At 42.4% G+C, this 255,000-nt stretch overlaps 3 protein-coding genes and 1 pseudogene across 8 annotated transcripts in view; 1 reads left to right on the top strand and 3 right to left on the bottom strand.

Annotated features, from left to right (window-relative positions):
* Nr2c1 (nuclear receptor subfamily 2 group C member 1) overlaps positions 1 to 34,058 on the bottom strand; it is a 54,786-nt gene extending 20,728 nt beyond the window's left edge. The window contains exons 1-10 of one of the 3 annotated variants that reach the window (XM_076920025.1): positions 33,704 to 33,926; positions 23,519 to 23,591; positions 16,409 to 16,603; positions 15,043 to 15,121; positions 13,425 to 13,604; positions 9,398 to 9,545; positions 9,222 to 9,312; positions 6,359 to 6,543; positions 5,478 to 5,637; positions 270 to 449 (exon numbers count right to left, since the gene is read on the bottom strand). In XM_076920025.1, coding sequence (XP_076776140.1) covers positions 270 to 449; positions 5,478 to 5,637; positions 6,359 to 6,543; positions 9,222 to 9,312; positions 9,398 to 9,545; positions 13,425 to 13,604; positions 15,043 to 15,121; positions 16,409 to 16,603; positions 23,519 to 23,572 — 1,272 coding nt within the window. In that variant the 5' untranslated portion in view covers positions 23,573 to 23,591; positions 33,704 to 33,926. Of the gene's footprint in view, positions 1 to 269; positions 450 to 5,477; positions 5,638 to 6,358; positions 6,544 to 9,221; positions 9,313 to 9,397; positions 9,546 to 13,424; positions 13,605 to 15,042; positions 15,122 to 16,408; positions 16,604 to 23,518; positions 23,592 to 32,665; positions 33,456 to 33,703 lie in introns of those variants that run through there. The other 2 variants (XM_076920026.1, XM_076920027.1) reach the window with 2 other exon arrangements.
* A 6,499-nt stretch (positions 34,059 to 40,557) lies between these two features.
* On the bottom strand, positions 40,558 to 153,315 carry Fgd6 (FYVE, RhoGEF and PH domain containing 6). Its single transcript, XM_076920024.1, has 21 exons — positions 153,121 to 153,315; positions 143,965 to 146,329; positions 112,090 to 112,237; positions 94,756 to 94,823; positions 94,638 to 94,668; positions 83,099 to 83,250; positions 80,518 to 80,674; positions 77,702 to 77,789; positions 63,382 to 63,432; positions 60,770 to 60,828; positions 60,618 to 60,689; positions 59,272 to 59,340; positions 58,616 to 58,699; positions 56,853 to 56,932; positions 49,651 to 49,753; positions 48,868 to 49,011; positions 47,555 to 47,657; positions 45,006 to 45,133; positions 44,190 to 44,318; positions 42,902 to 43,050; positions 40,558 to 40,799 (listed from the first exon to the last, which is right to left on the bottom strand). Exons 1-21 carry the CDS (start codon positions 153,134 to 153,136, stop codon positions 40,763 to 40,765), a joined length of 4,233 nt encoding a protein of 1,410 aa, XP_076776139.1. The 5' UTR covers positions 153,137 to 153,315; the 3' UTR covers positions 40,558 to 40,762.
* Positions 153,316 to 153,620: 305 nt separating this feature from the next.
* Positions 153,621 to 214,088, top strand: Vezt (vezatin, adherens junctions transmembrane protein). 4 transcript variants are annotated; one of them, XM_076920021.1, is made up of 12 exons: positions 153,621 to 153,762; positions 179,679 to 179,807; positions 182,822 to 182,911; positions 186,260 to 186,432; positions 189,791 to 190,066; positions 193,421 to 193,558; positions 196,022 to 196,169; positions 201,045 to 201,376; positions 204,852 to 205,045; positions 209,341 to 209,441; positions 209,861 to 210,068; positions 213,110 to 214,088. In XM_076920021.1, the coding sequence occupies exons 1-12, from the start codon at positions 153,727 to 153,729 to the stop codon at positions 213,613 to 213,615; spliced, it is 2,331 nt and encodes a 776-aa protein (XP_076776136.1). In that variant the 5' UTR covers positions 153,621 to 153,726; the 3' UTR covers positions 213,616 to 214,088. The 4 variants fall into 4 exon arrangements, with proteins under 4 accessions (XP_076776136.1, XP_076776135.1, XP_076776138.1 ...); XM_076920020.1 differs by having other exon boundaries at positions 193,409 to 193,558; XM_076920023.1 differs by lacking the exon at positions 213,110 to 214,088 and adding an exon at positions 212,150 to 213,007.
* A 20,378-nt stretch (positions 214,089 to 234,466) lies between these two features.
* On the bottom strand, positions 234,467 to 234,847 carry LOC143435692 (small ribosomal subunit protein eS25 pseudogene; annotated as a pseudogene).
* Between the last annotated feature and the right edge of the window lie 20,153 nt (positions 234,848 to 255,000).

Here is a 255,000-nt window from a genome sequence, read left to right as displayed (position 1 = left end):
AGGAAGACAGACAGATATCACACACACACACACACACACACACACACACACACACACACACACCCCAGGTCCCTCCCAGTAGAGTTGAATGTCATGGGAAGAGGACAAGGTTGTAGGAGTCAGAGGGCCTAAGAACCAGAACACGGCTCACTGAACCAACTAAGCAGGACCTATGTGGGTTCACAGAGACTGGAGTGGCAAGCATGGGGCATGCATGGGGCATGCATGGGTCTGCACCAGGTCCTCTGTGTGTATGTTATATCTGTTACCTGGGTGTTTTGTGGGACTTCTAACAGTGGGAGCAGGTATGTCTCTGACTCTTTTGCCTGTTCTTGGGACTCTCTTCCTCCTACTGGGTTGCCTTGTCCAGCCTTGATAAGAAGGCTTTTGCCTTGTCTTATTGTATCTTGTTTTGTCATGGTTGTTGTCCCTTGGAGGCCTGCTCCATTCTGAAGGAAAAATGGAGAGAAAGGGAGTGAAGCTGGGGGACAGTGTGGGGAGCCGAGGGAGGGAAAACTGTTGTCTGGATGTACTGTACAAGAGAACAATTTATTTTCACTTAAAAAATTAAGTAAAGAACACTTTTTCTTTGTTCAAAATTAGGCGCAAAGATTTATCTAATTTTTTTTTTTTTTTTTGGTTTTCCGAGACAGGGTTTCTCTGTGTAGCCCTGGCTGTCCTGGAACTCACTCTGTAGACCAGGCTGGCCTCGAACTCAGAAATCCGCCTGTCTCTGCCTCCCAAGTGCTGGGATTAAAGGTTATCTAATCTTATAGGAATAGAATGTGGGGTCTCCTTTTGCTTGTATATTATAGTTTCCAATTTTGTGTTTTTATGGTGTGTGTGTTTCTTGTACATTTCTTTTTATTTCTGGTTTGTTTGGTTTTTGTTTGTTCTAGAGAAAGAGAGAGATTGAGAGTGAGAGAGAGACAGAGAGAGAGAGAGACAGAGGAGTTGGATGGTGGAAGGTAGGGAGGCTCTGGAGGAGATGGGGAGGAGAAACTGTGATCAGAATAGGTTGTATAAAAATATGATTTTCAATAGGAAAAAAAAATTGTAGAACTCAAGCATGATAGCATATAGGTTTATCTGTAGTGCCAGGAATCTAAGAGCATTCCATATGTAAGCTGGACAGATGTTCTATTGATTGAGCTACACCCCCAGTGGGATTTACTTAATTATTAATATTGATAGCACCAAATAATGAGACAGGGAAATAGATGGTTTAAACCCCATACAAGAAAAGGGAAGGACTGGAGAGATGGCTCAGCGGTTAAGAGCAGTGGCTGCTGTTGCAGAGGACCTGGGTTCAATTCCCGGCACCCACATGCTGTTCACAATTGTCTATAACTCCAGCTCCAGGGGATCTGGGACTCTCACATGAACATATATATATAGGCAAAACACCAATGTGCATAAAATAGAAATAAATCATTTAAAAAAGAAAAGGGGAAAATATAGATTGAGGACTGAACCCAGGGCCTTGGGCACGCTAAGAATGCATTTCACCATCAAACAATACCTGTAGCCTCATGATGGAAAAACTGTAAATGTGTACTGGAGTAGTAGAAAAAAATGTGATTCAGAAAACATTTCTCTCTCTCTCTCTCTCTCTCTCTCTCTCTCTCTCTCTGTGTGTGTGTGTGTGTGTGTGTGTGTGTGTGTGTGTGTGAGAGAGAGAGAGAGACAGAGAGACAGAGAGAGACAGAGATGCATATATATGTTCACATATGTGCTGATGTATGCACAGAGGTAAAGGGTTCATGTTGAGTGTCTTCTACTGCTCCCCATTTTTTTCTTTTATTTCCTGTGCACGTGATACATGCATGTGGGTATGGATGTGTGCCCTGGTGTACATGTGGAAGTCAGAGGACAAGTCTCAGAAGTCAGTTCTCCCACTGTGCATCTCAGGGATCAAACTGCACTGAGTCATCTCACAGCGTCTCTCAATGAATCTGAAAGTCAGTGGTCCAGTAAAACTAGCTGTCCTGAGCTCCAGGGGCCTCCTGCATCCCTCCTCGGAGCTAGGATTCCCAGCACCCTCACCGTACTGGATGTTTCATTTTGATGCTCTTGATCTGAACTTGGGTCCTCATTCTGTGTGGTAAGTACTTACTGACTGAGCCATGGTCCCCAGCCCCACAAAACAATCCTTAAGAGAAGCAAGCAAATAGTCAATGCTTTGAAAACAAGGATGTAACTGTTCTTACACAAGAATGAGTGCAAGAATTTTGGGACCTATACCATATCAAAGCCGCCTGAGGCAAGTGTGGGGAGCAAAAAACTAGGGGGATTGGCCAAGACAACCAGTTTTATAAACAAGGAATGCTATGAACCAACAACGTAGAATACTTGTATGTCAGCGAATACGAGGACTGCTCTTCACAACCAGAATATGCTACAAGGCAAGATGCTGTCTCAAAACCCAATGAACAGATATCCACAAAAGAAAACAACACCCTTAAAAAACAAAAAACAGCCAACCAAACACCCTCCAAACCTTCCTCCAAGTCATTTTAAACAAATAAAACCCAGCAGTGCGTTTCCCTGCTGCCCTTGGAGATTACCTTTCTAATTCAGCTTCTAGGTCAAATTCTAACTGTCAGAATAAAACTTTCAAAAAACTCATTTGACTTGTTAAGAGAGGTGGGTTCTCCTTGAAGGTTTCGTGACTGTGGATTAGCCATTCAGCAGGCTGATGGACCGCTGTGAACACGAGGAGATGCTGTCTCAGGACTCAAGTCTCAACAGTAGAACCGCGGGCAGGGTTAGCAATGGCCTGTGTAAGAAGTGATGGAGACTTGGCTGGGAATGGGAAAGGCCTTGAAAGGTCACGTGACAGGGCCTGAACTGAATCCCAAGTGAGCAACAGAAGCTACGGAATACACTGATTGATTGATTTTCATGACAGGGTCTTGTTACAGTTTAGATTGTCAAGTGACATAGTAGATTGATTGCTAACAAAGATAACGCTGGTTTCAGAATCCAGGACACGATGGAGAAGAGATAAGGAATATAAAATATTACCGTGATGAGTCAAACTAGAACTTTAAAAGGGCTTTAAAATACGGCCATGGAAGAAAACAAGAAGGGGAACATTCAAGTAACGGATGGTCAGTCACAGGGTGAAGGAGGGCACAACTAGGGAGTAAAAATGAGGTCACAAGGTCAGCGTCCTCAACAGCTTTAGAAACCACCTCACTTTTGTCCCATCTATTTACTTTAAAGGATGGAAATACCTTAATTATTCTTATAAGAATGACGTGAAAGAGATTTTTGAAATTATAACTCAAAGTCATTAAATAAAAGTCTTAATTATTATTACCATCCTAGATTCTTTATCTCCACTTACTGGATCAGATACTTTCTCCTTACTATATTTAGGCTGCTTTGAATAAGACTAAAATATACAAATCTTAGTTCAACTACAAACTGAGAATAAAAACTTCAACTCAGGCTGGAGAGATGGCTCAGAGGTTAAGAGCACTGGCTACTCTTCCAGAGGCCCTGAGTTTAATTCCCAGCAATCACATAGTGGCTCACAGCCATCTGTAATGGGAGCCAATGCCCTCTCCTGGTGTGTCTGATGAGAGCAACAGTGCACTCACATACATAAAATAAATAAATATTAAAAAAAAACAAAACCAAAAAACCAAAAACTTTCAGCTCATAGCTGAAAGAACAGATCTGAGAACATGCAAATTATACCAGACAGCCAGGCAGCTGAGGAACACAGGCCTGCTCTTCTCAGAGATTAGGAGAGAAGTTCATGATCTGAATGAGAATGTCTGCCCCTGAGATTCAGGCCGAGAATGCCAGTGGAAGAACAGACCATGAAATGACTGTGGTCTTGGAACCACTAGAAGGAAACTTCTTCCTAAGACTGGCAGCAAGAGTTGAGAGTGAGAACCCACTGACTCCAGAAAGGAAAGCCAAAGTCTGAATTCGTTTAACTCTCTGTCTGAAGCATATATTTCATAAAGTTAAGAGTATGGGAACCTCTCTAAGCAGGCTGAGAGCTGCCGTCTAAGCAGCCGCTTGTTCTGGCTTGCACTGGGCCTGTCTACAGCTCTCTTGTCCTTCCTCCAATCTAAGTCCAGAGCAGGAAATGAAACTGAGAACACAAAAGAATGTACATTTATATTTAGAATATAAATGATCAATGGGGAAAAGCTTTTTGCCTTGACCCACCCTTGTCTGTGGCTCCAACAATAACTTTTAAGAATGGCATTAATTATTCTCACTATCTTTTCTTATATTGCCCATGAAAACTTTCCTTGTGAGGTGCAGATAAAATGCTTGAATGATTTCTAAGTTATCTTTAGTAACGTTTTATATGAGAATTGGTGTCCCTGATGTATTTAATTGGTGTATCATATTGCAGCAATTAAGCCACAGTGAATCTGTGGTTATTTCAACCAAGCTGAATTTTGAAGTACCACTCTTATGTGATGTTTTAGTCTACGATACGTTTATTTTCTGTCTTATTATTTTTAGTGGTGAAATAGATAGTTATTGGCAGTACAGACACTTATCATTTGATAGCTATAAATGTTTTTCCTAAGAAATGTAGGAAAGTTTATAATCTATCATAAATCATTCTCAAGCTCTGTATGTATAACTGCTACATATAATCTATGACTGCCTGCTCACCCCTTCCTAATGGTATTCACAACTGGCGGAGCACAGAGCCAAGCAGGGGGTCCATTATGGTGTTAATGAGGTCTCGGTGGGGAGCACATCAGAGCTCAGTTGGGGCATATTAATTTGAATAACAAATCAAACGTTGGAAAGCGATTTCTAGGCTTCAAGTGTCTCCTTTCCATAAGTCTACCTGCATTGCTACCACCATGGGGTGCACAGAGGCTGAGCTGGGCAGTGGTATAAGTTGCCTAGCACACATGGGACCATGGACATAGGGTGTATGTCGGTTTCATCCCCAGCACCATTACAAAGTGTATTTAGGAGACCAAAAGGAACTTCAAATGCTCCTTTTCCAAATGGGTCTAAAAAGTACTAACGGATACAAACCTGAGACTAAAATGCATCAAATGATGTACACTCTCACATGAGAACCTGAAGGGTGGCTAAGGTAAGGGAATGCACAAATTCATCATTTCTAACCTAAGAGCGAAATATGTGGGTCTTAGGCACCAATTAACGCAAAAAAAAAAAAAGTAAAAGGCAGACATTGAACAAAGTGGTGCATTCATTCAGTTCTTAAAGACTGTCCATGCTTAAAGAAAGAAAAAGCTACTGCATCTAAAATCTAACCAACTAATTGTGCTCTCACAGTTGATGGACAGCAAGCTGATCCACTGCCTTCTATGGTAGGGGGTGTATGTTCCAGTTTCAGTTCTGAAATTCCACCAGGAATTTGCAAACTTCCTGACTTTAAAAGTGTAACAGGCCAATTCTGATTGCTGAAAGGAAGATCAAAATCAAACAGTCACATGACAAAAAGAAATTAAAGATACCCTGAAAGCTACATGCGAATCGCTGAGCAGTGGCCCCTCTTTCTCCATGCAGCACGGCTCTCCAGCAATTAGATGCATGCTTCCTTCTATGGCCTCTCCTGAGCTCTGGCAGGCCACGCTTTCTCCAGGAGTCAGTGCTTTAGCAAGAGTATCAAATGCCCTATAAGGAGACATCAAAAGCTGTAAGCTTGGCCAATCTCCAACAAGAAAATGAAATTCTTACACAAAAGTTTGGAGTTAAGATTTAAATCAAGAGACTGTGAGAATAGCACAGTAAGCTGTCTAGCAAGCATTAGGCCCTGAGTTTACCAAGAACGATGGGAAGGGAGGTTTAAGCCTAAAAATTCTTTTGCAAATAGGGAAAGGTTATGGCTCAGTGGTAGAATATTTGTATAGTGTTCAGGAGGCCCTGGAACACATCTCCAGTGCCGCTGTCTGAGAGAGGTGTGCACACACAAAACAAGAAAACAACAACTAAGCATGCTTCAGGAAACAGCTCTCTTGTATGACAGACAGACTGCTGGATTGCAGTGACCAACAAGTTAAACTTAGTAAGCGTACTTTGGAGTTTTACAAACTACCATACTACCAAGAAATTACAGCCTCTTCAAGTCCGAGCGAAATCCTCACACTTATCCCTTCATATACAAATGATTTAGGCCAGATTTCAGCACTAATTTTACAAGATACATTACTCCTCATGAAACTCAGAATGGAGTGTGTTCGGCATCTTGTACTAATGGCAGATTTTCAGTTAAACCTTACAGTGTCTTATTTTTTTAAGCCTTTTAGAAATACTGTTTTCAGAAACTTTTATAGATAGACTAGACTTTAATGCAAAGGCATTTTGGTCAATTAAAATGACACTTAAAAGACCCTACCTTGAAACATCACCATTGGTCTGAATATCCTGATGAAATGCACCGAAGGATGTATCACCGTTGCGTAGGCTCTGCACCACAGGCATGTCGCCACTACAGTGAGAGCGGTCTTTAGCTTTGCCCAGATTCGCTAATGACGTGACCACACTGGCCAATGTGCTTAAGTCTCCCTGACACGAGTCAGCCTTTAAGAAAAGAAGAAAGCACTAAAATTTTTGCAAGGTGGTACTGATATATTTTAAAACCTTAAATATCAACTTCTAGGTAGATCATGAACTACTAAAAGAAAAGCATATTAGTAAATTAAATTGATGACTTCTGCAGCTCGTTTCTGTTAATCCCCACAGCTCACGAGGCTGAGGCAGAAAGACTACCACAAATTCAAGGTCAGTGTGGGTTGTATAATGAGTTCCAGACTTTCCATAGATAAATAGATAGATAGATAGATAGATAGATAGATAGATAGATAGATAGACAGACAGACAAACCGACTCTTGAGGAAAATATAGGCTTTAAAATAGGTACAAGTTCTTTAAAAAAAATTTATAAAACTTTACAACAAAATTATACTATTCTACTTACTAGTTAATCTATCCAAGTCATAGTTACTTTCTCTATAAAAAGATACTAAATTACGTAAAATTTCTAATTCTTTTTAGCACTGACTTATTAGAATTTCCAAATTTCCCTTAAGATCAAAAAAAAATAATTTTATGTATATGGGTGTTCTGCCTGCATGCATATCTGTTCACCACATGAAGGCTAGTGCTCTCAGAGGTCAACAGAGGACACTGGATCCCCTGAACTGGGGTTACGGAGGGGTGTGAGCTGTCATGTGGGGGCTGGGAATTGAACTCAGGTCTCCACAAGATCAGTGGAGGCTCTTAACCTCTAAGCCATCTCATCTCTCTAGCCCCAAAGAGTTAGTTTTATTTTTTAAATAGTGTGTGTTTATATGTGTCATTTATGAGTGGCTATATTCACATGAGTGCAGGTGGTTATGGGGCCAGCGAAGAGCACTGGATGCCATGGAGGTAGACTTACAGATGGCTGTGAGCTGTCTGATCCAAAGGCTAGGAAATGAATTCTGATCCCCTGTGACAGCAATCTGTGCTCTTCACCACTGGGCCCCTCAAAACTTCTTACCGAACAAGCAGGTAAGACATCCAAATGCATCAGCCGCCCCTTTTGTCAGAAGCATTCTGTCTACCACGCTTGAGCTGAAGTCACCGCACAGGAAGAGCAGGGTGCTCTTCATTTTCCTTCCTCTCAGCTCTCCATCTTAAACGCAATGAGCTGACACCCTCAAAGCTGACACTTCTCAAAATGATACATGACTTGTGGAGAATATTTCCAATTCAAAGGTTTTTATATACTCACTGCTTCGGTTTACTGAATTCTTTTGGGGCCAGGTACATGTATCAGTGGTTTAGGGGCTTGGCATTACACCATTTGGTGCTGGAATTGAACCAAGAACCTCATGTATGTAGCATGCATTCTTCCACTGAATGATGCCTTAGTACTTAGAGCCAGAGTACTAGCACTTAGTACTGTGGGACTGAGTGCTGCAGAGCCAGAGTACTAGCACTTAGTACTGTGGGACTGAGTGCTGCAGAGCCAGAGTACTAGTACTTAGTACTGTGGGACTGAGTGCTGCAGAGCCAGACTACTTAGTACTTAGTACTTAGGGACTGAGTGCTGCAGAGCCAGGGCCCAGTGCAGGGAGAAGAAAGTCTTCCCACCAGCACCCTCATATCTTCTCAGGGCCAGCAAGACTGCTCAGAGTAAAAGCACTAACAATGGTGACTTGAGTTACCTACACGATGGAAAGGGAGCACTGACTCCAGAAAGCTGTCCTTTGAACTTCATGTATCTTGTGGTGAACACACACACACACACACACACACACACACACACACACAGAGTAAATAAAAATACATTAAGAAAAATCTTTTTAGAAAATGTTTTCTTCTCACTTCTCATACAGTTTCTGAAAACTACAGAAAATGTAAATAAAGAACACTTTTTGATCTGGGGAGACGGCTTAGTGAGCAACAAGCCTGCTGTGTAACACAAGGTCTGAGTTCAGCTCCCCAGCACACACACACACACACACACACACACACACACACACACACACACACACACACAGAGTCATGTGTGTTCCCGTAATTGCGACAATTGGGGGAGACAAAGATGAAGGATTGCTGGAACTCACTGGCTACTAAACTAACCCAATGGGACACCTGACTCTGGGTTCAGCAAGACCCTGTCTCAAGGGAACAAGGCAGACAGCAGGACATCCCTTCTGGCCTCTGTGAACATAAGGATCCCCACAAGCATGCACGTGTGTGTGTGTGTGTGTGTGTGTGTGTGTGTCTTTCCTTTAGACCCTGCAACAAATAAAGATCTGCTCCAGTCTCAAGGGACTCTAGATGACTTGGTTGTGTAATCTGAAAGCACCCCAGACCCCACAGCATGCTCCGGAAGCATGACAGCTGCATATAATCCTGACACTCACATGAGTGTTTTGACTAGGACCCCAAGTTCCTTCTTTTTTTTTTTTTTTTAAGATTTATTTATGTATGTATGTATGTCTACAGCATTCTGCCCACATATATGCCTGCATGCCAGAAGAGGCTATCAGATCTCATTATATATAGATGGTTGTGAGCCACCATGTGGGTTCTGGGAATTGAACTTAAGACTTCTGGAAGAGCATACATAAATAAAATCTTTTGAAAAAGGAAACAGGAAGTATTGCTCTGCAGTAGACAGAGCATGGGATAAGGGTTAGACTCCAGCAGGACAGAGATGGGGGAGGGGGAGAGGTGGAGGAGGGTCTTTAAATTATGTTACATACCTTATCTGGTGTCATTAACATAGCTGGTTCTGTTTTTATACCAGATGGATGAATATTCACAAACATTCCTGAATCCAACAGTCCAGTTGACCTGCAACAAATGAGGCATACGTGTTAGTCTTAGTAGATCTGTGAAGAGAAGCAAATGGTGCGTTACTCAGTCAGCTGTAGGGCACCTGGCAGTCTCGCTGTCGGTTACAAAGGTTGGCGTTGCAGCCAGAGGGCTTCGGAGGTCTTTGCGGATGTAGATTTTTTCTGTTGAAGCTGCACAGTTGGAGGATTTTTCTCGGGATACTTCGATGGGTTTTCTTTCACACTGAACGGCTACAAAAACATGTTAGACAATTACACTACAATACAGACTCCATGGAAACTTGTAAATCTGAGCTTGTTACCAACATGGCTAATGAGAGAAACACTGCTTCCAGCTGGATTTCAAAGGCAGCCATCAATCCTTACAAAATCTATGCACATTCAACAACATTGCTCCCTGTGTTACTTGGCATTCTGACTGCTGTAAGCAGACACCATGACCAAGCCATCTCTTATAAAAGACAGCATTTCATTGGGGCTGGCTTACAGGCTAAGAGGTTCAATCCATTATCATCAAGGCAAGAACATGGCAGCATCCAGGTAGGAGCTGAGAGTTCCACCTCTTGTTCTGAAGGCAGCTAGAAGACTGACTTCTAGAAAGCTGCCATAAAGGTCTTAAAGCCCTGGCCCACAGAGACACACCTACTCCAAGAAGGCCACACCCACTCCATCAAGGCCACACCTCCTAATAGTGCCACTCCCTGGGCCAAGCATATACAAACCATCACATTCCACTCCCTGGAGCCCATAGGCTTGTTCAAACATATGAGTCTATGGGGGCCATACCTAAACATAGCATAATAAAAAATACATTTAGTCCAACTTCAGAAGTCCCCACAGTCTATAGCAGTCTCAACAATGTTAAAAGTCCAAAGTTCAAAATCTCTTCTGAGATTCATCCAATCAGTTAACTGTAATCCCCAAAACAAGACAGGAAACCAGCTGGGCAAACTCCAAACTCTGCATCTCCTTGTCTGATGTCAAAGTGGTCTTCAGATCTCCAACTTCTTTTTCATCTTTATTGACAGCAACACTTCTTTCTCCTGGGCTGGTTTCACTCCATTAGCAGCTCTCCTCAGCAGATAGCCCACGGCTCTGGCGTCTCAAACATCTTGGGGTCTCCAAGGCAACTTCAACATCAGTTTATTGTTCCAGTGTCTGGGATCCACACATGATCTTCTGGGCTTCTCCAAAGGGCTGGTATCACTTCTCCGTCTGCCCTCTGCAGCACTCCAGGCTTTGGTTGAGTCCACTCTGCTGCTGCCACTGTTCTTGGTGGTCATCCCATGATACAGGCATCTCCAATATACTGTGGTCTTCCACTGCAACCAGGCTTCATCAATAGCTTCTCATAGGCTCTCTTCATGGTGCCAAGCCTCAACTCCTTTGCATGACCCCTTCAATCCTGGGCGGTCAACAGCAACTGAGACCACACCTTCACCAATAGCCTTCCATGGCCTCTCACAGTGCCGAGCCTCAGCTGCTTTCCTTCATGCCTTCAAAACCAGCTAACCTAACATCAGTTGTCCCATTAGTCCCTTCTATTCTTGACTCTATAAAGTCAGAGCCACATGGCTGAAGCTGCCCAGTTCTGCTTGCTGGGGCTGGAACATGGGCCCCTTGTTCTATTACATCATCACCAGCTTTCTGTTCTCCAACTCCCTCACTGCCTAAGCTTGGCTGTCCTGGAACTTGCTCTGTAGATTGACCTTGAACTGCATGGCTCTGTCTCCTGGATGCTGAGATTAAAGGTGTGTACCACCATACCTGGACTTAAGCTTTTCCTCACCTGAAACCTGCTCTGTCCCAGGATGGTCTTGAACTCTGAGATCTGCTTGCTTTGTCTCCTGGGATTAAAAGTATATACCATCATGCCTGGGCCTAAGCTTTTCATGGCCATTGTTCCTCAAGGTCCAGATCAAAATGCTGTGTCTTCCAGCCTCATGATCATAATCATGTGCCCTCCATTTCTGGATTGTAGTTCACTCCAGATTAAAAATCCAAACTATTCCTTGTTCAACTGCAAACACTAACAGTAAGCTTAGCTGGGTGGGATCTTGCCCTGAAACCACTTCTTTAATTCCTTTATCTCTTTGAACACAGGAATGCGCTCTGTTTCATTTCCTGGTGTCCCTTTATTATTTGAACCATACATTTTATATTTTTACTTTCTAAGCTTGCTATGCTTGTTCAAAACGCTCTTCATGAGACTTTATCCAAGAACAAAGTTTCTGTTGGGCTTCTTTGAGACTTCCTTTGACAATACAATTAATATAAATTTCTTTACATTAGCCTCAGGCAGACTCTTCAGACGAGGGCAAAAAGCAACCACATTCTTCATCAAAATATCACAGGAACAGTCTCTGGGCCACATACTAAAATTCTTCTCATCTGAAACCTCTAGAACCAAGCTTCCACAGTTCAAATCGCCCTCAGCAAGTCTTCCATATTCCTACTACGATAGTCCATTAAGTCCCCCCCACCCCCCACTCCCTTAAAGCATTCCACTGCTTTTCAAATCCAAAGTCCCCAAATCCACATTCTTCCAAACAAAAGCATGGTCAGGCTTATCACAGCAAACCCCTAGTCCCTGGCACCAGCTTCTGTCTTAGTATTTTAGTGCTGTGAATAGACACTATAATCAAGCCATCTCTTATAAAAGACAACATTTAATAGGGGCTGGCTTTAAGGTTCAGAGGTTCAGTCCATTATCATCAAGGTGGGAGCATGTTGGCAGCTAGGTAGGAGCTGAGAGTTCCACCTCTTGTTCTGAAAGCTGCTAGAAGACTGGCTTCTAGAAAGCTAGGACAAGGATCTTAAAGCCCACAGCCACAGTGACACACCTATTCCAAGAAGTCCTCACCTACTCCAAGAAGGCCACACCTCCTAATAATGCCACTTCCTGGGCCAAGCGTATTCAAACCACCACAGTCCCTATTAGTAAAACTGATTAATTTACCTGCTATTCTCACCTCTCTCTATTTCAGCACTCCAATGAAAGAAAAATAGAACTCTTAAAAAATCCTCACTATCAAGAAGGAAGAACTGAAAAGACATGTCCCTTGTGTATATATAGAGAGAGAGCTAAAGAAAAGGTTAGTCAATTGAAGATAATGCTAATAGAAAAGGCCTAAGTGGTACCTTTCTAGTTAAAAAATAAATCCCTATTACACACAATATATACATCTATACAATATGTGATATCTATAAGAATCTTGTAATACCTAGAGAGGAGGCAAGACATTTGCTAAATGTATACTTTCTTTTGGGGCAGAGGGGAAAACAAACTGTCAGAACTCAATGCCAGGCACCTCTTGGTTTTCCCCGTGCTTTGCTGGGTTTCTAGCCTTCTCTGTTAAGGTGGCAACAGTGTAACCAGCAGCAGAGACCTGTGTTGAGATTGTGCGGACACATTCTACTGTTTTAGCCCTCGGACAGATCAGTATTGGCTGCTGTTACCAACACCACATTCTGGGCCTCAATTACAAAGCACACTGCTGTCTAGCTGCTTTAATGATACACAATTTTAAGTTTTCTAATACAACGCTAACAATGCTACTGACAATTTAGGAAAGGCAACAAAATCACTAAAAGTTCTATTATGCTCGTTGCAGTTTTTCAATTCTGAGACAACTTACAAAAATCATTTGAATGCTAAGTGTCAATTGATGTGTTTGTCACAGGAGTAATCAAAACTATTTGTTTATTAAATAATAAATGCATATGTATATATAATCTATTGTTAGTTGAACAGCTATGAATTAAAAGGCACATGCCCTGGTTTGAACAAGAAGAGCCTTGCTGAAGAAAGTATGGCCTCGTGAGTGAATCCTGAGGGTTTAAACACTCACTCTACTTTCCCTTTGGGGCTAAAACGGGATCAGCTTGCTTCACGGTCCTGCTAGCTCACTACACCTTCCTGCCCTCTGGAACCATAAACCCAGATAAGCTTATTCTTCCTTGAGTTCTTTTTCTCATGACATTTAATCACAGCAACAGAAAAGTAACTTCTACCCCATGTATACTGAGCTGTGTAAATGTGCTAACTGGTATGCACTTTCCATTCACTGACGTGTTAAAAACCATTCCTCCTTTAAAGCAAGTACATACAGTCTTGTTTCATCCCAAAGGCAATGCACCGCTGTAACCTGCAGTATTGGCAGCGGTTTCGGTGGTGCTTGTTAATAATACAGTCTTTGGATCCTCGACACGAATACACTAAGTTTTTTCGGATGCTTCTTTTAAAAAATCCTTTGCAACCTTCACAAGTTATTGCTCCGTAATGACGTCCTAGAGATGAAACATTTAAAGACATGCTATAGATTAGAAGTGAAATAAATTCATTTTTATATTAAAACAACAATATATAAAATTGTGATTTTGAGATTCTGACAATTATTTTAGGATTTATTTAAGTAGAAAAATCAAACAACCATATCCTGTGGTAAGTTTAATAATGATACAGAGTTTTAAATTCTATAATGTAACATTAAAAATGGTAGAAAACTTAGAAAAGACAACAAAATCGTCATCAAAAATTCTAATTATGCACGTTAAAATTTTTAGCTCTGAGAAAACTTACAAATTATAGTTTTGTCATATATTGTGTAACAGTGTGTGGTTTGGTTTTTTTGTTTGTTTTGTTGTTGTTGTTGATTTCTCTTTTCCTCCTGCTGAGGCCCAAATATATAGCACCTTATACTTGTTAGGCAGGCATTTTGCCACCAACCTGCATCCTTGGTTATAACAGATATTTTAATATTAAAGCTGTGTAGTCTACAAAAGTGCAAAATGCTGCCTAGTCATGGAAATATAACCATCTTTCTTTGCAAGTTCCACTTTCAAAACTTTTGAGTAAAGCTATTAAAGTCTGGGGCTAGAGAGATGGGTCAGCAGTTAAGAGCACTTGCTCCTCTTACAGACCGTCCAGGATCGAGTCCCCGCACCCACCACCCGTTGGTAATCTCTTCTAACTTGCACAGGTATTGGGCATACACACCCACTCATACACACGAGCATTCGAACATACACACGTGCACACACAATATTAACAAACTGATGGAGGTTTTGTAATGAAATTTCAAAAAAAAATTAACAAAACCAAGCTGGACCAGAGGTTGAATGTGAATCTTTGACAAGAAGTAAGCAATGTCAGAACTTAAATGACTTATCTCTGAGCACTTATAACTGACTCTGAGAACGGCCCACCCAGGTCCTAGAGCTGTACGTCCCTGGCAGATACTATGTGATTGCAGAAGCAAATCGGGGTTGGGCCTGGTTCATTCTTGGATAGGAAAATAAATCTGTTATGCAGAACTGCAAATAAAGGCAAACCAGAGAATCTTCTGCATCTGCAACTCAATGTCCTCTGAATTCCTAAAGCAGGGTTTGGAGAATTATATTAACAATATATTAACACCATAGTATATTATTAAAGACCACAATTCATTTTTCAATGATTCCTTTGGAAAATTTAATTTTTACATTTAAAACTTTTCTGTGTTTACTTCTCAACGGTGAGACCAAAACAAATATTTTATACCTTTCTAAATCAAATTAATTGGCACTGAAGAAAAAAACAAAACCCAGAGGAGAAAAGTGACGTTTTATAGGTCACATAGAATGAAAACAACATATTCTTCTGTTTATTGTTAAATTTTAGAGGAAACGCAGTTGCAGATCAGTTACTTTAACAGTCTAATGTACACAGGATTGTTTGTAAGCCTACCTGATGCTTTGTCTCCACACACAACACAAAGATCAAAAACTTTATTTGGTCCCTGGTCAGGAGAATTTTCTGTTAAGAGCTTTTAAAAGAAGAAAAATGTTATTAGTTGCTACAGCTTCATGCTGTCCAAATGGAAAGAATACAGAATCAGAGTTACTTACTGTGATGTAAATTACTCTAAAAACTAAGAATCCTATTATTATGGGTATGCCAGCGAAGCTAGCCTTCTTTCACACATAGACAAAAAACATGGCTAACACTTGCTCTACCACAATCACAATTCCATTGAAACCCATGAGTGGCCTGGATGACACACATCTTTGACCCTAGTACTGTGAGGCAGGGTGGGGAAGCCAGGTGAATCTTTGTGAATTCAACAAGGCCAGCCTGGTCTGCTTAGTTAATTCCAGTCCAGCCAGGACTACATAGTGAGACTCTTTCTCAAAACCAAACCAAACCACCAAAACCCAACTGGTGGTGACCCCGTGGTTAAGGCCACTTGCTGCTCTTGCAGAGCGGGTTCAGTTCCCAGCACCCACATCAGGAATTCACAACTGATGGGGAAGTTCCAGTTCAGGGATCAATGACTTCTTCTGGCTTCCACAAGCACCTGCGTACATGCTGTGCATACACATATCCTCAGGTATATATACATATGAAATAAATAAATCTTTTTTAAAAAGCTCAACATACAAATACGTGAGTGTTTTGAAATGTAAACTACTCACACACACTGATGTTATTCATATAAAATATGTGTGATTGTTCTAAAAGGTCTAAGAACTTGCATGACATTTGTCTTTGACAGTTCAGAACCCTTCCAGACTAGCATGGAATGACATGGCAAAAAACATATAATAAAGCCAGATGCAGTGATTCACACCTGTCATGCCAGCATGTGGAAGGCTAGGGGGCAAGGGTCGGGAGTTCAAAACAGCCTGGGCTAAGACCCTGTGTCAGACGGATGAGCCCGGCTGCCTCCAAACCCCAAAGTGATAGCATAAAAACATACTTGTGGATTTAAAAAAAAAAAAAAAAAAAGATAGTTGTGGATTTTAAAAGAAAAGATAGTTGTGGATTCTTTCTTTAAAAAGAAAGGGAGTTATACATCAATGCTATCAATGGGAGTGATTATAATTATGCAGTTATGACCGCTACATCAAGACACCACATAATTGGCCATTAGTGAGACTAGGTGAGGTGCTCTTGGGTAAATTACTAAGCCAATTAAGTTATATCAGGAGCGCACCACTAGGTATAGTTATTTGGATGCTGGCAGAGTTCTAGTTTCTTTTTTCAGATTTACTTTTCTATCCATCTTTGTCTCCTCGTGTAAGAGAAGAGACATCTTTTTACCATCATTTACCTGGAGGTGGGGTGCAGACAGATCAGGACTGGTGAAAAACAACTGGTTGATGCCTGCAGCGTCCGGAGTTGCGAGGAAGACTTTCCCTGGGGTGGACCCCTCATGGTTTGCTAGAATGAACTGCTTGCCCTGTGTGCTGTGGTCAAGTGCTGTCACGATCTGGATTTTCTGTCCAGTCTGCTGCTCTGTAACAATCTAACACAAGCATGGCACATTAATAACTGGTTCAACTCTATCAGGTTTGTTTGCTTTGAGACTGGTCTGGCTATGTGGCCAGACCAGCCTTGAACCCATGACCTGCTGCCTCAGCCTCCTGAGTACTTGAGAACAGGAATGTACTACCATGCCTGACTTTTGTTTTCTTTAATGAATCAATTTTAACCTCAAAACAAAGCTAGAAAAGCCAGTTATATACCCTTTAAGTGGCAATCCTACTTCTAATGAAATTCTGCCAGAAGTGAGCATGTGTGAAATGTGCTATGCAACGGCAAGGTTAGTTGATGTCAAAGCGCATTACTGACCACTGGTTCTCAACCTGTGGGTCGCGACCCCTTTGGTGCCCGCAAGGGGAAATGCAAGCGACCCTTCCACAGGGCTCGCCTAAGACCACCGAAAACACAGAATCACCTCACGATTCACGAAAACAAAATTATAGTTACAAAGTAACAGTGAGAATAATTTTATGGTGGGGGGGTCACCACAACAGAGGTACGGTACTAAAGGGTCAAGATGTTAGGAAGGTTGAGAACCACTGGCTTAGACCAACACCAGTTTGTTGTCTGAGGGTCCTTGGATACATCTGTGAAAAAGGGAATGTCTTTGCCCTCAGGGAACTTCCACTTTCAATATTGTAAGTAATCAATATTGTAGGTATCCCAAGTGCTGTGGAACAAAGACAGCTGAAAGATGAGGAGGGAGACTCTTTAAGGAGTGACATATTTTTCTTTTCTGCAGAGACCTAAACGAGCAAAAGGCAGCCAGCAACAGAACCACAGAGCATCCCAGACACAGGAAATAGAGCACGCAAGGATGCTCTGAGGAATCAGGGGATGTTTTATGTATCTGAGGCACAAATCACAGCAAGGGAGCCTTGTGAATGACAGGCAGCAGAGAACAGACTATAGTGGACAACGGGAACCTGAGTGATAGTGGGGCGGATAACCTGGGGCTTCTTAGGACTGGCAAAGCCTCGATTTCCCACCATGCAAAACAGAGGTATACCTTAGGGCAGTGATTCTCAACCTTCCTAATGCCGCGACCCTGTAATACAGTTCCTCATGTTGTGGTGACCCTGACTATAAAATTATTTTCATTGCTATTTCATAACTGTAATTTGCTACTGTTATGAACTGTAATGTAACTATTTGATATGAAGGATATCTGATATGGCGCCCCCAGAGGGGTTGCAGCCCGCACGTTGAGAACCGCTGCCCTAGGGTTTGGAGCAGAGGAGCAGCAGACCTCACTTTGGAAAAAAAGGGTCTTTTACATTTAGTATGAAGACTTGCAATGTTCAAGAGTAAAATTAAGGGACACACAGGAAACATCGTTGAAACTGTCTAAATGTGCTTGCACATACAGACAGCAAGACTTGGCAGAGAACAGGGCACCGCTGTGTTGAGGGTGAAAGGGATGAGACTGGATTAGGTAAATACCTCTCGTGATGTTGTAGTGAGAATTCTGGTTTCTTAAAAGTTCCAGCTGTGGGATATGGGGCTCCTTCACTTTGTCCATAGCTGTTAACTATGACTGTCTCGTGCTCTAGGAGGGGCATGATTTTTGCCAGCTGCAGATAGTTTAATTCTGGGGACTCTGAGGAGGGAATAAATGCCAGAGCCCAGAGAAGGGCTGGAGGCGCTCTGAAGAGTAAAGAGGAAGAAGAGGAAGAGGAGGAAGAAGAGGAAGAAGGGGAAGAGGAGGAAGAGGAGGAGGAGCAGGAGGAGGAGGAGGAGGAGGAAGAGGAGGAGGAGGAGGAGGAAGAAGAGGAAGAGGAGGAAGAGGAGGAAGAGGAGGAAGAGGAGGAAGAGAAGGAGGAGGAGGAGCAGGAGGAGGAGGAGGAGGAGCAGGAGGAGGAGGAGGAGGGAGGGAGGAGGCCGCGGCAGGCAGGAAGGCTGACTGCCCCTCCCCTCTGCTGCCCCTCCCCTCTGCTGCTCCTGGTTGCTGTTGCAACAGTTAGACAAGAAGTTGGAGCTACCCTGAAGACAAAGATTGGACTGGTCCTAAGAAATATGACACCCCTGTAGAGCCTACATCGGGCTATGCCCCCTTCCCCCTCTAACCTTTCTCTCCTCCCTAGTGTTGTGGGGCTAGAAGAGATTAGAGAGGAATAAGGGCTGGAAGAGAGGTAGAGATATAAGAACTCAGTAAGTAGCGTACAAAAGGACACCACCAGGATGTGCTGGTGGTTGGGAGGTTAGTCAAGGGTGGTCACAGAACACTGGGCTGAGCAGTAAGGACAAGAGTGGCCTCTGCTATGATAGGACAGTCGATGCCAGAGTAAACTCATGAAGGAGAACACCCTGTCAACAATGACACTTGATCTTAGCCAAAAGGCCGAGAAGCGGTCAACAATGACAACTTGTATTACAAATCAAGTATTTCCTAAAATAAACCTTATTAAGCTGACTTAATATTTGACCCAACCTTTTTGTTTGTTTGTTTGTTTGTTTGTTGTTTTGTTTTGGTTTTTTGAGACAGGGTTTCTCTGTGTAGTCCTGGCTGTCCTGGAACTCACTTTGTATACCAAGCTGGCCTCGAACTCAGAAATCCCCCTGCCTCTGCCTCCCAAATGCTGGGATTAAAGGCGTGCGCCACCACCGCCCGGCTTGACCCAACTTTTAAATATATTTGTTTCACTATTTTTTTCTACTTTTCTGAAATTATTTTGTGTGCAAAATTTGAAAGTTGGTTCTGAATGGCTAATGAAGTTTTGGGTATTGATTATAGCTGATATCATTTGAACTTTGTTGAACATTACATTGGATTAGGTAAATATTTCTCTTTCTTGCTACTGTTGGATTAGGTAAATACTTCTTCTACCATGTCTGGGTAGTTTTGTTTTTTCATGTTCTCAATTATATTTTTCATAGGTATCTCTACCAATTCCAGGCTCTAACTTCAATAACTTTCAGCATCCTACAGGACTTGGCTTTGAACCACCAGTTCCTTTGTAACAAATGTTATTGTGGGTCTTACTTAGTTAGGGTTTCAATTGTTGTGACAAAACATCGCTACCAAAGCAACTTAGAGAGGAGAGGGTTTGTACAAGTTTATATTTCCACATCACTGTCCATCACGACAGAAGTCAGGGCAGAAAGCGTGCGCAGGGCAGGAACCTGGAGGCAGGAACTGAGGCAGAGGATGCATGCTTACTGGCTTGCTCCTCATGGCTTGCTCAGCCTATCTGCCATCTTACGGCACCCGGACCCTCAGCCTGGGGGGTACCTTCTGCCCACAGTGGGCTGGGCCCTCCCATATCAACCGTCAATCAAGAAACCACAGACTAAGCCGGGCGGTGGTGGCGTACGCCTTTAATCCTAGCACTTAGGAGGCAGAGGCAGACAGATTTCTGAGTTCGAGGCCAGCCTGGTCTACAGAGTGAGTTCCAGGACAGCCAGGGCTACACAGAGAAACCCTGTCTCGAAAAAACCAAAAAAAAAAAAAAAAAAAAAAAAAAAAAAAAAAAAAAAAAAAAAAAAAAAAAACCAAAAAAAAAGGAAGAAAGAAAGAAAGAAAGGAAGGAAGGAAGGAAGGAAGGAAGGAAGGAAGAAACCATAGACTTACCCACAGGCCAAGGCCAGTTTTCTCAACTAAGGCTCCCTCTTCCAAAATGACCCTATCTTAAGTCAAGTTGACATAAAACTAGCCAGCACGCCATGTTTAAGCTGGTGTCTGCTCTATTTCCGATTGTTTCTTTCAACAATACCCATTGTAATTAAAAGTCCAATACTCAGTCAGTTTTTAGAAAAGAGAATTAGGTATATGCATGATCTAGCTGCCACTGGGTTGAAACATTAGATCCATAAAAGGCTATTTATTTACTACAATGTACCAGAATAATCAAAAAGAAATAAACTTGGTCTTCAGTAGAGAATAATTAAGTAAACAATTCTCTACACTCAGTATGTCAGGAGGCAGCTCTCAAATTTGACATTGCTGGGTAAAAGTGCCAAGGAAAAGAACATCCTGACCCTGATTTGACCCCAAGCCAGAGATCAGGGCCAAGGGGTAGGGAGGGGAGCCAAGGTGGGGGGGTGCGGGGAGGAGAAACAAAAAACCATCTCCAAAGCCTGAAATTCCACCAATCCCTGAGCTTCAAGATCAAGCCACAGAATCCCACCAATCAGGCTTTCCCTGAGATCAGACCACCCTGGAAAGCTCCGCTCCCCAAGAAACCGTGTATATAAGCCTGACTCCGTTCAGTTATCAGAAACCGTGTATATAAGCCTGACTCCGTTCAGTTATCTGCTGCCAGAGATGTTCCCTCCCAGTAGGTCTCTTGTGTGAGGTTTGTTGTGGGGTGTGACGTTGTGGTAATCCTTGGCTCCCAGCCGCCAAGGTACTTTTCCCTGCAGAGCTGTAACAACACAGCACCGGGGAAACCTTCCCCTCACCGGATACACAGCAAGATCACATACACAAGGTCTGTGGTAGAGGTGGTCCAGTTCAAAGGAGAGATTGAGCCGAGAAATGCCATTCTCAAGTGGAACTTTACCAAGTTTCTCCTGGGCTAGAACGACTACAGGGTGAAGCTGTACAGTGCTATGGAAGAGCCCCTGGGGATGGAGGACTCGTTTTGCTTTATCTAGACTCAGGAATATGTGCTCTGGCAAAGTGCCCCCTACCCCTGCCCAGGCCTAAGCCTGGGAGCCTTTCATTTGCATTCATGACCGCCTATCTGTAAACCAGTGGGCTGCTAGGACAGATCTCAGGATCTCCTGTACAACTGCTGAAGAAAGTTCCTGGGGCCTGGGGGCCATATTCTGGCTCTACCCTGGCTGTCCTGTGGAAATAAAATGAAGAAACTAGGGTTGACGGGAGGTATAATGACATTCACAAGATAGTTTAAAAAAAAAAACAAACCCTTTATTCATTTAAAAACAATTCATAGACTGATAGGAAATAACATGAATACTAAGTTTATTTCTCCACTAAATATGTAGTCATAAGAGTGGTGGTGGTTTATATTTCTGTCTCTTCGTTTGACCTAGTAGGATATGTTGGTTTTGGTTCAGATTTAAGAAGAGAACCCAGTCTCACATAGATAGTATGGAAAAGAATGGAACAGTTTTAATAGCATTTCGAGCTGTGGAAATTGCCCACTGGCACCACACTAAAACATGACGCGTGGCTTTGTGGAAGTTAGCTGCAGCGTGGAATCCGGAGTTTTGTTATAACGAGTGGAGAACAGAGCGGAGCAGCAGAGCTCTGAAGAAACAGGTAGTTTCTCTCATGAGTCATAAACATTTCTATTGTTTTCCTAAAATGAATTATTCTGTCCACCATTATTTATACCTGGTCTGGGCTGGAACTTGAGATCCTCTTGCCTCTGCTTCCTGAGTTCTGAGATTATAGCCACGTGCCAGGAGCCTGGCAAGTCCGTAAGGTTTTTTTTTTTTTTTTTTAATTTACTAATACCCTAGGGAAGCTTTCATTTATTTTTAATTTCACTACCAGCATTACTATTAACATAAGATTCACTTATGTGAGGTAGCTGAAACTATCTTCATCATTATTATTAGTGTTTCTGTGGTGTGTTGGTTTGTGTATGTGTGCGTGCGTGCGTGCCTGTGTGTGACACTACATGTGTGTACAAGTCACAGGACAATTCTCTAGAGCTGTTTCTTCCTCTTCACCTTTCTGTGGGTTCCAAGGTTCAACCTCATGTCGCAGGTTTGCTTAGCAAGTAAAGTGCCTCTACTTGCTGAGGTAGACCATATCAAAGGTCTGAGCCCAGTCAGTATCAAGGACAGCTGTTGCCGTACAGCCATGCTGTGCTTATTATCAGACTGGAAGCCAATCAGCCTGCGTCAGGCTGCAGATCTGTATTGTGCCTGATTTTTTTTTTTTTATATTTTTAAGTTTCTTACATTTACTCGTGTGTGTGTGTGTGTGTGTGTGTGTGTGTGTGTGTGTGTGTGTGCCTGAGTGCACATATACATACATACACTCCATAGCATGTTTGTGGAGTGGGAGGACACCTTTGAGAGTTGTTTTTTGTTTGTTTTTTTTTCTTTTCACCATATAGGTTCTGGGGACCAAACTCAGTCTGAGTGGCAAGCACCTCTATCTGGATGAGACATCTCCCTGATCCCTGAAACGGGTTTTTCTTAGGCACTATTTTATAGCAGGGCTTATCTCTCTTTCCTACAGTGAATGGAGGCCAGAGAAGGTCACTGAGAAGAGATAGTGTTGTGCTGATAGCTCTCAGGCCTGATGTACCCAATGTTTTGAATCACTTAAAAAAAAAAAAATAAGCATGCCAGCCAGGCGGTGGTGGTGCACATCTTTTATCCCAGCACTCGAGGGCAAAAGCAGGCGGATCTCTGTGAGTTCGATGCTCTACAGATTGAGTTCCAGGACAGCCAGGGCTACACAGCTGTCTTGAAAATCCTGTCCTGAAAATTCAAAAACAAAAACATGACAGACTTGGTCAAAATAGTTCAGATGGAAGAGTCTAAATTAACACTGTCTACATGAGTCATGATGTCAAAAACTTTAGATAAAACCCTAGAAGCAGGCCATGCTGTGGTTACTTTTTGCTAAAAATAGGATCTAAAAATCTGACTGATCTCAGATTTCCTAACCGCCAAATACCATTCTCTGATCAGAGCCCCTCCTACTCCTAACTCTTTATCAGCTTTTCCTTTATCTATTGTTCTAAACTGTTTTTGTAGATGTGTGTTCCACAGTACCAGGTACACTAAAGTCACAGTACTTACCGGATTCTATTGCAATTATTTAACTACTTCCAACCATACAGAAAAGCTATCTGAAAGGTGAGCTATCTTTCACTCTGGTACTTCTGGAACCTAATGAGGAAATTTAACATAAAAAAAAAAAAAAATGAACGTTTGGTAGGTCAGCAGATGAACTGTAAACTACACATACCTCACCCATCTGTTGGTCAATAATTTGATGTGCAATTTCTTCTATGGTCGCCATGATCTAATTGTCAAAATATCTGCCAAAGATGAAAAGAAAAAAAACTTTTTACAATTATATACATAAAATATTTACTGAAGAAACTGTGAGATTATATGCTGCCTAAGATTTTCTTTAACATAATCCAGTACAGGTAGTAGTGTCTGAAAGGGAACTGCCCAGTGGTTTGAAGCCTTCCTCATGCTCTGACCCCTTAATACAGTTCCTATGTCATGATGACCCCCCAACCAGAAAATTATCTTTGTTACTACTTCATAACTGTAATTTTGCTGTTATGAAATGTAATATAAATATCTGATATGCAGGCTATCTGAAACGTGACCCATGTGAAAGGGTCGTTTGCCTCCCAAAAGAGTCACAACCCACAGGTTGAGATCCACTGGACTAGACCAAATAAGATTTGCCATGTACTAGCAATATTGATGGGACATTCTGGGGGATTCAGGTAACTATTCTGCTTTTGTATATTCTGACACATCTGTTTTAAAAAGCAATCCTACCTCTGTAGGATAAAGCTGTTCCTATAAGCCAATGCTGTTATTTGGAAATCCCCTTGCTGCTTCCTGTGACCTATTATTGTTCAGGGAGGTCTGAGGCCCAGAGACAACACAGTCAATTGCCCCTGCTGTTGGGTGCCCATGAGAACCCCTGAGTTGTTATTGCTGAAGACACCGTGCTCTCTGGTCACAGGACATAAAAGAGATCAGGCTGGAAATGACCGGCTTTCAGTGCTAGAAGGTATTTCTCAGGCTGAGGGGGCTGGGGTGGGAGATTGTTACCTATAGTCTTACTTAGCTGTAGACTTTGTGATGGGATATAACTGCCCCAATAAGCAAAATGTCCCCACTGGTACAATAGCAGCAAGTCTTTTATGGGATAACCAACTGCTCTCGGCTAGAATTTAAGGCCTGCTTCACAGGAGGCTACAAATTCATGTTTAGTACTTACTGTAACCATCAACCATCGTAAGAAGCCATGGCTGGACAGGCCACACTATAACAAGATATATAGAGGATCACCAAGATGCTACCCCTAGCCAGGCGGTGGTGGCACACGCCTTTAATCCCAGCACTTGGGAGGCAGAGGCAGGCGGATTTCTGAGTTCGAGGCCAGCCTGTTCTACCAAGTGAGTTCCAGGACAAACCAAGGCTGTACAGAGAAACCCTGTCTCGAAAAACAAAAACAAACAAACAAACAAACAAACAAAAGATGCTACCCCTGAGCAAAGCTGTTTACTGTGTCACCTTCATGTCACTGTGCAGTCTGTCTTTCTTTTTTGTTGTTGTTTTTGTTTTGTTTTGTTTTCGAGACAGGGTTTCTCTGTGTAGCCTTGGCTGTCCTGGAACTCACTCTGTAGACCAGGCTGGCCTCGAACTCAGAAATCCACCTGCCTCTGCCTCCCTCCCAAGAGCTGGGATTAAAGGCGTGCGCCACCACCGCCCAGCGCAGTCTGTCTTGCTAAGTCATCATTCCTCTTCCCTCGTGTCAACACTACTGGAGAGAGTTCCCTAGTAGAATGCTTGCTTACCACACCAGAAGAGGCCCGAGCTCAATTCCCATTGACATAAAAGCAGTGAGCGTCCAAGACAAGAACTCTCCTTCTGAAGTCCAGTCTCTAATGACTTTATTATTCTCACTTGGTGGCATCTGTGCGAGTACTGCAGCCCACCAAGGTTCACACAAGGGTTGCCCCTTTCTTGGCTTTGAGGATGGCCAAATCCTATCTAGTCTTCACGTATCTTGATGTCAAAGCCCAATATGGTTAATCTAATCGCAACTTCACTATTTTTTAAAATTTGTAATTTATTTGTGTATGTCCGTGTGTGGAGGCCAGAAGGGGACATTAGTGTCTGCCACTATCGCTGCCTAGTCCTTTGAAGCAGGCTCTCTCTGGGTTCATGTTTCCTTGGCTAGGCTGGAAGACAGCAAGTCTCAGTCATGCCTGTCTCTGCCTGAAAGCCATCAAAGACTATTTTGCAAAAGATCAAGCATACAGATCTACTATTACCCATCTTCTCGATATTCATCACAGCCTGGCTTTATCTATAGGATCTGGGCTATCACCTGCTAACCATTACATGCTAGCTGGACACACTCCTAATCCCTGCAGTTGCCATGCCTCCCATCCTTGGCAATGGCTTTTCTCTTCACCCTCAGCGTCACACCATCGCTGATCAATGTGTGTGCCCAAGACGGCAGAGAAAATGAGACGAAACGGGCGTTTTTCTTTTTAAAAGTCTTTTTTAAATTATGTATATGTACATAGGTTTGTGCACAGGAATGAAGGTGCCAGAGAAGGTCAGAGGAGGGTGTTGGAGACTTTGGAGATGAAGTTACTGGCAGCATTGAGCTGCCCAGTGTGGGTGCTAGGAAAGTAACTTAGGTCCCATGGGAAAGCAGCCAGTGCTCTAACTGCTGAGCCATTTCTCCAGAGTCCTGTTTTATTTTATTTTGTTAATGTAGGGACCCAAGTGGTCTGGCTTTGAACTTACTAAGGACGGCCATGAGCTCTCACCCTCCTGCCTCTTCCTAAGCACTGGGATTACAGGCAAGTGCCAACATAGTCTACAGACTGTTGATGGCTTAAACTGTCTACCTTCCCAGAAGAGTAATTTGCCACCATACATCAAAAATCTTAAATTGCTTACCCTCTCAGCCCTTGAGGCTGAGTCAGAGTTTCAAGTTCATGGCCGGCCTGTTACAGACTGCTAGAATTCAGAGTTGTAATCCCAACTGTAATAGCTACTAAATGCATAGTTTATTTTATAATACCCTTCAGGCATTTAACCTGAGGCTGCTTCTTCAGAAATAAGACCGCCAACACCATCTCTTTGAGAGGTTAAAGAGTGGATAAGTGAAAATACATGTGTAGCTAATGGTCCCTAACAGGCAGTAAGCATTCCATGTAAGTTAGTGGAATAAACACTATGCTCACCAAGGGAGCAAGAGGACGCGGCAGAACAAGACTATCGACTACTTAGGAAAAGGTCATGCAAGAGACAGCTAAGTTACTCATCGAAGGTCAAGTATTTTTACTAGGTGGAGGCAGAAAACAAAAAGCTTGAGGATTGGGGCTGGAGAGAAAGCTCAGAGGTTAAGAGCTATGGCTGCTTTCCCAGACGACCCGGGCTTGATTCCCAGCATCCACACGGTGGCTCACAATTGGCTGTAACTCCAGTTCCAGGGGATCCAACGCCCTCTTCCAGTCTCTGTAGGCATGAAGCACACACATGGTACACAGGCATACGTGTAGACAATTATATAGCCACATAGATTAAATAAAATTAAAATTCAAGAGCATCAGGGTGCTCCCCTTACCGCTTCAGAGTTATGAATCTTGATCACAAGCGGATGTATAAACACACCCGCTTGGCCCCAGCTCTCCATCCTTTCCACACAAATGGTATAATTAACAACAACAACAACAACAAAAAAAAACCCTCAGTTTATTAAACTATGGATCTCTACCCCATACAAGATCATGCAGTGGTCAACACAGGAGTTGGCACATATCTGGCAACCATAGAAAGGTTTTTAAATGTGTAGTGACCAAAAGTTAATTCAGAATCAAATATCCAGTAAATCCGAGGTGTTACTGACAGCACGGATCCATCCATGTTGTGTGGAACCATGTCACTGAGATTTTCGTGTGATTTTATTTAATGTATGAGTGTTCTGCTGCATATACATCTGCAGGCCAGAAGAGGGCATCAGATCACCTTATCCATGGTTGTGAACCACCATGTGGTTTGCTGAGAACTGAACTCTGGACCTTTGGAAGAGCAGCCAGTGTTCCTAACCACTGAGCCATCTCTCCAGCACCCACTGAGATCTTTTTCTAGAACGCAGAACATGTGCATTTTGTACTGTGCATGCTGTCATACCACAGGACCCCATGGACTCTGCCTGAAACATGTCAGCTCAGACTGCTGGGTGCTAGGAAGTTTCTTTCCCCCATATAAACTTTTCCGGTTTTTACAGAAACATAATGGTTTAATGTACATAGAACCATACTGTAATTATTTGTAATTATAAAGAAAAAATTTCAAATATTTTCCTACCGCCTTTCTTGAGCATCTAATTATCAAATTAGTGCTGAGGTGGATTGAAGGAAAATGGCCCCTATAGGCTTCTATGTTTGAATACTTGGTCCCCAGTTGGTGGAACTGTTTGGAAAGATTAGCAGATGTGATCTTGGAGGAGGAGGTGTGTCTCTGGGGAAGGTTTCAAGTTTTCAAAAGCCCATGCAATTTCCAGGTAGCTCTCACGTGTGTACTCTCTCTGCCTTCTGAGTGACTTCTTAACATGTATACTGCCAGGCACTACCCCAGTAGCACACCTGCCATACTCCCCACCAGGATGGCCATGGACTTTAAAATTGTGAACCCCCAAAATGACATGCTTTCTGTTATAAGCTGCCTTGGTCATGGTTGTCACTGAAATAGAAAAATAGGATGAATACATTACTGGATTGTATAAATTACTGCATGATTTTAAAAACTGCTACTGGGGGGTATGGAGAGATGGCTCAGCAGTTACCAACATGTGCTGTTCTTACAGAAGACCAGGGTTCAGCTCCCAGCACCCACATCAGATAGCTCACCATCTTCTGTAACTCCAGCTCCAGAGATCTGATATCTGGTCTGCATGGGCACCTGCACTTATGTGTACACAACCCCCCAACATATTCATATATGATTAGTATTTTTATTGAAATGAAGTATGTATGTGTATTAGTCTGGGTTCTCTAGCATCACAGAACTTATGGGTGGTCTCTATATAGTAAGGGAATGTGTTGATGACTTACAGTCTGCAGTCCAACTCCCCAACAATGGTCAGCAGCAGCTGTGAATGGAAGTCCAAGGACCTAGCAGTTGCTCAGCCCCACAAGGCAAGCAGGCGAAGAAGAGGAAGTCTTCCTTCTTCCAATGTCCTTATATAGGCCTCCAGCAGAAGGTGTGGCCCAGGTTAAAGGTGTGTACACCTGGATCTGGGACTTTGTTTGTCCCAGATGACCTTGAACTCAGAGATCTCCTTGCCTTAGTCTCCTGGGATTCATAGCCACTATGCCTCAAGATCTCCATGCCAGGATCCAAGTCAGAAACTTGTATCTCCCAGCCTCAAGATCAGGATCACAGGTGAGCCTTCCAATTCTGGACTATAGTTCATTCCAGACAGTCAAGTTGACAACCAGGAATAGCCACTGAAGTATGTATGTATGAATGAATGAATGTGTATAGGTTTTTCAAGACATGGTTTCTCTGTGTAGCCCTGGCTCTTCTGGAATTCCCTTTGTAGATCAGGCTGGCTTTGTAGATCACCTACCTCTGGCCCCACTCCCTGTGGTGGGATTAAAGGCACATGACCATACTGGGCTCATACAAAATATTTTGTTCATACAAAAAATATATGTTTTTCTCCTCTCCCCATGCCTCCTCATCTCCCTACCCATCTGATTTTATATTCTTTCTTCTCTCTCTTTAAAACAAGAAACATATACATAAAAGATGCCCCCCCCCAAAAAAAACCCACAAAAATGGAAATCAAAATAAGAAGCAAAAGGGCAGTAAGACAGAAAGAGAGAGCCCAGGCAACAGGAAAATGCCTGTGTTGGGCGTGGCACCTGCCCCAAGGTGAGACTCTACTGGAGAAGCCCTTTGCTAGTAGGAACTGACTGCAGATAGCATCTTGTGCAAGGGTAGGAATCTGCCCACTCCCTGCTCAGTGCTGGGACCAGTCTGTCTTGAAGCTGTGCAGGCCTTGTGCTTGGTGAGCAGTCTCTAAGAACTATTGTTCTGTCCTTTTCCAGAAGCCGAATGCACAATTACAGCAAGACATTGAACAACATCCCTCAACCATCAAGGCTCCCTGTGCGCTTTATTTTTTTAATTAATTTATTTTGATTTTTAGAGTCACTTTCTCTGTGTAACCCTGACCATCCTGGAACTTGCTTTGTAGACAAGGCTGGCCTCAAACTCAGAGATCTGCCTGCCTTCTGGCTCCCAAATGCTGGGATTAAAGACATATGCCACCACTGCCCAGCTATAAATAGCATTTTAAAAATGTAACCACAAATGTAACTTCATAAAATAAAGCTAGCACTGATGCTAAAGATTATAAGCAATATTCACTTGTATTTTTAGGACAACACTGTTTTTCGGTTATGGATTTTTTTTTTTAAAACAAAATCTCAATCATTTGATTTTTATCAATGAAGGCTCAGGAGCCAGATGCTGGGGTGAAAGCCTGCTAGCTCAGAGAGGCAGAGAAAGCACCCAGCTGACCTCCCTCCTCAGCCGACGTCCCAGAAACAATGACCCTCTCTCAAGCTGTCTCTAAAACCCTTTCAACTGAATGTCCCTCCCTTCTACTTCCTGTGTGCCTCTCTATCTGTCCTCCTGACTCCTTCTAATGCTGGTTTTTTTTTCTTAATAATCCTATGGTCACTTCCTGTCACTTGATTGCTTGCTCCACCTCTTGACCTGTGGTTGAATTTATTTAACCCTGTTCATAACATTCAGGCAGAAAGCTCTTGAACTATAAAGGTATGCATGGGAAGGCTGAGCCACACCTCCACTAAAAACAGGTTTTTCCAGTAACTAACATGAACTCAGGGTTCACAGTGTGATCAAATATCTTCCAGTGGATAACTGTCTAACACTTTCCAGCCAGGTTCTAGAACACCCAAGGTGATAAGAAAAAAATTAAGTCAAATCATCTTTGTAATATAGATTTATTTCTAAAATCATGATGATGGGAAAATAAATTTAAATAAATAAATTAATTAATAAAAACCCCTTGGCTTGATTTTTTTAATGAGACCTTGGCTACAGAGAACATGAAAGTAGCTGAATTGACACTGTAATATAAGTTTGCAACACACTGCAATACACCAAAAGAATATTTCTTAAAAATTCTTAAAACTCTTAAAACTGTCCAACATAAGGTTCTCCCCTTATGTTACCTATTATTATGTTGCCCTTATGAAGTCTAGACAGTCGTTACCATCAGTGAAAAGCATCTACTTGTATCCTACAAAGACTCCCATTTAACTGCAAAACCTGTGCTTGTGGACACATACAGTGGGTATGTGTGTTACCATTAAAATATTAGCAGTGGCTCATGGGGGAGGGGAGTCAATAATCAGGGCCTGCTGAAAGAACCAGGCTAGTGATGGAACTCTTAAGGTTTCTTTATTAAAGGGTGCTCCCTCCAACAGAATTTCCAGAATTAATGCCACCAGGTCCATTGCTTTCTTAGCAGGTTTACGGGAAGTTATTCATCGAGATGCCACAACTAGTATTTCTATTACAGTATAGTCTGTTGCTTTAAGATATGTGTAGGAAGGAAGGAAGCATATTTAAAAAACTGCTTTATTGCCCATAAGCTGGGAAGATATTTATCTTAACATCAGTGGATTTTTTTTTTTTAAACAAATGAAGGTTCACAACTAAAAGGTCTCCTTAAAGAATCTGCATAGATGTTGATGGAGAAATTGTAGGAGACTATATTGGCCTGTGACAAAATTTAAAGTTTGCAGAAACAAATGTCCTTTCACTCAATGAATGATCCATCTGGAGGCACCTGTGGCCAGAAAGTCTCAAGTGAGTTGTGCTTGGCAGGACTGTTCATTAGAAAGCTCTTCTCTTCATTCTGTTTTCCTAGCCTGGCAAACAGACTCCGAGTGCAGAGGTGGCTCTCAAGACACTCAAATTTGAAAGCTACTGAAATTGAAAGACGAAGTTTCTTGGTTGGATACAAATTTGATTTGGTTACGGTTTGTTTGCTTGCTTGCTTCTATAATGATTTGTGGCTCTCAAGACTGTTATTTGTCAGTGTTTGAAATATCCGATGATTTAAACACGTTGCTTCAAGGATGTAACTGAAATATATTTATGTTAAAAGATAAAATTGCAAGTCTTACTAGAAAATAGCTCACATGGAAAACCAGGGTGAAAACTGGTTCTTTGGAGATGTTTACAGTTGAGATGACTTTATAATTGAAAATAACCTCCTTAGGCAGGAAAGATGGCTCAAGGGGTAAGGCCTAAATTTCATTCCTCCACCCATATGGTGGCTCTCTACCCCTGTACCTCCAGTTCCAGAAGATCTGAAACCCTCTTCTGGCCCCCAGGGGCACAGTACCCTTGTGATACACAGATATACATGCAGGCAAAACACACATATACATAAATCATTTTTTTTTTCTGAAAACCTGATGGAGCTTACCCTCCCCCCCCCCAGAAGTCACAAACTCATATTCCCTAACACCCCAATGCTATACCCTAAATGTCAAGGTTTACAAAGCATGCCGTCAGTCCAAGGAATTCCCTTGGTAAACTTTGAGCAGTTTATCACACTGAACACAAACCATGCTTCTGCAGCATACACCATCTCCTACCAGACTTGTTCTACCTGACTTCTGAGACCCAGCTCGAATTCCATCCTACCCACTATTTCTGAACGACCCACTGTATACTGTGTACAGGAAGAGTTAGCTGGGATTTAAGGACAAACTTCTATTATTTCTATTAATTCTTAAAACCTACAAACAGAGGCCCATTTTTCTAGGCTTGGTTTTTAAAAAGTTGGTGTGTGTGTGTGTGTGTTGTGTGTATGAGTGCACGCGCACACACAACACACACACACACAGAGGATGTTATAGTACTACTTATTGTATGATGTTTGTCTTTGCTATCACTGGGATAGGAATGACACACTTCACCACACCCACAGTAGAGAGTTAGGCTTTGTTGCCTTGTATCTGTCCCTGTCAAAACCTTTCAACAGAAAGCGTTACACAGAATGATGAAATCGGATACATTTATCTTCGACATATGTTTGTTTGTAATGGATACAAGTATCAAGTATCTTCTTTAATGACAGTGGAAACAACATTAAAACAGCTTTTGAAACTAGAGTTAGGAGGCTGCAAGGGCAGAAACTCTAACCCGGAAACAGGAATTTTGGTTACTGCCACTTGATGACTATAGGCCTCTGGAACGACTGTAACTGGAAAAATTACATTGTATCCAAAGGTTCAAGATGCACACCGAAAGGTTACTGGACATATTGATACAAAGGACACAGTACCTTTCCTTTATCCTCTATATGACTTCTGGGGTTTGGATACATGGTTTCCAAGCCAATCTCGCCAAGAACTCCAGGTGACCTTTGCTGCTTTAGCCTCCTGAGTACTGGGATTATAGGCATGCGTCACCAGCCTGGCTCCTTCCTATAGGTCATCCTGCCTCAGTTCTTTCTCAGTATTAAATGGTCCACAATAAACTCCCACTGTTTTCACCTTCCTCGAATCTTCTCTAATGTACTTGAATTTCTGTCCCCCAAACTCCAACTCCCAAGACATGCTCCCCAAACGACTTTCTTTTTCATCTTTGTTGTTTGATTAGAACAGATCAATAACCTCTTTCCAAATTTACCAAAGTGGACACATAAAGTTTAAAAACAATTACCCAACCGGGTAAACAAGCAGACACTGTTTTTAAAAACAAAGAAAAAACCCTTCCCTCGAAGTCTAAGACATACTAACAACTTCCAAGTGGTGGAAAAAGCCCTAAAACGATTTAACTTCAAGTCTATTTTGTTTGTCCTTTCCAGCTTAGGCTGACCTGCTTAGCTCAGGGGTAGGGGACAACCTGGCAACATCTGGACCATCTGGAGACGTTATCTGCAGAAACTGGAGGCAGGGCTCCTAACAAAAGAGCTACTGGAAGCTTTGATTGTGTCCAGTGCACGAGATAGCCCTAGGCCACCTTCCCTCAAAGATACAGCCGCAGCGGGTGGATGCAGGTCCTCTCCCTGCAAGCTTAATCTTGAGCGGGCGAAGGTGTCATCCCGTAGCCCCGGGGTCCACGGCCCCTCCGGTCCCGCGCCCCGCAGCTCCCAGCCCTGCACCCACCACGCGCAGAGCCCCGGGGCGGGGGAAGCGGCGCCAAGACGGAAGCGTTCCCTGTGGGTGAAAGGTCACCGTCCCCGTCCCCGCCCGGCCTCCCACGGCTTTGGGCAGTCCGCTACCGCCCGGCACTCGGGTAACCGGGAGCTGGGACACTCGGGGACACGAGCGCTCGGGCCGCGATTCTCGGCCGTTGGGCCGCCAGGCACCCGACTTACCCCTCCCGCCGCGGCGGCCGCTGGGCTGGAGAGAGCAGAGGCGAGGGGACCCGAGGCCAAGGGGACAAGGGGCGCTTTCTGAGTTTGTGTATTTGGGGGTGGGGGTCAGAGTTCGTGACCCCACCCTCGGCTTGGCGGTGCGCGGTGCTCTTGGCGCCTGCGCGTTAGCGCAGTGGAGAAGCGGCCGGCCGTGGTGACGTTCCCTGGGCGAAGCCGAGGGCCCCGGAGTCCAGCGGCGGTTCTGGAAGTCGATTGCCCCCTGCAGGTGTGGAGGGAGACCGCCACCACCGCCGCTGCGTGTCCACCCGATGCCCTGTGAGGATAGCGTCAAGTTCTTCCAATAACTGCAACTCTGGTGCCAGGCTTCCGCGGGCACGTGCACCCAAGTGCACATAACCCAAACACGCGTAATTAGAAATCAAGGACAACCGAGGGCTGGAGAGATGGCTCAATGGTTAAGAGTACTTGTGGCTCCTCCAGAGAACTCCTCGGTTTGATTCCCAGCACCTACATGGGCTGTGGTCATCTTCTGAAACTTCAGTTCTGTTGGATTTGGTGCCCTCTTCTGGTCCACAAACATGTGCAGGCCGAACACCCTATACTAAAAGTAAAACTCGGAAGGGAGGAAGGGAAGGAGGGAGGGAGGGAGGGAGGGAGGGAGGGAGGGAGGGAGGGAGGAAGGAAGGAAGGAAGGAAGGAAGGAAGGAAGGAAGGAAGGAAGGAAGGACGGACGAGTCTTTTGAAATTGGACCTATTGGAACCCAGCCTGGTCTTTTAACTCGTGACCCTCCTGCCTCCCTCTCTAGTGCTACAGGATTTATTTATTTTTAAAATTCATTTGCATGGGTGTTTTACCTGCATCTATGCCTGGTGCACCACAGGTGTGGCTGGTCCAGACGGAGGCCATCAGATCCTCTGGATTTGAAGTTACAGATGGTTTGGGCCACGTGGGAGCTCGGAATTGAACCTGGGTCCTCTACAAGGGCAGCCAATGCTCTTTAACAGCTGAGCCATCTCTCTTGCCCCTTAAAGGAGGTTTTGACTTGAGAAATAATAAACAATCTAATTGGTCTGGGATAGATGTCTTTAATGTCTAGAAAACTGGACTGTTGTGGGCACTCTGTTACATTAGTTCACCAGTGCTAAGGAGTCTGTGTAGGGTAACAGGGCCCAGGAAAGAACACACTGACCCTGACCCTGACTTGACCCAAGCCCAAGACCTTGTCCCAGAGTCTGATCACAGAATCCCACCAGTCCTCCACGTGTGACACATAATCCTCTAATCACAGGCTACCCTGGCAAACTCCACACACACACCCCCCCCAAGAAACCCTATATAAAGCCCATTTTCTGCTCAGTTCCCTGAAGCTTCTTGAAGAGGCAGCCATCCTCCTGGGGTTTTCCCTCCCAATAAATCTCCCGTGGATGTGACTTTGTGTATTCCTTGGCTCTCTCATGGTTGCTAGGCTACCTTTTCCAGAAGAGCTGTCACATGATTTGGGGAACCTTCCCCTTGCCTGAGCAGAGCTATAACACAGTCTGCCTAGAACTCAATCACATAGAACTTCCCAGCAATATGAGAACAGGCTGAGGCAAAATCGTGTCAAATTTTATCTGGGTATCTTTAGCGACAAGAACACAACCACTACTGTGTACCTTATGTTCCAAAGGGCTGCAGTTTGTCCATTTTGCTAGACAATCTGTCCCCAGAGAGTTAACAGTACCTGCTGGTCAATAAGGATCTGCAAAACCAAAGGTCACTAGTGGAACATCACATTCTGACAGTGGTCACCTGTTGTAGGAAACTCTGGTCTGCACTTTAAGGCACTCTGTGATTCAGACTTCGAGATGATCTGGAAATCTCCTTTGCATCAAGATAAACACTGTAGAAAAGCAGCCAGATTCAGGGCAGAAACCTAAGTTGTGGGGCAGGGAAACCCAAACTTTCTTTTGCTATAATTGTCCCTTATGGTCCCACTGTCTCATGCCTATAATTTAGCACTTGGGAAGAAAGGCTGGAAAGACAGGAGCTTGGTCAGTTCGAAGCTAGCCTGGGCTGCACCTCTAAGAAAATATTGTCATTTCTCTTTGGAATTAAGTATTTAGACATAGAAAAAGGACTTGCAACAAACTGCCCTAGCAATTGGACCGCTTCATGCTTAGTCCTCGGAAAGTCTACCTCTAACCTTTTAGCACTGCTTGGTTTGCCCCACGATGCAGCCTTTTCCAATAACCTCAAGCTGGTCCCAAAGGTGAACACGATGAAAGCACACCAGATTCTAGGGAAAAGGGTCCTCGAAATGTTTTCCTTCTTCTCGGTTCTTGATACACATGCCCAAAGGGATGCTGTGGTTACCATGGTTACCACTCAACTCCAGTTCATGAACTTAAGTCACAAGAAGTTGACTTATTAAGAACTTGGACACAGTAGCTCATACTTGAAATGCTAGTACTTGACAGGCCAAGGCAGGAAGATTGTTATGAATATTTGGCAATACCCTGTCTCAAAAGTAACTGTATGAATAAATGATTCTTGGAGTCACTCTTGGTCACACTCTAGAATAAGGGGCCAGTGATGTGCATCTTAAAGGTATGGCTTAGAAGACTGTGTCAAAGTGCGGATTGGAGGCACACACCTATGATCCCAGTTACTATGGAGGCTGGTGTGGAGTCTGCACACAAAGGCCACCTTGGACTACACGGTATCAAAGAATGAGTACGAACCAAAACCTCTAATAAAGGACTTCACACCAGCAGAAGATATTTTATTTTGCATTATTGTGCATTTATTTTGTATGAATTATAATACATATTAACATTATTTACAATGCTATTTTTATTTATAAACGATCTTATGAACAGTAAGATACAAACCATTATCACTTTCTGTAAAAAAAAATGTATTTTGAGAAAAACATTAAAAGTGATTAATTTCTTTTCTGAAATTGGTTCTTACATGCAGCAAATAACTCCATGAAAAAAACTAGTTTTTCCATAGAATAAACTAGTATTTTGATATTTAGTCTTTTAAAAGCTCCTACCATCTTTAACTTCTTTTCCTAGCAGGCAAATTCTTGCCAGAACCATTGCTGTCTTAGCTGTGTGGTAAAGAAACCTGTTTCCTTTCTTAAAATCCTTCCCCAGTGGTAACTAACTTTTCCTAGAAGGGAAAACACTACAGATTTTCATTTAGAAAATAACATCAAAAATGGCATATGCTCCAGGCTATGTGTACCGAAGAGGCTTTTTAGGGACCCACAGAAGAGATTTAACTCAGCAAGTAAACATTTATTTACTGCATGTAAGACATTCTTGTTGGATGTGGGCCACCTCCACTGAACAAGAAAAAGTGTTTTCAAGAAGAGAATGCAGTAACAGTGATCAGAGTGTTTATGAGCTGACGATTACAGGAACCCAGGAAAGAGAGCACAAGAAGTCTAAAGGACAGGAGACATCACTGGGAAGTGTCATATAAGAAGGGGCAGAGCTGGGCTGACTGACTGAGGACAAAGGAAATGGTATGAACAGAGAAAGGCCGAAGCAGGCCAAACCACTGGGAATGCCACTGAAGTTCAGAGAAATAGGAATTAAATCAGAATTCTGCAGTACACAGATGAGGGGTTGAAATCAGGAGTAAAAACAAAACAAAACAAAACAACAACAAAAACGGTTGTTTTCCTAGATAAGGGCTTGAACCCAGGGCATCCTACATAGCAGGCAAGTGTGTACCACTGTGGCTCAGAGGGAAAGCTATAGCATCCACAAGAGGACGTAACAGCAAAAGAATGACAAGAGAGACTCAGAATCAGATTCCAGAGGTCCAGATGGTGTCCTGAAGCAAACAGATGCATATGGGGAGAAAGCTGGGTGCTAGCCTTGCCATGAATGTGGGCTTGCAGAGTGGAGAGGATCGGAGGAGCTTTGGAGACTATGTCAACAGTAGCTGTGTCTTGTACTGAGTTAGGCAGGGTGACACCCTGAGGATGAGGCAGCAGGAGCCGCCTTGGGAAAAACAGTGAGATTCTTATTCAAGGCAAAACACCTCAGAAAGCTAGTCTTCAATGTATTCAACTAAGGCAGTGAAGATGCAGCAGAAATGCATAGAACAAATATGGTATCCTTCAGGATCGTGGAGTGCAGTGAGGTAGGATTTACTTCTGGAAATTCCAGCGTTTTGACTACAATGCACACACTGGAAGTGCATTTAAGGCATACCCCCGAGTGGTAATAATTACATTAGGTTCTCAGATGGGAGGCTCCTCCATTCCTACAAAACTTACTATGTATCTGGCTAACGAAAACATACTTTCAAGTTGTTTTTCTCAGTGCCGTTCCATTGTGTTATAAATCAAAGTGGGATGTCTGACTTCATTTTTTAAAAATGTCAGTAAATACTCAAAGAATCAAGCTTCTTACTGGAGAAAACAAGGTCTGTCAGGGAAACTGGAATGATACTGGTTACATCAAAAAGTGAAAAGACATTCAGAAACGTAGGGTGTGACAAATGTCCCTTTTCATTATCTTAGGACTTTGGGGTGAGGGTTGTCTTCTGTTTTAGCTGCTGCAGACAGAGGAAGAACACTGTTGGGGACACTGGGAATGTACCCTCTCCCAGCTCAGTGGCAGCACATGCTTCTGTAATGAGTAGAATTCCAGGGATACAGAATTGAGACGGTCTCCACTTCTAGACTTCCCAGGCATCGTTCATCCATCCATGTTAGCAATGGAACGAGCTCAGGGAGAGAGTGTCTGCACAGAGACTCTGGGTTCAGAAGTATTTTTAAAAGTAGTTTTATAGCAAATTACAAATACATGCTTATCAAATGCCATTGCATGAGCCAGGTTAAATAGATGGTTGACAGTCTTTAGTAGGTTATGAAGGGATCAGGGGACAGGAAGTGCAATCTTACATTTAGAATGTCTTAGGGGAGGGGTCACAATCTGATAGCTTCTAGGCCGTTTCTAAAGCTTTTCAGAGGCCTAAGCAAATATAATCACACTCGGATTTCAGCACCTAGGAGTTACTCTGTGTGCTAACTTCTCTTTATATATATTCAGAGTTTGAATAGTTTATTGATTCTGTCACGTTAGTCGATAGAGTGACCTAGCTAATACTTTTTAGAATTTTTGCGGCTTACAAGAGACATTTAAAGAGGCTGACGATTCAAAGAGAACAAAAGGTAGAAATATAAAGTAACAGGAGCCCCAGTCTCCCAAGAGTGCACTATAAACGTTACACAGATGCTCACATACAAACACTTAGGTGATCCAATCAAAATATGTTTTGAGGAACTGATTTGCTTCCTGTGGCAAGGAAGGTAGCATGTAGCCTAATGTGAAATTGCACAGGGCTTCAAATTATGCCATAGCCAGAGACATCCAAGAAAAGCTGGACCTGCTACCTCTAGGTCTACTTTATTTGCAGCAAATGGCATCCAAAGGCCTCATGAAGGTGTTCAGGATGAAAAAATAGCATTCAGAGTATAATTCTCTACTATTGACATCACACTAAAAACCATATGTGAAGAACAGAAAATTCTTGCAGCCCTTAATAGGATATTTTATGGATAACCTGGCCTTTTAGCTGATAGCTTAAACTCAGTCAGCAAAATATTTACACACTGATGCAATTTCAAGCGTAACTTCATTCTCCTGCTGCTAATCAACAATTTTACATGCAAGCAGGTTTGCATGTTAAACAGCAAGTACACCAGAATTAAGAATACGAGACTTTTCTATCGAGGGACACTGACTGATAAAGTCTGTGTGGCAGCACACATCTCAATTCCTAGGATGTAGGAGCTGAGGAAGGGTGGTGAGCATCAGGCCAGCCTGGGCTGCTTGGAAGGGCCATGTCTCAAAAGGGGCAGAGAGGGGTGGAGGAGGAGAAGAGAGAGAGAGGGAAGAAGAAAAAGAGGAGGAGGAAGAGGAGGAGGAGAAGGAAGAAGAGAAAGAGGATGATAATGATGACATTTTAAATGTCAAGGGAAACAAAGTAGTGTAAAATTTCCTTAAAAAAATAGTGGTTTTGGATCACTTGTAAAATACATGTTACAGAAAATGTGACATCCTTTTAGATATAAATACCATCGCAGACTTGGCCTCAGAACTCTTAAAAATAATAGAGGGTATTAGGTAACATGTTACCTGCCATATAGCGTTTTTTCAAACATTAATCACTGAGCTTGGTGGCACACACATGTAATCCTAGCAGTTGAGAAGCTGGGAGTCACAGGCTGGCATGGATTGCACAAGCTCCAGGTCAGCCTGGGTTCCAAAGTGAGCTTCTGTCTCAGAAAACAGAGAGGAAAAAACAATCACATCTACACTGAATGGGCAGTTTTAAGTAAAGACGGCGTGCTGGTGCAGGCCTGTGACCCCAGCTGCTAGAGGCTGGAAGGCCGCAGCTCAGGCTTTGCCTAAGCTACAGTTAGTTGGAGGCCAGCCTGGCAATTGGCAAGATCCTATGGGGTGTAGGAGTTTGGAGGGCTGGAGACAATGCTATCAGTACTGACTCTGCTGGGATTTCATTTCACAGTTTCTGAGGTAGAAGCTGGCCATGTGTATCTCTACTGCAATATAAGAAATTCCACCTAAGTTTAGTGACTCCAAAATACTCATTTTAACACTGTAATTCCTGAACGAAACATCATGTGGAAATTTTGCTATTTAATATGTGAGCTCTACCTGCACAGATTTAGCAACAGTGAAAGTGTCATGATGTAAGGCAGAGACCACAGGGTGGACGGCGCATCATCAATAGTATACGGAATACAGTATTATGGTAAGTTCCCAGTCTCTACACAGTACTTTAGGATTCAGTGTGAGTCTCAGAAACAATTCTGACCAGCAAGTAAACATTAACATTTTAATAAATAACACACATGAAAAACAAGTTTAGGAACTGTATCTACCTAACAAAACACTCTATCTCATAACGACTGGGGGGTGGATTTGTCCTGGTGGTGTTCGTTTTTGACGAGGCTTTTGAGTGGCTTTGACTCCATCCTGCTGAACCTCCACCTTGTTGGAACCTTGGAGGAAAAGCAGCCAGTGCTGCTACAAGACTGTGCCCTCCTGAAAGGCGTCTATCCACCTGGTGATAAGAGACATCCGTTAGGCCCGAGAATTGAGCTGTGTGGCACCTGTGAGTGTGGCACTAAGATCTCCCCTACAGCACACTGGGGTTCTCACAGACAGGGCTATCCTTTATATGGCAATGTGATCCAACATTTCGCCTGGAGGGTGTGTTCTTTGTGGCATTACTATCTCATGTGTGCATGTTTTAACATATCCTAGAATGAGTGAGAAGGCACAGTAGGTAAAAATGCTTGCCACCAAGCATGACGACCTAAGTTTAGTCTCTGGGATCTACTTGGTGGAAGGTAGACACTTGCCCCTGCAGACTATCCTCTCACCCCTACACTAACACCATATGAGCGTGCACACACTATAAGGAAGTGTTAAGCATTTGTATGTGTATATGTGTGTGTGTATGTAAATGTGTACATATGTGTGTGAGTGTGTGTGTATGTGTGTATATATGTCTGTGAGTGTATGTGAGTGTGTGCATGAGTATGTATATGTGAGTGTGTGAGTATGTATTTGTGTGTGTGTATGTATACGTGTGTGCACAAGTATGTGTATGTGAGTGTATATGTGTAAGTATGTGTGTGTGTGTATGTGTGTATGTATATATGTGTGAGTGTGTGTGTCTACTTGGCTATGGGAGACATATGTCATCAAAAGCCCTTATAACAACGCCCTTCCTCTCTCTCAGGTACTCTGACTCAGTGAGTTTTGGAAACTAGCTATGGTCTTGGTTTTCCCCTTAACCCTACCAACCAAAATTCCCTTGTATGTCCCTTAGACCAAACTTGTTCCATATTTCTCAATGGAAGGGAACTGATCTGGCATTTAGTCTATTCTAAGATCAAAAATTTACATACAACATAAAAGCTTTCCAAAATCTCACAGAAGTCATCAGAAATCCTTCCATCTAACAGCTGCATCTGGGAGCACACAGCTGCAGTCACTGAGAGGACCCTTGGGCTGTGCCCGTTTGTTCCCTGGACTCCCTGGACCCCACTCCACCCCCCACGCTTACTAATAAATGACTTTTTACAGTAACAGATTACAGAAGAATGACTGGAGTGAGCTATGAACATCTGAAATCACTAAACCAAAGAGTAGCTCATAACACATTCAGCTCAAATTTCAAGGGCAGGATTTCCAAAATGACACCTTTTAGGTGAAAATAGCTTATGTTATACTGCAATCGAATGCTTTTAAGAAATCCCACAGGGGCTGGAGAGATACGGCAGCGCTTGTGAGCACTGACTGCTCTGAAGGAGGCAGATTCAGTTCCCAGCACCCAGGTGGTGGCTCATAGCCAGAGGACCTGAGCACCTCTTCTGACCTCCACCAGGCACATGTGTGGTGCACGGACATACGTACACATGCCCTAAAATAGCTGGAGGCAGGGGGATCACTCAGAGTGTAGCCCCATGCCTAGTGGGTACTCAGGAACATATGCAAGTCTAACACATTAGCCTACAAGACTGCCCTCTGAGCTTATACTTGTGTCCCCAAAAACTTAACCCTAAAGCTGAGAAGACACGAACAACCCCTAGCTGAAAGCAGCAGTATGCTTTGTGAGGCTGACTAAATCAGATGAGAGGTATGCTGAGCTTTTGAGCAGAGAGGAGCCTTCACATCACAGAGACACAGCTACAGGGAGTCTCCTGAGACCTCAAATCAAGATTGTTGCAGGCATTTTGAAGAGACTTCCTGCCTTGATCATTGAAAATACTGTTTCCTTTCACTGGAAACAGCCTGTGAGTCTCCTAGTGTGTCTGGCTTTCCCTGCAGAGTAGTAAGCTAGCCAGCAGTTGTTTTAAGCCCTGCTGGTCCACAGAACAACTGGGGGGTGGATTCTGCCCTCTCTGAAGGAGAGGGCTTGTGCCTGCATGTCTGCCTCCCTCAGCAGAGCCGCAAGTGCTTTCTCTGGGTCACATGCCGTCCAGCAGCATAGGCAGAACCACCCAACTTCTGTTTTAAAATTGTCTGAGTAACAGGTTAAGTCCTTCCAATTTGGATCTCTGATTCAAATTCCGAACTGTTCTCTGTGCTTTTAAAATGCCACTTCAAAGAACAGCTTGAAAGCTCCTATAGAAAAGGGAAGTCTGCATTACTTACCTCTGAGTGGAGTGGGCATCATCTGCCTTAAAGACATAAAACAGCATGCCTTTGTGCAGTAGCTGAAACACTTTAGACTCTGAATTCTCGTCTTTGACTTGAGTGACAGTAAATCCTAATAAAGGCTGACTTTCCAGAGCTGCCACATCCTAATTTAAATACAGACACAAGGAAGACAGGCATTTAGGTTGAGCTACAAGGCAGGCTTGAAAGGTCTTGATTTGCAGAGCTCGATTTCACACAACACAGTACTTCTATCAGCTCATTTTTACTTCATGAGCAGTGAGCCACCTACTCGCCACCTGCCAGTTCTCAACCTGCTCATAGCGAAGCCACTGGATTATGGTTTCCAATGTAGCCAAGAAAAGTAGCTGGTCATCATCATTCATTTTATAGAGGGAGATACACAACACTTAGAGCAGTAAGTGACTCTCACCAAGATCCCACCCAGGAACTCTGGGACTCTTGCTGGTTGAGACAGGGTCTCCCTCTATAGCCCAAGCAGACTTGGAACTCACAGTAATTCTCCTGCCTGGATTCTCCAGGCATGTGCCACCATGTCTGCTCTTTCCTTCCTCCTTTTCAGAGTCTCTTGTAACTCAAGGTAGCCTCAAACTCCTCATGTAATTGAGGCTGACCTTAAACTCCTGCTTCTCCCTTCCAGACTGCAGGCCTACCCAGCTGCCCTAGAGGTTTACACAGGCTGCTGAGACACAGATCACGTGGGGCAAAAAGGCAGGACCCTAGGACAGCTATGGACAGTTCATGACAAAGCGCATCTTATTTGTGCTGTTGCCTGATCAGTACAAGCTGGGGACACCCAGGAAAGGCTGGAAGCAGGGCAGTCTCTGTCCTGTGTGAAATAGCATCCCCCATCCCCATGGCAATAAAAGCACCTGCATTTTAGGACTCTGGGAAACTCCTAACATTCGAGTAAGAACTCATGGGAAAAAAGAATGATATTGTTCACATTAAAAGTACTAGTAACAGGCCAAGCATGGTGGCTAACACTTGTAATCCCAGCACTAGAGAAGTTGAGGCAGGAGGATGACTATGAATTTGAAGACAACCTAGGCTAAATGGTAGGTTAGAAACCAACCTGGGCTCTAAGATAAGTCAGTATCTCAAAAAAGCCAGAGAGCAGTAACACAGCAACTCCATCTCCTGGGGCCTACAACAGTGCTTGCTGGGCATGCCCAGGGCCCCACATGCATCCTTGGTTCTACATAAAACAAACCTCACAACACTAAACCAAGAGCCCAAAGTCACTCTTAAGAGTCCACCTTACCTCGCTTGCAGCATATGTGTACAGTACTTTGTTTTTGATGACAAACCATAAGTGTTTCCATGGCTTTTTACTGCCCTTGGATCTGTAGAGGTAGCCGCTCATAGTGGAGTCTTCTGTGTTTGCTGACACCTGGAAATGCAAGTCCTACATGTAGTTCAGTGGTTCACAGAACAACTAACACCACAGTAAAAAGCACAGTTACTCGCAACCACAAGCTATTGAAAGCCACACCATGGCAACGCGTCAGGATAACACTGGGTTTTCTCTATATTTGAGGGAGTGCAGTAAAGAAATCTGCCAACATGACTGCTGAATGATATGGTTAAGGTTTTTATTGTAGATATGAGAACGAAGCCCGAGGCAACCGGAAAAGTCCAGAGCACAGGCAGAAAGAAGGAGACTGAACTTGGCCAGCAGACTAGACAGGGCCAGGGCTATCTGCTAGCAAGGGGGGAAGATCATGGGCTAGAGAGGGCTGAGAACAGCCAGAGCAGGGCAGAGTGAGAACAGCTGGGTGTCAGATGCCTGTGAGCTGGAGGAGCTCAGGGTGTGTGTGTGGGGGTGTGGGGGTGTGTGGAGGGGGGAAGAAAGGTTGGGATGCTGAGGGAGCCTGGAGGTCAGCATGCACTCTGATCTGCTGTCAAGCACCCAAAACTAAACAGCCATCTTGTCAATGACTCAGGTCATAAAATGAAGAAAAAACTGCAAGGCATCTGCCATATCCACCAGACGATTAAAATTTATGTCCTAATGGGGATGGAAATGATACCATTCTTTATGGAAGTCAGCCCCGTCAGATTTAACGGAAATACTTACTTCTTTGAGAGCAGCGGGGATTTTCTTCTGCTTCCTCCCTGATGGGATGCTATGTAAGACTGAAGACAAGGCACTTGAAGGAGACTTGTGATTTCCAGAAGACCCAATCCTAGGGGACAGCTGGTGATCTGCAACAGAGCACGCATGCTCATATGACAAGCAAGGGTAAGCACTCAGAATCGCTACAAAAATCAGTAAACAGTGACACACAAGATGCCGGTGAAAGGGCCCTCAAGAGACAAAGACAGAAGGCGGGGGGGGGGGGGTGAGTGGGAGCTCAGTTGATTGTGCTTACACTTCTTGAACTGCAAACCACATTTTCTGTGTCCGTAGAATTCTGAGACAGTAAGGGACACAGCTCTAGTGACAGAGTGCCTACTTGGTGTGCACAATGCCCTACGTTTAGTCCTCAGTACCAAAAGGTGAAGTAAGAACTCCTTAGGAGGGACATGGGCGTGGCCCATGCCTGTCACCCCAGCCCCTGGGAGGTGAAGGCAGGAGGATCAGAAGGTCAAGGTCCATCCTCGCTTACCCTAGCAAGTTCACCCTCAACCTGAGTTACACGAGAGTCCATCTCAATAAACCGTAAACCAATCAATCAATTAGTTCTGAAATATACAAGGGCACCGTCAATCTTACAAACTTCCTACTGATGTAGAGGCCGATACAGACAATGGCAGACATGTATGGATGAATACATGTCTTGTTGAATAATGAAGCTAGGAACAATATCGGGGTAGGGGTGGCTCTGAGAGATTTGGAACGCTGCTCAGGCCAGGGAAAGATGGGAACAGGCTGGCCTTATGACGGCAATCTACCTGCTTTGGCCTCCAGAGTGCTGGACTACATGTGTAAGCCACATTCCCTGCCACTAAATCAGTCATTTTTGTCTCACAGTTTTGCTTTACGTGGTGCTCAGGATAAAACCTAGAGCCTTGTATAGGCTAGGCGGGTGCTTTCCACTGAGCCACATTCCTCCCGGACTCAGTTTAGAAAAGCAGGTGGTAGGCAGGAAGAGGAATTTGCCACATGGTATTATTACAGTGTCACCCGTAGTACGGCTGACACAAAGAGAACAAGACAAGTGGGGCTTTTTTTTTTTTTTTTTTTTTTTTTTTTTTTTTTTTTGGTTTTTTCGAGACAGGGTTTCTCTGTATAGCCTTGGCTGTCCTGGAGCTCACTCGGTAGACCAGGCTGGCCTCGAACTCAGAAATCTGCCTGCCTCTGCCTCCCAAGTGCTGGGATTAAAGGCGTGCGCCACCACCGCCCGGCAAGTGGGGCTTTTTTTGAGATGGAATTGACAAGAGCTAGTGACCAAGCAGAGCTGGGTGGTGAGAGAGGAATGTTTGCACTTCACATTGGTTTACCCAGACAACAAAGAATGGGACAGCCAACAAAGAATACACAGGTGTGTCTTCACAAACATATATAAACCATAACTATTGATCGGTAAAACCTTGGATTCTAAAACAGCGTGGCATCTAGTACGATTCACATAGATAGTCCTCTTTCCTAATAAGCTATGTTTCATGGATACGCAGGATAATGCTTTTAGAATTTAGGACCTATAGGTTTCAGAAATTTAAAACATAGACTTGCGCAGGCTTCTTAGCTGAGTTTACTCTGCCTTGTGGGCAAACGATGCTGGCAGATAGTGAATGGGCAGATACAAAAACACCTTGTAGCTGTTCAAAGAATCGCACCTGCCAAGACTGGTGGCAATACTCCGAAGGCTGAGAATTCCAGGCTAATATGGGTTACACAAAGAAATCATTTCAATAAATAAATCAATAAAAAAAGAGCCAATTATGCATTGAACTAGAACTCACTAACCAAGTGCCAGCTAGTAAGTTTACTTTGCAGATATAAACATCTGGGGACTGGGACTGTAGCCCAGTACTGCAGTGCTTGCTTCAGACCTGCAAAGCTTTGGGTTTGGTCCTTATACTTCCAGTGGGTTGGGGGGAAGAAAGGAAAAGCCATCTCAAAAATGAAAAACGAGGGCTAGAGAGATGGTCCACTGGTTAAGATCACCTGCTGCTCTTGCATAGGACCCGGGTTCGACTCCCAGCACCCAAATGTTGGCTCACAACCATTCTTAACTCCAGTTCCAGGGGATCCATCAGCCTCTTCTGACCTCTGAAGGTGCCACGCGTGCATGTGGTCACTACATATGGTATACTAAGATGCTCATTCAGGCAAAAACACTCATGCACATGAAAAGAAATGAATCTTACAGAATATAAATGAAACATTATTTAGTAAATTGAAACTTCAACATAGCTCACAAGTTAAGTTACCTTTTGTGTTAAGCATTTCATTCTGTAATAATAATTCAACAATTAGTTTTCTTAGTAGAACCATTCCACATTGCTCAAAAAAAAGGCTCAGTCCCATTTCTCTCAGAATTATGACAAAACTCAAGTCAGGGCATAACTGGCATTAAGACAAGCCCACACACACGCTGGCATGCCAAACACGGTTCTTTTGGAAGGCTGAAAGCATCTGAGCAATCGGACCATTTGGTTAAATGTTTACTTTTCTGTTACCTAATTTCTGTAGCTCTTGGAAGCAGTGTTCGCACACTCTCGCCAGCTGCCCTTTCAGGTAATCTAAACCACACTTGTTTGATGAGCAAGCTTGACACACGACCTGAAAACACATTGAAATTATTTCATTCAGAAAAACTTCTGATTACAAGCTATGAGAAAGAAAAGGGCTGCAGTTTATAGCACTGTCCTTTTCCAAAATAGTTTGACAATGACTACATCTCATTATCTCGCAGTGTTCCGGCCTGTAGTGAGTGAGCCTCCACAGCCACACGTGAGAGGCTACACGTAACGCCCTTACGTGTAGGGCTTGCTTCATAAATAATGTGCTAACGCATGCCTTCTGAACACCGCAGGAACTCTGTCAGTCTCACTGACCAACCCTGACCCTAAGCATCACCCCTTAGCATCCCTAAGCATCATTGCCATAGCAACAACTACTTCCCTGCAACAATACCAATCAAAGGATCTCCATTACTATGTGCAGTCTGCTGAAGACATCTTGAAAGGTTATACTTTGGTATGGATCGTACATCTCTTTTAAGGACCCATGTGTTGTTGAAGTTCCCACTTGGGAGGTGGCAGAAGCTTTAAAAGGTCATCAGAGCAGTGGAACTTCAAAGGGGATGCTGGGGTCATTTCTTCCACTTTTTCATTCACAACTATTGGGTTAGTGGCTTTGCCCATTACATACTCTGACCATGACATCCTGCCTTAACTAAGCCCAATACTACAGGCCAATTGTCTTGAGCTTAAAGTCTCAATGTGTAGGCCAAAGTAAATCATTTCTCTTTATAAGTTCATTTGCTGGGCAGGTGTGGGCTAAGAGGCAAGTGGAGCTCTGTGAGTTCAAGGCCAGCCTAGTTTATATAGTGAGTTCCAGGTCAGCCAAAGCTACATAGACACCTTCCTACTGATCTTGTCTACACGAAGATAGCTAAACTGTAGTACAGATATGAGTCTGTAGAACTGGGGTTTTGTTTGTGTTTTAAGACAAAGGTTGGCCTTGAACTTGCTGAGATCCTCCTACTCCAGCTTTCTGAGGGTTGTGATTAGAGGCAGGTGCCATCATGCCTGGCTGAGTTTCCACTTTTGAACATAGGTTCTCTATGACTGCAGCAGTACTGTAACCGTGGGTGGAGAGCAGAGGAAGGGGAGTCCCTAACAACATTCCCTACTCCAACCCCAAACATAGATCAGACGACATCTCTGCTCTCACTAGCACTGCCCTTCCTGGTTTGTATACTGCAGTGACTTCCTCCCTAAGCATAGCCCACAGACATCACAACAGGGACAGATGCCGTCCTTCTGACCTTTCCACAGGCCCTGCAGTGGTGTCTTCTCCAGGTCAGGGTGAATTCGCTTGTGCAAATCATACACATGGTGGCTCTGGTGTCAGGGACCCAGATGGGAGCCTTTGCCCCGAGAGGGCTGACTTCCTCTTTCCTTTCTGAGTCCTGTGGAAGCAAATCAACTCTGATTACCCTGTGTACACTGCCTGGGGGAGAACCATATCTGTTTGTAGGCTTCTTTGGCGCTGGCGGCATCAGTAAGGGGGCGGGAGGAAAAGTGGGCGAGTGTATTTCTCGAGACTTCGGTACATTAACATTAGATACACTTGGAAATCCTCTGCTGCGAAGTCATCTGTGAAAGACGCTTGTGGTACTGGGATGCCTGGCTTCTTCCTTAACTATCCATGCTCTGTTCCCTGCAGGGAAAGCTGGGGATAGAGCTGGTGGCAGAACTCATGCTAAGTGTGAGTTCCTGAGGGTGATCCCTACAACACAGACAGACACACACTCCCTTCCCATACACATTCCCACAGGTACAGACACACAGGTACAGACGCACAGAGACACAGAGATACAGAGACACAGGACAGCCCCTAAAACATTCCCATTCCCCCCCCACACACACACACACCAATAAGTAAAATTTCCTGCACTTCAGTTTTATAACTAGGAGAAACTATGAGGACTCCTCCAATCCATCTCTGAAAAACAGGTTCCTTTTCTAAACCTCTTGTGTGGTTAAATGAAAAGCAAAACAACAACACCACCTGAAAGCAAGGCCAGAAAGAGGGAAGACAACAATACCTCATCAAGACTCCTGCTGGGGCAGAAGGTGATTCTTTTCTTGGCATAGTCTTCTATTGAGCTAGATATGGCTTCCAGCCAGTCGTCTCTTTCTGTGGCAGAACTGGTAGAGGCAAAAGTTCCATCAAGCGGATATCAGCACTGAGTCCTTTGTCTTTTGTTCTTCTCTCCTGACAACTATTATCACCCCCCTATCAGGTCCAAAGTGTACTCCATCTCCCCACCCCCCACCCCGAAAAGGGCAGCCCACTGATCTGTCCAAAATGAGTCTAGGCCCAGCTCAACCTGGATCATAGGAGTCTGGGACTTAGATAAAAGCCAGCATTCCTCAGGAACTTGCAGAACTGGTTCCCATCTGCCAACAGGCATCATTTTCTTTACCTCTGGCAGAAGGAACATGGCTACCTGTGGTTCCCTGTCAAAGCTCATACTGGCCTCCAGATCCCTTCTGTGTCACAGCACCTGTTACACATTTCCAAGTCCATGCTAGCATCCTGGCCATTTTACTTCCTCTGGCTTCCTCCCTCCCAAACAGCCATTTGTTCTCGGTATAATGGCAAACTTCCAAACCCCCATTCTCATTCTGCCTTTTCTCTCCCACCTAAGCTCTCTCATTTTCCACCTCTCTCTCTCTCTCTCTCTCTCTCTCTCTCTCTCTCTCTCTCTCTCTCTCTTCTCTCTGTTTCTCACCCCCCCCCCACTTCCTTAGCCCTGGCCATGGTCAGTTACTGGCCATATTCAGTTTGCTTCTTTCTCTGCTCTCGACTGATGCCTCTGGCTACTCCTTGTACCCCCCCCCCAAGACCCCTCTCCCTGTCATCTACAATAGAAATCTTCCTAAATCACGGAGATTGATGATCATGTAGGCAGTTTCTTTACTGTGTCCTCTCACACGTATCTGGTGCCGAAACCCTCACATACATCTCCTAAGGTATGGGCCATGTTTCTGCTGGCTTCTGCCTCCTACCATACTCAACTGCAAATTTTAAGAGTATATTTCTTCAGCTGCTTCTCCTCCACCTGCTCTAACTGCTTGTCTCTCCCTGCCTACTCACTAAGTGCCCTCTGCCCCCTGGAGGAAGTCTCTCTGTTCCTGGAGCCTCCTATGCCCTCTTGGGTGCCCAGCACATAGAAAGGCTATGCATCACATTGCTCACTGGGGTCTGCTGTATGCTCCTCCACTGTGACTCAGGGTATGCGCGCACACACACACACACACACACACACACACACACACACACACCATCTCCCAAATCTCCTATCTTTACTTTTTCTCTGCTCTCCACTCTTAAAAATGTCTTATTTCTAAGGCTTCCTTGCTTTCTGCTCCCCCGGACTCCAAAAAAATATCTTAAGATTGTGTAAACATGCTATATATCAAGATTTGTTAAGCTTACAGAGTGTGGTTCAAAAAATCTGTAAAGTCTGTAACAAAGTTAGTTTAAAACTTGTAACAAAAAAGTCTGTAACTTATATTTTAACTATCAACCCTTTTGTTGAAGATTATCTTTGTGTGTATGTGTGTGTATACATATATATATATACATATATATATGTGTGTGTGTGTGTGTGTGTGTGTGTGTAATCTTAATTTGCTACAACATAACTGTATGTAATTTGGGTTCAACTCTTGTTTTAAAAATAGATCCGCTACAGCATATTGTGTATGTAACTTGTTTATGGCAACTAATGTTTGGTGACTGAAGTTGACACCTACGGTCTATTCATGTTAGCAGAAACTAACTCAGGAACAGATGTCTAACCGCTTTGTCTTTGCTTACTTTGTTAAGTTTTAGCTATCTGACGTAAGCTGAGTCATGCTAAGGACTGTGATATTAAGTAAAGGCACACTGTGAAAGAATCAGAAAGACAAGAGAGTGCGGTGACAGGAACCTGGTTTTAGCACCATAAACCATAAGCTGAAAAAGTAAACAAAGGAAACTAACTGAGTTGTAAGGGCTCCTGACTACCTATCACCCAAGTTTCTCCTATTCCTGTCCCCAAATGCTGTCCTCAACCCACTTCAGATGTGAGAAGGCCGAGAAGAGGCCCGCCTAGGACAGGCCATTCTGGCTTTGTATCTTTTAACCACGCCTCTCCACAAGACTCTGGCTAACTCCCATTCATTACTGGTATGAAGACAGTTATGAAGCTACTTAAAATTTGTTTTGCATATTCCAAAAGTCCTGGCACACTTTAGGTAATATAAATATGTAAATCTATACATATAGTGGAAAAGAAAGGGGAAGAGACTTTAACGGTCAATAAACCCACCACAACAGGAGTATAACTATGTAAAGAAATCTCTGTATTTCTTGAATCATAATTAAAGGATATAAAATGACTTGACAACTACAGCTGGATGTAAAATACTTTAGAAAACTGTAAAACAAGAAAGTTAATGGTGGTCTTGGGTTTTGTAGCTCATAGTATTATTCTGCTATTCAGTCTGATTTTCAGTATAAACAGTTCTATCAGAAGAACAAGATAAAACAAACAAAATCCCATCACGAATGGGAGACATATGGGCAGAGTACTGTTTGGGGGATTTTTGCTTCCTCTCCCTTTGCAGGGCAGATCAGTCCTCGGACCTCAGGAATCCTAGACCAAGTACTCACCACTGATCACAGCCCTAGCTCCCTCCTTACTGTAGAAGATACTAGAAGCTCTTGCCTTTCCCATAATAAATATTTTCAGTAATGTACTTCCCTGACAAATGCCACTTATAATACTTATTCATATGATTGAAAAATTTATAAATGGTATTTTAAAATTAATATATTTCCCAAATTTTCATGATATATAAGGAACAAAACAAGAAATAACACTTTTCTTTCTAAAGCAAATTAAATCGCCTGTGACTTCTACTGTTCTAACATTATTGACAAAGATGGCCGCCAAACTTAGCCAACAGCACTTAACGCTTCACAAATGTCATTGTTTCTCATGGTTAGAGCCCCTGGGGTACTCATAGACATATTCTTACTTCTAGCTGTTAGATTACGAGATACTGTCACCCATCGTGTACAGATAAGGAACTGGGAGACAGTAGCGTTAGACACTGGCTTTGTAGACGGCAGGTTACTGAGTCATGAGCTGATATGAGACCCCAGTATAGTGAAGGGCTGAACCTTCTCCACCAGGTTGGCAACATCTGCTGCGTGCTCTCTGAGGAGCTACGACATAGGAACAGACTCTTGGACTTGCAGGCAAACATTCATGAATCATTACCGGCTCTCCTTCCACCGCCAGCTCTTTGCTCAAAGTCACTGAGAACAGAGAGGCAGATGGCTAATTTGAGAATTGCTGTTGGATTTGTTTGGAGCCCCGGGAGCATGCGGAATGTGATTTGACTGTGCAAATCATGTCACATATGCTGTTCTTTTGTTTACTTCTTCTTGGCGCTCTCTTGTGCAGGCTTCTGCCAAGACGATGTTTACCGGTTCTTGATAACACATTTCTTACAGACCACACACAGTTGCCTGAAGCACCCACTGCTGACATCCTAAGGCCTTTTGTAGCATAATGAGTAAAAGATTCCACATCTTCCTTACACTGACAAACAGGCCGAGTACTTTGTTTTTGTAGTATATTTTATATGATAGACTTTGTTTTATATAGTGTCTACGGAAGGCATATTTTTGCCAAGCAAAATTATTTTCTTCTCATTGCAATGAGTTTCAAAGAGAGAGAAAAAGAGAGAGAGGAGAGAGAGAGAGGAGAGAGAGAGAGTGAGAGAGAGAGAGAGACAGACAGACAGACAGACAGACAGACACGGTAGGGTACAAAGCTGATGTTGAAAGGCAATATTACTGTGGCTCTTCTGAATTACATTTACTAGGTGACTTTTACAGGCTAGGGACTAAGATGTGAACCGTACACACAAATCTGTTTCAGCTAAGGGCTCACACCTTGTGGTGGTGAAAAAGTAGTCAGCCCATAATGCACACAGAAGGGGGCACTGCTCTGTTCAGGTGGCAGGGCAAGCCTGCAGAAAGGCTGACAGGACTTGAAGAATTCCAAGTGTCTCACAGGGACCTGCAGTCTCTCTGTGCACCCTCATTCAGTCTCATACGTTTTGGTCACCTTCCAAGATGATAGCATTCACCCATACACACCCAGTCCAGGCTCCCTTCTCACACTGAGATCCTTGGGTGCCGCATGTTCAATGTTCACACCTAGCCCTAATTTTTCCCTAAACTCATCCCAACGAATGGCATCACCACCTAGAGTCCATACAGCCTGTCAACTTGTGAAAAATAATTCTTTCCTTCACCTTCTTCCCAAGTGTGGCCCACTAATGAGTAGGCTTCTCTGAACACATTATTCTTGGTTATAAATCATTAAGTGGCTTTCCTATGGCTCTTACACTGAAGACCCAAACCTACAAGGTGGTTCTGCACACTACTTCACCTGGCTCTCGAAGGTTCTCTTGGGTGCCTCTCTCCCTGTCACTTCCTAGCTCATCCTAAATGCTCCTTTCTATCATAGGACCTTTGTGGTCATCATTCCTAAGTACCAGGAGGCTCCTCCCTTCGCTTTGCCTAGTTCCCCAACACCTACCCTTCACAAGTCAGCGGACCCAACAAGCCTTTGAGGACTAGCTCCATGTCCTTTTCGCCCTAATACTAGCTCACTTCACAGCCTCATAACATATCTTCTTGTAATCTACTTAATTACAATATTACTTCCCGTCTGCCCTAGTGGAACACAAGCTTGGTGAAGAAGGCCCTTTAGCTTGCTCATCCACTATACCGCCATGCCTAGCACAATGCTTAGCCAAAGGCAGAGGCTCCATTTTACTGACTGAAGTAACGAAGCTCAGACAGGGAGGAGCTCCCTGTAAAAGGCATCGAGACGAGGCATAGGAGTCACGCATGGAGTCACAAGCTGGGAAGTGGGTACCAACTCCTCTCTAGCTATCAAGCTCTGGATGGCCATTTCTACAGGAGATGGGCTGGCGGCACAACCACCTTCTGCAGTCACAGCAGATGCATCTTCCGTGTAAGTTACTGCAGCTCCTGTGTCAGCACCATCTGCTCACATGTGCTGAGACACGGTCCCCCGATTTTCACAGAACTACACAGGATCTTACTTGAGACCAGGCTTCAGTTTAAGGGAATGTTACTCCTGGTTTCATTTTCTATCCATGTTACTCAAATGTCCCCCATAAAACAGTAAGGCTCCTTTTATCCATGTGTTCGGTGGAGCAGTACATTTAATTGCCTTCAAGAACTTTTCCTTTCCATTTATGACGTGGCCAAGTGACCCCCAAAGCCTAGTTTTCTGTTTATCAGGGCTTTTGACACACCTTCCGTATCCTTGATCAGTTGTGGCTTTTGATTTAAAGTGAAGGACATAGTTATAAAGTTGTAACTCTTCCTGTGGGTTGGACACTTATAGGCCATTGGAAGGTAATTTTGTCTTAGAAAATAGGGAAGACATGGGAGAGGGAAACAGTCAGTTCATAGCCAGAAAAACACACATTTCTCAGTTAAGTTCAATATCACAAAGGCATGATCATGGTGCCCCAAACCAATTAAATGTAGACATCAGTCATCATGGATTACAGATCTGTATCTGAAAACAGACACAAGAGACCAGATACACAGAAAAAAATACTGTGTGAGTTACAGAAACATGGCAGAGACATCAAGTGAGCACATGATGTCAGGAAACAGGACACTGGGGGGGCCTGAGAAGATGGCTCAGTGTGGTTACATGACTGCTGAGCAACCATGAGGACCCACTTATCGAGCGCAGAATTCCAGACTTGTACTTTAGTTCCAATGGAATCGGTGCCCTCTTCTGTCCTCCTTGTGTGACCAGCTGCACGTTTGCATATACTCATACAGGTGCACATAAACATGCATATGTGTACACGCGTGCGAGAACACACACACACACACACATGCATGCACATGTGTGCACACGTCCACACCCAAATCCTCATTTTTAAAATGCAAAAGGGCTTTTAAAGGCTGAATGTCGAGTTGCCACAAACCTTCAGTTCATGGATTATACAATATTGAAGTGGGTGTGGTGGCATGTGGCTATAATGCCAACACAAGGGTGTGGGAGGACTGCTAATAATTTGGGGACGGCTAGGTCACATAAGGAGATCTGACCTCAAAACAAACAAATTAAAGCACACAATCTGCAGAGTAGCGTGACACACAATACAGTGGGTTATGCTTGTAGGAGCCACACAACTTTGTGTGTCCTTAGAGCCTGATTTACATTATAGCTTCTCTGTTGTTTTGAGACAGGGAATCATAGTTAAGGTTGGCCTCAAAGTCCCTATGTAGAGGACAATAATCTTGCAGGGCTGTAAGTGTGTGCCATGAAGCCCAGCCCTTATGACATGTTTTCATTATACGTAAGTCACTGTAGGTTTCAGTTTGAGGTAATCTGATCTACACCACAGTGACAACAGACACGAAAGCAGAAACTTTGACTTCTATTCTGGATTTGTTAGCTGTATTAAGGGAGCAAGTCAACATTTTGCAAGCGGGTGTCCTCATTTTTAGTGAGGTAACTATCACTGGGCTATGAACCTTAAGTGATACATGAAATCTTTCTAGTAAAGTATAAAGTGGTAAGTGTTCATAAACACAAGTTAAACTGTAGAACTATTTGAAATACATTTAAAAAGTGAATAGCATAACACATTCCAGCATTATTATCCTATCTAGAGGAACATATCTATTTTTGTGTTTCTAGCACATTCTTGTATCAGCTCTCGGTTGTGTGCTTGACACTATAGAGTACACTTGTGAATAAGAAGTTCTAGGAAAGGAAGAGAGAAAATGTCTAGAAGTTGACCTAAATGTTAAAAATAAACTTAACAAAACCATCTGAGCAAGCTATACTGGCAAAATGTCACTTCTTTTTATTCAGTTGGTTTTGTTTTTTCCAGACGTGGTTTCTCTGTGTAGCCCTGGATGCCCTGGAAATCACTATGTAGACCAGGGCAACTGTTGGGATTAAAGCCATGTACCACCACTGCCCAACCAAGATGTCATTCCAACAGATGTGTGTGTGTACATGTATGTGAATATGTGATGACCATACATGCAATCACACACTTACAGACACTCACACAAGCACATGCACACATGCTCACACACTCACACACACACACACACACACACACACACACTCACACACACGCACATGTACACTCACACGCTCACACTTACCTTGCTGAGAGGATGAAAGAACGCTCCACGCTTTCAATCTTCAACTCGTTCTGATATGCTTCCTGGGTAGGTTTTCTGACCTGGAAGAAGGTACAAATATTTGACAAACTTAACGGGCCACAAATCCGACATGTGCACAGTAGCTGGAGCTGCCCAGGCCCCTGGATACTGACGCACACAGCCATTCTCCTCATTTAGCTTTATTTACTACTAACTCTACATTCCAGACAAACTGAAACGCCCACGAGCAGCTGCTCCCCCATCTCAAAGCCTTAGGTCAGGACATCCACACGAGTCAGTCTGTAATTCGCACCTTACAGCTCACTGACTCTCAAGTGCTGGGTTTTGCTTTCTGTTTTCTTTTGGAAAGGGTCTCCCTGTGGAGCACTTGCCGTTCCTCAGGTGTCTATCAAAAGCAGTGCACCAATTCCTTCACCACACCTAAACATGCACGCTCTTCTCGGCTATGGTGGCTCACACCAGTGATCTCAGCATTCAAGAAGATAAGACAAAAGATCGTCTTGATTACTAGGTTGACCTGTGCTGCGGAATAACTCTATCTCATAAAACCATAAAAGGCTTGGTATGGATGCTCACACCTATGATTCCAGCACCTGGAAGGTCACGGCAGGAGGGTAAGGAGTTCAATGCCAGCCCTGGCTACACAGGCCAGGCAGGGAAAGAAAATAAAAGCACAATCCTAAACCAAGGCTTTTCAAAACCCTCCTGTGGTGGATTGAATGAAAATGGCTTTCACAGACTCACAAGGAGTGGCATTATTGGAGGTGTGGCTTTGTTGGAGTGGGTGTGGAGGAAGTGTGTCACTGGGGGGTGGGCTTTGAGATTTCTGAAGCTCAAGCTAGACCCAGTGTCACTCTCTTCTTCCTGCTGCCTACCACTCCAGATGTAGAACTCTCTTTTACTCTCCAGCACCATGTCTGCCTGCATGCTGCCGTGTTTCCTGCCATGGTGACAACAGACTACACCCCTGAACTGTCAGACAGCCCCATTAAATGTTTTCTTTTGTAAGAGTTACAGTGGTCATGCTGTCTCTTCACAGCAATCAAAAGCCTAACTGTGACAATCCTGTCCCTACAGAAACATATACATTTATATTTGAGATGACAGTCCTACTGTGCTGCCTCAGGTACTCTTGAGCTCCTGAGCTCAAATTATTTTCCTATCTCAGCCTTCTGTGTACTGGGGATTAAAGGCATATACCACCAACCTGTCTTGGGCTACCTCCCTCCCTCCCTCCCTCCCTACCTACCTTTCTATTTATTTGTTACATTTAGGCAGAGTCTCAAGTAGTTGAAGCTAGCCTAGAACTCGCTTTGTCGTTGACAAAGCCCCCCCCCAGCCTCTTGCCTCGTCCCCCTAGTGGGTGAGATTGAACATGCATGCTGCCACAGTAGTCTTGAACTCCTAGAAACGCTCACTGTGCCTTTATAGTGACCGTTATGACTGTGCATTTATTATGTCTCCATTACTGCAAAGTCTTGGGACACAGGGAGGTTTGGGACGAAGCAGAGACAAAATGAATCACTCTTTAATTCATCCTCATATTTTTAAAATCAAATTGGGTATTATTTTTGCTTATAGTAGTTCTCGACAACTCTTCCTTGAGATGAGTTAACACAAGAGTAAACCTCTCGCAGGGTGAGCAGAGGGAAACAGAAGGGTGAGGGTTGAGAAAGGCGACTATCCCAGGGATTCAGTTTCTACATATGCTGGGTAAAGGGAAACGTAAGATGCACACAGACCTTCATTCCAGCCAATGAGAGCATGTTGTTCAGTTTGTACATCCCAGACTGCATGGGTGTGGTGTACAGCAGAGCATCGTTAAACTGAAAGGAGGAACACAGCACAAGACCATGTACAGAACCAACTTCAGCAGCGAAGATACTAGTGACACACACAATCAAGGTTACCCGTCAGAAACTTTCTCTTGTTTTTCCTGTTTCCCCTGGTTAGACCCTGAATCTTAATGTCTAGTCATTCTGGTTATTCGCAGGCAACCGAGGTCCCCCTCAGAGTTTAGTCACTGTGTCGTAGGTATTTTCTCAACTGGATCTGCTTATGTTGGAATCCGCTTTGTTGGGAATGATCCAATGACCTTCCCATTGCTCTGTTTCATTTCCAAGTTCTATTAGAGTTTTAATGTCTTATAGATTCTAAATCACAGTTGCCTGAATAAACAACTGACTAAAACAATCCTTCCACATTTAAGATGAAATAAACTAAATTCTAAGAGGAAAAAAAAATTTCTGATCTCATCAATTCCTATGCTTGAAATGAGCAAGATGGCTGCCCTAAAATCCCACTAAGCTGCTCTGTGAGTGCACTGAGCTCGTGTGTTATACACATGCCTCCCACTATGCGACGGCCTGGACCTGTCAGACCATACAGAGCCTCTTACCAGGAAAAACATCCGGGGCTGCATGACTTTCCGAGACAGTTTCATCAGGGTGCCTTCTTTAAGAAAAACCTAATTCAACCAAGCAAACACCCGGTTAGTCCTACCATCACCACACAAAGACAATAAACACAGAATCTCTGTTCAACATTCTTCTCCTTCAACCGTGTTTTGTGGAGGCATGGAGACACATGGTGACTTCGATGGTCATGGTCTCTTTTTAAGCCCTAATACTAATTTAGAAATGGGACTCAGGGGGGCCAGAGAGATGGCTCAGTGGATAAGATTATGAGTTGCTATTGGCAGAGGCTAGCTCCCAACTGCCTGTAACTCTAGTTCCAGGAGATATGACACTCTCTTCTGGCCTCTGAGGGTACTGCAGGCATGTGGTATACACTGTACACATGTAGGCAAAACACTCATATGCATAAACTATAAATCAACAAATACTTTTAAGAGAAAGAGAGGGTGATGATTTGCTCAGTTGGCAAGATATGCACACCTAGCATGAATGAAGTTCTAGGTTTGATTTTTTAGCATCTCAATAAAACAGGCAAGGGGTAGAGTATCCTCCTGTAACCCCAGCACTTGAGAGGTGAAACCTAAATTCAAGGCTAGCCTGAATTATATGAAACTGTCTCAAAAGATAAAAGGGAGGGCCAATGAGAGGGCTCAGCGGGTAAAGGTAATTGCTGCAAAGCCTGACCACCTGAGTTCAATTCCTGAGCCCTACATGGTAGGAGAGAACCCTCCCAACAACTTCTCACTCTAACACACACATACACACACACACACACACACACACACAGACACACACACACACACCACCTTTGTTTTTTTTGTTAAAAATAACTCAGGTATAACCATCATTCTCATAAGTCCTGTATTGGCCCCAGGGGTTACCCTATGGACTGACACATAATTGTCTGTGTGTACTTGACCTGGGGCACACCCAGTGACCTGACAATTACAGTTTGCAACTTCCTGAGCTCATTTTTAGACCACGTCTGTGCTCTATGAGGTGCACCAAACAGCAATCTCTTTCCCTCCTAGGCCTAAAGACTTTCAATGCCATTGCCTTCATAGCTGTGTGAGCTCAGCTGGTATTACACAATCAAACGATCCCATTAAATTACTCTATTGGAACTCCACGGGGTCCTCTGCCTCTCTCCTAATTGAATTGGACTGCTTGTCACTGTGACTTACATCATTCTGTTTTGAATGGATAAAGCGATGCATATTAGGTCACTGAAGAGTAACATAACTCATTTTCAGAAGTAAAATAAAAATAGCTCCAGACAGTGCCCAAACAGTGTATTAAACTGTAGGAGGCATCCTAAGACACTTACCCGCCCAGGTTGCACAATTTCATGGTGTCCACTTAGGCTGTACTGAATTTGCATCAGCTTCTGAAAGTTGTCCTACAGGAGATAAGGTGAGCATGAGAATTCTAGGCTTCCTGCTTCCACAGTGTCCCAGCCCTTGATGTCCAGATACTTACCCCTTGCTTCATGGTGTCATTGGCATGGTTAGCTACCTCTATGACAACAGCTAGGGCATCTAAAATATGCAAGAACAGAAAGGGCATTTGGTTACCAAGGAAGCAGATTCCAACATTAAGCAGGTCCAGTTGACAAAACACTTACTATGCAGTAACTAAACTCTAAGGGGAACCTGGTGGCCTGTGAGTAGCCAGAACTACAGACATTAAGATTCAGTAAGGGTATAACCAGGGGAGAAACAGGCAAAACCAAAACAAAACAGATAAAATTCGCAACCTTATCACAGTTATTAAAGGAAACAAGGGTGTCTTTATGCAGCAATCCCTACCATACGCCAGAACTACGCACCTGACACTATCCCCACGGCCCATCCTCATGGTTACTCTGGATATGCCCATTTCTCTGGCTTGCTGTGATTTGTAGTGAGTAGGGTTGACCTTTACACTGGCTGTCTCTCTTTCACCCCAGTACAGTGCAGCCCACAGCTGCCTCCATGCCATCGGCTCCCTGCTTCTGAGCACATGGTGCATCTCACTGTTGGCAGGTTACTTCAGTTGAAGGTAGGTGGTTGCCATGGATCATGATCCTCGGTCTCAAACTCTGTACTTACTTCATTTAAAGCATCACTGACAACTTCCTTAAAGACAGGAATCTTCAGACATGAGGCAGAGTCTTGGGGCTCTGTTTATCAAGATCACTGTAATGAGGACATGAGGGGGGTGTCCTGGGGAACAAGCCAAGCCTTGCGCGTGCTGGGTGAACGCTGTACTGGTGACTTTATAACCTCAGGTCTTATTTTTTTTTCTTCTGTCTACTCAAGTTCATCTACAGTCCTGCTTTTTTCGAAGTCAAAATTCTTCACCTCTTCAACTTTCATATTTCCTCTTTCTACGTGACTCAGTACAGCTCAGGGCATCCTTACTCTAAAGCTATCGCCTTTATTATTTATTGTGGTGGCAATTTTAAATTTCTTCATCAACTGGACTATCACTAAAGACACAAAAGATCATTTAAGGCAACCTCCATCTTTTTTTCTTTTAAATAAAATGCTAGCGTACCTCTGGGCTGTGGGTGTTGTTCAGTGGTGGAGCATTGGCTTAGCCTGTGTCCTGGATTGAATTTACAGTACCACAAACAACAATTACATCAGAGAAACTAAGCTGGGAATAGAGGCACAGGCCTCGGCACTCAGAAGAGGCTGAGGATCATGAGTTCAAGGGCACTGTGCCTCAAAACCAAATAGCAAGACCTGGTGGCAAATAAACGTAACCAGAGAACTCAGGTCGGGGGATCAGGAGTTCAAGGCACCCCTGACCTCACAGTTTTGAGCCAACCTATACTATAATTAAACCTTGTTTTAAAAGACCAAGCCGAGCCAACTAAAGATAAAACAACAAAACACAAATGGAGGAGCTTGGAGACATAAAGTAACTATGAGACAGAGATTCTGAATCTCTAAAAGTGGCTTTGAAGCAAGCACAATTTTTATTAAAATTTTACTTTAAGTGTATGAGTGTTCCGCCTGCATGTATGTGCACTGTGTGCATGCGCCTGGTGCCTGCAGAGGCCGGAAAGGACATCTCGGATCCCCTGGACCTGGAGTTTTGGATGGCTACTAGTCGGCATGTGAGTGCTGGGAACTGAACCTGGGTCCTCTGCAGGAGCAAGTGCTCTTAACTGCTGAGCCGTACCTCCAGCCCCCTTGGTCACTCAGGTTCTAAATCTGAAGATACACAGAATACATAAGAATATGCTCAAAATTCAAACATTAACGAGTGGGCATGGATTTGTTTAATGACTTTCTGAAGACACAAAGATAAGCCCATGACACCTGGAAGAGCGTATAAGGAGAAACAGAAACCCCAACCAGAGTTAGTCTGAGATGGAGAGGCAGGGAGAAGGGACAGAGAATATACTTCCTTGTGCCGTGTAGTAGTAACTATTTTCCTTACTAAAAAGTCCAAACTTACTAAAAAGTTTGGTGGATTACATGTGGCTGTAATCCTCAAACCTGGGAGGGTCTACAGCTTGTAGTACACTGTAAAATCTTGTCTCCAAAAAGTGTACGTGTGTACGGAGGTTACGGTGTAAGAGGGGAGGAAGGTATTAAGCCACCAGCAATAAATGTTCTCCAAACAACAGGCTATTTTAGATTTTTATCCTTTTATGGGTTGCTTTGTCTATAGTCAGGGGTCAATCTGTACCCCAGGCTAGCCTTGGATTCTTGGCAATCCTCCTGCCTTAGTTTTCCAAGTGCTGGGATTACACCCTTGACCTGTAGTTTAGTCACTTCGTGGGAGCGATATTCAAGTCAGAGAAATGGACATCTACAAATTGAACCCACCAACGCAGAGTGACAGAGCACGCAAGGAAGAGGCTTCCCCAGATCAGCCCAGGCCCGCCCATTGGCCCGGAGGCCAGCCTGTGGGTCTCCTGTGATTGCTATCACCTGCCTGAGGCAGCACTTTACTGCTCTCCCGGGTAATGGTTTCAGCTGCCTGAAGGAATGTTTTAAAAGGAGTTTCCTATAAGGGTTTTGTTCTCTGTGTATCTTCCCTTTCCAGGTCCAAGTAACTGTGATACTAACGCTAAGGCTGCAGAGGGAAGTTACCTTGGGTGTCTCTGTGATCTACAGAGTCTTCTAGGAGGTTCTTTAAATAATCTAGAAAAGAAACAAACCAAGTATTTAGAACAATGCAATGTGGTCAACCCTTAATGCATCTTTTTAATTCAATTCATCAGTTTTACTTTTAGCCCAACTCTGGAAGATATGGAACTGGATCTGCAGAGACTACAGGAGAGAGTGGTTCTCAACCTTCCTCAAGCTGTGACCCTTCCATACAGTTCCTCATGCTGGGGTGGCCCCAAACCATAAATCACTTTCATTGCTATTTCATAACTAATTTTGCTGCTGATTTGAATCATGATGCAAGCATCTGTGTTTTCCAATGGTCTTAGGTGACCCGTGTGAAAAGATCATTTAACCCCAAAGAGGACGAGACCCACAGGTTGAGAAGCGTCAGGCTAAGAACTCAGGAGGGCTTGGAACACACACCTATTACCTCACCTCGACCAGAAGCAGAAGGGAGGAGGGTCTAATGCTCGAGGCCAGCACACCCTGAGCTACACAGTGAAAATCTGCCAAACAAAACAAACAAGCACACAAAGGAGGACAGAAGGTGTAACGCAGCAGGACTAACCCCTCTCACCAAAGGCACTCTTTTTGTCCCTGGTCCAAAAATGCAATCCAGGTTTCCTAACATTTACTTAGTATGTTTAGTCCATCACATATGAACCACCTTAATCTCAACACCTAGTATGAAACTTCAAGGCATTAATACACCAAAGGAAGGCCCTAAAGACAGAGTTTTCAATCTAATAACCTACAGATAATGAAGATACCAAAATAACTCCCCCTGTGTTCTAAACCAGTACTTTCCAACTGCAGCTCCATCTATCCTCTGGGGACAGTGTCAGGAGACATTTCCCACTGCCACAGCTAAGGGGAAAGGGTGTTTGTTACTGGCAATCTGGTGGTTGGAAGTTAGGGATCTAGTTAAGCAACATTGAAACAGCCTCACAGCAGATAACCCAAATGTCAGCATGCATGGCTGTGGTTGAGAAACCCTAGGCTAGATGAACACAGCACGCACACAACATAAACGACACTGCGTACTGTGCCTTATAATACAGGGTGGGGTTCTAGTTAATGAGTCTTTAACACCAAAAATTGTCATTGGAGGTTGATAACACTTCCTTTGTAATCTATCCAGTTTCTTTCTTTCTAATTCACCATCTCTCAGTGCATGGTCTGTTGCTTTCTTTTCTGGCGATCTCTCTCTCTCTCTCTCTCTCTCTCTCTCTCTCTCTCTCTCTCTGTGTGTGTGTGTGTGTGTGTGTGTGTGTGTGTACATGGTCTGTCGTGCATGTGTGTGTGTGTGTGTGTGTACATGGTCTGTCACTGAACTACATCCCGTTCCTCAACTGATAGTTTCCCAGGCTCTCCTCAGATCCCCCCATCTCCTCCAAAATGTTCTATTTGAAAGTTCTGTTTTTTCCTTTGAACAGGATATGACATGGCAGTTACTCACTTTATGCTGCTCCCATTTGCAAGATTGACATCACATCCCCCACTGCCACCCAGCAAGTTCTCTAAATAAAGCCTGACATCAATGAACTCTAATGCCAGAAGAGGTGCAGAAAATGGGAAGAGGAAAAGCATGTTAGAAAATGGTGTGTATAAGAACAAGTCTCTGTTTAGCAGTATCATGGACAGATATAATTTCTGCCAGTAGATTCATAGGTCATGCTCATAGGCAAATATGAAAACTCTCCAAATGTAATCATAACAGATACACTCAAACTGCTGGAACTCCCTGTCCCTGCAATAATGACCTAAGAGCCCTCGGAGTCTGGATATGTATATTATAAATATCCACCATGGTAGAAAAACCTTTCTTGGTGTTATATACGACCACAGGAAACTTCCTTGAGGCTTGGTGAAGCGTCCATCTTGCCAGAGAAAATCACTAGAAATTTAGACCTGAAGGCATCCCAAACACACAGGGAGGAAGGCATGCCTCAGACAAAATATGACATAAATCACAAAAATTATTGAAATATTCTACTTACACACTATGCTTGGCTTCCTCTCAGATTAAAAAAAGAATGCTAGTTAAGCCGGGTGCAGTGGCTCATGCCTGTAACTCTAGATCTTAGGAACGTGAAGCAAAAGGACTGTCTGGAGTCTAAGGCTAGCCTAGATTACATGGTTGAGTTTCAAGCTACCTAAGCAACAGAGGGAGGCTCTGTCTCAATAAAACAAAACAAGCTATTCTCACATTGGCTCTACTCTGAATGCATTCCATACATAAGCCATGTTCGATGAATCAGTACTTAGCAATCCTATGACTAAAAGCGCTAGTATCAAGACCCTACACAGTGCTCCATGCCTGTAATTCCAGCACACGGGAGGGTGATGAATTCAAGGGCTAACCTCCAGTACAGTGAGGCACCGTCTCAAAAGCAAACTAAACAAATGTTAACAGTTGTCACAAACTCATCCTTTAAAAAAAATTTAGTTAGTTAGTTAGTTAGTTGTATTTGTGTGAGGCACACACATGGCATGATATTGAGATAGGTCAGAAGACAAATTATATGGGCCAATTCTCTCTTTCTAGTGTGAGGTTTCAGGATTGAACTCAGTCATAAGGCATGGCGGTAAGTACCTTTCCCTCTGAGGCATCTTGCCAGCCCCAATTTCCTTCTTAATAGATACTCCTAAAATCCAAGTGATCGTCCTTAACCCTGAGTTAGCTGAAGGGTCTTGATAGCTAATCTGCTTTACTTAAATGTCAGACTTATGGCAAGTTCCTCTTCAGTTCTTGTTCATCCACACAGAAGTATATGCCTAAAAACGGAATTAATCCTTTATCCTAAGAAAGCCTCCTGGAAGATATGCATATTAGGAAATCCTGACCTCAGAATCATTTTTTCCAGAGCCTGATAAGCATTTAAGTTGTATTTGTTTGTTTGTTTGTTTGTTTGTGGTTAGTATTCAAACTGGGCTGCTTGCCCGCCAACATGACGTTTTACAAACAGTCGAGTACAGTTGCTACACGGGAAATATACCAAAGATGCTGATACTACAAGCTATTTTTTCAATTATTTATTTTTATTTTATGTGCCTTGGTGTTTTGCAGGCATGTATGTGTCTGTGAGGGCATGGGATCCCCTAGAGACAGAACAGACAGTTGTGAGCTGCCATGTGAGTGTTGGGGATTGAACACAGGTCCTCTGAAAGAGCAGCCAGTGCTCTTGACTGCTGAGCCATCTCTCCAGCCCAGCTACAACAAGCTATTCATCAAGGAAGGAATGTAGTTAAGTTGGCCTTCTGCCAATTTAAAAAAAAAATGTGATATTCGTCTCTACAATGTAACATTGCAACTAATCCATCCATCCATCTGTCTGCGATCCCCTTCAACAGTTAGGAATCAGGCTGGACCTTGGCAGCAGCAAGGAGAGGATGACTGATGAGAGTGAGTCAGGCAGCACTGAAACTGCCAGCTGCCCAGTGACTGGCTACAGACAGGGTGAAACCAGGAAAGGAGACCAGCCAGACAACCTGCATCTTTATGGGCATTAGTTACCACCTCCCAGTTAGGGCCTGGCCCTGTGGAAACCTTCACAGCAATCATGGGGGCAGGAGATGTTCCAGCTGCCAGGTTAGACTTGTACCACTGTGAGTTTCCTGCCCCTGCCTAAACTAATTTAGTTTAAAGAGGTTTGTTTGGTTTTTTTTTTTTTTTTTTAAGTAAACTGTCTCAAAACCCAAGGAGACTATTGCTGTTCTTTTAAATCAAAACTAGGAAAGAAGAACACCAGGAGTGGTGGTGCCTGCCTGTGACCTCAGCACTTGAGGGGTGGAGGCAGGAAGAGCAGAAGTTGGAGACCTCATATTTGAAGCAGAGATAGGGGTCAGAGAGGGGTGTTTGGGGAGAGAGAAATGAGGGTTACAGACATCGCAAAATGCACTCTTGGGCCACCAGGTGGCGCCATTGATTAATTAACTCCTGAGCGCCCTGTCCCTTATCATTAGTGTAAAACTAACTGAAACACACCACAAGCAGCCTAGGGATAGAGAGAGTTACCTTTCTACTCACACAAGGCCCAAGATGAAAGGATGGGGGCGGGAGTCCTAAAACACCAGAGCTTCTAGTAAGCCTCACCCACTCTTAATCATAATCGAGCAACTAAAAATAGAAACTACTCAGAGGTTAACCTAAGTGTCAGTCATTGGCGGGAGTCTAGAACTTTCTGCCTTCAAAGGGCCAGAGGCCCGGACTGTGCTGAAGGTGGCTGGTGGCGGAGCACAGGAAATGAACTCTGGAGGAGTAGTGTTCCAGAGTAAAATGTTTCAAAGTGGAGGACAAGGCTTGCTGTGTTTTCAGATTTCTTCTTTCTTCTATAACCTGAGATGAGTTTTGCAACACGTGCAGACTTACCGGGATCCGGAGAGAGATCATCTATTCGTGCAATGAGCCTGCTTTACAAAGTCTCGAAGTTTGAAATGAACAACTTAAAACTGCCCTGGCCCTCCAAAGATCGTGGCCATTTGAAATATGAAACAGAGGGATACATGTCAGCACCCTGGGAGGCACTCCTGGAGGTCTTTCTGAGGAATCAGAGGCTGAGATTCTTACTGGCTTTGGAAAACCAAATACGGTTGTTCTGCTGAAGGAACATAGCAATCAAATGACACCTAATAGCATCCTGCTATATGGAAAGACTCATGGTTTGCTCAGCCATCATCGAGAAGCTTCCTCCTCCTCCTCCTGCAGGAGATGAGAACAGAGCTACAAGTGGGAATGGGAGACCTCTAGACACAACACAAACACAGGGAGGGCCTGCACAGGGCTGGCTCGGATGGGGTCCCAGAGATGAGAGGGGAACTGGACACAAGCTCCTATCCCTAACCGAGAAGATGTCTCCAACTGATAATGGCTCACAAAGGAAAACTTACAAACTACACTTAAGGGACTGGCCCTTGCCCAGTAGTCGATGCCAAAACAAAATAAACTCGATGGTATTTTTTGGAGACATTTTTGTCTCATACTGCTTTCTCTGGGCATTTTTGTTTTTTAACATTACAGATCTTTTGCTTACATATTACCGTTTCTGATTTTGAGTTTTGTGATGTGTGTGTTTGATGCTTTTTCTTTTCATTCCCCCCCCCCCCCGTTTGTTTTGTTTTACTCTAGTTTGTTTTCTGAAGAGAGAAAGAAGGCATGGAGTTGGGTGGATGAGGAGGTGGAGAAGATCCGGGCGGAGACTAAGAAGGGGAAACAGTGATCAGAATATATTGTATAAAATTTTTTTTAAAAAAAAGAAATTCTTACTTCCCTGATCTAGTAATGTCTAACCAAGGAACAACCTTGTAACTTTTTTTTTTCAGTTCACTTTTATTTACCTTTTTTTATCCACTCATTTTTTATGGTGTTGGAGATCAGCCTCAGGCCTCACACACAGGTTAAGCAAGCATTCTGCTACTGTGGGCCCGAAGTCCCTATATCACTTCTGGATAAGAACAAGAATTGGGGTGGCTAGTGTTGTAATATACGCCGGTAATCCAGCTACTCAAGAGACTGAGACAGGAGGATTACAGAATTGAGGGAAAATAGCAAGACCCCATCTGGGGCGGGGACCAAATTAGACCAACCAACCAACCAACAAACAAACAATACACTATAAAATAGTGTGAAACCTACTTTAATAAAATGCATTGTAAGAAATTTGGTGAGTTGAATAATAATGAAGAAAACTTAAGCCATGAACATCTCTCTAAAATAACGTATACAGTATTTTTTTTGAAACAGGTTGTCATGCAGCCCAAGTTGACCTTGAACTCCTGATCAATAATGCTTCCATGAATATAGGCATGTGCCATCCAGCTTCAGTTCCTTTCTTTGAAAACGATAGTGTCTTGCTCTGTAGCACAGGCTGGTCTTGCGCTTTTAATCCTCCTGCCTCGGCTTCCTGAGTGCTGGGAATGCAGCTACCACTACTCGCATGAGCACAATTTTGAATTGTTTCCTTCTGGCTTTGTAAATGTTTGGTGTATCTTGGTAATATGCAGGATTTCCCGTTTACTTCATTGCCTGACAGTAGTCTTAAATCTGCTGTCCAGGCATAGCAGAGGCTATGAACACCATCTTACCTCACTCCTTAAAGTTAACAGATTTGGATAGATGGTGTGATCATTTTAATTGTAACATGGATCACTGCTTGATAAGCTGTCTTTTTCCATATTTCAAATTGCTTTGGGGGGATCACTATAAAAATGTTTCTTACTGAGATACAGGCTGGACCTGGACCTCAATTGAATAATATCTTAATGTAGGGCAGAGTCAAGGAAAAAAAAAAAAAACTTCCCTATCTAGCCAAGAGTTTGATGACTTTGGTCCTGAGAAGGCAGCTTCAAAGGACTCATGACCCAAACTGACTTCATATTCATGCTGTGGGGAGATCTAAGGGCACATCTTAGGATAGGTGGGCCCAGCCCCACAGACTTCTTTCATGGGTGAGGCATGCCCAGAATAACCTTGAGAGGAGTCAAATGCCAAGGGAGCCTTCAAGAGATTATTCTGAGTTGTCAAAGACTTGGTCTTAATGGGTGAACTATCAAGGCTGCCAGTTGACCAAGTGAGAATCTCAAGTACACAGAAAGGGCCTTTGGCACATTTAAGCCACTCTGTAGTGTAAAGAAACTCTTGTCCATATTTGTCCCTACCAACAGAGCAAATGTTACACGTGGGGAGACAAGTGTACTTCAATATTCGACAGCCAAGCAAAGAATAAAGCAAATCCAAGCAATCAGAGTGAGTTCAAGTGTAGCTGAATTTCCATGGTTTCTCCAGCTGGAGCAGTTCCTGTGAGCCCCTACTTCCGACAAAGACTGTGAGAGAGACTCTAGCGACACATTCCTGCTCACTAAATCTCTGCCAAAACAAGTCCCAGAAACAGAGGCATTCGGCTACTTCCAGGGAATCTGGGTCAAACTCGTGTTAAGGATTGAAGAAGAACTTTGTATCGATCTCCACTGGTAGAACTTGGGTTTTCTGCAACCTTGAATGGACAGAACTGAGCACATAAACTGGCAAGACTTGATTTTCACTAACCTTTATGGTTTTGTTTCTGTAAAACAGGGTCTCACTGTGTAGCCCTGGCTGTCCTGGAACTAGCAATGCAGACCAGGTTGGCCGCAAACTCACAAAGATCCACCTGCTTCTACCTCCCAGGTGCTAGGATTAAAGGCAGGAGCTATCTCACCCAGATCCATTTTCATTAACCTTTAAATGAAATAGGAGTTTCTATCTACCAGGAATATTGTTGGCAAATCCCAGAAGTATTAACAACCTTTGTGACTTCATCACCATGGAAATCCCAGATATTTTATGACAAATTATGGTTGAGGCAGAAAACAGAAAACACTGTATACTCTCATTGGCACCATCTCTAATTTATTCCATCTCCTATCAGATCCTATTTAATTCAGTGCTGAAGGAGCACATTTCGCTAGGCGAGGTAGCGCAACCTGCAATCCCAGCATTTGGGATCAAGGTCATCCTTGTCTGCATAGTGAATCTGAGGTCGCCTGGGCTTTGACACCATGCCTCAAAACAACAACGAAACCAGACTAGGTCTGAGTATGCAGTTCAGGCGCTAAGCAAGCACAAAGCCTTGAGTCCGATGCCCACTACTCCACGAACCAGGCAAGGTTGTATGCTGTAACACTACCTCTACAATGGGAATGCAGGAGGCTCCTTGGCTCCAGAGGAAGCTCAAGGCAGGTGCAGGCAGGCTACATGAGACTGTCTCAAAGACCAAAGACAGACAAACACATAAAAGGCACAGGGAGAGAGAATGTGCTTGGTTCTTAGGTTGTCAGACCTTCTCAAAGCATTTAAATATTTCTACAGATATAATTTATTTAATAGGATCTCTTAAAATGGCTTCCTAAAAACTACAATTAAGAATGATTTACAACAGCCCAGGAGCTGGGCTAATGAACACAAATGCTGAATGGCATTATCCCCCTATCTCATGTGGATAGAAATGCCTCCGTCAAAGGCCTGGATTTGTGAGAGAGTAAATTCTTTGGTGGCTAAGGTATAGCCATCACTCTTTTAAAATCAAATTGTAACCTACACAATGTATTGAAATGACCTGTTTAATTTCTCTGTGTGTGTGTGTGTGTGTTCTGAGACAGGGTCTTACTAGGCAATCCTGTCTGGCCTGGGAACTGTTAGCCGGCTGTGCCCCCCACCCACCCAAGAATTGTGATTAAAAGTATGGACCACGAAGCCCGACTCAAAACAACTTTGAACTGCTTTGGTTTTAAAATAGAATATTTGCCACAGGGGTTTCCAATAAGCTTTTTTTTTTTTTAAGTGTAATCTCTTGGTTTACTTCTTGAATCTGCAGATGAACCAGCCTGTCACTCACACTCACAGCCTCAGAACACTATAACAGATGTTTTTAATATCCCATTTTCTACCAACATGGAAAGTCTCCGGTCTCTAAAAGCTAGAGGGGATTAATGTCATTCCAGACAGAGGCAAAGACTACAGGAAAGAGTACTAAAACATATCACTAAAACAACTTTAATATAACATCAATATTTTCAACAAGATCAAAGAAATTACAATGAATCAAAGTTCAAAGGACAGTTGTTTCCCCATCACTGTGGAAGTGGAAAGGATTTTCAGAAACATTTTAAATTATATTTTTAAATATACTCTATCCTCAGTGATCCTGTCTGATTCTACTTCCTTCAATATCAATGTAATAATGTTCCACAAATAAAAAAATGATTTTATTGAGAAAAATTCTAATATAATATATAATATAGGTAGAGATAAAAAAAAATCTGAAAAAGTCTATGAGTCATTTCCAAACAATAGACTATGAATAGGGGGTTGGCTTTTTATATTACTTACATATTTTTATGTGCATAAAAGAGCCCTTCAAAGGAAAAAGGTGACCCTTCCAAAAATAACAAGTGGCAAGATCCAGACAAATTTTAGGGAGAGAAGAACTTGGTGGTAACCTGAGTAGTTGGACACAGCCTCAAAGAGGGCTGTACAGCCTGTGGGGCAAGGGCTATTGTATTGTATTGTATTGTGCTATCTGCCTGTCCCTAGTGTCCAGGACAGGGCTGGCCAGTAGGAGCACCTGCTGAGGGAGTGATTAATGTATGAGGGAACACAGTCTGGGAGGACAGGCTTCAGCAAAGTAAGATTTGCATAAGCTAGAGCTATAAACCAAGGTCTCTAGACTGTAGATGGGTGTGCTCTTGACTGTTCTAGCATGCACAAGGAGGGCTGGGGATACAGCTGACTGACTGAACACCGGCTGAGCAGGCCTGAGGTCCTAGGATCAATTCCTACTACAAAAGTGAATAAGCAAATAAATCAGATAACAAATAAATCAGTCAACACAATCTAATAAGCAGAATCAAAGTACATGCACCTTCGGCAGGGAACTGAAGCAACGATTTGCCGAGTTGCACAGGGTCTGATAATAGGTGGCGTGGCCAGTATGAAGGTGTTTCTGTAGCATGGAGGAGGTGGAGACAACTCTGACCCAGATCGCAACAGAAGCAGCAGCCAGAGGGAGAGGAGAACCTGGAGATCCTCCCAGGGAGTAAGACTAGGAAGAAGTTTAGTCCTTCTGGAAGGGCCGGAGTTGTGGAAGCCTGCTTTCAATGTCAAGCGCTATGAAGTGATCTATCCACCCGGCACACACTCATGGTGCTCTTGCAGGAGGATTCGGACTTCATGAAAAGGAGCACCTACTCATTTCCTGAGCCTTTCAGTTGGTCAAGGCTTGGATATGGGGCAAGATCCATGAGTTCCAGACAGCTTGTTTCCTGAAGAGATGAGGAAGAAGCAACGCATCCTGCTTCTGTGGCACTGTCTGCTTTCCTCCTGCCTGCCGCCTCCTAATTTCCACCCTTGCCAACTCAAGAGAACCTGGTGTCCCACACACTCAGGACAGGGCCTGACTGTGGTGCATTAGCCTTGACCAGTCAACACAAAATAAAATGTAAAGGCATTCGGGATTCATTAGGACACTCACTCACTGTGTTTCCTTGAGCACTTTATACCATGCATTCTCTTTAGATTGTACTCTGAGTAGATCTTAAGAAACTACTACCAAGAATTACTGAATTTATGAAGGCATTTATTTTACCGGTGCTGGAGGATGCAAGTCATAGCCATATGCTTTACAACTGGGGGCTCAACAAGGACTTCCACTAAGAATCTAGCTGGAATTTTTTACTACAATGGAGAGAGAACTGAAGTTCTCCCATGGGGGAATAACACTGGAAAAAAACAAAACAAAACAAAACAAAAAAAAAAAAAACCCAACAACAAACCAACCAACCCAGGATAGCTAAACAGCAGCACAGACTACTACTGCCTCTGGGGCAGTAGTAGTGCCTACGCACTTTTCTCTAAAAGATACATCACGTCTTATCAGTCCTTCCTCTCTATGTGTTTCTCAGACTCCCTCTGCCAAGAAATCAAGGCAAGTTCAAGTCTACTTACACTGAGTCAGGCAGGAATCTTCCCCTACTCTGCCAAATACCTAGATAATAATCACCATCAGCAGCTGCTTCAAATAAAGGCTTATTCTTCCTTTCATCTACTGTAAGGTTCCTACATTTGAAATTACAAGGTCTTGGGAGGATTAAGCTATTTGAACTTGTTTTTCCAAACATGGGACCCCAGTTAATCATTTAAACAAATGCAGACTTAAGACTTAACATCCAGATTGGAGAAATGGCTCAGCAGTTAAGAGTCTGTGCACTGTTTCTGAGGACCCAGGTTCAATTTCCAGCTCTCTATGGTGGGCTACAACCACCTCTAACTCCAGTTCCAGAGCATCTGATACCCTGATACCCTTTTCTGACTTTGATGAGTACCAAGCATGCATGTGGTATACATACAAACATACACACACACACACACACACACACACACACACACACACACACACGAAGATTTCTACAAGTTCCAGGTAGCTTAGGTTATATAATGCATTCTGGGCCAGCCTAGGCGCTTATGTAGATTATATCTATAACTTTTTAAAAAGTATATACCAAAATTAAAATGACCCCAAAAGACTAGTGTTTTGGAATACAGCTGTAATTCTAGCACTCATTAGTCTGCACTAGGAGGATTATAGTGAGTGTGAAGCTAGCCTGGGCTACATAGCAAGTACCAAAGCAGCCAGGACTGCATGACAACACCCTGCCTCAAACAACATTAGAATCAAAATTTAAGAACCCACCAACCACTTGAATGAAGAAAAACGTTAAGAGTCCAACCTCACATGATGTTGGTATTATAAAACAACAACAAAAAGTCCGTTTGCTCTGCTTACAGGCACGTGCCATGATGCCCAATGTATCCAAGGCTTCAGGCCTACTCAGTAAGCACTTTACCACCTCAGCTGCACCCATAGCCCCAAATCTGTTTTCTTAAAAACAGATTTTAATGAACAGAAAAAGAGGTCATGAATTTGGAAGAGAGCAAGGAGGGGTATATGAAAGGGTTTGTGTTGGGGGCTGTCTTTGAGCAAAAAGCGGCTATCAGCTTTGCAGCCATCTTGAGCCATATACCCTGACATGAGACTTGGATTACAATAGCCTACAACAGCTGAGCACACTCCGATAATCTTGGTTTAGATACCTTGAGATTAAAGGTGCGTGAGATTAAAGGTGTGTGAGATTAAAGGTGTGTGAGATTAAAGATGTGTGACTTAAGAGTGTGACCTCGAGATCAGATTTAGAGACAAGACCTAAGGGCATGATTATAGGTGTGACTTAGAGGCATGGCTTAGAAGTGAGACATATAAAAGGCAGAGACAGAACAGAACTGAGAATCAGACACAGCAGAGAGAAGACAGAGGAGACAGAGAAGCAGGCACTTGGGAGAGAACTTGGAAGAAGTAACTTGGAACTTGGAGGCACTAGGGACTAGGAACTAGGAACTCAAGACTTGGGACTTGGACTAAGAAGAGAGACTGAAGAATAAACGGGACTGAAACGCACTCTGTCTGATCTCCATTCTTCGAGTCTGTCCTCACTTTTTCTCTTGCTGAACCCCGACCCGAGGACTGGAGCGGCAGCTCGGGCCACGATATTTTAGGCTGCCCAAAGTGGGGCAGCCTAGGCCCCAACATTTTTTGCTGCCTGAACAGGGACTCGAGCTTGGGCCTCAACATTTTTTGGCGCCCAACGTGGGGCTAGTGTGGTTCTCAACAGGTTTGGAGGGAGGACAGAGAAAGGGGAAATGATGTCATTATAATCTCAAAAATAAAAAGATTTTTAAAAAACGTTTTAAAAAGCCAGGTGTGATCTGGTGAGACATCAGAGTTGACACAAACACTGGCTGCCCAGCCTGAGGAGCTGACTTCAACCTACATGACCCATGTGGTAAGGAGAAAATGGACTCTTGCAAGTTATCCTCTGACATTCACATGTATGTGATGGCACACATGTGCACGCATACCTCACACAACACATGGGCAAGTAAGTAAATGTAATAAAAACACATGTCAGGTAGGTGACACAGGCCTATTATCCCAGCATTCAAGAGGCTGAGGCAGAAGTACAAGTAGTTTGAGACAAACTTTGTTGCCTCTACAATGAAACTTGTCTTAAAAAGATGACACACATAGTTTTAAAAACTCGTTTTACTCATTTCTCCACCAAAAACAACTTTGCATACAATCTAACTTAAACACAGGCAGCTTTTTAACTATGTAGACCAGCCACGGTACAGGGGAAAAGGGTATCTTTTACACTTTCATTTTCAGTAGCTGGAGCCTTCCTTCTCACACCTGAAGCCATGGTTGTCTTTGCCACTAAAAGCAGCCCTCCTTCTACTGCTGTGACAATGGCCAATGCTATTGGGTAGCTGGTTACAACAGAATGTTGATTTATCTATCAAAAACACTGGGTGTCAGCACTTCCCCTTGTCCTGTAAATTAATAATCTCAGCCAGAAGCAGAGGAAAGCAGATGGACAGGATTTCCTCAAACTATTTGTGTAGCTTTGTGTCATTCTAGAAAGAAATCCAGTGCCTAATTTGCAGTTAGGAATTCAAATTGAGTTCTTGGTACACCTTGGCTGGCAGGTCCCAGGTCTGAAAGAAAAGGACCTGCCATCCACTCTTATCACTACAAATCCAGGAAAGCCTGTCACATCTGCCTCAAGGGACCTGAGCAAATGCTGCTTTTCCAGGTTCACATATACCTCCATTAATCTTGGTGTAAAAGCACCTGACTAAGGAGACAGAATGCACATCATTCTTTCAAGGACAATAGTCACAGCCAAGTACCTCACATTCTATTTACACCAAAGCACATGTGTCTGCTGAGCTACAGTGACATTTCAATGATCTTAAACACTTTGATACAAAGTATAATGCATATATATGTATTATATATGTATACATATAAATATATATAGAAAGAGGAGGGATATATATATATATATATATATATATATATATATATACATATATGGATATATACATATATATGTATTTGTATTGAGGGGGATATATACATATATAATACATTGTATTATATATAATACATATATATATATAATACAATATATATATACATATCCTCCTCAATATCCTTCAGCAAACATCAGTAGACAAAACAGTATGTATCAGATAGTATGTTTGGCACTGTATTAGTTTCTGTTATGACATCAAACCACCTAATCTTTATAAGCCTGGTATCTTGTCCAAGTCACTATGGTAAGTTTTAAGCCAGGGAACAAAAGGACCCAAGTACATGTGCATTCATCCAAATCATACTTCATATTCCCTTGTAAACTAGCCAAAAGTCTAAAACCTTGCAAATGATAGTCAATATACCCAAATAACAGTAGTGAGGTTACTGTTACAATTGCTAAGAATAGCTACTATTATTAGAATTTAAAATGCACAAAGACTTACTCTAAGGATCATGCATATAGTTCAGTTCATTAATCAATCCTCATAAAAACAGAGGAAAGTATTAGGTTCACAGGACAGTGCTATACAAGCATATGGGCAGTGAGAAAAGACCTCCTTGGGATTAATAACATCACTGGGATGAAACAACACAGGATGAGGGTTGTGTGGTGAACGACACTCAGAACAGTGGGCGCACACAACCCACAAGGGTGCCCTGAGGTGAGTGTGGACACTGGATGGTCAAAGAGTGAAAGTGGTTCAGTTCCATTGATGTAATCATCTACCAGGTAGCGGTTGGAGAAGACAGGGAGCTTAGGTGGGCTTAGGAAGGGCAGTGCTCAGTAAGGCACGCGGCCTCACTTGGCTGGCAAGGTTGGGAGACCCCACCTGTCAGTAGCAGCCTGTACTGAGGGATCCTCTGAACTGGCTTTAGCAGGTAGTGTTTCAGGGCCAGGTTGGCACATCGCGGGCTCATCTGAAGGGGAAAAAAAGGCATTCAAAGTAAGCCCATTGCTTTTTCAGAAGCAGAGAGTCCAGGCTGAAGCACATAGGAGGAGAATTCAGAGATGCTTCCTTTTGTAAGACACAGTGGCTATGCAGCAAGGGAAACTGACTGGAGCCATAAAACCCACCTCTCCAGTCGGCTTCTGAAGCTGCTGCTCCTAAGGGCACTGGTTCACAACCCTCTCACAGAGTGTGGTGTCCACAGTTGCAGTCTCTACTGGGGATATCCCAGCTTCCACTCAAGGGACATCTGTCAGTTCAACCCTAACCAAGAAGGGAATGCATAACCTCTAAAATAAGGAAGCAGATCTAAAACCCTATTGGGGGTTAGATTCAAATGACAGTCAGAGCCCTGTGGTCAATATACTTACATATCATAACAACAGGGTACAGGGAGAGCAGCAGAAATTAAAGCTCAGAGCAGCCTAGCTAAGTGCCCCTTCTCTTAGAAGAATGAAGAATGTAAAAATCTTGTTGGATGAATGGTCTTATAAAAGACAGCTAAGCCCAGATGAAAACGCCTGACTATAACATTGTCCTTGGTGTGTGTATGTGTGCTGGGGATAGAACCCAGGGCATGGCAAATGACAAGCATGTGAGCTGCTCCTGGGGCACGTCATGAGCCTTGGGACATTCTGACTTGGCCAAAAAGCCACGTGATTCTCCTTAAAACTCTTTTCCTTAATATGTAGAATAGTTACCTCAGTCTATTCCTGAGCTTCACTCAGTGTGAGAGTTTACTGTGTGGTAGGATCAAAATGAGCAGGTGCATGTGCGCTTGCACTGCTTTATGAGACAGACTCCTCTATGCAGCTCAGGCTGTCCCTGAGTGCTATGTTCTTGTCTCCACTTTCTGGGTGTTAGGATTATAGGATGTGCCATGACACCCAGTGATGCCTCCTCTGGATGGTATAGATGGAGAGGTGAGAAACAGCAGGGAAGACTGTAAATTATTTTCAAAGGATAATTAGTTGCTTCTTGCACAAAGCAGATAAAGTAAAAATCAGCAATACTATAATATTTTGAAACTTTTCATTTCTTATTTTGTGTGGCTAGAATATACTGACCATTCTAGCTAAAGAAATAAATACTAAAATATAGTAACCCAAATTGACAGGAGTAGAATGAAACTAATTGTTTTTAAAAAAGAAAAGTATGTGATACCGGTGCTCAGGAGTAGAGGCAGGTAGGCCAGGGCCCAAGGACAGCCCTGACTGCAAAACCGCCTTGAAACAAGTCTGGGGTACAGCGTACAATGTCATTTTATCCTAACAAGTTTACACCTTCAAACTTTCAGTCAAAACAGAGCTTTAGTTGGCACAGAAAATAAAACAAAGGCAAAGTTTATAACTTTGACGCCAAAACTGAATTTATCTACTTATCTAACAAAAATTGTGTTCCTTTCCATAACTGTATGTGAAGCTGTCAGACACACAGAAGAAAATGTGAGGTTGAAAATAGGAAAGGATCCCTCCGTATTCAAATCGATTGAGGCAGAAGGCACAATCGGGGTGGCCAGCCAGAGTGGAGGAGAAGGACAAGTTAATGTTTAATGGCCATGGGATCGCAATCCTGCAAGACTATGCGTGTTTCAGATAGATGGCTGCATGATACTGTCCACATATCTCATACCATAGAATTATAAACGGAATGGCTAAGATTGTAAATTGGTGGTATATGCATTTTACCACAGGCCTAAAAAAAAAATAAGATTATTTGTTTATTCCTTAGTTGTGTGTGTGTATGTGTGTGTGTGTGTCTGTGTGTCTGTGTGTGTTGGGTGCACATGTGCCCCTGCATGCATGCTGAGGTCAGAGGACAGCTTTCAGAAGTCAGCTCTCTTCTTCCACACGTGAGATCCCAGACGTGGCAACACGTGCCTTTATGCTCTGAGCTAGCTTGTTAGTGTTCCCTCCCTCCCTCCCTCCCTCCCTCCCTCCCTCCCTCCCTCCCTCCCTCCCTCTCTCTCCCTCTCTCCCTCTCCTTCTCCCTCTTCCCCTCCCCCCCCACCCCCCACCCCCGTCTGTCCCTCCCTCCAGGGATTCATGTTGTCCATGCTGACAGGAATTCAGTATGTACCTAAGGATGACCTTAAATTCTGTCTCTTTCCGCCTCAGCCTTCCAAGTCCTGGGAACACAAGCCCGTGCCCCTACACCCGGCTGACAAGAGCTGAAAGCCAGGACGTTGAGGCCAGCATGGCTATCCAGTGAAACCTTGTTTTAAACAAATTAACTGCCCCTAGACAAAATATTGTTTATCCAATTTAAACAGTACAATATGCAATAACAGATCTTCAGAACTGAATATTGGACAACATTGAATTTTTACCGATTTGATCAATTAATCCCTTCTAAGATTTAAGACAGATTATTTTTATCATTCATTTACTTATTTATTTATTGGGTTTGTTTGTTTGTTTATTTATTTATTTATTTATTTATTTATTTATTTATTTATTTATTTTGAGACACAGTTCCTCTGTCCTAGAACTCACTCTGTAGACCAGGCTGGCCTCTAACTCAGAGATCTGCCTGCCTCTGCCTCCCAAGTGCTGGGAGTAAGAGCGTGTGCCACCACTACCTGATGAGGGAGATTATATTTTAATATTTTTATTCAAATGTTTTGTTTCCAATGACCATAAAAGACTAAGGCATAAAAAAATAAGAAGAAAAAAAAAACACTGTGTGATAGCAAATACCTCGAATTCTTTGACAACCGCAGCAAAGGCCGGATTCTTCTTGCACTGCTCATCCAGCAAAGCTATGTTCTTGTCAAATTCTTTGATGTATGTGGAATACATTTTTAAGTATGGCCCCTTCTTTACAAAGATATCAGCAATTCTTTGTTGTTCGGTCCTATGGATAGAGGACACACGAAAACATAAAAGCAGTCACTAATGTGTCTGAGGCACAGCTAAGTCACTAGCTCGTCTTTCTAATTTTTTCTCTCTTCCTGCCATGAACACATTTTGTCCAGACTCTGCCAGATCTGACTGGCCTCACTTTTTCCATTCTTCTCTATTCTGTTTTTAGAGCCTAAAAAATATACATCCTATTGTGTAACTTCCAATGATGCCTTTTTTTCAGTGTATGTGTATGTGTATTGAGATGGTCTCAGCAAGCTACCCAGACTAGCCTTGAACTCACGATCCACCTGTTTCTGCTTCTCTCCTGCTATGATTACAGCTCAGTGCTATGACACCCAGCTCCAAGGACCTTCTATTGCTCTGAGAACAGAAATATATTCCATGCACACAAGGGCTACTATGCTTTCCTGTCTGGCTGGCCCAGGCCATGATTTTCTTCCCCGTTTCCTATTCTGCAGAACTTCTTTGTGTTCTTTAAACATACCAGAATCCATTCCCATTTTGTGCCCTTTGACTAAGCCCCACTAGAATGTCTGCTCCATGAAAGTAAGACCTTTGTATATTATGTATACTATATGATACACTTGTCATATGTAGATAACCAACCAGCACAGTAGAAAGTCAAACCTTGGAAAATGAAATGGCTATTAGGCATGGTGGCTCACTCCTGTAATTCTGGTACTCAGAAGGGTGAGACAGGAGGATCATCCTGAGTTCAAGATTAGCCTACACTTCATAGTAGATCCAAAGCCAGGGCAGCTACAAATTGAGACTCTTAAAAAAAAAATCAATATAATAACTTATTTTTAAAAATCAGATAAACAAGGGGGCAGGCATGCTGCTCCTATTACAGGAGGTGGTGGTAGTTCAAAGGACGTGGATTCCTTGACCACAGCTATAAGTACCTTGTTTCTCATGGCTCTACCCCAATAAAACTGAATTGCCAGCAAGCAGCAGATAGATCAAGAGGCAGAGGGGCCTTGGACCATGCCCTTCCTTACGGAGCAGAACATGATCTATGGCCTGGAGACCAAGGGGAAGAGTCAGTGCTGGCTAAGGATGTCCTACAAGACAGCAGAGCAGAGGTGTCACCGTGGTAAGGCACAGGGCCACGACGTTCCAGGTCAACAAGGTGGGCTCTGCTTGCAAGTTTCCCTGGCAGAGAGATACTGCACGCCAGCCCAACCATCGCAGAGTCACCAAGCCATGGTCCCTACACAGAGTTTCAAACTTCTATTTTATAGACAAAGACTGGCCCCTCCCTGCCTGGTCCAGAATTGAAAATACTATCATTTCTCTAACTGTGGGAGCCCTTAAATCAGTTTTACTAAGACAAACACGCACATTTCAATCTACTTATAGTATTTGGTGCTCTAAATACTATAATACAAATATATATTTTTGAGCTCAGGGCTTCTGGCATGATAGGCAAACCATTAAGTTAAATCCCCAGCTCTTTTTAATTTTAAAAAATATTTGTGGGTTGACTTACTTATTTATTTTGTGTGGGGCATGAATGTGAGGTCAGGGGACAAGTTTTGGGGATCAGTTCTGTCCTTTTACCATGCTGGTTCTGAGGGTCAGTGGCAAGCACCTTTACCCACTGAGCCATCGTCCAGCCTGTCTTTCACGTTTTCTGTTGAGACAGAGACTCGATGAGTTGCCCATACAACTCAATGGACTTGTGGTCCTCTTGCCTCGGCTTCCCAACTATTTGGGCTTTGCAAGCCTGCTCCATAAGCTTCCGTGAAAAATTTTGAGAGACAATGCCTTATTCAAAGACTTGAACTACTTTGCTAACAATAAGTGAAACTTTTTCCATAATTGAAGAGTTATCTCTTTTGTTAATTTAGTCTGGTTCTTAGGAATGCTTAATATTTCTAATACAGATGATCTATAGACCTAAAATGTGAGGAAGGCTTTAGTATAAGCAAAAAATATTTAAACCTCTTTGTACTACATATATGTACCTAAAGTTAGGTTTTAAAGCCAATTCAGGGTAATATTAATATAAAATCATATAAAGAATAAAAGATAAACTATGTACAGGAATTATTTTGGTAATTATACTTCATTTTCACTAATGATAATTTAAATAATTTTAAAAATTACAGCCTGGAATGTATCAGGAAGTGAAACTCTGTCTCAATAAATAAACCGAAAAACAAAACAAAATAAATAAAAAAAAAGGAACTAGCTAAATTGGCTTGGCTTGGTTCTGAGCAAGCATTATTGAAGAACTTTTTAAATGGTATGGCCACCTGAAATATTCAATCTACAGGTAACTGACAAAAATTTCGACATACTGAAACAATGCTATATAAGGGACACCACTCTCCCTCTCCCCAGCGGGACCTCTGTGATTTCATTTAAAACTTCAAGCTCTGGGGAAGCCTAAGTGGCCATATTTTACCAGCTCAGCATTCGTTCCTCCAGTTCCTTCAGAAGATCACGGTTGAGCTCATACAGCTGAGGCAGGTAGTACAGGATCTGGTTAAGGATCCGGTCCTCAATCACTGGCTTCCCGAGCTGCCTGGACACATGGGCTACAGCACCCCGGAAATCCTATTACAGTCAGGAGGGCAAAGGTTAGTGTTCATACACGTGACTTGATCAAAAGCTCCTTGCCCACTCATCCTCTACCCTACCAAGGTTGGCAATCACAAAGCTATTTTATCTTTCAATTACACAAAGAAATATCTAAAAACTGGTTTTCAGCTCTAGGAATTAAAGTCACTCTAGTGCAATCATGTAAATATGATGACTCTTATTTTGTCACATGGGGCAATGGCGCTCCCTCACAAGGCATGAACTAACAAAACCCCAGCGCGAGGCACGAGAAGTTGTTCGCCAGCGGAGTCTAAGAGAATCCCAAAGTAAGACAAGCTGTTGACACTTCTTGCAGTTGCCTCCCAGAACTTGAAGTTAAGACCCTACTGCTGAAGACACCACACACTTTGGACACTGCACTTGGAGGAACCAAGCTGGAATTGACCCGGAGGCGTCCTCCCCAGAGACTAGCTCACATACTATCTGAAAGCATTATGCAAACTGCCAAGGGAGAAAACCAGTCAATCGTCTTACCAGATGGAAAGCTTACGAACTGCAACAATGACCAGCGAGGTAAGACGGTGCTAAGGGGCAACAGTGGCATCCTTATCTTGGGGGTAACCAACGACTGTCTAATTGGACTTGAGGCCTGCTCAGTATGAGGAAATGCACACCTGGTGGTGTGTAAACCTAGCCTGTGGCTGGAGAGGACCTTAGAGAGGAACCTACTACGGCCATTTGTCTAAACCACGATGGCTATTTTTAGTTGTCAACTTGACTACTAAATATGGAATTAACTAATATCAAAAAATGGAGGGCACAACATTTAGAGACTTTTGTTTAATTTGAAGTTACAGATCCATCTCTAATCTGGATCTTGAGGTGGGAAGATCCACCTTTAATCTGGGCCTCACCTTCTGATGGAATCTTATACCAGGACAAAGAAGAGGGAAGCTTTTGCTCGTTGCCTGCCTGCTCTCGCTTTGTTATCGAGTCCATTCCGTCACTGGTATTAGAAGCCCACTTGTACTGAGACTAGCTGAGACATCCAGCCTCGGGGACTGAGCAACTTCTGGATTCTTAGACTTTCCATTCATAGCCAGCTATTGATGGATTAGCTAGACTACACTTTGTAAGTCATTCTAACAAATTCCCTTTCTCTGTATATGCATACTAGATCGCGATCCATTCTATAAATTGTTACTCTAGAGTCCTCTGACTGATATATAAACCTGTATATTTTTTAACTTTATCCTAAATATTGACCTTTATCCCCACAGATATGTGTAGCTTTTACACCTCATCAAAGAAGCCCCCCTTTGCAATACATCGAGACTATTACAGAGATCCACAACTAGTCAAAATGTAGAAGATAAATGATTGTGGGGTGTCTGGCCCCAATTGGTTCACCTACAACACAACCCCTACACTCAAGGCTCAGGAAACACTGGGGAAGCAAGAGGAGAAAAGATTCTAAGTGCCAGAAAACCAGGATAGCTGATCTGAGACAGCATCTTCTAGATGTGACGGGGAATCTCTATTCACGAAATCATAACTTATTGCCTAAACAAGCACTGTTTAATGACACCAGCTTCGGTGCCAACATGAATGGAGGAACTCTCACAAGGCCCCACAACTAGATGAAGAGCTACAGGCAACCGAAGGCTGCCAAAAGGGAAAGAATCATTCCCTGCCCACCCCCAGGGAATAACCCTGATAGGTTACTCAATCCCAAGTGGTCGGCCCAAGCATATCTACATATGAGCAATACTAAGTAGACTCAGGACACTTTGTGTGTTTGTGCATGTGATTAAAGAGTGAAGTGGAAGTGTGGGCAAAGCAGGAGTTGAAGGGGGGAAGGAAAGGCAGAGAGGGAAGGGCAGAATTAAGTAAACGCAGTACTTATGCATGATAGTCTCAAAAATATTCAATTAAAATTCTAACAAGCTCTAAGGAGGTCTTAGCTAGCTCCATTCTGGATTTAAGAGCCCCTTATCTCTGTCAGTAGTCATTTCCCAACCTGGAGCCTCTAGCTGAGTCTCGCAGAGGGAGGCACTGGGCAATCAGGAGTCTAGATCTAAGCCACTGCCCTTGACTGACTGTGCTTCCTTGACCTGGCCTTGGTTTCTTCATTTGTGAAGTAGGTGCGACTGTTACACAACTGGTATAGTACTAGCAAGAATGTTTAACTGGCTGTTGCACAAACATTCTGCAATACATTTGGTACAGAGTCAACACAACACTCTGACTTTAGGTCTTAATGCTCCTCTCCTGTGAGCCAAGCTCCCAATGAGGTCACCATCTGTACTTTAAAAACCAGCCACCTGGTCCTATACCCACCCCAACAGCACCTAATGGGCAATGACAAGGCTGGCCGCATAAGCTCATGGGCAACAAACCCACCTGGGGTCTTCCTGGGGTGTCACCCATCATGAACTATCGAGAGAGGTAATCCTGTCCAGCCCTACATACCAGCATTCCTGAGTTCGACTTATCCAGAATCATCCCCTTTGAGAAACCAAGTAGCATCCTCCAATACTACCCAACAACCAACCCAAGGCACAGGCCCCCAATCTGTATCATATGAACCCTGCAGAACATGGTGGAGCAGATGCCCTCTGGGTTCCCCAATTTCCCAGGCCAACATGGGGTCCAGTGAGGGCTCAGCATGGCCACGTGCCACCCTAGTCCTTGCTGGACAGGGCAGATATGCCCCCACAGCAGGGCATGGCGCCCCACGGCCTGCACTAGAGTCATGTCCCCACCACAAGGCTTATGACTCAGCAGAATTTTATGCTGATGAAGCAACGGGGTGTATAAAGTCGAGGTCTACACCCAGCCTCCCCACACTCTCCCTTATAGGCACCCCACTTTCTGCGGCAGTGCAGTGTTTCTGGACCGTCAGGTGGGCTGACTCCCAAACCTCATGGCCAGTCAGTCCTTCTAGCAGTCACCTCAGGGGTCTGGAGCTGGGGATACTGAGAATATGTTAACTTTCAAAAGTTTATTTTTCCTAGAAGAAAAAACCACACATATTTTCATCTTCTGTTCTTTCTAAGACTACTAGTACCATGTTTTAATATAGGTCACCAGCACCACACCCATCACTGCAGAGGAGGAGGAGGAGGAAAGGGTGGGGGAGGAGATAAGTGTTTGCAGAGGCTCCAATTGTCCTCGGAGGGTGGGCCTCAGGACCTAAGTTAAACAACACTGGAATCTCCCCTCTGTCCAAGACTCCAAAACAACACTTCTAACAGTCCGATTACAAATCCTCACGCAGAGCCTGAGGAAACTCGATAGGCTTTCTCTTGGAAAGGGCTAGCATTTCCTCTATTGACCCCTTCAACATTTTCCCCTAAGAGACAAATTAATTAAGAGCATCTCTTACTTCTCCGGGACAAATTAAAAAATAAAAACAAAGATAAGGAAATAAATAAAACAAACCCCAAATTTAAAAAAATCCTCACATGTACTCTAAAAGAACGGAAGGTTTCCTACCCAAAAGTCCACTCAAGTGTTTTTACAGAGTGGGGCACTCCGCCTTCTGAATGGAGACAAGCTTTCCCCGCCGAGCCATACCCCCATCTCCCCTCAATGTTTTCTTTATGTTTTGAGACAGTCTTGCTGAGACCAGGATGGCCTGAGGAAATCAAAATCCCGAAGCTTCAACCTCTAGATGACTGGAATTACAGATGTGCCAGTATGGCCTCAAAATTGTTAAGTAGCCAAGGATAGCCTTGAACTTCTGATCTCACCCCCTACATCCCAAGTGCTGGAATAACAGGTCTGTAGCACTATACCCAGTTTATTACGTGCTAAGGATTAAGCCCAGGGCTTCCTGAATGCTAGGCAAGAAAGTCTACAACAGAGCTATGTTCCGGGCCTCCTCACATTCTTAAATACTAAAAAAACTTTTTCTGGAAGCAGAACCTGGGCTCATTATTATTGCCCTGTCAGTCACAGTAATCTAAAGGAATACCTTATCTACATAGCGACTACAGAACTACCTTGTATAACTAATTAGTAAAATATCAAACAAGAATTTAGTTTGCAAATGCTCCAGTTTAGAAAACCACACAAGCATCTCCAGAGATCCAGCTGACAGCAGCCACACCCCATCTCTTGCAGCTTGCCTCAATCAGCCCTGGCATTTGCTAGGAGAAAACGTAGCTAATTAACTCTTCTGGAAGTCCTTAGATTGTCTACAGCCAAGCAACACTAAGGAACGCATTTATGAATCATGCCCCAGATGGTAAATATGTTCAAAGCCCAGCAAGGTAAGCAGTGATACATTTAGCTGCCAGTGTAGTGATTAGCACAGTTCAGATGCAGGAGTTCCTGCTCAGCAAAGCAACAAGATTGCTCCTGTCTTCCTGCAGAATTAAGTGATGACTATGCTGGTCGCTTGGCAGCAGAATAACTTTTGTTTTCCAACTGGAAGGCATTTCCTCGTCATGACAGTGATAGTGGATTTTAGCTGCTAAGTAGCTGAAGAACCAGTCTCACACTGCTTCAGCCAGACTCTGCATTCCATGTCTTCCACCAGTTCCAGAACAGACACTTGTTTATTTGAGACACATTTAACAAAGACTAGTCAAGTCCAGAGTGGGCTGACCAATGACATGGTCCCCATTCAGGAAGCTCTTATCACAACCTGGTGAGGCTTGATTTGTTTTCAAAGAGTACTGAATGTTTGGGGCAGCTCTAGATGAACTGAAGACCAATGCTACAGTCTTGAAAATTATGGTAGTAGCTCAAAAGAAAATAGAAAGTTTATTTTATACTTAACAGAGAGCCAAAGAATGACAGGGGTGGTGGCATATGCTTCTGGGTAAACCCAGCACTTGGGGGTGGGGAGTGGCCCAGGCAGGAGGATTGCTGTGTGTTTGAGGATGTGCTGACCTATACAGGAAGACCCTGTCTCAAAAAGGACAACATTTAATAAAGACTATAGGAACTTGAAGAGTTTGGACCTTACAAGCCACAGTTGTATGCCTAAGCAGACACTTGACAGTGAGTCTCTGCTTTACCAAAGTGCTCAGCAGAAGCACTTTCTTATCCAACCTGGCTTTACTAAAATCTCACCACCTGCTTCAGGGTCTGGCCCTGTGCCTCTCCTGCCACCATCTCTCAAGCAGTAGCAGATCACCCTGTCCCCCACTTTTCCTACCCACTGAAGCTCACTTTCTCCTTGGCTATGAATTCTGTGTTTGGAGTAAAGTCCAATTCCTTTACCACTGCAAAATCAGCACTGGTACTGAACAAAGTCTGTCTTACTGTATGTTTTTAAAAAGGCCAGACATGGTGGTGAATACTGCTGATCCCAGCACTTGGGAGGCAGAGACAGGTGGATCTCAGAGTGTGAGACCAACCTGGGCTATATATGTGTGTGTGTGTATCCATGATAGCCAGACCTAGTTATAGAAAGACCCTGTCTCAAAACACACACACACACACACACACACACACACACACACACACCGAAACAAAAATTTAAATGTCACTTAATAATTATTTCCACCTGGGGCTATCACTGGTTTTCCTGGTGGCAGAGTGCTCAGCCCACAAACTCTTACGTTAAATCCTCAACACCCCAGCTCAAAACAGAGCATCCCTGCCTTCAGGCTAAACCCAGTAACTTAACAGCCTCCATAACTGCACTCAGCATGGCAACCTCGTTGGTACCCTTTCTCTTCTTTGGCTCCATCTCCCCAAGACAATGCACTCTGACCCTGGGGCCAGATGCAACTAATTCCACAGGAACTCCACAGGTAAACTTCCCAGCTACTCATGAACTTCAGGGGTGGCCAACGTGGTAGCACTGGAAGGAGGCCCAGCTTTTTGTTTTTTATTATAATAATAATAATAAAAAGATGACTATGACATGTAATTTTTAAAAAATCCTAACAGCCAGGATAATTTGGGAAAGTGTGACAATCTTTAAGAGGCACATTTTAAGAGCAACTAAACTATTTTGGGCAGAAGCATCTAAATTCACCAAAACTCCCTTCACTACACCAGTGCAGATGCAGGTGAGAAAAGAGACCCAGAGCTTACTTCTGCACTCCAGGGAAGCTGGTGACGCGCCTGGCAGTGTGGCCTAGTGGAAGAGCACCAGCCTAGACTGGGTGAGGCCCTTCTGTTTGAAAACCAGCACTGGAAAGGAGAGTGGAGTAGAGAGACAAAGAGACTGCACAATTAAAACAAAGGAGGAGGAGAGTGGAAAATATTACGCACATTGCAGATATTACTGACATCAACTAGACAGAACACTAATTCTAACAAAAACCAACCAAAGTTTCTGTATGCAAAGTCAAGCAACCTATGATTACATTCTCTAAATGTTCAAGCTGGAATTTTTAAAGACTGAAAGGGACCTCTACATAACAAAGCGCATTACAACATTAGTCTTAACAATTCCTCCCAATAGCCCATAAATAAGATCCAGATCAACCTCAACTCTTTACAATATCAACATTCTCACTCTGCCTACTCTAATCAGTTGGGGAAGACCCTAGCAAAACCATCAGTGCAAATGGGATCGAGTCTGAACATCTGAGGCATTGAAGCAGAGAACAGATGGCCTCGCCTATAGAGTGGGGCTGGCTATCTCCAGAACCAGAGACTGTGTGACTTAATTACCAGCTGTCCCAAGAGGAGGGCTTGACCTTCAGCCATTGTTTAATCACTCTTAGGAGCCCATGAATTGCAAAGCCCACATGGACTCAGGGAGAGGCAGGAGCTCCCAGTGAGTAAAAATCACTTACAGAAAACCAAAGCAAAGGAAGGCAGGCAGTGCTCAGAGATGTGTTATAAATATGCAAAAATAAAATAACGACTGGGAAGTAAACGGGAAAGTCCCCATCCCAATAACTTAACTTTGGTTTGGTCTTGTTTGTTCAGGCAGAGTCTTGTTCTATAACCCAGGATGGCCTTAAACCTGTGATCTTTGTGCCTCATCCCCCTCAAGCAGGGCTGGCAGGGGTCTACCAGTGTGCTTTGCTGACTTTGTTTTTAGAATGAAAGTATTTTTCCAGGTGAAATGATCCTTCCTGTTCTGTATTCACAGATCAGGTTGTGCATAAGTGTCAGTGCATTTGATGCAAAACAGCAGAGAAACCAAGCGTTTACACCACGTTCTCAACCCTCTTTAGTAACATTAATACATCATGTTCAAAAGAAATCTAAGAAAAACAATCCAGCTTCATTTTCATCTTTAGAAGATGAAAAACAAGAGTTTCTCTGGTTTCCTAGGCAGCTGAAAAGACTTCTGTAAGCAACAAATATGCCAGGGACACACTACATCCTACAGATACACTATAAATAGCAACGGTTAGGAGTGCAAGCAAACATTTTACATTTGTGCACCACAAACTCACACAGACCAGACTTCAAAGTCCAGCTTTGACATTTAGTAGCATTTTTAAACAGGTTACTTTCTTTGTTTATTTTAAACAAAGAAAAAAAACATTTTTACAGATGTTGTGAGGCTAAAAATAAATGATTTATATGATATAATTATATATATTAAAAGGTATATAAAGAATGCTCATTAGAAGGCCATTTATTAAAAAATATTTGGCACCCACAAGTCTCTGGAAACTAAGTAGCAAAGATCTGAAACAGAGCCACTGAGAGAAGACGCCAAACCAAGGCAAGGGAAGACAGAAGCAAGACAAATGTGCCATAATAATGAATTTCATCCGGAAGTCTTAATATAAATGGAATTGCTCAAAAAAGAAGGTGGTATCCAAGTTAATAGGAGCTAAAGGGAAGACAAAGCACATGATCATTTGTAAGTCCAGATACCTCACAAGACAAGGGTGTACTTGGAACAGAATGACAAATTCTAAGGTGTGAAAAACATGAGAAGTGCAGAGATGTGTTCATTTTATATTGCACTTAGAAAAATAAACAACATTCTAGTTGGTATTAAGATATCTTTCATTATTGATAGAAATTTTGACTAGGAGACGTGTCTGCTCCTGATAGTACCTTCTTCATGGTTCAAGAAAAATACTGAGCATCAAAACCTCCATATGGAGTTGCTCCAATAGTGGCAAGGTAGCCATCGGGCAAGAATTTCCCTAATTCATCTTCAGACAAAAAATACTGTCCAAGAAAGAACACAAGATGGAGGGAAAGTCAACAGTTTAGCTCTGCCAAGACAGAGTAAGCTAGTCCTTTGTAGTTCCTGCTTTACTTAAGGTCTGCCAGATGGTTATGGCCCAGAAGGCTGAAGACAGATGCTCCAATGTTTTGAGGAATAGGAGACTGTCCAGGTAGTCAGCTGTCTCTGCAAATTGGCTAAGTTTTTGAAGCTATGCTTTGATGCTTCCTATGTATCCAGGTAACATTTAATTCGTTCTTGGAGCTCTAATAGGTTTGAAGACTAGTTATAATCTCATAATCAAACTTAAGTTGTTTAGCATTAAGGAAGATGATCTAGATTTGAATGGACAGTTTTCAGATGGTAATGCAAGTTAAAAATCAAAACAATTCAGATATAGGATTGTAGACTCTTTAAGTTAGGGCAGAGTTAGAGTAACGTATCTAAATTGACAAAATTAATGAACTGGATGTTATTAGAATATATCATACCTTATAGCTTACATAACTGTGATAACTATGCTCATTGTGTATCTGAGAGATAAGGCCTTTTTAATGAAAAGGGTGAAAGGTTATGGGTTGGTTATAATACTACTTGTGTTAATTTAGCTCCCCAAATTACATGGAAACACCCACATCTGAGTGCAAGACACTGAGGGTCCTTGTCCCCAGTTAGCTATGATTGGTAGGCCAATGGCTGGACAGAGAGACAGAGGCAGGACTTTTAGATCTCCTAGGCAAGGGAACCCAGGGAAGAAGAAAGAGAATTGCCATTGCCAGAGAAGGAATAAGATGCAAGTTTGAGAGCAGCAGAAGACAGAATACCAGTCATGTAAGAGCAGGGAACAGCAGCCCCAGCCCCAAACTGGGTCCAGGGTAGCAAAGACAGAATACAGATTTCAGTAAGTAATAACTCAGGAGTATCAGATGGGGGGTGTGGGACTGTGAAAAGGATAGCTTGGTTTCTTGTAGAGCACTGGCTAGAGATGGCTGGAGACCCTGCAAGGGACAGAATACATTTTGCCATGCTCCCAGACGCTAGGATCCTGACACGTGGTCTAAGACCTCCATTGATCAACACCTTTCAGTTACATAGGGCCACGCCCCTACCAGCCCCTCCAGAGGTAGAGGGCGTGACTACAGGCCTCAGCCAGAGGGTATAACCAATTAAGTATTCCTTCCCAGACCCTCCTCCCTCCCTATTTAACTCAGGTCTGCCCTGAGTTTGGGAGGTGCAGCCACATTCATCTCCTTTCTGCTATAACAATAAATCTTGTAAAACCATGGACTTCCCTGTGTCTTTGGGGCCCCGCAGTAGAGAACCATGGAGAAGGCCTCTAACTAATGAGCCACTGCCGCCTCCTCCTAATCTCCACCAGAAGACCTCTCTGCGTTCCTGCAGCAGAGCCCTGCCAACTCAAACAAGCCAGCCTTGAACCAGCCAAGTGAGTGCCGTAACAAAGAGTCTCTTTCCCACGCAGTGCTTGCGGCTTCCTTCTCTCCCCTGGTTCCTCTCCCATCTCTGTTCTTCTGCATCCCGAAGCGAAGCAGTGTCTGGTAGACCAAGAACTGGTCTCCGGGTCCAATCAGGAGCCCTGCCCCCACAGGAACTTCAGGCTGAGATTGCTCCACGCCTGGGCAGAGCCCCAAGTGGCTCCTTAGCCCAGCATCCGCCTGACGCCACGTGGGAATCACAATTCCGCCCAACAGGACCCACGCCCAACCACGCAAGTGAGCTATCAGCCCCGCAAAAGGGTGTTAATGTTTGGGAGTGGCTCAGACATTGCACTGTTTAAGGCATATTAAAATAGAAGGCTGCATGTGTGTGCACCTTTCATTCAAGAATCCAGAGCATTGGGCGGCTAGCAAGAAAGCCCTACAGCCGCTGCTGAGGAAGTAGAGCAGATTAATCAACTACAGCAACATCTTTATGTCCAGGTAGCCTTGGTTTTAGCTTTCTAGTTTAGTGCTGGTCAGTTTTTGTTTTCAACTTGGTAGAATTTAGAATCACCTGTGAAGGAGAAACCTTAATTATGGAACTGCCAGACCAATTGGCTTATGACAATGTCCATGAGAGACTATCTTGACTAATGATTGACTGGGGACAGTACAGCCCACAGTGGGCAGCACCATCCCTAGGCAGGTGGGTGTGCGCTTATAAGAAAGCTAGCTGAGAATGAGCTAAACAATGAGCAAGTAAACTATGTTCCTCCATGGGTCCCGCCTGCAGTTCTTGCTCTGACTTCCCTCCACAGAGATTTTAAACTGGAAGTGTGGGGTAAAGAAACCCTTTCCTACCCACACTGCTTTTGGTCCCAATGTTTTATCACAACAGAATGAGACTAGAATATTTTTTATCAGATTGCTGTCTAGTGTGGTGGCTCAAAACTGTAACTGGGACTCTGGAGGCTGAGGCAGAGGATCACTACACCTCTGAGTCAAAGATGGGATGAAATGAGACTGTTTCAAAAGAGAAAGAGGGATAGAGACAGAGATGGTAAAAAAAAGAGTAAGAGAATGAGAGAAGAAGAGAACTAGAGGGCTACAGGGAGAAGAGAGACAGACAGACAGACAGACAATCTAATTTTCAAGGGAAGTTTTCAAGTGGACTGGAGCACATATAGTAGCACACGTGTGGAATGTTTGGTGTATTTGGGATATCTTGCCAAAATATCATCAAATCAAAATAACACTAAAAGACTTTGACTGCCAGTGCACATGGAATCTTGTAAAAACTTGCAAGGACAAAAATATGCAAGAGGAAAAATGAGTATGTGGTCAAATATATACAGTTGTTTCCTAATATATATAAAGTTAGCTATAAAAATGCCTGTCTCAAGTGTCTCTGTTTCTGGGTGCTACTAGGATTAGAGAAGAAATGCCCTAAAAGATACGTACATCATCATCATTGTGAGTGTTGAGGATGTAGTTTAGTGGGGGGAGGGGAAGGAAGAGCGGGAGGAGGAGCAGAAGCAATAGCAACAGCCATCACAGCTCATCATTATGAAGAAATGCAAGGTGCTGAAGATAAGGAATCATTTAGATATATCTGGGTATGAATGGGATACAGACATTTTGGAAAATGTCTATTTTATAAATACATATACATAATTTAGGCATACATATTTAATTTATAAGTATGTATTTTTTATTTTTTTGCAAATTTAAAATATGACCAAGCACTAGAGAACATGTATCATTCAATTATTAGCTGTGCTAAGAACCACTGGGGTAAGAAAAGAGCAGGACCAGGAATAATCTAAGATTTGAGAAAAATATTAGCAGATACTTACAATATGCAAAAGCTTTAACACATCCACAAACCTGTAAAGCAAACAAACAGAAAAGCATTGTTTTTTAGTAGGCCAGCTGGGGTAGAACAGTCTTCTGAACGGATAATTTGATACCTACACTTTCTCGGAGCTCATGATCTCCTTGGCAATATGATGAACTTTGCTTTTCGTCCCAGCATCTTCATCCTGGAGTTAAAGAGAGCATTGAGAAAGCATAAATTCATAAAATATGGGGTCAGCTATGAGCTCGTTAGACATGCACTTTACCCCCATTCTTACTAGCACATAATTCACACTACACAATACTGTCATTCTGTGTTTCTGCCTCCCCACTGGGGTGTTGGAGAACTACTGATGTGACACTCAGAGGAGGTGAAATGCAGGGTGTTAGGCTGCATTTCTTCCTTGCTGCTGGCTGGAGTGCTGGGCTGCCAACAGGCTGCTCAGGGGAGGGCGAAACTCAGGGGTCCTAGCTTGTGTTTCTCTGGGTGAAAACAACAGGAGATGGGAGGAGGCTGTGGCTCTCAAACTCCTAAGCACCCAGACACTGCTGGGATTGAGAACTGGAGTCTGCGGGCCTGGGATGGGGAGGAATTTGCCTTGGCACAAGTGAGTGAGTGCCAAATGTATGGAGGGGCTTTCTACTGGAGACTCAGTCGTGGCTCAGTATGACAAAGGCCTCACCCAGTGGCAGCAGTCCTAGATGAAAGAGATAGTTCTTGCTTGTCCAAATTGTTTTATTCATGATGGAGGAGGATGCATACATCTTACTCAGGATGAATCAGGGATTAAATACCTTTTGCAAGAAGGGATGCCCAGGAAGAGACACTCATTGGCAGAATACTCAGGGTCTATCTGGATACCTCATTAGCACGGAGAACTAGGTTTTCATGCTACATGACTGGCTGTCATGACCCTCTCAGTAGGGAGTCATGGTGATGTGCTCCAGGACAGGAACCTGGTCTGGAATTCATATAAATTCCTGCCATTTTCAATTATGAGATTTACTGGGGTTCTGAACTTGCTACAGCCTTACCAGTTCTTCTGTCCAGTGGTCTACCACACCACACAGTTCTTCAATGGCAAACATGGGGAAATAGTAAGATGATGATACAGAGTAGCTGAGAGAAATCAGGAATAGGATTGGGGGACACACACCTTTAATCTTAGCACTTATAGACATGGCTGAATCTCTATGAGATTGAGGCCAGCCTGGTCTACACAGTGAGTTCCAGAACAGCCAGGACTACATAATGAGACCCATGTCAACCAACCAACCAACCAACCAACCAAATGAACAGCAAAGGTCCAAAATGAAAATGTTAAAATACTACAAAGAAAATACTTCTGAGTATCACAAAAAGCCCAGTCAAGTTGTGTATATACAAGTAATTCCAATACTCAGGAGACAAGGCAGGAAGATGGTGGGTTCTAGGCCCAATTCTGACAACACTGCAAGTCCAACTAAAATAATAAACAAACAAATAAATAAATGCCCTTTAGGTCATGCATGAAGACATGCTGTGAAGAACTATTAATGGGTTGTGTAAGTCAAATCTCTCTAATTCTAAAAGCATGGTGCAATCAGGACTATCAGGACTCTTCATGACATTATTTATCTGACTTCATCTCAAGGACATCTTTTAACTATTTCTTAGTGTGAACATTAAACATCCCAGCAAGGACAAAAAACTGAACATGTCTGGGAGAAAAAAAAATAAAGATGATTTAGAAAGTGCTTCTGACATTTAGGTGAACTTGCTGCTGTTTACAGGGAACAAACAGATGGACTTTTCCCTTCCTAGTCTCTGAAAGATCTGAAAATGCAATCTCTTAGTGAAGAGGGGAAAAACCAGTAAATAAAGAATAAGCAATTAAGATATTTACATAAGGTGAAAACTATAACTAGAACCAGACTGGGAAATGTAACTTCTCAGTACAAGTTTGCTCAGCATACAGGCCCTTAAGCCCACAGCAGAGCACATGTGTGCACGCACGCGCACGCGCACACACACACACACACACACACACACACACACACACACACACATTAAAGGAGAGTTCTGAAGCTGCTGTAGAAAAACATCAGACTTCCATTTTGTAAAGTTTTTTTTTCATTCTTGTTTGCATTCTTTCCAGCACTGGCAGCACCGGACAGTTAGTCTGCACTGTTTCAAGAACTATTGAGCAAGGAAATGCATAAAAGTCGCCATGGCAATCCCCTAGCCATTCATTAACAGAATGCCAGGAGGTGGGGCGGGTGACGTGTTAAAGCAATGGCTCTCAGAAGCAGCCTTCTCTACCAGGAAATGGTGGACCGTCCCAGCAGATCCACTCAGCACATGACAGTTCAAAGTACTATCATAGTTCTTCATTTTATTTTTTTAAGTTTTTGGTTGTGCTGGGGGGTGGGGCGTGGGGGGGGAAGGCCCTTCAGCATGCTAGCTGAGTGCTCTACCACAGATCAAAGCCCAAGCCCTCTTTCTTAGCTCTTGAATTGGTTTTCACGTGGTTCCAGAATTTCCATGTCAAAACAAAGACATAAAATAAATGAGGTTTTAAAATGAGTCAACTCTCCGGGAGAAAACATGTTAGTGATATTTAAAACCTGTGACTGCTTGTGTTCTGTGCATTCTTTAAAGTCCTTAGCCTCACATTAGCTAAGCATAGCTGATGTCCAAGTGTGTAAACTGGGTAATAATCTTTAAAGGTTTCATTTCAATGTGTTTTGTTGTATTTTTGAGGTACGGTCTTCCTGTACCCTGAACTGGCCTCAACTCAGAGTCTTTCTACTGCAGCCTCCTGAGTTTGGGAATTACAGTCACAGTATCACCTCACCCCAATAGGTTCCTCAATATGTTTAGATTCTGTTCATTTGTTGCAGAGCTGAGAACTGGTCTAAGAGATACTTCATATGCTAGGTAAGAGCTCTACTGGGGAGTCTCATACTCAGCACCCCCGGAATCTAAACATGTATTTATTTACTTACTTGTTCTAATGTGTATGTGTGAGCATGTCTGCACAGAGCATATATAGGAGCCATTGGAGGCCAGAGAATTGCATTGGATCCCCTGGAAGCGGAGTCAGAGACAGTTGTGAGCTGCCAGGTGGGTGCTTGGAATTGAACCAGTGTCCTTTGCGGGGGCAGTAAGCACTCTTAACCACTGAGCTACTTCTCTAGATCCTGGAATTTTTTTGTTTTTTGCTTTGTTTTAATTGTAGTCATGTCTGTGTTCATGTAAGTTAGAAATACAAGGGAGAGCTTTCTTTTTAGATTCATTTAAAATTAAATACAAAATATTTAAAATTTAAATAAATAATAAATAATTAATTCATTTAAAATTTAAAATAGTAGCTATAGTTGCAAGGATGAATAAGTTCACAGTAGACACACACACTAAAAGCAGAAGACTCCCTGACAGAGAGATTTAAAGCTGATTATCTGCAGAGTTGGGGCAGAGGCTGTGCCGAACACTCCAGTGCTCACCTAGCACGCCTGAGGTCACACCTAAAAAGGGAGGGAACTGAAAAGAAAAGCCAGAATTCCAGTTATTAGCCTAAAAAGTGTTGAATTACTCTATCACAGGGCTGGGAGCTGCTCAATTAATCAAGTGCTTTTTATAGAGCTGTTTTTGATACCCCAATTTAAGCTCAGAACAGACCATGCTACCAACTTCGACCAGATTCCCTTAGATCCATGGATAAAAAAAAAAAAAAAAAAAAAAAAAAAAACACACACACACACCAGTTAAAGTGCCTTTGCTAACTCAATGACTGGGCACTCCTAAACCTGCCCTGCCACCCTAGACATAATGGAAGAGAGTGGCTGTTGGCCACTCCAACCAAAAACTCACATGGCCGGTAGGCTTTATCTCCTGTCAGTACTCCTCCTTCTCTTCCCCAGTTCTCCCTGTGTCCTCCCAAGCAACTCTAAGTGTCCCGGCCCGTCTTCAGTCATTGGTCATTGCTATCTTTATTGATCAATCAAGAACCAACTGGGGAACAGGACCTTAGCATCAGAACCACCCCCTACAGTGTTTGCTATGGATATATGCAGGCTTGAGGATAATTTGGGGGGAAAAAAGGCCAAATGTGGCACTATGCACCCGTGACCCAAGCACACATGGAGACAAGTGTATCTCCAAGTTTGCTGGCAAACCTGTCTAGCTTTAATACTGAGCACCAAGCAGGTTAAGTTAAAGACCATTCCCCCAAAATCAGATGAAGAACAACTGAGAAAGACACCTGACATCATGGGTCTTCATAAATAAATACACATGTGTATATACACATACACACATAAATGGATGAAATTAAAAATTACTGTATTAAATACTGCACCATTTTTCAACTTCTGGTAGTAACCTTGACCTATCTTCCCAACATTCACTTCTAAACACATAGCCAATATAATTACTTATTCTCCTACCAAGATTTGATGAATCAAAATATTCTGTAACACTAAAATTCTCTTCCTCGATCCCTAGAACCACCATTTTCTTTTTAATTACAGGCTCATGCAGCTCAGGCTGGACTCACTTCATTGTACAGCAGAGACTGGCCTTGGACTCCTGATCCTCCTGCCTTCACTTCCTCGGTGCAGGGATTACAGGTGTGAGTGACAGCAACCACGAATCTCCTTGTTTTTGTTCCCTTGTGTTTGTTCCTTCTGTGTTTTACTACAAAGAGTTTGCATGCGATACCAAGAAACCCTAACCCTTTTACTGATAGAGACTGCTCTTTCAAGAATATCCAGGAAGGCTACAACCAGACTTCATGAAAAGATCTTTGAATGGCAAATGTGATGGCTAATTTTGGCTGTCAAAACACTTGAGAAGAGGGAACCACAATTGAGAAATTGCCTCCAAGCCTGTGATAATTAATGTCTGTGGAGCCTTTCCTTGATTGCTAACACATGTAGGAGAGCTCGGCCCACTGTGGGCGGGGCTGTCCTTGGACAAGCAACCCTGGGCTGTTTAAGAGTGACAGGTGAATGTGAACTTGGAAGCAAGCCAGTAAGTAGCCTTGACTTGTGGCCTCTGCTTCAGTTCCTGTCTCCCGGTGGGCTCCTACCTGGAATATCAGAGCTTTGGCTTCTCAGTGATGGACTGTATCCTGTGAGCCAACTAAACCCATTCCTTTCCCATGCTGCTTTGGCATATGCTATTTACCACAGCAACAGAAACCAAACTAAGAGATGATTTATCCATGGTACATACTAATGCAGTCTAATTAGCCTAGTGTGGTTTGCCTTCTTTTCCTCAGCTCTCAAGTGCTATTGCTAAAGGGACAATTGTATTAATCTGACTTCTGTCCCCATTAATATCCACTTTTCTAAAGTAGGTTCTTGAATGATTAAGACTAATGGGTTGGCCGGGCGGTGGTGGCACACGCCTTTAATCCCAGCATTTGGGAGGCAGAGGCAGGTGGATTTTTGAGTTCAAGGCCAACCTGGTCTACAGAGTGAGTTCCAGGACAGCCAGGACTACACAGAGAAACCCTGTCTTGAAAAACCAAAACCAAAACCAAAACCAAAAAAAAAAAAAAACAAAAAAAAAAAACCCACTAAATACTGTATCCCAGTACCTGGTTGCCCAAGAGAAGTGAATTCTCCCTTACACCAGCTTCTGTGGTGCAAACCTTGCTGGCAGTGTTAGTTGGTCAACAAAAGGCTAAAGCCTGTGATTGGGTGGTAGATAAGAGGTAGGCAGATTTTCAGTTACCTAGCTGGGGTGGGAGGTGGCAGGAAGAGAGGAAAGGGGAAAAGAGCAGAGAGGAGGAGAGGAGATGGGCCATGAGCACGTGGCCAAGGAACGTCAGGTAACAAGGGACAAATGGCTGGGGTGCAAGTTAGAACAGCTCCAACATCTGCACGGGCTTGGCTTACAGCTTGTAAATAAAATCCTGGACTGTGTGTCTTCTATAGGGGCTACCTAGAATTTAAAATTCCATGTACGGGATGCACACATTTTGTTCTCCTCAACTCCAACCACTCAGCTTCCACTACACTTTGTTGAAAGGGATGTGATCGTGCAGAAGAGATATCAGGGACTGGACCTGCATACGTGCTTACACACACACACCCTTGGATAACTGATATTCTAATAACACTATGCATCTCTCTGTACTATCTGTAATTATAAGGTTAATGCTGCTAAAGTCAGTATATATTTTTAAGATTAGAAACTCATTAAAGGGCTAGGAGTGGAGTTCGGTGATGCCCAGAACGTTTGAGACCTTGAGCCCTACCACTGCTCCCAGGCCCTCAACCCCCAACCCACATACACAACCCCAAAAATGAAGAAGGTGTGGGCAGGAGAGATGGCTCAGCAGGGAAATGCACCTGCTGCGCAAGTATAGTGGCAAACATCTTTAATCCCAACAGGTCCTTAGGAAGCAGAGACAGACAGATCTCTGTGAGTCTGAGGTTAGCCGGTCTTCATAGAGTTCCAGGCCAACATGGTTATGTAGAAAGACCCAGTCTGAAGAAGAAAGGGCAAACAAAAAGACACACTTGCTGTTCTGCAGAGAATCAGGGCACCCACATGGCAGCCCACTGCCACCTGTAACACCAGCACCAGGAGATCCAGTGTCCTTGCTGCCTTCACAGACAAAGCACACATAGAAAATACATCTTTCTCTTAAGGTATAATTACTTTGGCATTTGCTTTCTATCTCCTTTCTTCCTTTTGGTACTGTCATGGCACTGGGGGCCCTACTCTCTGCACAGGGCCTTGTTCTACCAGAGCCTGAATCACACAGACTTGTGTAGAGTGGGAACCTCCATAATTATCATACACTGTCCCTAGGCAGACAGCATGCTTCTGCAATAGCGAAGGACAAAATACAGACTAGAAAACTTAACTATACATTATAATTCTAAAAAAGGACTGGTATCCAGAATATGCATGCACACGCGCACGCGCACGCGCACGCGCACACACACACCTCTGATAACTATAGGGCTCATGGGCACTTGTTGCTCTTGCAGAAGACCCAAGTTGTTTCCTGTACCTACACAGTGGTTCACAGCCATCTATAACTCCACTGTCAAGAGATATGATGACCTCTTATGAGCTCTTCAGGTATCAGACATACATGAGGTACACAGAAATACATATACATATATGTATAGAAATACTCATACATATAAAATAAAAATAAATATTAAAAAAATCCAACTCTGATAACTCAAACACCTCGGTTAAAAATGAGAACTGATATGAGCAGACATTTCACCAGCGCAAAGCAGATGTAAGAATGGCCAACAAGTATACGAGATGTTTCAGCATGGTTATGTTAAAACTCCAGTGAGATACAATCACACCCACACAATAGCTACAATTAAAAACATCAATCAAGTCAGGCATAGAGACACAAATCTGTAAGGTAGGAGGATCAGGATATGGAGGCCAGCCAGGCTACACAATGAGATCCTGTCTCCAAACAAAGGAACAAAATACAAAGAATCAAGTCCTATCAGAACCCAGGAAGCTAAGGCAGGAGGATTTTGAACAGTAAGCCATCCTGGACTACCTAGTGAGAGACTCACTGTCTTAAAATACAAGCTTAAGTGGAGATACTGGGATTGGTATACACTGCAGGTGGGCATGGCAGTGCTTAAATGTTTTGATTGGGGTTTCTATAGTCTCCTAATATCAGACAATATATATAAATGTTCTAAGTTAAATTTATTTACTTACTCTCTCTCTCTCTCTCTCTCTCTCTCTCTCTCTCTCTCTTCTCTCTCCCCTCCCCTCTCTCTACCTGTGGGTCCCATGGATTTAACTGCAGGTCAGGAAGTTGGAAACAAGCATCCACCCACTAAGCTATCTCCCAGCCCACATCTCTTGCCCCTATTATCCTGAGCTTGGTTCCATGAGGAAGGAGTCAATAGTATCTTTATGTCATCCTTCTAAGATACGAAGCTACTATTTGACCTGACTTTTGACAGCAAAATTAACATGAGAAATAGCTCTGCTGCAGCCAGGCCACTGCTCTGAAGCTGGGTTTGAACTTACTGATCATGAGAAGCACAAGCGAGTTTTATTGTTCGAAATTCCCAGGGAACTACTTCAAAACTTTAAAATCCTAGATTTGGGTTGGAGTGTGCGTATTTAAAGAAGGGACTAAAAAAAAAAAAAACTATCCAGGAAAGGGAGGGAAAATCAAGCAAAGTACAACGAGACGTGTGTGTGTGTGTGTGTGTGTGTGTCTTTTGTGTAACTATAAAAAGATGAAAAAGAAATAGCCCCAATCTTCACAAAGCAAACAAAGGAACTAAAAGCACATAATATCACAGCTTGAACCTGCTGAGCATCTAGGGCGACCACACTAAAGCAGACTGTGGGATCAGGAAGGCTTCACCAAGGCAGTGCATTTGATGACCTTCAGTCACCGTAAGCATTCATTCCATACTTGCTCCCCAGTGCAGGGCTCAAACTACAAAGTAAGATGCTCCAATGGGCTGACCACAGGAGCACAGAACCAAGCACAGCCACCTGAGACTTTTTAAGGCTAACTGTCCCTGGCTCCCAGCATAGAGAAGACTGTCTATGAGATCAGCATCTCACTGAAGAAAGGTCACCCGAAATAAGTGCAATTGTCTTATATTTCCTCCCTAAAACTTCCCCTAGCCAGCAAAGGCGCACTCAGAAAATATGACAAGATCTCCACCTACTGAGCTAAATCTAACCTTTTCCTTTTTTCTGCCATCCAAGAGAGACTTGATCTCCACAGCGACAGCAGAGTTCACAGTGCCTCTTGCCCACCTTCAGTCCCCTATGAACTGGACGGCCCTTCTTTGTGTTCTCAAGCTTTGTGTGGTGCCCATACACAAGCTAATAAATGGGCCGGCCTATTCCCTGCTGGGTGTGCCTGGTCAGTTGATTTTGGCTGACTCAGACATCAGACCTGTAAAGGAAGTGGGAACTTCCTTAGACTTACTGCATCTACCCATGCAGTGATGCCAGAAACCTGAATTCCTCTTTCTCGTCCTCGGTGCCATCTTCTGAGTCAAAAAGTCTGTTCATTTATCCTGAATAGTTCCTCAGTGCTTAATTGCCCCTTTCCTTGTGTGTGACTTCTGTCACTTGATGACATGCCCAAGATAAACTTGGAAGAAGTCTCCTTGGGCTCATGGTTTCAGGAATTTGTAATTCCAGGTGAGTTCTGCCCTCTCTGTCTCCTTCTATACACCTTCTCTGTGTTCTGGGACTCCCTGCTGCTCAAAACCATCTTTCCTTCCACAGATCTCTGCCTGAGGTGCTCCAGCTCATTCTTTAAGATGACAAGTCGCGGGTTTTCTCTTTATGAAGCCTGCCACCCTCAAAGGACAAGATTACTCTCTTGTTCACGTACTATTTATAAGACACTCAGCAGATTGTTATTATCTGTGGAAATCTCCTAATTCTCTCTAGTCTACTTTTGTATCCTTCTAAATATGAGCATAGTGCCAAACCCACCGTTCATGAACAAACAAACATGTACAGGTGGCTGCTACTTTCTCAGATCCTAAGCCTAGAACACATTGTTTGAGGTGTTAGATGTAACATAAAAATACTAACTCAAAATCTGTAGCACATATATAATACAGTATAGAGGGCTGAATTAAATAAGGGAATCTAATCGAGGAGTCCGAATAGTTATCTACTCTGTCTTCTTCTATGATTTATTTTATTTTTATTTTTTTAGATTTATTTTTTTGTGTGTGTGAATATTTTGCCTACGTACATGTGTATGTACCATTTGTGTGTCTGCTACCTTTAGAGGTCAGAGAGGAAAGTGAGGTTACATATGGTTGTGAGCCACCAAGTAAGAGCCAGGAGCTGAATCTGGGTCCTCCGAAAGAACAGAAGTTGCCCTTCACCACCAAGCCATCCCTGTAGCCCCTTATTTTGATTTTTTAAGCCATGTAGCCACCGTTGGCCTGGAACTGACTATATAGGTCAAAATGACTTCTAGTTCACAGATTACTGCTTGCTTGAAGGCCATTAACATTCATGTATAACACACGGGCACAGATGCTCAGAGGCCAACACTTCAGTTGTGAGCAGCCTGATACAAGTTCTGGGTACCTGTTAAGAACCAAATTCTTCTCCAGAAGCAAGCAGCACTGGCCCCTAACTACTGAGCCATTTCTCCGAAGACAACAAATATTCTATACTCTCTCCATCTTGTAAGAGCACTCAATGATTCCAACCCAGCAAAAGAATGATGGAAACAGACCGTGTAAGAACTCAAGTGGCCTGTTTGGTACCTCAAACTTCTCAGTTAATGAAACTGTATCCCATTTCAAAGCAGACTGCCTATTAAATAATAACATCTTCTCAAAGCCTGCCCTGTGAAATGCTAGCCACAGACAAATGAAAACACACTCTCAAGGTCAAGAAGTAAGTCACAGATTCCAAAACAGAACCTTTGACCAGAAATCCAGTGACACGCTCCGTTTGATCTTCTGATAACAGCACAGCTTTGCATGTTCTTAACTGTTCTCTTCATTTCATATTTGCTCAGAACCAGCAATGTCCAGTGACATTGTCCCAGTGTGTTGAATACTATTGTTGAGGCCTCCTGTAACACACACAAGAGTTCTACTTAAAGGAGACAAATGTTACCAGCAAGACCTGCCCAAGGTGCAGCTCCTTATTGCTTTTACGTCAGAGATGAGGCGATGTCATGGTGTCACCTAAAGGACAATATCCTTTTCAGTCTCCACCCTTCTCATCACAAGGGAATAAGCATGAGCTATTTTCAAAAGATTCGAAAAGGAACAGAGAAACAAGTATCTATCTAGAGACGTTGCAGAATGTTTAATCACAAAGAAACAAAATGAATACACTTCCTCTTTTATTAATTAATTAATTAATTAATTTCCTCTTAGACTAAGTCTCACTAAGTCCTTGGCTGGCTTGGAGTTTACTATGTAGAATAAGATGGCCTCAAATTTGCAGGAATGTCTCTGCCTCCAAATGCTAAGACCATGGGTATGGCCACGCCTAACATATTTCTTTAAAACAAATATTTATTAAAAACTGAAAGAACAAGAAACTAAAGAATTTCCAGGGAGCTATAGGGATGACTCAGATGGTAAAGAGCTTGCCCCACAGGCGTGAGGACCTGAGTTCAGATCCCCACTACAGTATAAAAGACAGGCAAGACAACAAACACTGACCTTGCTGAAGTGCTAAGTTCCAGATTCAGGAAGAGCTCCTACTGGAGAAAACGACCCAGAGAGCAACAGAGGAAGCCATCTGACTCATGGCCTCTGTATGAGCATCCATATACAGACACCTGCTCAATCACACTCCCACACATGTGCGCGCACGCACACACACACACACACACACACACACACAGAAGAATTTCCAAAGAGGATTAGCAAAGATTCCCATAGCTTATTATTGTTCTCCAAACACACTCTATGTTCTTTTGGCTTCTGTGAACAATGTACCAATTTGCTAGCAGAAAAATAAAAAACCAGATTGTAATTAAAAATTCCAAATTGGGGGTTTTCAAGCAGGTTGCATGGCCTTTCTGAAATCCCTGTACTTCATAGGAATCAAAGATCATACATATGGTAGATCCCATGGGAAGGTTTTGAACTGTCTGAGACTGTTGGGTACTGAGTTGCTTTTAAGGCAGGTTCTCACTTTAAGGCCCTGGCTGGCCTAGAACTCACTAGGTAAACCATACTGGTCTCTAACTCATAGCGCTCTACCTGCCCCCGCCCCCATCTCGAGTGCTAGGGTTAAAGGTATACACCACCACCACAGTTTACTCTTTAAATAATTCAGTGGTTCTTAGTAAACTCAGGACTGTCCAGCCATCACCACAATTGAAATTCACAATACTTCCCTATCTTTCAAAACACTCTGCCCTCCTCACTAGTCACTCTCCATTCCTTTCTGTGGGCAAACGCAATTCCACTGCATGGACAGATCACATTTCGTCTCTTCAGTTTCCAGGTGATGATCATTTAGTCTGTTGTTCTGGTCATTATTAGAATAGTGCAGTGTGAGAATGTAGCTGTTGCTCAGGCCACAGTATCTGCAGCAGCCAGTCCCCTTTCAGATACTGACAGACACCCTCCTGAGGCACTGTGACTCTAGCTAGCAGACTTTCAGGTGCCATGGCATCTCACCTGGGGTGGGGGGAGTTTGTATCAAAGGGTATGGGTGACCACACATCTTGTTCCCCATCCCCTCTCAGCCTCCTGACTACAGGCTTGTGCGGTGAAGCCCCTACTCTCAGAAAGGTCACTTTTGCAGGCACACCCTACTTTCCTCTATTCAGACTCCCCAGCAAACCACTGGTCTCTGATGCTAGGGGTGTAAGTGCTCCTCAGAGGCCTCACCATACTGTTCTCTTGTTTGTCTAGCCATGGCATCAAGAATGCTTCTACTCCACCTTTTAACCCCAACAATCTACCTCAGTGTCCCCTCAAACCTTCATCTAAGACTTTCAATTATGAACAGCTATAATATGAACATTTTTGTGTAGACATATATTTTCACTTCTCTTGGATAAGTAGGTAGTAAATGTAGAATTTCTGTGCCAAATGACTATAGCCTTTGAAGAACTACAACTATTTCCCAAACCACTGCTTCTCCTTTTAATGTCCCCAGAGTCTCCCAATACTTGTTCTTATCCATTCCTCTGTTGTTTTTAAGTTGGTTGTCTTGGCTGGCCTAGAACTCACTACATAGACCAGGCTGGCTTCAAACACATGGCAATCCTCCTGCCTTTGCCTCCCAAGTGCTGGGATTATAAGCATGTGCTGAACTTGACTGAAGCTGACCATTTCTTCAAGGTCATCCAGCATAGCAGTGCTAAGTCTGAAGCACAACAGGGCCCTGAATACAAGCAAACTGCTTCCTTACTCAGCAAAGACAAGGCATACTTAATGTATTCACTAGCAAAGTCCTAGAGTGCTTGGTGTGAAATGTTTAAGATTTCCCTTACTGTGTATGGCCAGTTATAACTTAAAAAAAAAAAATCTCTGTGTCCTCTGTGTCAGACATTGTTCTCAGAAATGTCAGCATTTGTTCATTTGTTCAAAACAATCCTTGAAATAAGGGCAACATCACACCTACACTCTACTTCTTTTTGTTTTCCAGTGAGGGAAACTAGGGCTTAAAGGAAGTGAGTTGGTCGAGATCACAGAGCTGGTGAAGGGTGGGGTCGCAAACAATCTCACCCCACAGACTGTGTTCCCTTACGCACTATGAAAGCAAATTACTTAAAACCTTTGTCTAGGCTTTGTAGGCAGGTTAGCAGCTCTCTAGGGAGGAGGCATTCATAGATTCTACTGCCGATGCTGCTCCAGATGAAGAGAACTATGTAAGTTCCTCAGAGTAGCTGAGACTTCCAAGGGAGAGACATTATAGATGCTACTAGTACAAGGTTAAAAAGAAAGAAAGGAAGGAAGGAAGGAAGAAAGAGGGAGGGAGAGAGAGAATGTTACATGTCTGCAATTAACTGAAAAACAGTCCCACTTTAAAAAAAACAAAAATACGGTGAGTGCAATGCCTCTGTGGGTAAAGGTACTTAGCATATACCCCTAAAGATCTGATTTCAATCCCTGAAATCCACACAGGAGAGAAATGACCTACACAAATTGTCCCTGACTTGTATGAATCTGTGATGGTGCATGTGCTCACACACACACACAGACACACACACACACACACACACACACACACACACACACACACGTTTAAAAAGATAAAGACTTAGCAGGGATATGTCATTGTGCCACAAAAGGACATGTGACTATGAAACAGAAGCAGGATTGGAAGGAAAGGCATGCACAGAGACAGAAGGGACCTTAGGAGTCTCCACTGACCACAAAATGAAGGAAGGTGTCAGCCCCGCAGTGACAGAACATGATGTTGGGAAGAACGGTGGAACCAGTCAGAGCTTGTCTTTCTCCCAGTATGGCCCCCAGTGCCATGTGGAGATATCTATGTGGAAGATACCACTTCCAGAGGAACTGGAAGAGGTTCAAGTGAAAAAGAACAGGACAAAACAACACTTTGAATCAGGAAGAGCGAGCAAGGGTCACTCATCAAAGGAAGTAAAGCCTGGTTTTAATTACGGCTCTCACACAATACCGGTTGAATGTTCTTTCTCAAATTCCCCACAGGCTTTGGCTCTTTGCAGTCATTTAAATTCTAGTCAAATATCACTTTCTCAGAGGCTTTCATCCAAAGGAGCTACTGCGGTTTGGTCGCTGCAAACACTGCGGTTCTTCCTGTTGATGGACTTTGATCCCGCTTCCTCACTAGGATGTGAGCACCCCAAAATCGTGGGCCGTGATCACTGCTGATCTCTCACAAACCTGGATGCTAGCTAGGATGTGAAGGGTACCCTCTACATACCTATAGAAGCAACATGTCCAGGAAGCAACACAGAAAGTGAACTTGCAAACTAGAGTGTGAGGCAGGTGAGTAAGGTTCCACGACAGTCCAATAAACCCCCAGACAGCTGTGTGTCTGTGACAGCCTGTGATAGTCACCCAGCTGTCGGGAGCTTTACAGATCCACCTGCCTAAATAAGTTTTATTGATTAGTTCCAACAACTTGGTCTGATAGTTGATCCTGGTGTGTGTGTGTGTGTGTGTGTGTGTGTGTGTGTGTGTTATCATGTCTGGGGTGTCTGATTTTAAGACAGTGTCTTACTCAATAGCCCATGCTAATCTGGATAGCCTTGAACTCATGCTAATCCTCCTGCCTCAGCCTCCCAACTAGAATCACAAATGTGTGCTCATGCTAATCCTCCTGCCTCAGCCTCCCAACTAGAATCACAAATGTGTGCTCATGCTAATCCTCCTGCCTCAGCCTCTCAACTAGAATCACAAATGTATGCTGTCACATCCAGTTTAGAAATTCTCATCAGCAAAAACCAAATCATCATTGGGCTTAAACCCCATACTGGAAAATATTCTAAATTTTTCGCATATCAAATCATTTATAAGTAATATTTTGTTTTAATTTGGCATTCTTTAAGTCAAAAGATTAAGTAATTTGCTTCATGTAACCCAAATCATAGCTGGTAACCAATTTTTTTATATTTATTTATTAATTATTTTATGTGTTTTGCCTGCATGTATATATGTATACCACATGTGAAGGTCAGAAGAGGGTGTCAGATTCCTTGGAACTGGAGTTACAGACAGTTGAGAACCACTATGAGGGTTCTGACTCTCTAAGAGCCACAAGCGCTCCTAACCCCTGAGCCAGCTCTCCAGCCCTGGACTCAATTTTAGATAACCGCAGTGTGCCACTCATTTAAAGGTGGAAGCAAATTTAAACCCTTAACAAAATGTTAAGATAGAACCATAATGGATTATGACAAGGAATCAGGTGACCAGCATTTTCTCCTTGGCTTGCTACACTGTAAGGATCCTTTAAAATTCTGTTCGGTAACACTCCAATATATCCTGGATATATTGTGGATATATCCTGTGGATACTGTGGCTATGCCCAATTTCTCCCTTCCATAGTATCTTTACTCAAAAGATATGATTTCAAATGCAACATACAGATGTTTATAATAAACTAAAAATGGCACAATGAACTTCCCTATCACACATTCTAAACCTTTATAAACATATGAACAATTGTCTGTCTCCCAAACACACACACACCCCACAACACGAATGCATACACACATAACACACACACATGAATGTATACACACATAACACACACACACACATACACACTGGATTACTTTAAGAAAATGATCATTATATTAGTAACAGTGAGACAGTTAATATATTCATTGTCAACTTGACAGGATTTAGAGTAACACAGGGGACAAACTTCAGGGAACACCCATGAAGGATTATCCCTGTGCTGGCTAAGTCAACTTGATACACGACAGAGTCATCTGAGAGGTGGAAACCTCACTTGAGAAAATGTCTTCACAAGACTGGGCTACAGGCCATTTTCTTAATTAGTGACTAACCTTTGCAGGTAGTAGTCTGGGCTGGTAGTCCTGGGTGCTATAAGAAAGTAGACTGAGCAAACCATGAGGAGCAAGCCATGGCCTCTCCATCAGCAGCCCCTGCATCCATGTCTGAGTTCCTGCCTTGGCCTCCATCAGTGAGCTGTGATTCAGGATGTGTAACCCAAATAACCCCTTTCCTCTCCAAGTTGCTTTTGGTCATGGCACTTAATAACAGCAGTAACAACCCTATGACAATCCCCATTAGTTTACATGAGAAAACCCACCTTCACTGTAGGTGGGTGGCACCATTCTGTGGGCTGCAGTCCTGGCCTGAATACAAAGGAAAGCGAGCTGGAAGCTAGGACTAGGCATGCCGGGCCCTAAGCTCCCACTGGCATGACTGGTAGGCCCTGAACTGTGAGCCGAAACACACCCTTCTTCCCTTACATCTGTTTCTTGTCAGGTATTTTGCCACAGTGATGTGGGGATTAACCAGCACTAGCAGCAATCTTTATTCTGTCCTGACAAAGACATGATCAAGTGCCAGCAAGAGAGCTCAGTGGGCAAAGACACGCACTGCCAAGTCTGACAACCTGAGTTTGAACCTGGAAGCCACACGGCAGTAGAGACCTGACTCCTGCAATGTGTATCCTGACACTTGGACCGTGGCACAAAAGCATGCTGACTGCAGCATGCTTCCCCCATCCACCCACACACAGTAGGTGTATTTGAAAAGTTCCCTTTTAAAGATGTCCTCAAGCCTCAGTGCATATAATTTCCTTCTTTCAAGAAACTTAACAACTCCCCTGGGTGTGGTTCTCATACCTATAATCTCAAGACTCAGAGAAGGCTGAGGCAGGAGGATTACTATGATTCAGTGGCAGACAGGGTTACAGTGACATATTTCTCTCTCTCTCTCTCTCTCTCTCTCTCTCTCTCTCTCTCTCTCACACACACACACACACACACACACACACACACATGCTAGAGAGTTGGCTCTGTTTAAGAGCACTGGCTGATCTTCCAAAGAACCCAGGTTCAATTCTCAGTACCCACATGGCAGCTTAGAGCTGTCTATAACTCAAACTCCAGGAGATTTGAAATAGACATGCAGAATCCGTGCACATAAAACAAGATAAAACAATCAAACACCCACAACAAAGAAGGTAAGAATGAGTAGTAGGACAAGAACAAGCCCTAAGAGAGATTTGTTATTAATCTATACATATGCCAATACCCACATATATAAATACATATATAAAAAGCCAGTGAACATTAGTAAAATAACTTATCAAAAGCCACCAAATAATCCTTAGGTGAAACATAATTGGATACATAACATTTTAGGTGCAGGAACAAACTTAAACTGGAAAAGCTTTTGCAGACTAACTCTATACAGCTGCTGTTGTGATTTTCCTTCCAGGGTGACAGACAGCATTCCCATGCATCAGCAGGACAAGACAAACAACAGCAGAAATAATTAATTACCAAAATATACCTGTTTACCCTCCAGTGGGTCTGGCTCGCCTTTACTGGACTCAGAGCTGATGTCATCTTCGTCAGAACTATTGATGACTTCCTCATCAGAAGGCAGGTCCCTGAGTCCAAGATGGAGATCATCCTGCCCCTCCTGGGATGTTCCAGAACTGCATCAAGAGAAGTGCCCATTAATAAAAGCAAGTGCTGGCTAAACCAAACCAGAACCAAGTACCTTATTGTAGCGGGATATTCCCGCCTCCTACATTTGCAATAAAGCTTGGTGATTGGGCAGTATGAAAGATTGGCAGAGTGAGGAATTGGGAGGAGAGGAGAGGGAGGGAGGAAAAAAGAGAGAGGGAGCAGCCATGGAGAACCATGGATCAGTCAAAAGCTGTCCCGGGTAGCAACTTCTATCAAAAGGTTAGATATTGGGTAACAACTCTAATTGTGTGAGCATCTTGTTAATTGAGCATTTCCAAATATATAAATCCTTTAGATAATCATTAAGCTTTAAGAGTCTTCTTTCTACCAGGTACCAAGAGGATGGTGGGTATTATCAGGGGCTCAGCCAAGCTTTGCAGGGAGTAGCATGGTGGGTTGGCAGAGCCAGCCACCACGCTGGCATCTCGTGGGTACCAGGGTTTTCTAGATAGCTGGAGCCATGGTCCAGAGCCAGAGCAGCGGGAACATGGGAACATGGCGGCTGCCCGGGAACCAGCCGTACCAAGCGCCAGATTCTAAATCTCTCCCTTTTCACCTTATCCTAGTCACTTGAGAGACTGTACCTAAGAGATTTGGAGGAATTGGAAAAAGCCAGGTAAACCTAACACTACTTCTTTCTGACTTGGCTGTTATAAACTCAAATTCATTCTGTTTACAATTTCACTTCAGTACAAATTCAACATCAGACTGATGACAGGAAGGTGTCTGGAGAGCAAGTCTCCCAGCAGCCTCCAGTCTACATTTCCACCATCCTACCTTTTGAAGGCTGAGTCTGTACTGATTCCGGGTACAAACCAGGAGGACTTACAGGGAGTATACTAGAAGACTTGGGCCTCAGTATTTAAAAGCAACAACAACAGAGTGTCAAATCTGAAACCTCAGGAGCCCCTGCTTAGGTAAGCAGCAGTCAACAGTGTAGGCGAGACGAAGAGCAAGTGCCCACCACCCCAGCTATCCCTGACATGTTCCTGCAGCTCAAGATGTAAGCAGGACAGTAGACTCAGGGTCTCGGGCTCCAGCCTCCTACAGAAACTAACAGGACAGAGTCCAGCAACCTAATTAGGGCATTTGAACCTGCCCTCCAGGTGACTGTGACTCAGCCTGAAGCTGGGAAAGCACTTCCAGGACACTGACCTGCTCTTCCCTGTCAGCCTGAGCTCACCACGGTTTGTTAGTATGCGCAGAGACAACTCTCATGGAGCTAACGAACAGCCACTGTTTCAATCCAATCTGTCAGGGGAATTCCACAGTAAAGTTCCCCAGGCGGATGATGGAAACCAGCCGAGCAAAGGATATACACACTCAGAAACAAGATGCATTTACAAACCGCCTATCCGAGACCAGGTGGGTGTGACCCCAGCATCTGGGGCTTTAAGTAAATGGATGGCTGTGAGTTCGGGCTACAGTGTGAAGCTGTCTCAGCAGATAACAGAACTGCTTTTCTGATGTTACTCACAGCATCTACAGAATAGTAGAAGACCCAAAGCAAACTGTCAGGAAAAACACCCTGGCAGAACGGACACATCTGCAGCCCACTCCTGTGGTGGCTCTTTTTCAGGCCACTGGCAGGTCACTCAGCTGCCAGAGCTCCAGATTATAACAGTTTCTAATGTGAATCTTAAAAGCTAAGGATAAACTTTCTGTCAGATCCTTATTACACTGTAGAATCACAGGCTTGCTTCAGAAGCCATTCCTGCAGTTCAACAGCTGCACAACAAAGGAGCTGGATCTAGGCAAAATGCCCAAAGGAACACCTCCTACCACCAAAGACTTGGCTTCCTGTTACTCAGTGACTAGGGCCTCTTATCACTCAGCTGGGTGGATGCACACCTTTATCATAGGTGGCCTGGACAGGCAGGAGACTCACATCCTGGGGTGGGAGGGAGGCAGGGATTTTCCAGTCAGATCACTGACAGAATTAGCCGTCCCTGGGACCAGGGACCAGAGCCAACTCGGCTGGGTTGTTAGTTTTTCATTTGCATTGGCAAGAATAAATAAAATAAACAAGCTGTTGAACAAAGGGCTCATCCATGTAGACAGAAGGAAACGTACCTTTACCTCGGGGGAGGCGAGTGTTAGCTGTGCTGGGAACCAAGGAAGGGTCTCTCACTGAGCTGACCCTGTCTACTTTCGCCTTAGTTCTTTACCTCTTTTGGTTGTCTCCAGAGCCTTGCTGCCTCACTCAGCACATGTTAAATATCTGAGCAGTTACCAGCATTACCTGGAAAATTAAGATCCAGTAGCACAAGAAGTCCTGTCCTAGTGAGGCTTTTCCCATTAGCCTCTCTGGACTTTTGTGGACACAGGGATGTCAGGTGATACGTGGTAGAGAAGCAGGGTATTGATTTTGGTTAGAGCTGAAAGTGGTCCGCAGTCAAACATTTCAAAGGGCTTTATTAAGAAGACAGCTACTTCTTGTCATCTCTTATGGAATTCAAGGGAAAAGGAGAGGGCACTCACCTGGAATCCTAGCAGTCAGGAGGCCGAGACATGGGAATCATGAGTTTAAGGCCAAGCTGGACTCTAAAATCAAAGCAGGAAACAACAGCCAACCAAGCTCCAGAAACGAAGGAAAATGCAAAGGTCACTATTTAAGAGCAGGGGAAAGAAGCTTTAAACATGGGCAGGGTTGAGTATATGGCCGAGTGGCAGAGTGTTTTTCTAGCATGAACAAGATCCTGGGTCATTCCCAACACCACAGCAAGTGACACCAGAACTTCAGGGATCCAAACTTCCTGCCATAAAACAGTGGACACCGGACTTCCAAAGATTGTTACTAAGCCCTTCCCAGGCAGGTTCCCTCTATCCCCTCATCACAAATCGGCCTGTCTGTCTCTTCTGGACCCTAAAGCAGCTCATACCAACAGCAACGTAATCCCTAGCTTCCCTCATTAACGTGTACACACAAGACAACTGTGTCTTCAGCTGAATCTCAGTGTGCTGCCTAACATGGACTATCTCGTGTAACTGGCTGTTCTGGAACTTTCTATGTAGAACCACATGCTGGGATTGAAGGTGTGTGTCACCACCCAGCTCCTCTTCACCACTTTTAATGGTAAAAGGATGAAGTTGGCTACATAGGATTGAGAAGAAGAATGGATGTATGAGGGAAGAAAAAAACAAAGCAAAACAAAAAACTAATGGAAGACTTGAAGGATCCGAGTGAGTGAGATCAGTCAAACAGAGCAGCATCCATGACCTACACTAAGTAATTGAACTGTTTACTCACAAAATGAACTGTATGTCACTTTCAAGTCACCCTAGATAAATCTAGACTCCTGATAACACGATCAGAGGTCCTTACCGATGCCAGTCCTGCAGTAAGGGACTGGTCTATGCTTAGTATTTTCATGGAAGTTAACACCTAACACTGTCTGTTTTGCGGGCTAATGGAACAGGATGGTGTTTCCTCCACATCTTCCTGCCCAGTTAGTCCCTAGGTAATGGTAGAAAGAAGGGTAAAGCGAGCTTCAACGGCAGCCAGAACACACACTGCTTCCCTGAGCCATCCTTTCCAAGTCAGATTTGCTTCTGGAAGGAGACAGATTTCTAGGAGATCAAGAGAAAACAAAGCCAGAAATCAACTCCTATTGATAGGCATGGTCCTTCAATTCCAAGTGCCAAGGTCTCCGTAATCACTTTACAGAGTCAGGTTAGAAAGTTAAATTTTCCCATGCTGGATTCTCTGTGGACAGAGTATCCTCCACGGGAAAATACGTCAAATGTCACATAAAAACTTTACAGCAACAGTTCTCCTTAGAAAACATTTCATTGACTACCTACAGGATTTATAAACATAAAACCTGCAGAGTTGAACCAGAGCTCACCACAGAAACACCCTTATTCACTGGCACTGACTAAACACCTCAGCAAGGGAAGGAAGACAGCAGGGTGAACAGCCAGAGAGACAGTGTGTGCAGCCTACTACCTAACGCCTCTCAAATCTGAGCAAAGACACCCAGGATAATGCCTGATGCTTCTGAAGTTTCTGTCTCACTATCAACACAAAGCATGTAATTCTCAACTCCAGCCTTGGCATCTTCCACCCTCTGCCCTGGCTCAGTCTGAAGAGAACCTATGAGCATCCTCAGGGTGCGGTTAAGGGATTCCGAGCTGTGACTGTAGGATTGTGTGCTCCAAGCAAGATTGAGGGACTTGAAGCATGAGCACTATAAAGGAACCAGTAATTTAATGATCAATCCATTATTACGTAAAGCTGGGAAACAGTAACTTAATGATCAATCCATTATTATGTAAAGTTAACAGCTTCATAATTTCACCAGAAAGTGGATACTTCAATTCTCATTTAAGACTCTGGTTCCAGTGTCACAGGAAAACCATGAACCAAATCAATAGCAACACAGATCTGAAAACCTTTTCTCAAATAATTTGTTTGGTTTTGTTTATTTTGGTTTTCTTCAAGGTACAGGAGATGGAACCAGGGGATTCCTGCACACTAAGTAAGCCAAGGCTTTACTGCTGAGCTACAAATAGTGGCCCCAAGCCGTTCTTACTTAAGTCCGCTTTGAGGTCTTGCAGTACACCTGAAATTTCCCCTAAAACAAGCAGGGTGGTTTTGATTGTTTTATAAAAAAAACCTGCCATAGCTAACAAAATAGGCATGCTGGTCATTTCACCTGCCAGTAGACCTCTTAGGAGTCATATATGCCTTTCATGTTTTTAGGTTTTCCACACACAGGACAGCATGTGCAGAGTCTAGGGGGCAACAGAAAAAGAGCTAAGAGAGTCAGAGTTACCTGACCTGCCCAAGCACTGCAGTCAACAATGTGACTCTACGGGGAGGTAATGGAGTCCTCTGAAGGTCTCCCCACAGCCATGTTAGCCTTCCCTTGCTCCTTCCCCCTCCCCTCTTTTCTGTTCTCCCTTTGAGACAGGGCCTTACTTTGTAGTCTCAGGCTGGCCTTAACTTTTGATCATCCTGTCTGAACTCCACACTGCAAAATTTTAATTTTAGAAAGTAATGATTTCATGGGGTTATATGGTGATAAACACCTATAACCCCAACTGTTGGGAAGCTGTGGCTGAAGAATTGTTGGGTTCCAGGACAACAGGGAAGGTCTAAAAAGACATATCAGGAAAACAAATAAATGAAAATACAAAGTTTCACTATCATGTCAGCTAAAATAACAAAAAAAAAAAAAAAACCAAGAAAAACCTGTAGCATGTAAACAGTGCATTAACCTTTTTCAGTTAGAAATTGTTTAATACAGAATAATTATTCTTAAAAACTTAAATGAGTGGGATACTAGGAGTCTGTTAACCAAAATAAGAAAAAACAAATGAAATATACAAATATATCATGCATATAGAATATATATGATAGCGTTTTGGTCATGAATGTTAGAGGTGCTAGCAATCAAGCCTTTGAAACTATCAAGCTGGGCCAGCGAGATGGCTCAGTGAGTAAAGGTGACTGCCACCAAGCCTAAGGACTTGAGTTCAATACTCGGAATGTACATGATGGAAGACAAGAATGGACTCAAGCTGTCTTCTGACCTCTATGCAAGTCAAAGGGGAACAAGTGCTCCATCCTACCGATAACTTTTTAAATATTAATTAAGAAGAAGTAGCAAGCCCAGCTCTGTGCTTGAGAAGACACCTTGCTGCCCTGAAGTATGAGCTAGAGATGATTTTAAATGGGCTCTAAGAGACTGTGAAGAAAAGGAAAGAAAACGGGCTTCGGTGGTAGACTTGGTCAGCATATGCTCTCAGTGTCCAGCCCTTACAAACAGCATCGCTGGCCCTTCCCAGGGCTGCATTGATTACGACGATTCTTCAAACTTGGCCATACCGAGTAAAAACTAAAACAATCTCTGAATCTGACCCTTGAAGCTGACACCTTAAAGACAGTCTTCACGGGTCAACTCTGAAAATGGCTTAAGAAAAAAAAAAAAAGAATTAAAAATACCAAGTATGAGAGTCACTACATGGACACCTATAGCGCTTTATGGAATCAGTTAACAAGTCATTAAGGCTGAACTAAAAGGGAACTGTTCTTTTTTAAAAGGAGTTTCCAGCAATGGTCACGAAAGGAGATTAAAGCGGGGAGGCTCTTATGATCAATGGTTAAGCACCTACTCGGAAATAAGTTAGATCTGTGCACAGTATTGCTTGTCCTCTGGCCAATACTGGTGGGTTACAAGATCAGCACACAGTGCTTCTATCTATGTAGAAGAAAAATGAATACACAAAAAACATTTCAAAAATGTACCTTTGAGAATTGAGGATTGCAGCTCAGTTTTACAGTCCATGCCTAGCATGTGTGAGGCCCTGGATTTAATCCTCAGTAACACACACACACACACACACACACACACACACACACACACACACGTACTTTTAAAACATATGTAAGAACATTTGTGTACATGTACAGATATGCTGACATATGTCCACAGGCTATCCCTGGAGAGACTCAGGATACACTGACGACTGAAGTTATGTAGAAAGCATTATTGGTGCATTCTGTTTTTCAGTAATAACAGGGACTGAACTCAGAGCTACAAGCATGATAGGAAAACATTCTGCTATTCAGCTATATTCTCTACTCATTTTGCTACATTAAAAAAAAGGGCTGCTAACCTCATTCATTATTACTTCATCAGAGACAATACCATAAACAGTTGTAGCAGTATATACCTGTAACTCACGTAGAAGACAGAGGCAGGAGGATAGTGAGTTCAAGGTCTGCCTAGGTTATAGAGGTCTAGCTTGACCTACATAGTAAGACTTTGTCTCAAAACCAAAAGAAACAAAGACCTCAACAAGTCAAATGGATGGTAGTCAAAGCATGGATGCATGGATGTGAGTGTTCCTACAGTTCATTTCCTATCCAACCCCCAGGCTTAGAAGTCTGCATATTTTCTGTATAGTAACCTTTAAAAACAATTTTTTTAAAAACCCTATGGTTGCACAACCTACAGTCCCGGCACCTGGGAGGGGAAGGTAGGAAGATTAGGAGTTCAAGAGCATCCTTATACATGGGGGTTCGGAAGTCAGCCTGTACTCAGAGATCCTCTCTCAACACACACACACACACACACACACACACACACACACACACACACATACACACACACAGCATAGCACAGAAATCTCTTACCTCTCAGAATACAAGAATACACAGACTGTGTCTTTAGTCTGTAGGGGGCCCGTCTGGCATAAGTCCTTCAGTAATGGATAAGCCACACACACTAGGCAAGCACTGTACAACTAAGCTATATCATCAACTCCCAAGAACAACGACTAGCCAGTTGATGGCTTCAGAAAACAAAACAAAATACCAGAGGTCAGTAGCGGGGGCCAAAGAGTAACCATTAAACTGGTGGCCTATGCCAAGTTGAACAGACTATGTGGGATGTGTCCCATGGCGCTCCATCTAGCTCACTGGGGAGCTCCCTGGCCTGTAAGTAAGATCAGTTCTGGTTCTGGCTCACCCAGTAGACAGTAAAGGAACTCCAGCTGAGTGCAGTCCAGTATCTTGCTCCCCACCCCCAGCCTAGCTGGGAGGCAGCCAGATCAGGTCTGTGCTGTTTCTAGCCTAGAAGTGAAAAGAATTCTATAAAAGTCTACACCAAAACAAGTACTGAGCTAAAATAGTGACCTCATATCAGCAACTTCACTGTTTTTCAGTTTGGAAGGCTTGGAGGAATGATTCCTTAAAATAAACTTCCTGCAGTGCAGACTGCAACCTTTCTGTTAAAGCAACAGAAAACCATTCTACTGATCATAAAGCTTCCACCAGTAAAATACAGCCGGTGTCTAACCTAGTTTATTAGAGTACCAAAAACTGGTTTCTTTTTCTCTTTATTAAAGATCCATTTATATGGGTGCTTTTGTCTGCGCATACATATTCATAGGACTAAGGTTACAGATGATTGTAAGCTGCTTTGTGGGTGCTGGGAATTGAACTCAGGACCTCTGGAAGAGCAGTCAGTGCTCTTAACTACTGAGCCATCTCTCTAGCCCATGTTATGTTTCTGTTATTGAAAACTGAAAAGTTTTTAGGTATTGTGGACCCAGTAACATTTTTCCTTTACTTCCTCAAAGCAGAATATGTATTTATTTAGTGCCAGTCCAAATAAGGGCCACTAGCAACAATGAGAGATGACACAGAAGATCACTGCCTATTTGTAAACCCATGTACATATATTTACACATATACATAAACTTTACTGGTATATCAGACAGGACTTAAAATAAGGCAACTATACACTTCATTTCTACAAAAAACAATTTGAGAGCCTATTATGTATCTATTATTCATTATTCTAGAGGCTAAAGATAATCCATTAGGATTAGTTAAAGTATTCAAACTATCAATTATATTATTCTTTCTCCCCCCCCCCCCACTTAGTGCAACCTTCCAAAACAGATAAAGAAAAAGGATTTAGGATACATATAGTGAAGGGACCATTATCTTAAAAAAGTAAGGACTCAGGATGCAACTTAGAGGTGGCTTGGAAATGACATAGAGAGTGACCTGAACAAAGAGGAGATGGGGGAAGAATGGGGTGGGCACTTCTGCTGCTAACAGTAGCTGTCTGGCAGGGAGCCAAGGCAGAACAGACAACCATTTACCCACAGCACCCAAGAGCACTGGGAATCCAGACCTTGCTCTCCCTGAAGCTTCCAGTGTTCAGGAAGGAGCCAGCAGGGGGGCCAGCAAAGAGGTGAGACTGATCCAAAATGAAAGCTCACCCTGTGGACAGCTCCTCTCGGGATGACTACTTGTCCTGTGTCACTTGTGTGTGCCATGCTGCTTCTTTGAATGTCATGTCATCATAATCCTAATTCATCCCAGTGGCCACTGTGGAGGTGGTGAGACTTTTGGAAAATGTGACTGTGTGCCATACTTGGTTGTGACTTGGTACAAACCACTGCACTAGCATAAGGACAAAAAGGAAGAGCCAATTTTTCCCTTGATATCTGGGACAAGTGAGGTGGGCCTGAGTGGCTAACCCCAAATTCTCCTCAGATCTTTGCTTTACTGGAGAATGTCCGCAGACAAAGCCAAACAACCACATTATCCATCTGTTTAGGGAATCACTAGAATAAACCAATCATAATAAACTTCCTGTAGGAACCAAGGGGTTAGTCCACCTTCTTGAGATACAGTGCCCGGCTTCCATAGTCCCTGGGGATTCATTTTATTCCCATGTAGTGTCACAAGGTATCTGGTATCCTCTCTCTCCAGCTGTAAATGCATGTTGACCTTCAGTGGGTGCAGAACTCTGTGTGTTCAGCCAAAGCCATGATCCTAGAATAAGAATCCCTCACTCACTACCAAGGTAGAGAGGAATCAACTAAAATGACCAGCAGAGGGACTGACATCCTCCAGGACCCTCAGGTGCACAAGCAGGTGCACTGGGCTTTTCTAAAAGAACCACATTGAGGGGTATCTAATGTTGGCTTTGCATATGCTTAACTATATTTTGTAAAGATACCTAAACAGGTGCGCGATAAATTCAAGCAGTATTCAAGCTGAAGGCATTGAGGTAATGTCACAGTAATGTGGCATGTTCCATGTTACAGCATGTTAAATGTTACATGACACACAGACTATAATAAAGCATGAGGGAAGTATAAGCAAGTAGTAGTTAAACCCAAAGGATGTCTGCTTTCACTCCCAGATTTTGAACAGCTCTGTTAAGTGTCTCAGTTCCTAACAGAAACTACAACCGTACCTAGGACTTCCCTGTAGGGAAAAGGAAAGCAAGCGGCTTGGGAGTCTGTAAGGAGGCGATGTCAAACAGGGTTAAATTATTACTCATGATTACATTTAGTTCACTTCCTTATTCACGGACACCTATGAACAATTCCAGCATCATTTTCCTTCCATAGGTATGAAACAGAAAAGATCTCTCTTATATGTCTACAAGTCTACAACAGCTATGAATCAATAGCACCAGAAACTCAAATAGAGCATTCTTTCTCACAGTACCCTGAAGACACAGGCCTATTTTCTCCAAACCAGAGGATCTAATGGGAGTCAGGCAGGTGTTTGCCTCCATTCCCTCACCTTTGTTCAGTACTGAGGAAGGAAGCTAGGGCTTCACCCACATGGCATACGTGCCCCACCACTAATACACTGCCAGCCTTTCCTCAACTACTCTTTGTTAAAGAACAGAGTCCTGCGCTGTAGCCTGGGATTCTCTAACTCATGGTCCTCTTGCTTCACACTCCTTAAAGCAGGGATTATAGCTAGGTGTAATACTCTGGACTTTCTCCAATCCCTCAATCCCACATATCAGGGTACCTCCCACTAGCTGTACTGTTGACTAATTCTGTTTATTTTTAGACTCTTGGAGAACTGCCCCCTCAAAAAAGCTCAACAGTTAAAGCAAACTCTGATGACATCTAAAACTAGAGTCAGGAAAAATATAAAGGAAGTAAAAATAACCATCTATATAAGAAGGGGGATATTCAGGTTCACTCTGAATAGGACCCCAAGCGTTTCTTTATAATATCAAACATGTCTAAGAGCACAGGAGAGGCTGTCCTCCACAGGGAAGGCACACACTGTCTTAGTCCAAAACGGACTTGTGTTTGAAGCAAGGCTCCCCCTCCCACTTGCCTATATGTAACTGGTTAGCTACTTGAGCTTTTTAATTAAATGTTCCATAACATGGAAAGAATACCACCTGCTATTAAAGTTAAATGAAATAATGCTAGCATGTCTGTCATATCCAGTAGACAGGAAATAAATACAATTTAAGCTAATCTTCAGGGTCTCGGCGGGTAAGTGTAGGTCTCGCCCCTCATCAAAGAAAACTTCTTTTTACAGCATATGGAGACCATTACAGAAAGCCACAAGCAATAACCATGCAGAGTTGTAGAGCCTGGTCCCAGGCAACACATCTACGACCTAACTCCTATACCTAAGGCCCAGGGGTCATGGAGGAAGAGGGAGTGGAAGGACTGTAAGAGCCAGAGGAACAGGCAGTTGGCTGTAGGATTGTGACTCCTAGCAAAGTCAGGAGCTATAAACATGAAGACTCACCACGTGACTTCTAAACCATGAGCTGATAATGACAGCGGAGGACAGTGGCTCATGAAACCTCAGCCCTCCACCAAGAAGTGCAGGCAGCTAAGGACTGCTGAGAGCAAAGCAGTCTTCCCCAGGAAAAGAATACATCAACTGGTTACACAATACCAAAGATCAGCTCTGAAAACATACAGTGACAATATAAAGACTGACCATGTTGTATTTATGTATTTAGGGATCTAGGGGTGTGTGTGCGTGTGTGTGTGTGTGTGTGTGTGTGTGTGTGTGTGTGTGCGCGCGCGCGCGTGTGTGTGCTTGTGTGTGCAATAGTTAATGAAAAAAGAGAGGTCATAAATGTGAGAGAGACCAAGGGGAGGCATATGTAAAGGTTTGAGGAAAGAAATGCAGCAACAGAAAACAAAGCAACAATAGCAACAACAAAGGAGGGGCTGGAGATACACAATAGGTTAAGAACACTTGTTGCTCTTGCAGAGGACCTGGGTTCAATTCCTAGCACATACAACTGTCCATACTCCAGTTCTAGGGGATTCAATGCCTCTTCTGACTTCCTCAGGATCCAGTCAGCACACAGACCACAGACATACAAGCAAGCAAAACACTCAACAACACAAAATAAAATAACTCTAAGAAAAATGTTTTTTAAAAAAGTATTTTTTAAAAACACAAAGCAAAATTAAAAACAAAAACAAAAACAAAAACAAAAACAGTTACCAGAAGAGAAAGACATTAAGGTTTATTAGGTAAATAAAATGGTCATATCTGTTCTTGTTCACCCCTAGTGAGTCCAGAATTTGATATAAACCTGATCTATGTATTGCATGAATGAATTAGACTTAATCCTAGCATCTGAGTCTGGACGTGGTATAGTAGCGTTAGGTGTATCCACCCACCACTTATTTTTATAATGCCTATAACATTAAGAATTTTTGTTTTCTTTTGTGATGCAGAGTCTTAATAGCTCAGGATAAGCTCAAACTGACAGCCTCACTTCTGTCCCCTGGCATTATGATGCACTGCCATGTTTCTAAGTTGCTAAGTATTCTTTCAAAGGGTGGGGAAAACAAGAACTATTTGACATGTGAAAACACTATACAACATCAGCCTTTTAATTTTGAAGTACAGTCTCCGAGGCTTTTACCACTTTAATGAAGTACGAAACCTGTATTTGGAAATGAAGTAAGAGCACTTCGCTTCCTATTGCAAAATGAAGTTTATGTTATCAAAGGAATGTGCCTACAAATCAAAGTTTTATTGGAACCAAGAATGCTCGTTTTTGTACAGTTTTGCATGGGTATAGTTGGATAGGTACAAGAGGAAAGTTATAGCCTGTCAACTATAAAATATTTCCCACTGGCCTTTTAAGGGAAAGGATTGCTAGTCTGCCATATAATTACATCTGCTCTGAACCAAAACTACTAGTGTTTGGGTCTCAGCCTGCACTTACTGGTTTCATGAAATTTCAGTAAGTCTTTAACCTCTCGGTGCTTCAGTTTTTCTCATTCATAAAACAAGACAATAGTGGGCCTACCTATCAGAACTCTGTAAGGACTATGTGAATCAATACAAAGTAACTCACAAACACTGCTTTGGTACAGAGGGCTAGCCTGCCTCTCCTACATAGCATTACCTGTAATACTAAAGGGAAAACATGATTGCTGAAGACACTTAACATCCAGAAGCGGATAGATGACTACTTGAGAAGAGCCTCTGCACTATCCGTCATGTATGTGAAACTGCTCATCTCCGGTCTAAGCATCTGAGTCTAAGGCTCTGAGTAAAGAACTTCCTACTCTGAAGTCCGGCGAGCCTTGCAGCACATCTCCTAAGGCTCGGTGCTTAGTTTTGATGCTTCTGGGTTGCTTCTTACTCATACAGTAAAATCTCCAAGCTCTGCATTATACTGTCTCTTATTTCTAAAGGAATTTAGTCACTTTCCATTGGCTCACTTGGTGACATTCCACTATTTCATAAGCACATTCTTTGTCTCTCTCAGTATAATAATAATCACTTGGAAAAATGGTAACAGCAGCAAAGAGCCTTAGACCGACACTGAACAACATCCTATAACGTAACAAAGTTGCTGATTTCCTTCCCGATGTGAACATTTTGCAGAGTGCCCTTGTTCCTTCTAAAAACAGCGGAGAAGGCAAGAGATAATGAGCAGGCAGAAGCACGCACCATCCATCTATGCCTGTGGCACACGCTACTCTCCCTGATTACAAGCAGCCAGTTGGATGGGGCTTTGGACACAGACCTGTGCAGAGAAAGATGGGGCTCTGATCAGGCTATGTCAGCCTGTCTCTCTTTTCCTGTTCATCAAACAATAGACTCCCAGAGATAGTGTGACACCGCCTAAACTCCTAAACTTTCCATTAGTGCTAAAACTTTCCATATTAAAGAGAAAAACAAACCAATAGTCAAAGAAAAACAATTAAAGAAGAGACTTCTTTCTCCAGGGAAAGGGGAATGAAGAGAAGCTTTACCTTTTGTTTTATAAATTTTAAAAGTTCTATATAATTTTTATAATTAAGCTAACACAGAGTTTTAAAGTCCCCATTCTTCCTGCACAAGTTAACCAGTCTCGATTATTTTAAGCATTTCTCATTAATATTTTCTTTTTAAATATTTAAGGAAAGATCAAAGGCACAGCAGGTTGAAGGCAGGTATTCCCATTTGGTCTCCCTCACAAATGAGAAAAAAAAAAACAACCAACCAATCAGATCATGTTGCTATGTTCTGATAAGGCCACAGCAATCGTTTTTTTTCTGCATGGTGACTCTCTAAAGGAACTCTTCTAGTACCCTAGATCTTATCTATCTCAGCTCAAGATCAACGATCAATTCTTTGTATTTTGCAAGGTAAATGGAGGGAAGAAGAAATACTAGCAGTTGAGCATCAGATGATACAGTGACGTAGAAACATGCATCAGCTCCTTCGGGCTGCATTCCTAAACACAGGTTTGACTGACAGCATCCACCTGGAAGGCTCCAGCAGAGTAGCCAACAGAAACCTCTACTGGGACAAGATTTCAGTGGGCACAGAGAATAAATTCACTTGGAAAGTGACGACAACAGGTTCACAAAACACTTTTCCTTTTTGAAGAGGTTCCATAAGAATGAGTGTTTAGAGAACTGCTACCTTGTTCGTCTGATTCCTGATAGGTCTTGCTTTATGGTACAGTCTGCCTCCATGTGCTACAAAACCCACCTGGCTTAGTGCCCTACAGGTTATCAACCTAATACAGTGACACACAAAAAGGTTGCTAAGATCTCATTTTGGACTCTTATAGTGTGACAGAATTAACAGTTAACAGGGAATGACTTTAGATCAAAGCATACCTAAAGTAACTCTAGCGTCAGACAAGCTTTAAGCCTAGCTACAGTTGACACATTTGCTTATTTTTGTAATATTTGAATTCTGACCTAGTAAAAGATTTTACGTATGTTAATGAGTTCAAATACATTTCTTTCAGCCACAGAAGGCTTTTGCCCTTCTGAGATTTCTTTGATATTCTTCACTAAACATTGAGGCCAATTTTCTTTCCACATCGCCTGTTTGAAAGGTGACTGGGGGTGGGAGTCCTCTTATACAGCCAAAGCTTTCCTCAGATCTAGGAACCCTCAATCCTCCCACCTGTGCCTCTTGGGAGCCGACAACACACCAGGCTCTACTTTGCAAATCATTTTTTTAATAGTTTTTTGAAACAGGGTCTTACTCTGTAACATAGGCTGGTTGAGAACTTACTCTGCAGCCCAAGAATTAGAACAAACACCCAAGATTTTAAGAGGGAAGCTGTTGCAGTGGTTCTTTGAGTTGTTACCTTGACACAATCTGGAATCGCTGGGGAGAGAGTCTTGAGAAGGGATGTCTGCCTGAGGCCCGCCTATGAGCACCTTTGTTGGGGATCACCTTGATTATCTTAATTGATGTGGGAGGGCCCAGCCTAAAAGTGGGCAGGACTGTTCCCTGAGTTTGGTTCCTAGACTACATAAATATAGCACGAAAGCTGATACAGGAAGCATTCATTGCTTTACTCCTGATTACACGAGATAGATAGATAGATAGATAGATAGATAGATAGATAGATAGATAGATGTATATATGTACATGTATATGTCACATGTTATATATTATATACATGTTATATATGTACACACATGTGTATATGTGTATACACATGTGTATAAATATGTAAACATACACATATACACATTTTATATATATATACACACATATATACATATATGCATATATATGTGTATGTATGTATATATGTGTGCATATATGTGTGCATATATTTCACAAATGTCTTCTCACCAGGACATCTTGGTAAACTTGTTGCTAACTCCAAAACAATCTATGTAGGTTGTCTAGATTTTTTTTTCACTCCTATTCTTTGTATATGGAAGACATAGGCAGTTGTTTTATTTAAAATTAATTGCTTCAATCTTCAGAGGTTTTTTTTTTTAATTTTTGTTTTATCAGTGTTACAGCAGCACTTTCTAAATAGTACATGATGGTATCCTGAGGTCTGTCTTGGTTTTGCCCTTTTGTTTTTTATTGGCTTGACACCTGTTGGAGTCATCTGAGAAGAGGAACCTCAGTTGAGAAAATGTTTCCATTTGACTGGCCTTTAGGCAAATCTGGGGGCATTTTCCTGACCAGTGATTGATATGGAGGGCTCATCTCACTGCCCCTAGATGCATAGCCCTGAGTTCTGTAAGAAAGCATGCTGAGTTAGCTCTGAGTAAGCAGCACTCCCCCATGGCTTTTGTTTACTTCTACCTCCACAGCCTTGCCCTGGCTTCCCTCTGTAATGAAATGGGACCTGAGAGTTATAAAGTTGCTTTTGGTCACCATGCTTTATCACAACAATAGAAAAGTAAGAAGCACTATCTACATAAGACAATGTTAGAAACTGCTCTTCTGGTGTGAGAATTTAGATCAAGATGGTTTCCTCTGGGGTGCTGGGGAAGAGGAATAGTGGGGTGGGTAAACACAGTAGCTTTCTGTTTAACCATCCCACAGTACAGTCAGATGCTCCTTAGGAACTAGTAAGACTCCCTCTTCCCCAAAGAAACACTCTTTTAGCCGACAGCAGTAATTATCCCAATCAATGTAATGGCATTCCAAAATTAACAGATGTTTCCTGTGCATTCTGGAAGCCAGGCGGTGGGACACTAGTGTACTCAAAATGCAGCTAGACTCTGACCTCACACAAATAAAATAGTATTTAACCTCACTACCATTTGCAGAGATGAAATCGTCTCACATGTGCCAGTACCAGCTAGGGCGACTGGACACAGATGCTTGCAATGGCTCAGTACTGATGCTCCCATATTTGTGGCTGGGAAGGGAGATCAATGAAGTATCACAAAAGAATGGTAAGTTAGTGCTGTGTAACCCTTAACCACCTCGGAACACAGTATCATGCACTGCTTGGTATATAGTAAAAGTACAAGAAACACTTATTTTTATTGTAGTATGAACAGTATATGTGAAACAGCATGCTACGAGGGAGAGCAAAGACACAGACGCACAAGAATGTATGGCCATCCATCCCTTCAATTAACACTTAGTAAGTGACTACAATCTGCCAAAACCCATTCCAAACACTAGTGATAGAGTGATGTAACACAAAGCACCTCCCAAGGTCACGAAGGCCATGCTCTATAAGAGGCACAGTCATACAGAGATAAAGCACTGCTAGGAATGGGGAAACGGCAGGAAGAAAAAAGGAAACTGAGTAAATGGATAGAAAGAAACAAAGCATGAGTAGGAGTGTATCTGTTCCTCTTCCTGGAGCAGAAGAGGAAGGGCTAAGGGTGTGAGTCAGGGAGCAGAATGCTTGCCTGGCAGGCATGAGGCCCTGGGTTTACCATGGAGCACTGGACAAAACTGGGTGTGGTAGCCCAGCCCTGTCATTGCAGGTCTTGGGAGGTGAAGGCGAGAGAAGCTCAGGTTGAAGTCATCCTCTGGCACACAGTAAGTCTGAGGCCAACCTAGTCTACATGATATCCTGCCTAATAAGAAATGACAGAGTAAGCCCCAGTGTATACTAAAGGACGCCACTGAGTGAAGCCTGGGAAGGTAGGAAATAATGTCTGGGTAAGGACTTTAATATAAGACAGTGTAACAAGGCTGGAACTGTAACTAAGGGAACTGGCATGGTCAGTAGAGAGAGGTATTAAGATCAGAAGCCTGAAAGGCTGACTGCGGCCAGACACAAAAGGTCTTAAATACTAAAGAACAGAGCTAGGATGCTATTCGCTAGTGAGTGTGGTGCCAATGAAGTTTAGTAACAAAGTAAGTCTTAACTTAGAATGATGAACCGAGCTGGATAGATAGTGTGATCCCAACTCAGTAGGCTGGGGTAGGAAGATGGTGAGACTGAGCTGCATAAACTGATCATCTAAATCATTTCCTCAAAAAATAATAATACATTTAATAAAATAAACCAACAGCTCTCAAAACACACAGAGGAACAGGCATGGGGTGCCGAGGACAGCTTGGGATGTACCTTAATGGTCAGCATCTGTTTAGCATAAGAAAGGCCTGGGGTTTTACCCCAAGTACCATGAAAGAAAGAAAGAAAGAAAGAAAGAAAGAAAGAAAGAAAGAAAGAAAGAAAAGAGAAGAGAAAAGAAAAAGAAAAGAAGTGAAGCAGTGCCTTCCCCTAAGTGTATACACAAATGACAAACAAGGCATTGAAAGGGTATTCAACATTATTAGCAACCAAGAAAATGCAAACTAAAATCACATTAGGACATCATTACACACATATCACACTCTAAAAGCTAAAAATCAGTTAACAGTCACCTACTATTGGCCAACAAATGCCAAGACACTGGACCCCTGCCCCTCCCCTCACCAGATTCACATAGTGCTGCTGGAAACGTAACATGGTGCCCTTGCTCTGGAAAACAGCCAGATAATTTCTGGATTGGCAAAATGGCTCAGATAGTAAACAGCCTGCTGCTTGTCTAATGACATGAGTTAAATCCCTGGAACCACGTAAAGGTGGAAGGAGAAAGACCAATCACAAAGTTGTCTTCTGCCCTCCACACACACACACACACACACACACACACACACATCATATACACACAAAAATGAAAAATAAACTTTCAGACGGGGCTTGATAATTTCTTATAAAACTAAATATTAACCAAGTAAATGTATTGCTAGGGCTTTATCCAAGGGAATGAAAATATGTATCACTACAAAAACATGAACCCAAACAAATGTCCGTTACAGCTTTGTTTGTAAGAGCCAGACAGCAAAACCAGCCTGTGTATCGCTTGACTCAGCTACTACTCAGTGACAGTGATTTCGTAGAGGCTGGTTGACATATACAACTTGGATGGACCTCCAGAGAGCCATGATGAATGACAAAAGTCACATCCTGCACGGCTGCATTTTATCTATCGGGATAGCTGAAACGTCTTAAATGGATTAGCTGTTGCCAGGGATTGGGGAGAGAGGTGACAGAGGTATGGGTGGCTTTAAAAAGGCAAGGACAGAATCTGAGGAAACCTAAGCCTCAGTGAATTTTATCAAAGTCACTTCCTGGTTGTGATACTTTTTCTACAAAGTTTATAAAATGTTACCACTGAAGGTAAGGGACCACACTCAAGTATGCTTAGCTTCTGTCTCTCTCCCCTCTATTATTTCTTTGCTTCTTTTGAATCTATAACTGGATCAATAAAAATGTCCATGAACAGCAATAAACTATCATTTCCAGAGGCTAAGAGCGGCCTAAAGCACCTAAAGCATAGACAGGCGAGTCTATGCCTTTTGATTTCCCAGATTTTTTTTTTTTTTTTTTTTTTTTTTTTTTGGAGAAAGGGTCTGACTCTGAAGCCTTGGCTGGCCTAGAACTCAAGATGTAGAGCAAGCTGGCCTCAAACTCACAAAGATTTGCTGGCCTCTGCCTCTCAAGTGCTGGAATTAACGGGCTGGCTTAATAAACTTCCACTAAGGGAAAAAAAAAAAAAAAAAAAAGAGCCAGGTGCAGTGATTCATTGTGAGTCTTACATACAGAGCTCCAGGGCTATGTATACAGCAAGACCAGGTCTCAAAAAGAAAAAAGGTAAAACATGCCATTTTACTATCAATTTCATTTGTAAGTTACTATAAAAGTCCAACAAATAAAATCTAGAAATCCAACTGACTCTGAAGCATCTAATTAGTGAAGTAAGGGGGAACACCTGAAAGCATCCCCATTGGCAGTTAAAAGGTCACAATGGTTCCGTGAAAACCAGAGCCCTCCGAGAACAACTGTCTTTAGGCAGGAATCTCTAGCCATCCAGGACGGCCTGCAGATGAATGACATCTGAGTTCATCAGGCTCTTCCAAAGGCCAGAAAGGCAGCTCAGCACTGTCCCCTCTCCACCCTGTCAGAACCCATGAAATGTGGGAGAACAAGGAAGGCAGGAAGTGAGTTACATAAGGCAGTGACACACAGCGCACACTTGTGTCTACACCAGCAGACTAAACACAGCAGGACCCCATTCATACACCCTTCCACAGGAAGCATCTTGACCACCAGCCTAACAAACGTGGGCATTTCTAGGTAGGTTTTAATTTGGCTTAAATTGAGAAAAACATTACAAATCCATTGAAAGTCTGAATTACAGGGTATTTTAACTGAAATACAGTTTGAGTACTTTCATGTACCTGTATCTACCTAATTGGAGACAGTCTTATCCAGCTTACTTTAGAGAAACCTGTTACAACTAGCACAGTAATTAAAGTATGCAAATGTGTAAAAATACCCAAGAGGTGTGCACAGAGGTGATTTAAATATGACTTATGGCACGGATTTGCTTGAAATCAGACAGGCTGTGGTAACCTGAGCCTAGGCAGGATGAACCGTGCCAAATGAAAAGGTACAATGGGATAGACAATGACTGAACCCTCAACACACGTGTACACACATTCACGCACACACAATCATATGCACACAAGCACGCATGCACCACAGACATGCACACTCACAAGTACATGTGTGCACACACACATTCTCATGCACATACACACACACACACATGCACACACACTGTCACGGGCACATCCAATTGCATGCTCACAAGCATCCATGCACACAAACATGCACATGCTCACACATGCACACATCGAAGATGTACATCAGTTTCTACCTGATATGCCAAGGGGAGAAAAAGAAAGGAAAAACAAAATAGGTCATGAAGTGCCATCTTGGTCAATGGCAAGCACAGCAAACCTATGACAGGTGAGGTGAGTCACTGACCTACTTAAGCAGCCATAGCAGTAAGTCAAGGAACAGCTCTGAATCTATCCACTGGACACACACCTGCATCCAGTGTCCAGGTCCTAACCACGTAGTCACCTTCTGCCTCTCTGGGAGAAATATGCTACCATTTAGTTAAGCCCATTCTTGCCCACTAAGATAATAATGCTAGTGCCCCAGATGGCTACAGATAACAGCTTCGTGCTAGCATATGCCTAGCATCCTACTGCCTGGGAGGCTGAGGCAGGAGGGTCAAAGGTTTGAGGCCAGTCTGTTCTCCTCTCAAAAAAGACGAGGTGATATTATCTTGTTAGATAAGGTATTTTAGTCTTACAAAAGTATGTCCTTTGGGGAAATCTATATATAGTGATTAACTTTATTAAATAATCTGAGAACTTTAAGAGGTTGGAAAAAAAGTACCTGACAGCATGAATGAGGAACAGAAAACAACAGATTAAAATAGCAAGTCTTATGTAAGTCACAAATGTAAGTCACACATAATGCTCTCCGTGAATGACAGAAACCACATTTGACCTGCTTAGAGTGGCGGCTACCACTGAACAGACCAAACGGAAAACGTGGTATAATTCAGTTTCCAGAGTTTGAGGCACCTCTTGCCTGGCCATAAATACAACAATCACTAAGCTCTTCTTGCTTGAAGAAAATCTAGGCATTATGAATAGATCTGAAACAGGAATGGTTTTCCTTTATATCTCCTGGATAAAAAAAGGTCCCTGGTCCTCTACCAGTACCATAATCAAATATCAAAACCATGGCTCACAGTGAAGAATAACATGAAGAGCTAACGATCTGCATCAGTACACCACAGGATTAAGATCCATCTTACAGACTAATAGGAACTAAGTCATACATGCAACTGCTCCTAGCATCAGAAACGATAGCAGCTACTCTGGTTACACACCAACCCCATGGTATCTGATGTCAAGAGCATTTCTAGAGCTTGGGACTCCTTGGTTCTGACTTTTGGTAGGACAGAGGAAGCAATGCATTGAAGGATCAGGTAGTACAGGGAAAGAACGTGCTGTTAACATCTAATAGCATTGGGCATTTTTACATTTTTGAGCCAGGTTTGGTGGTATGCTGAGGCAGGAGGATGACTTGAACCTAGGAGTTTCAGCCTGAGCAACATAGTAACACACCCTCTAACTCTCACTCCAAATTGCATGCTGAAAAAGAGCCTGCTTAATTCAAACATTTGCCTCCCTAGCCTACTATCAATACCCGGGCTACATAATTCCTTGTTCCTGTGCAGCTGTGTGAAACCTCCTGCCTCTTAACTAGGTAATCGCATCTTTCCTAGCAGAACTGGGGGATGATGCAAGTCGGTCTGAATCTTCCCACCACCACTGAGCTTTCTAAGTCCTCTGACTTTCCCTAGAATGCTTCCACCAGCGTAAGAAGAAGGAAGTTTCCAAGCTCCAGGCTGGAGTCCTGGTCTTACAATTTCTCATCTTCCTGGTAGAGGAAAGTCCACGACTTTCCTTTGCTAAGATTTTGATTTCATTAGTGAGTAAAGAGGCTGATAAAGAAGCTTTGTAGCGACTCCTTTAGTTGTAAAATGCAGTATAAGTCTATGAGTATATGTAACCTAGAGCCACTAAAAGGTATAATTAATTTATTTTGAGCTACTTGATTGGGGGGGGGGATACTCCTTAATAGTTTCTTTACTCCAAAACTCCTGACTGACAGACTAAGATATCGAAAACTTCGGTCACCAAGTAAACCACACCTGGATTGGTAAACAAGCTCACCTGCCCTCCCTCCTGTTCCTCCCGTAGTCTGACCAGTGGTTGAACATACTGTCTTTTATCCTCTTCCTTAGACGTGTGGGGTAAGAGGCTAAAAGGCTTCTCATTAAAATCAAAAGCTCTCTATTTCTGACTGCTGATACATCCAAAGACCAGGAGAAAGGCAGGGGTGGAGGCACAAAGCAGCCTTCCCTGTACCGTCTCTGGTCTCTTGCAGCTGCCAAACCATCACAAATTCAGAACTACTTTGCAGATTTCAAAAGCCACAGTAAATCTATTCTTTATGTTTCAAATGATACCAGGATATGCCCCGGTGTGAACACCTATATAAATATTTTTCAAGAGGCTGACTCTGGCAAAATAAGCGATCTAACCAAAACACATGAAGTTTTCAACTGAATCCTCATGAGCCAAGAGTTGAACAAGCAGCCACACCACGTTGGATGTAAAAAGACTAAATACACTTGGTTTTCTTTGTATTTTAATCCAAACATTCAGGGGAAGCTGGCTTTCTGTGTTTGCTGCTTATTACTTAACTTTTCCTGTAGCAGAAACCAAACTACATGATGACTGGGAGACTTGAGGCCTCTGGCTTCAGCCCCTAATCCAGCTCCACTCCTGTCACTGTCACTTTCATACAACCTCTTGTCTTCTTTACTCTATAAATGGGTATAACGACACTGCAATTTACCCTCAAGTGGAACCAACAAGAATCTGTGTAAACAAAAAATTCTGAGAAACTGGGAAAGGTAACTACAGGAGACAGCTACACTTCCTGGAAATCACATCGAGGCACTTTACTCTACTGGGCCCTGCTTCTTCCTGTAACTTCTGTGACAAATTATCTTTGACAATGTCAAAACTACTTACAAACACTGTTTTTCCTATAGATCCACAAACAAAATGACCAGAGGCAGATCACACCACCAAAGCAATTTCACCCCACCACCAAGAAAAACAGTAGGCAGTTCTTCCTTTCTTTCTTTTACTCTCTTTTCTTGAAACAGGATCTCACTTATAGCCCAGGCTGGCCTTGAACTCAGCTCCCTGCCTCCATCAGCCAAGTGCTCTGATCATACCCAGCTTTGTGTTTACCCACAATGCCCAGCTTTGTGTTTACCCACAATGCCCAGCTTTGAGTTTACCCACAATGCCCAGCTTTGAGCTTCCCTTTGAATTCAGCATTTCCTTCAACTGACTGTGACTCTTCTTAGCTTACCCAAACCAATGTGCTATGATACAAACTATTTTCTGTACCTAAAATTTAGTCTTAAACCGGGCGGTGGTGGCGCACGCCTTTAATCCTAGCACTTGGGAGGCAGAGGCACGTGGATTTCTGAGTTTGAGGCCAGCCTAGTCTACAGAGTGAGTTCCAGGACAGCCAGGACTACACAGAGAAACCCTGTCTCAAAAAAACAAACAAACAAACAAAACAAAACAAAACAAAACAAAACAAAACAAAAATTTAGTCTTAAAAAAAAAGTCTTTTGAAGTAGAATGTCATATAGCCCAGGCTAGCCTGGAACTTGTTATACAACTGAAGATGGTTTTGAACTTCTGATCAGTTACTGTATCTACCTCAGGAGTACTAGAATTACAGCTATGATGACCATGTCTTTTTTTATGCAGTGTTGGGGATCGAACCCAGGGCCTGTGCTAAGTAAACACTTTTACCAACTGAGCAATGTCTCCGGCCCTAGTTTTATACGATTCTTAAATCCAGGCACTGTGGAACACACATGTAATCCCAGTACAGGGGAAACTGAGGCAGGAAGATTAAGTACAATCTGGGCTATGACACTGGAGTACAAGGCCAGATAGAGCTATAGAGCTACAGAGCAAGACCTTGCTCAACTGTACACCCCGACAAAAGAGGCATTAAAAGAAATAGGCTAACATAAACATCACACTTGTTTAATCCAAAAAGGCTTTCTCTAACAAATGCATCTCTGTGGTCCCCGGAAAAAGATGACAAAGTTTAAGGACTGTCTGGAAGAACACAGAAAGCTTACACAAGTCACGCACAAGCACGGTTGTTTCTTACAAATTCCGGAAAGGGGAAAATGCCCGTTCCCTTCTGTACAAACAGGACCCTGGATCTGGAATTCCCCTGAGCTACCCGGGCACCTTCAGGCCAAGCTCACCTTCCCCACTTCTTGCTAAGTAATCATTTCCTCATCACCCAAACCTACTTCAGGATCTACATTTCACAAAGTGAGACTGACCACTTTAGTACAGCAGAAACTGCTTCACAATGCTGGCTTCTGACTTCAGTCCTCCTGGGGACACGTTCCCAAATTAAACTGGTGGAGCAAGGCAGATGTGCCAGCGACCAGATTTCTTTGCCCCCCAAGCACTGCAATTCCTCAATTCCTTCTCTCTCTCTCTCTCTCTCTCTCTCTCTCTCTCTCTCTCTCTCCTTCTCTCTCTCTCTCTCTCTCTCTCCAGGGCCTCATGTAACCCAAGCTTGGTTATGTAGCTAAGAATGACTGAGAATTCAAGGTCCTCCTGCCTCTACTTTCCCATGTACTGGAATTACAGGAATACCCAGTTTGCATACATAATTCGTTGAAGGCCCGATGGGTAAAGACAAGTAGACAACTAATCAATGTGTGCATGAACCAAATCTATTAAGACATCTGCAACTCAGAATGGATTTTCAGAGTAGGAACAATGGAGTAGGAGTTAGGTTCCTAGTCGAATGTTAGAAGGCGGGGGAGCAGTCTGGAGAGATGGCTCAGTAGTTAAGAGCATTGGTCACTCTTACAGAACCCAGGCTCAATTCCCACTACCCATACGGTGGCTTATAAGCATCGGTAACTCCAGATCTTATGCCCTTTTCTGACTTCCATGGGTACCAGGCATGCACATGATGTACGGGTACCAGGCATGCACACAATGTACATACATAGAGGGAAAACATCCATAAAATATATTTAAATATACACATAAAATTTTAAATCTAAAAATTAAAGTTAGAAAGGTAATGACAAGAAAAATGAATATGTAATTTGAAAGAAACACAATGGGAAGTGACAGAAAATAAGACTGTGGCATTCATAAACTGAGAAATCATACTCGTGACTCTTGGTAGAAAAGGCTAAAGTGTACCAGTATTGACAAATAAACTAATCAAGGCAGCACTGTAATTTCTGAGCTAAATGACTAGTTTTCTGCCTCTGAGTTTGTTTAGAGTTTTTTTTTTCCCTTAATTTATGCATTTGTATGACTGTATGCCACACGTGTGCCATACAGGCCATAAAAGGGTGAACAATCCCTGGAGCAGGAGTGACAGGCAGCTGTGAGCCATCTGGCATAGGTACTATGCAACTGAACTCTGACACCTCTGAGCAGTGAGTACTCTTAATAACTAAGCCTTCCCTCTAGCTCCCCGTGGCTCAGTTCTTAATTGGAAAGCATAAAAGACTGGAGAGATGGGTTGGTGGGTAATGCCTGCCACACAAGCTGCGGGACCTGAGTTCGAAACCCTAGAACTCACATAAAGCTGACACGGTAGCATGCTCATCTCATCTGTAATCCCAGTGCTATGCTGACACAGATGGAAGCAGAGACAAGAGAATCCCTGGAACCCTGGAGGCCTCCCAGCCTGGTGTTCATAAGGTGGACAGTAAACACTGACACCAGAGGTTGTCCTCTGACCTCTACATGTATACATACACTTGTACCATGTGAACAACACACACAGACCCACACATGTGCACGAGGGCTTGCTTAAATCTCCGGCTAACACACGCTTCTAAAAGGGTTAAAGACAGGCTGATTTTGATGATGCTGCACACCGATAATTTGAGAGCTTAAGAGGTTGATCTGGAAGGATCTTTGGTTTGAGACCAGCCTGGACTACATGAGGAGATTCTGCCTCAAACAAAGTGTAAGACTGCCAACTACCTGAAAGCAGGTATTTGATAAAACATTGATCTATCTACTCTGACAGAAAGCAAACAAACAATGAGATGCGAGTGAATAAGACTGTACAATTTACTAATTCCTAATGTCTACTTTAAAAGTAAGAGGAGAGCGTCACTGGGAGTAAAATGTGACCCTTCTACCACAGTGTCAAATATAGGGTAAGGATGTAAACAAAGAGGTTTGCCAAAACTGTGTGACTATGACACGCAGAGTTAAAGAGGCATACAAATTTTGATATTTCCTGAATCTAAAAATAACTCACAGGAAGGGCCGCTGTTAAAATATTATACGTCCCACCCCCACCACCTACGAGTTGTTTATGGTCTTACCTGTGACATGACAACATTAAAAACTGCTCGTTAGTGCAATTAATTTATCGTTTGTTTATTGTTTGATCACATTACTGAAATCTAACAATACCACCAGATGGTAAACGCAGTCAGATGTCTGCTAGACCAGGACTGCCAATTTACAGTACACACGCCCCGTGAAGCTCTAGTAAGCACTGTATTAAGCCCAACTCCATGCTTAACATGCAGAGAAATAACCAGCCCAAAATAGTGTTCAGCCTTCATCACTACTGATGTTATACAGATTAGCAAAAAAAGAAATCATTCTGACGTCTATTTGCTTTATTTTTAAATTCTGTTTCTGGAAGACATAAGAGATAGATAACAAACTTGTTGAGGCTGGGACCTCTGGGCAGGTTCAAGGAACGATTCATATTTCTAATCCTACTTCTGTCTGGGTTTTTCACTGGGCTTCTCCCTCCAGAGTACCACTAACATGCCCTTTCTGTAGTTATAAAAACAGGACCCATCAGCTCCTGAAAGCCAAGTCTGGTCCTGTCTACTTCATAAAAAGACTGGCTCAAGTATCAACACATCTGTAAGGCTGTCTCTGTCTGCTTTTGTTGTCTGAGCACTATACCTAGGTCCCTGGGCAAGTACTGAATCACTGAACTGCATCTCTCAGCCCAGAGTGACCCTCGGTACCCTGTCAAGCAGTACAACTGTCAATAAAAATACCATGTGCTGTAATCACCTGTTACCTCACTCAAGGGAGGGGGTCCTTGCTAGTAAACACTGAATGCACACACTTGCTTAATATCCATGGGGTGGGGGAGTAATCGGACAGTTTACTAAATTACTTAAATAATTTTCTAAGTGCCTATGAGAACAAACCAAGACATCCCAAGAAAAATCTGGAACGTTTCCAGGCAAAGCTTCCCCCTCCCCACCCCCACCCCCAGAATCAAGTAATCTGCTTCAGTTTCAATGAGGGAAATTTCCGTATTTGAATGCTATTGCTTTGCTGGCTGTTTCTTCTACAGTTAGGTAACATCAATAACCTAAATCTTAGAACGTTCCCTATGAAACCAAGCTTCCTGGATAGAAGCAGCAGCTGGAAAGTCAACCATCTGTACCCTGTGAAACAGACATGTGTGCTGCCTGCTGTTTCAGGGTTGTGATGTCTGAGACACTTTGGGGAAGAAGTCTTACCCCAGCCCTGAATGGTGACCCAATTATAATCCTAACATCCCAGCAACAGGAACAAGTATTTGCATTCAAAGAGTTTAAATAGTAGCAAGATAGCTACTGCAACTGTACCCTCCACAAGGTCCCAGGGTTCCAGTGGTCCAACACTGTGTTTTGGCAGGAAGGGAAACTTTTTTTTTTTTTTTTTTTTTTTTTTAAGTAGACAGGATCAGACTTGGCTTTCAGGAGCTGATGGGTCCTGTTTTCATAACCATAGAACAGCATGTTAGTGGCAAAGTTTGAGGCCAGCCTGTGCTATGAAGACTTCTAAGGCTATCCTGGTCTAAAATCCCGGCTCAAAAGAAAAATAAAACAAACAAAACAAACTGCCCCCAAACACTGGAACATTCCAGAGTGACTCACATCCTACTTCCAAAGAAATTACTTCTAAGACACGAGAGCAGTAGGCGAGCGGTGACACACGTGGCTTACGTTTCTATATCTAGAGGGCCTCTTCCTCCCTCCTGTACCTTCAGAGTCCCCTCTTCATTCATCCTTCCAATTCTGAGGCTTCCCACTACCTCTCCTTACCCTCTTCCCTCCTCTCTAGGTACCACTCACCCCAGCCTGAGCTCAGAAAAGCTCTGTTTACAGAGAAGAAACGGTAGGCAGGATAGACATTATAAGAGAGGAGGAAGTAAAGAAGCCCTTTGCTTACTAAACAGCCACCCCACCCTTCCCTCCTTATCACTCCCTGTGCTTTAACACTAGCCCTCACAGCAAGCTTGGCCAGGCCCCCTAATTTCCTCATTCCACAAACCCTGCTGAGTCGCCAGCTATTCCTCAGAGATAACAGGAGCTCAATCCCACCTCAGTCACAGCTTGCCTCCCACAGGATCACACAGAAAGGTTAAGAAAGTTCACCTGGGCCTGGCAGTGGTGGCCCACGCCTTGAATCCCAGCACCTGGGATACAGAAGCAGGTAGGTCTGGGAGTTCTAGGCCAGCCTGGTCTACACAGCCAGAACTACACAGAGAAACCCTGTCTGGAAAAAGAAACAAAACAACAACAAAACCCAAAATCTTGACCTCCGTTTCCAACATTATTCTTTGGGAAAAACGATGGGTTACAATTGTGAATTTTAGACTATAACCCTAATCAGAATTTGGGACAGCCTATTGTTTAAATATTTCCTGATAAATGACAAAATGGGTTATAGACTTATAAATATTCAGACTTTTAAACATCTATGTTTTAAAGATGACCACTGGGATAACTCTGAATTGGCCAAACAGATTTACTTATCCACAATTTGGTTGCTTAAGTATCCAGACTCCAAGGCTAGTGACACTCTAACCCAGAGCCCCAGAGAAGATCCGGATTCCCTTCCCTGAGGGCTGAGACACTGTAGACACTTTCCTGATGACTCTCAGAGAGAACCTGAACACGCCAGGCAAGTAAGTACTAGACTGTTAAACTACATGCCCAGCCAGCATCCTGCGTTTTGAATGACTTATTCCAAGTCACAGGTCTCCATTTTCAGCAAACAGACCCACCTTTGGGATTTCCACTAGACTCTTCTCGGCTCTGTCTTTCATCTACCTCACTTCATTGTTCCAGGATCCTTCCCAGGAAGGCTTTGCATTCTGCTTTCTCTGACTAGTCAACTAGAAAGGAACATTCTCTCAGGCTTTAGTCTATGACTGAGGGCTTTGGATTGCGCTGGCACATTTTAGGTCTCCTAAAGCCCACTGAGAACCCCCTGTTCATGGCTTAAACCAAACCTCTCTGTGGAATTCAGACTTCAAAAGGGGAAGTTGCCCACCCTCCACCAGGTTGTCCTAGACAGCCTGTAGCCCGTCCGATGCCACCCGTGGCTTCCTGTGGTCTCCAGAAAGAGCCCACCTTAGGAATCCCTGACCAGGTACACCAGTTGGTCATCTACATTAGCTGCTCTAAACCTGCTTCCCCTCAAGGCTGCAGTAGGCTAGACAAACGAATTCCAGAGGTGAGGGATCCACCCATGTCAGAGATAGGGGTAAACCCTCAAGATGAAAGCTGAGAGCCAAGAGGGAACAAACCCCAAAGGTCAAGCCTCCCATTAAAAAAAAAAAAGTACCATAGCCAAGGATAGCAGTGTGCACTAACAGACACGTGCATAAAGGATGTATTTAACAAAAGCATGTTTAAAAAGACCAAGAAAGTTGCTTCATGGGTAGACTATCACACATATGAAAACATAAATTCTTCAAATAGTTGGATATCAAGTGTGCCAAAATATTTACTCTAAGGAAGAAGTCTTTGCATATATACTAACATTTAGGAGTAGACATATAAACATATTGAAGTCAGCCATGAAGAAAAAAAAAAAAACAGGCAAAGGAATTTAAGCTTTTTACAGGTAAAAAGAGGAAAGGTAAAGATTGTGATTTTTAAAAAAAACATGAGAGCATCTGAAAATTAATATAACTCAAAACAATGTGCATCACTTGGTGTTCCAACTTGCTTGATGTCTTAGTCACAGTTTCTATTCCTGCACAAACATCATGACCAAGAAGCAAGTTGAGGAGGAAAGGGTTATTCAGCTTACACTTCCACATTGCTGTTCATCACCAAAGGAAGTCAGGCCTGGAACTCAAATAGGGCAGGAACCTGAAGGCAGGAGCTGATGCAGAGGCCATGGAGGGATGTTACTTACTGGCTTGCTTCTCCTGGCTTGCTCAGCTTACTTTCTTATAGAACCCAGGACTACCAACCCAGGGATGGCACCACCCACAATGGACTCTCCCACCCGTGATCACTAATTGAGAAAATGCCTTACATCTGGATCTCATGGAGGCATTTCCTCAAGGGAAGGTCCTTTCTCTGTGATAACTCCAGCTTGTGTCAAGTTAACACACAAAACCAGCCAGTACACTTGACAATTTTATTTATTAAACTCACTCACTAATTCTCACCTCCTCTTTGGAGCCCCACTATGTGATAGGTATGTTAGTGTTTCTACAAGTCACATTTGAAGGCTTGAGTGCTTGGATAATCTGAAGGCGACACAATACAAGAAAAACGCTGTAAAGGCCAGCTCTGCAGCCCCAGAGAGATGGGGGAGGGGCTTCCTCTGCCTCCTCATCCCTTTCCTCCTGTGCCCATGCCACACCTACTAGGCTCCTTGTCTAACCTGACGCAGAATAAAAAGAGAGAACCGGAACTCTTCAGGACACTTGAAACTAAACATCATGCAGCCACTGTTAAGCTGTCCATGCTCCAGTGAGTAACTTCCCATTCACTCACATCCATGCGAGCAACCGTAACTAAATTTAGGAGGGCACATGAAAACGATGTCCCCACAAACCAAAAGGACATGAAAATAGGGAGGGGTGAACTAATGGAGAAGAAGAAAGGGGTCAGTGGGAGGAGAGAGAGATGCAGCAGGGTGATGGGGTTGAAATGACAAAAACATATCATGTACATGAATGAGATTGTCGAAGATACATGAATACTTTAAACAAACAAACAAACAAACAAACAAACACAGAGCATCAGAGGCATCTGTGAGCACCATGCCGTAAGTCAGACTGAGCTGGAAGATGCAAGGACAGCACTGGGTACCAGGGAGTTCAGAGCAGGAAGGGAACACTTCCTACGAGGTAGCCATCCATAGATGCTCCATGAAGCCAGGGACTGATGAGCTGAGCCACTGAAGAGGAGTAAAATCTTAGTAGGCGAGGTGGCATACATAGTATGTTCACATAGAGAGGAAGACAACTGTTTCCTGAATTTCCCTGTTATTACACGAGGTCAGCAAGCAAAATAATGCTTAAACAGTGGCAAGACCTAGAGTATTCCAACAGTGGCGCCTTATGTAAATGCATGGATTTCATAATTTCAAAAACCTCATAGAATTAACCGACACCCTGCCTAAGTTTCCATGTTGGACCTTATGGAGGCCATCTTTGCAGTAGCTACCTGCTTGAACTCTTTGAATTGGCTGCTAAAGTATGACAAGATCACAATGCAAATACCTGTTCCTATTGTCTGACAAAGGGAATCTGAACCCAGCACTGGTTTTATCTACGTTTTCTCAATAAGTTCCTCAGTAAGAGATTTTCCTCGCAGCAGTCCTGTATCACAGAGCTGTGGAAGGCTAATTACAACGATGCATGCCAAAGTGCAGGTCTAGCTGACACCCACGTATTACCTGCAAGGCTGATGTCTAGGATCAAGTTGCAGCTGGCCATCTGGAACGTCGTAGGGCTCTTCTACTTCATACAGACTGGCATCAGTGTCCTCCACACTGCTGGAATTCTGCCATCCCAACTCCGGAGTGTTCCCCCCAGCCATGACAAAGGGCAAATTCTCATACTCTGGTATCTCCTCATAATGGCAGACATTTTCATACTCTGGCCCACAGTCACCTGTACTAGAGCCCTGACAGGATGCATGCCGGGAGAGCCTCTGGTCATCCAAAGACTCGGCCCTCTGACTATTAGCTGCACTGCTCTGGCCCCAAGATTTCACTTTTTGAGATTCCAGGCTGTAGTTTTCTGCAGAATGTGCCTTCATGGGTTTACCTCTCTTTTCTTCTCCTGAGGCCAAACCTTGCCAATCACTTTCAAGCCCTTTCAGCTCTCTACCGAGTGGATGTCCCGATGAGAGATCCCCATGCTGGCAGCTTTTTGACCTAAATTTCTGAAAGTCACTCTTTATAAAACCAATGGACAGTTTCACATTAATCAATTTTTTTAAAGACGTTTTCTTTGGAGGTTCTTTGCAAGGCTTATTGCACCGGTCCATATCCATGGCCGACAGTGATTTTGCTCTTGGCTTGGTTAGGGAAACAGAAGGCTCATTATTTAAGGATAAAGTGACACGTTTCAAGGCCTCTGGGCTCCCTGAAAAAGGTAGAATAGGATGAGGTAACTTCCACACTGGCTTTTCTGAAGTCGGGTTGGGCATATCAAAGGATGTTGGTGATGTGCCACGGTTTGAGGGACCCAAAGGCTGAAGGGGGTTTCTTTGCAGACCTTTCTCTGAATGTGCTTCCTTACTTGCCGAGCTCTTTTCTATCAGCTCCTCTGAAGCGGCCTTTTTAAGCACCCCTGCTGCAGGCAAGCTGTGTCTCTGAGGTTTTTTGGGAACAATTCTCGTGGAAGATTCCTTTTGTATCTGAGGAACTGACACTTCCGAGTTACAGGTAGTTGGCGGCTGTTCAGTGCAGGCTAACTTGACTTGCTTAGGCAAGCTCAAAGGCTGAGTACTGCATTGTGTGAAAGTAGTCTCTTTGTCCACAGCAGCTAATAGGCCAGAACCATCCTCTACCGAGCTGTCAGAAGTCAAACTAGAATCCGTATCTAAAGAAGGTGCCACTTTTTCAAAAGAAGACGTTTCCTGCTGCACAGCTTTCTGGGAGCTGGCCGAGTCCTGTCTGTCACTGTTGGAATCCCCTGTCAGTGCCCTCTTGTTTGCTGGCCTCACCTCGTCCACTTGTGCCTGGTTATACAAAGCACTCTGATGAAGAACACTGACTTTATTGTTTTTCAAACTATCTTCAAGGAGACAAGAAGAGCCATTGTTTGAGATCCCTGGCTCTTCAGTGCTTTCACCAGGAGTCTCTATGTGCTTCTGGCGACGCAGACGAGGGGCGTGTGTCTTTCTGGGCTTGGGAGTTGGAAACTTTGAGGTATATGGTAGTAAGTGGATTTCTAAGGGACCGAGACCTTTGGCCTCTGTCTTCTGACTAGTTCCACCTGAACATACTTTTTTGTTCTCCAGTTCACATGAATGAATGTGACCACGGCTCTCAGCACCGCCATCTTGACAAGTCTCCAGAGTCTGAGATTCATCCCTAGGAAGTTGTGGGTGGCAGCTCTGATGAGTGGGAACTTTTTCAAAGCTGGACAGGGAAGAAGACCTATCTGCAAATTCAATTCTGAGCTGCCTGGTGCAACTATGGTCACCATTCATTTCTGGGTTTTTTGGAGCTCTGTGCTTCCTCAGGGAACCACAGGGTGATCGCTGCTGTGCTAGAACCTCTTTGAGCTTCTCTTCTAAGATGCTTGCCTTTAAAACAACTCCCCCCTGGCTCCCGCACTTTTCACTGCCTGAATCCCATCTACTCCCCGTTTTTGAGGACTCACCATTTTTACTATTCTCTAAATTTTCTTTCACTCCCAGAGGCTCTAAAACAAGCTGTTCTGCACACTGAGTTTTTTGAGTCCTAGGCTCATGAATACACCCAGAACTGCAGGAACACGTTGGTAAAATATAATCACTGTGTGGATCCCTGACATGTTTGCAATTAAACTTGCCAGTGCTCTCAGGTAATTCTGGCTCCCGTTCCTCCAGGCTCAAAGTGAGCTTCTTTGAGGGTGAATTCTTGATAACTTGAATAACTGAGTTTGTTGGGACTTTCGGTTTTGGCGCAATTGCGGGTTTGGTCTTCTTCGTTAATCGTGGAACATTAGCATTTCCAATGTCCGGTTTAGGTGCAATAGGAGGGGGAGGTGGCTTATGACTGGTCCCCACTAACTTTGGCTTGGGAGCCAATGGTGGCTTCTTAAGCTCTAGAAAAGAAAAATGTAATAATTAGATGATGAAGTAGACAAAACACAAGAGGAAATAAAGATACAATTTTCTTGTTTTTATTGTTTTCTGTGACAAGGTCTTGCTATGCAACCCTGGTGCTGGCAATGCACCTACAATGTAGCCCAGGCTGGTCTTGAACTCACAGCCATATACGTGCCTTTCTAATGCTGAGATTACAGGCATGCAACACCATGCTTGTTAAATAATATTTTCTAACAATTTGACCTTTCATTTTACTACACAGGTTATATTTTATACAGTAAACATTATTCTTGAAAATTCCTGAAATTGTCCTTAAGTTCTAGTGTAACACAGCTTTGTATATACTGTAACATTTCTTAGTTAATCTATTACAAATTTTCCTCTAACTTTGACATTATTTAAATCACTGGCTTTTATTTAGTAACTCTGTATAGTATCTTCAGCTCATCCACTGGTTATTAAGAATTGCCTACAGTATGCAACTCCCAAGTTTCTCACATAAATAAGCAGCACTATTCTGTGACACAGACAAGAGTGTTTACCTGACAGAACCACCAAAACATTCTAAAAAAAAAAAAAAAATCACTGTGGAAATCAGACATTTTCTACCTAACCTTCTCCCCATTCCCCATACCCCTCCCCCCCCCCCAAAAAAAACTGGAAAGTAAATTCTTTGTTGTTAACTGAGGTTTATAATAAGGTTGGTATTTCTCTATCCCAGGATCAAGTGGGAATTTTGTAATTCTTTTATAGAGCTTTATTTTATCACATGCCCAGGCCTGGCCCAAGATCAAATGATTAGAGAGTATCTGAAGATACAATTCGCACATTTGTATTTCATTTCCCATGGGCGATGGATTACATCTTTTATCCATCACCAGCATGTATTATGTGTTTATGGGTTTCGTTTCTCTGAGCGAGGGTCTCATTACGTGAGCAGGGCTGGTCTCATCCTCACAGCCTTCTGCTTTAGTGTTCTGGGTGCTGGAATTACGGCCTGCACCGTCTAGCCCAGCAGTAAGGGATGACCACCAGTCCTAGTGTGGCAACTCTTCCCCATCACATGCCTAGTATACAATGCTGTATTTGTGTAGGCTGACTCTTAGTCTATATGAACTTGACAATAAGACTCTAATAAGGAAGCTAGAGAGATGGCTCTGTGGCTAAGAGTGCTTTCAGTTCAACCATGAGGGGCAGAGTTCAGTTCCGGCACCCACATCAAGAAGTTCACAACTTGTAACTCCAGCTCAAAGGGACCTGATGCCCTCTTCTGACCTCCACAGGCACCCAAACTCACATCTGAACATATATTCAAACAGACACACATATACACAAACAAAAATTAAGCCTTTTTTAAAAGACCCTAATAAATATAAAAATGATACAGAGACTATAGTTCTCTTAAATTTCTTTAGAACTTGCTCCCCAGATCAAACACATTTTATCTTATACTTCTTAAATTATCTTATATTTACTCCTTCAACAGGACCTAGTACTTAAAAAAAAAAAAAAAAAACTTTCTTTATAAAACAATCTCAAAATACATGATGTACAGGACTGTTTGAAAACATTCTTTCATTTACTTACACACACCAAGGCTTTGATATTTCATTTGGTGTTGATTTTATTTTCAACAAGGGAAATTAGTCATAACACTTGGAAAAAATATTACATGGAACTGAGTAAAAAGAGACAAAAAGCAGGGTACTCCACTTCCTCTTCCTAAGCAAAGAGAAATGTCTCAGACTCTGGCATTATAGGCACAGACGAGATTTTATAACAGATGCCTTATAAGATTCCTAAGTATAAGGTTATCATAAGGAAGGCAGCAAACTGCCAAAATAATACAAATTCCCAAAGCAGGCAGTTTTCAGCTAGCTGTCTAATACACACGTTGTTGGCCTGAGGGTTGGCTCTTGTGGTTTTTGGCAGAAGTCTAGTGATAAAGCTTACAGAAATCGTATATTAAATTAAATTCCCCATCCATCAAGTCAAATCTTCAGGGAAAGTATGAATGCCTGAGGACTTGTCCCCGACTCCCTTCTTATGCAATAAAAACCGACAGACTGTCACACTGATTTCATTTCTGTCATTCTTAAAATGTCCTACCTCTGGGATTTTTCAGAGAATTAAAAATACAAGTATTTTAGTTTTTACAAGATGAAATGAGTTCTGGAGATCGGCTACTACAATGTTCTTAACATTTCTGAAATGTACACTTAAAATCAATTAAGATGGCTGGGCATTAGTAGTGCATGCCTGTCACCCAGTGCTCAGTATGCTGAGACAGGAGAATTATTGTGAATTTGAGGCTAGCCTGGCCTATACAGTAAGATCCCTCCCCTAGCACCCCCCCCCCAAAGAAGCAAAGATGTCATATTTTACCATTAAAAAGAAACTCCGGCCAGCCAAATGGCTCACCAGATAAAGGTACTTGCTACACAAACCTAGCGACCTGAGTTCAATTCCCAGAACATTTGTAAAGGTGGGAGGAAAATTGTCTCCACCAAGCTGTTCTCTAATCTTCATGTGCCTCAACACACACCCAAACACACATACAACACACACACACACATACACACACACACACAAATAATATCAATTTTTTTAAAGATCTATTTTTTAAAAAGAGACATTTTAGCAGACAGTAATGGCTAACGCCTTTAATCCCAGCACTCAGGAGGCAGAGGCAGGTGGATCTCTGAGTTTAAAGTCAGCCTACTCTACAGAGCAAGTTTCAGGACGGCCAAGGCTACACAGAAAAACTGTCTTGAAAAACAAACAAACAAATGAAGAAAGGGAGAGAGGGAGGGAGGGAGGAAGGAAGAGTTCATCTAATCAATCTTTTACTTTCGTATCTTGGAGCCTAGTCAGAAGGTTCAAGGTCTTTTAATCAATTCATTTTGCTTTTCCTTGAAAACATGTTATTGCCATTTATTTTGTTGCTATTGTTTTGCCATGTATCCCTACCCTGACCTCAAACTCTCAATCCTCCAGCACAGCCTCCCTAAAGCATTTTATTAATCTCTAGTACCAATTCCAACCCTTCATCCCACCCTCCTAAACCTACTGCCTCACCCTCCCTAAACCATAATTAATCTCTAGTACCAATTCCAGTCCTTCCTTTGAGTCTGATTCTAAGAGACAAATTCCTGTTCTCTCCTCACACCACAGAAAGTAAGGTAACTGCATTCGAGCCAATGCTGACTCCCGACAACCCAGCACAGCATCTAAAGCAGCGGCTCTCAGCCTTGCTAATGCTGTGACCCTTTAGTACAGCTCATCACGGTGTGGCGGCCCCTCACCCCCACAACCATAAAATTATGTTGTTGCTACTTTATAGTTGCAATTTTGTTACTGTTATGAATTGTGATGTAAATATCTGATATGCAGGATATCAGATATGTGAACCCAAAGGGGCCATGTTAAGAACTACCGTACTAAAGCCGCCTTTAAAGTATGCATGGTAATAACTGTAATAAATAACTGTAACCTTGGACTTACTATTGTGAGTTACCTGTGTATTCAAGTGGAAGAATCAATCCTACAACTCAGAGTCAAGCTTAGTCATGCTCTTATTCACTGCTGTGTCCCCAGAGCTGAAAACATGAGCCTGGGAACAGACAGTGCCACATAAAGACCATTTAGTGCCTCGGTGACAGAAAAGTTCTTTTATTTTTAACTTCAATATCCAATGTAACACCAAATGGTGTTCTGAAGGCTGAAGAGATAGCTCCGTGATCAAGAGGACAATACATACTGTTCCTATGGAAGAGCTGAGCTCAGTTCCCTGCACCTATTGTGGGTTGGAGAGAGTTGGGAAGGGTTACAACTGACTGTAACTCCAGTTCTAGGGTATCCATCAACCTTTTTTTGAACACTGCTGGCACCTGTACTCACACATGCACAAACCTTTACTCACTACACACACATACACACACATACATACATACATACATACATACAGACATGCATACATACAGACATACATATATACTTTTACAAATAAATCTCTTAAAGAACCGATGTTGTGAAAAGGGAGCAGGATGAACTTCAACAGGATCATTGTGTAATTCCTCAATGACTAATAGGGACAAGCGTGTGCCAAATCACTGGTACAGTGATATAGGAAACTTTTCCTTACTATTACTTCTTTATTTTTAGTTTTCAGACACAGGCTTTGCAATGTAGCCCCGGATATCCCTAAGCTGCAGTCTTCCTGGCTAACCCTCTCTAGTTCTAGGATTACAAGAGGTACAATGCCATATCAGCTTCATATCTATTTTTTAAATTATATATTATTGGTGTGTGGAAGGGGGTAGGCATGTGTTCCACAGCATATATGTGTTAGATAACAACATATAAGACTTGGTTCTCTCCTTTCATCGTGTGGGTCCCAGTGACCAAACTCAGGTGAGCAGGCTTGACAGGAAGAGCCTAACCACTGAGCCATCCCACTGGCCCTCATGCGTAGCTCAAACGCCACCAGTAAGACATTATAATATGATCCACTCCAATGTTCAAAACTTGAAATCAGTCCACAATGTTTGGCAATGAATGCTGCACCTCTGGATCTTGACGTTATATTAACAATCAGACCCAAAGGCTTCCTTAGAGCAATGCAGCAAATCTTTTATTTACACAGCTGTCTGGCTGCAGGGGAAAGCGAAGGTAGAAGGGACCAGTGCCGTTTTACTGTTATAAACAGACTTGTCATCTGTTACACACAGGTGGCAGCCCTGGCTCGAGAGCACACTCACCCCCCTGGGGAGTCCACCAGGCCCAAAACAAAACCACACCGGTATGAATGAAATAGTGAAATGTATATGCGCACTACGATGGGAAGATACTATTATCTCTCTTCCATTCATGTACTACTTAGAATACTTCCAAAAATCTCTTCTGTGAGCTCACTCTTCAACGGCTGTATAAAAACAAACAAAACCGAAGCAAGCTCTTCCTCAGGACACATATCACTTAAATGTACAACAGCCCCCTAATCTTAAATTAGACCCATCTTCCCAACTACTGGAACAGACTAAAACTAACACTCTGCTTCATTAGTAACTTTCCCCAAAGCTTTAATAAATTTCATTATTATGATCCACCCCCCCCCCCCCACACACACACACACTGTTTGCAAGGACAATGTATGTATAGCTTTATCAAAAATGGGCTGGAAAGAAAAACCTCAGTCCTCTTCCATATCCCTAGATGTAATAAAAACTTAACAATAAATCTCATCATATCGGTGAGCAAGAAAGCAGTGAATGACTCTCAGCAAGCCATTCTTAAAAAAAAAAAAAAATCAACTAACTCAGCTAGACACAGGAAGTGTCTCTCTTTTAAATACCACAAAAATGCTGTGGATTTCCTTAATTGCAAAGTTGATAAGTATAAAAATAGCTAGCCTTGTTCTAGATTAATTCAAAGAGAACAATCGTAAACTTCCAGACTGAATCCTAAAAATTTTAATTATTAAGTTTTTAAGTTTTTAATTTTAAATTAATTATATTAATTCAGTAATTAATATAACAGGAACTCAGGATGAAAAAAAAATCCATTATTTAAATGGAACACATCCCAAAACTAAGAGAAACGTCTGTGAATAACTCTGTGCACGATGATCACGTGAATAAATACACATAACTTCAAAGAGAAAAGAGCTACATCAACCTCTTGCTTACAGCCACTCTCAAACTCTTGCCTGTTTGATGTAGTCCGGATTTTGCTAGCAGTGTGACTCTTCCAAGGTTTTAGAATCACAAATCAGAACATTTAGTGTGTGTGCTCTTCTGACAGTTTTCAAGTTGCAGGAATGTTAAACAAATGCCAAAGAAAGCAAAAAAAAAAAAAAATTAATTTGATACTTGAGTGCCAATCCTAGCCCTAACTGAAGTGAAACTTTAAGCTCTTTTACTACAAAATTTCTCATCAAAGTTTCTTCAGATATGGATAAAGATGCTTTAAAAATATCCCATCCCTTATTAAACTCTGGTTTTGAAAATGTGCTGTGTTCTTATAAAGAGACTGTCCCTTGGACATTTAAATTTGGAAGATAAAAAACTGTTCCTTAAGAAGGTCGCAACACAATGACCCGAAATGCTTACATTCACACAAAGGTAAGGGAGAGGCTTTGTCATTTGGGTGAGTGAGAAAGGAGACAGAATGAAAATAGGGCTTTGTTTACACTGTCAGGTACGAATGGGGGGGCGTGGGGGGAGAAAGGAAGGAAGGAAAGAAGAAGGAAGGAAGGAAGGAAGAAGGAAGAAAGGAAGGAAGGAAAAGGTGAAGACGAGTAAAAAACAGGGAGGGGTAGGTGCAGGGGAGGGGGTTTGCTCGGTTTTGTTTTGTCATCTAATAGTTCACACTCAGGTAACAGGGCTCAAAACACCAGAGTGCGAACAGCTCTGTTTAAACCTCCTTACTAGCGCGAAGAGTTTCAGTCAATTAATACTAGGTTTTAAAGCATCGCGGGCCAGAGGTGGAGTTACTTCAACTCACTGGAAAACTGTCCTAGCTTAGAATAACTGACTCCTCCGCACCGGACTCCACGCTTCCCACACCGCGCACAGGCGACAGCGCCTAAGTCACCGAACCGGGGAGTAAGCTCCGCGACGCCATCCCATCACCTGGGCTTAAGGGTCCGGGGGCATCCCGGGGATCCCACACAGGCGCAGGCGACCGGCGCCAGTCTCGCACTGGCCACCCGCGGGGAAAGCAGCGGGAGCCCGAGCCCCCGGCGCCCGCCGCGACTCCCCAGCCCGGCGCGAGCGCGGCCACTTACCCGCGGCAGAAGTCATGACTGCCCGGCGCAGCTCACGCCCTCAGTCCATGGCTCCCGTTCAGTCCACACTCCCCAGAGTTTGAACAGGAGACAAAAGTCCCCGCAGCGCTCACATTCCGTCCCGCACCCCAGCCGAACCGTCTGAGCGCCTCACAAAGGACGGGTCGCTGGCTCCACCGATCCTCCGGCGGACCCGGGCGCTAGCGGCCAGCGACAGGGGGACGTGCACGAGCGCCGCTCCGCCGCGCTCCGGGATGACCGCCAGGCGCGCGCACGAGAGGAGCTCGCAGCGGCTACGCGGACGCGCGCCCCTCCTCAACTTCAGAGAGAACCCGCGCTCCAGGCGCCCCCTGGTAGTCAGGGCATGTAAAAGGCAGACAAAAGCCATAGCTCTCTCCAATAGGAGCTCTGGAACGCCCGCCCGCTCCCGCCCCTCCAGCCTCCCTCTGCTCCAATAAGCAAGTCGGAAAGGGGCGTGGGTCCCGATGCATGCCGGGAGTTGTAGTTTTCAGTGCCCCTAGGTGGGCAGGAGCCGAAGCCTGGGTGCTGCCTGCCCTCCTGCCTTCATTTCCCATCGTGCTGAGGCGGGTGGTATGGCGGAGAAGGATGACACCGGAGTTTGACGAAGAGGTGGTTTTTGAGGTGAGGAGAAAATGGCGGGGAGTGTGGACCGTCTTTGTTTCAGAAGGACTAAAGGAAGAGCGAGGAAGCAAAGCGATTCAGAGGGGAGGGATGGGGTGACGGCGCTTGCGGGCCTGGGTCCCCAGTCCTCCGCTGTTTCGGGGCCTACTCGCTGCAGCCGCCTGACAGGTATAGCTCAGGGGATCCTGACGTGGCTGGCCTCTGCCCCTAGCTCGCCCAGAATTCCCAGACCCGGCGCAATTGACCAGCCCTGGGCGGGAGCCCTGATCAATCCTTACCCTGTGGCTGCACCGCCCCGGTCTGCGCTTCGTTGGGGCGGGGCCGAAACGTGCTGGATACTCTCTATACTACTTAACCTACTTCCTTTTTGTCTTTGATTTTTACGGGTCTCTTCTCCAGAGGTGCCTCTGGTCATTATCATCATAATCATAATCAAGGTGTGGCCTTTGGAATGCAGGCAGCAAGGCAGCAGGTGCCTTTCTATGTGGGGTTTAAGGTCTGTAAGTGAGACCTGTGGTCAATGGTGAGAGCTCTGGCTTCTCAGCACCTAGGTTCCATTCTTTTGTCCTTGCTGTTGCGCTAAGTGTAGCCAGTGCTGAATGGAAGCTCTGGTCTGGATGTAAATGCTTTTGTGTTGGACTATTTTAAGATGTCTCTGCCATCTTGAATTTAAAAATAAAGTCTAGTGGTTTTAATGCCATTTTTTTTTCCCCTACCAGACAGGTAAATACCCACACCTTGGAATGTGTATGTATTGAATTTTATGCCTTACTTTCCCTCAGCCAACTAGATTTTAGGAAATTCACACAAGAGAAAGAAAAGAAATCCCCCATTGTGGTGTACAATGGGGGAGTGAGGTACGGTACAGAATGTGAAGTGTTGAGATATCTAAGAACTGCCCAAGGAAGCTGAATTTGCAACCCGTTGTCCGTTCTTAGCACTTTAAAAAGCTACACCCAGCAAGATTTACCCTCAGTGGATCTTCAGCTCTCAATGAAATTAGAAAACTAGATGGGAGAAATGTACCCCAGAAAAAGGATTTTATGTATGCCGAAGATCGGGGCGGGGTGACGATACTGAATGTGCAGTTTTAGGGGCTGGAGTTATGGAGGGTTGCCATGCAAAATGACTTAATATAGCTACGGTATCGAGGTGGGAAATACGGTGCTTTGCTAGAATGAAGGGTCTTAGGTATGAGGAGTTGAATGGAGAGGACAAAGGCATACATTTTGGAAATCAGAAAAATTAATACTGACTTGGATATTCATCTCTAATATGAAATTGAGGGAATGGCTACAGATTGAATGTGGGAGATAAAAAGGAGAAAATAAGTAGGTGGCTCAATTTTTTATTTTTTACCCTGCTTTCTTTGATTTCTGGACATAATAAGTGTGTTTTTTGGTTTGGGGGGTTTTATTGGTCTGGGGATGTAGTTCAATTAGTAGAGTGGTGGCTTGAATGCACAAGTCTCATGGTTCCGAATAGGGTGATGTGCACATGCCTGCAATTCCAGCACTCAAAAGGTGGTTGTGGGAACATCATAAGAATGTCAAAGTTATCAGCTACTTAGTGAGATAGAGACTAGGGTAAGATATGAGAGACCCTGTCTCAAAACAAAACATTTTGTTACAAAAGATAAAGCAAAAAACAAAAAAATTATCTTGGAAATTTTTTTCTGTTCAAATGTGTGACTATGTTTGCATGGGTTTTTTGTTTTTTTAGCATTTTTTTAAAGATATGCCACAGAGTTTGGAATCTATTTTTATGTAAATTTAAATTTGTAACTAATCTTGTTGTCACCCTGCTACACACACACCCTTTTTTTTTTTTTTTTTTTTTTTTTTTTTTTTTTTTTTAGCTAGAAAGAGTCTTAGTATGTAATCCAAACTGGTCTTCAACTTCAAAGTCTCTTATCTTAGCCTCCTGGGTACCTGGGATTATAGATGTATCCCATCATGTATAACATTATATTGCTTAGACTTACATTTATAGATTTATTAACCATTTAAAAATGTATTTATTTACAATTTTGGTGCTAGGGGTTGAAACCAGGGCTTTCCCATGCTTAATAAGTAATAAGTATTGTACACACAGCCTTAGCCTGGCTTCTTTTTCTTTTTGGTTTTTCAAGACAGGGTTTCTCTGTGTAGTCCTGGCTGTCCTGGGACTCACTCTGTAGACCAGGCTGGCTTTGAACTCAGAAATCCGCCTGCCTCTGCCTCCCAAGTGTTGGGATTAAAGGCATGCGCCACCACTGCCTGGCTAGCCTGGTTTCTTAAAAGTTGATTTACATTAATTTGCCTTTTGTTTTCTTTTCCTTTATCCAGCAGTGCATACCTTTTATGTTTTATTATTTTATGTGCATGGATATTTTGTCTGCATGGCTGTCTATGCACCACATGCTTGGTGCTCTTGGAGACTAGAAGAAAGTGTGACATCCCCTATAACTAGAGTTCAAACAGTTGTGAGCCAACATGTGGGTGCTAGTGACTGAACCCCGGTGCTCTGGAAGAGCAGTCAATGCTCTCAACATCTCATTAGCCTCTGCATGAATTATTCATCTACTTACTGCTTTGCCATTGTCATATGTGGAGACTTACTTTTCCAGCTTTCTGCTTAACTTTCTGATCATTGTCACACACACACCAGAGAGTATACATAAGAAATGTACACATACCAAGAGTATATACATCGATGGGTATGCAAATAATAAGTGAAATATCACTGACACCACTGCCTCCTTCCTGCTGTTGTGACATTCATTTATATGATTGCCTATGCGTTTTATTTTAGTTTGATACAGTATTCCATGTGACTATATGGCTCTTTTTTAATCAGCTCTTCTGAGGGGCGTACATTAGGTAGCTTCTGCTTTGAAATTGTTGTGAGTAGTGTTTTTGAGAACTTTTCTTTTTATTATTATTATTATTTACTTATTTATTTTATATATGTGAGTACACTGTCACTATCTTCAGACACACCAGAAGAGGGCATCAGATCCCATTACGGATGGTTGTGAGCCACCATGTGGTTGTTGGGAATTGAACTCAAGACCTTTGGAAGGGCAGTCAGTGCTCCTAACCACTGAGCCAATGTGTGGTTTTGGTAAGCATATTTCTTTGTTGAGTATATACTTAGAATTGAAAATACTGAATTATAGAAATGAGATGTTCTTTGCCATACACAGATAGTCTCAAGCATCATTCCAAAGCAGTTATGGACACTGTTGTCCATACACCATGTCAGTCTCATTACACTGTATCCTTACCAGCACTCTTTCAGCTTTTATATCCATCTGGTAGACGTGTATTGGAACTTTTGTGTGTTTTTCATTTCTGTATCCCTGGTATGGAACTTAAGATGACCACTGTGAGTCTTTCCATTGGTTTTCTCTTACTATTAAAGAAACTATATACAAAGGTACAATTCCTTAATTGTATATCTACCCTCCATCTCTTAGGGTGTATGTATGTGGCTTCTGCACATTTTTAAAAATAAATTTTTATTACATGTGTGTGTGTGCAGTGTGTGTATACATGTGCACACATAGAAGTCAGAAGACAATTGACAAGTGTTGATTCTCTACTTCTACCATGTAGGCCCTGCAGTCAAATTCAGGTCCTCAGACTTGGTAGCAAGTACCTTTGTCCACTAAGCCATCTCAGTGGCAGCTTCTGCATTTTTAACTGTTTATTACAAAGAACAGAATCTCCTAAATTCATTCAAATCCATTTGATCTTTTATTCTTGTATGGATAATGCTTCAAGGAAATACTTGTATAATCCTAAAATCACAAAGTTGTTTTCTCCAAAAGCTTTGGCCCTTTGCAATTAATCTGCCATTTTTCCCCCATATGCATATCTGGTTGGCCTGGCATCATCATTTCCCCCACTAAAATATGTTGTCTTTGTTATAAATCAAAGTGCCACTTTATGTTATTGAGATAGGCCTTACTGTGTGGTCCTGGCTGGCCAGGAACTCACTATGTAGGCCAGTCTAACTAATTCAGACTCACAGAGTAGTATCTTTGCCTCCTGAATGCTGGCACCAGTCCATCTAGCATATATTCATTCTCTCTCTCTCTCTTTCTCTCTCTTTCTCTCTCTCTCTCTCTCTCTCTCTCTCTCTCTCTCTCTCTCTCTCTCTCCTGAAGACAAAGTATCACTCTATCACTATGTAAGCCAGGCTTTTCTCAACACTTGTGATCCTCCTGCCTCCGTCTCCAAAGTGGATGATAGTCATATGCTATCACGACTGGGCAAGGTTCTGCTTTGTTTTCCCGTGTCTCGTGATTTTCCTTACGATGCCTTTGGCTGTCTGTGACTCACTGCTCCATATGACTTCCAGAATGATGGACTTGAGGATTTCAGCTTTTAGCAAACCTAGTGAAATTTTGTTTGAGATAACTTAAATTCGTAGATTAGTTTTAGGAAATCTGACATCTTTGTAATATTGAATCTTCTAATCCAAGACACATATTTCCTGCCTTACGTTGTTGTTGCTTCATATTGAATCAAGATCTTTGTACATGTTAAGCACATTTTCTGCTGCCAGCGTCTGATCGCCTTCTCAAAGCAGTCAGCCTTCCATCTTTTTGTCCTAATTTTAAAAATTGAGAATCATCTCTTCCTTGAAGCTAGAGCTAAGTTGGCCAAAAGAAGAGTGACTATAGGTTGTAGTAAATATTTAATCTCAATTAGGAGTATGGATCATTAAGTTCCAGATAAAAAACACAAAAACTTTGTATTTATAATAAGCCTTAAAGCACTAAATATCTACCTTCTATGCTATTATGTCTATTTCCCTGCCAATAACCCTGAGATGTGACTTGACATGTTCCACCTGGGCTGCTCTTACTCGGACTGGCCAGCCCTCATGACCAGTTCTCATGAGCCCCTACCCCATAACATCTTCTCCCTCTCTCTACCTTCTCTCTCACCTCTCTCCTCAGACCCTAAGCCTAGGAACCAAACCCTCACCTACCTCTCTTCTGCCCAGCTATACACTGTCAGCATCTTAAGCCTACCAATAGTTCTCAGTTAAGGAGCAAGGTCACATAGCATCACTTGGTGTATATGAGGATTCTCTCGTTCCTGAGGTAACCAGAGCTTGTATTAGCATTATAATACATAGCGAAAGACCAGATCTCAACAAATACATTCTGTCAGTCTGTTTGCTTTATAGTGATCATTTTATACTTTTTTTCTTTTGTGAGATATTATAATTGAAAATAGTAGATTTTGAAGCAGGATGTTCTATTTCAGCCATTTATTAGTTAATCTGACTTTGAGCAAGTCACTTATCTCAGCTTCAAGTTTCTCAATAGTCTCCAAAATACTAAAATCTACTTTGGAGAGTAATGGTGGATACTAAGGGACTGACTCTTGACTCTAACAGTTGCTTAGACCTGCCACGTTATAAGCGTTCAGCAGGTATTATTAGAATTTTCTAGCTAATTGACCTAGATCCAGGTTAACACTTTTTACCCCTTTCTTATTTTGAGACAGAGTTTAGAAGTGTAGCCCAGGTTGACTTTGAATTGGTGGGATTCATCCTGCCTCTACATCATGCCAAGATTGCATGTGTGTATCACCACATTCAACTGTCTGTTTTGAGACAGCGTCTCACTGTGTTGCTGGCTGGCCTAGAAGCTGTCATATAGCCCAGGCTGGCCTAGAAGCTGTCATATAGCCCAGGCTGGCCCCAGACTGACAGTGCTCTCCTGTCTCTGCTTTCCTCCCAAGTGCTGCAATGAAAGGCATACACTACCATGACTAGCCAGCTTTTGTTTTTAGGAGTAACTCCTTAGTCTCTTAGACACATTTATGAGACTAGACCACATAGAACTTATTATGTATTGTTTTTATTTGTCTTTTCTTTTTATATTCCATAAATTTCAGCTTATCATGTAAAGTTATTGTTTTAGTTCGATCATTTAAATATAGTTCGTAATTGTTGTTTTTATATCTAGCTATTTATTTATTTTGAGACAGGGTTTCTTTGTGTAGCCTGGCTGTCACAGAGATCCACCTGCCTATGCCTCCCCAATGCAACACCACCACCAGGCTTCTTTTTTATGTTCTATAGAGTTCCAGATTCTTACATAGACTGTTCAAAGAATTAGTTATTGGCTTTGTTTGACAGGAAGTTATGACATCCCATAGACCTAAAGGCTAAGGGGAAAAAGTATTTTTGGAACACAAAGTTCACGTTAAAAGAGAAGAAAATACCTATAGGAGTTGTGGCTGTAGGTGGAAGAGTGTAGTCAATGGCTGCTTTGTAGGTTTTCCTACTACCTAAATCCAGCTGGGATGGAGGTGGTAAAGGAGTACAGGTGGATATTGATCAAAACTGTTAGGGTTAGAATTACAAGTCTGAGAGACACATGGAGAAAGACCATTACCCATGACACCCATCCCTTACCAATACTAAACTAAGTCTCGAAAACCAAAATAAATAAATATATTAATTAATTAACTAAAAATTAAGCACTAAAAGAAATGGCACAAGTTAACATGTATTCTCTAATTAGTTTAGAGTGATAATTATTGCCATACTGTGTCTGACCTGCCAGCTCCTGAATAATGGCAAAGAGGCATATTATTTATTATAGCTGAGGCCTTAGTTGGCTACCCACCAGCTAGCTCTAAACCGAGTGATGCTAGTCCACGTCTGCTTTGTGGCCTGTTACCTCTCCTTCAGTCCTGGCATCTGTTCTTTCCATCTCCGTGCCACACTGCCAAAATCCCTGTGCCTGATTCTTCCCCCAGAGCCCTGTCTTCACCCGGAAGTCCCACCTTTCCTCTCCTGCTCAGCTATTGGTTGTCAGCTTTTTATTAACCCAATCACAAGGTGATGGAGGTGTGTAATAACAATACCAAAGCCTGGCCAGCACTCAGCTCTCTGCTGTACAGAAGTCAACATTTGAATAATACAAAGACAACCTTTACCAATACTAAACTAAAAGATTAGCCCAACAAATAATCCTGTCAGTTGCTTCAGGGGTACAGCTGTTGCTTCTTCATGATTTCAATTGCAGAAATAAATTCACTTGAATAGGAGACAGTAAACAGCAGAGAAATCTGTGGCCATTGGGCTCTTGTGCAGAAATTCAAAATAGCGGAAAGGCCAAACCTTAAAGAAGATTCATCCCTTTATCAGACCGGGTGGTATAGGCCCACAGCATCTGTAATCTGTAGGATTCTGTAAAGTATGACCTTCTAACCAATGACCTGTTGGCATATAACTATGATTTTTAAAGAAGTCGGTTGGACTAGTGGTTAGGCTTTTGTTTCCTCCAAACCAGTTTTTACAGATATTTAATTCTGGACCATTGGGCTTTTTAAAAATACAAGTGTCACCTCTTTGGATACCATAAAAATGTTAGCTAAAATTTTCTGCAAAAGCAGTATTCAAATTTTGAATTGTAGGTTTCATTGATTGTCCAGAACACGTTACAGCACCACCAATGTATTCAAAAGCAATGAGCTATGCCTTATTGAATTCACAACCAACAAGTTGAAAGGTTTTTCCTAGGACACTGCAAGCCTGGTTCAATGTTCACTCAGCCACCACTGGCCATAAGTCTGTTCTAGAGTATGTTCAGCTTTTAAAATTGTTGCAGGGTGTCCAAGGAAAAACTAATCCAGGTCTCAAAGCAGGTCTTAAAGAATATGTGAGCTACCCGTGGTTTTGGGGTTCCTAAGACCCCAAACACTACCAGGAGCTCCTCACCCAGGACTCAGGCTGGCTGACCTAGGCTGTGCATGGTTCCTAGTTAAACTCTACTGAGCAGAAAACTTGTTAGACACATGTTTCCTTGCCAGATGTGATTTGACTCTCACTCAGCCAACGAATTGCATTCAGATTTTGCTAATGAGCCCTGTTTGTAGATACTCAGTACTATAGCAGTGTGAAACAAAGTGCCCAGAAAAGAAAAGCTACACATGTGCTAACATTCTACAAGACCATCTGACTGACCGTAGAGAACTAGAATCTTACAGGTTGGGAGTCAGCTTTATCTTGGGCTGTCTTTGGCCTTCTAGATAACCATTTCTTGCCCATCTCTGTGTGTGACACAACACCCTTGTGGTTATTAGATAAATCTATTGGGAATGTTTAAATAGACCCCTAGCTTCCACCAACTCAAAGGCCAAGAATGGCATCAGACAGTGTCTGAGGCCAATAGCAGAGATCCAGATCAAGAATACCCATTATTCTATTACTGTAAGCACTTCATGAAACTGTTGCCATGCTGAAACCTAGTGTTTGGGGTAACCCACATTCATGTTCTCCTGCCACCATCACTGGCATTTGGCTCCAGAATAAATTACCTCTTTTATGAGTATTCTGTATATGTGTATATGATGTATGAGTATATATGTAGATGTGCATTGCAGGCATTCATGTGCATTAGTTTATGTGTGCATCGTGCCACAACATAGGTCAGAGGACAAATTGGTTATAGGTTCTTACCTTCCCACTTGTTTGAGGCAGAAGTATCATGTTATTCGATACTGTGGATGCCAGGCTAGCTAGCCCATCAGCCTCAGGAGTTTCTTGTCTCTTCCTTCAATCTCTCCATCTCTCAAACTACAAGCATGAGATAATATTCCTACTTTATATGAATTCTCAGATGTGGGATAGCTTTACCCACAGAGCCATCTCTCCAGCCCCAGAATAAATGATCTTTTAACCCCTTGAAATGAGAGATGTGCATTTTCCATCTATATCAACTGTAAACAAGAGCCTATCTATCCCCAAGGAAATTTTATGTTAGAAATCAGTAGTTAGCTCATTGTACAGATCAGTACAGATCACTGTTGCAGTCCTCATAAAACAAACAATACTTGAGCATAAGGAAGCAGAGAGCAGTGTGATGGTGTAAGCCTGCAATGCCTAGCTCTAGGGACACAGACAGGAGGATTGCACATTTGAGGCCAGCCTGAACTTTGTAGTGGAACCCTATCTCAAAAAAGCCAAGAGAGGGAGAGAATGTGAAGCCCTGTTCTCCCTCCACCTGCCAGATCTCTGACAGATACCCCCAACTGGGAGAGTGCAAATTTAGATCCAGTTTAGCAGCAAGATTCGTCAGTGTCAAGCGTAGCTTACCCGTGTCTGTGATACAAGAGGTATGCTGGAATACCAGAGGTGCACTGGAGGCACAATAAGCCAGACTACTACATCAGCCAGAGGCCCAGCCTCTCCTCCCCTGGGAAAGCTTGTCAGTGGTTTTTGTGTATTTGGTATAATACTGTGCACTCTAATGATATTTCAGAATCAGAAGTCCAGCTCATACATGTCACAGACTTTACCAGAGAGGCTCATACCACATTAAAATAAAAAAGGTTTAGTTTTGAAAAGTATCCCAAGAACATCCTTTTGAAAAACTTTTTATTGATTCTTTGTGAGTTTCACATCATGTACCCTAATCCCACTCATCTATCTCCTCATCCCCTCTCCCCAAAATAAAAAACACACAAACACAAAACAAACATAGAAAACATCTCATCATGGTAGCTGTAGTGTGTCACAGTATGCTCCACAGTATACCTCTTTTTCCATACATCTCAACTTGCATGTTCATTGCAATGTCATTGGTTTGGTTCAAGGTCTCTGGCTTCTGTGACACCATCAATATCAGATCCTTGCCAGGATTCTTCCCCGTTATCCTGTTGCTGCCCTGTGTCATGGAGATCCTGCAACTTTAGATCAGCAGGACCAGCCCTTTCACACACCCCAACAGTTCACAGATGATGTAGATTTTGGGGTGGGCCAACTCAAAGCCCTGGATCTGAGTGGCAGCTGAGCTGGTCAGCTCACTGGCTCTCCCTTATCTGCTGCACAGTGCAAGCTCTCCAGCACTGCTCTGGCTGGTCATCCAGTGATGCCATTGGCAGGAGGTAGGGTCAGTTCTTCTGCTCTTGTGCCCTTGGGGCAGCTTACCCACAACCCAGCCTCCTGGGTCAGCTCCCCAGCTCTCACAATTTTGGGCTAGCTCACCCACTCCTTCACCATCAGGACCAGTTTCACTGTGTTGCCTAGGCGAGGGTCAGGGCCAGTGCTCCCTCGTGTTAGAGCTGGTGAGAGGCAGGGGTAGCTCCAAGGCTCTCATTTCTTCAAGGCTAGCTCTGACTACCACAGGTGTGGGGTTGTGGGGCTCACCTCCACACCCCCCACCAAGGCCCAGCCCTACTGTGCTGCCCAGGCAAAGTTCTTGGCCTGCTCTCCTGAGTGCTGCAGCCGGTAAGGGGCAGGGCCAGCTCACCACTCTCATGCACCTTTGACTGCTAACCTTTCTACCTCTTAATCCGTTTTTACTCTTAAGGTATCTTCCCAAGATTTAGTTTTTTAATATTTTTAATTATGTGTATATGTGTGGTATGTGGGGACAGAGACCAGAGACATTGCATCCCCTGGGAGTGATTGTGAGCCACCTGGCAATGCTGGGGACCAAACTCAGGTCCTTTAGAGGAACAATGAAACTCAACCCATGCCACCATGTCACCCTCTTCTTAAAGTATCTTGTTCTAATTTACATTTCCTGAGTTATTAGTGAATTTTACTGTGATTTCTATCATCCCTGGCTCAGGTGTGAGTCTTCATGATCTGAAAGATGGTCTAAAAGAGGCACTGAAGAAAGAAGGAAACAGGAGATTTCTCAGGCCTGCTTCCCAATCCTCCGCCAAGAATCTGAGTGCCTTCAGTCCTTCAGGGCTACATTCCAGTGTACCTCCATAGTTAATACCTTTCAGTGGAGCCTCCTTCTCTAAGGGGTTTGTTTGTTTGTTTCTGTGTGTCATATATGAGACCATAGCAGGGTCTCACTATATATTCCTGGCTGTCCTTAAGCTTACAAAGATCCTCCTGTCTTTGCCTTCCTAGTACTGAGACTAAAGGCCTGAGCTACTATGCCCAGCCTTAACATTGTTTGTTTTAATCAGAACCTTCTACCACTTAGGGCAGAGAATTTGGGGGCTCCCCCTAACCTAAGGACAATCTTCAGCCAGCGACTAAACAGCAGCAGAGCCCAATCTAAAAGATGCTGTGGTGGAGTACTTGCTTATTAGCATATATAGGGCTTATATTCAGTACCAGAAAGAAAAAAAATATTCAGAAACTGATGGTCAGGCATCGTATCGGACAGGAATAAAATGCAAAATAAATACTGAAATACCAAAATGGTTGTTACTACATCATTAACTAAGATATTTAGAGATATTATTCTCTAGTCACCTTAGAAATGCATTAAAGTTCTGATTTTAGTCTTTCTTGATTTCTTATTTTTCTTTCGAGACAGAATCTTGGTCACTATACCATAGGCTGGCCTATGAACTTGAGATCCTCTTGTCTCAGCCTCCCAAGTCCTGGGTTTACAGGTGTGTGCTATCACACCTGGCTCCATTTTCATACAGTAATTTAATTACAGAAAGTTTTAGTGATTCCATTCGATGTCAAACCCTGCTGCTCCTTGATAAGAAAATAAGACCTTTATACCCAAAAGATCAGTTTTAGCCCAGGCTGTTTCTAAGCTTGTGATCCTCTGGCCTCAGCTTCCTGAGTGCTGGGATTAGTGGTATATTCTGTCATGCTCAGCTTGAGGAACCTTTTGTATTGCCATCAAATCTTTACTCTTCAGAATGTAATTGTCTGGTTGACCCTTGTCAAATGCTTTTCTGTGTTTGTTGACTTTCTTCTTCCTTTTCCCCTTTATCTTGACTGAAAAGATCATTTTTCACCTTGTAATCTTAATCTTTCTCTCACCTACACCTTTAATGCTTCACATAGATTGTAAAAGGTTTGCTGTTTACTGGCACAGTCCCATTTGTCCTCAGCCAAATGAGAAGGGGGGACTGACTTTCAGAAGCACCTCCCACATTACATGTGTGAAGTCACTTAAAAGCCCCTCTCTTACTTGAGTAAAGCTGCTTTCTTCATACTTTTAAAAGCTCTTATCCGTCTTTAACGAACGAAGGGCTTGGTACAGAATGTTATTGGGACTTCCTCCCTGCTTACATTGTTGCTCTGAGAAACCACTAATGGAAGGAAGTGCATGCATATGGACTTGGGCATTTGTTGATGGAGTTAGCTATCTGGAATAAATAGATGTAACATTTCAGTTTATAGAACATAATGCCCTAAATCCTATTATGAAAAAAAAATCTAGTTCCAAATAGTAGCTGAGAAGCTTGGCAACATTGGTACTTTTACCACTGTTAATAAAAGACTATCAGTACTCGTAAGTCACAGCCCAATGTCATAAAAGGCAGACCACTGAAACTAACTTAGCTTATCACCAGTTATATCAGAAGAAATTTTATATATGTAATTTACAAAATTTTAAAAAATTTTAATAAAATTGAAAAAAATTAATGTTGGAGAGCAAGTCTATCTTTTCCCTGTTTGCTTCTATGATTTTTTTTACTTCATTACATATTCTCTGGGCTCAAATAGAGATGTATTGATTTATTTTTAAAATTTAGACATTTGAGAAAAGTGACCAGTTTTTGATGGTGTGTGGTCCTGTCGATATGACCAGTGGCCTCATGCGTGTTCCCCCAGCATCCTACCACTCAGCCCTACGCCAGCCCTTCTCCATAGCCGGAGGCCTCTATTAATATGTAAGCCCGCTGCCTGGAGCTATGATTTATGCGGTGTTTACATTTTGGGGTTTGTTCTTACACAGGCTCTCACTGTGCTTCCTCAAAGTCCCGGGTTCAAGAGCTCCACTGACTCAGTTGCTCAGACTATCTCTAGGCTTGTGCCACACTCCTGTGCTTGCCTGCATTATTTTTATGACTACCATGTTACTTCATCCACTTAACCTTACATTCTTTCATTTCTTACAAAGCATGGTTGAAAGAATCTGGGTTAAGAAGCTGACTTACGTTCATTAGCAATAAGATTCTAAATGAATCACTTATTTGTCCAATGCCTATCTCCCAGTTATAGTAAGACTGTCCTTTATGCCAGGTGATTCTATAGTACGAAATATTTCTTCTGTTCTAAGACCTCTGAAGGTATCTGGTGGATTGAGTAAATGCGATTGGGCTTTTGGAAACTTGTACCAGCTAGAAACTACATGAAGAGAGTCTACTAATGGTCTAGGCTAGAACCCCAGGTTTAGTCCTAGCTTTCTCTAGCTTTGTTCCAAGTGTTCCCCCAAGTTCCCAGAAGTAAAACTGCCTTAAGGATGTAGGAGTGAAGAGGTCTAAGTTACAGGTAGTATATTAATAAATCTTTCGTCCCTGGACTTTCTGAGTATTGCCACTAGTATTCATTGGGACTCCAGGGTGCTAGACCCACCACAGAGAAGTAAACCGAAGTGATCACTATCTTGAATTTGAAATAGGACATTTGAAGACATCCTGTATTTAAATATGCATTGCAGTCAGTATAGCTGGTAGAATATCACCATCTATATCTTACTAGGGGAATCGTCCTGGCTGAGCCACAACCTTTAATCTCATATGATTTAAAACCTTTATTGAAAATGGACCTTCTACTTCAGCATATCTTGCTTTGCTTTAGTGGTTGGTTTATTTGTTTGTCTATCTGTCTGTCTGTCTGTCTGTTTGTTTAATGACAGGCTATCCTTGAACTCTACATATGTATACAAGAAATTCTTCGAACTCCTGATCCTCCTGCCGCCTCCACCCACAAAGTGCTGAGACTGTAGGCATGCACCTCTGTTCCTGGTGCCTCTGGCTTTCTTAGATGGGATAGTCATTTTGAGAGAAAGGTTTCCTTCATCTCTTTAAGAACTACAGAGCGGCCAGGCGGTGGTGGCGCACGCCTTTAATCCCAGCACTTGGGAGGCAGAGGCAGGTGGATTTCTGAGTTCGAGGCCAGCCTGGTCTACAGAGTGAGTTCCAGGACAGCCAGGGCTACACAGAAAAACCCTGTCTCGAAAAACAAAACAAACAAACAAAAAAAAAAAAAAAAAAAAAAAAAAAAAAAGAACTACAGAGCGGGCTTAAAAACCTCAGGGAGGACTGGCAAGATGATTCATCAGGAAGCCTGGCCACCTGAGTTTGAGTCCACATGATGGAAGTTGACATGGATTCCCAAAGGTTGTCTTCTGACCATCACATACACACCATGGCACTCACATGCTCACCAGCACCACTCCTCCCAGAAAATAGATCAATGGAAGAATACAGAGAATCTCTTTTGTGCCGTTGTTGTTGGTGGTGGTGGTATTTTTCAACTTTGGAGTAGGCAAGGAAAGGGAGTATAAAGTTGATATGGTCTCTTAACCTCCAGATTTCATTTTAATGATATCTGCATGTTCTTCTCGCATAGTGTTAGATTGAATATGCTTGACATTTTGGCCTTTTCCAAAGAAAGATCAACTGGAAATGATAGTTGTAAGTGCCTGCCCAAGCATATAGCACCAGCCAGGCAGGTTTCTACAGCTATGGAAGCAGCTTCGTGCTGTCAAGGCCAGGGAAGACCACAGCCCACCTTTGCTAGCGCTCCTCTTGGTTAAGAACAATTCACTGTTGACTGTCTTTTTCAGTCAGTTAAGCTATAAGCTACAAAAAGCCAGCTTTCTCCTTTCTGATGAGTTTGTATGATACGTTTATTTTGTTTTTGATTTAGGTAGTATTAACATTGTTACTATACACAAAGGGCTGAAAATTACTCCTTTTAAAAACTTTCTGCCTGTAGTATCTCACATAAGATTAATTGATGCTGTTCATTTCAGTGAAAATGTTTAGAAGCCGGCAGCCAAGTAGATGTGTGAATCTGTGTCTTGCCTGCTCTACTGGTGTATAAATGAACTTGAAATAACACTAGTGTTAGCTAACACCCTTTGAAGGCATTTTCAAGCCCCACACTCAGTATTGCTGAGTAAGAGTACTAAAATGATGGTCAGGTTTTTTTTTTTCAAAGCACGGCTTCTGATAGAAAAATGCTTAGTAATGACAGACACGCCCTCCAGTCCAGTGGCCATTTTGTACTGTAGCTCTGGAGAAACAAGTGGGAATCAGAGAAGCCAGTCTGCAGCAGCAGAAAGAATATGGACAAGAGGCAGTAAATATTTCAGCGAGGAAACTGGAAAGCTTAAAACTATGCTGTCTGTGAGTAGTTTAGTCGGACTATGTTTTATGTGCTCTTTTAATATTTTTAAATTCTGCCATTAGTTTTTGTCTCTGTTGATGTTACAGAGCAATTAAGTGCTTTGATTTGGGGCCTTTGGAATTAGTGGTATTTTAGAAGTTGTGCTAAAATATGTAAGCTCCAACAAATATTTCCTATTGTTTTAAATTTTTAATCTTGCAGGATACTAGCCCATATTTCCCAGTGCTTTAAGAGTTGAAAGGTAGTGTGTAGTTCATTTTAGAGTTACAGACATTTACTGGGTTAAAAACAAGCAAGTGGATACTGGTTTCTATAGGGAAAGAAACTTATTTTTCATTGTATAGCTTGTTGATTGTTGATTTGAATTTTGACTCTTTAAGTAAAGTCCTCATTTGACATTTTAGAAACTGATTGCATGATGTGGTAGTGATAGTCTTGGTGTGACAGTGACAGTCCTCCGCACATCCATGTATTCTGACGTTAGCCTGGCTGGAATAAGTCGTAGCAAACGAAGGCATTTACCTTTTCCGTTGTCAACAACCTCCCCAAAGAATATCCATCTTGTATGTGATGTCACAATCAGACCTTTGGCTTGTCTGCTTTTTAAGAAAGCTCCTCAACATGTTACCTCAGCTGGTGTCAAACCCTGGGCTTGAGTGATCCCCCACCTCAGCCTACTGACTGTCTGGGAACTACAGGCCTGTTTTACCATGCCATGACATTACTTTACTTTACAAATGTGTGATCAAAGATTTAATGTTTTAAAACAAGAAATAAATTGTGGTTTGCAGGCAGTCAGTTGCCCATCAAATCCTTTTAACTGTCAGTGCCTTTTCCTTAAAGCTTTCATTTTAAAATCAGGCTGTTATATGGTTGTTATACTGTTGGCATGGTAGAAACTTCTGAAAATATGGCTGACTGACTTTGGACCACACGTAAGTTAATAAACATTTGAAAAGAAAAGTTAGTAATTTGGTGAGTTCCATAATGGGCTAGAAATCGCTCATGAGCCTCTGAAGCAGGATGAGCAGAGATTTCTGTAGGTAGGAAGCCTGCACACAGAGTTCCTTCCCAGATCTTGCAGATGCAGGTCTCTATGCCAATGCTTTGTTCCTCACACCGCGGTAGTGGCCTCTAGTGTGTCAGCTTTCCTGTTAATCTTGTGTATAATATAGACTGGCAAGCCCTAGTAACTTAACATCTGACAGTAGTTAGCATTTTGCCAAATCCAACAATAAAGATATATATAATGCATTAAATCATTAGTTTTGGTATGGAAAACAGCACAAGTTGATTTTGTTCATTTGTTAAAGTAACAATTGGATACTGATACTTTTTTATCAATAGGGCTTACACTGAGTTCATTGTTTTCAAGAATTACTTGAATGTATTATATATAATATGAAATATAATATTATATATATTAATTCAAATAATACAGGAATATAAAGGCTTGACACCTAGTATTAGAAGTGGTAGGTCAGTGGATATATATGTTTGTATTTTCCTCCCTTTACTTACAGTATATAAAGGTATCTGTTTCCCACACCCTTGCCAGTGATACATGTTGCCAGATTTCTCTTTTATTATTTAGATTTATTTATTTGATTTTTACATTTATGAATATTTCCCTGCATGTATGTCTATGCTCTATGTGCATGTCTGGTTCCCATCGAAATCAGAAGGTACCTTGTAAGCCACTTGTAGGTGCTTTTAAACCAAACCCAGGTTCTGTTAGAGCAACAAGTGCCTTTAACCACTGAGCTGTCTCTCCAACCCCCTGTGTTAATCACTGAGCCATCTCTCCAGCCCCTGTGTTAACCACTGAGCCATCTCTCCAGCCCCTGTGTCTGACATAGGTCTGCCACTATATTTGTTTTCTAAAAAATTGAATTTATATGTTCAGTAGGCTAACTCTCCCAATGGCTAGTAGTTAAGGCTATGTAATTAACATTGGCTATCTATCACTCAGGCTCCTCCCCACCTCCTCCCCAGCCCTTGGGTTTTCTAATTAGGATCTCCCTGGAGCCTATTCTGACCCTAAAATCTAGAGCCTTCCCCTTATGTGTCTCCCAAGTGCTGGCAGTGCACTCATGCATGATTACATATGGCTCAAAGTTACTTCTAACTTGCTGTTTTCTCCTCTAACTGTTGCTTTGCCGGGGTTTCATGTTTCAGTAAACATCACCATTGTTCAATATGGAATTGTTGAAACCAGAAGTGTAGGTACAGTCCCTGTTTTTCTGTTGTCAGTCACCTTCTGCTATAACCTCCCTCTTTCACCTCCAAGTGTAGGGATTACAGGCATGTACCACTACCACATTTTGCTTTGATTTTAAAGTCATTAATTTCTTTTCACCCAGCAGTAGGAGGCTGGCTAGGTGATGGCAGGAATGAAGTGCTGTGAGAACACCTAAAAGAAATAAGTAGAAGATCATTCCTGATACAGAAAGATCTCCACAGCGTAGTAAGTGAAGAGAGCCAGGTGCAGAAAAATGAATGAAGTACATTCCATTTTGTATAAACATTTCAAAAGCCATTCACACATCCATAAATATTTACTACATTTTGAGGAAAAGCATCCCAAGCTAAAGAATGTCTATTTCATTTTGAAAGAAAAAGGCTAAGTGCTGAGGGTTGGCTAAACAGTTATTTCTCATTTTGTGTCTTTTGGTTAAGATTTTAATTTAAAAATAGCAAAGCAATAAAACAAATATATAAGAATAAGCAAATTATATGTCTTGATCAAATGTAAATGGAACACAAGTGGAAAAAGTTTTAATAAGCCCTGACCAATCAGCACAATTGTGGAGGGTTGATTCCATGAAGCCTTGATCCTTCCCATAGATAGCAAAGTCAACAGATGCTGGAGTCTCTTATACAAAATGAGATGGTGTTCGCATGTACCCTGTATATATGCTCCAGTGTACTTCATACCTTGTCTGGGCACTTATGCACATTATATAATGTAAATGTTGCATACTTGTTAAGGCGATGACAAGAAAAAGGTAACAATTTTGCAAACAGATACTAGTTTGTCTTCTAAGTATCACCTCCCCATGGTTGTTTAAATTCACGGGAGTGAAATCTATGGCTATAGAGAGCTGAGTCCATGGACACTGGGAGTATTTTTCATGTCAGTATAAAGGAAGTCACCCAGGAAGGAGCCATTTCTGAAGGAGGCAGAGTTTACTTAGACACCTGCTTTTCCAAGTTTCTATCTATGGCCAGTTAGTGGGATGCACATTTCTTGGCTTGATACTCCAACAGGTGTCTTCTAATAACCAAAATTCACTTAAAGTATATGAAATTCAAGGAGAAGTAATCTACTAGTTCTTTAGCTCAGCTAGAATTCTTGCAAGCCTCAAGTTTCAAAGTTAAAGTGAGGTCATGACAGTTCTGTAAAGAAACTTACCTTCTTGCTACCCATGGTGGTGCACACCTGTAATCCAAGCACTCTGAAAACTGAAATAGGCTCACTTCCAGTATGAGCCATCTCCATGGAGACATGTGGTTCCAGGAATAGGGTTTACTCCCTGTTTCTGTCCTTGGGAGGCTCTTGCATATGGCATACCATGAGATGCAGTGCTGCAAAGCTAATAATAGAAAGACATCATTATAGGAGGCAAAGACCATTGCCAGTTCCTCCGGCCATGGTGCTTTCAGCCAGTGTGGTTGGTCATTCTGTAAAACAGCTCTTCAGTTGTGTCGCCTCCAACAGATTTATAGTTTGTCTTCAAGTTTTCTTCCCCCTGGGTGCCTATACCACTTATTAGAAGAGTTCTCCAGCACTAGACCTGAAATTTATATCTGGTTCTGTTGTGTTTGAAGCACATTACAAGAGATAATTTAATAAGGAAAGTATTTTATCCAGCCTGTCCATTTTTGAACTAAACTTAGTTTTAAAATAACGGCATTGATACTTTTTATAGAATGTTATCATAGACTATTAAATAAAAAACAATACCACATTAAATGAATGCTTCAGACTTTACAGAGACATTGGTTGGATAGGACCTAATATCTGAAAGTGGGGCACAGGGGTGGGAGACACCATGAAGTGCCCTAAGGAGAAGACCTCAATGAGCCATTTTCTTGAACTTTTTGTTCAACAACAAAAAAATTAGAGCTTTCTTGTCTGCTTTTATTTTTATTGCAAAAATATGCTTCAACCACCAAAAAAACCCTTAGCACAACCCAAAACTCTCGGCTCTTTTCCTCCCTTAGCGGAATTCTTTCTGGTGCTGTGGTGTGTGTTTCTGTCAGCTAGGATTTACAGGAACAGTGAACCACAAGGATTTCCTGAGGAGGAGCTCCCACATGCTGTGTCTGAGTTTTCTCATATTTCTTTTGGCAACAGTGATTCACTTCAAGACTTAAGAATTATACTTTGAGTCCAGTGTTAATGTTTTCTTTTCACAAAACAACCAAAACATTCGTAATTCTGTTTTGCTTAAACCAAAGAAAAGAGTTATGCTGTAACAATCCATTTACATGCCTCCTTTCCAAAGTTACTATTAGTGTGTAGTAATGCTCATTATATGAAAAATAGACCTGTCCATACATTTAATTGTTTCTTAGACCTACTGGCCCCAAACCTAAATAATAGTGATTAGGACGGTTGCATTAGGGAGGGAATCCTACCTTGTCATTAAAAAAAAGTGCACTTTATATTGAATGACCAAAGTTTTCTTTAAACTTACTTATTTTTATTTTATGTGCATTGGTGTTTTGCTTACATGCATATCCGTGAAAAGGGGTTGCATCCCTTGGAACTGGAGGTATAGATACTTGCAAGCTGCCATGTGGGTGCTGGTAATAGAACCCTGGACCTCTGGAAAAGCAGCCAATTAACTCCTAGCACAACTGCCTGAAACTCTGCTCTTTTACAGGACCCAGCACCACCTTCTGGCCTTTATGGGCACTGCATGCATGTGGTACACAAGCATACATACAGATAAAATACATAAAATAAAAAGAAATAAAAATTTTAAAGACAAGATTCTACACATCTTCTATTACTCCAGTTGTAGTAAGAATGTTATCAAATATGTCAGTCTACTCTTATTTTTTCACTTGAAATTTTTTTATTTAAATACATTGCTTACATTATTACTCCTGATGAGTTTATGCTATTTTTAAGTAAAACAAATATTATAATTTCTAATTTATTTCACTTCTAATTCATGATGCAATAAATGTCAATAAACAGCTATATAACAGAATATGGTCTTTGGGTTCTTCAATTTTTAAAACTATAAAGGTTCTTTTATTTGAGGATGGGGTAAATTGTTTATTTGGGGTTTTGGTTTGTTTGTTTTTTGAAACAGGGTCTCATGTAGCCCATATTAGCATCAAACTTGCTTTGTTGTAAGGGAAAGCCTTGAACCCATGTTCCTCCAGCCTCTATCTCCCAAGTGCTAGGATTACAGGCTTGTCCCATAGTGTTTGGCTTCACAGGATCTTGATTTTTTTCTTTTTAAATAAAATACCTTTTATTCTTTGATATTTTCACATGTAAACAATGTATCCTGATCATATACACCCCAACTCACCCTCTCCCTCCCCCAGAGACCCCAAACCCCTTTATGTCTTCTTTGTTGTTGTTAGTAACCCACTGGGTCCAGTTAGTGCTGCCTGTCCAATGTTGACCCACCTTGTTGACTTGATCTTGCACAGGTAACTGCAGCTGCGGTGAGTTCATGGTTACAGTGCTTGCAGTGTGGGGATCTTGATTTTGAGATCCAAAAGAGATGAGAATGTGCTTTCTTGAGAGCTATCAACTAATATCTAGATTATTTAGCAGTTTAAAAGAAGCAAAAAGAGCATGTTAGCCCCAAACACTTTTAAAGAATTAATGTAGGGCTGGAAAGATGGTTCAGTGGCTGAAAGTACTTATTTTTCTTGCAGAGGACCTGAGTTTGGTTCTCAGCACCCAAATGGTGGCTCGCAATCATCTATAACTTCACTTCCATGACATCTAGTGCCCCTTCTGGTGTCTGAGGGTTTTTGTAGTTAGATGGTACATATAAACCCAAGCAAGCACACACACATACATAAATTTAAAAATACATCTTTTTAAAAAATTAATGTAAAATAATAATTTCACTAAAATGTCTTCTGTGTTTTTAAACCATGCTACAAGGTCTTTCTAGGCAAGTTCATCTTGGCTAACATTTCAGTTATACCAAAAAAAAAAAAAAAAAAAAAAAAAAAAAACTGTCTTTTCAATTGTGTGTTGTTGTTTAAATTTTAAATTTTCTTTTGGCTCAGAAGTTATTGAAGCATAAAAGTAAAAATAAAGCTGAAGTGTAGGATGCTATGATAAACATAAAGGGAAGAGCCTTGGTGCTCCCGCAGGATCTGGATTTGTCTGTGTTCAGAAGTGGTACGATTTCCACTGCCAATCACAAGTAGAAAACCTCAAAAATGAAATATATAATAGGAGACTCTAGGGATTACATCTGTAGATGTATCCTATCTCCACCCTCCAAGCTTCTTCTCAGAAGAATACCTGGTCTCAGCAGAGGCTGTAATTGGAAGAGGATGCAGTAAATTAAGGTCATTGGGTCAGAGTCTCTCCATCTCAATTTTTTATAAGGACCTCTGTACAAAAAATGGCTTTCCTTTTATAAATTATCAGAAAAGGTGTCAAAATGATTCCATTCTGTAAGATGAAAGCAGTAGGAATTCCAGACTTCCTTGTGTATAAAGCTTTATTGGGTCATAACCACACTCTCGGGTTTATGTGTCCGTTGTTTCTCTTGCTTTCACTCTGGAGCAGTGGGCTTGACTCTTCTCCCAGAGACCATATGGCCTACAAAGCTAGAGAAACCTCACTTTGATCCATCGTATTTATTATTCTTGTCCCTGGAGTTCTTGTGAAGAAAGGGTTCTAAAAACAAATTAGAGGTTTTGTTTTTTACTTTTGTTTTTTTAATATATAAACTTTTCAAGAAGGTCAAGCCAAACAAATGAGCTAGTGTTCTTTTGGCACCCTAAAGTCAGCACAGGGCAGGGCTCATAGTTCAACGTGAAAAGCACACTTTCAGTAAACATTATAGGCGATTTTAAAAGAAACCATTTAGAAGTTGGGGTTATAGCTTAGTTGATAAAGTGCTTGCCTAACACTGGGCTCTGTTCCCAACACACAAATGACCAGAAACAGCAGGAGGGTCGAGGTCATTCTTGCCTCTATAGCAAGTTCAGGCCAGTCTGTGCTACAGGAGACCCTGTCTTTAGAAAAAAAGCACATACTACAAAGCCAGCAAGCAACTGAAGGTGAGTGTGATGGTGCGTGCTCATATTCTAGCACTAGGGAGTTCTGGGCCCCACCAGCTAGTGCTGCATCAAAGCCCCTGTATCAAAGAAAATTAACCGTATGTGCTTCCAGAAACTTAAAAATTGAATAAAGAAATAAGAAACCCTTTTCCTTATACTGTTTAAGATATTTTTCTTAAAGGTGAAATGAAAAGGCCTTTGTCTCATATTCCCAGTCTTGCACACTGGTTCCATCACACTCAGAACTCAAGGATAAAATCCAAAGGAAACTGAGTCTAAGGAAGGCATCTCTCCTATTTGCATAATGCCTCATCCAGTCCTTTAATTGTCTGGTTTCTTTGGATAAAGCTGTAAGTAAGCTTCTTTGGTATCTTTTTCATTTAGACCAGTGCTTCTCAACCTCTCTAATGCTGCAGCCCTTTAACACAGTTCCTCATCTTGTGGTGGCCCCAACCATAAAGTTATCTTCATTGCTACTTCATAATTCTAATTTTGCTTCTGTTTTGAATTGTAGTAAAAAGATTTGTGTTTTCCTATGGTCTTAGGTAACTCCTGTAGAAGGGTCATTCAACTCCTAAAGGAGTCGCCATCTAAAGGTTGAGACGGGCTGATTTAGACAACTAAGGGAATGTTTCTCAGTGTCCCTTTACTGTAATAGTTCAGAGTGTTGGCTTTGTGGTCAAATTCTTTATTCAGTCCCATCTCTGGCTGAGTGAATCTGTTGTATCTTCTAGATAAGGAAATAACACTAATAATGATACAGTGAGAATGCCCCATTGAACTTTGAGTGAGATAGTACAAGTCAGATACTTAGGATGTAGCCACAAAGTCAGCTGTGTCAAAGTTGTCTGTGGCAAATGAGTCACTTATGCCAAACCCAGGCACTGTCATAGAGAAGATTCCCTGAAATTAAATTTTCTGGTTCTGTCAATTCTATACAGACCCTCCATTAGCAACAGCCAGAGCTCCAATGAATAAAAATTAGCTCCTTCCATCTGCCCCATGAAACCAGTGGTTCATTTGGCCCTTAAGAACTTTTCCTTGCCCTGACCCTCTAGGATGTCCACCATGGCACATGAGCACCCAAGATTTCAACCCTTTGCTGTTCCTGAACAAACTAGAGTGTTTTGGAGAGTCTGTTTCCCTCTTCCCTAGTTTAGATTGACAGCTCTGTTGCTGGTTTTGTAGCTGTGTTTCTAACACTGATTGACAGATTTTGATAGTCTTGTTTGTTTTTGAAGATTTGGGTATCTCATGGAATGGAATCAAGGCTTTATAAAGATTTGTTTATTTTGTGTGTATGGATATTTTACATGAATGTCTGTTTACCAAGTGCATGCTTGGTGCCTCTGGAGGTGAGAAGAGGGTGTCAGATCCCCCAGAACTGGAATTAGTTACGGACAGTTATGAACTGCCAGGATAGGTGCTGGGAACCAAACCTGGATCCTCTGCAAGAACACAAGTGCTCTTAACTGCTGAGCCATCTCTCTGCCCCCCTAAAGTTTATTTATTTTTAAAGATTTATTACTTTATGTATATGGATGATTTGTATGTATTTGAGAATGTGCTTATTGGAGTCCCTTACACTGGAGTTACACATGGTTATTAGCCAGCATATGGGGTTCTGGAAATAAAAATCAAGTCCTCTGTAAGAGCAGTAAGTACTCCTAACCACTGAGCCATCTCTGTAGCCCCTCGAGGTTTCTTTTTAAACATGTTACCCAATTTTTACTTTAGAAAAGGTAGAAAGAAGGTTACAGTTAATGTATGCTACTGATCCAAGGTAAGTTTCTCAATAGATTTTTCATCTAATAGTAACAGTATGTTTCTGTTTAGTGGAATTGGGGTGACTTGGTATTGTGTGACAAACTTTTTCTGGGGAGAAGCCACACACGTGTCTATTCACCCCAAACATGGAACCCACGACAGACTGAAGTACAGATACCACTAAAATTCAACTTAGTGAAGCAGTGAGTTTTATTGGAGCTACAGGAATATAGGTGAGGGGTCACTTACAGAAGCAGGAATGACACAAAGACAGCTGCATCACCAAAGCCCACCCCCAGGACTGGTGATATCTCACAAAGCTGGGAACCTGGAGCACACTGCACAGTCTGCAGGCAACTCAACAGGTCATAGAGTGACCTTTCCAGGTGCTTTAGGTGGTTTAAACCTCTTCCGTACAACACGGCTGGTTTCTCCCACAAGTCTGATCTCAAGGTGTTCTTTGCAGCTTAGCTTGTCTGAGAGTTTCTTTGTAGCTCAGCTTTATTTACCTGAGAGAAAGTCTCAGCTTTAATTTCATTCTCTGGCAGAAAGGGGCCTAGTGAATTTGATCAGTTTCAGGGACGTCCTGAAGATTTTAAGTTGTTTACCTCCCTCCTTAAAGAACGTCCCTGCAGGGCAGAATGTTTCAGTCTTGGAGGAAACACTTGGGGTCAGGGACAGGATCTGTCCCTTAACCTATGCCCTTTTCGTATAACTTACAAAAAGGTATATGCCTGGAACTCTTCTAAATGCTTCCTGGTTTTGTGTGGGGGGGGGGGGGGAGGTTGTTTGGTTTTGTTTTTGAGACGTAGTCTCACTATGTAGAGTAGACTCATTTAAAACTCAAGAGATACTGCCTCTGCTTCTGTCTCTCTCTGCCCCTCTGTCTCCCAAACATGGAATTAAAGGTGTGTAGGGATCTCTCTGCATTAAATATATGTATCCTGTTTTTTAGGTGAGACAACTGAAGTACCCACGGCAGTTTGTAAATTACCACAGATTACTTAGCTAGTAACAGTCAAGAGCTGGATTTTGAACCTAAACTTTGCTTCCAGAGTTACCTTATTTTAATTTTTTTTCTTTGTTGTGAGACAAGATCTTAAATGATCCAGACTGGTCTTCAACCTCCTTAATTCTGAGAATATGGGGGTGTTATATCACTCCCATCATAAGATGTTTGTGTTTTTAACCACTGTAATCTCATGTTTTTTTTTTTAAACCATTCTTGTATCTGACATTGCCTAATATATGAGTGATAGCTTTTCCTAAAGGAACTTGAGTTTTGCTTATAATGTCAACCATAATGGGTAATATGCATATTAGTGCTAAATAAAGTAAGGTGTGTTATCTACAACATTACATATAATATTATAATGAATATACTTGGGTTTTCTTGGCTTTAATAATAACTGTTTCACTGTAGGTCCTCTTAGCAGTTAACAATAGCCAGCACTGCCTATTTTAAAAATTTGGATTAAAAAAATGTTTAAGAAATCTATTTCTAATTCTGAGTTCTTTTTTTTTTTTTTTCTAGTGCTCACTCAAAAAAATGTGTGTCTGTTTAGAACTTTTCCTTTTTGGGTCTTTGTATTGCATGTTGGTTGAGGTTGATTTATTGTGTTCAATGGCATTTTACTGTAACAGATCATTCCAGTTCTCATAGGAGAGGCCATGAGAAAATGTGACTTCAGCTGGTACTCAGGGGTGATTTTTTAATTTGATCCCAAAACTTTTGAAATATTAGTGATCTTGAAATTTGCTTCATTTCCTGTTTCTTTCAGAATTCTCCACTTTACCAGTACTTACAAGATTTGGGACACACAGATTTTGAAATATGTTCTTCTTTGTCACCAAAACCAGAAACAACAACAGAGGGACCTCAGCCTCCTCCCGCCAGAGTCCTACAGAAAGTAAGAAGCATGCGCATGTTTCATGGCTTCATCTGCTCTTTCCCTTAGAGATTACTTCAGCTGTCTTTTAGGGCCACAGATGGAGCTCAGTGGGACTGCTCGCCTAGCATGCGCACGGCCTGAGTTCAGTTCTTCCTCACGGGAGATTTCTTATTTCATGGATAGTAGAGAACTATGAGAGGGACGTCAGTCTTTACTGCTCATCTGGAAGTTTGTGTGTGTGTGTGTGTGTGTGTGTGTGTGTGTGTGTGTGTGTGTGTGTCTGTGTCTGTGTCTGTGTCTGTGTCTGTGTCTGTGTCTCTGTGTGTGTGTGTCTCTGTGTGTGTGTCTGTGTGTGTGTGTAATTTATATGAAGTGAAATTAAAATGATTTGAGAAATAAGATGTATTTTAAGTATTGAAATTGTCTAGAGGACCAAAGAAATACACTAAAACATTTGCCGGTGGTAGTTCTGTCTTTAGTGCTGTGTTCATTTAATCCTTCCACTGTGAGTTCTGGGGACTGAACTCAGGTGCTCCTTCTTGGTAGCAAGATGCTTTACTGGCTAGTCATCCTGCCATCTTGGAGGTTCATTGTTATTTTGGTGCATGGTTTAAATAGGTTTCCTCTTTATACCACATAGATATTCATTTTACCACTGGGCAAACACACACACACACAATGGCCCTACAGAGTCTGGGGGTCAGGGTGGGGGGGGTGGGAATGTCTTAGTTAGGGTTACCATTGCTCTGAAGAGACACCATGCCCATGATAACTCTTATAAAAGAAAACAGTTAATTGGGGCTGGCTTACAGTTTCAGAGGTTAGTTCATTATCATCATGGCAAAAAGCATGGCGTTGTGCAGGCAGACATGGCACTGGATAAACTGAGAGTTCTACGTCTTGATCTGAAGATAGCCAGGAGGGGACTGTCTTCCACAGGGAGCCAGGAGGAGGGTCTCTTCTGCACTGGGCAGAGCTTGAGCACTAGGAGACCTCAACACCAGCCTATACAGTGGTACACTTCCTCCAACAAGGACACACCTATTCCAGCAAGGACACACCTCCTAATAGTGCCACTTCCCATGGGGCAACTACCTCAGAGAGGTTATTGTAAGCTTGCATATAAAAATTTACCATAGTTAAGTGCCATTGTGTAACAATGTGCCAAGATATTGCTGCAGATGTATAAACCCTTGTCCCCAGCCACTCTCCCAAGTAGAACATGATAAAGTTCCCAGAAATACAGAAGGCACAAGCCAAAGGCTTGACTGTAGGACGGGCTTAAATGGAAGCATCTGCTTCACTGACCTGGATGCAGGGGGACATCTACCTGGACTCAACTCATTAGACCTCTGCAAGATCAGCAAGTGTCTATCCCAACTTCTGGTCCACGCTCAAGAGCTCCCTCTTACAAGTTGTTTGGAATTGGATATAATGTTTTCCAAATAGGTTGGGAGAGACTAATCACAGATTGAAGATTGGACTAAACATTTAATATCTTGTATTAAGTTTGTCAAGGATGACTCCGTTCTTGCATAAAGAAATACTCTACTAATCACCAAAGTAAATGAATATACTTAGGGAGTCAGCACATCTTCTAAGCTTCTCTAAATCTTTTCTTGAGTCATAATTGCCCTAGCTTAGATCTCCTTAGTCTTTATCTACTCATGACCTCTTTTTGTTCAAGAAATTGTTATGCAACCTTAGATATCTAGGTATATAAAACAGGTATACAAATCAAATGTTCTCTGATAATAAATCATAACAAAATTTATTTTAACATACTTGTGTGCATATGGTTTGACCATGTATTAAAATCAAAAGCTATGGGGCATAGTGTCACACACCTTTAATCCTAGCACTTAGGAGGTAGAGGCAAGTGGGTATCTGAGGCCAACCTAGTCCATATAGGGTATTTCAGGCCAGCAAGGACTATATAATAGAAAGACCCTGTCTTAGAGGGGGGAGAGGGAAGGGGCAGACAAAAGCCAGTTTATGTGCTAGTGAGATTGTTGTGCTAGTTTATTTTTACATGAAGAGGTAAATCTTAACTGAATATTTGATCCTGTAGGATGTAGAACATAGTCAACTTTTTTCAAAATTTCTTGGTATTTTGATTCTATGATTGTCAATGCTAAGAATGCCTTTTTGCACAAAAACATGCAAAATTGCAGGAATGTGGTTAGGGCCATTTCAGAAAGTTTAGAAGTCCTGACCTGATTTCAAACACAAATTATTCAGAAAATGACTGTAAGAAAATATTTAAAGTTTTCATTTTCTGTAATTCCCATCATTCTTAAGCATGCAAGTATCAAAAAGGACAACTTTAGATTGTAGAGTCAGAATGAGTTGCTAATAAGTTTATAAAATATTACAGAATGATTTCATTTTATTGCTGCAGTTTGTCTTTGCTTCTCTATGAAGTCCTTTGAAGCAGCAGTTATGTTCTTTGTCTCCATGGATATTTGCAGTACCTGGTACATAGAACCACTAAAAGCTTATAAATTCCATTTACTGCCATGTTCAGGGAGTAGAGCTGGGAAGGTAAATTACATATTTAATTGGTTTGTTAATAAAACTTTTGACATGACAGTTCTTATAAAAGAATTAAAATATCTTTCTGCTTTAGTATTTTATAACCAAATGATATTAATATTGAGAATGCAGACTATACTATAATTTCATTCTGAAATAAATATAATTATCATGTTGACACAGGGAGCCTTTAATATTTCCATGATAAATGGGCTACATCATAGGGACTTTTTTATTATCAGATTTACAGCTCTCATTTTAGTATATTGAATATAAGTCTTATTTAAGGACCCGGGAATGTAATGCAAGTACAATTGTAGGTCATGCTGTTGTACAGCTAGAAGCAGGAATAAGTGAGAGGGCTATAGCACACTGACTGAATGATAACCTGCATGGGGGGGTTTCTCTTTTTCTGATAAAAGTCCAGTTGTTTAGTTTTTCTGCCCTTTGAGTGTATTTAATTAATAATCCTATACAATGTCATTCATAATCTTTAGCAAGGCATCCTGTTGAAACTGACAGAAACCATCAAGAGTTGGACTTTTTCTTCTCAGTACAGTAAGAAAGATGACTTACTCCATAAGTTGGTGAGTGTTACTTCACTTTGCTTCATTTTGTTCCTCTCCATGGTCCCCTGTAATCACGAGAGAACTGAGGGGCTGGAATCTGTGTTTATGCTGATTTTGATATGATTGGTCTTTATTAGAAATTCTACAATAATAGGGAAGCTTTAAACAGGGATAGCTGTATTATTTATATTTCTTATAAAAGGGAGCCAGTGTTCTGATACTTTGTGCTGCCTTGTTTATTAGACTGCTAATTTACTCTCATCCTCCTAAGATTTCTCTCAGGAAGGAAGGAAATAAGTACAGCAATTGGTACAATCAGCTCAGTCCTGAGGGACTGATAAATCACACTTTCCCAGAGTCAATATTGATGGCTTTGCTGGTTCCTGTAAAACTCCCTCCCTCTCACTGTCTCTGCTGTAATGTATCTGCCACTTAGCCAAGCCCCTAAAGAGGCACAGTTAGCCTTACAACTCACCAATGTAAATCCATCTAATATACCCAAACCATTCAGCTTGCTGAGTCCTCTTGGTTCTCAGAGATGTGATTAACTTACAAGCAAGCGTTAGGATTCTCTGCTGACCCTAAGAAGTATGTTTTCCGGTTGTTTTGTTTTGTTTTGTTTTGTTTTGTTTTGTTTTAATTAACTTTTGGAAAGCAGTCATTTACAAAGCCTTCACATTTTGATTGGATACACCACACCATATCATAAGATTTGCTCTATTTACCAGTGAGAGAAAACTAAGGATTAGACAGCTTGGTCTAGTAACTTATTAAGTGAATTCTCCAAGAATGTTCATTCAGCAAGGGAATGATAGAGGGAGAATTTGAACCAGAGCTCCTGATGCTTCTCTAGTTGAGCATTGATGCCTTTCTTAAAAACCAGTGTTTCTCTGTTACCATCACATCAGCTTAGCAATCACTTCAGCATGACATCTGCACAACTTAACCCTGACCAGCTTTGCCTGTCCATAGTTTTATCCATGAATCCAGCCTTTCAACTCCTTTATCCTTGGGATTGTATTTGTGCTGTTACTCTGTGATGGAACTCTTTCCTGTTTCCTCTCAATCTCTGTCAATCTTTTCAGTAAGCAATCCTAGCTTTTCTGAACACTTCATCCTCTTGGGTCTTACTTCCTTTACCAGCCTAGTAGCAATTACCTAGTTGGTAAGTTTGGTAAGTTTTATGTTATGTTGCATAAACATAACGTGTTTTGGGGGGTTGGTGTTTTGGGCTTTCTTTGCTTTTGTTTTATTTTTGCCTCTTGAATTATTTCATCTGTTGTAACATAATATTTTCTGTAGAAACTTGTCTTCACACTTTACAGATGTCAGTGATTTCATCCAGTGAAGTAGGTACTGTTGTTACCCCCTCTGAAGATGAGGAAAGCGGCCCTGGGATGTTATTAACTTGCTTAAGTTATAGAGCCAAGATTCAGGCCTGGGTCCTTGGGCCTTGGCTCTCAGACTTCTTGAAAATGAGCCAGTTTACTCAGGATCCCACTGGCAGTGCAGAGCTCCCAGCTATACCAATGACCAGTGGGTGCTAAGTGACAGCTAAAAATAAGTTCTGGTATGCTGGAAAATAGTAGGCTGCCTATAAATACCATATACCATACCATGTAAATATCATAAATACTAAATATTTCAAAAACTATAAGAACGGATTTTAGAAAATTTCACTGTATAGACATATAAATGTTTGAGACGATAAATATGTAAGTGTCCCACAGTATATATGTACCAAAACTTACATGGTACCCCATTAACATAATTTTATGTTTTGTTTTACTTTGCTTCTATTTTTGTTTTCTTTTTGTCTTACTTTGTAGCCCAGGATAGCTCACTAAATAGCCCACTCTCATGTGAGATATATGGCTCTTGTCCTCTTCCAGCTGCCCAGTTGCTGAGATTACAAGCATAAGTCACCATGCCCTGCCTTATTTTATGTTGTTGTGTGTTACTTAAACAAACAAGGGGCAGAAAGATGGCTCCTGGGGCAGAGGCTCTCGCTGTGAAGCCTGGTGGTCTGAGGTGGACCCAGGAGCCACACAGTGGAGGGGGACACAGTGATACAACTCCTGTGGGGTGTCCTCTGATCTCCAACGGTACCCTTAATTTAAAATGTATAAATAAAAAATAACTACCAAAGACTGAAGATTTGAAATGAAAATTCTGAAAAGCTATTCAGTCTCCTTTAGTGTACATCCCAGGCTACTGTGAGAGCTAGCCTACTGTTCAAAGGCTGCTGCCTCATCTCTCACCCTCTGTCATGCTGGACAGCAGAGTCTACTCTCACAGATTAGAAAGACTTCATCCTTCCAGCCGCTCTGGTCAGTTTTGTTCATGCTTAAGGCTAGCTCAGCTTTTCACTTTTTTTCTCTGACTTGAAATTTAGTGCTTCTATGTCATTTTTATAACTGCCTCTGTACCCCGATACACACTGTTATTGTAATCATTTACTTTCAGTTTTTCTCAAAGCCTTAAATATAGACACTCACAGGCTAAGGGGTGTGCCTTGGGGTCAGAGCACTTGCCTGGCATGTCCAGGGCATGATCTTCAACACTGCTGAAGGAAGAAACTTTTAAGTCTTGTTCATGTTTTGTCTTCGGTGTCTGAGGATCCAATTTTAGAAGGCTCTGATCCCTCTGATAAAGTGTATTAGTTACATTTCTATTGCTGTCACAGAATCATGACCAAGGCAGCTTATTAACAAAGCATTTATTTTGGCTTATGGTTTTAAAGGGTTAGTGTCCATGATAGGTCTCACGTTTTTAACTGCTAAGCAGGAGGCAGAAAGCACAGTGAAAATGGCCCAAGTGTTTGGAAACCTCAAAGCATATCCAGATTACACATCTCACTGAACAAGGTCACACCTCCTACTCCAACCAGTGCCACCAACTAGGGACCAAGTATTCAAATGTGAGCCTGTGGGGGCCATTCTCATTCAAATCATCACACTGGCTCAATTGTTACAGTATCCAGAGTCAGCATCTTTTGTATTATATTTTTATGTATATTATATTTCACTTATAAACCAGTAATTTAACTAGAATTTATTCTATTTATTTATTTATTTAGTCTACTTATAGTCTAAATTTATTAATCTGTAATTACTTTATAACTGATTACTATAGATTTATTTTTCATCTTTCTTAGCTTAATAATGTCCACCTCAATCTTTATTGTTTTATATTTACAGTGAAAAATAAAACCACACCTGTCAACACTAAGGAGAGATTGGATTGTTGTTTCTTCCTGGATTCTACTTTGAAAATAAATACCTGTAGCTGGAACTGTATCAAACGTAGCATTAATGAAGTACTACGTATGTATTAATACTTCTCGTCCTGTGTTTTGATGGCAAGGACAACGGATTTCGACTGGACTCGTTGCACACCATCCTGCAACAGGAAGTCCTTCTACAAGAGGATGTGGAGCTGATTGAGCTGCTTGATCCCAGCATCCTGTCTGCAGGGCAACCTCAACAGGAAAATGGACACCTTCCAACACTCTGCTCCCTGGCAACCCCTAATATTTGGTACTGTCCAGAAAACATTTCTCTTTTGACTGCCTACAAATAGAGTATCATCAGAAGAAATCTATTATAATAGTCTTGATTGTAAAGGCCTTATAAATATTCCATGTTTATGTTTAGAATTACAACAAATGTAGTGATACACCAGACATAAAAAATTAATTAATTAATTAATTAATTAATTAAAATAAAACAGTGCTGGGAAATAGTTATCATGTATTTATCCAGCTCAGAAAAAATGAGTTCTGTACTTAGCAACTCAACAATTAGGGATAAATTCCTCAAAGTATCAATACAGCAATGGAGTGTACATGTCAGCCCCAGCCAGATAATGTCATAGCTGTGTTGCAGAGAAGGTTGAGAGCTGGGAAAAGAGCATCAAGGACTGATATACTGCCTGAGAAGAGATCAGAACTGATAACTAATGACTTGAACTATTCTAAAGCTTACTCGGGAAGCTGAGGCAGAAGGATTATGGGGTCCCAGAAGTTAGGGACCAGCCAGGTCAATACTGCAAAGACCTTGTCTCAAAAAGAAAAAACATAGTCAAATAAACCTCCTGGAACCTTTCAGCTACCAGAAAGTGGGTCTAATGCAAAAGTCCTAGATCATAATGTGTCTTAAAATAGTCTTCTCAGAAAGGAAATGACAAATACTAAGTGATTTTTTATATAAGCATACATGTATCGGAATTGTTGATGCTCTTCTATGCATTTATCATGTTTGACAGAGAAGGGAGGAATGAATCAAGGAATGTACAAAGTTACTGCTCAAGTACACAGTTCAAGTTCCATAAGTAGCTGTATCAACTGTCCTGTGTTCTGAGTTTCTTTCCTGTCACATTGTCCTGGATAACCAAGTATATTTCTAAGCCAGCAGTCACTGAAATAGCATCATGAGGAAATAAATATTTTTTCCTCTTTAAAAATAGAAAAAAAAAATTGCCTGGCATAGTGGTGGATACCTAGAGTCCCACAAATCTGGTTATGGTCCAGGCTACTAAGATGCTTGCTTGAGCCCAAGCATTCAAGACAATTCTGGACAACACAGTGAAGACCTTGTCTCCAAAAGATCCACAAAAATAGATATTTATATGCATATTATACTTATATAATAAATGAATTTAAAGAGCTGCAAAGAATGAACTGTAGATTCTAAACATGTATGGGGCATAGAGAAAGCTCATTTCCTAGTGTTTGCCATGCAAGTTCAAACCCAGAACTTATACCCTTTTCTTAAAAGCTTGGTATGGTAGCGTATGCTTGTGATACCAGTGCTGGAGAGGTAAAGCCAGGAGCTCTCTGGGCCTCACTGGACAGCCCAGCATAACCTATTTGGAAAAATTAAAAACAATACAAAATGGTCTGGTTGTGATGGAACATGCCTGTAATACGAGCACTCAGAAGTCAGAGGCAGGTGGATCTCTCTGAGTTTGAGGCAAGCTTGGTCTACAGAGCAAGTACCAGGCCACCTAGGGCTACAGAGAGACCCTGTCTCAGAAAAACACACAAGAATGATGAACAACAACAATAAGACCCAAGGTGGGTAGTACCTGAAGAATGACACTTAAAGTTGACCTCTGGCCTCCCATGCACACACACAGACATGTGCACGTGCATATTTTAAATATTAGCCACAATGGTATTTAATCCATAAAGGTGATCGGCTGAGCAATTATGAGATTTTGTAAATGCTTTTAGAGTTTGCTGTTGTCTTCATTATTGTTCTATTGATGAGGAGACACCATGACCAGGGCAACTTATAAAACACAGTATTTAGTTGGGACCTTGTTTACTGTTTTAGAGGGTTGGTTTATGATGATCATGGCCGGAAATAGGCATGGGGCTGGAGCAGTAGCAGAGAGCTTTACATCCTGACCCATGGGCAGCAGACAGTGAGAAAAGAGAAACTTCAAAGCCCACCCCCAGTGACATTCTTCCTCCAACAAGGCCACACCCACTTCAGTAAATCCGTGCGTCGTAAAAATTCTTCTCAACAGTTCCACTCCCTAGTGACTAACCATTCGAATGTATGAGCCTATGTGGGCCATTCTCATGCAAACCACCACAGCTGTTAATGATATAAAAGTAGACGATGCTATTTTAATTTCTGATTTTACCAGGATTGTAAATTGTCTTTAAAAGTAATGGATTCTGAAAGATGTTAGGCCTAACGTTTATTAAGAAGCATTCTCCAAACTCAAACTGGGAGATAGTTCCGTGAGTAATGTTCTGGCCACACAAGCCAGATTCCTAGCACCCACATCAAAGTCTAAAACCTAGGTGTGCTGCTATGCATCTGCCCTCGCAGTGTGCAGGAGGAGTTCAGCAGACCCTGAGGCCATGATGGCCAGACGCCATAGTCAAGATGATGAGCTCTAGGTTCCGTGAAAAGACTGTTTAAAAAATAAGGTGGAGAATGATAGGGGACATAGGCACATCCGACATGCAAGCATTGTCATATGACTTTAAGTATGACACTAACTCCCAAGTATAGCTGATGCTATTTATACATGTCCTTAGATACAGTACCCCATGTTCTTGTCTTAAGTGTACACATTTCACCGAAGTTTTCACTGCTTAACGGAAGTATTTTTAACCTGCTAAATTTGTAATCAACCAAAATAAAAATTTTATGCATACTTTCATTTCCACTAATGAAGTGCAGAAGTGCAAGCAAGGCTTGCTTGTTTCATGATCTGTGGCAAGAATGTTTTTTCAAGTTAGCGATGATTATTAAGTTAGATGACTGTTCAGTTACCGACATTGTTTTATTATTGCTGTTTTGACTTTGATCTTCTTGAGACAAGGTTTTATTCTGTGACCTGCATATATTCAGCCTCTTAAGTGCTTGAATTGTAGGATTGCACCATCATGCCTTCAAGTAAGGCGTAGAATGGCTTCTGTGTACAATAGGTTTTTGTGCAAATGGCTTTACGCAAAACAAACCCAAAATATGTCTGAGATACTGCTTTTACTTTTAAATCTATAAAATTGTGTTTTTAATCTATAATTTACATATTTTATACCATACAACCTAAAACAGTTGTAGAACACACTTCTTTCCAATGTCCTTTACCCAAAACTTAATAGGTGCTATATTTTCTAAAACATTGTAGAAGAAACTTCTTTCCAGCATTCTTTACCTAAGTTCACTAACTGAAATTTTAATACCTAGGCAGCATCATGTAATGTGCTATATGTTTAAAACTATCCCATGTCTCCCTATTGCATGTCACATTTCCACAGTATTGCTTCACAAAGAAGCTAGCACTTTACTTTAATCATCTGAATTCTATTATTGCTATTATTCTATTGTTCTTGTCTGATAGCTATCTTTTTCTTGGTTTCTGTGTTCCTAGGGATATCTCCATGCTGTTTGCCTTCATTAGTTTGCTCATCATGTTTCCCACATTGTGGATTGTGTCTTCCTGGCTGGTATGGGGAATAATTCTGTTTCTTTACTTGATCATACGAGTTTTGAAATTATGGAGGACAGCCCAACTGCAAATGACTCTGAAAAAATATAGGGTCCGTTTGGAAGACATGACAGCCAATAGCCGAGCCTTCACTAACCTTGTGAGAAAATCACTGCGTCTCATCCAAGAAACTGAAGTCATTTCCAGGGGATTTACTCTGTGAGTTAATTTCTCACTTTATTTTTTAAAGGATTCTGTTCTGCTATTTACTTTAAGGGGAATATCGTCCATTTTTATTTTGGTGTTACAGTTACGGCAGACGTCCACATAGGTCATTAGTGGAGAGATAGAGTCACCATATGCTAGATGGGTGTGCAGCAGGGGTCTGCTTAGCTACGTGGATCCATGTTTTATAAGAAATGTTTTGCGAATTATAGTTGTCTTGGCCTATTGCTGTGTGACTGAGATAGTGCCAGTGTTTAACACTAATGCAGTGGAACCCACATTTGCTTCCTTTGTTCCCTATCTAAAGGCCTCATTGCCAGTTGAGATTGTAGATGTACCTGACATGAACTCGCTTTAAAATGTAAGCATACATTACTAACACTCCCTGGCTGACCGTTGGCACATACAATGGTGCACATTCCCATGGGAAACTAAATATTTAGCAGTCTAGCTATCCCTGTTTACAGTGCAGGATTTTATACACACACACACACACACACACACACACACACACACACACACACAGTATACTTTCTGAAAGGGGAATGAGGGGTGAGGGCAATGGCTCAGCAGGTAAGAATACTTGTGCAAACATGAAGACTTTAGTTCACATCCCCACAACATGGCCACATGATGGAGCTGTAACCACACTGCTGTAGAGGAATGGGGACAGGAATGTTGCTGAGACTTACTGGCCTCCGGCCTAGCTCTAAATTCCATGATAGAACCTGTCTCAAGAGAATAGTGTCATGAAAGTGCAGGACATGTGGCCTTCTGAATACACTGGCATCTATACCCATATAAATATATACATGTGCATACACCACATAGCACACACAGAGGACAGGGGCTTACACTCATTACGGACAAGCTATGTTCCATACACTATGCTAATCATTTTTGCATACAATTCAATTATTCAGTTGTTCATATCCATCACCTCTGACTTTAGAAGCCCATTTCCAGTACACTAGGCTACCTACTAAACATTCACAGATAGCAGTTAGACCATAGTATATTTCATAATTTATTAAAATATTTTTAAAATAGTTTAATTAGCACATATCAACTATATAGTGAATTTTACTTTGACATCCTCATGCATGTATATGATATATTTCAATCATGTATTATATAGGAGTTTTGCTTTGACATCTTCATGCATGTACATGATAAATTTCAATCATGTTGACCCATGTCGCCTCTCTTGTCCCCTTCTCACTATGAAACATTTCTCTGTTGCCTTTTATACGTGGGAAAATAAATATGCAGTGAAGACCTGGAGGAAGGTACCACCTGTAGGCTTTGCTGCACTCACTATGCTCTGCCCTGGGTTCATGCTTTCTCTTTCCAGAAAAGCTCTGTCTGTAAGATCAGAGTGGAGAAGTGGAGGAATGTGTAGGAGCCATCGTGCTCTCGTGTGCCTTAGAACGATCCTGAGAGGATAGATGAGTGTCTTAGTTAGGCTTCTGTTGCTGTGAAGAGTCACTATGACCAAGGCCACTCTTATAAAGGAAAATGTGTAACTGGGTTCAGAGGTTCAGTCCATTACTGTTATGGCAGGAAACATGGTGGCACAGGGACAGACATGGTGCTGGAGAAGGAACTGAGAGTTCTCCATATTGACCCTCAGGCAGGAGAAGTGAATGCCACGCTAGGCCTGGTTGAGCTTCTGAGACCTCAAAGACCGCCCCCAGTAACACACCTCTTCCAACAAAGCCACACCCACTTCAGCAAGGCCACACCTCCTAATAGTGCCACTCCCTATGGTCCTGTGGCAGCCATTTTTATTCAAAGCACCTCAGTGACACTGAAGAATTTTATGCCTTCTGTTGCTGGGTACAAAGCAAAACAATCCTGTGTATATTGATTTTATTCTTCCATTAGGTTAGATCCAATTCTTACCAGTAGATAGCAAATTTTAAGTTGTTTGTCAAATTTTAAAAACTAAAAGGTCACACTTAAATTAAGTAATATCTCCTTCTCGTTGTTGACTTACACAGTATCTTATTGAGAGGCCTGACTGATGAGTGACTATGAGCCCAGCCAGTGCTTAGACATGTATACAGGAAGGTGGGACTTGTAGTTGTCTGACTTTTACCCATATGATGGACTTAACATGAAAAGGTAAAGTAGGCCATTAAGCACGATTCATGCCTAGCTATGCTCTTGTATGGTGGCCGGTGGGTAAAGAGAATTGGAAGACATCACCTCAGTGTGTCCATCTAACTGGACAGTGGACAGAAAAGTCATGAGGGACAATCAGTCTTGCCTCCCAGTGTCTTTGAAATATTTCAGTCTGTAAAATTGATTCAGTGGAGCATAAACCCTACTGCTTCACACTGAAATCAGGAGTAGTCTGCTTCTGACTCCGATTCCTTCCTGCAAATGATTTAACCTTTCTTTTCCTGTGTTCCCTTACTTAAAATTAAGCCTGTCAGTCTTTGCCCAGATCCTTTAGTTTGGTTTTACATTATCAAAATTCTACTTCAGTGTCTGTCTTATAGATGTGTGGTTTTATGAAGAAGACTTATAAATGGTGACAGTTTTGTCTTGCTGTTGGAGGAGGTTATTGATTAGAATAACTGGCAGCATTTAACCCTGGTTACGGTCAGTCATAAGCAACACATTCCAACACTGCCATTGTTGCAAGTGCTTTCCGCTGGCCTAAGGAAAGCCATGAGCTATGAGTGGGTGAGACAGCTGGCCCAGCACACAGTAACCTGTGCTTTGCCTTTCTATTTGCATCCCCTGTTGGCCACTGGTCCTGCTACCTCTCTGCGTCCCTCCTTCACTGTGGTAGGTAAGTGCCAGTGGCAGCAGGTGGGTAACTTTGCCCTATGCTTCAGTGTACAGAGCATATTCATATATAGTCATTAATTGTTCTGTACATGTGACCAAACAAGTGATTCATGAACATGCTGTAAATGTGTAGTAAGCATGAGAAAGTGTTGATGCTTAGCCCTTCATACAACCTGTTGATACAGGCTTTGAAGCCTGTGGAGTAGTTCTACTGTCATGTATGTTAGCAGGTAGAATGTCTTTATATAGAAATCTATACATTTTACTTAAACATTCCTCATTTCTATCTTAAGTAAAATTTTCTCCATATTTGACTGAATATTTCGTGAGATTTTATACTTTTCAGTTGTTGCTTTTTGTTTTATTTGTGTGTTCTAGTGGTTTTGTATTTATCAAGAGAAAGGAGGGGACACAATGTGAGATACTTATAGTAATTTTAAGAAGGAAATTGTTTCTAAGTGTAATAGAATTGTGGATTTAGGAAACACAAACTTTAGGACACCTGTACAGTTGTATCACATTTTACTTTTCAAGTTTGCTTGACAGGGTCAGTGCCGCTTGCTCATTTAATAAGGCTGCACAGCATCCCGGCCAGCATCTTACCGGCCTTCGGAAAGCCGTCTACAGGACCGTCAGAGCCAACTTTCAAGCTGCAAGGCTAGCTACCCTGTACATGCTGAAAAAATATCCTTTTGTCTCAGTGTGAGGCTCACGGTGTTTCCAGCGCCCTGAATGACACGCTGCGCCTGTGTCTGAGTGAGCGCTGCATGAGGTTGCCTGGTCCAAGTTCTCTCTTCACCTCTGTTTTAAAACTGGAAGTGCATTATAGGGGAATGAGAGTGACAGACAGAAAGATATCCTGCCTGTGGGTGGGTCATTCCAACAGGGGAAGCTTCTCAACGTCTTTGTCCTCACTGGTCTAAAGAAAGAGGCCAAAGAGCTTGGCTTTGTTAGACAAGATGCTTTTAAAAAGGAGCAAATATGGCAGACTTGTGTCCTGACATGGCAGTGGCCTGGCAACTGAAAGCCCTTCCCCTTTCTAAGAAGACTAGCGCTGGATTGCCGAAGTTTAGATTATGGTTATATCACTTTTTTTCTGCTTAGGTGACTCTAATTAATTTAAGCTAATTTCCTCTCCTCTGATTTACATTCTTCATCTTTAAAATGGCAGTAGTCCCATAATTAGTAGATTAGGATTCATAAATATGTTAAACTATAGGTAAATAGAAGATTAAAAAAACTGCTCTGTGTCTTCTTCAGTTTGCTAGGTACTGATCAAGGTAATGTTTAGTGGTGACGTGTGCCATGTGTTCTAGCACTACATGCGTCACACAAACCTTCCTGGTTGCATTATTTTTTAACTCTATTTTATGAAAACCAGAAAGAGAAGTTAAGTGACTTATAATTCAAACATATAATACATATACCTATATGTAAACATGTATTATATATAGTTACAAAGTGCCATCTCTTTGTAAATGAAGAGAAAACAATTTAATTCTCACGAAGAACTTGCCTTTCTACTTTCTCACTGCCAGCTGTGTGTCAAACACTCTTCCAGGTATTAAAGAGACATAAAGAAAAGGAATTGATCCTGAGAATACAAGTCTGTATTACAGTTAGCAGGAGGCACAAGGACATGGAAAGAGCCAGGCACAGGTACAAAGACCTTTAATCCCAGCAGAGGCAGGTAGATCTCTGTTCAAAGTCAGCCTGGTCCACAAACTGAGAAGGCCAGGGCTACACAGAGACGCCCTCTACGGGAGGAAACAAACAAACAAAGAGAATACGGAAAGATTTGATAGTGGCTTGGGAACTTCATCCAAGTAGCTAGTCATACATTGAGTTTTTCTTGAATACAAATACAGTTCTAAGCAATGTGCTTGTCACTAGCACATTGTTAAATGTGTAGATACAGTCTCTGCCCCATAGAGCATAAATTCAGAGTAGGGAGAATGAGAACAATTGCTTGCACCAGTTAAGCTTTTTCAGTACTGAGGACCTAGTAGTGAACAAGCTAAACCACCCTTGTTCCAGTGAAGCTTACCTTCTAATAGACGAGATGATAAAAAAAAAAAAAAAAAAATGGGCAGCTAAGATGTGCAGGTATGCCAGGCAATGATGGCACATGCCCTTAATCCTAGCACTTGGGTGACAGAGGGAAGCAGATCTTAAGTTTGAGGCCAGCCTGGTCTACAGCATGAGTTCCATAACAGTCAGGGCTACTCGGAGAAACCCTGTCTAAGAAAAACAACCAAAAGAGAGGGAAAAAAGTTTTGCTTCATATGCTTAAAAATGAAGAAAGTAATGGGGAACTTAAGGATTTTGTTACGGATTCTCTAGACTTTGACTGTGTCTAGATGAGCAGAGCACCTAAGATGTGGTGACCGTGCACAGAGCTCCTAGTAGATTAACTCATACATGAGCTCTCTTGCCACACTGAGGGATTCCCACTGAAAAAGAATAAACTGATAAAAGCCAGAAGAGGTTGCACAGGAAAAAAAATATATATCTTAGAAGAAGCTGGAAACACACACACATAAAGTATGACATAGGAATAAATTCAGCAGATCAAGCAGCAATTAAAGAGGGAAATAATTTGATTGCTCCTGCTACATCCATAAGGAAGATAATGAAGATGGGTCAGTGAGACAAGCTAGATCTGGCAGGTGCTAGCTTCAGTCTGGGAAATGCTGGCTGAGGGATCAGAGGCAAAGAGAAGTGCTTATACACAGAGGGGCCTGAGCTGCTACACAGTAAAAGATATTACACAGCTTTAGAAAGAAGTTTTCCAAAACAATAGCGTTTTAGCCATTGGAGACTTGCTCTTCGGTTGTGTGTCTTTATTGCTTTCAGAATAGCAAGAAGTTTATGGGATACACTGAAGAGGGCAGCAGGCTAAACAGTAGCTAGAGTGTTACTGCCTTCTTTGAACTACTAAAACAGACACTTTATTCAAAGTATGCCATAAGATGCCAGAATGTTATATCAGTACGTTAGATCTTACTATTCATTTCTTTAAAATAACTGATACAAATCTTCAGTCTGTGTTCAAAATCAAATTAGTAAACACAGTGTTTGAGTATGTTTGGCTATCTTAACTGTGCTAACGAAGAGGTGCTGTTGATCGCCTTAACCTAATTTAACCTACCCCCTGAACTCTGAGAGTGACAATGTCACCAACTACATCTGTGTGGTACCTTTTAAGGAGCTGGGGCTTGGACTCAGTGAAGACCAGATCTCAGAAGAGGAAGCCCATAACCTGACAGATGGCTTCAGCCTGCCAGCCTTGAAGGTGAGCAGCCCACTTGGACAGAAGCGTAGGAGTCCACACAGACTGTGCCCATGCTGTCTGACACAGAGGTGCTCTTGTTCCCCGTCCGTGCTGCCAAACGCCACGTGCTTTAGGTTTCATGACACTGGCTCTGAGAGCTGTGAGATCATACAAATCAGTGAGGACACCCTTGTTTTTTGGTGTCAATGTTCTTAATTTAAAACACCATACATAGAGTATGTTTAGAAATAAGTGGATTACTTGATAGGAAGCCCTAGTGAGTTTGTTTCAACAAACCTGGGTAACACACTTAATATGTATATCTTCCTTTATAAAGCCCCCACAATTTTTTCTTCATACCTTAGGAAATAATTCTTTCACTATAAGCAGCCACATGAAAGAATATAATTGACAATATAAAAGTTGAACTTCAAATACTATATACTTTAAGTGCAATAAAGTAAAGTAGAATAACTTTAGTTTTTTCTGTATAAGGAGTACTAAGGTAACTAGAGCTTACAGGGTAGGAGTTGGGCTTGATGACAGAATGTGTGCTCTCATGCCTGAGGCCCTTGGTTCCATCCCCAGCACTGCAGATGCAGTCAAGCAAACAGAAAGAACAAGCAGAAGCTAAGCAAGATACGTGAACTAGTCAAAGAGCAGAACAAGACAGCCAATGCAATAGACCTTTTCAGTGTACTGTTGAAAGAAATATAAATAGAGATACCAAGTATTTTACAAAGGAAATTGATTATTATCAACTTCATTATTAATGATATTATCATTGATAACTTTATTATCAATGAAGATTCCGGGAGAACTCGAATACAGGTGGTGACAGCATACACCTGACAAATGAATTCAAGTCTTCACAAAGGTGGATAGCTGTAACCCAGAAATTTCATGCTAACTAATGAGGATGAATCTGATACATCAAAAATATGCTAAAAGCAAATTACAGTTCAGCGCTGGAGCATCAGTAGTGACTTACACTGAAAACACTTCATAAACTGCTTTCTTGATGGTCATGTTGGAGGTGTTGGTTTTGTAGGTTTGGTTTTGGTTTTTTGAAAATGTATTTCTCTGCTGTGTCTCCTTGGCTGCCCTGGACATCTGTAGTGTGGGCTGGCCTCGAACTCAGAGATCTGCCTGCTTCTACTTCCCAAGTACAGGTATTAAGTAAACACATGCACCACCACTCCCTGACTGACCATAGAAACATTAAAGAGAAGAAATAATAGGGGGAAACAAGGCAAAACTGTGAGTATCTGCATCTGTCTCAGTTGCTGGTAGAGCTTCTCAGAGGACAGCCATGCTAGGCTCCTGTCTGGAAAGCACAGTGTAGCATCAGAAGTAGTCGGGATTTTGTGCCCACCCATGGGATGGATCTCAAGTTGAGCTAGTCACTGGATGGCCTTTCCTTCGATCTGTGTTCCATTTTTCTGTGCATTTCTTTTAGACAAGAACAATTCTGGGTCAAAAATTTTGAGGGTAGACCCCACCCCTCCACTGGGGTCCCTGTCTATCTACTGGAGGTGGTCTCTTCAGGTTCTGTCTCCCTACTGTTAGGCATTTTAGCTAATGTCATCCCCACTGAGTCCTGGGAGCCTCTCACATCCCAGGTCTCTGGGACTTTCTGAGGTTCACCCCTACCTCGTCCCCTCCAACTGCAGCTTCCATTTATTCTCCTGACCCTCTGGGCTTCTCCCCTTCTCCCCACATACCTGATCCTGCCCCCCTTTTCTCTCCCCCTCTCCTCTCCTACCCAGGTCCCTCCCTCCCTCTGCCTCCCTTCTTATGGTCTATGAATTGTATCGTGGGTATTCTGTACTTTTTTGGCTAATATCCACTTATCAGTGAGTACATACCATGCATGTCCTTTTGGGTCTGGGTTACCTCACTCGGGATAATATTTTCTAGTTACATTCTTTTGCCTGAAAAATTCATGATGTCCTTGTTTTTAATAGCTGAGAGTTTTTCGGAGGTGGGAACTATGACAGAATAAAGAAATGTCTGCATAGGTCATGGTAGATCTGCATACTAAACCTTTGTACAACAGCTATATCTTGCTTGCAAAGACTTTCGAACAATGTCTGCTTCCTCTGCAGTATGCAGGTACATAGTTCCAAAACAGCTGAACTTTGTTTTTAAGAGGGGGAAAGAGTAGGGGAAAATACTAATACTGCTCCCTGGGGTAAGGGAACTTGAAGCAATTTCTTTATTTCCAGGGTAATCCTCATGATCATGTTTTTACTCTATAAAGGAATAAAGTATTTTTGAAAGAATAACTTGACAGATTTTTAATTAAGCAGAGGTGAATTTATATTTTAACGTGTATTCAAATTTGGCCTTAAATATAAACTATTCTTTAAACTTAACTCATTTAAAAAGAAAAAAGGTAGTAAAAACACAAGTGCTTTTTAAAGTGTTAAATGAGATGACTCTCAAAATGTCTAAAGCAGAGCTGGTCACTTAATGGGTCCTTAAAAACAGTCATTGCTTCTTGTTTGTTTGTTATATAGATATTTATATAAGTTCACAGACTGTGTTTTCCTTTCTTTTAAATTTTATTGTATGTAAAAGAACATCTTTTCTGCATGTTTATCTGTGCACCACATATATGTTCACAAGTCAGAAGAAGGTGTCAGACCCCCAGGACCCTGACTTAACTTCAGTTCCCAGCACCACATATAAGCCACTGTGTGGAGCTGGGAATCAAAGCCAGGTCTTCTGGTTGTTAACCACAGAGCCATCTCTTCATCCTGTCTCTGCTCCTCATTGCTATTCTTTAAGAAGGATTCAGAGAAGCAATTCTGATGTTTTTACATCTCTTTACGCTATTTTTTGTTCAGTCATTAAGATGTCTACTGAGTTTCCTATTTAGGTTTTTATGTAGTTTCTGTTTGTTTTCAGTTTTTTTTTATTAAAATGTAATTACATCATTTTCTCCTTTCCCTTTCCTCCTTCCCAACACCTTCCTTGTATACCAACCACCCCATCTCCATCTCAAAATCATGGCTTCTTTTTCTTTCATTGTTATTGTAATGTGCATCTTTTCTTTAGTTGTTAATTATAGCGTGTATGTGTATATAAATGCCTAAATATATAAATAATCTGCTCAGTCCATTTACTGTGTGTATGTGTGCATGTTTGCTATTCAGTCCACTTTGTGTGTGTATGTGCATCTGTCTCTGTGTGTGGATGCCTAAATATATAAATATAGGCTACTCAGTCCATGTAGTATTACCTGTATGAATATGACTTCAGGGCTGACCACATAGTACTGGATAAGAAACTAAGGGCCCATCCCTAGGGCAGACGACTGCTACCGCTCTCAGAATTTCTTAGTTTCCTGTCGTTCTTTGTCTATGAGATTTCCCCTTTCTAAGTCTTCTGGTATTATACTTTTCTGCTATACCTCTCAAGCATAAATTCGCAGAGACTGGAGAGATAACTCAGTACTTAGGAGCACATAATGTTCTTCCTCAGCACCCAAGTTCAGTCTCATTACCCATGTTAGGCAGCTCACAACCACCTGTAACTCCAGCTCCAGGAGATCCAACAGCCTCTTCTGGACTCTGTCGCAGTTACAGTCATGTGTACAAACACACAGGTACACACATAGTCATTTAAAAACAATAGGCTTGCAGTTTTCATGCCAGACATGTTAATTCTTAGAACAAAGAGTAGTGTCATTTTGAACCCCAATTTATTTTTTTTTCTTTTCTTTTCCTTAAGACAAGGTCTCAAGGCTGTAGCCTTAACTAACCTTAGAACTTGCAGAGATCTGTTTGTCTCTGCCTCCTGTGTGCTGGGATTAAAGGTGTGAATCACCACAGCTGGCAGAACCCAAAATTTTCTTTTTTTTTTTTTTTTAAATCTGTGTGGATGTTTTGATGTCTTTGCACCACATGTATGCAGTACCTCTGTTCCAGGACCACCTGGGACTGGAATTACAGGTGGTTGTAAGCTGCCTGTTCTATGGGTGCTGGGGATGGAACCCAACTCAAGTTTATGCAAGAGCAATGCCTGCTGGTAACTGCTGAACCATTGCTTCAGCCTATATTCTTAATATATATATATATGGATGGATGCACACATACCACAGCATTCCTGTAGAGGTCAGAGGGCAACTTGTAGGGGTCTCTCTTTGCACCATGTGAGTATTGGAGATAGAATCAAATGGCCAGGCATCATAGCTAGTACCTTTACCTACTGAGCTGTCCTATCAGCCTAAAAATAAATTTTAAGAAAAATTCATTTCTAATAAATTTGTGAGCCAGGACGTCTCCATGTCTATCCCTGACTGTCCTGAAACTCACTGTATAGAACAAGCTGGCCTCTTAACTCAACAGATCTGCCTGCCTCTGCCTCCTGAGTGGTGGTGTTATAGCCATATGCTACCAGACCTGGCTTCATTTTTATATTTTAAATTATATGTGTCTGTGTATACCACATGAAGTCAGAGGTATCAGTTTCCTCTGGAGCTGGAGTTACAAACAATTGTGAGCTGTCACATGGGTGGTGGGAAGTGAACCCAGGTCCTCTAGAAGAGCACTGAGCCATCTCTCCAGCCCTCCACCCATTTGGTCATTTTTACCTAGGATAGGACTGTGCTAAATTACATATAGGTGTTAGTTTCTGTACTAGAATCCTAACAACTCACAGGTTATGACTGCATAATTCAGTATAGTGTCCTTGGCTAATCTTAGAGTTAGTTCAAGTTCAGATTGGATAATGTGAACTTGGCTAATCTTAGAGTTAGTTCAAGTTTAGGATAATGTGAAAAGTTAAAGTCAGATGGTAAATTTGTAGTTTGTTTTGAATATTGACATTTTTATTGATCAGTGTGTTTTTGCTCTCCCCCCACTCACCTTCTTCTCCCCATCCCCTTAGGTTTTGTTCCAGCTCTGGGTAGCACAGAGTTCAGAGTTCTTCAGACGCCTAGCCCTGTTACTTTCTACAGTGAATTCGCCTTCAGGGTCCTTACTCACTGCTGCACTTCTGCCTCATCGTATTCTCTGTGATGTGACTCAAGGTCTACCTCATGCTCATTCTGCCTGCTTGGAAGAGCTAAGGCGCAGCTATGAGTTCTTTCGCTACTTTGAAACTCAGCACCAGTCAGTCCCCCAGCGTTTATCCAAAACCCAGCAGAAGTCAAGAGAGCTGAATAATGTCCACACAGCAGTGCGCAGCTTACAGCTCCATCTGAAAGCACTGCTGAATGAGTAAGTTGAGAAGCTGTAAGGAATCATCACAGCAGTAAGCAGCCATTCTCAGCCCCTTTGGGCTGTTCCTTGTGTTCTCCCCACCCCCCAGAAAGAAGAAACAAAGCGGAGTCTGAAGGATGGTTTGTAGGCAAGCTATCAGGGAGACAGTGGTTTGTAAGCACTGTAATTTAAGGGAATCGTTTGTAGCTTTTCCTTTTCTGGTTTCAGCAGAAAGCAGATGCTCCTTATCTTTGAGAAATAAAATGGAGGGGTGTCTTAATTTGGGTTTATTAATGTGAACAGACACCATGACCAAGTCAACCCTTATAAAGGACAACATTTAATTGGGGCTGGCTTAAAGGTTCAGAGGTTTAGTCCATTGTCATCAAAGTGGGAGCATGGCAGCATCCAGACAGGCATGATGTGAGAGGAGCTGAGAGTTCCAAAGGCAAACAAAAGATTGACTTCCAGGCAGCTACAACAGGGGTCTCAAAGCCTACACCCACAGTAACACACTTCCTTCAACAAGGCCACACACTGCCTGGGCCAAGCACATTCAGACCACAAGAGGATTATCAAAAATGAGCACCTTTTTAGCCCTCTTAACGTCAGATGTTAGAACTGGAACCCACAGTCTAAGGAAGGACTGTCAGTATTCTATAGCATTCTGAGAGGTTCCACTGTATCTAGCTAACAGGTAATACTTGCTACCTTCTAAATACATCACATGTTTGGAACTAGTCTATAGCACAGAATACAGGTTTTGGCCTCAGGAAAGGGTAGTGTTCACATTTTCTATTTGTTTATCCTCCAATTACATAATACTGACATTCAACTGTAGTTTTCAAATGGCTTATACTCGGCTTTGGTGTAGTTTTATCAATTGTAAGTATTTTTCTCATCTATTTCTAAATTGAAATTTTCACATTTAAAAATGGAGTAAATCAGGTGTGTGTGTGGGGGGGGAATTCTTTTAATCCCAGCACTTGGGAGGCAGAGGCAGGTGGCTCTCTGAGTTCCAATCTAGTATATAGAGAGAGTTTCAGGATAGCCAGAACTACACAGAAAGATTCTGAGAAAGAAAGAGAGAGGGGGAGAGGAGAGAAAGAGAAAAAAGAGGAAGGGTGGGAGAGAAGGAGAGGGAAGGAGGAAGCGAGGAAGTCGAACCAATGTAGTCATTCCCAGTGAATTCTTTTCAATAAATTTCAAAAGCACTGATAGAGTAGGGCTGGACATGGGTGGTTAAGTTCTTGTGCTGGTAATCTGGAGGTCATTGGGATTGACTTCACTGATACGACTGCAGGTGATAAACTTACCTGACCCAGAATATCAGTCAAGAAGTGGAGGGAGAAACGAATAAATCAGATGGACCCAAAGGCCTGGGCTACCCAAGCCTTTTATATATACCCATGTATATATGAATATACATTCGTGTGGGTGTGGGTGTGGGTGGGTGTGTGTATAGAGAGAGTCATATGTGTATGCAGTTATATGCAGGTACTAATAGAAGCCAAAAGAGGGTGTTAGATACTCTAAGACTGGAGTTACAAATGGCTGTGAACTGCCCAAAATAGGTTCTGTAGCTCCAGTACTCTAAAAGAGCACGAGTATTGTTGATCACTGAGCCATCTTCCCAGCCCCATTAATATAAGTTATAAGAGAGATTTTCGTCCATAACTCCAATTCTAGGACATCCAGCACCCTCCTCTGACTCTACAGGCACCAGGCACACACATGGGGTGCAAAACAGACATGCAGGCAAAAGAATCATACATGCAAGATAAATAAATCTACAAAAAGGTTTTCTTTTTGAAAAAGAGGAGTTTCAGTAGATTGGCTTACGTAGTAGGGACTGTGTAGTCCTGCCATCTATGTCCTGGAACCCAGCTGTTCTGTCTGGGAGGCTGGGTATCAGTAGTCCCAGTGTGTTCTGCAGGCCTGAATGATTTCTAAAGAGCTGATGCTTCTCAGTCCACATCCCAGAGCCACACACGCTGGGCTCAGATGCCACAGAAGATGCAGCAGCAGAGTATTGCTGATGAGCAAGGAGCAAAGAGGCTTCTCCCTTCATTGAGTTCTTCCCTGGAAATGGCCTCACAGACTTGAGGATCTGTCTCTTAGTTCATTCTGGATTTGGTCAAGTTGACAGAGTAGAGTAACCATCATACAGAGAAAAATGAGGTTTTAGTGAAAGTGTCATATTAGCCAAAACCAAGCCTCCTAAAACTCTGGGGCAACAGAATGAGAAGTGAGCCAGGCATGTTGGAATACTGTAGAATGAAGGTGGATTAAGGGGAAAGAATGCTACACTGAGGGCATAGATACATTGATACTAACAAGAGGCTGGAAGTGGGGATTGTGCATGAGAAATGTATGATTCTGTTTCAAAACAGGACATTCATCTTATGGCACTGTCACTTCAGTAAGTACATTGGGTACGAATAGAGTGTTTCTTTGCTTCTCTCCCACTGCTGTAGAGCACCTTCTCTCCTCCTGGATGACGGGTGAAGGGCTTGGTTGGTAGTGAGTTGGTTGGTTGGTTGTAGACAGGAGCTTGCTTTGTAGCCTGAGTTGTCTTCGAAATCATGCTCCTGTTGCTCAGGCCTCTGAGGTCTGGATTGTAGGACTCCACCCACTCCCTATCTGTAGTTCTTACTACTTTTAAAAGCATCACCTAAAAATTTCTTCTGCTCCATAATTTGAAAGCTTTCAGATTTTTGCTTCTGTCCATTGTCCCATTTGCTAGTCTCATCCTCAGTGCCTCCCTGCAGACTGTGCATGGGAAACCTTAAAACATTTTAATATTAAAACATTATATAGTTTGTATAATATTGAAAGTATATATAATATTATATATGTTATATATTTAAATATATAATTTCATATACATACATACACATGTATACCATTTTACTGGTTATAAATGTTTTAAAAATAGGAGCTGGCTTAATTTATTCCTTTAGATCAGAAATTTTCTAGTAGCTGAGCGGTGGTGCCACATGACTTTAATCCCAGCACTTGGTATATAGAAAAAGGTGAGCTCTGATTGAGGCCCTCCTGGCCTATGGAGGGAGTTCAAGGCTAAATGAAGAAACTCTTATCTCAAAAACCAGAAATAGAAGGAAGGAAGGAAGGAAGGGAGGGAGGGAGGGAGGGAGGGAGGGAGGGAGGGAGGGAGGGAGGGAGGGAGGGAGAGTGTCTAGTATGTATGTAAGAAATACTTGTTAAATACAGTACATAATACTCTTTATAAATGTTCATTTGCTTCAGGGGTGGTTTAGGTTGCTTAACCAAGTCCTCTGTCACTGAGCTACATGTCCAGACCTACTTGGTCATTTTTAAGTGTACAGTACATACATACTGTTGAACAACTATTACTACTGTTTGTCTCCAGAACTGTTTTAATTTTATAGGCTTAATTTTTTTAAATATTCCTCTTAGATGATGAAATTTCCATTTAATCTGTTTAAAAATCTCATTTTCTGTGTTTCAGAGTAATAATTCTTGAAGATGAACTTGAAAAGCTTGTTTGTACTAAAGAAACACAAGAGCTGCTGTCAGAGGCTTACCCAGTACTAGAGCAGAAATTAAAACTGATCGAGCCACACGTTCAGGCCAGCAACAGCTGCTGGGAAGAAGCCATTTCTCAAGTGGATAAACTGCTCCGGAGGAATACAGATAAAAAAGGTACCCCTGAATTATTTTCAGTGTACGCTTGTCAATTACACTCCATCCTGCTGGGATTCCTGTTTGTGGCCTGCTTCAAATAGATGAAACTTCATAAACGTTTAGTTTAATAAAAGGAAGAGGTGGATGTATGTACAAATTGATATTCAACTCCAAGGTTTGACTCTAATGTAGATCATATAGTGATTGGAATGTGCATCCCATCTCCTTTTGTAAAAACAGAAATGAAGGAAGAAATGTTGGTAGTATTTTCTACTATCAGAACTTGCAGAAACTCTTGCAGGTCGAGTAATAAAAGAATTGGTTTTTAAGCCAGGTGTGTTGTTACACAACTTTAAACTCACCTCTAGGGAAGCAGCAGCAAGAGGATTGCTGTGAGTTTGAGGCTAGACCAGTCTATGTAGTGAGCTCCAAGACAGCCAGGACTACATAGAGAGACCTTGTCTCAAAAAAACAAAAAGAACAGATTTAGTTGGGTGTGGTAGTTCATGCCTGTCATTCTAGCACTTGTAAGACTGAGACAGAAGAATTGCCTTGCAGAAGATAGCCTGGGCTACTTAACAAAACTCTGCCTCAAAACAAAACGAACAACAACAAATGAGCAAATTGTACAGTCAGGAGCAAGCATAGTTCAGTGGAGTATATCTCAGTCCCTAGCACTCCCAAAAATGATGGTCATGAGTGAGACTCTGAGACTCCCTTTCAAGATACACTTCCATATGAAGACATAATACAGAAATGACATAGTTAATGGCTCTGAATTCATTAGAAGCATCACAGTCCAATCGTCTTAGATCAGATCATTCTGTGTCAGGCAACAATGCAATGCTGAAATTTCTCCCCTGACCTGCGTTTTTAAAACTTGGATTTCACTCTTGCTTTTACACCACCAATTTTACTTGAAATGTTTTATATGTTAATTTTTGTAAGTATGCTACAAGCCAACACCATGTTTTTCCCATCGGTCTTTATTACAGGGTTAATTAGACTTGTACATTGAATTTGTATTGTTGCCAACAATAATTAGTTCATATCACCATAATACTGTTTTGTTTATAGTGAGCATTTTAATAGTTTGTTTCAATGTCTTCAGTGAATAAATACTAAATGGTAAAAAATATTAACTTTTTTCAAAGAAAATATTGGCATGATAATGACTATGCTTCCTTTTCTCGCAGATGTGTCTAGTGGATTTGTTTTTTCAAAGGAAATATCTCTTAAGGAATTTTAATACCTGTAAATATTTTAAGATTTTACCCTGAGGTCTAGAACGTCTAAGTACAAGAAGAAACATTCAAAAGTGCTTCGGGAGCTAAAAGATGCAGCCCTGGCTCGGTCAGTGGTAGAGTATATGCTGACCATATAAAGGCTAAACTCTAAAGAATAGTACATGCCATTCGGTGCTTACCCAGCCAGCTACCAGTGAAAACTGTCTTCACATCAGTAAGCCAGTAGTCAGTAATGCTATCCTCTTGTCAGTGTTTGTACACAGTTGCCCATGGCTATAAAATTTAAAACGTTTGAAAACATTCTGCAAAGCTAGTATATTAGCCAGATTTTTTTTGTTTCATTTCAAAGTCAGTGTAGGGATTGCGTTTATGCCGTTCTTAACACAGTGCTCTGGAAAAACTGGAAATGGGTAAGGGACTTATAAAGAGGCAGGATATCCAGGCATGGTGGAGCACACCTCAGATCCCAGTACTGAGGAGGCTGAGGCAGGATGACTGCAAGTTCAAGGCCAACTTGGACTAGTTAGGTAGATGCTGCCCCACCCAACCTCCCCATCCCCCAAAAAAGAACAGCCAAGACATAGGCAGCATAGGTTAATATTTAGGGGAATGAAACTGTCTGATATTACAGTTGATGATATTTTGACTGTGTCTTTGTCTAACCCCATAGAATTGGGTACTAAAAGGTGAGATTTTTGAAATGAATAAATTAGCTTAAATTCTCTTAACCTGTTTTGGGGTTTGCTTGAATTTGTCTGTGTATAACTGTTTTTAATGGTAGTAGTATTCTGAACTATTTAAGAGTAAGTGGCAGACATAAAATTCCATTATCCCTAAATATTTCTATGATAATTGCCAGTTGGTAATTTCCTAATTCCATTTTCTATTTGGCATTTTACTTTAAGGTTAAGTATCCATTTGTCCACTTACTTATATCAGTAAAACTTTATGGATGTGAATCTTACAGTAAATTGTAATTTGTTATTATACTTATATTTGACTAAATATAGTAACAAATTCCAAGGTAATGTTGTATGAAGATCACTGTTTTTCTCTTTTTGTTAATCTTTTAGTTAGCATAAGAATGAATTTATTTCATTGTGACATTTTCATGGTCAGCATAATTTTAAACACTTCCTTACTTTCCTTGCTTCCTCCTGGGACCAGTTCTGAAAGAACCCTCCGTCCTTTCAGTGGAGAGCAGTGTTTAGAAAACAAGATCTGCATGCTATGTGTGCTCGATGCCCCTGGGATGTAATTGCTTCCACGTCTCAGTGTACAGCTGGAGTGGGAAAATATATTGTACAGCTGTACACATATTCAGATCCATTTCTGTACCTGTCTGTGTGTCTTTAAAGCTGTGTCATTATCAGTAATACTAATAGAGTTTCAACACCATGTGATTTGTCGTCCTTCCCCATTTCCATATTCAAACCTCCCCTCTCTGACTCTGGGCAACTTGACTCATAACTTTCAACATATTTGCTTAGCACTGATCCCTCGCCGCTGCGGACAGCTGGAGACTCATCCTCCGAGCTTTCTTTCTTTCTTGCTCCATGTGACCACACAAGCCCATGCACACCTAGAGTGTCCTCAAACCCCTACCCAGCACCTTGCTATCCCTTGCTGGCTGATACATCCCTTGTCTGCTTCACCCCAGCATCAGGGTAATGTGTGGAGGAGGCCTCTTGCCAGGTAAAAGTCCCCATTGGAACCCAAATTTACCTCCTCTCATTAACATTTCAGTTGATTATTATTTTTAAAGCTGTACTTTAATATTTATTTTATGAAGAATTGAGAAATTTGTGTGCTCAAAAGTTTAAATACCGAGCCTCCTCAACCCCTGTCCCAGCCCATGGTTAGTTACTTTCTAGTTTCTCCATATCCTAGAGAATTCATGCATGTGTTCATAAAATAAATGGCAATGTTTTAAATATTTTGTGGAATGTGTTAATTTAGTACACTTTCTCTTGAAAAAAATACGTATTTTTCCTTGTGTGGTTTCTGAATTTTTATGTCATAAAGACTACCTACATTTCAAAAGTGTTTAGTATGTTTGTGATTTCTTTGTGTGTGTGTGTGTGTGTGTGTGTGTGTGTGTGTGTGTGTGTGTGTGATGATTGTGATGATTGTGAGCCACCACATGGTTGCTGAGAATTGAACTCAGATCCTTCGGAAGAGCAGTCAGGTGACCCCTGAGCCCTGTATTTTCTATTTTCTACTTAGCAGTATTGATAAACTGCCATCAAGGGCTGAGGTGTCCATCAGTTGTCTCTCACATGCTAGGCTTGCCCAAGGTCCAGGGTTCCATCCTCAGTGCTTCGGAAGCAACAGGCAGTACTTTGGGTTTGGCTCTTCTGTTGTTGATCATTTTATTGAGCAGTTTTCATTTTTTTATTCAAAGGCCTCACTGTGTTGTATCAATACTGATAAGAAAAATTGTTCTACTGTCAGCCCAATGGAACTTTCTTTAAGTGTGCGATCTGATAGGCTAGCCTCAAACTCACAGATCTACCCCTCTGCCTCCCAAGTGATGAGATTAAAAGGGTGCACCACCATGTTCTGTTCTGTTTTTTGTTTGCTTGTTTGTTTGTTTTTTTAAGAGAAAGAATGTTCTGTTTTAAAACACTCCCAACACTATAAACAAAATATTTTGTGAGAGTGGAATATTTGTCATCTACCATGTGACAGATACTACGGCCATGTCCTGCACGAGGTTAACTTAAAGCCAAGTGGTAAATATATATAGCTATTACTGTTCCCTTTTGGTGGCTTCCATTTTTGAAAATAAAAGGTTTTCGCCAGAACAATTTGAGAGCCAGATAGGGTAATACACATCAAAAATCTAACACTCATGAGCCTGAGGTAGGAAGATTATTAGTTTAAAACCAACCTGGGCTTCTAGAAAGACCCTGTCTCAAAACAAGAAAACCAGGGGGATAGGAAGTCGGACAGTGAAACTAACAAGTAGGGCTGAGGATGTCATGTCACTAGATGTTCAGTCATGTCTTTCTGACGGCCTGTTTCTTGTCTTCACTCTGCCTTTCCACCCCTGTCTTTCTGAAGGCAAGCCTGGAGTAGCGTGTGAGAACCCACACTGCACTGCGGCGCCCTTGTTGCGGCCTACTCTTCACATTGAGGACAGAGACCCCATCCCTGAGGAGCAGGTAAGGGAGAAAGGCACTGGTTTTCCTTGAAGAAGCGATCCATATACAATTTTATTTCAGGTGACATGGATAATGTCAGATAAATTGTTGAATTTCTGCTTCTAATGAGTTAAGATGTATTACAATATAATGTGAATCTATGTCAAAATATTTGCTCTTAGTGCCTTGAATTCAGTTCATCAACTCAGAGTAGAAAATAGCCATTGATAGTGTTAAACTTTCTCATCTAGAACTCTTTTCAGTATCCACTGTTTGAAGATTTTAACTTGTCAGCAGATACGTTTGTCGCCTTCCTTCCTTCCTCCCCAACTGTCATATGACTGTCCAAGAGAAGGTTCTCCAAGATGGATAGCTGCAAGTAGTGAATACTGTTCAGAGAGCTGTCGGCTTGAAGTTCTCTGTCTTTGGTCCATTTTTAGGAATTAGAAGCTTATGTGGACGACACAGACATAGAAAGTGAGTTCCGAAAGGACGATCTGTATCACTTGTCTCAGGAAGACAAAGAGAGACAGAAGCGTGAGCAGGAAGAGTCCAGAAGGGTGCTGCAGGAGCTAAAATCTGTGCTGGGATTTAAAGCTTCAGAGGCAGAAAGGCAGAAATGGAAGCAGCTGCTGTTCAGTGACCACGGTAAGGTCCAACCTCAGAGCACGGGTTGTTTCAGGGACAGGAATCTTTTTCTTTTCGAAACATGAATGTTGTTTAAACTGTAGAACTCTGGATCCTCCAGTCAGTACAGTACTCTCATGCAGAAGCAAAATCAATTTGATCAATAATGCCATGTAATCCCACTAGGACTATGGAGTCAAGCTTTTTCACCAGTTACTTAATTCTTTGATAGATTTCTTTCAGAGTGGACATTAAATTGGATACATCGAGCCAGCTGTGATGGCGCTGTAATCCCAGCAAGGCGTTAATGCAAGGAGGACCATGAGTTCGAGGCCAGCTGGGGCCGCACAGCATGTTCATGCTACCTGGCTACAGAGCAAGACCCTTTCAGGGGGAGGGGGCAAACAGAAGAAAACTATAAGCTTGAGATGCTAAGCTCTGTTCTCTAAGTACTTCAGTAAACTCACCATTACTATCTGTAATGATGAAAAATGCATAAAGATCTAAGCCACTTGGCCACTTCGTTCAGGTGACTTAAGTACACAGAGGCAGAGGAGGCGTTTCCGTGTACACCGAGTCCATAGTCAGGTCTGGATGTTGCTGGCTGGCCTTACACTTCTCCACATTACCCTCACTTTTTTCTTTAGTCATACTTTATGAGAGGCAAGAGAAGGCATGAAGAGAAAGAAAGTTGGTAGTTGTCAGTGTCAACGTAGTTCATTCTCAGTTGAATTAATTCCTGTGGACTTATAAGAAGGTAGAATGGGTTTCCACTGCATTTTAGAGTGTCCTCATGAGCCTCAAATGCAGTTGCCTGCCTGCCTGTGCCCTCCTCAGTAGAAGGATATAGATCACCTGTTCTGGAAGGCTCCTCGGGCTGTCCTGCCTCCTCTTAGGGGCCCTCAGCTTTCTCTCCGGCTACTCTGTTGCTTTCCTCCTTTGCTGTTTCTCTTGACTCCTTTAGAACCTTGGTCCCCACTAGATTATGTTTGTCTGTTGGGTAGCCGTGTAGCCCGCTCCCGTTTCAGCACTTCCTTCCCCACTAAGCTGTCTTGTAACCTATTCCAGACTTTGTTCAAACTCAAACAGCTTGCTGATGATGGCCTTCTGTCTTAAAACCTCAGTACTTCCATCTTCCTTTGATATTAGCCTTGCCAGCGTAAGAGTGCATCCTGTCCACTTGTACTTCCCAGTATTTCTAATAAAGATCATCCTCAGCTTACCTTTATGTAATTAGACCAGTCCCAAAAACTTGCTGTGTGTATTCATGGAGTAGGTGTGTACTGGCCTCTGACCTAGAGCTCTGTCCTCTGCCTGCTATTTCCTCTGTGAACCTCGGCTGCCCCACCTCTCCTCCAGAGAGACGGGTAGCTGAGACATGAGGGAAGCTGGAGCAGCAGAGCAGAGAAATGGAGAACTTTCCAGAAGCAGCAGTAGAGTTCTGAGGTCAGCTTGCTCATGAGTTAGAGATTGCTGATAACATTATTTTTTTAGACATAATGGTTTCTGTGCTCAGAGATTTTATTTGTTTTGTTGTTTGTCTCTAAATTTCTGTATTTTTTTTCTAGTTTCTATTCTCCAGCAGCATTCATTCAGCAGATGGTAACTCAACAAGTAGTTATCAAGTCCCTGCTAGACACCTGACACTATTTACTACTAAATGTAACACATGGATCAACAAACAAACAGAACCCTTCTCCCCTAGAGACTCACACTCACACTGCTGTAGGCAGCTGCTTCCCTTCAGATCCCCTTGCTCCCCAAGTCAGTTGGCAGTGATCCTGAGCCCCTGTAACACGGTACAAAGAACGTGCAGAAATGCTCAACATATCATTGCCTATAAGCTTATATCTTCTGCTGCTGTGCAGTGTTTTCTTCATCTTATTTAGATGTAAAATGACCTACTGGTTGACATTGTGGGCAAATGAGAGAAAATGTATCTCCTTTTCAGAACCATGCCTTAGACTCCATTTGCATTTGAAAAGGCAGTAATGCTGTATAGTTTGTGAAAATAAGTAAAAGATCTGCTGATGCCAGAAAAATGCTTTTCCCGTGACAAATATCAGTACGTCTTCCAGAGTTGTTTTCATCTCTGCCTACAGGGGTAAAGTCCGAGTGGAATTAGAGAGGGACGGCCTCCGCTGGACCTGCTGTGGCCATGTTCTGTTGTCGCTGCTTCTGTAGCGCGGTTACCGCAGCATAGGCGTGTGTCTTGGAAATGGACGCGTTTTACAAAAATGCTTTTTAAGTATACGCCAGACTTCAAGACGCACTTTTTTCCTTCTGCCGTGCTTCATAATATGTTGTATTGTACTAACCCCTCATGCTGGGAGGAGAGACGGCCTAGCGAGCAACCCACTGCCTACTAACACCAAGAGGGGCTAACTAAAACTTCATTTTTCTTGCAAGGACAACTTCTACTGTATGGATCTATATTATATTTATGTGTTACATTTTGTTTGGTACTTCGTCTTGAATGCAGGTTCTATTTCATTTGTGTTCTGTGTAGTACTACAAAATGGAGACATGCCTTACTTCCATTCAGGTTCTGTTAGGTGATTGGCAAGTAAGTTGAATTGTATGTTACATTTTTAATGCTGTTTTACCTTGTAAATATTCGATGAAGATGCCATTATCTGGGTCCCATTAGGCCCAAGTTTTAGTGATCATCAGAATCAAGTGGGATGGCTTATAAACATGCCCACCCCCAACCCCCGTGTCCAGTTCCCTGTCTGTGGTCAGGATCACAGGCTCGAAGATCTGTTTCCAGCAGCCTCCTAGGGAGTAACCGATCTGCTGATTCATAGACCGTGCTTGAAAAGCTGCCTTTGAATTCAGCAAGTCCTGTTTCGTTTCATTTCTTTAGGTATTTTGTCTCATAAAACTCCCCATATTTATAAACTTACATTTATTTTACTAGAAAGTTTTATTGAGTTTTTATTTATTTGTTGCTCCTTTTTAAAAAAAAAAAAAAAAAAAGCGACTGGGAATTTAAAAGTTGTTGGGCCCTTAGTTATTTTTTTTTCTTTTTTCTTTTCTTTTCCTCTTTTTGTTCTTTGAAGCTGTGTTGAAATCCTTGTCTCCTGTAGACCCAATGGAATCTGTAAGTAATTCAGAAACACCCATGAATTCAGATACAGAAAAGGTCGATAGTAACGCTACTGAAGAGGAGACTAGTCAGCCCAGTGCCAGCGACAAGGAAGACAGTAGGACTGAGTATGTGTGCGATGGCCCTCCACAGGGGCAAAGCAAAGACACCTCTGCAGACGAAGGCCCCCTCCGAGGAGCCGAGGAAACAGTGTGCTACCAGTGTGAGAGTGAGGCTGAGTCTCCTCAAGTCGCTGCTGCGGGGGCCACCGCCCCGACTCCCAGGGACTCACTCGAGCTCTCCATTAAGCAGAGGCTGGCTCGACTCCAGTTGTCACCAGAATTCACCTTCACTGCTGGCCTGGCTAAAGAAGTGGCCGCCAGGTCTCTGTCCTTTACCACCATGCAGGAACAGACTTTTGGCGACGAGGAGGAAGAACAGCTAGTTGAAGGAGGTGAAAATGAGGTGGAGGAAAAATAAAAGCCAAGATGAAGTGATTTCCTTGATTGTTCCTTTTACAAAAGTGTTCTAGCTGCAAGACTGGGAAGGGAAATGAGTGTGTGTTTACTCTCTATAGAGCTACTGCGCGAATTTACAGGGTGAATACTGAATCGAAAACCTGACCTGAAATTAGTAGATACCTGTATAGGCAGATCCTTTAGACATAGGAGAGAAAGGGCTGTTTTATTTGTGGCAAACCTGATAATCTTGGCAAATCTTTAAGTACTTTTAATAAGAAATGAATTTATCATTTTTTGCCAAAACTTTGCTGCCACGAGGTAACTAGGATGATTCTCTTGCAGAGCGTAAACATTTAGAATGAGCCCTTTCTACTGTGTCTTTGCAGGGGTAACTGCAGTGGTCGTGTTAATACATTGTTCGTATTTTATTTTGTTTATACCGCTCTTAAAACAAAGATACAGGTTCTAAATAAAAGTATTTAATTGCTACAATTGATGTGTGCTGGGGTTTGGAACTTCAGGTAGTTTGAAGGTTGTCTGGGCTGTAGCATCTCTCCTCCGTTCCCTTGTTCATGTGTGCTCATTTCAAGGCGCCATGCAGTTAAAAGGAAAATAGCACGCCCTCTTAGAAAACGCCCTTTTAGGGGCTTTGTTCTCTCCTGCTATAACTCAAAGACCCGATGATGTCCAAGTGTTGTCGCTACAGCAAAGGCCCCAGCCCCAGCCCTGCAGAAACGAACTTACATCAGTTTACTTCGAGACAACTGTGCCTCTGCTGTAAGTAGGTCCTGTGCTGTCTCTAGCCTGGCCTGTCTTACTAAGACTCAGGAAACACGTCAGCTATCTTGGGAAGTATCCTTGTCCCTTTGTGTTTCGTTGTGAACACTTCTTGAGATGCTTTCCATAGACCAGTCTTGTCTGCTTTCTGCTGGAATTCTGTTTTCAATGACATTTTCAGGAATATTCTCCTTCTGAAACCTGTTGCTACTGTGCACTCACAGAGTTTATAGGCATTATTTTGTGAGGAATGTAGAAAAAAAAAAAAAACTCAATTTATGCTGCTGTTTCAGGAGGAAGGTGTATGACTTCCTGGAACTTACTGCTTTTAGTGAGGAAGTTTACTTCTTCTCAAGGTGTGTTGTTGTTTTAGTAACTATTTCTAATCCTGAGGAAATCTTCTACTTTGTATAAATAGACTTTGTACTGTTATTGATTTTACCTTTTTCTGATGCTCTGCAGTGCCAGCATGTCTAGAGCAGTACCTTAAGTCAGACATGGGAGCAGCTCAGTTTCAAGAAAGGGAAGTCTCTCGGCACTGTAATGACCTCTGTATTCCTGAGTACCACAGTTTTCCTTTCTTACTTAAATTATTGTCTACCAACTTCAGTCTAGTCTTTTACTCACAAGATCTTACTAGGTTCATGAAGACTGCTTGTTGAAGTCATGACTAAGGACACTGAGACTGTACGTGATGCTCTATTACACACAGTTTTTATTCTTTTCATCATTTAAAATATCTCCAACATAAAGCTGTTTTCTCTGTGAAATTTTCTTGACTATTTTTCTCCTATAATATCTTAAGCCAGTGTTCCCCGGTTGTTTTAGCGAATACCCAAGTCATAGTAAAATAGAAGTCCTAGTTTTTAATGCAGACTCATGCTTTTTGTAATTCTTAGTTGTTTTGAAACGAGACCTAGGTACTGTTGATGCCCGCTAAAGTCTCAGATCCTCTGCTTAACACTGTGTGCTTCTTGCCATGAGTATGTTTTATACATGGATGGGCTGATGGGATACAAGTGGATGCTACACATGCTCTCCCAGGCTACCTCCCTTCCTCCTGACCGAGGTTAACAGATGTCCTTCCATATCCAGAAGAAACCTGAGAAAATTGATAATCATATTTTCCAGTTTTTGTAGCATGATTAATCCTGTTGGGAGTAGTATTCTGACAGCTTTTATTATAGATATTGCCAAAGTTTGTTTTACCAGGATTAATCTAAAACTTGGGGGGAAAAAAAATGCATGCTTTTTGGGTCACTCATGAAAACAAAATTTTTACCCTTGGTGCATCTACAGGTAGGAAGGAGGTCGGGACAGTAAGTGGTCTGTGGTCACTTAGCAAGCCTCAAAACCTTTTCTCTGCTTCTATAAGGCCCTGGTGCCTGGCAGATTCAGGATCAGATTCCTGACTGATCCTTCTTTTGCAGTCCTCTGTGGTTTTCTTATTTTGTTTGTTGGGTTTGTTTTTTTTGTTTTTGTTTTTGTTTTTTTTTTTTGTTTTTTTTGTTTTTTTTTTGTTTTTTTTTTTATAAGCTGTGCATGTTAACTAACTTCATACATTAAGTCCTTGGTGTCCTTCTTAAAACTAATTAATAGTCACAGCATCTGAATCTATTTTCTTAGGAGCCAGTGGTAAGCAAGTCAGGAGCAGGACACATGTTTAAGGTAGAGTGCTAAGGATGTTTAAGACTATAGAGTTCAGACCCTAATGTGACTCATACTTGCGATGCCAGAACCCCAGGAACACAGTCGGGATGGTCACTGCAAGTCCCAGAACCCCAGGCATACAGTTGGAAGGGTCACTGTAAGTCCCAGGACCCCAGATACACAGTTGGGAGGGTCACTGCAAGTCCCAGAACCCCAGGCATACAGTTGGAAGGGTCACTGCAAGTCCAAGACCAGTGCTACAGGATAACCAGAAATACACCGTGAGAACCTGTACCAGGAGAAAAAGAAAAACAAGAAAGAAAACAGCAGGTGTCAGGCTTCTGCAGAAAGAGGCTGGAGTTTGAATCCCAGGCCTTTTATTCAAAGAATGTGAGTACTGTAACCTTACCTTAAGGAGAGTTTCCTCAGGAGAGCCCTAGTTTCTGGAATTTCAGAGCAACATTTTTGATTTTTTTAGAAATAAAAAAAGAAAGGTTGCTTTGGAGGCTAGAGAAATAAGATCTGGTTCTAAACGTATAGCTTCGTTTATTAAAGTAGATAGTAATATCCTATTTCATATGCTAAAAGACAATTGCTTGAATGGTGAGCATAAGAAAAGTCAATTTCTGATACATTTAAAAGGCTAGAACTTAATAGGGTGTTGGATAGAAGTGATCCCAGATTGCGTTTCACTCTGATATTTTCTTCACATGTAAAATATGAATCATGCCTCATGCTGCTAAATGAATAGAATTAATAGGGGGAGGGGTGTCACTGGTTGATTTAGTCATGGCCTATTGCTCTTATACCCAAATAGAGCAAGGATACCAGAACCAAATCCTGGAGCCAAAAGTATAACACAGCTAAGCCTGGTTGACCAAAGTCAACAATACAGTGCTTGAACAATCCATTAGGATTGATTTTTTTTTTCCAGAACTGTTTATAGGGACATGTCTATACTTTCTGCTTAGATTAGAAAACAAAGGTGCAAAAAAATTTTACAAAATAAAAGACAGCAAAATGCCAGGTATAGTGACATATTATAATGACAGGTATATTGTCCTCATAAGCTGGTGACTAACCTGAGTCCCTTCATCTTTCAGGGAATGAAAGCAAAACCCATTTATTTAGTCCTTGAATTTAACAGTCTGCTTACAGGATTTACTTCTTCTCTCCCTTAACTCTGGCATGTACCAGAACTAGTTTACCCTTTCCTTTGAGAATATCAGTTCCTCTGTGGAAAGATGAACAAATTTCCTCTGGGGACAACTGAGACCTGTAACATCAAGCACTCCTTTACTGCGTGATTTCACATTGCTTGCTTTTTGAGTCGTGTCTGTTTTTTTCACAGTTTCTCTTACCTTCCCCTATAATCCGCCATGTTGTGTGCCTGCCTTCTGCAATAGGCCCCTAATTTGCTGCTTTTAATCTGCTGTGGACTGAGAAACCAGATTGCCACGCTTGCTAGAACTGTGTCTAAACTAAGAGTAAGTAGACTGGAAAAGGCCAAGAGCTTTTCTGTCGATCTTGTGCATGGACCATTTATTGCCTGTTTTGCTGCTTAGTATCCTTGTGTGTGCGTTTAGTGTTTTACTAAGAACTTGCTAAAAAATACTTGGTTAAAAATGTGATTGCCGTGTATTTGAAATATTAATTTGGCGTTTGTATGCTGATGTCCTAGGACTCTTTATCAATGAATTTAACTGTAAAAGAAAAATCGACTTATCATCTTTGTATGTCACTGTGTGTATTTCAGAAAAATGTTGGCCATTTGTTTCTGTTAATTAGTCTTCACTCAGTACACAGGCTTAAAGTTTATGTCCTTCTGAATTCTGCATAGCATGTATTACTACCAAGAGTTACTGGTTTGAAACTAAACCTGACTCATTTTGTAAGAACTGGCTGACTTGACGGGAATGAATCGTTCAGACAGCCCAGTTCTCTAGCAATGTACAAAATACACCTTAATCTTTTCTATATTAAAATGATTATTCGGGGGCTGGGGAGATGGCTCAGTGGGTAATGTGCTTGCTGCACAAGTATGAGAATGAGAACATTTTCTCAGATCCCAGTACCCATATACAAAAGCCGGTCATATATGTGGCACACATGTATAACCCCAGCCCTGGGGGTTAGAGTCAGAAAAATTCCAGAAACTCTCTGGCCTGACACTCTGGCCTCATCAAGTGAAAGTGGTCTAGGGAAAGCCTGAACATCAACTTCTGGCTTAGCACATATATACACGTGCTTACACATGAATATATGTGTGTACACCCTCTTGTATACATGTACACACAAACACGTATACATAAACACACAAAATTATCATCATCATTATCATCATCATCGGTTTTTGAGACAAGGCTGCTCTGTATAGCCTTGCCTGTCCTAGAACTCATTACATAGACAAGGCTGGCCTTGAGATCTGCCTGTCTCTGCCTGCCAAGTGCTAGCTAGAATGAAAGACATGTATTACTACAGCCAGCACAAAATGATCATTATTAACACCAAGAACTGTCCCTTTAATAAGCTCCATTTGATTTGACTGGGCTTTAGTCATCATGTATGTGTTTTGGTAGTGATTCCTCCATTCCTATTACTGCAGACTTCAGTGTTCATGAATTAGCGGCCTTGCCCACTTTCACACACGCCTTCCAGCCTGCTGTGAAGACTAGATGACTCTGCTAGTTAAGCTGCGTAAGGTAAGAGCAGACAGACTCAGAGTGACAGGCATACTGCTCAAGCTCACGGACCCTTCCATAGGATTTCTTAGGACCTGCTAGATTGCAGTCTTCGACCCTGTGAAATTGCTAGGTTAAATGCCTGCTTTCAAAATAAAATTATTGTTATACAAGAATACCCTTCCCCCCCCCCCCCCCCCCCCACATTTCGCCTTCTCTAAAGTTGGTTGTGTACCTGCAGTTCTTTTGCAGGACTAAACCAGTCCATTGGAGTTAGCATCGCCATATATGTTTTCTGTTTGAATTGGACACCACATGCTGTCTTGAATTTCTTTGGGTTTCTTATTGAAGAGAAATGCATTTCATCTCCAAAACAAAGTAGATTAAGCCATGGAAAATAAGAAAACATTAATTTTGGAAGATATCTGAAAAGGATTAGGCTTGTAGACTCTGGGCTACAAAGAATTCCATGATTATAAAAGACTGACACACCGTTAATGCTGACAGCATCTTTGCTTTCTTTCATTCAACTAAAGGAAGCATACATGAAAAGTTTCCCATGATTCATCAGTGTTGGAGCTAAGGCCTGTGACTCAGTGGCAGAAGTCCCACTGTCATTCAGTAGTTGATATGCCTAAATTAGCATGTCACTACAATAATTATAAATTAATGTATAAGATAAGCAAGGTTGCATGGAACATTTTCAAATAATATTAGACTATCTAGAAGCGGCTCTCCTAGTGTCTGCTTCCCTGTACTGTTTATGTGCCATGCTTTGCTAGCCATGGGACTCGCTGTCATCATCTACAGAGTGAGTGGTGTGTCCGTTTTATACTCAATGCTTCATGAAACTCGCTTTCATTACATTCAGCGCAGATGCTGTATCAGCCTTTTATAATCATGCTTCATGTGGCTGTCCTCAGTCATCCATGTTAGGGAAGGGAATTATGATATAGTAATTGTAAAAAGGATGGTCCAAGCCAGTTTCTTGTATTGACACCATTGTAGAAGACAGTGATACCAGACATGGTTGGTGCTTCTCTACAAGTAAGCCGTGAGAGGAGCACAAGTCTACTCAGTGCAATTGCTACAAACCAAAAGAAGGAATTCACATCAGGGCTTACATGTGCAGAATTCAGCAGGAATCAGGAGGAATTGATTTTATACCTAACTTTAAATGTGCAACCAAATCCAGATGTGGTGACACATACCTTTAATGCCATCACTCTGGAAACAGAGGCAGGCATATGTCTGATTTCAAGGCCAGCCTGGTCCACATAGTGAGTTCCTGGCTGGCCAAGGTTATATAGTGATAATTGTGTGGTGGGTTCTAATGCCCATGGTGTCTTTAAAATGTCATACACTAGAATCCACTGCAGTGTGTCAGCAGTGACATTAGTTTTATTCCTGTGTACTGAAATTCGCTTAGCACATCCTGTTGCTGAAGCGGGCTTGATGTTCAGGACGTGTATACTCCTGATTATACAAGCTTAAACATGGGACTGTCTGTAGATGTGCTGAATAGATACTTTTCTCACTTATGTCTTAAGCATTTCTTAAAGTGGACAACATTATTTTCGGATTTATAACAGTTTTATAACATGTCCTAAAGACTGACTATGTACAAATAAGTTTATTGTTGCAATTTTTTTCTAAAGCTAAAGTATGTCATTTGTAAGTTTGCTCTTTTTCAATGACCTAAACAACTTCTTGGCCCTCTTTTCCTTCTAAGTTAAATGACTAAATTGACTGTTTCAGAGTCCAAATGTGTTCTGCATTTTCTCTATCAATCTGTACCTCCTGTTTAATACTGTGACTTAAACAGTGCCTGGGCACAGTACTGGTGTGTGACAATATATAGAAGGCTCCAAGAATGGCACTCCTATCCCTTAAAGGTTGGTGCGTGGCCCTGATACAGCCCTGGAGGCCCACATGGGTGAGAAGCCCAGAAGCCCATTCAAGCTGAAAGCAATCCCAAGGAGTCTGGTTTTGTTTGGGTTTGTTCTAGGTATGGTCCCAGGGATCCCAGATCAAACCAGGCCCCTGGGCCTATCCTAGAACCAACCCAAACCCGCGCATCATTCCTGGAACATCCAGAGTATGAAGACCGAAGATAACTGAGGCTGACTACACATCCTGTACTCACCAAGATTCAGTTCTTATATATGTACCTATTGTTTAGCAAGCAGTGGCTGGTTAATCTATCTGAAGTCACAGTAACAACATTCGGTAACAACGTAAAGTCTCCCCAGAGTGATACTCCAGTAGTTCCCATAGTAGAAATTCTATGTGGTTATTATTAATTCCCAGTGAGGAGAACTGCTCTTGTGATTTTATCATCAGATAAAATAGATTTAAATATCTATTTTAAAAAGCAGCAACTTAGCCACAAAACTGTTTTCAAAACAGCCTTCTTCCAAAATGGATGAATTGTGTTTTCTTAACTACTTCCAGTGACATCCTTTCAGTCTCCTTCAACTGGAATCTTTATTCACTTTCTGAACAGCAAGCATCCGCCTTCGTCTTCCTGCTCTAATGCTGAGTGGTTCTAAGTTATTGTTTCAGAAACTAGCATCTTTTCCCTATCACTGGGGCTGCTGCACAGCACAGTTCCCTTTAAGATTTCTCTGGCTCAGCACAAGTAGGGTGAGGTAGGAGATGGATTAAGCCCTTGCATTTTACAGTAGTATTGTGCAGAAGAAACATTTAAGAACTTCATTTTTCTTCTTTGCTGCTCTGGATTTTTAAAACATTCTGATCTAATAAATATATTTTATGACCTCAGAGCTGGCATTGCTAGAGTCAACTGTGTGTTTATTTGTTTTGATTTGGTTGGAAGACAAGAATTCTGAAAATGCATGAAGGCCCAAACTGAAAAAGTATGGGAAGCATCGACAATGTATGCTTTTGATGTTTTGTACAGACTAATATAAGAAGCTCTCCGTATGTAAGGAGCTCAAAATCATGCTTTCCCACCAGTCTTTATCACACCACCACATTTACATCACCAGGTCACAGTTTAAAGTGGGCCTGGTGCCTCTTAAGGCTCATCCAAATAACTCAACTGTGCCATTAGTTTTACCGTATTCATCCCATTTTTATCCCAAGTTTATGAGGTTCTTTGATGCCACAGATTCAGTTTTGTGCTTCTCGGTGTTTTCTTCCTTGTAGTGTTTGCCTCATGAGTATACTTACCTGAGAGCACAGCACTCGGCATTACCTAGAATCCATGTGAACAGTAGGTCGGTGTGTAATATGTTCTGTGAGTGTTTGTGGGGGCATTGTACTCATTACAACATTAACTGTGGATACTGAAACTAGAAATTATAGACTGTTTAATTAGGTTTGTATTTTAAGTCAAGATCTCATATCCTAGGTTAGCTTTGCACTTGCTGTATAGCTAAGGTTGGCCTTAAACTCCTCATCTTCCTGCTTTTACCTCCCAGGTTCTGTTATTGTGAGTGTGTACCACCAGACCTGGCTCTGGATTTTTGGTGGTGGTGGTGGTTTTTGTTTTTCTTTTTGAGGCATTATGTAACTAACAATAACTGGTCTAGAACTTGCTGATTTTAAACTTCTGACAATCCTCCTGCCTCCACCTCTAAGAGGGCTAAGATTACAGATATGTGCTACCATTCTTGGCAAAGTTTGGCTCTTGATTAAGTTTTTAACGTATACTCCGTGGTAAAGCACTGGCTTACCATGTGCAGAGCTCTAAGGTCTAGCTCTGAGACCCTCCACCCCCAAAAACAGCCTTGGAAATACCCTTTCAGATCCTTTTAGTTTGATTCTATGGTTACTAATGCTTTCTATATTAGAACTTAGGGTTCTACATTCCCTACCCTAACTGAAGACTTAAATCTTGGGCATAAAGTGATATTTTTTTTTCTGTTTAATTGGGATAAAACACCAAAAAATTCACCATTGCCACCATTTTTATGTTCCATTCAGAAAATGTCTGTGCCTTTAATGAAGCATTTCCAGAACTTTCCATTGCACAGGTCTTAAAGTCTTCTATCATTACGATAAGAGTTTCCCTTCCTCCCTCTCCTTTCCCACAGTCCCTGGCAGGCACCATTCTGTCTCCTGTTATGACCTCAAGTTCATCTCATTTATCATGTGACAGAATGTCCTCTTTTAGGGCTGAATAATCTGCACATTTTGACTGGCAGGCATTGACTGCTTCCCTGTCTTGGTTATTATAAATGTTGTTGCTATGGATGATATGTGTGGGTGCCTCCTTTTAAACATGGTACCTCATTAATCACTTTGTGTTGTATCACATTAACTTGTCAGCCACTTTTAACGCTTTAGAATTGTAGGCTTGCTTATGCTGTATAACTCTTCCTCCTAAGCTTAAAGCATCTCTAATAAAATCTGAAATTTCTTGTATATTTTTGTGTGTCCTTTTTTTACTCTGCTGTTTGCAACATGGACTAGTGCCTCAAAGGAAGAAGTCTTTCTCTCTTCCTCTAGTTGATACTTCTCTTCCTTTACAGTATTTCCTAGCACTTGATACAAGATTTCAAAAGATGCTGTTGCCTGGAAAATCCTTTGAATCATTACCCTAATTTTTGATTGTTAAGCACCTAGTAATAATTTATCAGAGTGAAAAACAGTGGCTTAATTTTAAATTATACAGGTTTTATTGTTGTTACAATTTTTTGTCTGCTTGGGATGTTTTTGTTTAGTTGGTTGGGTGGGTAGGTGGTTGCTTGGTTGGGTAGGTGGGTGGATGAATGGGTGGGTGGTTGGTTGGGTGGATAGATGGGTGGGTGGCTGAGTGGGTAGTTGATAGGTTGAATGGATGGGTGGTTAATTAGGTGGTTGGGTGGATGGTCGGTTGGTTGGTTGATTGATTAGTTGGGTAGTTGGTTGATTCATTGGGTGGGTGGGTGGGTGGGTGGGTGGGTGGGTCGGTGGATTCATTGGTTGAGTGGTTGGTTGGTAATTTTGTTTTGAGACACCATGACACTCTAGAACCCAGTTCTGGCATCAAAGCCCCAGCCATCCTCCTACCTTAGCCTTCTAACTTCTAAGGATTATAGGTGTATACTACCATGGTGCCTAGGTTGAGTTTAAAATGTCCATTTCTACCACTCCCTCTGGATACAGCAAGTTGTATGTTACCCTTTGACAGAGAGGGAGTTAGTATTCAATGGTTCAGACTTTGTCTTGGAATATCCCAGGGAGCCTCAGAATGGTTCTGTAAATAATGCTGGATAAGGAGAAAGTGGCCTTTCTTGGAACTTTCTAAAAGATAAACTATCTTTCTCCAGAAAATATTTGATAAAAGAGAAAAAATACCCCAAAAAAGCATTGAAATGTGTCTAAGATTTACAGGTTAAAGGTGTGATGTGATGTAGGATAGTTACTCTACTGGAGTCTGAATTCCCTGGGTAGAAAGTAGCCCATGTAATAATCCTTGTCTTCACAATTTGCTTTTGAAGGCCCTTAGCAGATGTGCTGAAACCATTGAAAATAAAGTTGGCGAAGAGTAATTTTCATCAAATGTACATCTGAAAAAAATTAATAAAACATATTTTCAAAATGTAATCCTAAGTATGGTCCTATTGACTTGAAAGAAAAAAATTGACCCTAAAACTATTATTTATGACATATAGAACAGCATACATATTTCTAGAATCTGAGTTTGAGGTTGAAAGCTAGGGAAGCAGTCCTGATATTTGTCTTAGTCACACATTCAAAGTAGTCAACCAATGTGCTAATTAAGTTAAAAGACACCAGCATGTGCTTTTAAGCATTATAATGTGCTTGTTTTAATTTACAGCTAACCACTAAGACAGTCCAGAGCCCTTGCATTTGAAAGTCAGTAGATTCAAATTATAAGTCTCTCAATGACTAATTGGGAGTTGTAATAAACTATACGGATTTGAGTTGAGTTGGGGTGAATGTCAGACTAATGAGACAACTGTTGTTAACCTCTAGTATTCAAGATAGATTACTAGTTTACTCAGTGGGGAAAAGATGCACTCCATAAATGTTAATTATTTGAGTTGGACTCAGAAAAGAATGTGCCAAGTAAAGGCCTCTCTGACTCTGTCATCTCTCCTACTCCTGCTCCTACTTCCTTTTCTCAAACCCCCAGGCAAGTCATAGAAACTAGAATGTTCCTTCCTGAAGGCAGATCAGAGAAATGTAATCCACTAACTAGTTCCTATCTACTTTTTTTAACTTTACAACTTCACCTCCAAGAAATCCATAAAGCATAAAGATTAATCTTCCTAGCCTTTCTGACCTGGAAGTTTCTCATAAGAATATTCTCTGACATATCTTGATTGATGTAGGATCACAAAACCCTTGTCCCCTCCCCATACCCAGTAAGAAAGAATGCTATAAGGACAAGCCAAAAGAAATCTGGACATTGAGACCCTCCTGGGATCCCCAGTCTTTTAACATTAGATCTGTTTTTGGTCCAGTCACACTTGTATAGGGGATCACACCTAAACGAAAACATGATTGCCTATCCTAAGCCTTTGAGGTCTTATGAAGTCTTCCATGCTGTGTAACACTGTCATCAGGGCTGGAGAGATGGCTTAACAGTTAAGAGAACTTGTTGCTTTTACAAAAGGTTCCAGTTTAGTTCCTAACAGCCAAATCCAGTGTTCACAACTGTTTAAAACTCTAATTCCTGGTGATGCAGCACCCTCTTTTGGCCTCTATAAGCACCTGCACTCATGTGCACAGACCTATATACACACTTAAAAGAAAAAAGTTATTTAATGTGCATGTGTGTGTATATGTTATCTTTTGTTTTGAGATGGGATTCTCACTATGTAGCCTTTCCTGGCCTGGAACTCAGTATGTAGACAAAGCTGGACTTGAACTTATAGAGATACTTCTGCCTTCCAAGTGCTAGGATTAAAAAGTCATGTACCACCATGCTCAGCTGTTAAAAATAAATCTTTTTTAAAAAACTGTAATCAAATCTCTGCTTTTCTGTTGTTACTCTGCCTAAGTCGGATATCAGCCCTGATCCCAGATGTGGAGAAGGGGACCATCCCTCTTCCACTTCTACACAACCTTCTGGACACCTGTCTAGCGTAAAAGCCAATAGGACAGAGTTGGACACTGCCCAATTATGGTCACTCTTAGCTCATAAGCCACATCTCAAGGTGGGATGCAGGCCTGGCTCCTGGTTACTCATCTTTTTAAAGTATCTAACTTTTTGATGTATTATATAGCCCCAATTACCTTAGCAGTGAATATATTTGGAAAATATAGTAGGAATAAATTCTCTAAATATAATATCTGGGTAATTTTGTAAAAGCAAAACCAGGCTAGCAGCGTGCCTCAGTGGACAAAGGTGCTTGCCTCTTGATCTCAGCCAGATGATCTGAGTTTCATCCCTAGTTACATGGTGGAAGGAGAAAACCAACATCTGCAAGTTATCCTCTGACCTACACACACATACAGAGAGAGAGAGAGAGAGAGAGAGAGAGAGAGAGAGAGAGAGAGAATGAGAGGGGAGGGAGAGGGAGAGATGCACACACAGACACAGAAAGAGGGACAGAGATAGACATACAAACACACACAAACACTGGTGCATTGTGCCTCCCCCAACACACACACTCAAAACAATAGATGACTAAATGTTTTTTTAAAAATCACCAAAAGACACCTCAGTGGTTAAGAGCTACAGAGGACAGAGTTTGGCTCACAGCATCCAACACTGGATAGTTCATAACCACCTAACCCTAGTTCCAGGGGATCCAACCCTTTCTTCTGGCCTCTGAGGACACCTGCACACATGTGATATACATTTACACACACACACATACACAGGCACAAAAACAAATCTTTAAAAATGAGTAAGCTCACTTTGAAAGCAGAGAACTACTACAGCCTTGTGATCATGGCTAAGGAAAAGCTGTATTAGAAATTATTGAGGGTTTTTGTTTTTCCTTTGAAACGTATCTTGCATCCTTTGAGCAGTTCCAGGCTGACCTCACAGTCACAACCGTCCTGACACATCTCTTGAGTGCTACCACTACAGGCACATGTCACTACCATCCCACGGAAATCCCTGATTTTGAAATATCAGGCAGCCAGACAAGGCAGCCATTGAGACTGAGCCGAACATATGTGCTGGGGGCTTGTTCCAGACCGTGTGTGTTCTTTGGTTAGTGGCTCAATCTCAGAGCTCCAAGGGGTCCAGGTTAGTTGACTCTGTTGATCTGGGATATGCCTAACCTGGCAAAGATATGATGTGCCAGGGTTGGGGGATAGCCAGGGGAGCCCCACCCTCTCAGAGAAGAAGGGGATGGAGGATGGGGGGGGGGGTGACTCTGTGAGGGAGGGACCAGGAGGGAGAATGTAAATAAATAAAATATCAGTCATGACCTTAATCCCAACTAGATGTTTTACACTTCTTTGATATTGGCTTTTCTCCCCAAATATGCAAGCCCCTGGTCAAATACACCCCTAAAAATCAAAACTAAAATAGGAGACCAGAGCTGGTGTGGTGGTGCCGTAACCCAGTGCTGGGAAGACCGGGGCAAGATGACAGCTGCAAGTTCAAGACCAGGCTGGGCTTCATACCAAGAACACATCTCAAAAATGAAAACAGAGTCAGAACATTGCATAAGTGTGTAGTAATAATGTTTTTAATAAATCCTGGCATGGGGTTGCTTCCCGCCTCGACAGCTTATGTTCCCAAATGAAAGATACACACACGGCCTTTATAATTTTATATTCCTTAGGCAGTATAATAGTCGGGCAACTGCCTAACCTCCATGTTGTTAGAATCTACCTCCCACTGATAATTCTGAGTTACTACTTATTAATTTCTGTCTTCCATCTTGGCTGATCCAATTGAGCAAACATCTGAACTGGGCTCTCCTGGCCCCTTAACATGGCAGCCCTGCCTTTCTGTCCTGCACACTCCCCAGGCATGGTATCTTTCCTCTTTCTCCTTCTCCTCAAGGTCCCCAGCCCAGGAACCCTAAATCCTCCCTGCCTCTCTCTCTTTCCTCCCTAAATATTGGGTGCTGGCATCTTTATTAACTAGTCAGAATTAACTGGGGGTAGGTTCCCAGAAGCTAAGTGTAGACGTCTCATGCAAACTAATTTGAGGAACCCAATTAACATTAGAGTGCAAGCAGCCATATGAGTGGACAATGGTTCCCCCATAAAACATGTTATTAAATATTAAAAAAATAAAATCTTAGTACCGGGCATGAGTTACCTCTCATGGTGGTTTGAATAAAAATGGCCCCCATAGGCTCATATATTTGAATACTTTGTCATGCCAGGCGGTGGTGGCACATGCCTTTAATCCCAGCACTTGGGAGGCAGAGGCAGGCGTATTTCTGAGTTCGAGGCCAGCCTGGTCTACAGAGTGAGTTCCAGGACAGCCAGGGCTACACAGAGAAACCCTGTCTTGAAACACACACAAAAAAAAAAAAAGAAAGAAAGAAAGAAAGAAAGAAAGAAAGAAAGAAAAGAAAGAGAAAAAAAAGAAAAGAAAGAAAAAGAATACTTTGTCATCAGGGGGTGGCACTATTTGAGAAGGACTAGGAGGTGTGGCCATGTTGGAATAGATGTGGCCTTGACACTGTGGGTGGGTTTTGAGGTTTCAAATCTATGCCAGTCCCAAGCACATGGATGCACACAAACATGCACACTCTTTCTCCCATCCCTCCCTCCCTCCTTTCTTTCTCTCCCTCTTCTCTCTCCTCCACTACTACTTCTCTCCCACACACACACCTCTGTGCCTATGGATCAGGTTGTAGCTCTTAGCTCCATGCTCCTTACCATGATAAGAATGAACTAAACCTCTGAAACTGTAAGCAATCCTCCAATTAAATGATTTCTTTTATAAAAGTTGCCTTTGCAGCTGGTGAGATAGCTCAGTGGGTTAAGAACACAGGCTGCTCTTCCAGAGGTCCTGGGTTCAATTCCCAGCAACTGTATGGTGGCTTACAACCATCTATAAAGAGATCTGATGTCCTCTTTCTGGCTTGTAGACATGTGGGCATGCAGACAGAGGACTCCTACATTAAAAAATTATATAATGGTCATGGCGTCTCTTCACAGCATTAGAACACTAAGACATTTCCCTGTGAGTTATTGGTCAGGGAGGCTTTCAGAGACTTCTCAAACAGTATAGGCTATTGCCCTTGATCTTGCTTTCTGCTAGAACTAAATAGTAAAACCCCAGTGTTGAAGACATTGCTCACTTCAGTTGCAAAAGATAGAGAAACCAGGCTGGAATTGACCCTTAATGACTATTTTTAATAGTGCTGGAAGATGCTATGCAGGCCTTTGAGGAAGAAAAGACATCAACAGTATTCCTGCAGCCAACCCTACATGCTACACAATACCAACCTGCCGGGCAAGATGGACGCCCTGATGCAAGAGTTGTGTGAAAGTTACAGGGTAACTGTTTTGAATTGAATTCGAGGCCTGCTTCATATGAAGGAATCCAGATCTGGTAACTAAATCTGGTCGAACACCCATGGGCTCGGGACCACAGTCCTGAGAGAAGGAGCCTATTTATTGCTGTTTTGCTAAAGAACATGTTCTCACATGACCTTTAAATATTTATGCTTGAGTATATATCAACCCATTAATTAGTGCCATAGAAACGGCAAGTTGATGCATAACAGGTCAGTGTTGAAAGTGTTTATTGAGTACTCAGGACTAATTGGGGCATTCATATCAATATCCCCTCTTCAGGGCTCAGAGAACATCTCAGAGGAAGAAAGAAGGTAAAAGCTGGAGGATGGGAGGAGGACTGTCAGATTATGTCTTCGGGACATGATACAGACATTATACACATGAACTCACTGCAACTGAGATTTGCTACACACAGTCAGCCAAAATTCTAACAGGCCACATTAACTGAACTCAATGGGTTATTCAACAACAACATAGGTACTCCTATTATCTAGATGCATTGTTTTTGTGCATGAAATTATCAACGAATAAATGAAAGGATTTTTTTTTTTTAATGAAAGAAATGCAACAGTAGTTTGGTTGGCTGCCCAATGACCCAAGTTTGGCTGCTAGGTTCTGGGGATAACATTTATATACCATTTTCCCATTAAGAGAGACTTCATCTCTCTTATGGTCTGAATCTGGAATGGTCCCATTGGCTCATGGACTGAGTGTTTGTTTCCAGCTTGTGGTACTCTATTTGTAAGCAGCTGACCTGACGCAGACCTGAAGGCTGGCTAAAGGCACCGCAGGTCTGTCGGCTTAGTAAAGCGGCGCCTCTGACTCAAAGCGGCTGCCTGCTTTGAAAAGCGGCTGCCAGCTGAGGGAAGCAGCGCCCCCGCCTCAAAGCGGCTGACAGCTGCCGCTTTGACTGGCGTTCGCGCATCAGCTGCTCTGAGTGCGCAGTGCACTTAGGAATTTGACTCCAGCCCCTCCCGAACGGGGCATGCAAATTAGGTACCACTAGGGTATCACGAACCTGGCCAATCACCCCCTCCCGGGTGGGGGATGCCAATGAGTATGCTAATGAGGCATTGCAAATGGACCAATCAGACACCTCCATGCACTTTGCCATGCCTACGGCTGGGGGTATATAAGCAGCCCGTTCTGGGCATTCGAGGCAGTCTCTCCCAGAAATCTAAAAGAGCGCTTCCAATAAAGTCTGTTGAGAAGGATTCGGTTTGTCGCGTCTTCCTTGCTGGACAAGCGGGGCGCGACATCTATTGAAGGCTCCGGGGCCGTTAGGACGTGGAGCCTGGATAGTGGAAAGAAATCACTAGGGATGGGCGTTTGAAAGCCGACCCCTACTCTCAGGCCCCTTCTACTTCTTAGTCTACCACCATGTGAAGAATCCGCCACAAATGACCACTGAGACTAAAACTTGTCCTCCCCTAAATTGCCACTTTACTGTATTTTGTCACAGTGACAACAAAGCTTATGTCTCCTTTTTGTCTATGACTATCCAGGCCCTTCAACACTGTGACCTTTGAGTTCACCATCACAAATTGGCTTCTTAGCAGTAAGTTTGCCCACTGTCTCCTGAATTTGTTGTGATAGCCACAGTCCGTTTTGACTTGCCATGTGGTCAGAGGAATTTCTGAGTACAGCTTTGCAGGACAGGCCTCTTGGTCAAGGAGAAACCCACAGTGTCATTCCTGGGAGGGCCAAACCAGATATGCTCACAATAGCTGCTTCCTGGGTTTTTCATGCTTGGCATGTAGTCAGAGCCCCCATTTAAAAAGCCAGGCATGGTGGTGTGTGCTTATAATCCCAAAACTGAGGAGGTAGAAGAAGGCAGATCCTTGGGGTTCATAGGCTGTGGGAGGCCATGGCAAGGCCTTACTCTTGGCAAACACTCACCCTTGGCTCTCCTATCTACTATTCTTCTTTCTGCTTACCTTCCATGATTCACTTGTCAGTTCTCAGAACAAGGCCTCATAGCAACCCACCTTAGTAACCCTTCCTCCTGATCTCTAGATTTAGACAACATCCTGCTAGATAGATGATTTTAGAACCCCTGGTAACGGAAAGGCTTTGTAAGAATAACTTAGTTAGACCCCACAGCTGCAGCCAGCTTCCTCCACCTGCAAAGCCCTTTTTCCTTTCCTACCCCTCCCCATATCCTGTTTTTAGAGTATATAACCGGTGTGAACAATAAAAATTTTGCCAGCTTGATCAGACTTCTTGAAATGCTGTGCCTTTTTATTTTCTCATGCATCTCAGTCCTCTCCACAGGGTCTAAGGGTCCCACTTGATTGTCCAGCTGGCCTAGACAATAGGCCAGCCATTCTAGCCTACTTGGTATGTTCCGAGCCAGCAGAAGACCCCATATTTAACATGAGGAGGATAGACTGTGCCTAAGGAGTAGCACCTGAGGCTGCCCTCTGCCTTCCATATGCATGTGCATACTCACCGGCAACTGCACACACATGCACAACACAAACAATACATAAGACAAACTAAAAATAGCTTTGTGCCTTTCTGTGTCCTGTTTTGAGGGGCTTGGGTAATCCTGATGACTGAACTCCGCATCTTAGGCTGGCTAAGTGTGCCCTTTCTGCAGAGCTACACCCCAGCACTGACTCATCTGTCATGGCTCTCCATGGATAAGCTGTTGAGAGTGAGTTACTGTTTAGCTTTTTAAAATTATCATTCACTCTTCATCCCGATATCAGCCCCCTCCTCCTCTAGCTTGCAAGGCTTCTTCCCAGCTCTTGCCTCAGTTTCCTCAGTTTTCTTACTCCCTCCCTCTACTATAACCAGTCAAGGAACAGTGGGAAAGACATTTACTCAAAAGAACGGAGCGTGTTTCCCTTTCAATACCTTTCCCAGTGTCCTATAGGTCACCCAGACTTCCACATTATCATAGAAAGTAAGGAAGCTTCTGGAAGCATTCAGCAGCCATGGCTTTGCTTGCGTGCTCTACTGTAGAATGTGGGTATGCACATAGGGCTACATGTGGCTTTTTATAGCAAGTTGCACACTGGCCAATCAAATTCTATCTCTTATGGGCTCATGTAAGGCACAGACTTACTGAGATGGCTGACAAGTATGGAACTACCAGCACACCCTGCATCCTGCTTTATATATGTACACTTTAGGGACTGTGCTCAGGTGCTCACTTTGTGGACTGGGCCACCTCCCCAGCCCCCCAAAAAACTCATTGCTAAAAGAAACAAAATCCAAAATCTTTGAAGCAGTACACTGCTCTCTTTATCACACCCTTGATTTTTTTTCTTACAGAATTTTCTTCCCTTGATTTCAATTAATTCAATTTTTAATTAAGAGATTGCTCACTCCTTGACATATTTTCTTGCATACTGCCTTCTGTGCCATTAGGAAATCCACTCCAGGATGGGATGTTTGTCTCTCTTGTTAGTGACTGCACCCCTGTATTGATGAACAAACGTGTGGCACTCACTAAATGTATTTGGTGAGAGAAGGGATAACGGAGGTTTAATATGAGAGAAGACCACTTAATTAGAGCAGGTAACCAAGTAGCCTGGCCCTGCTCTCTAGAATTTTCCTAAGGCTGTAGCCAATTTCAGCAGCTTCCATTAAAGCACTATACTCCCCTTCAACATTCTGGCCCCAGAACCATCCCTCCTACATACCTAGTGTAGCCATCCTTTCTCATCTGTAATACTCAATAGCAGCCTAATTCTCCCTACAGTTTTGTGTTTCTCTAATCCATTAGCTGCACTGCACCAATAGAGATCGTCCTAACCCATAGATAGGATAATGCTTAGGCCACTCTGTTTAAAACACTTCCATGTCCCTCATTGCTCTTAGATCAAGCCCATGATTTTCTCTCACCTTTCTTCCTCATCTTTCAGTTTGACGGCTCCCCCCCCCACCCCGCCTTCTTCCTTCTCTTGATGTACAGGACTTCCAAGACTTAGCTTCATCTGCTCTCTTACAACTGTCCCTCCATTTTATGAGCCAATGCTCTTAGGCTTCGAACATGTTGTCCCTGAAGGATTCACAACCCTTCCAAAGTGACCAGGTCCAGCAGGCACTTAGTCCTATGGGTCTTGAGCACAAGTGAGAAGTCTGGACTGAGATGGAGCACTGGGTGACACTGGTACAAAGACAAGCCCGAGAATCTATGCATCGGACTGAGCATGTGGACGGCTCAGAGTTCCAGTGCAGAACACTGAACAATGACAGAATCCAGGAAAGAACTGGCTCAGGATTGTTCTCTTACATAGTCCAACCTCCTCAGGATCCAGATCAAAAGAGCCAACTTCTCTGTTTGTATTCCATCTGTCCTTCCTTCCCAACCTATTTCTCATTTGGTTGTGGTGAAAAAATGAAATTCTATGACCCTGTAATTCTTCGGTCCAGTAGTCTGAAACCATCCTAGCAGTTCAAAAGTCTAAGCTAGTACATCTTTGATTTGGGGGAAAAAAAAAGACTGAGTATTTATATGTGAGTTAGCATGAAGTGTATATTTAGTCTGAAGCCTGATATTAGGAAATTGAGTTCCTCAGACTGTTTGCCAAAAATGGCAAGGAACTTTTTGGTGACCCAGGAAGGGTTGTTGTAATGGTTCCAAAGAATGTTGACTGACATCCTCGATAGCATGAATATTGTCACTGAGAGACTATGCTTGGTAAAATACATTTATATATGGCTCATTTTGCTCATCACCAACCAACCTTGAGATAATTAATTTTAGCAGAAGCTGCCTCTCCTCCTCCTCTTCTTCCTCCTCCTCTTCCTCTTCCACCTCCTCTTCCTCTTCCTCCTCCTCTTTCTTCACTGACTCTGTGTTGCCCAGGCTAGTCTCAAACCCCTAGGCTCAGTCAGTCTCCCCATCTTCACTCAGTGGCTGGAATGCTGGTATTTACCAGGATGCCAAGAAACTTCCAGCTTCATTCGGTAGCTTCTCTAGACCCTCATGGTACCTAAATGTATCTTTTCTAGCCACTGTGTCCAGATATTTTGTTTGAACTTCTCCCTGACACCCTGTATCTTAAGCCTAGCCACTATAGCTCATTCTTTTTCCTCTTTCTTTCCTTCCTTCTCTTCCTTCCATTTTCTCTTCCTTCTTTCCTTCTCTTTTCCTTTTTTTTTTTTTTTTTTTTAAATATCAACTCATTTCTTTGGGCCAGATTGGCCTGAAACTCAGAGCAATATTGTTGTTACCTCAGTTTCTCAAGTGCAGGGATTATAGGCCCAAATCATCTGCCTTCTCTGGCATTGTTTTTTTGTTGTTGTTGTTGTTTTTTGTTTTTTGTTTTTTTTTTTTTCGATTCAATAAAGTTTTATTTTCACAAATGTACAGCTCATTGAACCTGTTCATGCATCTTCACCAGCAGCTGGGGTGTCTCCACCCTTTGTGTTTCTGATGTAAATTACTTGGGCTCTGTGCTTTGAAACCAGCTTGATAAGTCCTTTACTAAGTAGCTCCCGAGGGGCTGCCCTGGCCAAGGAACCTCAAATCTTCAGTCTCTCAGAGACCACAGCTGGAGTAATAAGCTTATAGTCGGGAACTTCCTTACAGAGTTTGTCGTATGTAGCTTTGTCAAACAGGACGAGATTGTTCAGCTTGTCCCGAACTTTGCCTTTGGACCACTTCTTAATTTTGGCCTTGCCACCAGACTTACCTACTGGGTCTTTGTCTTTTTTGGCCAAATTTGTGGCAACTTTCTTCTTCTTGTCGTCTTTGGGTGGCATGACAAAACTCAGAGAGTAGTGTGGACCACTGCAACCTCACTAAGATGTCGGGAGGGGGGGATGCAGGGGGGGGGGAAGCCTTCTCTGACATTCTAAAAGGCATGGTAAAGGTCACTCCCCCTCCCCGCTATTTGCCTATCTATCTTTTGTAGACATGGTCAACCATCAGACAGGAATTCAACAGGCCCTCATAGGGATACATCTCTGCCCTCAGAGTGAAAGGAATGAATTGGCTTGAGACAGGCTGACTCCATGACAGGCTGCAGACTAGCAGCTCAGGAGGCCAGGCCTGAGTTTCTGCTTCCTGGAACTGGGAAAGTCAGTTACCAGAACAATCGAAGACTTATGTAAAAGGGACCCTTCTCCAGCTTATAAAAGGACAGTTAGGCAAACTTGTGGCCAAGAGGTCACACGAAGCGAGAATAATTAGTCTGAATCATAGCACCACAAAAACCCCCAGAGATAGAACCCACCAATCAAGATGTAGATCACCCAGCCCTCTTCAATGTTCTTTTTGACTTTAAAACTGAATCTGTAAATTCAGTCAGGGTCCTTCCATTCCAATGATATATGACCCCTGCATGCAGGAACAAACGCTCTTTGCTTTTGCATACTATTTGAATCTGGGCTATCATCCTCCATCGACTCATGGACCCTAACAAAAACATGCATTTTCCAGATTTGACTACTGGAACGAGAAGATCCTTGAGATAGTGCAACTCAGCTCTATTTACAGATAAAGAAACTGTAAGCTGGAAAAGTTCATTTGTCTGTAGGCCACCCAACAGGTCAGAAGCAGATCAACACTAGAATCAAGGGTTGCTGCTTTCTTCCAGATACTTTTATTAAGTGTGGTGGTGGTGGTGGTGGTGGGGTGTGTGTGTGTGTGTGTGTGTGTGTGTGTGTGTTTAAAACATAAGGTTGTGAGGTAATTCCAACAGAGAACACATGAACACTCTAAATGCCAAATAGAAAGATTGTGTTACCAGTCTGTGATTGCATGGGGAACTTACCCAAATCATGCAAGCCCCAAGCTATACTGCTTTTTCTCTCTTATCCACACAACCCACATCTTGGTAGACAAAATTCCGTTAGCAAGAATAGTTAGGGAGAAACAAAACTAGAGAAGTCAAAAAAACAAAACAAACAAACAAACAAACAAGGTTAGTACATTTAGGGACTTCCCTAGGTCCTGGAACTATGGACTAGGTCTTTTGATGGATGGATGCCTTTTGGCAGGAGTTGGGGTCTACCTGCTGAATTCTAAGGTTAGAATGGCATCTCCAACAGGCTGTCAGTTGTACTAAGGTCTGGGGTCCTGTAACACTGCTATACCCATTTGAAGTACACAGTTCAATGGTCTACGTATATTCCTGTTGCTATGCAACCACCACCACCACCTCCCATCTCTAGAACTCTTTTTCATCTTCCTAGTTGAAACTCTGTTCCCATCAAACGTGTCCTTCCCATTCCTCTAGTGATCCGTTGTTCTATTTTCTATCTCCATGAACACGATCATTCTAGATTTTGCTAATTGTGTTTTTTAAGAGTTGTCAGTCTCACTGTGTTGCCCACGTTGCCTCAAACTCCTTGACTGGAGCAAACCTCCTTCTTCCCCATCATCGCCTCCATCTCCGGGGTAACCTTGACTGTAGAATGCACCTTCATCCCAGGACATGCTTGATGTGCTAAGTTACCATCAGATATCTGCCACATCAGCTGTACCATTTTACATGCTTCTCTTGCATCAAGGCCTGCAGGTACAGAGAGAACACCATCAGGCAACCACAGGCCAGTACTGGCTTGCTGTAACATCTTGGCCAAGCCACTCAGACTGAATTTCTCCAGTCAGGAAGAGATCGCTGATCATTGGTTTGCTAATTTCATGGAACCGTTGTAATGTGAGACACACACAAAACGAGACATGCCGAATGTTTTTCGAATTAGAATTTGGTGCGTGCTGTTAATTATTTGGACCAGACTTGATCAAAGTCCCATTCTACAGAAGAAAGCAATAGAATATGAGGAAGGGAACTGCTCTTTAACACTTATTGTTCAAGGGATGTGGCTCTCTTTCTCTCTGAAGCTTATGCCTTTGGCTTCTAAATAAAGACCATGACTGCTGAGCATGCGTGCTGAGTTCCGGGCAGCTTGGGAAGTAGAGAAGGCATGGCTGCTGGTCAGGTAGATCGGCCACTCTTTCAGGCTGATGCTTGCAGTCCTGTGTCGGAAGCATTCGGGACTGTGTTTACGATCCTCCGAAAGCACCTTCCTTAGAACAATGTAGCTTACTCCTTCTGATGAATGATACGGGTTCCTGAAATATGTCCAACGGATTCCTTCACCCGTAATTAAAGCATGAGCTTAGCTCCTCCACTAAAGATTCAATAGTGGACTCTCTATTAGGAAACTGAACAGCCTGGTGGCACAGGCCTGTAATTCCTACACTGCGTAGGCTAAGGAGGCAGACTGAGAGTCCCATCTCAAGAAAACAAAAGGAAAAGGAAACTGTGCATCGGCTGTAGGGAAGAGTACAGAGCTGCTGGGTTTGACTTTAAATTCTAAATATTAAGTTCACTTTATCACAAATAAATTGTGCCAATATTGATCCTGTAGTTACTGGAGACAAGATAACGAAAATAACAATCTCCACCTTTATATGATCAGAGCCAAAACTGAGGATCACAGGAGATTAAAACAATGCTGATAAACCCCGTAACTGCTTACAGAATCAAGCAATTGCCACAATTACAGATAGGTTTTCTGGACATAAGGTGCACCCACCCCACAAAGACTTGCTTTCTTTTTACCTTATTATTTTTTTTATAAAGCATCTTATTTATAATTTTTATTATGGATTATAAGGTAAGTTATTTTTGTTATTAATTAATTGTTTTATTTATTTACATCTCAAGTGTTCCCGCCTCCTGGTCCCCCCTCCCGTTCGCCTCTGAGAGGGTGCTCCCACTCTGGCATCCCCCATCACTAGAGCATCAAGTCTCTACAGGATTAGGTGCATCCTCTCCCACTGAGGCCAGACAAGGCAGTCCTCTGCTACATATGTGCCAGGGTCCACGGACCAGCTCATGTATACTCCTTGGTTGGTGGCTTAGTCTCTGGGAGCTCCCAGGGGTCAAGGTTAGTTGACACTGTTGGTCTTCCTATGGGGTTAGCATCCTCTTCAGTTCCTTGAATCCTTCCCCTAACTCTCCCATAGGGTTCTCCGACCTCAGTCCAATGTTGGCTATATCTGCATCTGTCTCAGTCAGCTGCTGGTAGAGCCTCAGAGGACAGCCATGCTAGGCTCCTGTCTGCAAGCACAACATACCATCAGTAATAGTATCAGGGTTTGGTGCCCACCCATGGGATGGATCCCAACTTGGGCTCGTCACTGATCAGCCATGCGTTCAGTCTGTGCTCCTGTTTGTCCCTGCATTTCTTTTAGACAACAATTTGGGGTGGAAAATTTTGAAGGTGGGTTGGTGACCCCTTCCCTCCACTGGGGCCCTGTCTAACTCTTGGAGGTTGTCTCTTCAGGTTTCATATCCTTACTGTTGGGCATTTTGGCTAAGGTCACCCACATTGAGTCCTGGGAGCCTCGCCCATCCCAGGTCTCTGGAACATGCCGGCCAGCTATTTCATATTGTTGCTGTAACATGCCTGCCAGTCACTGACAGAAAAATAATTTGACTCAGAGCAGGGTCATGCTGACCACATACCCTGTTATGTTCTGAGGCTTGTTAATCTTTAAAAATTCCACAACTATAAGCTTCTCGTGGGGCCTATCAAATTAAAGGTCAGTATGAACTGTTATGTCTAGAATGACTTGAGTCAGGGCTGACCACTGGGCAGCACTGCCAGCACCTGCGTATAAGCTCGTTGTGGGTTTTGTGGTTTTAGTCTTGGTAATCTGGGCCTGAGAAATGTACAGCACACAGCTTTTAGCTCTCAAGCCTGAGCTGTTGCCCTGGTCGATCAGCCTTTGTGTGTTCAATAAACCATCCCTGTCTGACTGAGATCAGTGTTCGTGTGGCTTGTGGGGCGATGCCTGAAGCCCAGCAATCTCCATGAGTCACACTGAGTCAGAAGCGTTTCTATACGTCTCACTTCTGTGTCTTTCCCCCTTGAAGACATGGATCAATTCAGAAGAGACAGATCAATGTAAACATGTAAACCTGTGACCTGGAGGTTTTGCTATAACTCCCTAGTGACCGTCATGTTCCTCCTGGGAGCCCGGGGTGACATGTGGTATTGTAGCAGATGCATGCGTGTCTGGAGAATAAATCCTCACTCACCAAGACTGACAGCTGACACAGATTTCAGTTCGGTTTCCACAGTGCACTTTGAAAGCTTCCCGCCTTCATTAAACTATTAGAAAAGTGTAGGTTCATTTACTGTGGAGATCTTATCCATCTTCAAAGAAATTGATGCCTAAAGGGACAACGGGTGATCCTCCCCCCCACCCCCACCCCATTTTCCACTGAAAGATAAAATGTAAATCCATTCGGCCTCATTCTAAGATCTGAAGTGAAGCTGTGCCCATCCAGCTAACCCTCCAAACACCATCTGCCTGCAGTCTTTCCCTTTTAGGGGCCTGCAGTTTTCTGGCTCAGGAGCAAGGCACATTTATTTCCAGTGGATCAACACTGTCACCCAGTGGACAGAGAGAGAGTTCAGCAGGCTGAAGCTTAAACCTCTCAGCTTGACAGCCAGGGTTTCATAGGAACCTGGTTGTTTCAGAGGGTCAGGGGTGAGTGAGCTGTCCATTTCCTCTGTCGGGAACTAAGCTAACTTCATTCAGTTGGGAAGCCTTGGATCTAGATGTCAGGTGAATACAACTTAACCAAGAACGTGTACTTCCTCTCAACCATTCTCCTCTGCCAAGATTCTCAGGGTCTAGTAAGCAGACTTGAGCTGTGTGCTCATTGGTGATATCCAGATGCTAGGGGCGACATCCCTACCACACAGTGTGACTCATTGTTGACGGTGACAGCAATCTGAATTTTAAAAACTATACATATATTTTAGGGCTAAATCTGAGGGAAAGAATCACTTTCCTGCAGTGAAATCAGAAGTTGAATGTTATTTTACATCTGCCTTTGGTGATGGCAGGATAAAGCTTTCACCCTGTCTCATTTGCACTTGGTCCCTTTCTCCCATCTAACTACCCTTTGGCACTAGAAGCAAGCTGACTTGCTTTCCACCCAAAGCTGAGAGGCTTCATGTAGCTTTCAAGTCACCGCTTCTCCCAGATGCTAAGCACAAGCATCTTGTGTTCCTTTGAGCTAGGATGTTACCTTGTGGGAGTTTTCTGGTAGCATCTTTCATGAAAAGTGTTCTCTGTGTATAGGAAAGGATCTGGATTTGACTCTCTGATTCTGTTGACTGCTAGCTGTCTTAGCGTCTTACTGCTGTGAGCAGACACCGTGACCAAGACAACTCTTATATTCAATATTCAATTGAGGCTGGCTCACAGGTTCAGAGGTTCAATCCATTATCATCAAGGTAAGAGCATGGCAGCATCCAGGCAGGCATGATGGAGGAGGAACTGAGAGTTCTACATCTTCATCTGAAGGCTGCTAGCAGAATACTCACTTCCAGGCAGCTAGGGCACAGGTATTAAAGCCCACACCCACAGCGACACACCTATTTCAACAAGGTCACGCCTCCTAATAGTGCCACCTCCCTGGCCCAAGTATATACAAACCATCACACTAGCTCCTTGATCTTGAACAAATTGCTGAATCTGAGTCACCATTTCTACTGCTTGAAAATCAGGAACAATGTCAGAATGGCATCTATCCTCTGAGTGGCTCTGAGGGATTTCCTTCCTTCTGGCATGGGAAAGGTAGGGTCTTGCTGACACAGTACAAACTGACCTTTAACTTGTGGTAATCATTCAGACAGCCTCCTGAGAGTTGGGGCTAAAGGTATATGCACCACCAAGCTCTATTTACTTTGAACAATTAGATAATAAAGCACACAGAAATTACTCAGCATGGTGTCTGGATATAGAGTAAAACTCAGGAATATTAGTAGCCATGATGGTTCATCTTTTTTGTAAAACTGACTGGATTTAGATTTGTCTATAAAGGAATTTTAATCCAGCAACAAGGTTGTTCTGTCAAAGGATCACATCCAAAGACCTTCTAGGTCTGAGTGCCTGGGCTAGAAATGCAGACATACCACACACCTTTAATCCTTATGGCTGACAAACATACATGCCCTTAGTACACACCTTTAATCCCAAGCAATGAAGATAAAGTTTGTAGAAGGAAGCAGCCATGTTTGAAAGTGAGGGGCAACAAAGTAACGAATCAGAGAAAGATTTGACCAACCGAGTCAGAGATAGGATACACCCAAGAACAGGAGGAAAGAGAGGGTACTTAAGGCAGCACAGGGTGAGTCGGAAAGGGAGGGCAGTTCAGTAAGTGAAGTTCAGTTGAGTTCAGGAAGTGCAGTGGAGTTCAGTTGAATCAGTTCAGTTTATGCAGTTAGTGCAGTGCAGGTCAACAGAGGCAGTTGAAGCCAGAGAATAAGAAGGAGCCAGAAGATTAGAACAAATTGCCAGAGTTTGTATGAGGCCAACCAGAGAAATTCAGTAAGAAGCCAAAAGAAGCCAGGTTGAGTCAGTCAGCTTGGAGAGGAGTTTGAGCCAGAACAGCTGAGTTGAACCAGCCAGCCACAGTTCAGAAAGAACTAGAAAGGGTGAGCTTAGTAAGCAGTAAGCCTCTGAGTTGATGATTACATCTGGCAAATAAAAGATACATTTACAATTGTTTATGAGTCACACTTTTGGGCATGTCTTCTGAAGAGATATAACTGGAGGGGAAACACCTGCCTTGAATGTGGGTGACACCATCCTATGAATAAAGAGAAGAACACAGAAAGGAACCAAGTAGCAGCACTGGTCTTTCTTCCTAACTGACCAGCTGCCTCTCCATCTCACTGCTTTGTCTTTCTCATTGTGATGGACTGCACCCTCAACCTGTGAGCCAACATAAACACTGGACTCCACCATCAACCCATGAGCCAACAAAAACACTCCTTCCCTGGATTACTCTTGTCAGGTATTTTGTCACAGCAAAAAAGGACCAAATATTCAGATGACAATAATCCTCCTCTTCTTCCTCTTCTTCCTCTTCTTCCTCTTCTTCCTCTTCTTCCTCTTCCTCCTCTTCCTCCTCTTCCTCCTCTTCCCCCACTCCTCCTCCTCTTCCTCCTCCTCCTCTTTCTTTAAGATAGCTATCACAGTGTAGACAAGGCTAGCCTCAAACTCACAGAGATCTGCCAGCTTGTTTCCTGAGTGCTAGGATTAAAGGCATGTACCACCATGCCTGGCCCTTTAGTATTTCTTATAAAGTTCTATTTCAGTACTTTGTATCTGTTGCTTAGAGATAAAATCATAGGTCTGTCTGCTTGTTGAAAGTTTAAAGGGTCTTGAAAGACCACCCAGTCTGTTGTTACCTAACAAAACACCTAGAAAGGATTTTTAATGACTCTCTCTCTCTCTCTCTCTCTCTCTCTCTCTCTCTCTCTCTCTCTCCCCACCCCCTTTTCCTTTCTTCTTCTTCTTTTTTTTTTCTTTTCTTTTCTTTCTTTCTTTCTTTTTTTTTTTTGGTTTTTCAAGATAGAGTTTCTATGTGTATTCCTGACTGTCCTGGAACTCACTCTGCATACCAGGCTGGCCAGCCTCGGACTCGCAGAAATCAGCCAGTTTCTGTCTCCCAATTACTGAGATTAAAGATATGATTGATATATATATATATATATATATATATATATATATATATATATATGCCTGTGTAAGCATGAAGATGCTCAATCTCTAGGACCTATGTAAATGCTGGGCTTAGTGGCCATACATATAACCCAAGCTTCGAGGATGCAAGAACAGGAAGATAGATCTCTGAGCTCACAGCCAACCTAGTCAGAGAACTACTCCAGGTCTCTGAGGAATGACACCCAAGACTGACCTTTGACCTATACACACACACACACACACACACACACACACACACACACCAGTACAGGAGCACACATGTATAAGTATCACTGTAATTCCCTAATGTAGCCAAACTGTCTTAATTGAGGTTTCCATTGCTGTGAAGAGACACCATGACCAAGGCAACTCTTATAAGGACAACATTACAAGTTCAGTGGTTCAGTCTATTATCATCAAGGCAGGAAGCATGACAGAATCTGGCCAGGCATTGCATTATAGCAGTCTCAACAATGTTTAAAATCCTAAATTCAAAGTCTCTTCTGAGATTCCCTCAAACACTTAACTGTAATCCCCTATAAAATCAAAATCAGATCACATAGTTCCAACATCACAGGATATATTTTACCATTCCAAAACTTCATAGTGAGGAAATACTGGACCAAAGCAAGACCAAAACCAGCTGGGCAAACTCTGCATCTCCATCTGATGTAAAAGCAGTCTTCAGATCTCCAACTCCTTTCAGCTTTGTTGATTACAACAAAGTTCTTTCTCTTGGCCTGTACTACTCCCTGTGAGCAGCTTTCCTCAGCAGGTATCCTACAGCTCCAACATCTGTAACATCTTGGGGTCTCCAAGGCAACTTCAACTTCACACCTTCTTTTTCCAATGTCTGGGACTCACACATGATTTTCTGGGCTCCTCCAAAGGGGTTGGGTCACTTCTCCAGCTCTGTTCTCGGTAGCACTCTAGGTTCTGGTTGCTTCCACTCCACGGCTGCTGTTTTGTTGATCATTCTTTAGTACTGTCATCTTCAGTTTGCTGAAGTCTTCTGCTGCAACTAGGCTTCACTAACAGCCTCTCCCTTCATGATGCCAAGCCTCAACTTCTTTGCATGATCCCTACAGTCCCAGGCCATCAATTGGAACAGAGGCTGCACCTCCACCAATCGCCTTCCCTAGCCTTTCACAGTGCCAAGCCTAGCTCTTCTCCATGACACCTTCATGTCATCAAAACCAGTACCAATACTGGGTGGTTATTTTTACACAAGTCCAGCTGAAGCACAAGGTACAACCTTGGCTATCTCTGGAACACAGCTTCTTTGTGCTCTCAGAAAACACTTCCCAGAAGATTTCACCTCAGTGATGCTGGTCTCTTCTTAATCACTGCTAATTTCTTAGCTCCAGCTAACCAGCATCAATTGTCCCAGTAGTCCCTTCTATTCTTGACTCTAAAGTCAAAGGTGCCAAATTCTGCTGCTTGCTGGAGCTGGAACACGGCCCCTTGTTCTATTACATCATCACCAGCTTTCTGTTCTCCAACTCCCTCACTGCCTAAGCTTGGGGATCCTGGAACTTGCTCTGTAGATTAATCTTGAACTCAGAGATCTGTATGTCTCTGTCTCCTGAATGCTGGAATTAAAGGCATGTACCACCTTCCTGGAGTTAAGCTTTTCATCACCTAGAGCTTTCTCTGTCCCCGGCTGGCCTTGAACTCAGAGAAACTGCTTGTTTTTGTCTCCTTGGATCAATGGTGTGTGTCACCATGCCTGAGCCAAAGCTTGTCATGGCCACTATTTCTCAAGATCTGGATCAAAAGCATGTGTCCTCCATTTCTGGACTGTAGTTCATTCCAGATTAAAAGTCCAGATGAAAACAATAACCAAACCCAGCAGTAGTGGCGCACGCCTTTAGTCCCAGCACTTGGGAGGCAGAGGCAGGCTGGTTTCTGAGTTCAAGGCCAGCCTGGTCTACAGAGTGAGTTCCAGAACAGCCAGGGCTACACAGAGAAACCCTGTCTCAAAAAAAAAAAAAAAAAAAAAAAAAGGCAAAAAGAAAGAAAAAAAAGAGAAAACAATAACCGAGTCTCTTGTTCAACTGCAAAAGCATAAATAATAAACTTAGCTGGGTTTAATCCCAGCACTTGGGAGGCAGAGGTAGGTGGATTTCTGAGTTCGAGGCCAGCCTGGTCTACAGAGTGAGTTCCAGGACAGCCAGGGCTACACAGAGAAACCCTGTCTCGAAAAACCAAAAATAAAATAAAATAATAAAATAAAATAAATAAACTTAGCTGGGTGGGATCTTGCCTTGAGGCCACCATTCCCTTAATCTGTTTATGTCTTTGGACATAGGAGTCACTCCATTCTATTTTCTGGTACCCCATTATTCTTTGAACCATTCATCTTTCATTTTCTTTTTTTCTTTCTTTCTTTCTTTCTTTCTTTCTTTTAAGCTACACTTCATCAAAGCAGTCTTCATGAGATTAAAACACAGCACTGTGTCTTAACTGGGTTTTTGGGACCTCCTTTGTCAATACAATTAATCAGACTCTTAGGACAAGGGCAAAAAGCAGCCACATTCTTCACCAAAATACCGCAAGAACAGTCTCTTAGTTACATGCTGAAAATTTCCCCCTCTGAAACCTGGGTAAAATTCTTTATGTGTTTTATTTTGGGACAGGATCTCATTCTGCAGCCCTGGCTGGGTTCAATCTCACAGGGCTCCACTGCCTCTCCTCCAGAGAGCTGGGATCAATGGTGTGTGTCCCCACACCTCATTTAGGTTTCTAGAGAGGACAAACCTAATGTACAGTGTGACAGAAAGCCCAACTGTGGGATTATCAGATGTTCATGATGTGCCAGGAGCTGAAGCAAGCTCAGTTTCCTTGCGGGACGTTTCTAGTAATTTTCTGAGGTCCTTGTCCTTTAAAACAAAACAAAACAAAACAAAACAAAAAAAATGGAATATTTGTTTAATTTCTTGTGTTACACAAGTAAAAGTAATACATAGTATTACCTTAGGTAAAGCTATGAAAATGTGTATCCATCACACTCTTTTCTGTAATGTAAGGGAAGCAGAGTAACTTGCCTGAGGCCACACAGGCAAGTAGTGGAACCCAGCCTTGAACTCAGTCTATTTTCAACGTTCACAGTTTACCTTACCAGGCTATTTTACTTAAGAAGTGACTCTACTTGGTTGGAAATGTTTATCTCCTAGTTCTTCGAAAGTTTGTCTGCATGCGCTTCTTACAGGAGAAAACTGACCTGCGTCACTCCAGTAATGTCCATGTCACCTCAGGCCTTTTTTTTTTTTTTCTTTTATAAAATTAATATATTTACTTTACACCCCAATTGCAGCCTTCCCACCCTCCTCTCCTCCCAGTCCCACATCCCCTATCCCCACCAATTTGTCCCAGCACATCATCAAGCTGGCACCTCAGTTTTAAGAGGGCCTAATTTTTTAAAGAAGACTTTATGTATATGAGTGTTTTGTCTGCATGTACATCTACACACTGGAAGATGGACCACACCGGATTCCATGGGACCACAGTTATAGACTGGTGAGCTGGATGTTGGAATTGAACTCAGGACCTCTGGATGAGCAACCTGTGCTCTTAACCACTGGGCCATTCCTCCAGTCCCAAGAGGGCCTAATTGTTAACTGCATTTGAGTAGCAGTAAGTATCGTCTAGTACTCAAGAAAGCCTATGTTCGGGACCATTACAGTGTCTAGAGCAAAGCTCTGTCTGCCTTCTCTTAGCCTTGCACTGATCCTGAATGATCTTTGAGTCAGGCCGTCAACATATCCAACAGGTGCCTTAGGGTCATGAATCTCAAACACATACCAAGAGAATTCCTGGGGTGAGACTGTCTTTGAACTAGAAGTGGGCAACCAGGTTCTGTAAACTTAAGATGCAGATGCAATGTCATATTTGGGCAGTCAAAAGGGGTCCAAAGGACTCCAAAGGAAAAAAAGATCTTGAGTTGAGGTTTTCTTGTTTGTTTGTTTGTTTGTCTGTAGACAGGGTCACCCTGGCTAGCCTCCTGCCTTCTGGGTTCTGGGATTAAAGGCCTGTACTACTCCAGCACACTGAAACATAGCCAAAACAGCTTTTGCTTTATTCAACAGCATTCATATCCTCAAACCCAGAATTCTAGAGTCTGCCTGCCCTACTCCAGCAGAAATACCTGGAAGCTCATTGTAGGTTGAAGATACGACTGCACCTGGCGTTCTGTAAGATTGTATTATGATTGTGCAGTCTTGAGTTTTGTTCTGTATGAGTAAGCAAAGGGAAGGAGAATCCCAGGCAGATGCCAACCGTTCTGTTACGGGGGTAGGGGTGGGGGCGAGGAGAAAACCAGGAAATCCTCATGGGAAGTCAAGGTTTCTAGTTTCTCATTCAGAGACATAATATTTTCCCTACTAGGTTTCAAACAGGGCCACCAGACCCGTAGCAAACGACACACACTCCCCGGAAGCTATTTAGGGCTCCCGGAGGGCAGCGCCCTAAAGGCAACTCACCAGAAACAACTGGTGCTTTGCCAGACTCCGGGCCTTTGGCATTTGCAGGCTCAATCAGATGAAGGGCAAGCTCTGATTCATCCCTAAGAATAGTCCTGTGGTTAGCGTGGGGAGCCAAGCAGTAGGAACTTCGACTGGATCCAAAGGGAAGGTCTTAGAGCAGCAGTTCTTAACCTGTGTGTTACAACCCCTTCAGGGATTGCATATCGGATATTAACATTACAATTCATAACAGTAAGACAATTATAGTTATGAAGTAGTAACTAATTTTTTTGGGGGGGGGTCAGCACAACATGAGGAACTGTATTAAAGGGTCGTACCATTAGGAGGATTGAGAACCACTGCCATAGAGGGTAAGCAGGAGAACAGCATGGTCATGTCCGCGTGTTTAAAGAACATTTAACTGCAGGCTTTTCACCCATGCCCCAGTTCCTGAATAACGACTTGCAAGCTTATTATTTATTAATAAATGCCTAGTCCTTAAGCTAGGCTTGTTTCCCGACTAGCTTGCAACTCAGTTAACCTGTATACACTATTCTACATCTGCCACATAGGTGGTTACCTCTCCTCAGCTCATACAGCAGACTTCCTCCGATTGGCAAGTTCTCCCACCTGATTATTTCCCAGAGTTCCACCTTCTAATCCTGCCTCAAAACTAATTGGCTAGCAGCTTTTTATTGACAGGTGATGTTTTTACAAATGCACACGAGGTTATTCCTACAAGAACACCCTGTAATAAGTAGACAACATCAGAAGGACCGAGACCAGAAGTAGTAAAAACAGTTAGAAATGACATGGGAGACGACAAAAGCGCCACCTGAGCAGCTGAATGGGAAAGAAGGGATGTTTGCCGGGGAGGAAGTTAAAGTAATAAAGCCAATGGGAAAGCATGAGGCTTTGCACGCGGCTACTGAGATCAACCGGCAGAGCTGCTTGGAGCAGAAGAGACTTCAGGATCAATTGAAAAGAAAGATGGGTTAGTGGTGTCTGCTGTAGACACAGAACTGGAGAATATTGATAGTTTTCACTGCTATTCTATGGCAGAGCAAGTTACACCTTGTGTTTTCTAAAGTATACAACCATCTAGAACAGACAAAAGTAATTTATGTATGCAAAGGAAACAGAATATGATTTCCCGGGCTTGGATAGTTTACTAGATTATTTACCAAGAAGAGAGGCGAGTTGTTTGTTTGTTTGTTTGTTTGTTTTTTTCAGACCTAGAAATCCTGTATATCTTCATCTGGGTGAAATTGTACAGGTACTGTACATACTCCAGGATTCACCATACTATAGACTTGTTTTAATTAATTTTGTGTCACTCCAACAAAATATCTGGCACTAGATAGTGTATCTGTGGTTTTTTTTTTTTTTAAAAAAAAGTTTTTATTTATTTATTTTTAAAGATTTTATTTATTTATTTTACATATATGAGTACACTGTGGTTGTCTTCAGGCAAGCCAGAAGAGGGTGTCACATCTAATTGCGGATGCTTGTGAGCCACCATGTGGTTGCTGGGATTTGAACTCACGACCTTCAGAAGAGCAGTCAGTGCTCTTAACCACTGAGCCATCTCCCCAGCCCCCTGTGTGTGTGTTTTTTAAGCTGTTTACTTGTCTCACAATTCTGGAAGCCCAGGGAGGCCTCTCTCCCTGGTTGCTTTACAACATGGTGGAGAAATGTCTGCATGCAGAAGGAACCAAATGCATGAGGTGGTCTAATTTTAAAACAACTTGTTTTCACATAAACTAATCTGGTCACAGGAGCCCTAGAAAACCCCAGAAGGAAAGCACTCATCTTTCCTAGGGCTGTGCCTCCAGGGTCTTTAACCAGGTCCTTTCTCTTAGAGTTTCTAGTATTCTCTTTGGGAGAACGAGCATGCCCAAACCAGAGAGACACCATAAAGATTTATGATCTTATTCTATAAATGTATTATAATGCCAACATACAAAGGAGAGACGTGAAGTCCTTTCTTGATCTTCTATGTGGCAGAGGAAATGTATTAAAGTGAAACACACAAGAAGACATGTCCCACATTTTGTCCAGATAACACTTACCTGAATGCAAGGCATGTTTCTAGATTTGTCTGTTTCCTTGTACACACCAGTCTTTTGTTCTATAGTCTTACCGTCTTCCTTAGCTGAGAACACACAGACTACAGTGATCTGATCCACGTGTGACAACTGGTTGCTTAGGAGGTGGTCACACTCTAGGTCTGTCACTTCGGGGGGTGATGTGACAGCTACATCTGCATATATTTCCTTCCTCCCCATACATTGTCTTCCTTAGGACCACAGGACAAGCCAGCTAGGGAGAAAGCCACAAATCCTTTTAGTGAGAATCGGTTGCCTGGAAACAGACCAGTTTGGAACCAGGTTAAAAGGCACATAACCCACTTCTGCCCTTTATCCTAAAAAGGCAGAAAGTGTGTCCCAAGTCACAGGTGTGTACGCTGATAATGCATTAAGTCTAATTCTGGACAGAATGTGTCAACATGCTAAAGACACAAACAAATGTAAGCCTGTTCGGCTCTGGAAGCCAAACAGTACAAGCAGCAGCCAGTGGCATAGTCCTAGGTGTTGACTGCTGCTTAACATGTACAGGAAGAATTTGTTCAAGGTTGGTGTGCAAGATATTTGCTCTCATTCTCTTATTCTTACTTAGAAGCAGATGGCAGAGCCTTATGCTAGGAAACGTGAAGTTCTAAAACATTTTTAGGGTTTGACCCAAACCCTAAAAATGTAAACCAGAGTTGGAACCTGAACTTGTGTGTCTGTTTCCCAAAGACACCTGTAATCTCAATGACTCCTGAAGACAGCATTCCTATAGCATGCTTCTGAGTTGGTTATTTTATCTGTTAATAGACAGTGTCAATGAGAGCCCCAGAGGCTCACAAATTTGAATGTGAACAGTCACCAGGGAGTAGAACTAATTGAGAAGCATTTGGTGAATTAATAAGTGTGGCAGTGGTGGTGCTCGCCTTTAATCCCAGCACTTGGGAGGCAGAGGTAGGCGGATTTCTGAGTTCAAGGCCAGCCTGGTCTACAGAGTGAATTCCAGAACCCCCCCCCCCAAAAAAAAGTGTGGCCTCATTGGAGTAAATGTGGCCTTGTTGGAGGGGGTGGGTCAGTGGGCATAGGCTTTGAGGTTTCTAAAGTTAAGAATCTGAGACTATTTTGCTTTTTAGGGTCATAAATATGCATTTAAAGTACTTAAAGGAGGATGAAACATTTTTAAATCATAAATATACTTCAAAATCTGTAGAGTTTAGTTCATTAAATTGTATAGGAGTCTAATTATCAAGTGTAGTTAGCTCACTCTGAGTCAGTCAATGAGAAGACACAAAACAGTTATCTTAATTGAGAGTATTGGGGGAATAAATCTATTTTAAATAACCTTAACTTTTAAACAAACTTAAGCAATTGTTTTGAGATCCAGTCTCTCAGCTAGAAGCTACTCTTTAACTCACAATGCTTCTGCCTCTGCCTCTCATGTGCTAGACTTAGAACCATGCATCACAACCCCTGACAAATATTGGGCTTTTAATGGGCAGCTCTTTAAAAAAATATTTTTAAATCCAAAGTCAAATGACTATGTTTTTTCTTGACATAAAAATCTTTTGGTTATTAAAACAAAACAAAAACAACCAAACCTCATACCTGCAGCTTCAAGCTTTTTCTTGCATCTTCTCAGTACCATTTCCTGAACTAGCTAATATAAGATCAATGAATTTCTTCAGAAGTTTCCCTCCATCCTTCCCTCCCTCTATCTATCCATCCATCCATCCATCCATCCATCCATCCATCCTTCTTCCCTCCCTGTCTTTTAGTACCTTTCTTTCTTTTTTTAAATTTTTTTTTGAGATTATAAAATTACATTTCTCCCTTCCTTTTTCTCCTCCAAGACCTTCCGAAGCAGAAGCATACATTAATCAAAATCTCAGACTTGGCAAAAAAAAAAACCAATTTGATAGCAAAGACACTAAACGGAGCTGACAGCGTGTGAGAGTCCACAGGCCCAGCACCATCTGCGGGGAAATAGATTTTGGAAAAGGCAGAGGCGAAAAGAGAAAGTGTAGGTTTTTTTTTTTTTTTTTTTTTTTTATAATGATGAGTAGACACAAATAAAAAGCCCAACAAAGTAACAAATGAACACGAAACATTTCAACCAAATGACTGACTCCACAGGTTCACAGACTGCACAGGAATCATTTCCGTGAGCTCGAGATTGAGATAACGCATTGAACGGAATAAAAGTGGTTTAAAAAGCATGATGCTTGAGAATCCAGTTCCCTGGTTTAGCACTTGCCTAGCGTGTGCCGGGCTCTGGGTTGCCAGCACAACAGAAACAGGTAAGAATAAGAAGAAAGGAGAGACCATTCCTTCACCTTTACCACTTCAAAGAGAAATTACAGGCTGGCTGGTTTCTCCTTTAGCCATAGCCCAGTTTCTCCTTTGTGTGGTGTAAAGAGCAGGTCCTTAACAGAGCTGACTCCATATTGTAATAGGAAAGAAAACAAGTCTGGACAAGTCGAGAAAACAAGTTTGGACATGTTTTAAAGTATTATGATAACCAAAAGTCCACCTGCAATGAAGTTGTAGCCCACAGATAACCAGACACATCTGGTTATCTGCCGTATACGTCAGAAGTAACCCCAAATTCAGCATAAAAGGGGAACCCCCGGCTAGAGCACTTCATCACACTGATAGCCATGGTTACCTAGTGTGATCCTCCGTTCAGGCCTCCTCTGCAGCCCAGAGACCAAGCACTCTGCACCTGATCATCAAAAAGACAGCCAAGAGACCAAAGCCATCTCTGCAGCTGTCCCTAATGGGAGTTTAATATGCCTGTGTGCTTGTAACCTCCTAACTTACTTTGATAACTGCAGGGTGGCACTCTTTCTACCTTTCTACTGTCAGGCTGTGGTGGTTTATATATGTTCAGCAAAGAGCGGCACTAGAAGGTGTGGCCCTGTTCAAATGGGTGTGGCCTTGGAGTAGGTGTGTCACTGTGGGTGTGGGCTTTAAGACTCCCATCCTAGCTGCCTGGAAGTCAATATTCTGTTAGCAGCCTTCAGATGAAGATGTAGAACTCTCAGCTCCTCCCCTACCATGCCTGCCTGGATGCTGCCATGTTCCTGCCTTGATGATAACAGCCTGAACCACTGAACCTGTAAGCCAGCCCCAATTAAATGTTGTCCTTTTAAGAGTTGCCTTGGTCATGGTGTCTGTTCACAGCAGTAAAACCCTAAGTGTGACACAGACTGCCTTGTGATTGGTCCTGGACAAGATGGTGGTATCTATGGTTCCACCAAGGGTGGAGTCATCTTCCATCTTCAAATAGCATCCAATGCTGCTTGTAAAATGGACTCTCTCAGGCAAGCCACAGCCTGAAAAAAACCACTGTTTTACACAATATGGAGTAACTTAGGGCATGGCATAGCTTGATGTCAACGGTAAATAAATGCTTAGGGGTGGAGTGTACTTTTCATGTCAGCCCATTAGAGAAAGCAGATCACAAGAAATGTTGAGTGAGAAAAAGTTTCCTAAGTGTCAGACATCTGTCTATAAATTATCTGTACAGTTCCAAAAGTAGGAAATCAATGGCATATTTATTACAGCTGTTGGACGCTGACATCCCAAAATATCATCAGCTATTCACATGAAAAGCTCAAGTTGTTGGGAAGAAAAACAGCCTTCTCTGAAAATGTCATGTCATAACATTTTTTCTTAGAAATGTAATGCAAAGAAAATGATAAGAAATTATTAGAACCCATAAATTAAAGGAACCTGTATATCAAAGAACAAAAACAGAATTGTCACAGTTGTGAAACTAATTCATTATTCTCGCCAGGTCAACCTTGAACTGTTTTCTTTTTAGGGGAAGACGCATCTTGAGAAACTGGCATTGAGAGTTACATCAGAAGTTAGAGGAGATGCAGCTGATTGCCTTGAACCATTTGTGAACATGTCAGGGGACTGTATTAGTCTTGGCTAAGAAAAGACAGGAAGGCTTTTGTGCACAGGCCGTCCTTACTCAAAGATGTTGGAACGTGGCAGCTTCCATGACAGGAAAGAGCATAAATGACAGCGCTCAGACTTTCAGAAGTGCAGTCCTGCCTTCTGAAAGGACTGGCTGTAGCTCAGCAGTGGAGTCCTGGCTCAACCTGTGCAAGCCTCGAGTTTAGTCACTGGCCCACAAAAGACAAAGACAAAAACCAACAAACAAAGAAAAACGAAAAACAAAACTTCAGCCCTTTATTCTTGATTTGATTTTTCTACTAATATTACAGTTTTTACAAATATCTTTTTTTCTTATTATTTTAAAAGTAACAGATTCAGGGCTAACTTAGCAGTTGAGAGCACTGACTGCTCTTCCAGAGGTCCTGAGTTCAATTCCCAGCGACCACATGGTGGCTCTCAACCATCTGTAATGGGATCCAATGTTCTGTTCTGATGTCTCTGAAGACAGCGACGGTGTACTCATATAAATTTTAAAAAAGAGTGATATGTTCATTTGATGGTGGGGAGATAGCTCAGCAGTTAGAAACACTTCCTGGTCTGACAGGACTGGTGTTTGGTTTCCAATACTCACACTTATGTGAGAGGTCACAACTGTTGTCTGTAACTCTAGTTCCGAGGGATCCAATGCCTTCTTCTTACCTCCACAGGCACCAAACACACACATTCTGTGTGTGTGTGTGTGTGTGTGTGTGTGTGTGTGTGTGTGTGTATGAGCAAAGCATTTATAAATCTTTTAGTAATATATTCAATATGAATATATCCAGTAGTATATTCAATATAAAATATTAGGCATGTGTCCTTCCGGTCTTTTACAACAGATACATAGGAATTCTTTTCTTGGCTGTGAACATGCCGAGTCATCATCTGCTTCGACATGGTTTACATTCAGTGAGCATGAAATGGCCATTGACTCTGAAGCCTCTGTCTATGAGAAAGAAGCCACTATAAGCATGCGTCAGTTCATTCATAAACAAAATGAACATCATTCCTAGTCATGATTTCCATTAACCAGAAGTATGGAGCCTGACAGTACCAAGTTTCTATGGCAACTTGAATTAAACATTGCCCATCTGTAGGTGAGAGGGGCTACAGAAGCCTGGGCTAATCAGAAAGCATGAACTGGTCGTTCCACATCAGAGTTAGGCGTCACTGGCTTTCTCAAGCAAACTCAGTCTATGTTGGAACCAAAAATAACTAGAAAAAAAAATGTGAAGAATAAAAGCCCCCTCTGCCTGCAAGGTGGAAATAGCGAATACATTTACATCTTTGTTCTGGGCCATGAACTCCAGCAGCCTACGCTTCCTTTTGTAGGTGGCCAACCTTTCCTTAGACTCTCAGGAAGAGGGGTTGCTATCAGGGAACAGTGGGAGAGACTGAAGCTCTTTTCAGAAGTTATGGCTAATGAAACCCAGGGAATTGAGATAGTTTGGCATAAAGACATTAAATAATTGTGAAGAAATTCATACGAATTCAGGATATTCAAAATATTGGTTGTCGTAATTCTATAAAGTCGTGTCTTACAAACACTTTCATACGCTTCCATTAATAACTGTACCATTCACATAGACACTCTTCAAAAATCTTTCAAGTTTCCAAAGTTTGGCTCAAATCAATCAAACTATCTCACTACGTGAAAACTGGAGAAAAAATGCTTTTCTTTTTTTAGACGAGAGCTGCTTAATACATCTGAGGTTGGTCTGAAACTCACTATATAGACCAGGCTGGCCTGGAACCCATAATTTTCATGCCTCAGCTTCCTGGGTCCTGAGCTTATAGGCACGCTCCACTCTACCTGGCTAACTGTCTAAGCCTGTGGTTCTCAGCCTTCCTAATGCCTTTACAAGTTAATACAGTTCCTCATGTTGTGGTGACCCCCACCCACCCACCAGA

The sequence above is a fragment of the Arvicanthis niloticus genome, chromosome 22 (genome assembly GCF_011762505.2).
Source record: "Arvicanthis niloticus isolate mArvNil1 chromosome 22, mArvNil1.pat.X, whole genome shotgun sequence".
Classification (NCBI taxonomy): domain Eukaryota; kingdom Metazoa; phylum Chordata; class Mammalia; order Rodentia; family Muridae; genus Arvicanthis; species Arvicanthis niloticus.
This window is presented reverse-complemented; position numbering and strand designations above follow the sequence as displayed.

Excerpts from the sequence above, each read along its gene's own strand:
- Fgd6 (XM_076920024.1), bottom strand. Across the intron at positions 94,824-112,089 it reads ACCCACTGGAGGGTAAACAG|GATGAAGATGCTGGGACGAA; the intron begins GTATATTTTGGT and ends CTTTAACTCCAG. Across the intron at positions 43,051-44,189 it reads ACACATATGCTGCAAGCGAG|GATGTGGCAGCTCTGGAAAG; the intron begins GTAAGGTGGACT and ends TATTTAAATTAG.
- Vezt (XM_076920020.1), top strand. The coding sequence starts at position 153,727 with ATGACACCGGAGTTTGACGAAGAGGTGGTTTTTGAG. Across the intron at positions 179,808-182,821 it reads CCGCCAGAGTCCTACAGAAA|CAAGGCATCCTGTTGAAACT; the intron begins GTAAGAAGCATG and ends CATAATCTTTAG. Across the intron at positions 201,377-204,851 it reads CTGAAAGCACTGCTGAATGA|AGTAATAATTCTTGAAGATG; the intron begins GTAAGTTGAGAA and ends TCTGTGTTTCAG.